The sequence below is a fragment of the Callospermophilus lateralis genome, chromosome 16, assembly GCF_048772815.1.
Source record: "Callospermophilus lateralis isolate mCalLat2 chromosome 16, mCalLat2.hap1, whole genome shotgun sequence".
Taxonomy (NCBI): domain Eukaryota; kingdom Metazoa; phylum Chordata; class Mammalia; order Rodentia; family Sciuridae; genus Callospermophilus; species Callospermophilus lateralis.
Genome location: NC_135320.1, coordinates 31,183,130 through 31,428,760, shown reverse-complemented (window position 1 = coordinate 31,428,760; position 245,631 = coordinate 31,183,130). Strand labels below are relative to the sequence as shown.

At 43.3% G+C, this 245,631-nt stretch overlaps 2 protein-coding genes, 1 non-coding gene and 1 pseudogene across 4 annotated transcripts; 2 read left to right on the top strand and 2 right to left on the bottom strand.

Annotated features, from left to right (window-relative positions):
- The first annotated feature begins 2,666 nt into the window (after positions 1-2,666).
- On the top strand, positions 2,667-132,364 carry Slco5a1 (solute carrier organic anion transporter family member 5A1). Of its 2 annotated transcripts, XM_076836335.1 has the most exons (9): positions 2,667-3,684; positions 60,021-60,153; positions 65,633-65,850; positions 82,008-82,172; positions 110,412-110,610; positions 121,595-121,754; positions 123,827-124,068; positions 126,205-126,269; positions 128,540-132,364. In XM_076836335.1, the coding sequence occupies exons 1-9, from the start codon at positions 2,766-2,768 to the stop codon at positions 128,992-128,994; spliced, it is 2,556 nt and encodes an 851-aa protein (XP_076692450.1). In that variant the 5' UTR covers positions 2,667-2,765; the 3' UTR covers positions 128,995-132,364. The 2 variants fall into 2 exon arrangements, with proteins under 2 accessions (XP_076692450.1, XP_076692451.1); XM_076836336.1 differs by lacking the exon at positions 82,008-82,172.
- LOC143382410 (small nucleolar RNA U13) lies at positions 21,914-22,017 on the bottom strand. Its single transcript, XR_013088971.1, has one exon. It is a non-coding gene; the product is annotated as a small nucleolar RNA U13 (small nucleolar RNA).
- An 11,761-nt stretch (positions 132,365-144,125) lies between the features above and the next one.
- Positions 144,126-169,825, bottom strand: LOC143381934 (extracellular sulfatase Sulf-1-like; annotated as a pseudogene).
- Positions 169,826-230,561: 60,736 nt separating this feature from the next.
- On the top strand, positions 230,562-231,863 carry LOC143382395 (E3 ubiquitin-protein ligase RNF26-like). The gene has a single exon (XM_076836459.1). The coding sequence runs from the start codon at positions 230,562-230,564 to the stop codon at positions 231,861-231,863; it is 1,302 nt and encodes a 433-aa protein (XP_076692574.1).
- The last annotated feature ends 13,768 nt before the right edge of the window (positions 231,864-245,631 follow it).

Below are 245,631 nucleotides of genomic sequence, written 5' to 3'. Positions count from 1 at the left end.
AAATTCCTCTATTTACTTGTAGCGATGTGCGCTTGGGCTTTCCCACAGGTCTTTTCTGGGGCCTGGAGAAGTTTAATGGATATTTGATTCTGTAGTAGCATTTTGTATAGAATGTATCGGTTGTTTTAAGCCATTCACATAGGTATTTCTCCCACAAGACAAGAGGTTCACTCATACCAAACATTCTGTCTTGCTCTTCTTTGGTTCCCAGAATCTACTCTGGTAGGTGAGACAAGGTAGATGCCCAACGCTCAGGGTAAACGAACAGAAATATTTATTTTTTATTCACAGTGCACTCTGCCTCAGCTGCTGACTTTTTAAGAGACACGTTCCTTCTGGGCTTCAGTGTTCCCAGCCCTCCCGCGCTGTGCAGGTGAAGGGCAGCCCGGTGGCTGGCTGGCTGCCTGCCGGCTGGGCTGGCTGACTGCCCGCGCGCCTGCGCCCTCTGCAGCTCCACTCCGGGCGCGTCTCTGTGCGCGTGTGTCTGTTTGGAGAGGAGAGGCTTGGGTGACAGGCAAAGGGTAGGGCGAAGAGTTCAGTCTGAGTCGCCGGCTCATTCACCGATTTCTCAGCGGCTGGACAGAGGCCGCCTCGCCAAGCAGCTTCCAACTACTCCTGCACCTCCATAGTCCCCACCTCCCTCTGCTCCATTCTCAGCCAGGCAGACTGACCGACAGACTCTCTAGTGAGTAGCGGCAGCTTGTGCGCCGGAGCTGTTCCCGGCAGTTCTGTCTTCCCACGGATTGTGTGTGTTTGCGTGTGTGTGTGTGTGTGTGTGTGTGTGTGTGTGTACGCGCGCGCGCACAGGGGGTGTCCCTGGGATTCCACGCCTGCTCGGAAAGCTCCCCGCCGGGATCCGTGTGTCCATCCGAGTCTGCGCTTCGGTGCGGATGCTCTAGCAGGCAGGGACCCGGACGCCGGGATTCCCCGGCTCGGTGCGCAGCGGCTGGTGGGGTTCCCCCGGAAGGCGCCTAGGAGAGCAGGCGGTGGGGAAGCCCGGGCTTGTGAGCTGCTAGCAGGCCGGGAATCTGGGAGCAGGTCCGGCCCAGCCCGGCCGATGGAGACGCCAGAGCGGCCACCCCTTGGCCGCCTAGCCTTCCTTTCTCCCTTCTTTCTCCTTTCTTCTCACAGCAGCATCACAAAAGCGCGTAGCAGAATGAAATCCAATGCGGCGAAGCCCGACTGTCTTCCACCTGGTGCACATCGCCCCGGGAGGGAGAAACCGAGTGGGGCTCCCCAAGATTAGGAACAGGAGCTTACCCCAAAGGCACACCCGTGTTCTACTCTCGCTGAATTTAAGCTGGATGTTGGATCGCGCGAGTCGTTCCAACACTTACACACCGGTGTGTGTGTGTGTGTGTGTGTGTGTGTGTGTGTGTGTGTCCGCGCACGCGCGCACGCACCCCAGGGCCCACGTTCACCGAGCGCAATCGATAAATAGCTCAACTCCCTGCCTGCCTGCGCTTGCATAGCCGGTGGGCTCCTTGCGAGCGCTGTGACAGCGTGCCAGCATCTCTTTGTTTGGTTGTGGCTTCCCCAGCCATCTGCAAAGCAAATTGATTTTCAGTTTCGCTGGCTCGCTGGGACTTAATGTCGGCCCCAGTCTCCAATGCCCCTGGTATTTGTAATTGAATAGTTCTTTCTGTCAGGAGGTTATTTTTAGTGTTGGGATTAGACACAAGCACGTTGACCTTTTTGCTGCTACCTTTGGCTTTCAGTAGGTGATGGAGCAGACAGATGACTATCTACTTGCACACACGTGCCAGCGCACAATTTTGCACACACATTTCTACGCACGTAGTTTCTCCCTCTTTCTTTTTCTTCTTCTTTTTTTTTCTTTTTAAATTGGAACTGGGAATGCATTGTGAGTTTAAAAAAAAAACAACTTTCCTTTGTTCTTTTGGGGATTTTTCTATTTTGAGTAATGGAGTAGGAGTGCGAAAAGGTTGCAATTAGTTCACTCGAATAAAAGACACTGCCTCTGAGTCAGAGCTGCCAGGTTGATAATTATTAACATATAATAGCAATGCACAGTTTAAGGCAAAAGGGGCGGGGCGGGGGCAGGTCCGCCGCAGACAATGAGAGAGTCTCTGCCGACCGCCTGCGGTTTATTGTTCCGGGACCTGAGAATGAGGCCGGCAGCTGCCCCCTCCTGCAGAGTTTAGCTCCTGGATTTGCTGTGTTTTTCATTCGGGACCATCGGGGTCACCTAACGCTGGTCGCTGGGGCGCGGAACGCCAGCCTCAGCCGCCTTTCACTGACAGTCTCTTCTCTATTTTCCAGATTGCCACCTTCACGCCTGAGGTGTCCCAAGCCCAGGAGGTCCGGATCCGGTGCCCCTGGGGTAGCCAGACGGGATGTCGTGCGGACAGCGGTGCTAACTAAGTGCCTCCACGTTGGGAGCCAGGCGCACTGGCTCCTGGCCACCGGCGGAGCGGCGGCGGCGGGGATGAGCCCCGGACGCGCAAAGCGACAGCCGCGAGCTACCGCCCCGAGGAGGACGCCAAGCAGGGTTCTTCGCTGGACAGCGCGAACCCTTTCCCGCCGGGGCACGCGGCTGCGGAACTCCGGGCCGCGCCTGCTGTCAGGATGCCCTGGGCGCCTCCCTATTGGTGAGGATGCCCTGCTGTGAGGCTCTGCCATCCCTATTCCTGGTCTCAAGCGGGCGCGACTGAGCTGGCCAGGCTTTAGCCCCTTGCGCCGGTGGATGAAAAGAGCTGGAGTCCTTGTGTGCAATCAGCGATCGAATCTGAATTGTAAGAGCCATGGACGAAAGTCCTGGGCCGCAGCAACCCCCGGGGAAAGAGCAGCTGGAGGCACCAGTCCCAATAGGAGCTGTCCAAGAGAAAGGCGAGCCAGAGACCTTCAGGTCTAAGAGTTTACCGGTCCTGAACAGCGCCTCCTGTCGGCCGAACCTCAGTCCTGAGAGTGTAGACTGCAAGCCGGCCTTTGGCTGTAAGGATTCTTTAAGCCACCAGAAGTCCAAGCAAGGCCGGAACCCGTTGGCCCCCAGTCCATCTGCCCCGAACACTTCGGCTGGGATGGCAGGACTCGTGGACTGTACCCACAGGAAGGACGTGAGCAAAACCGTCTCGGTGTCCTCCACTCTGGCCACGCTCCAGGAGAGAAGGTGCCTGCATGTGGTCCTCACTGATTCCCGCTGCTTCCTGGTTTGTATGTGCTTTCTGACCTTCATCCAAGCGTTAATGGTCTCTGGGTACCTGAGCAGTGTCATCACCACCATTGAAAGACGCTACAGTTTAAAGAGTTCTGAGTCGGGGCTGCTGGTCAGCTGCTTTGACATCGGGAACCTGGTGGTGGTGGTGTTCGTCAGCTATTTTGGGGGCCGGGGTCGGCGGCCCCTGTGGCTGGCGGTCGGTGGACTTTTCATTGCCATCGGAGCTGCCCTCTTCGCCTTACCTCACTTCATCTCGCCTCCCTACCAGATCCAGGAGTTGAACGCCTCGGCGTCCAACGATGGCTTGTGCCAGAATGGCAACTCCACGACCGCTTCGGAGCCTGCCCTCTGTCCCAAGGACTCGGGAGGAAATAGCCACTGGGTCTATGTGGCTTTATTCATTTGTGCACAGATTCTCATTGGAATGGGCTCCACACCTATTTATACCCTGGGACCAACCTACTTAGATGACAATGTTAAGAAAGAAAATGCATCCTTGTACCTAGGTAAGACTTCTGAAACTTACTTTCCTTCCAAAAAATCAGAAGGAAACATGTCTTTCACATTTTCAAATATTTTAAGCATTAAGATTCGCTTTATTTTAGATTTTGGGCTTGGTGTGGTGAGTTTTTGACTTGGAGGAGAATCAATTACTTGAGAAATCTTGGAACTAATCTCAGGCTTACACTTCACATTTGTATTTCAGGGTAGTGCTTCTCTCTCTCTTGTTGCCTACCTTTGGAAAAAGTCTTGATTTGTGAAGTTTATCTTTTAGTAACTGTCCTTGGATTCAGGAAGAAAGGGAAGTAACTATAGCACGTCAAGTTTTGAATTACTACTTTTATTTATTGCTGCCTCTTATTCCTGTCTGCAGCATATAACAGAGAAGCCAGACTACACAGAACATGTTATATTACCCACATCCCTGTACCTTACACATCACTTGCATCATTATTAAAAAAAAAAAAAAATCACTGGTCCTGGTGGTGTACACATGTAATCCCAGTGGTTCTGCAGGCTGAGGCAGGAGAATCACTAGTTTAAAGCCAGCCTCAATAAAAGTGAGGCACTAAGCAACTCAGTGAGATTCTGTCTCTAAATAAAATACAAACCAGGGCTGGGGATGTGGCTCCATGGTCAAGTGCCCCTGAGTTAAATGCCCTGTATCCTCAAAAGAAAAAAAAAATCACCAACAAAAACCTGCAAGATATCAGTTGACTAGTTTATCTTCATGCAGAAACAACAGCACAAGTTGTAAAGTTTATCCAAAGCTATTTTTTATTGTGAGTTGAAGACCCTCAGTGACCTGAACTTGGGAGAAGAATTTATTACAAGACGAAGAGCAGAGACTCTGGGACTTGGTGTATTGATTTGCATAAATCTGCACCAGTGGACAGGGGTGTTGGGTGTTTGGGTTAAAGTATAAGGTGAGACCAAGTAGTTAAAGGTAGGGTTAATTTACTTCCTAGAACTGAATCTATGTGGTTGTCCGTACCTCCCTGTAGTAGCTGCTCCTTCAAATCTGCACTTCTAAGGGCTGGATTTGAACCTGTGAAAGGTTGAATTGCTGTCACAGCAGATGAGATATTGGTTTTTCTGTTTCTCTACTTGGTTTCTCTGTTTCAAGATAAAAGGTTCTACTTTATAAAAAAATTAAACAGGTAAATGAGTAAATAATAGCTACATTTAGTAACTTATTAGCCTTGTGCTGATAGGATCCTTGGTATGGGAATGAATAATAAGGTTTTCAAAGGACAGTGAAAAAGATATGTAGTGTTAGAAGGCTGTGCTTTGTCCTCAGTATGGTCGCCATTCCCAGAAACTGTCATTGTTGGGTATGTGAGTCCCAGTAGTCCCTAATAACTGGCCTGATCACCAGGACAGAGTTTTAGAACTTATTCTTATTAAATGTAAGAGAAAGAAATTCTTTTGGGGGCAGAGAGGAATAGTTTGCTTGTTACCTTGTCTCTGTGTTTTCTATCACTATAAATTTAAAAAATATACACAAAAGTTGAAATAACAGTATAATGAGAATCAATATAGACATCACCTAGATTTAATAATTGTTCATTTTGTCATGTTTATAAAATTTTGTATATGTGTGTATGGAAATATACTCTTTGGGGAAGGGAGCTAAACTCTTTGAAAGTAAGTCTGACTTTCAAACACTAACTTTCAGTATGCACCTTACAAAAATAAGGGCATTCGGGGGCTGAAGATATAGCTCAGTGGAAGAGCACTCATTATGTGGGTGGGCTTTGGGTTTGATGTCTAGCACTAGTAAAAGAATATGAAAAAAAAAGGCATTCTTTTACACAATTGCAGAAGCATTAGCATCCTAAGAAAGTTAGTAATCATTCCTTAACATCATCAAATATCAAATCCAAATTCAAATTTTCTCAATTATCCCCCCAAAGTCTTTTATAATAATTATTATTTTTTTAAACCAGGAACTGACCAAGGCTTACACAAACGTTGCCTTATTTAGCTGCTCACCTTAGTAGTCTTTTATAATTCAGAATAGTGCCTCAGCTTTCTTTTTTCTTCTTTTTCTATAACAAAGACTTTTTGAAAAGGGAAGGCTAGTTGATTTGTAGAATGTTCCTTTTGCATTCTAGATTCATCTGAGCATTTCCATGTGGTATCACTTACTGTGTTCCTCTACTTGCTGTATTTCCTGTATCCTGGTATTTTAGTCTAAAGGCTTGATTAAATTCAGACAAAACATTTTTGTTAGACTGCTTCATAGGCAATGGCATTTGGCCATTCCTTAGTGATGTTAATTTTAATGAGTGTGCTGAGAGATGGATTGTTGGATGTTTCATTGTCAAGATATTTTTCTCCATTTGAAAATAATAAATTATCTTTAGGGTGATATTTGACTCTATGCAAACCCAATTAGTGTTCATATTCTTGCTGATATTTGTCTCCACTTACTTTGTTTTTTTTTTTTTTTTTTTTGTCTCCACTTACTTTGAAAACTTGAATATCCCTTTCATTCTGCTTTTGGGTACCATTGATAGAAAACTTTCTTCATTAAAATCACAAGTGTTATGAAAAGGGTGAATATCCATTAATAAGAATCCTGAGAATTAACTCTTTTGGTAGTGGTCATTTGCCAAGAAGAAAAACAGTAAGAATATATTAAATATGTATGTTATGCTAGGCACTAGGCACTGCTAGTTTGTTTGTTTGTTTGTTTTGTAATGCTGGGAATCAAACTTGGGATTTTATATATATTAGGCAAGTGCTTTACCACTGAGCTACACTCCCAACCCTATGCTAATTTTGAGAAGACCAAAAGTGAAACAGTCCCAGCATTTGAGGAGTTTTCAGTGTAATTAGGAAACATTGCTAATTCAAAGCAGTGATGTTAAGGGGAGAAAAGATTTCTTTCTATTACTGGGGTTTGAACCCCCGGTGCTCTACCACTGAGCTACATTCCCAGCTCATTTTATTTTGAGACAAGGTCCCAGACTGGCTTTGAACTTGAGACCTTCCTGCCTCAGCCTCCCCAGTAATTGGGATTACAGGCATGTACCACTATGTCTGGTTTCTTCTTCATTTTAAAAAATACATTGACTAAATTGATTTTTGGAAAAAATCCTGTGAATCTTTTTTTTTTTTTGCATGGTACTGGAGATCCAACCCATAACCCCAGCCCCTTAGGACATATTTTTAAGGACACCCATAATTCTCCTTTATATTAAACAGATCTCAGTAAAAGCTATGGTAGTTGGAGTGTCAATAATCTGACATGTATTATTTTGTTAAATGTTCTCAAAGGCCTTATGAGATGGAGGTTGTTTTTTTCTATTTCATGGATGAAGAAACTGAGGTTCAGAGAGAGTTAAAGTGACTTGCGTAAGGGTCTGAAGTCCATGCCCTCTGACCCAGAGTCCCAAGCTTCCCCTGCGCTCTGTGGCTTTCGGGCAAGAGGCCCTGAGAGCTAATGGGAACTGAAGGATGAGCCACATTCAACAGTTTGAGTACAGTGCAGAAGAGTGCAGAACTGGCCTGGGGGTCTCAAGACATGATCAAAGCAAGATTGTTCACGAAACCTTTTAAAGTAGGCTTTTACAAGCTACCTCTGTACATATTAAGAACAGAGAGACTACTGTTTTCTAAGAACATGAGCAGAGTTAATCTATTATGATGTGGGATTGTAAAAATCGGTTAGAATTTCTTTCTTTTTTTCCTTTTTTTTTTTTTTTTTAAAACTGCTCTTCTATATTAACTTTTCTACCACCCACCCATTTTCTAACCTTGCTGTCAGTTTTTCTAACTTCTCATTGCAACCACAAAAGAAACAAAGAAAGAAAAATCAGCACATTAGTAATTACTGGCAGGAGCAAATGTCTAAAGTAACATTAAAACCATTGAAATGGAATGTAATTGTATATCTTAATCTTTTGAAAGGTCTATGTTAACGTTCTGGCAGCTTTAACTATAGAAGAGACGTGGTCATAGATGATCGATAGGAGGTTTTATGCCCACTAAGTGCCCTAAGTCTTCTGCAAGGACAGAGTCTTGATATTGACCTGGAGCATAGAGAAGGCTTTGTAGGTATTAATAAGAAGTAGGATCAGCAATTAGACGATGATTCATAATCATTCCTCAGGGGGAGAGAGAAAACGTGATCCTTTGAAGGTAAGAAATTCATGAACTAACAGCGAAAGGAGAAAGAAGGGCTACCCAGGTAAGAAAAGGAGAAAAAGAATGTTCTAAAATAAACAACCACAACTCTATTGGGTGATATTCAGGATGAGTGATGATTGGCATGAATTAGCCATCAGTCAGGCAGGGTGGATGTCAGCTATTCTACCTCCTTGGGTGACTCCTAACTGTCAGCCCTAACTTACACTCCAGGGAAGGGTTAGAGTTGACTTAGAAAGGGCATCAGAGAAGGAAGAAGGAAATCTGTATTTCAGTTTTGCTCTATGAAGGACTGCTCCTGGGTCTTTAGACAAACCCCTTTGCTTCTCTCAGTCTCTGTTTCCACTGGGGATATATATTTTTTCCTTTACAGTCATATTTTGAGGACTAAGTGGGATTCCGTATGTGAAAATGTTCTGCAAACCTTAAGGAATGCAACTTCACTGTCAAAGCAGAATTCATACTCATCCTAGAGAGTGGGCAGAGAGGGGAGTGAGAGTGCTTTGCTCTTTAAATGAGTCCATTTTTATGATTGGAATAAAGGAAAGTAACATTGTATAGGAAATCAAAATATTGTATAGGAAATCATAACTTGGAAACATACAGGAAAATCTTAATATGATACTCTGATTCATTATATTTTCTGAGGACCCAAGATTTTGTTATCAGAATTTTCTGCATTCAATCTTTGATGACTATCTTTCTTAACTCATGAACATTTAAATGAAGTGTACATTTGCACTTTTTGTACCATAGAAAGAGCTCTTTTTGGACACAGAGGGGCTTGTGGTATTGCGGTTTCACTACAATTCATCTTCTTTTGTCCACATAGACTGTGGTGAGACTTTTAGTGAATAAAGATATGCTCCGAAGTAACTGCAGACTTGCTTTGCTATCTGGGGACATTGGTTCCAGGACTTCTATGGATACTCAAATTCCCGGATGCTCAAGTCTAATATAAAATGGCATAGGCTTTGCACATACCCTCCACCCATACATCCCACATATTTTATTTAAAAATTATTTTGTTCCATATGCTTTAAACCACTTCTAGATTTGCATGTAACACCTAATGCAATGTTAATGCTGTGTAAACAACTGTTATACTGTATTAGAAATAATGACCAGAAAAAATAAGTCTGAATATGTTCAGTACAGACACAATTTTTAAAAAAAAAATTTTCAAACAGTGGTTGGTTCAGTTTGTGGATTCAGAATCTGCCGATTCTGTACATATTAAACTACAAATACATTTATCTGTGGATGAGGGACACGTGGATACAGAAGTCGGGATGGATTATTGTTTTCAAAGTAAATTCCATTTGGTAACTCCATCTTTTTTTTTTTTAACATTTACTTAGAAGTAGAATGGGTTTGAAATTACTTAAGTTCTGTTTCACCAAAATTTTATAATAATATAAGCATTAAATATATCTATATGCACATATAGATATATATGTGTCATACAATTTTAAGCATGAGTTTATTGATATCTCCTCTCATTTTGCTATGAATTTTATTATTTCTGTAGTCTGAAGTGGTCCTTCTGAATCTTCAATGTGCCCATCAATCACCAGGGAGTCTTGTCAAAATGCAGATTCTGTTAAGTCTGGGTTGGGCCTGAAATTCTATATTTCTAATATACTTTTAGGTGAGGCCATTTCTGTTGGCTGAACGACCACATTTTGAACATGAAGATTCAAAAGACCATAGACATTCATTCTTTGCTAGGGCGGAAGTCTTGCTCTGGGCTTGGGGAGGGAACCACCCCTGGTAAAACCAGCTGCCGATTGCAACCATTTGCAAAAGCAAGATGTCACTTGCTACTTCCTGCTGAACTTAAACTTTGGCTACTCCTTAGAATCCCACAGTTGAGTGATATTGTGAATCACTAATGAGATCAGTGACAGAAATGACCTGGAGCAAATGGTGTCCATTTGGCTATGAACCAAAGGAAGCACCACTTTCTCCATCTTCCTCCCCACGCTGTGGAGACTCTGTGTTGTTGGTTTTCCCTCTGTGAGTGGAGCTTGTGTGTCAGCGTTGAGTCTACAAGCTGTGTGATCCTTGGAAGGGGAAATACAACCAAACCCACACACTGTGCTTCTTCTCTTTCTTGACAATCTAGAAATGTCAGCAGTGAATTGAATTTGGTGTTAGACAAATGTGATATCTGTATTGGAAATAGTTCTGGAGGATGAGGATCAAAAGTTTTTCTCCATTGCAGAGAATGATTCAGACAGAAAAGGGATGTGCTGGCCCAGTGGGCTGAGGTTCTTTCCTGCAGTAGGGTTCAAGCCAAGATGTCTCCTGAGATCCTCTCACCCAGCCCCAGTTGTAGAAATGGTAATTGGACAGGAAAGGAAACCCAGATTGCAAAAGATTCAAGGACTGGTGCCATGAAAAACAGAATGGTGTTTCCACTAAAAATTAAACATATCATAATGGATTCCAGTATTGCTTATAATTTTAATGAGCCAATTTAAAAAATTAACTAAAAATAAGAATAGAGTTACCACATGATTGAAAAATACACTTTTCAGTTGTGTCTGAAGAAACTGAAAAAAGGGCCTTGAAATATTTGGGCCTTCTGGGTCACAGCACCATTATTCGTAATGACTTAGAGGCAGAAGCAAGCAAACTGTCCATCAGCAGGTGAATGGATGATCAAAAGGTGGTATATAGGTACCGTGGGATATTATTCTGCCTTAAAAAGGAAGGCAATTAGCCTGGTGTGGTGGAGCATGCCTATCATCCCAGCAGTTTGGGAGCCTGAGGCAGGAAGATCATGAATTCAAAGCCAGCCTCAGCAAGTTAGCAAGACCCTAAGTAATTCAGTGAGACCCTGTCTCTTAAAAAAAAAAAAAAAAATACACACAGGTTAAATTCCCTGGTTTCATCCCTAGTGCCTATAAACAAAAAAGTAAATCAATAAAAATAAAAACAAAGGAAGGAAATTCTGATATATACTATCACATTGATAGCTTTGAGTACACTCAGCTAAGTGAAATAAGCCAATTACAAAAAGACCAACACTGTATGATTTTTACCTATAAGATGTTTGAAGTAGTCAAATTCATATAAGCAGAAAATAAAATGGTGGTTGCCAGGGGCTGAGAGGAGGGAAACCGTACATTACTGTTTAATGGGTATAGAGTTCAGCTCTGCAAGATGACAAAGTTCTGGAGATCAATTGCCCGGTGATGTGAATATACTTAACTCTACTGAATTATACACCAAATCATGGTTAAGATGATTAAAAAAAATTAAAGGATTTGTCGAGGTCATACAGCTTAAGTGCTTTGAGTCTGAACTGTTGTGGCTGTAACCCATGTGTATTTAAAAAAATTCTTACTATATAGATGGAAATTCTGAAAAAAAAACAAAAACAAAACAAGACCTAGGACAGTAGAGACATTTTAGCTTAGGAAACCTTCTGGCTTATAATGTGTGTGTCTGTTTTTCAACTGTGAGAATTTTCTTATCAAGTGTGGGATTTTTCATTGCTTTTGAGTGTGTTTTTAAAAGGAGAAAGAGGGATTTGGAAAGAAGGAGGCAATGTGGATTTTAGAGCAGATGTTTTAGTACTGAAGCCTTCTGGGAGAGAACTAATGGTGAAGAATGGTACATGGGTATTTGGGGAAAGAGTTTGGCCTCTTTGGAGGAGAGACTGTGGGGAATCAGCGTGTTCTGCTGTGTTGGTTGCTCCTGCAAGTAGTTTGTGCGTGTGCCTTGTGTTTTCACTTCCCCTTTGCTGGAGAAAAAGAGACGGGGGGATTCCACACAGTAAAAGAGATGGGGATTCCACTTCTGCCTGGTGGTCCTTTTCCAAAACTTTGCAATTTTTAGGTACTGCAGGTTCTGAACCTCAGTTCCCATGGGAAACTGCATTTCTTGTCATTCCAAACCAGTGGTTCTCAGGGTGAATTTTGCCCTTCTCCCCTGGGAACTTTTGGCAGCCTTAGAGTCATTTTTGATCATCACAACGTGGAGAGGGCCCACTGGCATTTAGTGATGGTTAGGCCAGAGATGCTGATAAATACCTTACAGTGCCCAGGAGAACTCCCACCCCCGTCAAATAATTATCCAACAAAGATCTATTAATAGTGATGCTCTAAACTTCTTTCTCATTTAGCTTTCAAATTACTCTATATCTTGAGTTCCTTGTATCTTGAAACTTCTCCAGATTGTAGAATCAGAAAAGTATTGAACATGGGAATGGAGGAGACGCAGGGGGGAAAAAAGTTCTTTGTAAATAGAAAGGTTTTCTAGCGAGCAAGAGATAGGGAACAGAAATTATTTATGCATTACTCATTTCTGCATCTTTGCTTAGTAGGTACTGTAGTGGCTATACTATAGTGTGCTATTAGTAGATTATAGGAGATAGTATAATGTGCTATAGTGTATTATTTTTAGAGGGTGAAAAGATTTTCAAGGTTTTTTGGTTTCTATGGTGACTTAGTTCCCATCAGATTAAGATGAGTTTAATTGTGGAAATCTTCTGGATCATCTTCTTGGAGTTGGGAATGTTATAATCCTGATGTAAGTGTGTGTATGTGTGTGTGTGTGAACTAAGGAAAGTGGGATGTTCCCCCCATATATGAACTCTCTTTGGTGGTGGTGACTTCAGTAAAATAAAACACGGAGGCAAGAAATTCTGGAAAACTATACAGCAATTAATCAGCATTCTAAACAGAGCTCATCAGTCAAATAATTGGCCCTCCAGAGGAGATGTGGGGTGGATTTAAGGCACGGTCATTAGACCTACTTTCTCTTAAAAATAGATGAGAGCTTAATTAAAAAAAGATCAAATGGGTTTCAAAGGGGGAGTCTAACAAGAATTGTTTTTACAGCAAATATTTTTAGTGTTTAAAATATGCCAGACATTGTGCTAAATATTTCATTTATATTTTATGCATTGTACAACTCCAAGCCCCAGCTATTTCCCTCCCCTATGTTATAGATGAAGTGAAGGTTAAGTGATGTGTTCAAGGTCATCTAAAAAGCAGTGAAAGCAGGACTCAGGTCTTTATGCAAAACTGAAGAAGCTTTGAACATGGACCTTATGGAGAAGGGAGGACAGGGGAAAAAAGTTCATCAACTTCTTTTGTGACTTTGGCTGAGTGTTAAAATTTCAGTCTCTATAAAGGAAGGAGTTTTCTTAGACCCCTGTTGCCTTTTAAACTCCCTAGTTTTTTAGTTCTATGGTTTTCTGTCCTGACTTGATGTAGGCTTTTTCTGTAATGTGGGACTCAGTTCTGAAGAAGATTTGCAGCCTGTTTTACTCTTCTTCGAGCTGTCAGAAGCCTGTCGCTTGAGTACTTTCTCCAGCCCTTGGTGATTTGAGCCCTGTGGCTGAGTGACAGGTGTCCCTGGGGAATCAGACATTCCTTTTGCTCCTTTTCCCAGCAGCTGCATATCACCTGATGGTAAATTGGAGTCTGTTTCCCCTTCTGGGAGTTTTGATTGCTTGTGAAACTGTCACCCTGCAAAAAACGCTAATCCCTGTTACCGAATATAACTGAGAAAGGCAGGTGTAGGTTACTCCCGTGTAAAAGTAAAAAGCATATTTATGAAATTAATATTCTCAGTGGAATGAAATTACATAATTTGCAAGTGTCTGGAATTGAATCATACAGTTCCAAACATGTTTGAATTCTCAGTTATATTCTTAGTTATTACTTTAATAATAATAATATTTGGTCTTGTCAGGTGTTTTTCCTAATGTGTTTTTGGTCTTGAATTCTCATGAAGGTCATAGAAGTTTTAAGATGCCTTTGTTTTTAGTAAGAAGAAGGGAGAAACTGAAATGAACAAAACTAGGTGGAATGAATCACAGATCTTGAACAGCCTGGCTTTTAACCAATCTCTCATCAATGCATATTGAGAGGCCAACAATCCGCATTTGCAAAGTCTCTTTATGTTATCGAGTGAAAGATATTTGCCTAGAAATATGCTTATGTCTCTGGTGTTTAATCTCGGCTGAAAGAAGAACGTGTCCTGATTTGCACTGCATTTTAATGGCTTCTCTTTAGGTGCAGGACAGCAGTAGTGTTTAACAAGATATAAAAATCTTCCTGAGAAAAGTCTGAAAAATTATCTGTGAGAAAGACTTATGTAAACAAAAGATATATAAATCTTAGAATGATGATTCTAAAATTTGGTCTTGCAGCTCTTTAAGATATCCTCATTTATTTCATGATTGTGAAATGCTCAAAAGAAATTTGCCTTAGTTTCTTTAATTAGAATTGGTGGTGGGCAATAGTAAATGTAAGATGGGAAGCGATGGATGGCATTTTCTGGGTCCAGTGTCTTGGGTGTGCAATGTTCTCCTCTATATAACCTGTCCTAAGTTCTTATGAAAGGCATACAAGTTTTAAGATGCTTTTGTTTTGAGTAAGGAGAGAGGAGAAATTTAAATGAAGAAGACTATGTAGACTATCCCAGATCTTAAAACTTCCTGGCTTTTAATCAATTTCCAATCGATGTGTAGTGATTGGACTAAAAATCCCCATTTGCAAAGTCTCTTAGGTCCTAGAGCCATTGTTGTCAGAGAGAGGTCTTTAATACCCTCATATGGATTTTATGAATTCTGATGGAATACTTATTTATTCATTTATGAGACTCATATGGCCTTGGAAATAATTTATTAGGACTTAAACTTGGCAGGACATCCAGTTTTGTAGAGATGGATACACACACACACACACACATATACACACATATATACACATATGTGTATATTATTATACATATTATATATGAAACACATAATACACATTTATCTCTGGTTAATTTGGGTTTTAAAAATTTTCAATATTGGGAACTGAACCCAGGAGTGTTCTACCACTGAGCTACATCCCCAGCCCTTTTTGTTTTTTATTTTGAGACAGTGTCTTGCTTCTTGCCCAATCTGGCCTAGAGTTTTTGATCCTTATGCCTTGGCCGCCTAAGTAGCGGGGATTACAGGCATCTACCATCACACCTGACTGTTAATTTGTAATTTGACACAAACTCCAGTGTAATTTCTGACATGACTTTGACCAAATCACATAACTTTTCAGATCCTTAGTTTCCTTTTCTGTAAAAGATGGCTGCTATTGGAATCCCTGGTTTGTAAAACCTTGGTAAGGGACTGGAACAGTGAGAGAAGGCAGTCACTATAATACTGTGTTTCTAAAACTAAGCCTAAGAAGCAGCTCCTGATCCTCAAGATATTAAAATCTGGTTTGATGATTTATTTTTCATTCATGGTTTTATTGGTGCATTATAATTAATAGTGGGATTCAGTGCTATATATTTGTACATACACACTAATTTGATGATTTCTTTAGCACCATTTATTTCTGATGTCTTGAGATGATTTTCAGCTGAGTGACCTTCATGGGACAATGTCATGGGACATCTCTGGATTTCAGGTTTTGCATTTGTGAACAGATGGAACTGAATTAGCGGGTCTCAAGGATCTTCTTAGAAATCTATGTGACTTCTTCTAGACCTCCTGAGTTATAAATGTGGATTATACCATATGTGAGGTAGTTGAATCTTGTGGCTAACCCAGAGCTTGGATCTCAGTTCTGCCCTGGCCAGTGGTATAAACCAGGGCAGGTTCTGTGACCTCTCTATGCCTTTATTGGCACAGAGATCAAAGTGAGCCATTGTGAGTTAAGGGTGCAATGTTTTTAAGACAGTGCTTGGCTTACCATATGATTAAACACTCAAAAATGTGGGCTGTCATTACTTTAATCATAGAGCCAGTGGCTCATCATTACTCCCAGCTACTTGGGAGGCTGAGGCAGGAGAATCACAAGTTTGAGGCTAGGCTCTGCAATTTAATGAGACTGTGTCTCAAAGTAAAAGAAAAAAAAAAGAAGAAGAAGAAAAAAAGCTGGGGATGTAACTCAGGGATAGAACACTTTCCTAGCGTGTGGGAGGTCTTGGGTTCAGTTCCAAGTGGCCACTCCCCCACCGCCCCCCAATTAATCCTGATGAGGAAGAGAGTGGTGTTAGCTTTCATTGCAGCTGGCAGGTACAACTCTTCTTGTGGCTTTTCTGAATGGGTTGGCTGACCCACAAGCTGAATTTAATGTACCTGTGTTGACCACACCTGCTAAGGATGCTGTGTGTCCAGCTGACTCTGAGCCAGAAGGTACAAGCCTTGTGGCTCTCATTGCATTAGGGTGTTCTTGCCTGGGTGGCCCCTCTTCTGCAGGCATCCGTCACCCCCATCCCCAGTGATGCATGGAGTCTGTTTTTCATTGTGCCTGGGGTATCTGATGATATCCTCACTCCAAATGAAGAGTTCTCCTGGGGAGAAAGAAGACAAAGTTTCAGGTTATAAATAGCTTCCTAACGAGATGCTCTTGCTATGGGCTTCTGATAATTATGATGGGAGCTGTTGGCTATAATCAAGTTTAATTGCTAAGGAGCATAGAGAGTTAGCCCTAAACACATAAGCTCATGGGCTGTTTTTATGCATTTTCTATCCTATGCAAGACTTACAATTCTTGGACTAGGTCTCTAATCAGCAAAATCTGATTGCATGAGAGTAATTCCAGAACCTTTGTGGTTCCTGGGATCTGTCTGCGACTTCATGGGTAATCCACCCCCTGCTATGTTGCTTCATTTGGTTTATTATGAATGGGATTACATAAAGAAGCAGAGGGTCAAGGGCCTACAAATAAAATGAGCCTTCTTGCTTCATGTCTCTCTTAGAGGGTGCATGGTCCGTGTTTGGTCACATGAGCATCTGTGTGTATTAGAGTTGAGGGTATAGAAGACGAAATAAAACGAGTGGAAGAAATAGCTGTAAAACATTTTTGGACTGTCCTCTAGAAATGTGACTCAATCTCACCATAGCTGGAGTAGTAATTTCAAAATTTCTTCTAATTCTTATATTTTTCAAGGTCAAATAATAATTTATAGATTATCGTGAAAGCCTCTTATTCCTCCTTCTTTGTCTAACTTTAGTCAGTTTATTGCCCATTCACTGGTGATCCATTCAGACTTTACATGGACAGAGAAAAGAACTTAAGTCTAAGAAATCAATTTTTTTTTCCTATTTAATTACTCTTATAAAAGGGTTTGCTTAAAGGGTTTGAAAGTGATGTCTGAAATAGAGTTTGGATTCCTATCGATGACCCTTATGATTCATGCCATGATGTTAGTGCCTCGCATTTGCTGAGGCTGGCTTTGAATTCAGGATCCTCCTGTCTCAGCCTCCCAAGCCAGGGATTGCAGGCCTGTGCCACCGTACCAGCTCCATGATGTCTCTTTACAGCAAGTTCTCAGTGTTTGTAATGATTTGGCTTTCTTCTGTCTGGTACAGGACCCCACCAGCTCACTTCCTACTCATGGTTAAGGCTACAGGTAACTCTAATAGCACCTTTCAAGGGTCTCATATAATCTCTGGAGATGCCACTGCCTATCTCAGTTGTCCACTGCTGGCTGTCCTAGTCTCTCTGCCCTCCTCACAATTATGCTCACCGCCTAGAGCCTTACTTCCTGTTCCCTGCCCAGTCCCTGAGGATTCTATTGAGCTGCTTCCTTGGATCATAACTGTGACTTTTCCAGGCTGCTGAATGTTGCTTTCTGTTGCCTTGACCTGCAGCTTGGCTGGGACCACTATGTGCAGTGGCTTCTCAAGCTCTCAGACCCCCTCCTGGGTGTACATCCCTGGAACCCCCCTGTCCTGGTGTGGAGTTCAGACAGGTAAACCACACTCACGTACTTCACTGTACACAGCGTAATCCGTGGTGGGGGTCATCTTGTGTTTGTAGTTGGTGAACCCTCCTGTTCAGGCATAGCCCGATATTAATGAGATTTGTGATCCTGGGCATGAGTTATCTGTGAGTCAGTCACTGGAGTGGTGTCCCACATTGCGCTGCTCTGCGCTTGTCCTGTCAGCTTGCAGATGATGCTGCTGATTGCCAGAAGAAGGGGAATAGGAGCAATGCTCAGCCTTCTCATTGCAAAGACAAATCTGCACTCTCATTCCCCAACCTTCCATATATCTCAATATGTGGAAGATAGCATAACAATAACAGTGATAATAATAATTAACATGGCATAATAATGATGGTGTGATAATTATAATTAACATCTTATAGATAACTCTGGGAAGGCAGTGTGTTTGAATATTCTGACCAAGTTGATATTAAGTGATTCAAATGATTCTATGTCTTTTCACATTTTCTTTTGGCAAATCTGACTACATTCTGATAGATGGCTTGTTCTTTTTTTTTATTTTTAAAAATGTCGAGACAGGGTCTTACAAAGTTCCCCAGGCTGGCCTTAAGCTTTCAATCCTACTGTTTCACTCTTGTTGCTGGGATTACAAGCGTGCACCACTATGCCCAGTTCTATCCCTTTTTATTTTTTAAAAAGTTTATATGCCAAACAAAATGTTCACACTTGTATTAGTGGCAGTTATATTTAAGATAAAAAAGTGTTGATGTCCCTTTAGATATTTAAAAGATAAATTGTCAATCTATATGAGTTATTGACCTAAAAAGTACAGGTTGATTATTGTACATTTTATTTAATCAGTTGATTTCAGATGATGTTGACTTATTTTTGAATCTGTAAGTTTGCCTTGTTTTAAGAAAAATGGATAAGGCAAACATAAAAACTTAGAATCCATAATTTTTTAAAAAAGGTATTTTTTAGTTGCCAATGTATTTTTTACTTTATTTGGTTATTTATGTATGGTGCTGAGGATCAAACCCAGGGCCTCACACATACCAGGCAAGTGCTCTACCACTGAGCCACAACCCCAGTCTCAGAATCCATTATTTTTTGAGGGTGGGAAGATAAAGTGAATTCTTTCTTTTGAGATGGGGTCTTACTATGTTGCCTAGGCTAGCCTGGAATTTCTGGGCTGAAGGAATCCTCCTCAGCCTCAGCCTCTCTAGCAGCTAGGGCTACAAGCATGTGCCACCACTCCAAGCTTGAAAAGTGAATTTCTAATATTGCAATAAAGTTGTTTGCTTTACTCTGAATTTTTTTTAGGTAAGATAAGTAAAATTTATACTTTGTATGAGCTCTTAAGGGATTATCTATCCGTTAATGTATATTTAAATTCTGGGTATTTATTCTCACTGATCACAAAATTGGGCCAATAAATGACTTTCTCCTCTTTGATTTTACTTCTCCTTTTTTTTTTTTTTTTAATTTGGCATCATCTGGGATTTTAATTTGAGGGCTATTAATCCTTTCATCAATGTCACACTTCAAACTTACTACCGAATCTGTGGGCTCCCACTGGGACTTTCCCTACCTCCTAGAACATTATTGGTTGATTATTACCCTTTGCTTTAATTTACTCCTACTGATTTAAAGTCTTTTGACTGCTCTAATGTGAGTCAATCTGAATTAATGTTTCAGAGAAGACCCTGGGAGGCCTACAGCCAAATGCTTTCTGAGGTTACTATGTCTGCTAATTTACTCAATAAAACCCCACTTTTTTCTCCCTTCTAAAATGGCCAGATATTTTATTGCTGGTTTTATTACCTAATTTGTTATGATCCTTTCTTTTGTGAGATTTTCATTAGACATGCTTTTTTTTTTTGGTATCAATATAATTAGGAAAATTCACTGGTTTCTTTAAAAGAAATTAACTGCCAGTGTGCTAATAGGTAGCAACCAATTCCCCTTGTTCCTTTGTACAACACAAACCTACTGTTGTGATAACATAATTTTTCCGGATATCGAGCAATTATATCAAAGGCTGTGTTAACAAAGTACTGCTACTCCCTAATGGATGACTTTCTAATTTCATTATTGTTCTCCTGCTGGTTTTTTTTTTTTGGGGGGGGGTGCTGGGAATTGAACCCAAGGCCTTGTGCATGTGAGGCAAGCACTCTACCAACTGAGCTATATCTCTAGCCCCTAATTTCATTATTGTTAAAATCAGATTTTTAATGACTGGTGTTCAGTCATTTTAATGTGATTATTATGTTTTTATCCATTTAATTGCAGAATTTCTTCTTTTTAGATATCCCTTTTAGTTTCTTATAGATTATTTAGGTTAGAGCAAACTCCTGATATTTAATTCATTAGCCTTCCCTCTGTACTCCAAGTTTCAACTGAATGTGCTTTTCTTTTCTTTCTGGCTAAAGATGCTTTTACTAGCAGTTTTTTTGAGAAGTTGCTTCATAACTAAATAGTCTTCCCATTGTATCATGCGTCTTCTTTTTACTAGAATTTATGATGCTAGAATTTTCTACCGAATTTCCATTTGCCCACCCTCTGTGAGTTACTTGTTTCTTTGTTAAAGGAATAGAATGTGTTCGAGGTTTTTTTCTGTCCTCAGGGGTTTATGTTTCCGAATTGCACAGTTGCTTCTCACACAAATAAACATGACTTTGAGATACAGGTGCTGACTCTTCTTGATATTAATAAGCTGAAGCCAAGTTTTGATATTCTCTGAAAGGGGGAGGGTAGTATGAGACAGTGGAAAGGGAGTGGAGGTGGAGTCTGAGGCCCCAGCCTTGGTATTAGACTCGCTTCTGCCACTTGCTTCTCTGAGACCTTGAGACACTTATATTCTGGTTTATTTCATCAACTTGGAAATAGCGACTTATGCTCCACCTGTATTATACACATGGCAATAAGATAAAATGAGATTCATGGTAACCATGTGTTTTCATTTATCAAGGATGATGCATGTTTGCTCTGAGCTGTATGCTGGGGTGTGGCAGGAACAGGATGGGCTTCATGGAAATTACAGACTTCCAGGGATGGACAAACCACAGATAAGTAACTGATAAATAATTACATAGCAGGGACAGTGCTACAAATGAAATCGTGTAGCGTTGCCTTTGGGGAAGGGATGCTTAGACAGGAAGATCCTTAAGAGGAAACAATACGTGAGCCAAGGCTGAAAGGACCTTTGAGAACTGGTCATGCTGGTCCATGATTCTGATGTAGCAAGCCGCAGAGTGGAACATCAGAATCACCTGAGGAGCATCCTTCAAAATGCAGACTCCTGGGACCACTCTGGGAGGTCTAATTTGGTAGATTGTGATCAAGTCCTACAATATATACTTTATAAAAGCTTCATTTATGATCTCATTGATCTGTCAGGTTTGGAAATGATTGTCCTGCAGAAATCCTAGCCAGAGACAAGTTTCTGTTCAAAGGAGGGACTGTGGCTTCTTTTATTTTGCTTCTCATCTGCCATGAGTAGCTCCTCTACATTTTTCAAACTTCTGTGATATAGAGCCCTGGGCCTCTCAGTTCTGTTTTGGAACTGGTTCTCGTTTCTCAGTAGGTGTATTAAATGAGGGAAACTGGTGTATAACACTGCATGCTACGTTGATTGTTTTTTTTTTTTTTTTTTTTTTGGTATCAGAGATTGAACCAAGGGATGCTTAACCCCTGAGCCACAGCCTCAGCCCCTTTTGGTATTTTATTTAGAGACAGGTCCTCAATAAGTTGCTGAGGCTGGCTTTGAACTTGCAATGCTTCTGCCTCCGCCTCCTGAGCCACTAGGATTATAGGAGTGCGCCCCTGTGCCCAACTGCTAAGTTTGATTGTTGTGGGTTGAGTTCAAAACCTAAAGGCATTTTGAAACTTTATGTCTATGGGAAATTTCATGAAAATGAGCACCAATATTCTTCACACTAGAATTTATTGTGTCTCTGCCTTCTGCCTAGTTGTAATATAATTTAAATATATTTAGCATATAATTATTATATTTGAGTGATTTGAGCTATGGAACTAGAAATAGCTCTTTTCTTGGGGTCGTGGGGGTCTATCAAAAGCCAATTTGTGTCTTGGGGAAAAGGAACCAGGAGGTGCTTTCTCTTGGGAGTTTCTGGGAAGCTGGTGGCAGTATATTTGAGAACATGGAGTAGTTACTGGGACTTACCAGTGAGAGTTTCATTTTTTCTTTCTTTCTTTTGTTTGCTTTAGAAATCCTCTTGTTCCAAGTTGTATTTTAGAAAGGTTGGTTGCGAGCAGTCCAGCAGTATAGGCGGTGGCTAGCGACAAGTAATCTTTTGGAACACAACTTGTCAATTTGTGCTTCAATAGATAATGTCCTGAATACTGATTCTTGTAACCACACCACCTCCACATCAGAAGGCTGATGTGCTGACTTTATATCATGGTTTCAGGGAGGAACATCTTGCACAATGGCATGAAAACCCAATGGCCACGACTGTGAACCAGGACAGGATCCTGAGTAGTGGCTCTTGGGTTTTGGCTTGTGCACTCAACCAAACTCCAAGGTTTGGTTGTCACCTTTTCTGCCCGATGATTGATCCCTGTGGTTGGACCAGAGCTTGAGTGACAACCGTTATTCTCTGGTGAGGAGAAGTTAGCATCCGGAAATGAACACATTTCTCTTAGCAAAGCCATGAGTGACCAGGAGGGCTCACCTTAAAGTCAGAAATGTCAAGGTTTCTATGCAGGACGGGTGAGGACCTCCTGGAGGGGACTCTGACAGACAGACTCACTTTCCTTCTGCCTGAGATGCCTCGATTTTATTCCAGCACGTTTTAGCCAGCTTTTTCACTGCTCTGACTAAAAGATCTGACCAGAACAATTGTTGAGGAGAAAGAGTTTATTTGAAGGCTCATGGTTTCCAAGGTCTCAGTCCATAGACAGCCAGCTCCATTCTTCAGGGCTCCCGCTGAGACAGAACATCATGGCGGAAGAATGTGGCAGAGGGAAGCAGCTCACATGATGATTAGAAAGAAGAGAGACAGAGAGCATTCCACTTGCAAGACATACCCCAAAGCCATGCCCCCAATGCCCCACATCCTCTAGTCACACCCTACCTGCTTTTTGTTACCACTCAATTGATCCCACCAGGTTATTAATTCCCTGATTGGGTTAAGGCTCTCATAACCCAATCATTTCCCCTCTGAACCCTTTTGCATTGTCTCAATTGTGAGCTTTTGGGAGACACTTTGCATCCAAATCATAACACAGCACTAATATCATACTTCTCCCCGAGGAAGGGTGGGGTGTAGCCTCCTACCTGGGGTGCTGGTGACCATAGAACAGATCATCCCCTTCCCTTGCTTTCCTTTGGCATGTGAAGAGGTGCACCTTGCAAAAGACATTCACGAGTACTGAGACAGAACATCAGGAAATAAACGCAGAAAATACAAGAAACCCATGGCTTGCTTGATTTTTTAAGGTGTAGATCTTGGAACCTATCAGAAATGTTTTGCTTCCAAACCTGATTGCATCTTTCATCCCTTTCTTAGGAATTTTCTTTTTCTTGGGATAGGGTCTTGCTATGAAGCTGAGGCCGGCCTCAAATCACAATCCTCTTGTCTCAAGCTCTGAGTTGCTGTGATTACAGGTATGAGCCCCTGTGCCCAGTTTCTTTTTTGGGAATTTTAATGTCTAGTCCCAGAGGACTGTTGAGAGTCTTATGTATTCCTGGCCAGACTTGAACTTTCACCGGGTCTCTGACCTGCTTCTGCAAGGAAGATACTGGAGTGTCTCCTGATCAACCACCCCCCTCCTTTCTATTATCAAGATTCCAGCTCCTCAAATTACCCCCTAGCTGCTCATGCAAATTTCTACCTCTCACCTCTCTTCTCAATAGGAAGATCAGGAGGTGAGCTTGGGATCTACCTGACTGGTGGAATTCCTTGAGAACCAAAAGGATGATCTTTCAACTTGAGTTTTGGATATCACTAAACCCAGGGACAAACCAAAGATGTGAGATGGCAGATTCTGGAGGTTTGGCCAGGGAGGATGCAGAAATGTTGAAGTCCCAGTCTTACTCTTTTATTAAAACTAGAGATTATCTCAGGAGATGAAATACACACAAATAAGATGACAGCAGCACAAGCCAGTGCTGCTTCTGTTGCTGGTGGCCAGTCCTGTCATTGATGCTGTCAAACTCCCAAGAGGGACCCAGCTTGTTACCTGGCATGGTAGTTGCTGCTGCCTTGACTTTCCCTTGTTTGAGGGGCAGGAGTGGGCTGGGCCAGAAAGGTGTGATGGAAATGGAGATTATGGGGAAATGTGAAAAACAGAGCAGAGCATCTTTCTTCAAGAACATGGCAGTGTGCTTGGGCCAGGATGTCAAAAGCCTTACAAGGCACTGTGACTTGTAAACAATCCTTATGCCCCAGGCTTTTGGTATTCCATGTGCTTGCTTGCTTGACATTTTCCAGTATTTTTTTTATATCAAAGATTATCTTATTGTCCATTTTCAGTCAACAGAAAGTAAAAGTAGATAAAAATGAGTGCATACAACATATCCTCCAGATTATTCCCCAACATTAAAATTAACTTGAGTTTTCTGCAGTATTATTGGGAATATAAACAAGTGATTAATTCATGATGAGAAAGCTTTGTGTGTAAGTGTGTGTGTGTGTGTGTGTGTGTGTGTGTGTGTGTCTGTTTCTTATTTTGGATGAATGTAACCTTCATTAGAGAGTTTTAATTTGAGGGTAACTGAGTTTTCTTAGTCATAGCAGATGGTAAAATGGCCCTCAAGTGTGTTGGGGTAGCTGTTAAGCTGATTAATTCTCAGTGGGACATTGTGTGTTAATTAGAGCTTTGTTGTTACTGGAGGGGCAAGTGGTATGTTGTCATATAATATAATCTTAAGACCCTAAGGAAACTTGAGAAATTAGTCCATCTCCCTGTGAAATGCTCAAAGCACCTTAAGAGAATTGCTCATTAATAACAGAACTCTAGACTTTTATGGGCTGGATTTATCTTAAAGATGATTTATACCAGTGGTTCTGAAATACTGGTGAGCATCAGAATCACCTGGAGGTTCCAACCCACATTGCTGGGCCCAGTCCTGTGGGTCTGTTCAGTAGGTCAAGGGTGGGGCCTGAGAAGTGGCATTTCTAATGAGTGCATTTCTGCTGTCTTGGTATGGCAGCAACGCTCCATGTTCTACAGAACACTGGTTTCATGGACTGCAGTCATTGGTCTATTCATCCATTGACTGAACAAACATTTAGTGCACTCCTATTCCCAGTGTTTCAGGAGCTGGGTGTATAGTGATGCACAGGACAAAGTTCTTGTCTCTAGGAGCCTCTATTTTAGTGCAAGAGGCAGACAGTACATCATGTGATATTGAATGAGGGCTATAAAGACAAAGAAAAAGAAAAAGTAGAACCCCTTGTAGGAGAGTGGTGGTCAGGGAAGATTGCTTTGAAGAGTCAAGCCCCTTAGGGAGAGACGGTAGGTCTAAGAGCCAGGAGTGGGAAGATTCCGGGGTGTGTTTGAACTCTGGAGGAAGGAATCTCATCTTACTGGAAGTAGAAGGAAAAGAGGAGGGAGAGTGGTCAGAGAAGGTACAGAACATTAATAAGAGTCACACACAAAAAACGTTCCTCTGGCCAAATGAGTTCAGGAAATTCTATTCTCAACATCAAACTTTTTCTTTAGCCTTTTGTATTAGTCTATTTTCTATTGCTATAACAAATCCTCGGGTAACATAACGAAAAGAGATTTATTTAGCTGAAAGCTTTGGAAGCTGAAAACTCAAACTACATGCTCCAGCTCTGGCCAGGGCCCCTCTTGGCTGCATCACTTCATGGCAGATGGCATGGTGGGCGTGTGTGTGAGAGGGAGAGGTCACATGATGAGACAGAAAACTGGAGCCCTGCTGGGTTTCAGTGAGAACTATGTTAATCCCTTCCAAGGGCAGTGCCTCCAGTGACATAACAATCTCCCTGTCGCCACACTGAGGACCACGTTTCCAACACAGGAATCTGAGGGGACAAAGTATACCCAAATTATAGTATTTTTTTTTGTGTGTGTGCTGATCTCTATTGTTAAACTTCAGGAGAGGAATAAAATACTTAGTTTTCTCAAATTTACATGACCACAAAGCTTTTAAACCCCACAATCATCTCAGAGATTAGTATTCTTTGAAACCCACTTGGGAAATTGACGCAGTGGGTCTTACTCCCCGACTTGCTAGCTGAAGAAACTGAAGACGAGAGAAATTATTGATTTGTCCAAAGTGTTCAGGCTTGAGGTGACACAGGCGATAGAAAGTACACTGGGTTTGAAGGTTGGAAGACTAGGTTTGTGGCTTTGCTCTAATGGTTTGTTTATGTGGGACCTGGCCACATTGCCCGAATTAAACTGTTCTCTAAGGGAGAGAGTGACTCTGGATGAATGACTACTGATTTTGTCATTTTTTTTTTTTTTTTTGACTGTGGAGTCTGTGTTAGCTAAACTAGAAGAAAATGTTGAAAGATGTGCATAAATATATTCATCAGATGCCACCATCTAGGTTATTTGTTGCTTGCAAATGCATACACTTCCCAGACAAGTAATTAAAATAAAATCTGTCAGAGAAATGTAAAACTCTAAATCATAAAATGTTGGTAAAGAAAATAAGAAATGTATAAAGACTAGGATCTATGGTAATGTACTTTGCAGCAAAATATTTTATCATAGATTTCCATTTTCATGAAGTGCATAGTTGATTAAAATACAAACAGTACATCTCAGAACAAGTGAAATTTCTTTTTCAAGTGTGCTGTCTAAGGAATTGTTGGCAGAATAGTAATAATAATAAAAAAAAATCTCTTGGGATTTAGTCTTTTTTTTTTTTTTTTTTTGTATCAGGTATTAGGACCCAATACCTGATACAAAAAAACAAAACAAAACAAAAAAAAAACAAAAACAAAAAACAAAACAAAACAAAAAAAACTTAACCACTGAGCCACATCCCTGGCCTTTTTACTTTTCTTTCTTTCATTTTTTTTTTTTTTTCTTTTTTGAGACAGGGTCTTGTTAAGTTGTTTAGGGCTTTCTTAAGTTACTGAGGCTGGCCTTGAACTTGGGATCCTTCTACCTGGGAGGATTGCTGGGTCTTCTTGTTCACTGGCTTCTTTTAAATCCTTTCCTTAGTGATGCCAAACTCTTAAAAAAGCAGTTTGTATATCTTTGCTCAAACACTTTCTGGGGCTCCTCAGGTTCCTCCTTATTAAGGATAAAATCCAATTTCCTGCCTTGACGTTGAAGGTTGTCCACATTTACTCTTCCGCTTCTATTCCAAATAATCCACTCTTTATCTTATTTCTGGTCTTTCCCTCCAGTTTTGTATATGAGTGCCTTTGCTTTCCTGCCCTTCCTCAAGATCTTGCTTAAATATATGCAATACTACCCTTATTCATTTGGTCATTAATCAGCACTGGCTTGTGATTTTTCTGGTATTGATTTGGCACTAATCCATGTATTTAAACATTTTATGTGTGTAACTCCTTTCCTTAACTAAAATTATAATGTTTCTGAGAGTATTTACATGTTTTTCTTCCTTCATTTTGCTTTTTCTGTACTGGGATTGAATTCAGGGCCTTGCATATTCTAGGCAAGCACTCCACCACTGAGCTATATCCCCAGCCCTTTTATTTTATTTTGAGACAGGTTCTTGCTACGTTTCTGAGGCTGGCCTTGAACTTGTAATCTTCCTGCTTCTGCCTCCTCACTATCTGGGATTACAGATGTGCCCACTGTGCTGTGCTTAGGGTGTTTACATTCCTAATACCCCTGTGCTCTGTGGAAGAAGATGGGTAATAGATGGGATATTTATAATATTTGATAAAAATAGATCCTAGACTCACAAGACTTCCATTTTTTTTAAAGAAAGGTAAAGATAGAATTTCAGTTTAGATATTTTCCTTGATGACTTTATTTTTGACTTTACTATTTATAATGTTGTTTATCCTGATAGTCTGAGCTTCCTTTAATAGTCATATCGATATTTGCTTGAATATCTCTTAAAGTAAGCCTTCGGTAATTCACTTATTAGAGAAGGTCATTAAATTGTTGAGTATTGAATTTTTAAAATGAAATAAACTTCATCTAGTAAATGCCCAGTGACAGATACAATTCTTCTGTTGTTAATGACCCAGATGCCGTCACACGGGGCTGTGAGCTCCTTGAGGGAAGTTGCCATTTCTCAGTCATTGCCATGATTCCTGTCCCTAACAGAGACTTTACACTTGGGGTGCTCTGCATATGTCAAAGGAAAAGGAGCAGAGCCGCAGGTTTAGAAGGACGGGGACACTACATCTCAGACAATTTTTAATGCATTGAATATATGTTATTAATGAAATTTTTTTCTTATAAGTGAACATAGGACAATAGTTAATGGCTGTAATTTAATAATATAATAGAAAAAAAAAAAACCTCTCACATCCTGACTCAGCACATGCATGCGTTAGCTTTGTAGCATCTACTGGTGCTAAAGTGTCTGCTGCCATTCTGGTTTTGCAGAGGTTTCCTGTTTCCTTTTCTCTGTCCCTGCAGAGCGATCATGCTGGGCTGGCTATGTGCAGGTTCTTGTCCCCAGTTTCTGTGTCCTTGAAACTTACCCTGGGACACCCAAGGCTGGCCCTCTCCACAGGGTGATGGGGCCCAGCAGGTGAGGAATAATTGGCAAGTTGATGAAATCCGAGGAACTTCGGGGTGTGGGGCTGGTGGGAAGGGCAGAGAAAGCCTCACCTCTGTACCCTGTGATGGCCCGCAGAACAGGGAAGAACAGGGATGGCCTGTCCCTTTGTTCCTTCTTACATGATGTAAGTAAGTGACAGTGGAAGGGAGCACCCTGACATAATGGCGGACATGCCATCAACCCGGTTCTCTTTGACTCCCCTGAAGTCCTGCCTCAGCCTCCTTCTCTCGGTTTCTACTTGGCAGTTGCTGCTCAGGCCTCCTGGGCTGCAGTCGTATGTACCATGCCTCAGAAGTCAAAGGGCTTCTTTCACTTGTCCCCCGCCAGCAGATCTTCATCCTCAGTGTCCTTGAGCACCTCCTGATGATACCTCCAGGGACATAAACTTAATTGTCTTTCAACTTCCAGGATGATTCCCCAGTGGCTTGCTTTTTTTTTTTTTTTTTTGATCACATGCTCAGCACTACATTTTTTTTTTTTTTTGTAAATGGCATTTAAAACATCTTCTGTTACACTGATTTTTAAAATTTTTTTAGTTGTAGATGGACACAATACCTTTATTTTATTTGTTTTATTTTTATGTGGTGCTGGGGATTGAACCCAGTATCTCACGCATGCTAGGCAAATGCTCTACCACTGAGCCACAACCCCAGCCCTCATACTTTTTTTTTTTTTGAACAGTCTCATCATAATTATTAAATAAAAGGACAAAAGAGAAGTCAACAATATGCAGACACACTTGCTTCTGTACATTAGCAGAGGGCAACTGTGCTGTATGGTGGCAAAGAAGGCTCTGGGGCTGAGGTGCTCTGTTAGGTCTTAGGCCAATTTCTTTCTTTTTGGGTACTGGGGATTGAACTCAGGGGCACTTGATCACTAAGCCACATCCCCAGCACTATTTTGTATTTTATTTAGAGACAGGGTCTCACTGAGTTGCTTAGCGCCTTGCTCTTGCTGAAGCTGGCTTTGAACTTGCAATCCTCCTGCCTCAGCCTCCTGAGCTGCTGGGATTACAGCCATGCATTGCAGCGCCTGGCTCAGGTCAATTTCTACTGTTAGAGAACAAACAATATTTCTTGGGGGATGGACTTACATACGGAGTTCTGAAATAGATTATTGTGTGTGCAAATAAATAAATATATTTGGGACGATTTCAGAGACAGATAGTATTTGGATGAATCAATATGGTGTGTGGCATTCCTAAACATAGTAGGCATGTAGCCTGGAACCATAACAAATGATTTGCCCTCAAATCCTTGCTTTAGGCTCTGCTTCTGGGGAAACAACCAGGGTTTTCCCATAGCCAGGACGTTCATTTTTGTGAGAAGATAATTTTAGATTATACTAAAACAACGAATCTAGTTAGAATGCTTCCCTTGTTCTGCAATTAAGATGCACAGTAGGAAAGCATCTTACTTAAAGAATAAAATGCTCATGCATTATGTTATCATAATATCTAATTCATTGTTTGAACTAAATGAATATTAAAAATGATAATTATATGTGTAATTAGTTTATACCAAGGTTGTTAGAAAGAATTGTTCACGGGGGATATAGGGCCTTGTTATTGTATCATTCTAGCCTCATGTATTATAATGTTTGTGACTCTTGGTTGTATGTTTATAAAAACCTCACCAGATATAATTTGGGTTGGCAATTTTCAAGTGGAGTTGGCATGGTTTGTATGAGAACAAAGTCAACTGATGAGGGTAAATGTAGATAAAACCGTGAGAAACCGTTCATTTAAGCTGCTGATGGGGATCGTGGACCAGGACAGGTAATGAGATTTGTAAAGATCTCTGTATCATAATTCTATACCCAGCAAATTACTGTGCAATTCAAAACCAACACCTGAACCCTTCCACGGTGTTTTATTTTTATCAAATCAAGTTTTTCCTTGTATTGCTAGTCAGAGTAGCCACAAATTTCAAAATTATGAGAAGAGGTGTAGACATTTCCTAAAAAAGCAAAATTGCCTCAGCGGAATGATAGTCAATATAATTTTGGTCCAAGGGACATAATGACTAAGTAACCAAAGGGTTGACCCTGTGGCTGCTTAAGTCTCCTGAAATAATTTGAAATTGTGTGACTTTTCTTCCTTCTCTTTTAAATCTATCTCTAGACATGGTATGTAAGCTTCTCATGATATTAAAATTCTATGATCAAGGAAATTTAGAAATATTGTTCAAAATAAGTTCAATGAGAGAGTAGGCTAATAATGATATCGGGCTTGATCCATCATTTAGAAGTGTATTTTTAAATTAACTTGGATAAAACATCTTTGTGATAGTAATTTCAAACTCAAGGTGGTAGGGGAGATTAACCGAGATGGTGCTTGCTGATGCCTGGCATCTGGGACCCTAGCCTATCCTCTCTCTCTGTGCTTCTGACCACCATGGTGTGAGCAGCTTTATTCTATCTTGTGCTCTCCTGGGATGTTCTGCCTCACCACAGTCCTAAAGTCAAGGGCGCCGGATGACATGGACTGAAGCCTCTAAAACTGTGAGCCAAAATAGACCTTTCTTCCTTATAAATTGATGTTTTCAGGTATTTTATCACAGTGACAGAAAAGTGACCAGTACAATGATGATCATGTGGCATAAAGAAAAAGTTATATATTAGAAGTACTTTCTGGATGAAAATGACATGTCAATTAATACTGACATACGATGTATAAGTTTGCATTTTGATTGATCAGAAATGCATCAGAATTTAGAAAGGATAAAGTTATTCTTTATAAGAAGTTAATGTGTCCTCGAGTGAGATGCCACAAGTTGAAATGACATAAAATTCCTGATGTCATTCACACTTCAGGTGCTGGTGTGGGACTCTGGCTGCATTAATAGGGATGGGATGGGATGAGGACAAATCAGGTGTCACTCAATCCTGGTTCATGAAGGGACTTTTCCCATAGTGGGCAGCTTTGCAAATTCATCCTATTGACATTTTAAATGAATCATCACTCTTTCTTCCCAAGGCACGGGTAGTCCAAAGAATGGATCCTTAGCTGATGTTTTCTTGGGATGAGTACTCCTTACATGATGTCAAGACTTTTATCTACCTTTCCTGTGTTGTCAAAGTATTTAAAAGTGTTACAAAGTGTTTAAGTAATCAAAGTATTCATTAAGTAAAATCTTTTAACAAATATTTGACATAAGTATATTTTTCCTCAATTATCTAGATAGTTCTAGGTAAGATGATTTTTTGAGGGGTCCTAGATTATCAATCACACACCTTTGCTCTCCATTTCTTCTTTTTTCCTAGTGCTTGCAACAATTTTTTTAAAAAATTTAATTTCAATTGACAAATAATAATTGTATATGTTACCACTATACAATGAGATATTTTGAAGTATGTTTGCAAAGTAGAATGATTCAGTCTAACAAGTCTGTCATCTCATATTCTCATTATTTTTGTGATAAAACATTTAAAATCTAATCTTTTAGCTGTTTCAAAACAGATCACTATAGCATATTCCTCCTGCATCCCTTGATCAGCATTTTCCTTTCCCCTGTCCACCCCACCTTCCCTCAGCCTCTGACACCCATCATCCTATACTCTACTTCTATGAGCTCAAATGCTTTAAATTCCACATATAAGTGAAATCCTTTAGTATTTTTATTTTTTTTGTTCCTGGTTCATTTCACTTAATGTCCTCCAGGCTTATCCATATTGATGCAAATGACAGAGCTGATAGAATTCCCTCCTGTTTAAAGGATCAATAATATATTCCATTGTATACACACATACATGCCACATTTTCTTTATTCATTCATCCTTTGATGGACACTTCAGTTGATTCCATATCTTGGCTATGGTGAGTAATGTTTCAATGAACACAGGAGTTCAGATATATTTTTGGCATGCTAATTTTAATTCCTTTGGATCTATATCTGGAATTGTGATTACTGGATCATATTTTTAGTTTTCTGGGGAACCTTCATACTGTTTCCCATAATGGCTGTACTAATTTCCATTCCCACCAAAAATATGCAAGTGTTCTCTCTTTTCCACAAGTTTTCAATTTCTTTGTTGTTGTTGTATGTATATGTGTGCACATTTGCTAGATAATGTAAAGATCACTCTCTTGGGGAGAAACAATAAATTGCTTCCAGGATTTCTTCCTGATGAATACATTACCCAAACTCCGTTAACTGAGCTGCATAGACATATGGCAGTTATGAAACCTTAGTGCATATGTTATGTAAATGTTGTAGTTTAAGTACCTTAGGCTGCTAGGTGGAGCTTAGAATTATTTGTAAAATGTTCTTGTAAGTATCTGTTCCCCGTCTCCTTAGAATATTTACTTATTGGTGAAACTTCCTGAAAGTAGTTGAAAATTAAGTGATTGGATCAGTCATGGGATGAGTGATGGAGTTTAAAAGATGATAAATCTGCATCATTGAGAATGGGTTAAAACATGAAGAGCTCTCAAATACCAAATGATGCTTATTTTTGTCATCAGGCCATATCTGATACAAAATGCACAACTCTTTTTTTCGAAGAGTATGAGGTAATTAGACATAAGTAAAGGCAATTTTTTTGATGATCACAGTTTACATTTGTATGTATTAGTTTCTTTGGTATTTTTAGAACCATATTAACTTCCCATTTTGGACTATTAAATATTACATAATAGCTGTATTATCTCTAGTCAGGTCTCAGAATTAATGCTCTGTTAGTGATGAGATTACTTTAGAAATGTCCTTGAGGACTTGATTAAAGTGTATGAGTAAATTTGAAAATTTCGCATGGCAAATTTATGACAACATCTCTAAGGTACTTTGCTGTAGCTGGGTGTGGTGGCACTTGCCTGTAGTCACAGCTACTTGGGATGCTGAGGTGGGAAAATCACATGATCCCAGACAACAAAGTGAGACCCCCATCTCAAAAAAAAAAAAAAAAAGTAAATTTGCTATGAAAATGAAAATTGCTCCTATGACAATTCAGGATTTTCTTTTTAAAAGATTAGGACTTAATATTGAGATTTCTTATGTAGTAGCTCAATATTGCACAAATTAATATCTTTCTGTAGAACTATAATGGTATTCTGATTTTTTTTTATGGTTTAATTTTGACATTTGTTGAGTTTTTAAGTATGATCTCCTTTGTGTCTTTATTTAAGTCACATGTGAGTTTTTGGACTTCACAGTGAGATAACTTGGGCTTGAGTTTACGAGTTACTAGTTTGTGACCTGGGTATATATTTCTTAGCATTTCAAGAGTCAGACTCCTTCTGTAAAGTGCAAACTGGTTAAACTTATCTTTCAGATATTTTGGTGGGAAGATTAGCTCTTGTGTTTAAAAAGCACAGAGAAGTTAATAAGTACTAGTTCTCTTCTTCCTTTTCTTTCTCTCCAAGTTGCATTTTAGTTCCTATTTCAACCACTATTTAGCAATTATCATAGCATATCTTTTTAAAAATTTTTTATTCTAATTTGTTATATATCACAGCAGAATGCATTACAATTCATATTATATATAGAGAGAGCACAATTTTTCATATTTCTGCTTGTATACAAAGTATATTCACACCATTTGTGTCTTCTTCATACATGTACTTAGGGTAGTGATATTCATCTCATTCCACCATCTTTTTTTTAATCCCCTTGCTCCTCCCTTCCTCTCTCTCTCCCTCTCTCCCCTTTGCCCCATCTAGAGTTTGTCTAATCTTCCCATGCTTCCCCTCCCAACCCCACTATTAATTAGCCTCTTTATATCAGAGAAAACATTTGGAATTTTTTGGGATTGGCTAACTTCACTTAGCATTATATTCTCCGACTTCATTTATTTACCTACAAATAACATCATTTTTATTCTCTTTTATTGCTGAGTAATATTCCATTGTGTATATATACCACATTTTCTTTGTCCACTCATCTATTGAAGGACATCTAGGTTGGTTCTACAGTTTAGCTATTGTGAATTGTGCTGCAATAAACATCGATGTGGCTGTGTCCCTGTAATATGCTGTTTTTAAGTCCTTTGGGTATAGACCAAAGAGTGGGATAACTGGGTCTGCCGCAGTCCGGCTGCAGCAAAATAACTGGGGGGGCGGGGGTGATGAACAACTTGTGTAGATTGATACAGCAGGAGTGGGAGCCCTTTATTGTAGGACAGGAGTGGTATTTATACATTCCACACAGCTTATCTAATTAACATAAACTAGATACAGCAGTCAACCAATAAGAAATCTCCACACTTAATGGCTCACTGGGTCCACCTCACAAACCACTCCCCCTGGCAAAATGCCAGGCGCCATCCAGACTTGTTTACAGACTCTAACATTTGCCAGGCGCCATCCTGACTTGTTTACAGACTCTAACATGGGTCAAATGATGGTTCTATTCCAAGTTTTCCAAGGAATCTCCATACTGCTTTCCATATTGGCTGCACCAATTTGCAGTCTCACCAGCAATGTATGAGTGTGCTTTTTCCCCTACATCCTTGCCAACACTTATTGTTGTTTGTATTCTTAATAGCTGCCATTTCTGATTGGAGTGAGATGAAACCTTAGAGTAGTTTTGATTTGCATTTCTCTAATTGCTAGAGATGATGAACATTTTTTCATATATTTGTTGATTGATTGTATATCACCTTTTGAGAAGTGTCTGTTCAGTTCCTTGGCCCATTTATTAATTGGGTCATTTGTTTTTTTGGAGTTTAGCTTTTTGAGTTCTTTATATACCCTAGAGATTAGTGCTCTATCTGATGTGCGTATGGTAAAAATTTACTCCCAAGCTGTAGGCTCTGTATTCACCTCATGAGTTGTTTCTTTTGCTGAGAAGAAGCTTTTTAGTTTTAATCCATCCCGTTTATCGATCTTTGATTTTACTTCTTGCGCTTTAGGTGTCTTATTAAGGAAGTCAGATCCTAGGCTGACATGGTGAAGATTTGGGCCTACTTTTTCTTCTATTAGGTGCAGGTTCTCTGTTTTACTTCCTCAGTCTTTGATCCACTTTGAGTTGATTTTTGTGCAGGGTGAGAGACAGAGGTTTAATTTCATTTTGCTACATATGGATTCCCAGTTTTGCCAGCACCATTTGTTGAAGAGGCTATCTTTTCTCCAATGAATGTTTTTGGCATCCTTGTCTAGTATGAGATAGTCATATTTATGTGGGTTTGTCTCTGTGTCCTCTATTCTGTACCATTGTCTACGTGTCTATTTTGGTGCCAATACAATGCCATTTTTGTTACTATAGCTCTGTAATATAGTTTAAGTTCTGGTATTGTGATGCCCCCTGCTTCACTTTTCTTGCTAAGGATTGCTTTGGCTATTCTGGGTCTCTTATTTTTCCAAATAAATTTCATGATTGCCTTTTCTATTTCTATGAAGAATGTCATTGGAACTTTATTAGGAATTGCATTAAATCTGTATAACACTTTTGGTAGTTTGGCCACTTTGACAATATTAACTCTGCATATCCAGGATCATGGGAGAGCTTTTCATCTTCTGAGGTTTTCTTCAATTTCTTTCTTTAGTGTTCTGTAGTTTTCATTGTAGAGATCTTTCATCTCTTTTGTTAGATTGATTCCCACGTATTCTATTTCATTTGAGGCTATTGTGAATAAGGCAGTTTTTCTAATTTCTCTTTAAGTGGTTCATTGCTGATGTATAGGAATGCATGTGATTTATGGATGTTGATTTTATATCCTGCTACTTTGCTGCATTCTGTCATATCACAATGGAATGAAATTAGAAATCAACAATAAAGTAAAAAATAGAAGCTACTCTAACAATTGGAAACTAAATAGTACACTATTGAATGATGAATGAGTAGTAGAAGAAATCAAGAATGAAATGAAAAAAATTCTTAGAGGTAAATGAGAACACTGATAACAACATATCTAAATGTCTGTGACATTGTGAAGGCAGCACTATGAAGAAAGTTTATTGCACTGAGCACCTTCATTAAAAGAATAAAAAGTCAACAAATAAATGACCTAAAGCTACATCTCAAAGCCATAGAAAAAGAAGAACAAATCAACACCCCAAACAATAGAAGACAGGAAATAATTAAAATCAGAGCTGAAATCAATGAAATCAAACAAAAGAAACAGTTGAAAAAATTGACAAAAGAAAAAGTTGGTTCTTTGAAAAAATAAATGAAATAGATAAACCCTTGGCCATGTTAATGAAGAGAAAAAGAGAGAAAACTCAATTTATTAAAATATAAATGAAGAAGGAAATATCACAACGAACATGTTTTGAAAATTTATACTCCAATAAAATAGAAAATATAGAAGACATTGACAAATTTTTAGAGACATATGACCTACCCAACCTGAATGAGGTCATACACAATTTAACAGCTCAATTGCAAGTAATGAAATAGAAAATGCCATCAAAAGCTTACCAACCAAGAAAAGCCTAGGACCAGATGGATTCTCAGCCGAGTTCTACAAGACTTTCAAAGAAGAATTAACACCAATACTCCTCAAAGTATTCCATGAAATAGAAAAGGAGGGAACCCTTCCAAACTCATTCTATGGGGCTAATATCACCCTGATCCCAAAACCAGACAAAGACACATCAAGGAAAGAAAACTTCAGACCAATATCCCTGAGGAACATAGATGAAAAAATTCTCATTTTGGCAAATTGCATACAAAACATTAAAAGGATAGTGTACCACAATCAGGTGGGTTTCATATCAGGGATGTAGGGTTGGTTCAACATACGGAAATCAAGAAATTCATCATACTAACAGACTTAAAAACAAGAATCATCTCAATAGATGAAGAAAAAGCATTTGACAAAATACAGCACACCTTCATGTTCAAAACACTAGAAAAACTAGGGATAGTAGAAACATACCTCAACATTATAAAAGCTATATATGTAAAACCCAAGTCCAGCATTCCCTCTAAAAACTGGAACAAGGCAAGGATATTCTCTTTTACCACTTCTATTTAACATCATTTTTGAAACTCTAGCCAGAGCAATTAGACAGAATAAAGAAATTAAAGGAATATAAATAGGTAAAAAAGAACTCAAATATCACCACTTGCTGATGACATTATTCTATGTCTTGAAGATCCAAAAATTCCACCAGAACGTCTAGAACTAATAAATGAATTATTTTATTTATTTATGTGGTGCTGAGGATTGAACCCAGTGCCTCACACATGCTAGGAAAGCACTCTGCCACTGAGCCCCAGCCCCAGCCCCGACAAATACTTTTTAACGTACAATAAATTTCATTAATTTTAAGGACACAGTTGGGTGTGTTTTGATGGATGTGTCTAGTCATGTAGTTATTTCCACTGTCAAGATATGGAACATTTCCATCACCAAATTTTTGTGTCACTATGAAATCCACCCTTCCCTCACCCTCCCCTGTCCCTGGAAACCTCTTGAAAAGCTCTCTATCACTAGTAGTGTGAACATACATTTTAATTCCTCTTGGATAACATAAGCATGGAAGTGCTGGGTCATATAGTAAATGCCTGGTTAATTGTAAGATACTGCCAAACTATTCTCTATTGTGGCTCTCCCATTTTGTACTCCCACCAGCAGGCATGAGAGTTCTAGTTGCCCTACCTTCTCTTGATATGGGCAATCTTCTAATTTAGCCCTTCTGGTGTTAGTAGTTTCTCATTGCTCTCATGTGCATTTATTTAATGATTAATGGTATTGAGCATTTTTTCATGGATTATTTGCTGTCTTGGTACTTCATTGATAAAAATATTTAAAAATTTTGCCCATTTGCATATTAGGTTTTTAATCTTATCTTTGAGTTGTATGAATTTTTTAAAATCCATATCCTGAATAAAAGTCTTTTGTCAGATACATGTTTTGCTAGTATATTCTCCCAAACTGTTGTCTGGCCTTATTTTTTTTTTTTTTTTAAGTAGGCTTTAGTTTTTAGTGTTTCAGATTCACAGAAAAATGGAGAGAAAGGAATAGAGATTTCCCATGTAGTCCTTGCTACCACACATGCATCTCCTTTGCCTGTATAACACCCTCCACCAGCATGGTAGATTTATTATGAGTGATGAGCCCACACTAACACATCCTTATCATCCAGAGTTTATAGTTACATTAGGGTTTGTTTTGGTATACATTTATGAATTTGGACAAATGCGTAATGATGTCCATCCACCACAATTATCTTTTCATGTGGGTTTTACTCCACACGTGATCACTTGCTCTTTTTAGGAAGAGGCATGACTCTCTTTATCACTCAGAGTGTTTAATGCAAAGTACTTCATGTGGTATAATTTCAACATATGACTATTGATTGATTGATGATTAAGGAATAAAGTGTTTTGGGTAAATGAATATTCTGGGTATTGGAAAACCAGATATGCAAATTCTATCTTCAAAGACTTTGGACACCATAAAATATACTTAACATTAAAATGACACTGCATATAACACCATCATCATCCTTTGGTAGCTCTGAAGATCCTTTAAATCCTTTAAATTCTGTACTGTCTCAGAATCATAACTTTAACTATGAAGCTAGATATATTAATAGAAGAATAATCTTTATAATTGTTATAGTTGACATTGATAGAGCACTTAGTGCATTATCTCATTTATTTCCCTCAATAACTCTTGGAAGTAGATAAATCATCTACTTCCTATTTCTAGAGGAGGAATATTATCCAGTGGGATTGAGCAACTTGCCTAGGATCACAGAGCCAGGCCCTGACAAGACTTACATAGACATCTGATATTCTTAAGGACCACTTGAATATTTTGAATTGAATCATTATTGTCCCTAGGACCCCAAACATTACTTCTTTTTTTTAAAACAAAATGCCTTCTATAAGCTTGGCCACTTGTCCCATTTCTTTTTCATAATAGTTGTTTATAGACTACTCCTGCTTTCCAATGGAGAATTTACTACTATAAGTTAAAGTGTTGTGTAGTAGAAGAAACTCCACAGCTTAGGCACGTTAACTCAGTAAAGCTGTATGTAAAATAATCTTTCTTATATAGTTAAATAACAAAGAGTCAGGAATTATCTAGATTACTCAGAAGAATTTATCCTGTCAATAATGAAGTGAGTAAGAGGAGAGTGCTTTGAGACAATAATAGCACCTTCCACATAAGCTTTCTGAAAAGATTAAATGAGAAAATACATGTAAGGGCCTTAGTACAGTATCTCACATATAATAAATGCCCACTATTATCTTTTTGTAATAGTTCTCTCAGTGAGTTTAGACTTTGACTACTAACACTTCTCTAAATATAAGAATAGGCTTTACAATGAACATGAGTGCAAGCAGTCTTATTGGATTAATGAAAGCTAATATGATTAATTGGATTAAGGGAAGCTAATATGACGGATAATATTTTCATTAAAGGTGTCCTGGAAGTTTATATCACCTGACTGTCTATAAAATACAATGGTTAAACTAGGTGAGGTGGCGCACGCTTGTAATCCCAGCGGCTTGGGAGGCTGAGGCAGAAGGATTGCGTGTTCAAAGCCAACCTCAGCAAAAAATGAGATGCTATGCAACTCAGTCTCTAAATAAAATACAAAACAGAATTGGGGATGTGGCTCAGTGGTCAAGTGCCCCTGAGTTCAATCCCCAGCAATCCTAGTACCCACCCCCTGCAAAAAAAAAAAAAAATCCAGTGGTTAAACTGGGCATGGTGGTGCATACCTGTATTCCTAGTGATTTGGGAGGTCGAGGCAGAAAGATTGCAACTTTGAGGCCAGCCTCAGCAACTTAGTGAGACCTTGTCTCAACATAAAAGATAAAATGAACTGGGGATGTAGCTCAATGGTAGTACCCCTGGATTCAATCTGCAGTACTGGAAAAAAAAAAAAAAGAAAGAAAGAAAAAGAATCCAATGGATAGTCATGGTGGTGCCAAGAACACCAGGGACATTCACATGTGATATTATTCTACTTGAGCTCAGAAGTTCTTCTGTACTTGGAGCTTGTTTATGAAAATCATGCTTCTTTAAGTGCCTGAACAGCATAGTTATGTCACACTGTGCCTGTTCACCAGGAAGGTGCTTCCTGGCAGTGACTTACACTTCCCAGGAGATAAATTTAAACAGCTGATATGCTCTTCTGAGTCTTCACCATAATTACTGAAGAAAATGTCACGCAACACATTTGGAATGTATTTTTCAGATAATGTACATTTTCCTGCCATCCTTAGGCAGCCAATTACTGATGAAACTGAAGATGGAAGTCTAAATAATGAGCTTCCTTTTTATTGAAAATGCTTTTAAGATTCCTGCTACTAGCAGTTCCAAAAATATTTTTAAGAGTTTTCATCTCAAGATTAATTTCTGGGGCGGGGGTTGTGGCTCAGTGGTAGAGCACTAACATGTGTGAGGCACTGGATTCGATCCTCAGCGCCACATAAAAACAAACAAACAAACAAATAAACAAATGAAATAAAGGTATTTGTCCATCTATAATTAAAATTTTTTTAAAAAGGTTAATTTCTTCAGTAGTAGAGACCTATGTAACTCTTATTACTAAACTTTTGGTACCTTTTTGTAGTTTGGGGACACATGCATGTAAATTGAAAGAGAATAGCCTTTGGTTTCAGACAAAGCCATGTTCAAATATTGGCTTTATCACTTATTGATGGCTGATTTTGATTTCCCTGGGACTCAGTTTTCTCATCTATAAATTGGGAAACAATTTTTTCCCCCATAGTTGTTGTTGAGTTTTGAATTGCATAAATGATGTAAAGTACCTAATATAGTTTCTGGAAGGTAGTCATTAAACAATAAGTAATGAAATCATTTTAATTCAGCATGAATTATAATTCAACTCAAATATTGCTTGGGGTTTACAACCTCATAAGTTGATCTTTGAGAAATGGCTAACCTTCGAAAAATTTAACTTTTAAAATTAATTTCCTGTGTACAAATAGTCCTTCCTTTCATTTATAACTTTCATAGATAGACTATTAAACTCTTTTTTTATTAAACAGATAAACTGTTAAAAATATTTTAAAGAAGTGACTTTTTCAAATGTGCATTTAAATGAAAATGTACCCAGACCTCTGTGATTTATATCCCATAGGTCAGATAGTTTTAACTACCTTAGAGGTAAAATTAAAAGAAATGTGTGCAAACATATAGCTAACACTTGGAATGGAGTGAATGCTCAATAAAGGACTGCCATTTTTATTACAATGGTCAGTAAACTTATTTTCATAAAGTAACAGTAAATACTTTAGGCTTTGTGGTCTATACCATTTCTGTTATAACTACCCAATTCTGTGCTTGTGGTTTTCCAACCACAAGCCATATGTACATAGTACATAAATGAATTTGTGCAGACATGTTCCAATAAAATTCAATTTACTGGACCTAAGTGGTAGTTTGCTACCCTTGGTTTATTATAATAGCTTGACCTGCAAGAAGTCATCATGCAGTATTAGGTAGATCAATCTTAAGTAAAATTGGAGGATTTTTACAAACCCTTATGTTCATTGCTTAGACATTTGCTAATGCTCATTGGATGCCCAGAGGAGGTGCCCGGAGGAGGTGCTATGGATAGAAGGACAAATTAAACAAGGTCATTAGCCTGCAAAAGTTTCCTTCAAGTTAAAAAAAAACTATCCTGAGTGTACACAAAACTGATACATATGATAGCTCGGGTATTAGTAGTTCAAAGAGATAAAAGGTACTAATTGCAGAAGACATGTTTAAATACTCTTTTTTTTTTTTTTTTGCTTGTTTTAATTTATACTCAATTAGACCTGAAAGTATGGAAAGTTATAAAGAACACACTAAAAAAAATCCCACTGCAATTTTACTACCCTAAGCTAACAATTTTTAACATATGGGTGTGTTTCCATTTAGTTTGGTTTTTTAAATGACTTTTGGGGTGTATTTTACATACCATAAAATTCATCCACTGTAAGTGTATAATTCAGTGATTTTTACTGAATTTATAGAATTGTGTGACCACCCACCAGAATTCACTTTTAGAACACTGGTCTTATTTTTTTCTGAGGTAAAAGAGACATAAAATAAACTGCACATAATTACATATACAGTTTGAAGGGATTTCTATCTCTCATACCAACACATATACACACTCCTGAAACCATCGCCATAATCAAGATTGTGACCACATTTAACATTATCAAAAGCTTCCCATGCATCTGTAATCCCTCCCTTCTGCCTGGTCTCCTTAGTCCCCAGGTAACCATGGTTCTGTTTTTATTACTAGAGTTTAGTTTGCATCTTCTAGAATTCCATAAATTGAATTATCCAGTATGTACTGTTTTATGGAAGCATTCTTTAGCTCAGCATAATTATCTTGATATTTATTCATATTTTAGTGTGTATCAGTAGATTGTTCCTTTATAATAGGAGTAGTATTCCATTATATGAATATACTTCTTTGCCCACCACCCCTGGATAGCCATTTTGGTTGTATCCAGTTACAGCAACTACAAATAAAGCTGCTATGGACATGCGTATTTCAGTCTTTGTGTGTATGTGTGTTGTCATTTATTGTCATACAAGAAGTAGAATAGTTGAATCATATAATACATATGTATTCACCCTATTAAGACTCTATCAAACTGTTCTTCAAAGTGTCTGTAACCATTTACATTCCCACCAGTAGTGAGTGTAGGAGAGTTCTAGTTGCTTCATGTTTTAATCAAGCTTTCTCACTGCTGTGACTTAAAAGACCCAACCAGCACAATTGTAGAGGAGGAAAAGTTTATTTGACAGCTCACATTTCAGAGGTCAGCAGAGGGCTGCATTCTTCTGGGTTTGGGGTGAGGCAGGACATCATAGCTGGAAAGTGTGGTGGAAGGAAGCAGCTCACGGTACCATGATCTGGAGGCAGAGAGAGACTCCACTCTCCATATACCAATATATACACCAAAGTCACGCCTCAATGTTCACCTCCTCCAGCCACACCCTACCACTTCATTTACCACTCACTTAATTCCAATCAGGGGATTAAACCACAGATTGGATTAAGACTCTTACAACCCAGTCATTTTTCCTTGGAACTTTCGTGCATGGTCTCGTAGGTGAGCTTTAGGGACAATGTCCTTTAGGAGACACTTTACATCCATATAACACTTCACAACCCTTGATAGCATTTGATATGGTCTGTCTTTTTTATTTTAACCATCTGAATAGGAGTTTAGTGATATCTCATTGTGATTTTAATTTGTAGTTTCCTGATCAGTGATAATTGAACTTCTTTAATGTACTTATTTGACATCCATGTTATCTTCTTTGGTTAAGTGTTCAAAAAATATTTTCCTTAATTGTTTCTCCTAGGATTTTTATATCTTAGCTTTTATATTTAGATCTATGATCCATTTTGAGTTCATTTTTACCTGTGCCGTCTAATGGTTCTAGCATCATTTGTTGAAAAGACTTTTTCCAGAGAATCACTTTTCACATGTTGGTTAAAAGATAATTGTGCATAAGTACATGTTTCTGTATTTTCTTTTCCATTCCATTGATTTATTTTTTCTCTTTAAGCCAATACTATATTCTTCTGATAAAAATATCTTTCTAAGTCTTAAAAGCAGGTACTTCTAGTCCCTCAACTTTGTTTTTCTTTATGAAAATTGTTTTGGACATTCTATGTTCTTTACATTTCTATATGAATTTCAGAATGAGTTTGTCAATTTCTACCAAAAAAGCCTATTGGAACTTTGATTGGAATTGCATTGCATTTGTAGATCAATTTTGGGAGAACAGACAATCTAACCCTATCCAACATTTCAAACACAAATAAGTCGAATTCTTCATTCATTTTGGCCTTATTTAATTTTTTTTCAGTGATATCTTAGAATTTCAGTGTGTAGAGGTTGTACATGTTTTGTCATTTATCTCTAAGTATTTTATATTTTTGATGCTATCATAAGTGGTATTGTTTTATTTTTTGTTCATTGCTAGTATGTGGAAATACAGTTGATTTTTGATATTGATCTTTTATTCTACAACTTTGCTAAGGTTGCTTATTAGTTCTAGTAGTTTTTAAAGCATTTTTTCTTGAAGTTTGTCTTTTTGACATAATCATAATCATGTTGTCAAAGAATTTTGTATCCTTTATTTTCACTTATCTTTTAAAAGTATTTCCTGAAGATATAAAAATTCTTCCTAAATATTCAAATTAATGGCCTCAACTAGGTCTCAAGACTTAGTTAAAAATCCTATTCATGTTGTCTCTATCTTTCTCATATTCATAATGTACCAATAAATGTCATCATGATATGCATGTGGATTACTGTCCAAAAGCTTGATTGTCTAACTCAGCACTAACAAAGGGTAAGGATAACTGATTTTCTGAGCTTGTATTAGCATTGAGTACTATCATGTGTGTCTTTACTAGTTATTGACTAGCTTCATATCTTAGTGCTTGCAGCTTCTATTTCTTTGATACCTAGTGAAGGTAAAGTTTTTATGGGTTCATTAATGTTTGGATTGCTGTAAATCATTATTTCATTTTCTTTGTGTCATCAGAAAATCCATTCTTCTACCCTTCCTTCCTTCCTTCCTTCCTTCCTTCCTTCCTTCCTTCCTTCCTTCCTTCCTACCAGGGATAGAGCCCAGGGGCATTTTACCACTGAGCTACATCCCCAGCCCTTTTTATTTGTTGTTTTGAGACAGGGTCTCACTGAGTTGCTGATGCTGGCCTTGAACTTGCGACCCTCCTGCCTCAGCCTCCCAAAAGAATGGATTCTCTGGGATTACAGGCATGTACCACCATGCCTGACTCAAAGAATCCATTCTTATCTTTTCATAAAATGTATTTTTTTTGCTCCAAAATGTAACTTTAAAATTTTGGCCTAGGGGCTAGGGTTGTGGATCAGTAGCAGAGCACTAGCCTAGCACACGTGAGGCCCTGGGTTCGATTCTCAGCACCACATATAAATAAATAAATAAAGGTATCGTGTCCAACTACAACAAAAAATAATTTTTTTTTTTTTTAAATTTGGCCTAATGTTTTTGTGCCTTCATGACAGCCATCCTTGTGATCCTTCCTGAGGATCACTCACAGGTGGCTAATTTGCTGCTTTAAAATCACGGCACATTAAGGGCTTCCGCTTCCCTGCCCCAGATACTAATTGAATGCAGTTGCCTGCCTGTGATGCACGTGTATGTTCCCTTTTAGGGATCAAATTAGACCCTAAATAATTTTCAAATTACTTTGAAAATATTTCTAAAGGAAGATAATGAATTTCAACCAATAATTTCTCACTATGGGGGTGAGGAAGAAGCATCTGAACCTAAGTCCCTTCCCTGCCTGATTTGTGACCTGAGATACTCCCTCATGTTTTAGCAAAGTGATACATTATTCCTTGACTGCTGTGGCAGCTGGTCTTTGTCTGTCAGGCTCGTGTCTGAGTAACTGAATCATTTAAAAGAAAAAAAAAATCACGGCTCGAAATAACCAAGATCAAAGACCTCTTATCTGCCCATGCTTATGAGTGGAAGGGATGAGCAAAGGAATTTATTTATTTATCTTTTAAATATGATGTTCTGGTACAATGAAGTACTCTGGCTATTTTTCAGGGAATGATGCAAGTTGAATGAGAGCTGGTGCCACTACTGTGATACCACAGTGAGATGTGGCTTGCTGTTCATATCCTTTATCTGTGGTAGCTGTGTCACCAACTTATGCAAGAGAGCAGCCTCCTATCACTGTCTCAGACCAGCTATAGTGGTCATTTGAGCCCTGGAGGAATGTAGACATAATGTTATCCTGTGGCTCCGTCCTGGGCACAAGCCAAGACCCTGAGTCAGGACCTAAATTACACTCATAACTCAAACCCCTGTCAGCATCAGTTCTCCAGATTGGTCACTGCCATGTGGGGTGACTGAGGAAATAGGACCTGTCTCAGAGGGAAGGTAGGGAAGCCATGCACAGAGAGCACTGAGAAGCCAGGGATGGGAAGCAACTTGGAAATAGAGACTGACCAATTAGAGATCAAGTTCAAGTGAGGGTGCTGCAAATCCAGGCCAGTTACAAGGAGAATCTGAGGACCCAGGGAACCCGACTGGGGATGCAGTGATCTATAGAGAACCTCAAAAATGTAAGAGTCAGGGTCCTGTGGCTGTAAACCACAGGAAACAACTCCATCAACCAGAGAGGTACATATGACTTATGAGGACAGGCAGCCCCAGGGATCTAGGGAGCAGGAGTCCATGGGGGACCCTTCAAGGCTCTGCTGATGAAGTGAAGCTTTAACTTTTGTTATTTTATAGAAAATTCAAAGTCCTTGTCTTCATCTTATCTCCATCCAACGAATACTAATTAGTGCTTATGGTCGGTATTGCTCAATGTTGATATTGCATCGGTGAAGAAAACAGTTCCAGTGGGAGAGACAGAAAATAACCAAATAAACACGAGTGTATCATATATTGTAGCATGTGCTGTATCAAAACTCCAGCAGAGGGCTTGGGTTGTGGCTCAGTGGTAGAACACTTGCCTAGCATGTGTGAGGCACTGGGTTCAATCCTCAGCACCACATATAAATAAATAAATAAATAGATAGATAGATAGATAGATAGATAAAAAAATAAAGATCTAGCAACAACTAAAAAAAATAATTAAAAAAAAGCTTCATCAGGATGGGCATCAGGTAAATGTTGTGTGTTGGCGTAGGGGAACCCTGGATTCTTTGAGGAGTGGTATTTGAGCAGAAATCTGGAAGAAGGGAGGAAATGAAATATATGGGCATCTGGGAGATCTTCCAAAGAGAAGAGCATGGCACTCCAGTAAGATTGGCAGCCATTAGGAAGTCAAACAACAATAAGTGCTGGCGAGGATGTGGGGAAAAGGGTTCACTCGTACATTGCTGGTGGGACTGCAAATTGGTGCGGCCAATTTGGAAAGCAGTATGGAGATTCCTGGGAAATCTGGGAATGGAACCACCATTTGACCCAGCTATCGCCCTTCTCGGTCTATTCCCTGAGGACCTTAAAAGAGCATACTATAGGGATACTGCCACATCAATGATCATAGCAGCACAATTCACAATAGCTAGACTCTGGAACCAACCTAGATGCCCTTCAATAGATGAAAGGATAAAAAAAAGTGGCATTTATACACAATGGAGTATTACACAGCACTAAAAAACGACAAAATCATGGAATTTGCAGGGAAATGGATGGCATTAGAGCAGATTATGCTAAGTGAAGCTAGCCAATCCTTAAAAAACAAATGCCAAATGTCTTCTTTGATATAAAGAGAGCAACTAAGAACAGAACAGGGAGGAAGAGCATGAGGAAAAGATTAACATTAAACAGAGATGAGTTGGGGGAAGAGAAAGGGAGAGAGAAGGGAAACCGTATGGAAATGGAAGGAGACCCTCATTGTTACACAAAATTACATATAAGAGTTTGTGAGGGGAAAGGGGAAAAAAAACAAGGGAGAGAATTGAATAACAGCAGATGGGGTAGAGAGGGAAGATGAGAGGGAGGGGGAGGGGGGATAGTAGGGAATAGGAAAGGTAGCAGAATACAACAGTCACTAATATGGCATTATGTAAAAATGTGGATGTGTAACCGATGTGATTCTGCAACTTGTATTTGGCGTAAAAATGGGAGTTCATAACCCACTTGAATCAAATGTATGAAAGATGATATGTCATGAGCTTTGTAATGTTTTGAACAACCAATAAAAAAAAAGAAAAGGTCTATTTTAAGGTACACGCCTATTTATTAAATAATAGACTAGACTTCTCTAAGTTTAGAGAAAGATGGGTTCAGACTATATCATATTTCTTAAGTTTGAATAGAACCAGGCTTTAATAGCATTGGAATTAAATCTCCTTGTCCAAAGTCACAAAATAAAAGTAAAATTACTGTTTAAAAAAAAAAAAAAAAAAGAGAAGAGCATGGAATTGGTGTGGGTTGGTCACTCTCAATGAATCACGCAGGTCAGGGCCCCACGGAGAGCAGGACTATGTACATGAAGGGTGAGTGGGACCTAAAGGAAAATGGAATTGCTTTTATGATAATAAGAAGGGGGTATAGAAACTGAAAGGAAGAAAGAAAAGATGTCCACCTCAGTTGAAGGTAGTGTTCTGTCATTGAATTTGACAGATGAACAAAGAGAATGAATGAGAAAGGGGGATTGTTCAGGACAGCAGGGACGAAGTCTGCAGAGGGGCCTCTGGCAGGGACATGGCACTTTGGACTTTCAACTGAATTCCATTGAGTGGTACAGAAGAGAGGGAGGGAGCTGGGAAAGCAAGTGCTCAGGAGGCCCCAAGGACCTGCAGGGCCCTGACTTCCTATTCTAGATTTTGGTGCCTGCCCTCCATAGCACAGTGGAAATGACATTTCTAAATGCCACTGAATGGTAGGGTAAGCTGGCACAGTGCTGCCAGCAGTCCTCACTGTCCTCAGAGGAGAGGGACTGGGAACCTGTACACAGCTACATGTGCATCAGGGTCCCAGGATGGAACTAGGATAGGGGCTAGGACTGTTACTTTCCTGATTCTCTTTCCAGTGCAAGATCACTTGCAATTCCTTGGACACATCCTGCATACTTCCACACTTGTGAGCCTTTGCCTATGTGGGCTGCCCAGCCTCCACCGTCCTTTCCTTCATCCCTGGAGGATTATGTCAAAAGTCACATTGGCCACAAAACCATCGCTATCCCTCAGCTCCAACTAATTGCAATGAATTATTCCTCCCACACGGGCCACGGCATGTTGTTGGTGTTTATTGTGCATGTTCACTGAGCTTTAAACCATGATTCGTTTTATGTATTCCTTCCCTGGAGGGAGGATCAGTTTTATTTGCCCCTGTAATGCCCCCTCCTTGTGGCAGTGCTTTGTGTCACTGAGTATATAGACTGAAGACTGACTTCTGAGCTCTACTCAGCATTGAGGCTGGGAAGAAGTTGACTCTGTAGCCCTTCATGATATTAGGATCTTTGCTATTTTTTTTGGGGGGGGTGTTACTGGGGACTGAACTCGGGGCACTCTGTCACTGAGCCACATTCCCAGCCCTATTTTGTGTTTTATTTAGAGACAGGGTCTCACTGAGTTGCTTAGTGCCTCACTTTTGCTGAGGCTGGCTTTGAACTCCTGATCCTCCTGCCTCAGCCTCCCTAGTTGCTGGGATTACAGGCGTGCACCACTGCGCCCAGCTTTTTGCTGGTTTCGATTGAACCCCTCTAATCACTATTAGGAGTCCTGGAATTATCTCTTGTGATTCGAGAGCATGAGTTTCTAGGTAGGTTGAGTTATCCAAAGTAGACGCAGGGTTCGGAAAGCTATGCCCTAGGGCTGGAACTGACCCTGGGAATAACTTTGTTTAAGCTCATCTCCAGGCAGCCCAGTTGGACTTCTGTGATGGGGAAAGAGGAGCATCTTTGGATTCTGCCAAGAATAGATGTGGTGGCCTTGACAAGAGCCGGGGAGGCAGAGCAGAGTGCTTCAGGGGGCTGTCATGCCTCCTGTCTTGAGTAGCCATTGGGAAGGTCAGTCCACAGGACTCTTCCCAGGGCCAGGCTAGAGTGAATGAAGAGCTCTCTGGCTTGTCTCACTGTCAGTTGTTATTCATCAGAGGACGTGGACTCAGAACTCACATGTTCTCCTTTCTGCACAGTGTGAGCAAGTAATCATGGATTTTAGTTAATCAGATACACCAGGTACAAAGCAAGACTGGGTCCAAGAGAGTATTAGCTCTGAGTTTCTCAGACTTCCAGCCAGAGCCCTGGCAGGCAGCTGGGTGGTGACTACAGAGACTATGGGGAGATGGGCTCAGATCTGGTGTGATGCTGGGACCAGCTTCTTATCAGTTGTTACCAAAATTGATCACAAAATAAGCAAAATGTAAGGCTAAGGACAAAAACTTAAAAAAAAGAGAGAGAGAATGTAAAAAGGATAATAAGAGGAAAGAGAAACTACACGAAAATAAAAATTATTTTTATTATTAGTTTTGGTTCTGGTGGTTGAACCCAGGGGCACTTTACCACTGAGCTGCATGTACAGTCCTTCTCATTTTTTAAAAAATTTTGCAATAGGGTCTTGCTGAGTTGCTGAGGGTCTCACGGAATTGCTGAGGCTGACCTCAAACTTGCCATCCTCTTGCCTCAGCCTTCAAGTTGTGCCACAACACTTGGCTCCAAAGATAATTTTTAATACTAAAAAATAAGGTAGAATTGGGGCTGGGGTTGTGGCTCAGCGGTAGAGCGCTTGCCTAGCAGGGGCAGGACCCGGGTTCGATCCTCAGCACCACATAAAAATAAAGGCATTGTGTTGTGTCCATCTACACCTAAAAAATAAATATTAAAAAAGTGGTTAGTCTTTGTTAAAAAAAAAAAAAAGGTAAAATTAAGGAGTGTAACAAAAGTTTGAAGTTTTAAAGTCAAGAGAATTTATACAAATAAAAAATTTAAGTTAATACAAAAAGGCTGAAAAAGTTTGCAAGCTTAGTTGAGAAATGAGAAATAGAGGAGAAACCATTTAAAAATAAATTAAAAAAACTTAAATGTGAATTTTGAAAATTCAACCTTTTATGAAAAAATGTTTTTAAAAAGATAGTTTATATTGTAAAAGGACAGGTTACACTAAAGTTTGCATGTAAAGGAGCAAATTAAAAATGAGATGGTAAATGGGATTAAAAATAGTAGTTAATGCACTTTAATGTGAAAAAGCAGCAGTGATTATAGAATAGGGTGAAAAGTAATTTAAAAAGAGATGAAGATGGAAGTTCTGAAGGTAAAAGAGCTTGGAAACTGAGAAGCGCAAGGGACATGGGTAAGAAGCAGGTGAGGCGAAGAGTTGTTTGTGGGTCAGATTCCCCAAGAGCTGTCTCTCTGCTGAACCAGCCATGGTGTCCAAGGTGAAGGCCAGAGGAGAGCTGGCTCTCCCGTTTAAGGTGGCCTTTTCAGTCCTTTTACCACCAGTGACTTATCTCCACAAAGTATATAGCAGAGTTTCATATGGGTTTGGAGCTGGGGGCCTCTATCCTTACACAGGAGCCTGGGTCTATGTAAGCATGACAAAACCTTTAAGTGGGTTCATACCAACTTCAGAGGCATAATCTCAAACATGCATTTATGGTAGCAAAAACCAGCTTCCAAAGGGAATTATTTTTTTTTCCAAGTGGGATTATTAAATGAGCACGACATAGCCACATGCTAACACACCTATAGCCATAACAAATATTTGAACGAATACTTACTGTCATAGGAAAGTGTGAGATATTTACATGAAAATTATTGTAGGATACTTGTTGCTGTATAATTCCAGTTAATGGAAAAGTTCATATGATATAGGAGTAGTGCACAATATTTATTGCAGGTTAAATATCCTTTATCTGACATACTTTGGACTGGAAGTATTTTGTATTTTGAGCATTTTGGACTTCAGATTTTTGAATTAGGGATGTTCAACCTGTACTGTGATTACTGTTATTATATGAGTGGTAGAGACTCTGGGTGATTTCTAGGAGATCTATTTTTTGTGTTCTTGGGAATCTGTTTATAATGTAATTCGGGTTATATTTTGTAGGGTTTAGAAAAAATCTTGAAGTATTTTTAAAAGGATAATAACAGGTACATGCTTAACTTCAGAATGAGACAACATACTGACCCTTCTGTGAGGAAAGGAAGGTCTTCCTGTTCTCTTTTCCTACTCCCATCTGTCTAACATAATAACTAACTCCTAGCTCAAAAATATTGACTCCAGGGAGGATAATTTGTTTTCAATTTTTTTTTTCCAGGAAGGATAATTTCGAAATTTATCTTTATTAAAAGATAATCAAAAGGTGCTCAGTATGTATTCTGTAAAATAATATATGCAGTCTATACAAAATTAATATACAATAATATTATTAGAGAATAAATAGGTAATCATTGAATATATAAAATATAAATTAATATTTCTTCAGTGTTTACTATGTGCTAAGAATTATATGTACATAATTCTGTGTGGGCTCCAGGAGGTTAAGTAACTGTTGCCATTGCCCAGATATGGGGATTGGGGATCTAATAAGGCAGTTTGACTCCAGGCCCTTTTGCTCATATTCCCTGCACTACACTGACTTCAGTGCTGCCTATGTCTGTATTTCTGCATTTTAGGTTTTGGGGAGATTCAGAAAAGTACAGTTCATGTTGCTTGCCCTTGAGATGTGTCTAGCCTAGTTGGGAAGAGAAAATAAGTGACACAGGGTATGTAGCAAAATACAGCCTGGTTCCCCAGCACCACCAAAAAAAAAAAAAAAAAAAAAAATTTAGAGTCTGGCACATGTCTGTAATCCCAGTGATTTGGGAGGCTGAGGCAGGAGGATTTTAAGTTTGAGGCCAGCCCCAGCAACTTAGCAAGGCCTTCAGCAACTTAGTGAGATCCTCTTTCAGTATAAAAAAATGAAGAAATGAAGAAACTTGGGGATGTGGTTGAGTGGTTAAGTGCCCCTGGGTTCAGTACCTGGTACCAAAAAAAAAAAAAAAAAAAAAATGCAGATAATACTTAGTGTGAGTTCTGAAGACAAACATTTCAGTGATCTGTATAGGTCAGGGGAGGCCTTATTAAAAAGCTGGGGTTTGAAGGATGAATAGCGTAGCACATTTTGGGTCACTGAGCTAGCTGTAGGCCAAGCAGTACAAAGAATTTTTATTTCTGGAGAGAAATAATATGGAATTGTTATGGTTTGGATCTGAGGCATCCCTCAAAAGCTGTTGTGTAAATGCAAAAATATTCAGAGGTGAAATGATCAGATTATGAGAGCTGTGACCTACTCAGTCCATCGTAGTTTGAATGGACTAACTGGGTGGTAACTATAGGTGGTGGAGTATGGTTGGAGGAGTTGGGTCACCGGCAACATGACCTGGAAACATTTATCTTCTCTGAGATTGCTCCCCCACCTCCTACCCTGCTTTCTAACCCCAACATAAATAGAGCTATGTTCCTCTGTCACACCCTTCTGCCATGTTGTTCTACCTCGTCTTGGGCCCACAGCAATCCAATTGGCTGATCATGAACTGAAATAGTGAGCCTGAAATAAAAAATTTTTCTCCTCTCAGTTGTTTTTTGAAAAAAAAAAATATTTCTTAGTTGTAGACAGACACAATACCTTTATTTATTTATCTTTATGGTGGTGCTGGGGATCAAACCAAGTGCCTCACCTGTGCTAGGCAAGTGCTCTCCTACTGAGCCACAACCTCAACCCCCTTCTCTAAGTTGTTTTTATCAGATATTTTGGTCACAGTGAGGAAAAGCTGACTAACACAAGAATGACCATGTTTCCAGCACTCAGAAAGTAGAGACTCCGGACAGGGTCAAGCCTGAAGTGAGACTACTAGAAGCCATTGACTTATTGACTGGGCAAATGAGATGGAAGAAAAGTCGGGAAAGAAATAATGCTCAAGGTTAAGGGAGGCCAAGTATGGCGGAGGGTCAGTGTCAATATGGGGAGGGGAGACTTGGATGAGCAGTAAAGTGATAGCAAGAGAAAAGAGTGAAGAATGAGATGACCTCAGTTCATTTGATATCTGTTATGGACTGATGTGTCCCCCCTAGAACTCATATGTTGAAGCCTGAACACCCAATGTGACTATAGATGGAGATAGGACCTTTAGGGAGGTCATTAAAATGAACTGAGGTCACAAAGATGGGGCTCTAATCTGATAGGATTGGTGTCCTTATAAGAAGAGGAGATGTAGAGCTCACTTTTTCTCCCTGGGAACACAGAGAAGAGGCCGTGTGAGGGCACAACAAGATGGCGGCCATTGACAAGCCAGAAAGAGAGGCCTCATGAGAAATGAACTCCGGTTATGCCTTGATCTTGGACTTTTACCCTCCAGAACAGCAAGAAACAAAATGTTGTTTAGGCCACCTAGGCAGTGTGTTTTTGTTGTGGCAGCCTAAGCAGACAAATATGATTATCTAAGTCTGTGATGAATGGCAAGTGATGGGGCATTCCTTTGAAGTGGAACTTATAGGTCTTGCCAGGGTTGGGAGGAAGCAGATCCAGACAAAGGAGGAACCAGAGGCATCAGATAGGAAATAGGGGGCACAGTTACTTTTTGATGGTGATTTGTAGTCAATCCATAAACATTTACTGAATGCCTCCCATGCCCAAGCAGTAAACTGCATTAGATAATATAAAATAGTTACCACAAACAGCTTATTCTTATATGGCCCTTATTCTTAAATATACTAAATGCAAGATATTCCATATGCTCTTAAGTGTTAGCTCATTCAGTGCCTGTGATTATTCTGTGAGCAAGTACTTTTTCATCTCAGCTTCACAGATGAGGAAAACCAAGGCTCAGAGATGTTAAGCAACTTGCTAAAGACCGAAAATTTGAGCTGGGATTTGAACACATGGTTTTGGAGGGTGTGCTTTAACCATTAGATGGTATTTTGTAGGATGTGGTTTTTGTTGTTGAGGACTAAGAGTTTCTTGAAAACATAGGATACAAACATTTGAAAAGATAAGTAGAAGTAAAAAGCAGATCATATTGAATTGCAAATAAATGGAACAATTCAGTGTCCTCTCAAAGGGGAGTGTGTATACTGATGGGGTCATATGAGATGATCCATAGGGGTGCGCAGGAAGAAAAGATTGGAACTTCAATTTATATTTATATTACTAGTTCATTGAATACTCCAAACTTTCAGTACAAGCTCTATGTCATGAGAGAAAACCAAGAATAGCATGTATAATCATCTTATGAGACATAGTCAAAAAACATGGAATTATCAAGTTCACTATGTGAAATAGGAATTGATGTCCACTGTTATTAGCTGAGATCTCAAGAAATGATGTACATCAAGGAGAGTTTTATCACTGACATCTATGATAGTAGAATGTTCACTGATTGTCTCAGTCTATTTTCTGATGCTGTTAACAAAATATTGGAGACCAGGTAATTAATAAAGAATAGAGGATGATTTAGCTCATGGTTCTGGAGGCTGGAAAATCCAAGAGCATGGTGCTGGTGTGTAGTTGGTATCTGGTGAGTGCATTCTATTATTATTATTATTATTATTATTATTATTATTGCATAATTATACATAGCAGTTCGGCTCATTTTGACAAAATCATAACAGTAAGAAATTTGACTTCAATCCCAATTTCTCCCTTTTCCTTCCTTCCTTCCTCCTCCTATTCTCCTTCCTTTTTTCCACTGATCTTCCTTTCATTCCTTTATTTATTTTTGATTGGTAGGTTCTACATATACATAAAAGTGAAATTTCCTTTGGTACATTTATATATGCATGTATCTTGATTTTGTTAAATTCTTTCCATATTTCCTCCCCTTTCCTATCTGTTCTACATCCCTCTTGTTCTCAGCCTTCTACTCCACCAATCTTCCTTATATAATTATGATATCCAATCCTCTCCACCCCCGCCACCTTCTTTCCCTTATTTTGCCCTAGCTTCCACGAATAAGAGGAAACGTTTGATTCTTAATTTTCTGAGTCTGGCTTACTTCACTTAGCATGATGTTCTCCATTTCTATCTATTTACTGGCCATTATTTCATTCTTCTTTATGGTTGAGTAAAACTCCATTGTGTATATGTACCACGGTTTCTTGATGTATTCATCTTGATGGACATCTGGGCTGATTCCATAATTTGGCAATTGTGAATTGTGCTGCTATAAATATTGTATTGCTATAGTATGCTCATTTTAGTTCTTTTGGATAAATACCAAGCAATGGGATAGCTGGATCATGTGGTGGTTCTATTCCTAATTTTATTTTAGGAATTGGTGAGAACACTCTTGTTACATTATAACATGGTGAAGAGTGAAGAGTATCATACAGAGAGGCAGAGCAGGAGAGAGGGGGTGAGGAGAGAACAACTCATTTTTAAAACTCCCATATTAACCATTAATCCATGAATGGATTAATCCACTTCTGAGGGCAGAGCCCTCATGACCCAACCTTGCAAATGCTTCCAAATACCTAATGTCTCAATACTGCCACACTGGGGACCAAGCTTCCACATAAACTTTTGGAGGAGATAGTCACTCATAGCATAAACTCAATGGGAGAAATAAGTACTGAGTACTGAGTCAATCTGGGTTGTGTGCCTCCTACACCATCTGGGAACTAGAGACACAGCAGTGAACACTGGCAAGAATCCTTGCTCTTGAGGAGCTTATATTCCAGATGGGGAGCACAGATGATAAACAAGATGAAAAAGGAAATACATAGTGTGTTGGGTGGTAATATATGCTAAGAAGAAAAACAAAGCAGGGAAAGGGATGGGAAGAATTGGGGAAAGATTTTTCAGTTTATGGTTAGGGTAGCCAAATAAGACCTCAGCAAAGGAAATGATTGTGTAACTAGCTGGAGGAAGTAAGGAAATGAACCATGTGGCTGTGGGGGAGGAGCATCCACTACACACACATTCATGTGTGTGTGCACACCCACAGAGCAAGTGGTAAGGCCCTCAGGTGAGGATATTCCTGGAAGATTGAAGATGAATGAGCAAGAAGGTCAGTAAGACAGGAGCCCAAGAGACAAGGAGAATGACAGTTGATAATCTGTGAGACAATGGGGAGGCCGTGCAAATAAATGTGTGGGTAGGTCCTGGTAACCATGCAAGGACTTTGGTTTTTACTGTGAATGAGACGGGAAGCCATCAAAGGTGTAAGCAAGGAAGAACCAACATCCGGCTCATGTTTCTGGAGGATTATTGAGTCTGCTGGGTTGAGAATACACTGTGCAGAAGTTAAGGGCAGAAACAGGGATACCAGTTGGAAAGCCTAGAGCAATTTCCCAGATGAGCAATGATGGTGGCTTGGACCAGAGTGTTAGAAATAGAGGTGAAGAGGAGTTGGATACTGGGTATGATTGGGTGGTAGAACCCACAGGATTTTCTGATGATTAGATGTGAACTGTGTGAGTGACACTAATAGTACACACCTTATTTGTACAGAAAATAAATCCATTGGGGGATAAGTGCTTAAAACCTTTTACTTATTTTATTTTATTGGTTCTTTTTAGTTATACATGACAGTGGAATTCATTTTGATATAATCATACAAGCATGGAATGCATCTTATTCTAACTAGGACCCTATTCTTATGGATGTGCATGATGGTGGGATTCACTATGGTATATTTATGTGTATGTAGGAAAATTATTTTGGATTCATTCCACTAGGGATCCGTGATGAAGTCTGTAAGCCCCTGGAATAACAGTATCTAGCCTACAGGGATTCAGAGAGAAGAGAAACATTCAGGGGAGGACAACATGGCTGGGCTCGGGCCTTGAAGGTCAGGATGCAGATAGGTAGCCAGCCCAGGGAAGGGTGTGTTGAAGTCTTACCCTGAATACAGGCTTCTGATTTTAAGATGGGAACACTCGAAAGAGGCTGATCTGTTTGTCATACCCCTGAACTCCAGGTAGAGCAGTTTAGACCCTTCTGTTTAGTTTGTGGGCAGTGAGGGGAAGTTTTTGACGGGGAGGGTGTGTGGAATGAATTTGCCTCAACATTGTCTCCTAAAGCTTTCTCTGAGTACCGTTTGTTAATCCATCAATAAATGTTAACTCAGAGGCCAGAAAGGCTTAATTTCCTACCAGAAAATGATTTGCTTACTAATTGGAGCTGGGTTAAAAGAATGTGCCTGGGGCTGGGGTTGTAGCTCAGTGGTAGAGCGCTTGCCTACCATGTGTGAGGCACTGGGTTCGATTCTCAGCACCATATATAAATAAATAAAATGAAGGTCCATCAACAACTAAAAAAATATTTTTAAAAGAAGGCGGGGGGTGTGTTTGTGTAATTCTGTTGATCTTCAAGTGCTTGTTATATAATAAAATTAAATTTCTGATTACATTGTTAACTTTAAAAAGCTTTACATTTTACAAAGTAGCTGAAGGTGTTTTGGTGAGTGTTATTAAATAAATTTTCTTCTCACTGGACGATTGCAGGGGCTTGCTAGTACACATGCTTACACAATCTTGCTTACCACTCCAAGATTTGCACTCAAATGCCGTAGGCATAAACAGTATTGTGGAAGTACCCTTTTCCCTGTGTGTGTTTGTAAGACAGCCTCTTTCATGCCACAAGAATTATTTTGGGAGGATGATTCATGTCACATTTTGGCCTCATTACAGTTTTAAGTTGTAAATGGTGCTGGCAGGCCTGGAGGTGGAAACATAAATTTGATCTTCCTATGCATATGGGAATATCTGCACCTGAAAAAGTGCTTTCTATTCTTGAGTTACAGTTTAGGTTATGAATGAAGATATTAATAAAATTAACAAAATTCTAATTTCATTTATTAAAAACATGCTTCCAAAAGAGCACCAGATACTTGTGGGTGTGCCTCCCTTCTCCATTTCCAATACAGATGGGGGAGTCTGAGAACCTAATGTCTTATGGTTACCAGCAGATGATTCTGTAAAATAAACACTGTGCTTTCTCTTTTGTAATGGTGTGAAAAGTGAGAGCAGGTGTTAAATTACTGTCTTGCTGTCTGTGGTTATAAGTAACAGGAAGTACAAGATTACTTAAAGTTGATTTAGAGGTGGATGATAAAGTGGGGTGAAACCATTCTGATTATCCCAATTTGCCTTCTGGTAGATATATAGCTATTTAAAGGATATGGCAAAACTTTTTTATTTGTTCAGCAGTTAAAAATGCATGATGGCAATGGAAATGAGAAACACTTAACACCTGAGTTTGTTATTATACCTTGCACACAGCAGTGCAAGGTATAAAACTGTTTATGGATATTCCCCTAAATAAATGTGTTTGAACAGAGGGAAAAAAATGAGCGTGTAGTGTGGCTATACTTTTCTATGACTCTCAAGGAATTCCCTATAATATCTCAAATTTATAAAATTGGCATTCTCTTTTTTAAAAATTTTAAGTATAACTTAATTTTTTAAAATTGCAATATATACATGTATATTTGTTTTTTTTTTTTTTTTTCCTGTGGTGCTGGGGATTGAACCCAGGGCCTGTGTACATGCGAGGCAAGCACTCAACCAACTGAGCCATATTCCCAGCCTTAAGATTGGCATTTTAGAATATTAAATTACACAAGTGAAAATAGGCACATATAAAAAAATAAACTAATTCTAATTAATGATCTGCTGTTGTTTGCTGTATGCTCATTTTGATCACACACACACACACACACACACACACACGTGCATATACTTTTTATTGTTGTTGATAAAATACCAAATTTCTGATCCACTGGCAGTAAAGACGTACCCACCAGACTCATTGGTCATGTGTTCAAAAATATTATTTTCTGGTCCATCTGTGGTCAGTGCTTTCCATTCGGACCTCCTGACCCAGGCCATGTAGAAGGACTTATTCTTACATAAGATTCCTCAATTAACAATAAACCAAATGCATTTCAGGTCTTTTTTGATTTTACAATGGTGGCTCAAAAACATTATCAATTGGAAGGCACTTGAACAGCTCTCTCAGTTCAATCTAGCTTTCTAAATTCCTTCTTCATCCTGTTAAGACAAGTGACACTACTTTTTTTCCCTTTTATCTTGAAACTTTTTTTTTTTTTTTAACTTCCTCTTGGTTATTCAGTGACTGCCTCCTTTGCCTCCTTAACTAGCCTGGGTCTCTAAATTTGAATTTAGTGGTTTGGAGGTGAGACCAGAACGTTTATATTAAACAAACAAAGCACAAGCAACCTGAAGGCATTCCAGGTGATTCTGACTCTCCAAGAGGACCACAGGTAATAGTGAGATGAAGCACACAGTTTGAAACCCTAATGTCAATGTAGACATTTTGTAAGTTGTTCACTGGATTTAACTGTGATGTATCTGCAGTATGATACGGACATCAGAGAACATTTAGCACTTCAATGAAATGTTGCTGTATTTCATATTTCCCTTTCTGTCTTCTCAGCGATCATGTATGTCATGGGAGCACTTGGCCCTGCAGTGGGATATTTATTAGGTGGACTTCTTATTGGTTTTTATGTTGATCCCAGAAATCCTGTTCACCTTGACCAGAATGACCCTCGTTTCATTGGAAACTGGTAAGATTGTTTTCTAAATTTTGTTTCACTTTTTTACTAATGATTTAGTCATAAAAACTCTTGTATTTAAATTTCCCCATTGAAGAGATAAAAAATATAGCCTAAGTCACCTGAGAGTAGATGATAGACAGGATGATAACTCCCCAAAGAGAGCCATTTCCTAATCCCCAGAACCGTGAATATGTTACATTATGTGGTAGAAGGTACCATGCGGAGGTGATCAAGTTCAGGATCTTAAAATTGGGAGATTATCTTCAGTGTTCTGGGTGGGCCCATTATTAATCAAAGGAAAGAGGGAGGCAGCAGGCAGAGTCAGAGAAGGAGAGAGGATGACTGAAGTAGAGGTTGAAATGATGTGCTTTGGATGGAGAAAATTTTTGTGAGCCAAAGAAGCAGGTGGACTCCAGAAGCTAGAAGGATAAGTAAATAAGTTCTTCTCTAGCTAGAACCTTTAGAAGGAATAAAATCCTACCAATGCCCCTATAGACTTCTGTCCTCCGGGACCATGAGATAATTCCACCTGGGTTGTTCGATCCACTAAGTGTGTGGTAACTTGTTATAGCAGCAACAGGAAACTCATACAGACACTTCAGTAACATTCTCCTGCATTCTCCAGGATTGGGCTGTTTCCTTTAGAGCAGAGTGTACGAGAAGGGCTGCTGTGGCTGTGAAGGGACTTTACTGTTTAATCGTATCTTTCATTATCTTTTCTGGGCCTTTGAAAAATGACTTGTTCTATGCTTCCTCATTGTATTTGTATTTTTGTTTTATAACCCTTCCCCACTCCCCAGAATTTCAGTCTTGCTTCTGTGCTCATCAAATCTTTTCTCTTTGGTGGTATTTGGTTTCCTTATATATCCTGGAGATTTAGCTGCTTTCTCACCAGGTGGACCTTCTTCTGTCCTGCTCAGGAGGAGAGCATCAACTTTGAATGTTCTGTGATTTATCTAAATGACCAGGGTTATGTTTGAGTTCTTCACAGTCCTTCATGTGGACATAATCAGTTATTTCTTTGTAATTATAAAAGCACTGACTGAAAATATTGGTGTTCTGAATTCATTTCACATGGTTAGCAATAGATACACATCGATAAGAAATTTTTATTTTTATGGCAAAGAGAATACTGCATTATTAGAAATTATCAGTGTCAAGAAATTACTTTCTAAAGAGTTGTATACTTTGTTCTCTCTCTCTGTTTTGTTATAGAATAATAGCTCACAACTCTGATATTGGTGGCAATAATGTTTACCACTATTTTCAGAGAAGTTAACAAACATTAATTTCTATGCTGCTTCTAATTTCATTAGTAATCCTCAATGGAACTGCAAGTGCTAAGATACAGACAAACTTGGCCTGCTAGAATTTTTCAAATCATAGAGAGAGGAGTTCCCCTGTCATTGAAAGGAACATCACACAGGGCTTTTAAGTTTTTGTCTGAAAGTGAAAATTTTGATTTTGGCTGTTTTCTTTGCAGTTGTGAAATAAATCAAGAGTAGGGATTTTTTTTTCTTGTTATAAAACTAGATTGTTAAGATATACATATGAATATCCAATGTATAATCTGTGTTCTATTTAGATGTCCTGAGAAGGGCTTGGTGATAAGGAAACAGTGAGAGGGAAAGACGAGGACCACCAACTCAGGGGCAGAAGGAGGGACAGCAGGGGGCTTCAGTCATACTAGTGCTTTATGCTGTCAATTAAAAGTTTTCTAGGAGACGTTTAGTCCAGAGGGAGCAGTTGGAGTGGCTTGAAGATCTGAAAGGTGTACTCACCTGGATTGAAATCTTGTGTGCACTTGAGGGACCTTAACTGTCCTGCCAAATATGTCCAGGATTCAGGAGGAGAACTTCACCTTTGAATGAAGCGAAGCTATGTCATCTTGAGGAAGTTACTTCTTTGTGCCTCAATTTTTTTTTTTAATTCATAAAAGGAGATTGTTACAGTACCTACTTCATAGGGTTGTGAGGAACAAATGAGTTTGTACATGGAGGGCTCTTAATGGTTCCTGCCCTAGGCACCCCATATGTGCTAGATATTCAGTCCTTAAATCAATTTTCAAGTAATTATATCATTTCAATGGCTCAATATTAGTTATGTAAATGATAAAGATTGCTGGGGTTGTGGCACAGAGGTAGAGCTCTCGCCTAGCATGTGTGAGGCACTGGGTTGAATCCTTAACGCCGCATAAATAAAGATATTGTGTCCATATATAACTAAAAAATAAATATTTAAAAAATGATAAAGATTATCAACATAGAACTATATAATAAGGATCTACTTGCAAATGAATTTGAATTTTTTTTAAGTTGGATAGTCCTGTTTGAAACAGACTTCTACTTTGAATAAAGTCATAGTTGTTTGGCACAATGCTTAGCAGCAACAATAGGTTTTTGATAAATATATAAAAATAAATAAAGGTCCACCAACAACTAATAATAAAATATTTAAAAGAAAGAGTGAGGGAAGGAATAAATGAAGGAATAATGCTGATATTTATTGGGTACTTACTGTGCATCAAACATTATACCAAGCGCTTTGCAAATATATGTAGTCACTAATATGATGTCCATTTTGCAGGTGACAAAATGGATGCTCACAAATTTGAATTATTTGTTCTAACTTCAGAATCAGAGAGTGTTGGCATAAGAAACTGATTCTAGGGCAGAACTCTTAGCCAATCCACTGGTGGCTCCCGTTGGTTAATGGTCTGTGTAATGCTTTATGAAAGGAATTTAGACACCCTGGCCTTCCAATGTCAGCTATTATTGATGTGACCATATATGTGACATACACTATCTTGTCCTACTCAGCTTTTCCCAGTGTCCTCTTTAGTGATGTCCTTAGTGTCCATCATTATATCATGTGTCATACTGATGTTTCTGGAGACTGTTGAAAGATGTGGGCTGGTTTGCTCTGCTTCAGTATGACCTCAGACTTTTATGTCATTTTTATTTGTTTGCTATGATTATCCCCCTTCTTCTGTTATATGCTCTCACTTTGAGCTATTCAGAGTGAAGCTTCACTGTTTGCATGTAATTTTAGATCAATGACTGGGAGGGAGTGGGCAGTAAGACTGAGCACAGATCCACATGAATACAAAACCAAAATACAAATACAAAACCATGAATTGGTTGCTGGTTTGGAAGGAGGCATTAAAGAAAAAAAAAAAAAAAATATATATATATATATAGTTGTTGATGGACTTTTATTTTATTCATTTATTTATATGTGGTGCTGAGAATTGAACCTAGTGCCTCACACATTCTAGGCAAGTGCTCTACCACTGAGCCACAACCCTAGCTCTGGAAGCAGGCATTTTGTTAGTTCCATCATATACCTTATTTAAATATACCTCTTATTTAAATTTTAGGACTCTCAAAACCACTTATTACCCTAGAGCTTAGCATGCATAAGGCCCTGAGAAAAGCAAAGAAATTTCCCCAAGATTTCGTAGTTAGCAATTGATAAAAATGGAAACCCAGGTCTGTCTGAAACCAAAGCTCATAACTGTGACCTCTGCTCCTCTGCCTGCCATCTCGGGGAGAGAGCTTGAGAGGCCTAGTGATCAAAGGGGTTTAGGGAAACTTCAATGTGGAGTTTGTGGAGACAGATTCCAGAAGGGTAAATGTAAAAGGTGAGGTGCTGGTTGGAAAGAGCCTCTAAGTGGCCAAGTGTTCAGAGGCCAGATGTTGTCATAGCTATGTTCCCTTAAGACAAATGACCTTCTTCTTTTTTAAAACCTCTCTCTTTCAATATATTTATTTAGCAATTTTTTGAGTAACTAATCTGTGTCAGGCACTACGTTGGTGATAATATTCTGAATAATCAAGATTGCTAGATTGAAGATTGTCTGTTCTTAGCAATCTTCTCAAAATTAAATCTTTTTCTGATCATCTTAAAATTTTTATTTGATTTTTTTGGTGGGGGGTTACTGGGAATTGAACTCAGGGACACTCAACCACTGAGCCACATCCCCAGCCCTATTTTGTATTTTATTTAGACGCAGGGTCTCGCTAAGTTGCTCAATGCTTCACCATTGCTAAGGCTGGCTTTGCACTTTTTATCCTTCTGCCTCAGTCTCCTGAGTTGCTGGGATTACAGGCTTGTGCCACTGCACCTGGCTTGATATACTTTTTAATTTGAAACTAATACACTGGATTAATAACAGATTCTAGCATTCTCCCAACTAATGACCTTTGCCAACTGATAATAGCTCTTTAATAGAAACTTCTTTAAAAGATGAGTTTCACCTTGCAATTAATCTGTATTTTTACTGGGTTGAACACATCATTAGTGCTTAGAATCCTGCTTGCATTTTGATAGGTGCATGTTAAAACAGAGGACAAGGTCTGAGAATTTATAAACTTGGAAGCTTTAAGAGCAGAGTTCAGAGTGGAGGAATTCTGGTTAGAGGTGGCAACCCTGTTAGGTAGGACCAGGGACTTTTGCTTGCTAAGGAAAGACTGAAGGGGACTGAGAAATTGTCCCTTGGGGAATTGTGCAGGTAAGAAACCCCAGGTGGTAACACTTGGTTCTAATACAGGACTAGAATTTGGGTTTTTTACATGGAATTCCTCATGAACTCTCTGCAATGTGGCAACTTCAGTTGAATTTCTAGATGGAATTCTATGTAGCTCAAGTTCTATGTCTCCTGGGAAATTTTCTGGCACACATTTATTTTCCCTCTCTGCACTTTTATAGGATTCATAATCTAAACCTTATGATGAACACTAAATTGTATGCATTCTTGCATATCTTGGAGATTCTTATATTTTTGGCTTGCTTATACCTAAGTTGTAAGTTCTTCAAGAAAAAGATAAAGTCTACATGAATTGGTGGCCCTCATGCTTGGCTAAATGTTATGTGGAGCAGCTAAGTGGGGTTTAATACATTCTTAAGTACTGCAGAAAATATTTGAATACCATCAGCAATTTAAAATACCCTTGTGTCTTGGGCTGCGGGAGGGGGGGTAGCTCAGTGTTAGAGCGAGTACTTAGCATGCACAAGGCCCTGGGTTCGCTTCCTAGTACCAAACAGGCAAAAAATACATTTAGAACAAGTTATTAATGCTTTTCTGCTAAGGTCTACAAAATATGCAATAGAGTCTCTATAATTTTTCTGTTAAATTTATGATTTAGTGTCTTATTTTAAAATACACATTATATCAGGACTAACAATGTTGGCAGAACTAACACATAGCTGCACAAAAATACTTAAATTGAGTGAAATTCCAACCAGGCTGTTGATTATAGTATTTATTTATATCATACTATTGTAATTATTGGGTGGAGTTCCCATATACCACAGAAAGGGAAAATCCCTTTATTTCTTCAGTTTGTCCAATTTTTTATTGCTTGACAATTGATGAAGGTAAATGAAAAATTTCTGGAGAATTTTTATTATCACAAACTTCTACTTTGGTAACTTATTCTCATAAAGCAAAACCCATAAATGCTATTCACATTTCCCGATTTTTTAGGTGGAGTGGATTCCTCCTTTGTGCCATTGCAATGTTTCTTGTGATATTCCCAATGTTTACTTTTCCAAAAAAGCTTCCACCTCGGCACAAGAAAAAGAAAAAGAAAAAATATTCTGTTGATGTCGCTAGCGATGATGATGTTATGAAGGAGAAATCAAACAATAGCGAACAAGTGGACAAAAAAGTGTCTTCAATGGGATTTGGAAAGAATGTCAGAGGTAAAGTATATCTTTTGAATAAATACATGCATGGTATTTCAGATCAGTGCTCCTCAAAGTGTGGTCCCAATACTGCCCACAGTATCTGTTTCTGGCCTGTGGCCAGTTAAGTATTGAAATGGAGAGAAAGAGCTGCAAAATGTTTTTAGAAATTTGGCAAGATAATTTTACGTCTGTTGCATCTAATAATACTTAAACAGTTGGGCTTATGTGTTGCATTTTTAAAAGATCAATTTTATAATAATTTATCATGAATGCATATTGCAAAAGTATCTGTAGATGACAGACTGGAAACAGTGATAATGGAAAGATCCTTTCTCTCAGATAGCTTGGGAAGCACTGATTTAGTTCATAAAGATACAGATGTTTAGATGTACCATTTACTGTAAGTAGAGATGTCTGATTTTAAAATACTGAATGCACTGTGAAATAGATGGTCTGTTTCAGGGGAATGGTGGTTTGGTAATGTGGCCTGATTCTTACCTAAGGATAAGAACCAGCACTAAAAAGAATTCTCATTTCAAAATGGCTCTGTCAAATGTCCATATATAGTAATCCTTGGAGAAGGATAGCTGGGCCTCCAAACCCAGTGAAAAACCATCCAGAAATTTTCAGTGATGGAAAAAATTACTGATCTGGGTTTTCTTTTTGTTGTTGTTGTTTGTTTGTTTGTTTGTTTTTATTTCATTTTTATTTCTTTTAAAAATAATGAGTTATTAAAGTTAAATTAGCCAATCTAAAAATCTAAATAATTCAAGTTGATACTAACCAGGCAATCTTTGCTTAGTATTTAATATATCTGTTGAATAGCAGTGAATCCCTTTAATCCAAGAAAACTATAATGTTACCCTTCCATTGATTTTTGTTGATTTTCTGAATTCTCTGAATTAAATTTTTTTTGTATAAATTATAAAGCATAATATTTAACAAGTGTGTATGTTAGTAAGATTGATAAAATTTACCTAGGCTTCTATCATCTCCTTTTTACTATGTATTCAATAAGGCTGAAGAGGAAACTTTCAGGCATAGAACAAAGTTACTAATTTATTATAGACCTGTCCATGCAGGCCAAGAGGAATGATGGTTAGATTGGACCATTTTTAAAGACTGTTTATTTGCTGAAAATAAGTCAAGAGACATTTCATTGAAAAAGCTTCTTGCTGGTTAATTTTTAATTTGGCCCTCTCCCTCCCCATTCTGTGACAGTACTTTTGGAACTGCCAAAATGACCTCTTATACTTTAATCACATAAAGCGTTCTCTGGATGCTAGTAGGGTGTGAGCTCTTTCCGTGTAGACCAGCCCACGATTTTTCATGGATGTATCATGGACCATTTTTTTTTTTTTTTACTTAAACAACTTAATTGATACAAAGTTGATGTTGAAGAATTTAAAACATGACAAATGTCTCTAGAATCTTAATTTATTGAGAATATAAAGTAGACTCAAGGGAGACATAAAGGCATAGGTAAGATAAAATGGTATGCTTTGTAATTGAGGAGTAGATGACTCAAATGTGAAATATATGAATGGATTGTGGAAAAAAGGTATTTGATGTCAGATACCAAAAGTGTCAATGGGGTGGAAACTCCTTGGGAGGATGCACTTTAGACAAGGAAGTCTTAAACACATGGCAGAAAACACCCAGCTCTTGGATGAGGTGATTTTGAGGTGGTTTTTATATCCTTCAAGGCTGCTCACTTCGCAAGCACCATGGCCACCACATTCCCTGCCTGGTGCTCCATGAACCTCCCCAACCAGTCGCTTGGCGTTGAATCCTTGTCTGGGAGCGTGTTTCTGCCGAACCCATATTTAGATACGAAGGGTCAACAATGGTGAAAAGACCTCACAGCATTCAGAAGTGATTTTTGGAAATTTAATCTGTATGGTGCTTTTTTTTTGGCCAGCTTCTTGTCCTGCTAATGATTCTTGTTCTAGTCTTTTCTACACTGAATTTGATGGTTCATGATATTTTCTGATACAGGAGAGAATAGAGAAGTATTTGAACAGTAATGGCTTACTGCTTTGTAAAATCAGTTTCTAGTTAGTATTTCTGGTAAATTCTCCTTTTCACCCTGTCCCTGGATTATGACGATAGATCCCCCTTATGTGGCTAAAATTCCTGGTTGGGACTCAGAGCTGATCTATTTTATTACTTCTGCCAGTGCTGGATTCTCTAATCAGATCTAGACTGGAACTTCAATCGTCATTTTATCTCATTAAAAAGAAATACTTCTTTAATGAGGTTATGCTGAAAATCTTTTGCTAACAATGCTTCAAACATTCTGACGATTTTGGAATATTCAATTTACATCATTTAAATTAATTCATATTTATCTTGTGCACATTGATTTCTTTTAGAGTATGGAATGCATAGCATCCCCAAGTAACAGTCTAATATTGAATCTGACTTTCAAAAGGACAAATTAAATCCTTGGGGATTATTCCACTATTGATATAATTTGTATTACATAGCTGAGATTCATAAGGAAGATCTTACATTAAAGAATGATTGCTAAGTTTCATTTTGAGTTCAATCTGAGTTTGAGTTTCAGATCCTCTTTTTCCTTCTGTTTCTGGAACAGAGCTTCTTTTGGTCTTCATGTTTTTTGTGATATTTGGACATCAATTCAAACTATTTTAAAGAGGATGTGGAATGATAGCTGGGTTAGTGACACACACTTCTGTAAGAAGAAAATTATTTGAGCTATACAGAATGATGCCTTTGTCTTTTTGCTTGTTCTATTTTGGGATCTTGCTGTGCAACCCAGGCTGACCTCAAATTCCTGGACTCCATCGATCCTCCTGCCTCAGCCTCCCAGGTAGTTGGGAGGGGCAGTCGTGAACCACCATGTCCTGCTAGGATGGTTCCCTTTTTGGAAGTTCTCTTGCTGATGCTGGAAGAAAACACACTGTACTTTCCACTTCCTGCTTCCACATTTTCGTGACAGATGATGGGAAAATCTGACTCAGTGTTTGCAGATTCTTACTATAAATTATGCACGAGTAAGGCTGTGTATACACCACAAAGGGTGAAGTCAAATTCTCAGTGTGTCTGCATTACCTTTCCAAAAAAGAGATTAACATTGATTCTATCAAAATCCTACCAATAAAAATAGACACTTAAAATATTTAAGCGGAATCAGTGTTCCTGTGGTTTGAGGTCCAGTGTTTTAAAGCCTTCCAAATTTAACTGGGCATCTTTCTATATAGAAAACTTCTGGCGACAGTGAACCATAAGAAAAATTTTCTTTTCTTTTTTTTTTTTATTTTTTTATTGGTTGTTCAAAACATTACAAAGCTCTTGACATATCATATTTCATACATTAGCTTCAAGTGGGTTATGAACTCCCATTTTTACCCCAGAAAAATTTTCTTTTTGTGTCCTTTTTTTTTTTAATCTTTTAAGCTTAATTACTTAGTGTTATTAATTTGGCACAAAATATAACAGATTGTGCTTCTCTGCTAGAGTTTTGTCAGTGTTAGAGTGCAATATTTTTATAGCTTAACTAAATAAGATAGTTTGAGGCCGTGAACTGAAATTAAAGAAATCATTGAAAGTTACAGATTTCTGTCCATTACAGGATAACGTCAGCATCACTAAACTCAGAGTGTAGTCACTCTTATGGAGGGTTCCATTCTCCATGCCATGGTCATTAAGAAATGAGGGAGCCATGTTTGTCTTCAGAGGGCTTGGAGTCCACAGAGGGAGACAGGACGATACAGGTGGAGATATTTTAAGAGCCATAAAAAGGATAGACACACGGTGTGGAGGACCAACTGAGGAATCAGGAAAGGTTACCTGGAGCAGGAGGGGCTTTGGATGACCCTTGGATCTTGCTGTGCAACCTAGGCTGGCCTCAAATTCCTGGACTCCATCGATCCTCCTGCCTCAGCCTCCCAAGTAGATGGTATGACAGTTGTGAACCACTGTGTCCTGCTAGGATGTTTCCCTTTTTGGAAGGAAAGGTGTGGGCAGGCACTTGGAAGCACTCCAAGAGGTAGATGAGGTAGATGGGGGGCGGGAAAGGAGGAGAATGGAAGAAGGGGGGCCCTGAAGAAAGCTGGGACAGAGCCTAATTGAGGTTTGACCAGAAGAGTAGGAAAGTCCTGCTCTACTGGTCTTCCTGTATCTCCCCTGCCTACTTCCGGGGATTTCCACACAGCAGCAAGGGGGATCTACTGCTCAGAGCTTCTGGGTCTCCTCTCTCATTTATAGAAAAGTCTCCTCCCAGCAGGACCTACCTGACCTAAATGCTGATTCTCTCTTTCACCTCATCGACTTTCAGTCAATTTATTTATTCAGCTGCAACCATGATGAACTCATTGCTGGTCCTCAAATGTGTCAGGCATATATGAACCTCAGGGCCTTTGCGCCTGCCACTCCTATGCTGGCAGTGTTTTCCCTATAGCCTTTTACTTTCTTTGATATATTATTCAAAGAGGACTTTTCAGTGAGGACTTCCTTAGCCACCCTATTAAAAGAGAAAAAAAAAAAAAACCTTCAACCTCCCTTTCAATGGTTCTCACCTCCTCCCCTCCTTTATTTTTCTCCTTAGCACTCATCAATAACCAATGATGTACAGTTGTCACTTGGTGTCTGTAGGGCATTGGGTCCAGGACCCCCTCTTGGATACCAAAATCCAGTATTCAATAAATATGTAATGAATGAATTCTTGAATGAGAGGAGGGAAGAAAAAAGTTGTTTTTTTTTTTTTTAAATATTTTTTAATTGTAAATGGATCTTATTTATTTATTTATTTATTTATTTATTTGTGGTGCTGGGGATTGAACCCAGGGCCTCACTCCTGCTTTAATTTTTTTATTTTGAGACAGGGTCTTGTTAAGTGGCTTAAGCTTTCTCTAAGTTGCTGAGGCTGGCCTCAAATTTGTGGTCCTTTGGCCTCAGCCTCCCGCGTTGCTGGGATCACAGGCGTGTGCCATGCCACTGTGGTCTGTGAAAGAGGTCATTCCTGTAGGTTGTGACAACTGGCCAGGGAATGACAGAAGAGGGGAGGTACTGAAGATGGTCTTAGGGTTTCAGATAATGTGGGGCAGGAACTATTTGAGAAAGGGATAAACTCTGAATTTGAGTTTCCCAAGAATACTAAGCACCAGTGCACATGTCCCTTTGCTGGGTGTTTTAAAACAAGTGTATCATGGGCTGTATGAAGGCTAATTTTTGACACAGCAAAGTGGGACCACCAAAAGCCACAAGCCTGGGCCCCACATTAACTTAGCCTTCTTGCATATTGTCTTTTCTGAACTGCATTTCAGTTTTAGGTTTGCAGCTTTCAATGAAGGCTGATGTTTGAATTCTCCATATCTATCAGAGGATCATTCCTCAGTGTCTTTCATATAAACTTTCATCTCTTAATAACAGTGGTTCAAACTTAGTCTACGTTAGCCCTACCAGGATGGCTTCTTAAGACCCAGGTTACTGGCCTCAGTCCAGAGTCTTGTGATTCAGGAGATCTGGGTTGGGACTGGGGCCTGAGAATTAGCATTTTAACAGGTTTCAGGTGATACTGATGCTGTTGGTCCAGGGACTACACTGAGACAGCCATTGCTTTAGAGCAGAGAGTTAGGAAAAGCTTTGTTTTCCATGAAGAAATTAGAAAGTTTCTGTATTTGTGATTATGATGATCATAGAACTTTTTGCTTTGGTGGCCAGGAAACTCAGTCAAATTTGAAGCTCAGGAAGAGTCTTAGGGCCAGACTAATTCCTTTCTCCAGTTTTCATGACCTGCTCTGTTTATGTTTTCTCTGTTTCTATTCTTTATTTCACTTCTGTTTTACTTTTATTTCACTGTGTGTTTTCTTGTGATACGCCAGACTTTTACATTTGGACATATAGCTTATGAGGCACAAGGTAAATGATAACAGGCCTGCCCCCCTCCACTCCCCCACAAAGATCTTTTTTCAGAATCAGTGCATAATAGCGGTGGGGTTACTCATCAAGTCGTATCCATTTAGAAAGATGCATGAAAATACTCACTAGTGCTGGATTTAAGTAAGCAGGAAGTATTGTGGCCAGTAGCCACTAAGGGTGCATTTCGGCCCTACTACTGCCCTTTCTGCCCGCCTGTCTGTAGGTAAGTGACTCAGGGCTCCCTCGACTAAGCTGGGAGGTGACTGTGATGTCCCAGTGCCATCTAGTTCCTTCTGCTCTTCTCCAGGCAAGCAGGGATACTGTTTACCAGAGCCTTCTGAAGTGCAGGAAGGACTTGGAATACTTTTGTGGAGTCTTGGGATCGGGGATATCCCATGGCATAATTAGTTTCATAAAAAACAAGCAGGAAGGGAGTGCAATGTGGGTCCTGTGTTGACCAGGTTGAACACCCTGAGAGACTGGTTTTGCCAAAAGGCCTGGCTAAAAAATAGTTTGATGCTCCTGAGTAACAGGCAGGAATTTTTACCAGCTCTAAAACACAGGTGCTGGCCACAAGGATGTTCTCAAGGTTTTTATGCTATGGTATACAGCCTTTTGATGTATCAAACGGCTTAAAAGATTAGCCCTAAGGGGAAAAATTTTTACATACTTTAAATACTTTAGTTAAAATTAAATACTTTAAAAGAAGGGAATCAAGGACTTTTATGGAGAGGTGTTAAAGGAAGTGGGTCTGTAGTCATACCCAGGTGGTTTTAATTTATAGAGATACCTGAGTGGTGACTGAAGAGGTCAACACTACTGAAAGGTCAAGAGAAGGGCCAGGCCAGGCCATGCCAGGGCCCCAGGGGGAGCACCAGGTTTGGTTAGGAGGAGGAAGTAGGGGTGAGGCCAGATCCTTTATGGGGTTTCCTTGGGAAGCTGTTTGGGGTTGGCTGCTTCGAGTAATGTCCGTGAGGGTGGGGGTATAGTGGGGTACAGTGGGGTATATATGGGATCTGGTAGCTGGCCCTGCGTGATGGCTTGGTGGGTGAGAGTTGGACAAGGTGGTGGTGGGCGCCACAGACTTGGGATTGGTAGGTTTGCTTCTGTAAGATGCTGTCTTGTCGACGAAGCCCTTTGCTGCTTCTGAGAATTGTCTGTCCCTGGAAAGGGCCTTCTCTAAGGCCAGCAGGACTTTAAGACACAATGAAAGTAGAACCTTAGGTTGTGTGGCCAGAGGATCCCTTTGCTGGCCTCATTCAACTGTAACCATCACCAGAAACTGCTTCTGCCATGTCCCTACCACCTTCCCTACCCCCTGCTTCGGGAGGGCTTTCTGCGCCTTAGAGAGGCATCCTGGGTGCTGTGTTTTCTCTGACAAGTGGTAGCTAGAGAGGAACAAGGAAAAGAAAGGTGTGTTGGAGTCTCTTGAAAATCAAAGGGAGATCAGTAGAATAGAGAAAAGGGAGTGGGGGAGGGACAGGGGAAGTACTGGGCAGAGACATTGGCCACATTGCCTTTTTATATTGTGTGAATGTAGAAATACAGAACAACAAACCCCACCACTAGAACATCTATAGTGCACCAATAAAAAAGTGGAAAAAAATTTTAATCACTTAAAAAAAAAAGCACCCTGTATTTTGGTGGTATTGCATTATTTCATAACATATCAATAAAAATACCAACTGTTTACATAGCACCAATTTTCCACACTGGTTGTTTCCATCTTTTACTTTTGGTCTCTTTGTGTCCAATGTGAATTTTATACCTTGTTTTACTTTAATTCGTTTAAGCTGCCTTTTATCTGTTTGTTCAATTGCCCTTTTATGTGAGAAATTGGCATTATCTAAGTTTTTATTTTTTATTTTTGTACCAGGGATTGAATCCAGGGGTGCTTAACCACTAAGCCAAATACCAAGCCTGTTATTTATTTATTTTTTTCCTTATATTTTGAGGCAGGTTCTTGCTAAGTTGCTTAGGGCCTCACTAAAGTGCTGAGGCTGACTTTGAACTTGTAATCCTCCTGCCTCAGCCACCTGAGCTACAGGCCACTGGTATGACAGTATCTAAGATTTTTAGGAAAGGTCTAGATTGGTCCCCAAATATCATTTTAAGTGTTGAGTAGATGGCTGACAATATCTATCTTAGGAAAGTTTCTCTTTTTCTTTTTTTGTCCTCTCTCTGTGAAATATCTTTGTTGAGTAAATATCACAGGACTAGGAACTTAAGATACATATATGAAAAGTTACAGTCCTAGCTCTGGAAGGGAGACAAAAAGAAAAAAAAAGATCTCAAAAAGATACAAATAATATAATATGTTAACTCTTAAAACTGAGATATGTACATTCTAAGGAAGGTGAGAGGAAGGAGAGGAAGGAATTCATAGGTTGGCTGCTTGAGCCAGGGAAGATTTCTCCTGGGGAATAACAGATTTCCACATCCTTTAAAAATTGAAGTCCCCCCCTTTTTTTTAAGATCATAAAAGTTAAATATGTTCATGGTAGAAAATTTAGGAAGTACTAATTATGTAAAGACTAAAACAAAAGCAAATTCCAATCCTATTCTTGAAAATGAAACAGTTAAATTTTTATTGTAGGAAAGCATTTGCATTTTGAAACTAGTAAGAGGTGGTGGTTCCATGTGGGACTCTACTGAACACCACTGGATTATTCACTCTGAAACAGTTTGTTGTGCCGGGCACGTGGTGCATGCCTGTAATCAGAGCAGCTTGGCAGGAGGATCTCAAGTTCAAGGCCAGCCTCTGCAAAAGAGTGAGACCCTGTCTCAAAATAAAAAACCAAAAAGATCTAGGGGGCGAGGAAGGCTGGGGACGTAGCAGAGTGGTAAAGCACCCCTGGGTTCAATTCTTAATTACCCTCCCCACCAAAAACCTCCAAACAGACGAAATAGTTCATTTTATGTTATTGCTTCTCAACTAAAGCAATAACATAAAATGAACTAGTTGTCTGTATTATACGTAAATTTAAACATAAACTTCATGGGCTGCTAAACTTGAAAAAAATTTTTTCTCTACAAGAAAATAGTACATCTAAAGACATCAGTATCAGAAAACTACAAAAAATATTAAGAGGGCTCAGTATGTGTGTTTGGTATTTAATGTTTATATAATTTATACCTAGGAAGGAATATAAATTCCCAGGTAATACAATTTAGTCAACTCCTTCATAGTAATAATTCATGTTTTTGGCATAACAAAACAAGCGGCTTCTCATTCTACCCCATTTGGATTAGGAAAAAATGTAAAAAGAACAAAATTGATAGCTTATGCTAGAAGAACATAATAGAGAAAAGTTGATGAGGAAAGAGACTATCAGCAGGTAAAAACAAACAACAGACATGAGGAAAGAATCTTCTAGCCACCAGGAAAAAAAATCAGAAAATAAATGAAAGCTAAAAATATGCTAAAATTAATTATTATAGGGAAATTAGTTTTCATAAATTACAATTTTGAATACCGAAGCAGATGTCAAATTGGGCTGTGGATTCTCTAGTAATATCTGTTAATGCATCAGCTACTTTAAGATGTTGTTGCTTTCAAGAGGCAGTTTTTCAGTTATGTAAAAATTTAAGCATATGAAATGCCTCTTTCCCAGACATCCTGAATAGATGAAATATTGTATAAATGAATATTATATTCCTCCTCCTATTAACATTTTAATTTTTCTTTGTCTGAAATCTTTAATGGTAAGGATTCTTTAGCTTTAAAGAGTCATGCATTGAAAAGAATCATGCATCATGTCCTTCAGACATGTCAGTAGGTCCACCACTGTAGACCACCCTTCATCTTGTGACTCTTGTTTTGCTAATACTGCATCTGGTCCTTAGGAGCAAATAGCTTATCTGTGGAATCGACTTCATTTTCTCACAAGTATACAGATTGTTTTAGTACAAATTATTGTTGTGATGTACTAAAGAATATTAGTGAATGAATGCATTCCAAGTGTGTGTGTGTGTGTGTGTGTGTGTGTGTGTGTGTGTGTGTGTGTATGGTGCTGGGATTTAAACCAAGGGCCTTGTGCATAAGAGGCAAACACTCTCCCTTGAGCTATGCCCCTAACCCCTTTGAAGTCTATTTTCTGGGTACACACCATACGCCAGGAGCTAAATAAGTACAGATATACCAAGGTTCTGCCTTCGAAGCATTTATTGTCTCTTAAAGGGAACAGGCAGGTAAACACACACACAGTGACACTGGACTTGATGACTGGACCAAGTGTCCTGGAAGTGGAAGTGGGAGAAAAGGGGTATGTCTGGAGGGGCTGTGGACAGCTCCCTAAAAGAGGGGATGCTAATCTGGAATCATATGGATGATTCTGACATTTGCCAAGGACACTGGTGGGGGAGACTGAAAACAGCACAGAGATGAGGATTTCTCCATGGACAGATAATCACAGGACATTAGACTGGAAGGCCAGCTGGGGGCCCCATTCCTCGGGGCCTGCAGCATGTGGTGGAGTTGATAGTAGCTGGTCCTTTGTCTCTTACATGTTGTCAGTCCCCTTGGGGGAAAGTCTTTTTCAAATATATCTTTTGTTGTGGTTGTTGCTAGGTTCTTTTTTTTGTTTGTTTGTTTGTTTGTTTTTTGTCTCTCATTCAAGACATTCATGCTGTCTCAATCCTTCCCCTGCAAGTCTTAAGTGCAGACACTCTAAGGGAAGCAAGTGAAGGGCTTGGCCTATCTGCTCATGTGGGGTGCCCAGCCCTCTCCTGGCCTTCCCTGCCTGCTGGCTGCATGCACCTTTGAGTCCAGCCCCCTCCCCTGGTCCAGTCAGCTCACTGTGGGGTATCAGGCACATCATTAAAACCTTGCAACTTCTATATAAGGAACCACAGGTGAGAGGTATTCACGTGATGGGTTCTTATAGATCCCTCTCCGCCATGGGATGCATTTCTCACTAAATAACCTCTCAGTAAGTTTATCCCTCTGCCCCCTTGAAAATGGCTGAATCTCTCTGGTTTGCTGGAAAGGATGCTCGTTTAAAATGTTATTCTTCCAAAGACTTTGGACTAATAGATAATTTAAATTGTAGATTTATTTTTTATGAATGAGCATACATACTTCCACATATGCTGGAGCATGTTGGCTTAGGGGTCAAAAAATAACAGACACAAATATCTGCTGCTTCCTATCACAGTGTGATTTCCATCGCTTTGGAGAAGAATAAATTGTGGTCGCTGCCCTCATGTTGCAGATTCAGTCTCTTGTCAATACCGTCCCTTATCAAGAATCGCTGTCACACCATGCAAATCAGATTTTCTGAAACTTTAATAAAGGTTTGCAAGGTTGCTGGGAGGGTTCACATCAAATGTGTCTCCACACAGCCCTGCTGTGATTGAAGTGCAATGTTAACACTTGGTCCAGGTGCACAGGATGATGGGGTCACAGGTACTGCTGTTGATGTCTATCCTGAAGGAGCAAAGGATCTGCCAATGCAATTAACACTTCTTTTAAAAGCAATTTCTAAGTATAATCCTTTTTATATTATATTCTCTTGAATTTGGTGCTTTGAATGGAATTTTATTCCTGCGTACAACTGTTTAAAGGCATTTCTTGGTCTGTCAGTCTGCTCTTATCATTGAATTTATAAGATTTCTTAGCATTAAATGATCAAAAATGATAATCACCATCATTATCTCATCACCTCTCCTTCACCATGTTTTTTATTACATCTTTGATTTTATAAGAACACAATTATAAATGACACCGAGAAACCGATCTAAAATATATCCTGCAGCATAAAAATTAGGTATTTGGTTGTAAAGTTGTAGATTTAGCAAATAATTTGCTAACTTAATTTTTTAAACTTGATGTTTTGAAATAACTTTGAATTTACATAAAGGCTGAAGAATAATAACCCATTGAGCTCCAGTTATCCTGTACCCTATAATGATTTCTTAACCATTAACACTTCTGGGAAGTCACAGACACAATGTTTTCCTGATCCCAATACTTTCCTGTGTTTCCTAAGTATAAGGATACTTTCCTATATCACTGGGCAGGCCACATTGAAACAATGCTGACATCTAAACTATAGGCCCCACTCAAATTTTGATGATTGCTCCCAATAACGTTCTTTATGTCCGAGATCCAATCCAGGGCCATGTGTATTAGTTTTTGTGTCTTTTCTTTCTTTCTTTCTTTCTTTCTTTCTTTCTTTCTTTCTTTCTTTCTTTCTTTCTTTCTTTCTTTCTTTCTTTCTTTCTTTCTTCTCTCTCTCTCTCTCTCTCTTTCTCTCTTTCTTATTGCAGTACTGGGGATTAAACCTAGGGCCTCATGCATTGAGCTATATCCCCAGCCCTTTAAATTTTTTTAAAAAATTTTGAGACAGGGTCTTGCTGAGTTCAAGCCTGGCCTTGAACTTGTGAATCTCTTGCCTCAGCTTCTGAGTAGTTGGGATTACAGGTGTGTGCTAGTGCACCTGGCTTCTAGTTTTTGTGTCTTTAATTCTCCTTTGATCTATATCAGTTTCTCATTTTTCCTTGTCTTGCATAAACTTGATCTTTTTAAAATGTAAGAACCATTAACTTCATAGAATGAATTTAGGTTTGATGTCCTTTCTTGATTTTTGTAGTTTTATAGGCCTACCACCCAAATGATGCCATGCTTAGTGCATCGTAACAGAGGCAGAAGGTATTAATTCACCCCATAATCAGGTTAACTTTGATCACAGGATAGAATTGCATTTGCTTGTTTTCTCCCTGCTTAAGTTAATAAGTACAAGATAATTATTAGTCAAAAAAATATATAAATACTTTGTTAGGAACTATTTCGAAGCTTTGTAAAGTGAGTTGATTATTTGCAACAGTTTTGTTCTACCAAGTTACCATGAACCCTGAATTAGTGAATACTGAAGCATCATTCCCAGGGAGACACAGAGTTGGGTTCCTGTCACTACATAATTACCAGCCCATATAAGCTTATTTTACATATGTTTCTGTCTAAAGACCCCTTTTGGGTATATATTGTCAGTTCATTAGCATTGAGCTCACCATTGACAGCACTGTTACTCCTGCCTAACGGAAGTCTCTCTAACAAATGCAGTTTCTCCATAAGCTCCTCGCAGACTCTGTGCTTAGGAACGTAAGACAGCATGGCAGCACCACCCTTGGTAACATTTAAAAAGCAAGTCACCAACAGAAAGCAAGAGAAAGATGGGATGCTGTACTGTGAAAAGGATCCTCATTTACTAGATGAAAGTTGAAACAATAAGGTGGGAGAGTCGCTATGTTTCAGCCCAGCCCAACGGATGGGTTGGACAACTCAAGTTTTTCCAGCCTGAGCATGCCTGTAAAAGTGCTTTTAAGTATTAGTTTTGGGGCTACAATGAAATTTTAATAGTGGGTGAATTTGCAAATATGAAATCTACAGATAATGAGGATTGACTGCATCTTGTTCCTATTAGATTTTCACTGACTACTGAGTTCAGATTCTCCCAGGTTGCCACTGGGGATTAAACCCAGAGGTGCTTAATCACTGAGCCACATCCCCAGCCCTTGTTATTTTTTATTTTGATGCAGGGTCTTGCTAAATCACTTAGGGCCTTACTCAGTAGCTGAGACTGGCTTTGAACTTGTGATCCTCCCGCATCAGCCTCCTGAGTCCCTGGGATTACAGGTGTGAATCACTGTGCCTGGCTTCTTTACTTCTTGTTCAAGATTTCCCAAGCTCAGCTTGTTTGTTCTCTGCTTCGATTCTGAAGTTAGATATTTCTCTGGTTCCTGTTAGTGGAAAATGATTGTTAGAAATCAAGAAATTAGTACTGGATGAACTCATTTCTATCAGAGTATGATTACTTCTAAGACCTGTTAGCAGACAGAGTTGGGAAGTGCATACATATCTATCATCTATCACCTGTCAATCAATTTATTCTATGTATCTATCTAGCCTATCTATATAATCGATCCTATCATCTGTCGCTGCCAGTCTGTCTTATCTATCTAATCATCTTATTTATTTATCTGCCTAATTGCTTCATAACAATATCTCCAGCTCCAAACTGATATTGAACTGTCTATTTTTCTGTATTTGTAACTCTTTCTAGCAGTTGGAAAGCAGACTCCCATTACTCTGTAATTATTTGCGCAGTCTCTCTGTAAGAAAACACTCAGCACCACCACTTGAAGGTACAACCCTGGACCTGCGCCCTCCATTCCTGCAGGGCATGCAGGCTGAAAGCTCAGCCCCAATAAAGGGGATGAGGAAGGTGGAAGAAGAAGGAATCTGGGCTGGGGAGGTAGCTGAGTAGAGCACCAGCATGTACCAGGCCCTGGCTTCAATCCCCAGCACTGCTAACGTAGAGTTTTTGAAAGTCTGAACTTTTCTAAATTCTACTTAAATAAAAAGCAGACCTTGTTTTTTAATGAAAGAGAACCAAAACCTATTTCTATTGAGTTATGTTTGAAACTACATTTTTATTGTATCAGGTGAGTCTCAATGGAAAACCAGTTTAGTATAATTGGTATATTTTAAAATATGTATGGGATACATATTTTTTGTATTAAAATTTTTTATTTTATATTTCTCCCAGATGTTTTCGATTCAACACATTGGCTTTAAATATATCAACTAAACTTAATGTTAATCTTTAAATGTAGACAGGTAATTTTTCTATTTTTTTCTAATTTCTAAACTTTCTAATTTTAAAATTTTGGAAATGACATTTTAATCTAGTGTTTGCAAGAAAGTATTGGCTAGTAATATGAAAGGCTTTATTCTCTGGTGTGTTTGTCCATGTTAAAAAATAAAGTATGCAGCTTCATTGTTCTTTCAAAATGCTAAACTTTTAAAAATTGAATTAAGATGTAGAATGTTAAATTTTTAAATGATTATAGCAAATAGTCTTTGCTTTTTAATTTTAGATTCTGATGAATAAGAGGCTATGAATTACAGTTTCAATGAAAGTTGTCCATTTTTAATGAAATCACTGTATTGTGTTGGATCATAAGGGGATAACTATTCTCTGAGATGACTTTGTCAAAAATAGTGCAACTTATTTTTTCCATGAAGAAATGTAAAAATTACCTAAATGTGCATTAATTCACATTACAAACATGCAAAAAATACAAAATATATACACAGAATTTCATTTCATTCTTATCTTTCCCAATTCAATCCTGTTCATACAACTTAAGCCCTTAAGATATATATTGATAAGTATATAACTATTTTTAATTCTTTAAAAAATTTGTTCTAATTAGTTGTATGTGACAGGAGAATGCATTTTGACACATTGGAGAAGTATATATTTGACCACATATAAGTACATTAGTTTGATTTGTTTGATTTTTGTGACCCTATATATGTATGCACATTTTCTGCAGCTTGCTTAATCATTAATAACAACATTTCTTAGAATTCTTTTGCGCTAGTACATGCAGCTCTGTGTCCTTTTAAACTACTCTGTAGTATTCCATTATGTAACTAATTTATTTAAACGTTTCCCATGGATGCACCTTTGGCCCCCTTAGTTTTTTCTATTATAAACAATGCTGCAATGAAAATACTTGCTTATATAGCTGTAGCAAGTTCTGTGAAATAAATGTCTAGACTTAAGGATGAGGCTTTTTTCTCCTTCGTGAGGGGTGGTCCAGTAGATGCTAAGCCACCATCTCTGGGCTCTCCTTCCCCTTGGGGAGATCATGGTTCTTTGTTTTCCAGTGCAAAGTACCTGGAAGTGTCTGATCTGATGGCCTTATCCTTTTGAGCTTCTTTAGCTATGATTATTTCCTAAGTGAGGCTGGAGAACCAGGTGCCTGACATCACCTTCCTGTTCCTCAGCTGTGGGCATCTTCAATGTGAGGTCAACAATATGGCAACTTAGAAATGCATGTTGTAAGGGGCATGATGTTGGGGGGAACTGGTAACCCTAATTTAGGACTGATCTGCAGGTAATTCCCACATTAAATGGACTCAGAGGTCTTCATGGAAAATAACTGTCTTCAATCAATAAAGAATACAAATAATTTAAACAGATTTTGAAATAGGAGTCACAGGTGGGGTGTTGCTTATAAGGATATTTGTGTATGAATATGGTTGTAGGTGTGTTATTTCCTTATTCTGGTTGATAATTAAAACATCCAACCAAAACCAGCTCTATTGAACCAAGGGGTTGTTTTCTAATCGTCATCAGATCTTTCTGTTTTTATTCTCTTGTGGCAAATATTGCTGAACGGCTACTTGCAGTTCATTTCAAAAACAATTCAGTTTTATTTTGTTTTCCATCCATTGTTTATAACATTCATTTGTCATTTTTGTCATTTTGTAGACCTACCAAGAGCAGCTGTCAGGATCTTAAGCAACATGACATTCCTTTTTGTGAGTTTGTCATACACAGCTGAGAGTGCCATTGTAACTGCTTTCATTACCTTCATTCCCAAGTTCATCGAGTCACAGTTTGGTATCCCAGCTTCCAATGCCAGCATCTACACTGGTAAGGCACTGCCTCGAGGGCAACTTGAAAACATGGTCATTTTGACCGCTAGACTGAAATGGGATGAGTGAAGAGAAAAGTTCAATCTAACAAGTTCATTATCAGTTTCCTGTCCTCCAAGATTTTAGCCAGAGGAAATCCTTTGGAATGTGTTTTCTGTGATTCCTATTGTATTACCGTGTGACATATTTACCAGCTGTATTCTGGAGAAGGGAGAATTTAATATATTTATGTTTTTACGGTCCTCAATTTTAAAAAAATGAAACAGGCAACAGCACCTAAATTTCAATTTGAATAGATCTTTTTATGGGTTGGCCTGGGTCTTAAAAAGTATTTTGAAAAAATTGGTAAGTGTTAAATTAAAAAATTGGTAATCTGAAATACAGATTAGTTCCATGCGATTGGGATTTTCCCTTCATAAATGTGGACAGATTTTAATTGAATTACTGGAGATACTTGAAGTTAAACAGTAAATTTATAAATTTTATGTTATATGATTTATATTTGGGTGGATTGAGTTTTTAGGAATCTCTGATACAGGTACTCATGATACTGAGTATTCAAATCTTCTTTCCTAGTATATATTAGAACTACAAATATGGGAACATTAATTCTCAGGTATTGGGGAATTTTCATTGTACTATGTTATATAATATTCTAGATATTTCCTTAGTCTTATTAAAGATAGTCCATGACTGTATCTTCCTAAAGGCTCAATATATTAACAAATTATATTTAAACAGTATGAAATAATGATAACTTTCCAGATAACTTGGGCTCCCAAACATAGTAAGCTTAAATTATTTGAAAATGAACAGGCACAATTTTATCGTTGTAGAAAGAGAAATTGATTTGGAATATTTGGGTAATTGCTTTGCTCTCTGCTTCATTTTTCCCACATAAAGACATAAAATTGGGTTGTAGGTCCATGATCAAAAATCATTTTAAATAGAATATACTGCTATGGACCATTGCAAGTGTGAAACATATTTACTATTGTAAATATGAAGCAATATCACAAAGTATGTATCTCGTTCTCATTTTCTCTATCTTGGTTTCAAAAATATAGTTCTCCTATAATAATAAAGTAAAATTTCCAGATGATTTTACAATTTTGTTGTCAGAAAGTTGAAATCCTCTGTTTCTAGTTTAACTCTTCAGCTGAACAACAACATTTTGCCAGAATTCTTGGTCAGATTCTGCACTCAAAGCCTTATAACTTAGACTCTAAGCGACTAACTGTTAAGTGTAGTTTCAAGCATTTCCCAAATTAGATTTCAATGTTAAAAGATGTTACTGGAAAGAAGTTTTGGAGTAAAATAAATTTGGGATTTGCTGGGTTAAATGACATATTACAGAGTTCTTTGCTGCAAGTCTTTTTGTCTCCGTTATTATGCCTGTAGGCATTATGAAGCTCTCAGAGAAAGATTCAGACCAGACTCTTTCCAGATTTATTTGACCCTGAGACCTTATTCATAGGCATCTTTCTTATGATCAGTCTTTCTCAGGACACACATGGGGAAGCCATCCTTCATGCCCTGTTCCAACCACACTAAGGAGCAGAGCCGTCTAGATCATCCCACTTCCCTCCTAAGGTGCTATTTTGACCTCCAGGGCTACTGGGGCATGGGTCCTATGCTGAGCCAGACAGGAATTGAAGCCTCTTGGGTGTACATTGTCCAAAGCCATGTCTTAACTATTGGCAGAGACAAAGGCTAGAAAGATAGTTCATTGTAGAATAATGGAATAGTGTTCAGCTGGACCTGGGGTGTTTGGCCGCCAAGTTCCCAGGGGTGGTATGTTCAAGGCAGCAATCAACAAATGTGGCCCACCTGGCCAGGAGCCAGCAGGGTTGAATGAGGCTAACTATTCATACCCTGATACAACTTCAGGATGACAGGAGCAATATCACGAAGTGACAATTGCATTCTCGTTTTGTAGTCAGCAGTTTTTTTCCTTCCTCTGTTCCTCCCTCTCTTCTTTCCTTCCTTCATTCTTGCCAATGCAGTTTGTGAAATGTGTGATAGTTTACTGTGCTTTAAGTCTTCTCCATCCCAGCTCACACGCTCTCTCCTTCCTTTCCAGACAGACAACAAATAATAACAGTCAAGAGATATCAGATTGATCAAGAGTAGCGGGTGGCCTGTTATAGTAAGATCCAATGGGGGTGATAGTTCTTTTGAAAGTTCTTGTTATTTCTTTCTGAATTTTTATCAGGTGAATCCTTCTTTCTTTTCTCTGAATATATATATTTTTTTCTTTTTTAAGGACTTATTTAAGTTGTGATCTTTTGTTCTCGGAATCCTTTCCTATGTATGTAGGGTGAAATGGAGAATTAAGAAATTTATCTGAAAAGACTTGACAACAGTTTTAATTTCTTATCCGACAAGGTTTTTGAGTTCAAGCCGCTTTTCATATTTCTTGTAGCACTGGGGTTTGAACCCAGGGCCTAGCTATGCTAGAGAATGTTTCATCACTGAGCCACATCCTGAGCCTCTCATTTCATTTTTTAAAATTATCTGGATAAATACCTCAATCCTCCACAGTGATTTGCTCATGAACAGTAGAGAGGAAGCCCCAGACACAAGACAAGACATTGATCACTGTCATTCATTTGGTCATCCAGCGCCAGCCCTAGACCTTGAGTATGGCTGAGTAACTGCAAAGACTTGAATCAGGGCATTAAGCTGCTTATAGATCTGAGAGGAGAGAGAAAGTTCGAGAAATGTGCCAGGGAAAGCTGATTAAATAAACAAATAGAAGATTTGGGCTGCAGAGATGATTTTGGATGTTGGGGTGGTGTGCTTGAGGCACTTTTCATGGAGCAAATACCTTTTAATTAGGCTTTTAAAAAAAAGTCAAATTTTCCCATTTGGTGTTGGGAGGAGAGGCATTTCTTACCTGTGGAGGACCAGCTTAGGCCAAGTCAAAGCAACAAAGAAGAATAAAATAAGACTTGCTCTAGCCAGAGAGAGAAAGATGAGCAGTTCATCCCTAAGTCATAAATACAGGGGACTAGGAAGGCAAGTGGATGGTGTGGGGTGGCAGATGACATTTTGGGGTGGGAAATCTGCTCAGGGACCTTCCATGTCACTTGACCACACACACTGAAATCCCTTTGTGGGACACCTTTGCCCTAGTGGGAAATGATGATATTAATGTTTGATGAGGTCATCATTGCAAACATAGTCAAGCCCATGACCATCTTCCTGCGTATGTGTCTACATGACAGTGGATCTGTGTCACAGTAGACTTCCCATTCATGGTCTTCCTGCTGACCTACTTAGGGTCACATTTATTGCTTGGAATTAAATATTATGAAGTTGATATTTTGGAAAAGACTATAATGATGGGAAAAGTCTTCAAGTAGGGATTGGACAGTGTGGCCCTGAATCCTGTTGCTACCGGTTACTAGCTTCATGGCTTTGGACATATTACTTACTCCATACACTCAGTCCAATGGGGATAAGCTCTCCCCTGTCAATGTTGATGTAAGGAACAAATAAAGTCATGGATACTAATGGGCTCTAAAGCTTACCTAACCTCAACTAGATTCAGCAATATAAATGGGAAAATATAGCAATAATAAATTATAGGAGAGAAAATTATTATTCATTATTTATGTTGATGATACCTTACTTTTAAAGTCATGAAGCTTTAATAGGTCTGAGAATGAAACTTCTGTAATAATAATGGTGATAATAAAAAAACTGCTTATGCTTATTATTTACTAAGACACTAAGCATTTTAATACAGATAACATGATTTAATCCATATACTTAATGCCTATGCAATAAATATTATTAATTATGCCCATTTCCAGATGGGGAACCAAGGTCCAGAGAGGTTTGAGTTGCTTGCTTGAAGGCAAAATAGTAAGTGGTAGAGCCATGGATATTAGAATTCTGTATTCCTTGGAGTATTTATATATTAATTCATGATTTTACTTGGAGTATTATAACAGATGTATTATCATTTCATTCATTTTTTTCATTATTTCCAAGAAACAATATTCTGGTGGTTTTTTAAAAAATTTTTTTAGTATTTATTTTTTAGTTATTGGCGGACACAATATCTTTGTTTGTATGTGGTGCTGAGGATCGAACCCGGGTCGCACGCATGCCAGGAGAGTGCGCTACCACTTGAGCCACATCCCCAGCCCTGGTGTTTTTAATATTGTCCTTCCACCTAATTCTCCAGCTGCCCCTGCTGCTGAGTCATGGTCAACAACCTTAGTTTTCAGAGCCTGTGATTTTTCAGCATACCTTTGCTTGGGATCCCCTAGTTTGGCGTGTAGAATCATAGAGTTAGATATTAGTGTGTCTTAATGTAGCCTTGGAAAATTCCGTTTTGCTTTTCCATGATAGAGTAATCAAGATAATTATTTCTGTGCTACAGTGATTAGGTTGGGGTGTATTTTTTTTTTTAGAAAATGACTCCTTTTTATTATTGCCTAAATAACCAAATATTTGCCATCTGTCTTCAGCTACTGATTTCTGGTTTTGTCAATGACATTCAAGCCGGCTCTGTGCAGCTCAAATTGCAGACTTTGGGAATCCCTCTATCTTTAGATACAAGAGATCTGTGATTGTGCTTTCATTCTTCTGAGTGCATCAACATCTTTTCTATACTAGTTCTTCCATTTTATAAGGGAAGTTTTAAAAATTGATTTTGTATTAATTTTTATATATGTATGCAATTTTTTTTCCAGTGCTAGAAACTGAACCCAAGGGGTCACATATGCTAGGCAAGTGCTGTACTATTGAGCTATATCTCTACCCCTAAGTTTTCTTTTTTAACATTGAACTTAAGCTTTCCTTGTAGTTATGGATGTGCTTTAGCATTACTAGCCATTTCCTAGGTCAGATGATGACCTTTGACTCTGACACCTTTGCTAGTACCACACTGAAATCCAAGAGAAAGGGACAGTCCTTGCAAACCCACATTCTGTAGCAGCTGCTGAAATCTTCTCACTTACATAACTTTAATCAGTCTTGATGGGAAAAGAGGCTGTTAGGAAGTAAAAGTGACAATTATAGGCTCTTTGTCTTTTGGGCAGAGAGATATTTATCACACTGAATTACATTTGTTTTTCTTCAATGCTAATGAGAACTTTTATAAAGGTTATAGTGGACAGTATCAGGACACTCAGATTCTCTTTACTTTGTTATTCATCAATTAATTTAAGAAATATTTGAGGGCCCATCATGTGGCAGGTTCTTAGCCAGTACATGAAAGATGGTAGTGAAACAGGGTTCAATTATTAAAGAAGATTCAGAGGACCCACAATGACATGCAGACATTGAAGGATGGGTTACTATATGGTGATGGCATTAAAGTGAGAATGCACTTGGCAGCCACAGCTATGGCATATCAAGAGGCAGACTTCAGCTCCCTTCAGATTGAAGGGTGTGAGTGACAGCACCACTTTCTGTCTTCTATCAGGCACCATGAGCATGGAGCACCTGGACCCACCAAGTCCAAAATGGTGTCTTGGATGGAGTCTTTCATATTTTAAAAATTCTTTTTATGTTTTAAAATATTTTCTGTGTTTTGCTGGTCACTTTGGTTTTTGCTATGCAGTGAGCCTCAATAGCAGAATTCTTCAGGGGACTTAGTGAGCTCAGGAACAAATCATCATGCTCATTTCTATTAATAACCAGTATCAACCAGCTGGTACCAATCATCCAAACACCGTCTGACCCGTGATTAGGGAGCAACACTGTGTTAGTCGACTTTCTATTTCTTGTGACAAAATACCTTGAAATGATTAACTTATAAGGAGAAAAGGATTATTTTGGCTCATGGTTTCAGAGTTTCAGTCCACGGTGAGTTGACTCTATGCCTTTAGGGACTGTGACCAGGTAGTACATTATAGCAAGAGTATGTGGGTAGAGGGGGTCTGTGCACCTTGTGGTTGTTAGGATACATAGAGGGAGAGACAGAAAAGGGCCAGGGACTCTTACTCCAGTGCAAGGTCATACTCTCCATGACCTAACTTCTTTCCACCAGAACCCACCTCTCAGAGGTCCTGTCAACTTCCAATAGCACCACAGCAGGGGACCAAACCTTCAACACTGGGCTGATGGGGGACAGTCAAGATCCAAACTGTAACACACATTATTAATCAACTGGACAGTGTCCTTCAGATACATTGTCTTAATCAGCAGGACAGCTCAGGCTAATTCCAGGCCTCTTGGAGTCACAGCCACAGCAACTCCTGGGGCTACAGCAGCCCATAGGTCTCTGTCTTCATGACATTAATCCACTTTGGAACTTCAGGCTTTTTAGTTTTTCTCTTTAGGTCTGTTTTCTAATCTAAGAAAACAGTAACAAATGAATTCCATAATTTTTTCTTGCTCTAAAATCATAGATTCAATTATTTTTTCAAGGCTACATGTACCAAATAAACATTTTTCTCACATTCCCTGTAGAATTATATTACTTTCTTACAGGGGGGGTGTTATTAACCACTTCATCACTTTGGCACTTATAGGCTGGGATCATTATTGACATTGTTTGTTTTCCTTTGCTGGGAGTGGCCCAATATGGTCCACAAACTCCTCTTTGAATCCCAGGCCTGTCACTTAATTGGATGTTAACCACACTAAGTCTCAGTTTCTCATTTGTAAAATGAATGCTTATTTCCCAGGACTACTACAAACAAACAAACAAACAAACAAACAAATAAAAGAGATAATTGTATCTTAAAGCATTTGGTCTATAGTAAATGCTCAGTAAAAGTTACCTTTTCTCCCTTATCTGTTTTGACATCTGTGTTACACTTAAATCTCTATTTAAATGTCTCATTATGTTGTCTTGTTTAAAATAGACTGCGTTGAACCTAATTTAGAGTGGCAACTTGAAGTCATTTTTAAAAACTCCACCTGCTAAGAGAAATAATACATGCAAATGAAATTTTAAGAGGGAACTATTTTAGTCTTAATCATAAGAGTAAAGTAGCAGAAATGTTCTGGGGTAGGGGACAGTAATAAGGTATTGTGGAGCCGTGTTCATGTTCAAAGTAAATTGCAAATCTTTCTCTCCATCTCTTTGAATTGCTCTAAATCAATTCACCAAGAATCAATGCCCAGTTTCTTATTTAGCCAGTTTTCAAGAAGAGCAATATTTTTTTTTTGAAATTCTCTCTCTTTATTTACCAATTTTCAGAGTAAAAAATTATAGTCTAGCAAATCTTTATAGTGGCCAGTATATTTTAAAAAATATATTGTTATGAAAACTTATGTTTTTCTTTTAAAAAGTTTTATGGGCTTTAATCCATTGCAGCCATTATTCCTTTTGATGCTTCAAATGTCCCATCTTTGGCCCCTGGGATCCCCTTTGAATTAGTTCATTTGACACTATCTAAGCAATCTTTGAGGTTTCTGACATGACAATAGATGCCTTGCTGTTTGTACACATTTCCTACCCTCCACCTGGATCAGCCACATGTCCACAAGGATCCTGGTTCCTTTGAAAGGAAAATGGTATTTGGAGACCACCATTAGGACCCTAGCAGTGCTCATTGTTCCAAGGTGTCTTCTGGGCTATTTTTTTAAACAAAAGAGAAAAAGTGAGTTTACACTAATATTTGTACTTCAACTTTAAAAATTTTACGTTGCTACCGAACTTCTTGAGTATATTATAATCTCTTTCTTTTTCCTAATGACTTTAACATAATTACTTTATCCGTGTGTGTGTGTGTGTGTGTGTGTGTGTATGTAATAGTTTCAAGCCAATTCTCAGTATTATTACTAACAATGAAATACTAAATGCAAATTTGAACTTCTTTTTATCTTGAAGCCTATATCTTACTGTGAATATGCAAAATACTCTGTCCTCATGCTATTTCAAATAATTCTCCTCTTTTGGTTATGTCTGATAAACTGTAAAGTTACTTGTTTTAATTTGTTTTCAGTTTTTAAGGATTGGGAGAGGGTACTTAGGATTGAATCAGGAACACTCAACCACATACTCAGCCCTATTTTGTATTTTATTTAGAGACAGCGTCTCACTCAGTTGCTTAGTGCTTTTCTGTTGCAAATGGCTTTGAACTCGCAATCCTCTTGCCTCAGCCCACCGAGCCTCTGGGATTACAGACATGCACCACTGTGCCCAGCTATTTTTATATTGTAAGTTAAAGTTGTATTGTAAATTATATGAAACATTAAGAGGATATGAAAATCAAAACCATTAAGCAGTAATTGGTTTCCATCTTGACTTCCTCCCATTGTCTCCTTCCCTCTGTAGGAAGCTATCTATTTTATTACTTTATCCTCCTTCTTTTGTTTTTGAACATATAAGTAAGTATGTTTTTTATGTATACACTGTATGTAATACACATCAGTATTTCATATTAGTATTTCCCCCTTTCATATCCTAAGGGTGACAAACCATACACTCTGCTCTGCACTATAGCAGAACAGAGACGTTGCTCATTTCTTTTTGTAGCTATCAAACATTCAATTATAGGGAAGGATCATGTAATTCAGTCCCTATTGGGGGACATTTGATTGTTTTCAATTTTTTTGTTATAATGGCACATATAGTGATGTGTATAAGTAATTTCGTAAAAATAACTCTCTTGTATAACATGCTTGTTTCTTTTTAACTACTTAGTTTAATCGAGCAGCTTTCAATTTGCTTTTAACTCATATAATAGTCGGTTTTTCATTACCATAATGAAGCACTTGAGTGGGATAACTTTATTAGAATGGTTTATTTATCTCACAGTTTTGGAAAATTAAAGTTCACATGGCATGGTGCAGGCTTTGGCTCAGTGGTTGATGACTGATGGTGGAGTGCATGCGGAGGAAAGATCACATCTCTAGCCAGGAAGCGGGGGTGTGGGGTTGGGTGTGTGTGTGTGGGGTGGGGTGGGGGGCTATGTTTGCTTTTCTTGTATTTATTTATTTTAGAAATAATAATCCTTTTGTAAGAACTAGCTCAGTGTCCCAAGAGAAATACTTAATCCCTTTTGAGAACTTGTCTCCAATGACCTCCCACTGATACCCTACTGATCAAGCCTCTAACACCTGGATGCTTGAGGAACACATTCAGACCATATCCAAACCATAGCACCCTGGCTGAGAGGGTAAGGGGACTGAGAAGTCATCAATATATTTGACATATATTTGCCACTCATCCTATCCTTCACCCTACTCTTGCCCAAGCTTTAGCATTGACCCTCAGATTGTTATAAATATCAAAAGAGTGACCCTTTTTTAAAAATCACTTTAAAAAATCTACATAGCTTTTGGGAATCTACAGCCAATTGGAAGCTTTTCTTCAATATGAGCCTGTGCCATGCTGGCAAAAAGTGTATTAGATTTCCACTCTGAGCCTGGCAAGGTGTAAGGTGCTTTCTAGACACTGTTTTATTCCTTCAGCAATACTACAGTGGAGGCACTACTTTCTCCACTACAGAGCTGATGAAAGTGAGGTACATAGGGGCTGGGATTGTGGCTCAGCGGTAGAGCGCTCGCCTAGCACGGGTGGGACCCGGGTTCAATCCTCAGCAGCACGTAAAAATAAAATGCATTGTGCTGTATCCATGTACACCAAAAAATAAGTATTTTTAAAAAAGAAAGTGAGGTACCTAGAGCAGTTTTTGTAAGCTCTAGACCTAAAAATCCATAATATGAGTCCATATTGTACAGATAATAATAATATAATATGAGTCCATGGTATACAAATTAATCTGGTCCTCAGAGACTTTTATGTTTTAAAGCTCTTATTGTGCTAATTCTCCTCTAATTTTTAATGTATTAGATAAGACATATAGCATAGTAGCTAAGAAAGGTCAATGTTGGAGGCAAACAGATCTTGTTGAAATCTGTGCTCTCTTTATCCAGCTATCCATCTATCCAACCATCCATCCATCCATCCATTCATGAACCATTCCCTTGTACCTATCCTCCACCCTGCCCCCTATCCATGCACACATATTTATAAAACACTGCCAAGAGCTAGGCACTGTGCAATATGAGAACACAGAGTGATCCCACCCTCAAGGACCTTACTACAGTTTAGTAAACCTGTAGTAAACCTGTTACCCTGCACATGTCCATAAACATATATGAATATCAGAGGTTCTGAGGATCAAGTGAGATAGTATGATGTAGACTTAGCACAGTGCCTGAGAAGTAGTTGTTAGAAACATCTGTCATATCCACATCATGAGATATGCTCAGGAAAAGAAATCTAAGGCAGAAGAGTAACCAGGATGCAAGACTTTGTGGAAAACATTCACAGGCAAGATTGTCTGGAGGGAATGGATTTTAAGAGTAAGAAGAGGGAAAGGTGAGGCTATTAGGAGGTGGAAAATGGAAGAGAAGGTAAGAGACTAGATACTAAAGTGAAGAGCTGAGGGGTTAGCCCATCTCAACAGACAGAGGCTCAGAAACATAATGTACATGATAACATTATAATTTTCCTAAAAGTGTAGTATATTATAAATGCAACTGACTTCACCTGAATCAGTATGAAGCTAAGGTTAAATCTTTGTCTGAGTTCTTTTACTCTCCATTGATTCCTCCACTTCAAATGACTACTTTTCACAACTCTTAGTGGGTACAAAGAAAATGTAAGTGTTTTCCATTCATGTATTTGAGCATGGTGAAGTGAAATGCTTCATTTAGCTTATCTTGAGTGATTAATCTCACAGTCTTTATGTCTGGGATTTATTTCTCATGTACGTTTTCCATGCACATGTGCATAATCTCTCCACCCCGACCCTCTACATACTCACGTTACCTACTTATGAGGGATATTCTGGGTTTAGAGAACATCAGCCCGTGTTCTCCAGATTTCTGTCTCCACATTCACAGCCCCATGTTGACCATTGCTGTTCAGAATGGCTTGGAGGCCTTTGAGAGCCTCAGCCCTCAAAAATATTATATTTTGTTTATAGGACAGGATTCACTTATGAATAAAAGGTGGGTTGAGAAAGATTAGAGAGCTTTACAGAAGGACTAAAAACTCAGGGGGAAAGAGTAAAGTCTCAAGAGCAGATGTAAGAACATTCCTGCCACTAAGTGCATCATGTCTTTGATTAAATCAGCATCTAGGACCTGCCCAGTAGATGAGATTTAGGAAGGAATGAAAGCATTTTTTCACAACTCTATATAGAGTGTCAGATTGACTTAGCTGACCCTTTATCAAATGCCACCTAGCAGACATCCCACTCTCCCCACAAATCCTCAAAATCCCCTGAACTTTGTGAGCCAACTCTTTTTCTAGGCATTTGAATTAATTCAAGTTGATCAATATCTTGCCACTTTACTCTTGATATATGCAATATTGTATTATACACACCCCCACACACATAGCTGGGAAAATATGTGTGTGTGTGTGTTCTTTTTCTCCCTTGACACATAAGACAGAAATGAGGTTGAATTTCTGGGCTTTTTGCATTTAGAGGGTGGGGCGGACAATCAAGAAGTAAAGTAGCTTGATAGTTAAATTTTTACTTTTGAGAACCTAGAAACTTCTTACTGGGCATGGTCATGTTTTGGAAAGGCCCATGCTGTGTTCAAGTGAGGTGATTTCTTTGCAGTGAATCAACCTACTATAAGAGAAAAATTATGAATTTTTGAGGCAGAAGGTCTGGGTCCACGATCTGCCTCTGCCATTTATTAGCTGCGTGACCTTGGGTGGCTTAACCAATTTCTCTGGCCTTGGTTTTTCATAGCTGTGAAATGGTATAATTATATCTATTTTAGAGAGCTGTTGAAGTTTTAAAAAGTTTAAGGGACAGTGGCTTGCCTCTCTGTTCATCAAATTATCAGTCTCTCATGAAAAGACAAGAGAATCAGGATTATTATAGAAAGAGGTGATAGGAGGAGAAAGTGGGTGGTGTATAACTTGCCAGTTTTATGGATAAGCAAGTAAAGGAAGAGGTGCTAACTTGAGTATTCATGGACTCACAAGTACAGGCATACTAGGGCTAGAGACAAACTGTCCTCACCCTCAGCTCATTCCACGATCTCTCATTTCCTCAGAAGTGCTTTCTGTTAACTCGTAAAAATCACATCCAGAGTTAATGAATATCTTGGCTCTAAGTATAGCAGGATATGGTTCTCACCACACAAGCAGGAAATACCTTACTCTTTTCATCTAAATAATGAAACATGTGCTTGGACATTATTAGGAGCTGAAGTAATGTCTTTTTGTAACCTGGGCCATCTCATGATGGACAGCAGAAAATTCACTCTGTTGTCAGACTCAACTTCCTGTTGTGGCATTTTTTTTTTTTTTTTTTAATATTGGCCAGAGGTAGAAGATGGAATTATTTGGGTCTGTTAATGTTAGACTGACCATTAGATTTTAGGTTAAGAGGTTTTTTTTTTTTGTTTTGTTTTGTTTTGTTTTTGGTACTGGGAATTGAACTCAGAGGTTCTTAACCACTGAACCACATCCCCAGTCCTTTAATTTATTTTTATTTTTTAAATTTTAAGACAGGGTCTTACTAAATTGCTTAAGGTCTCACTAAATTTCTTAGACTAATCTTGAACTTTCGATCCTCCTGCCTCGGCCTCCCAGGTTGTTGGAATTACAGGTGTGTGCCACTAAACCCAGCTAATAGTTAATTTTTTTCGAGCCATTGTATTGCAAGTTTTTTCATATCTCTATTTGCAAAAAAGAAGAATATAATTTATATTGATGTTTTGATTAAGGTAGACCTTTAGAAACATTATAGGTAAATATTTCTCTTATGGGACAATTTGTGTATATTTGTTTTATATTGATTCATATTATTTAGTAACTTCTTTCTTAAGTTTATTTAAATTATATACAATAAACTCTTTGAGGGATTCAAAATATTAAACAACTCACACTATAGCTTGGATCCTGAATGTCCCTCAAAGGCCCATTGGTTGAAGGCTTGGTCACCAGCCTGTGGTGGAACCTTCAAGAGTGGGGCCCAGTAGAAGGAAGTTAGTCATGAGGGATTCCCTTGAGGGGAATATTGGGACCCCAGTCCCTTCCTGTCTCTCTTTTTTCTCTCCTGGCTCCCATGAGGTGACCAGCCCTCCTCTACCACACATTCTCACCACAGGCCCAAAGCAACAGAGCCAAATGACCAAGGATTGAAGCCTCTGAAACTGTAAGCCAAAATAAACCTTCCCTCCTTTTATAAGTTGCTTTTCTCACAGCAACAGAAAGCTAACCCAGAAACTTACATATTAAATGTAAAAATTAAGCAAATACACGTTGTGGTATCTTTTTAGTCACTGCAGTTTCTAAAATACATACTGAAACTGTAAACAAATGAAAAAGTATAAATTTGGGGGAATCAAAAAGTTTCTGTGATTTCCTTAATAGTTCATATTTTTAAAAATATCACCCTCTTCTTACTTTTTTTCTTTTTTGAGAGATATAAGGAATATTCCTTTTAGTAATAAAACCAAGCACCTATTCCTAGGAAAAACAGTGGCTTAAGTGATTGGGGAAAAAAAACCACACAAAGAAATTAACATTTATAATTTCAATGTGTGTCTGTGGGAGTGTTGGTCTCGTAAATGTAGAAAACACAATGGATTTAGATTAGGGACCCTTGCTAGTCTAGGCCTTACTCTGGCATTAAGAAGCCAGTGACTTAAAATTTAAGTCACTCATCTTCTCAGCCTCACTTTTATTTTGTCTGTTGAAGAGATGATCTGTGAGCTCCTGTGTTAATTTAGAATTATGGTGGTTTGGTTTTTTTTTTTTTTGTGTTTGTTTGTTTTTTTTTGAGAATATCAGAGACTTAAACCAAGAAAGATTTAAACTAAAGAAACTGAAGGTGTTTATTTCTTTGTTACATAAAATTCTGGACACAGGCAGCTCAGGTATGGTGTAGGAACTGTCCCCAAATTGCTTCCAATATTGGATTCTTATCCTTGTGGTCCAAAGTGGAGGTCCAGCTACTATATTTGCTTTCCAAGCAGCAGAATGGAAGGGAGTGGGGAAGGAGCATGGATGGACTGACTACCTTTGTTCACATCAATTTGGTCAGAACTTATCACAAGGCTACATCCAATTGCGAGGAGGCTGGGAAATGCAGTCTGTATGGCAGACAGCCTAAATCAAGCTATTACTCTAGAATAAGAGTTTGAACTAAATTCAGCTTCCTGCCTGTTTCTGTAAATAAAGCTTTATTAGAACACAGTCATGCCCACTTTTCACACATGTCCATAACAACCTTTGCTTTGCAACAGCAGTGGCTAATAGGTTTAACAGATACTGTCTAGCCTACAAACTAGAGAATATTTATTATCTAATAAAAAAAATAATAATAGAAAAAGTTTTCTACACCTGTTCTAGAAGGTAGGAGAGAGTAGTCATTGGATAATAACTAGCAATATCTACCATAGCTCCTTCTAAATCCTATGATTCTATGAAAATGAACAAATAAGATAAATAATAATATGTAATAATTACTAATATGAAGCAATAATAAATAAGTTAAATCCTAAGCAAGTTTATATGACTTAGGAATAATTTTGCAAATGTTATTAAATACTAAAACATGAAGTTCTTGCTTGCTTTAGCTAGCTGAAACTTGAGTTGCATCTAATAAGTGTCTTCTTTCTGTTCTGTTCATTCTCCTTTATATATTGGCACTTTTTAGTTCCATTCCAATGATCTAAGATGGCAGCTACTCATCTCTATCTCTGAGTATAAAAATACTTTATTTGGTATGTACTTTGGTTGGTCTTCATTGTGGTCAAAATGAAAATAATGAAAATGTAAAAACAGTCAGGGTTACATTTGATCCTGCTAAAGCCTCCCCCAACCCAGTGTAATATCTGGGGTTATCACTGAACCAGTGACCATCACATCATGAGAAGCCATTAGTTAGAAGGTACATATATTGATGGTTGCTACACTGTATTTTCTTCCTTTGCTGGTTCATATGTATCTTTGGGGTAACATTTAAAATATTCATTGCATTTACTTATTTCTTAAATATTCAAGTTATATTATTATCTTCCAAGAGAAGGTTTACCTGAAATATGTGATTTTATTATTCAAAATCAAGAATAGATAAGGTCTGAACAATAATGGAAGGGGACTATTAGGTATTTACTGAGGGATTTAGAAATAAATCAGTTTATAAAGGCACACAGGAACCATGTAATCTCTTTCCTTTCTAGTGCTTTCTACCCAATAGTTACTTTTTTGCAAAATTGATTAATCCATTAATTTTGAAACCTAGGTTCTCATAGACACTAGGGTTGATGCCCTTAGATGCTCAGACCATTAGATTACTAGCGTAAATTTGTATTCATAGAACAGTTTTATCACCATAAAATTTATGTTGTAGATTTTATTATCTGGTGGAATTATGCATGTCTCTTGAAACAAAACTATGTCTTCAGGTTAAAAGTACAGAATGTAGCATAATGGTTAAGATTTCCACCCTAACTGTCATTGCCTTGCCCAAAATTCTTTTTTTTTTTTTTTTTTTTTTTTTCCTGGTTTAGGCTATTTAATTCAGAGAGCAAGGAGGACTGAATAATTCTGAAGTTTATTGTAATTATAAAATATTTTGCATTTTATTATTTCAGGCTCCAAGCAGACTTCCCTTAATGAATAGATGAGAACAATGTATAATTGGAGTATAATTTAATCCCCATGATTACTGTGTACTCCCTTTCCTCCTTTAGATTGTTGCTCAAATGACCCTTTGTTAGTGAGACTTTAGCCAGTTTGCCCCACTTGAAAACACAACTTCTCTCCCAACTATTGTTTCTCTTTACTAAACATTTTTCTGCATAATATTTCTCACCTTCTAACATTTGGGATAATTTGCTTAGTTATCGGTCTGTAATTTGCCCACATTAGATTGTATATTCAAAATGGGCAAGGATTTTTGTTAGTTTGTTCACTGTGTTTATGGTTTAATACAGGTCCTGATATACAGTTGATTATCAATAAAACTTTTCTATTAAATTAAATATGCATCTTAGAATTCTTATTTTTATAATTTTTCTAGGGCTATACTTAACATGTTTGTTAAAAACACGAAAATGAATTTTAATCCAGCTATGTTTAAATGGTTGAAGATTAAAAGTACAAGATGATAAGGGACATCTATGAAACACTCGTAGCTAATGTTACACTTAATGGTGAGAGACTAGAGGCCTTCTTCCACAATCAGGAATTGCCCAAGACAAGGAAATCTGGGCTAGCTACTTCTCTTCACCCTCTCATTAAAGATTCTTATCTAGTCTTATTTTTTCACCATCTTACTGAAAACTCTAATAAGGAAAATTATACAAGATATTGAAATTAAAAAAATTATCTTGGAAAGGAAGAAGTAAAACAATTTGAATTCACAGATTATGTGATCTTGTATGAAGAAAATCCTAAGGAATCCACTATTAAAAACTACTAAAACTAAATGAAAGCTTCATGAAATTAAGGAAATATTTCCATTGACACGAGTATCAAAAGAACTAAATACTTAGGAATAGTATTAAATAAAAGAAGGGTAAAACTTGTATTTTGAAATCTAAAAAATATTGAAAAATTAAAGATGTTTATTAGAGGAAATAAGATTACAGTTAGATAGGAGGAATAAATTAAGAGAGCTATTGTTTAACATGGTGATTATAGTTAACAACAATGTACATTATTCTTGAAATTTGCTTAAAGAATAAATTTTAAGTGTTCTCACCACAAAAATAAGTGTGAGATAACATAACAATCCATGTTAATTAGCTTGATTTAACCATTCTACAATATATATACTTCAAAATAATATGTATACATGATAAATACATATAATTTTTATCAATTAAAAATAAATGTTAAAAAATTAAAGAAAATATAAGTACATGGAAAGACATCTCATGTTCATGGATTGGAAGATGTAATGTTATAATATTTTAATACTCCTCAAATTGATCTACAGATTCAACATAATTCCCATCAAAATTTCATCAGACTTCTTTGTAGAAATTGGCAAACTGTTCCTAAAATTCATATGGAAATTAGAAAGCTCAGTATAGTCCAAACAATCTTGACAAAGAACCAAGTGGGAGGACTTGTAAACCCTGGTTTCAAAACTTACTAAACAGTAATAGTAATTAAGACAGTTTGATACTAGCTTAAAGCAGACATAAACATTCATGGAATAGAATTAAAAGTCTGGAAATAAGTTTATACATTGATGATCAACTAATTTTTTGACAGAGATACTAAGACCATTCAATAGGCAATGACTAGTCTTTTCAACAGCAATGCTGGGACAACTAGATAGTCATATGCAAAAGGATGTATTTAAATCCCTACCTCAAACCGTTTACAAAGATCAACTCAAAATGCACCAAAGTTTTTGATGTAAGATTATAATGTTAGAATTATACATAAGCATATATCTTTGTGACTTTAGGTTTTTAGGGGAAAAAAACCCAGATGAATTGGACTGGATTTCATTACAATTGAAAATTTTTGTATATCAAAGTACATCATCAATAAAGTAAAAAACAAAAACAAATAATAAACAAACAAAAACAACCCATACATGGGAGAAAACATTTGCAAATTGTGTATCTTCTAGAGAAGTTTTATCCAGAACATATAAATGATTTTTACGTATGAAAAATAAAATAAAAAACAAAAAAAAAAAAAAAAGAAAAAGAAAATGACAGACTCATTTGTCGAAGTGGGCAATCTGAATAGGCATTTCTCCAAAGCAGATATACAAATGGCTGATAATAAGCACATGAAAATTTGCCTGATCTAATTAGCTATCAAGGAAAAGCAAATCGAAACCATAATGAGACAGTACTTCACACTCACTCAAATGGCTATAATCAAATATTTTCTGTTACAGTAACAAGTGTTGGTGAAGATGAGGAGAAATTGGAATCCTTAGCCATTGTTGGTGGGTTTTGTCAAGCCATGCAGCCACTTAGGAAAATTGTTTGACATTTCCTCAAACATATGATCTGAAAATTTCATTTCCAGGCATGTATCCAAGAGAAATGAAAACATATGCCCACACAAAACTAGTACATGAATGTTCATAGTAGCATTATTCAAAATAGCCCCAAATGGAAATAACAGTCCATCAAATGATGCATGTGTAAATAAACTGTCATGTATGAATACCAAGGAATATTATTTGACCATACCTAGAAATGAGTAATGACACATTTCAACATGGACAAACCCTTAAAATATTATGCTAAGCGACAGAAGAGACATACATGATATATGACTCCATTTATATAAAACAGGCAAACTTAAAGCCACAGGGCTGGGACTGAGTAAGGTGGGGTTGGAAGGAAGTATGTCATAGCTAGTAGGGTTTCTTTGTAGGGTGATGAAAATATTCTAAGGTTTTGGTGATGCTTATGTATCTCTGAATATACAATAAATCATCGAGCTGTGCATTTAAATTAGGCAAATTATATAGGATATAAGTTATAGTCAGTGAAGCTTCAATTTGAAAGAAAAGAAAAACACAATGTGTTCAAATTAGTGATTTGATTCTACTATGAAATGACTGCTTTGGTTCCCCCCATTTGCCTGGCAGAATTAATATGGTTTCTAAAGAGCAAAATTCTCACCTGGCCTTTTTTGGGACAAGGACACTGTAACAGGTATAGTTTAGGTGTACAGGAGTTTGTCTCAAAAAAAAATTTTTTTTTTTTTCAGACAAATAGAGTTTTAAAAATCGGCTTGCTTCTCCCAGGGGAAGGATAGCTTTGTCAGGTTTTTGCAGGTCAGCTGTTAGTGTCCATAATGATGCTTAACCTTCTCCATGGGAGAGCTCCGAGAGCTACTGGATTTGGACAACAGTGGACCGAGAAGTTGAAAACTGCTGACAGAAATTGGATCTGGGACTGGGCATGGTGGCACATGTATGCAATGCCAGCAGCTCAGGAGGCTGAGGCAGGAGGATTACAAGTTCAAAGCCAGCCTCGGCAAAAGCAAGGCACTAAGCAACTCAATGAGACCCTCTCTCTGAATAAAATACAAAAAAAATAGGGCTGGGGATGTGGCTCAGTGGTTGAGTGCCTCTGAGTTCAATCCCCAGTACCCCTCCCCTACCCGCCCCCCCCCCCCAAAAAAAAAAGAAAATGGATCTGGCAGGAAGAGCCTCTGAAGAGGGCTTTGCATTTGGCTGGAGCCCACATCTGCAGGCTTGGCCTCTATAAATGGAAACTTCAGCATTGTAACTTCATTTGAGGCTTATTTTGATAACTGAAAAAGTTAGTAAGGTACTATTATTCCTCTAGTACCTCCAGTAAGGTACTGATTTCCTCTACAGAAGGCCTTTCCTGCCTTCTGCCACCCCTCCCCGCCTGCAGTATGGCTTAAAACTTTTCACCTTCAAGGGGGAAAAAGAAACGGAAGTAAACACTGATTTTTGCATTTCATCATTTCAAGTTGTTTTGCCCTCTGTGGTTTTATTGCCTGGATTCAGAAAATGCTTTTAGGCTGGTGAGCCATTAAAGATGAAATATTAATTTAATTTGATTTTAGAGTCCCTTTCATGACACAGCTTGGCATTGGTGTTTGTGCATTATTTCAGCCGCAGCTTGGCAGAAACCTGAAATGAAAAGCCTGGTTGTTTTTCTCTGTTGAATGTTCTTTTCATTACCTTTCCTTCAGTGTTCCCAAAACTTTGAATTCCCAAGATTGGGGTTCTCATATTTCTCTGCTGCTGCACAATGATTCCCTGAGTTGGCAAAGAGTTGAAGATGGTGTTATTACAGGCTAATGAGATCCACTGGGCCTAAGGGAAGGAAAATATGGGCTTTGTATGGATATCTTCATGCTGAAGACATCGAGACTGAGGTTTTTAGAAGAGTGTAATTCTTTCATTAGTAAAAAGCCTTTATTAGTAAGTCAAAGGAGACAGCATTTGGAGTGGACCTGCTGGTCTCAGTGTCCTGAAGCTCTAGAGGGGAAAACTTGAGACCGATGGTCTTCAGCCCTGTGTTAGCCTGGCTACTCTGCTGGCCTGCCTGCCTCAGGAGAAGTTTTAAAATGAATCCATGAACTTCCTCCACTTCTCTTACAGACATCTTTTCAGTACTGATAACCTTTGTGACATATATAGTTTAGCTCTACATCCTCAGGCTGCTTTTCTTAATCCCAAATCCAATTTGGCTTGAAGTCATAGTATGAAATATCATGGGTTTAAAGAAATAGTTTGCTGTGTGTCTTAAAACAGCCCCAAATTCTTTAAAAAAAATCAAATTAATTCTAATGATACACCCAGTTCATTGTTGTGAAGGGATTCCTAATTTTTCAAAACAGTAAGATTGGGATATGTACAATTGGGATTGTGCTTTTTTTCTTCTTCACAGATTTATGTAGAGTTTGTGAGAATGTATCTTACTGTGATTTCTATTGTCAGACAATTTAAAATTTGTTAGCTTTAAGGTTTGGATTTTTCAAACATTCTCTTTAGTTGTTCTCCACTGACAATAACTGATACTTGTTTTCATCAAGGAAATGTTTGCAAGAATGGAAATTTAAAAAGGTAAAATAATTTATCTGAGGCAAGAGGAGAATTTATTTTGAATCATAAGGGTTAGAAGAATAGGATTTAGAAAAGTTAAGCATATTTGGGTTGACTTACGTGCTCTCCCAATCTTTAGACATGATGTGGGGAGAACGTTATCCTCCTTCCCATCTAAGACACCACTGACGGTAAGATGCCCCATAATTTTGAGTCACTGTGAAAGAAAAACGCTAATTAGATCCTAACATAAGGCTAAGATACTCTTGTTGTAAGGCATTTTCTGATCTCAGAATATTAAAATCCATAAAATACTGAGCATTAAGTGAATGACTACACTAAAAGTAGATTACCATACTACCTGGCCAATAGTCCACATTCCCACCCCTCCCTCATGTGTGTGTGTTTGTGTGTGTGTGTGTGTGTGCGTGCGTGCAGGCATATGCACACACGTGTGTGAAGGGAGAGGGAAAATGAATGTGTAAATAAATGATTTGTATTTCATTCTTTTTCAGACACTCATCCTGTTTTCTGTCCTCTTCCCTGCGCCAGCTCTTCCCCAAAGGTAGCAACAGAATCTGGACATCATTAATGGTTTACAGTGATATTCTTTACTAAACAAAAAGTAAATGCAACAAACTGATATTCCTTATTTACTTACAGTCACATTTGCAAGCCATTTATTTTCAATGTAACTAAAGAAAATTTTGGCTGTGCAAAACCAGACAAGGACAGAGAATCTGGATCCAAGAGCATAAGGGTGGTGAGAATTCTTAGAACCCATCTGTGTTCACTTTGTTCACCATGATGGGACATTCCCCACCACTGTGACTTCCCAATAGAAAAGAGATATGTGAGACTGACATCACTTGATCTGTTACCTTTGGTGGCTTGCCACCATAAGCTTTTACTAGTGTTCGATTCATAATTTTGGTTAAAGAGAGGTTTTCCAGGCATCAGTCTAGATATTTACTACCTGTCAGTTTTAAAATGATTTTAGCAAGTTTTATTAGTTCCCAATTAGATATCAGATTTTATATTTGTGAAAAGGGATGTAGCCTAGGGAAAAGAATAATTGAAATGGAAATAAATGAATAAATCACTCAAAGATTTTATATGATAAATTGTACATAGTGAAATTTGTTTATTCATTCATATATTCAAATCAAGCCTGGTAAATACTAGACAATGAGGCAGATAAGGAGGATATAGACCCTCTGGTGTTCAAGAACTTGGTAGAAAGATGGAAAAGTAAACACAATAGATGGTGGCAGGTATGATGACAGGTGCTAGCTTTGTATACCATAAATGCAAACTGTTGTCCTTAACAACTCAACAACAGACAACTGAAGTTCCCCAAACCTATAACATTCTCAATAATGATTGGGCTGCCTATTTTTTGTCCTCTCCTTCAGTGCAAGGACTTCTGGTGCTCCCAGTCATATGTTATGTGTCTACTTATAATACAGGTAATGTCTATATATTGAGAAAAACTGGAGTGAAGAGGAAAAGTTCATCCAGTTGCTTAAATATTTAGAAATTAAATAACTATCACTTTCCATGAAGACACTTCAGTTCCATGCAAACAAGGGCAAGTAATATTGTGACCCAGAACAAAAGGTTTCAAAATCTAATGTTATGGGATAACAGTGCTTGACATTAGGAGAAGGAACAATTATTATGCCAATTTCCTTGGATAAATGAGAAGATAAAAGGGTCACAGGGTATTCCAACTGAAAAGTATCAGGGTATTCCCAGACCTTTTATGAACAAAGAAGAATCTTCTTCTTTGCCAATACTTAATGTTGTGGTGAGTTCTTTAGATTCAGAGAATATGCACTTGTAGATAAATATATAACTGTTTTGTGTTTAGGCACATATAGTAGTTAAATATAAAAGTTTTATATATTAAGGAACACACAGAAGTTTATATTGGGTCATTAATAGATTGCTTAAATTCAATCCCATACATTAAATAAAAATTTTATTAGCTTGTAAATAACATGTACAAGCTAGCCTAATTAGAATTCCAGTATGTGTGCAAAAGTTAAACTTGTTAATTTTAGACAGATGATAGCAATTTATAAATGGTGGTGGTGATGATTACCAATGTTCATTGGATATAAATTGTGGGTCAGATCTTAAGCATAAGATCTTAATCCCAACAATCCTTTGAGGGTGGTACTACTGTTACCAACATTTTAAAAAATAGAGAATATGAATCCTGGAAATGTTCAGTAACTTGTCCAAAGACATGCAGATTGTAGGTAGCTGAGCTGAGTTTTGAACTCTGGGAGTCTGGCTACAGAACCCACATCTGGAGTTGCATTGACCTCTGTCTTCTGCCATTGGTCCCTCAGGCCATGAGTCCCTGGTCTTGGTGCAGCATTCCCATCTTTTCAACTCTATCCACCTCAAACTCTCCCCTCAAACCTGCTAGACCAATTAATGTGATTTCCCCATTCACCTGTCCCCGCGCTCGCCTTGTCCTGGCCACTAGGGGGCGCGCGGAGAAGGAACTCAGGGGGCCACAACATGATCCTCCTGAGACTGGGAAAAGGGCAGGCGTGGTGGGCTCAGAGGAACAGAGGCCCGGGATGACTTTGGGGTCTGGGGAGACCAAGTGGAGGGAAGGCGGGAACCAGCCAAGGAAGTGAAATTAAACTCAGACTGGGTTAGATGCAGGACAGTAACTTCTGCTGAGAGAGCTCTCTTTTGTATGGTCCCCATCCTCACAAAGGGAGTGAGATCATAGGGGAACCCTAGTTCCCTGTAGGAGCTAACCCCAAACTCCAGCTGATTTACCCAGAGCTGGCTTTGAGAGAGCGCAGTGAGGCTCTCCTGCCCTAACCCGGTTCCCACTGTTCCCCAGCGCCAAACCTTGCCTGTTTATCTCAGGATGACTAAAATTCCCCAAACCAAACATTTGAGCGTCTTTCTGAGAGTTATACAGATTAACAGACTTGGGGCTGGGGACATAGCTCAGTTGGTAGAGTGCTTGCTTTGCATGCACAAGGCCCTGGTTCAATCCTAGAAAAGCAAACAAAAAAAAAAAAAAAGAAGAAGAAGAAGAAGAAGATTAACAGGCTTCCCGTTTCAACAGAGTGGTGAGATTTAGAAGACCTTTGGGATATAAGGAGAAAATGTTAGTGGGTCTTCATCCCATTTGATGCACCCTAATATTTACTGATGACAAATTTTCTATTTTTAAGACTGAACACTAAGATGCATAGTCAAATTATCCTGTTTTAAAATTATGACTCAGTTCTGAACAGGAGGACTTTTGTTTTTGTTATCCTGAGCTTTGCATGTACCTGGCACTCCATAAATTGTTCAATGGAAATAGAACTTTTGTCAATGGACCATTTTCATTCTTAGGGTAAAATTCTGCCTCTCTAATCACATTGACATCCTGTGTGCTTTTCCTTAATGAGGAGGATGCTTTATTAATCAGCTTCTCTCATCATGAAGCTCCCAATTTACCTGTAAGATTTCAGGTTCCTCTTGGCTCTAAGTGGCTGATGTGGTAATGTGGATCTGGTGTGCTGCCGCAGCCCGGCTGACTGGGCAAAATATCCCGGGGGGTGACAAACAACTTGTGTATGTTGATACAGCAGGAGTAGGAGCCCTGTTTATTGTAGGACAGGAGCGGTATTTATACATTTTACACAGCCTATCTAATTAGCATAAAATAGATACAGCAGTCAACCAATAAGGAATCTCCACACTTAATGGCTTGCTTTTGTTACTTCACAAACCACTCCCTCTGGCATTTTGCCAGGCACCATGCAGACTTGTTTACAGACTCTAACATTTCTCTGGCAAAATAACAGGTGACAATCTGACTTGTTTACAGACCTTAACAGCGTGCTGGGCTGGGAACACAAGAAGTCAATTTTTAGTCTCTTTCACCCCTTTCTCTTCCTCTCTCTCTGCACTTTTAGCCAAGTTACTGCTCTGAACCTTCAATTTCCTCATCCACAAAAGGGCCATTAGCTATTTTATGGGACTCTGATGAAGATGACAAAATGGTTGCCAGGCAAAACCACGATTTCAGATTAATCTAACCATCCTCTTCTGCTCTTTATGGGGACTGTTGACATGTTAGGACAAGCCACCAGCCATGCCCATCCACTCAGCTGCAGATTTCTGGTATCGGATGTATCAGGTCCCTCCACGTGCCAAGACCATTACAAGTTCCTATTGAGTGCTACTAGAATTATGCCAACTCTTGGTCACATGGAAAGTTCTCAGTATCTCTTCTAAGAGTTGGTTTTGTTTCCAATTGTACCTAACACCCAAAATGAAGCTATAAAATATGAATACATATCATGTCATCATTGTTTTTCCTAAGGAAACAAACTATGCCAGAATGTAAGTAGTTAAATATGAAAGTATTCAATTATGTTCTTTCATACTTTTCTATGCTTTTCAAATGTTTTATTGCCACACATATTACATTGTTTCCAAAGTAATGGAAACATAACCAAAAGGGAGAGTTAACATTTGTGCAGCTGCCGCCCCCTTGCAGACTTGTCCCCTGTTCTGGTCTAGGTGAAGCCTTCTCCAGGGCTAAACAGATGATCTGTGTTGACTTTTCAAGGACCTCACATTGTCATTAGCTATCTTTCTCCTCTGCATTCAACCTCCCACTCTGTTGCAGTGTATTTTCCTCAGTATGTAAACATACACAAGTCCCCTCTGCATCTTAGCAAACAGACGACTCCCTCCCTGAACCTCAGGTTTACTTTGGCTTCACTCTAACTGTAGACTTCTACCCCTCCTTCCTTTAATAGCCAGAGTTCTAGAAAAAGCAATCAAGTCCCAGTCTCCACAGTCTTAAGACTGACTTCTCAAGCCATTGCAGTCTGGCTTCTTCTTTTATGACACCCTTAAAATTGCTCTTGCCAAGGATTCCAGGGACATGATGGTTTCCATTCAGTCTTCCTTACTGGATTTCTGAGGCATTTGACACCACTTTCCATTCTCTCCTCGAAACTCTCTCTCTCTTTAGTTTTCTATGGCACAGTTGCTCCGACTGTTCCTACAGTTTATATCGTGTACCATATGCCATGTGCTGTATCTACCCACAGAGAGTGCGTGCCATCTTGGTTCTCACATAAAAGGTGCACAGCTCCTTAGTAAAGATGTCTGGCTTAGAAAGTTTCAGAAGCTAATCTGTGATGACATGGCTACAAATCCCAAGTTTTATCCTCCCTGTGACATTTGTCTTTTCTGGATTTTCTTTTGCTTCTGTGGCTGCTTCTTTTCAGCTTTCTTTGGGTTTTGGCTCTTTTCGTTTCTCACTCTGTGCCATCTTGTAACATCCCAGCTCTGCCATGAATTCAACTACAGGTTACACCCCAGCCTGGCTCTTCCTGGAGCTTACAGCCCCCAGGTAGGACAGTGGGAGGCATTTCTGTCTGATAGTTCCACGGGCCTTCAACTCAGCATGTGCACCGTGGAGACCACGGAATAGCCCCCCACACCTTACCCTCCTATTCTGGATCCCCCTGCCTGAGTGTCCTGCACTAGTCCTCCTATTCCTTCTCCCCCAGTCTCATTATCTAGTTTATTGTGCTACCAGGGCACAGCCTTACTGTGGCTCATAGGACCTTTGCAGTTACCCTCCGGACCACTTCTCTGACTCAGGTTTTCACCCCAGTTAAGCTCCTTCGCATCTCACTTAGAGGAGCCTTCACAATGTGTCACTCAAATACCATCTGACCCAGTTGAGGATTCTCCAGTGACCTGTCCAGACACACAGTCTGAGCATCTTTCCTTGTCTCTCATGGTCTCACTCTTCCTAACCTCTTATCCCCATGTCCTACCACCTCCTAACAACTTGCCTTCCACCCTCCCAATATTGTGGACTGCTCTGAATTCTAATTCCGTTATCTCCTGCTTCTCGACATGTTATTTCCTTTGTATAGGATGTTCTCTCTGTGCTGGGCCATTGGACAAATTCTGTCTCATCTGTGGTATCAGCTTACATAGTGCCTCTGTGAGAAGGCCTTGCTGACTTCTCCCAGGGAAGACAAAAGTGCCTCTTCTCCTGTATTCTCCATGCCCTTGGTAGAACAATTGCATTACATTCTAATTATCTATCGCCTACGTGTAACCTCTTTTAGATTGTAAAATTATTTCTATATTATTATTTTTTACTGTGAAATAAATGCATTGACGAAAATATAGAGGTAAGGAATAAATATAAAGGAAACATTTGTTTCTTCTGTTTGGGTTGCTGCAACAAGATAACCATAGACAGGATGGTTTATAAACAAGGGGAATTTATTTCTCAGTTCTAGAGACCGGAAGTCCAAGATCAAGACATGAGAAGGTTTGGTGTCTGGTGTCTTTCTCTTAGATGGTGCCTTATCATGTACTCACACAGCAAGAGGGATGAGGAACTCTCAGGGTTTGTTTGTGTTCTGTTTTGTTTTTGGTACCAGGGATTGAACTGAGGGGCACTTAGCCACTGAACCACATCCCCACTCCATTTTTATATTTAATTAGAGACAGGGTCTCACTAAGTTGCTGAGGATAGCTTTGAACTCATGATCCTATTGCCTCAGCCTCCCAAGCTGCGGGCATTACGGGTGTGTGCCATTGAGCCTGGCTCTTGGGTATCTTTATTAGAATACTTATCCCATTCATTTGGCCTCCACCTTGACGATCTAATCATACCCGAATCCCACATATGTCAACATATGAATTTTTGGGGGGACATACAGACCATTCAGGCCATAGCAGTAGCTATTACCCAGATTATGGAATGGCATGTTTTCAACACCAGAGGAACCCCTTCCTTCCTATCACTGATTCCCCTACTATCTTGGCTCTTATGACAGTTACCTTCTGGGTTTTTTTTCCCCAGTTGTATTACCTGTGTATGTACCTGTATTCCTAGTACTTGATGCAAGTATAAACATGTCATGTATAGTATTCTGTTGCAATTTCTTTCTTTCATTGGACATTGTCTTGGTAGAATTCAGCCACATATTATATGTGTCTATATTTCTTCCTTTTAATTGCTGTATAGTATATTCCTTTTAATTGCAATATATGAATGTATATTCATATACTGCATTATATGAATATATTACATATAATGCATCTGTTAATGGACACTTGGTTTATTGCCAGTTTTTTGGCTCTTAGAGTGTTTCAAATATCTTGTAATCTCTTTTGTTGCCTGGGTGCATGAATTTCTTCAAAATATGGATCCAGAAATGGAATTGCCAGTTACAGGGGTATATATTTTCCACTCTATAATGCCAATTTATATTTCAAAGTAGTGTCAGTATTAACATCCCACCAAGGTTGAGAGTTCCCAACACTCTATCTTTGCCAACATGTGGTATTGTGACTTAAATTTTTACCATTGGTGCAGATAGTAGTGTTTCACTGTGGTTTTAATCTGTATTTCCCTCTTAGCAATGAAGTGGGTGCCTTTCATGTGCTCACTGGTCATCTGTATTTTCTTTTTGGTGAAGGTTGGATTCAAGTTTTGCCTACTTTTCTAAGGGGTTGTTTATCTTATTGCTTTGTTAACGTTCTTTATAACATCAGGATGTGAGTCCTTTGTTGATCATTAGGTTTTGAAAGTGATATTATACTACAGAATCACACACCCTTTTATTTATTGATGACAACAATTTTAAAATTCTTTACTCTAGTACTAATGAGCAAACAGAACAGAATAATTGGAAAAGACAAACAAACATGTATGTTAGTTCAAATTAACCCTCCCCTTCTCTTTTTCCCAGGTGTTATTATTGTCCCCAGTGCTGGTGTTGGTATTGTCCTCGGAGGCTACATTATAAAAAAATTGAAACTTGGTGCAAGAGAATCTGCAAAATTAGCAATGATCTGCAGCGGTGTGTCTTTATTGTGTTTTTCAACCCTATTTATTGTTGGATGTGAAAGCATCAATCTAGGGGGCATCAACATCCCTTATACAACGGGGTAAGTACCTCTGAAGAGCCATCCCCTGTCAGCATGACCAAAGTGGGAGCCCATAGTGTTTTATGTACCCGGGTAGGATGTCCTTCCTCCTGGCTGTCCCTCCTGTGCATGCTCTGTCTCTCCAGGTGGAGCCCACACTTCTGGCAGGCAGAGGCCAGGATCTTGCCTTTGTCCATGTCCTTTTTAATCCTACAGAGTGTCCTTCATACCATTTTGATGACAGAAGATGAGAAAAATGCTAGTTGGATTAATGAATACTGTTGTTTTTAACATAATGTTTATTTCTTGTTTTTTGTTTTTTTGTTTTTTTTTGCACCAGGATTGAACCCAGGGTCGCTTAACCACTGAGCCACATCCCCAGCCCTGTTCTGTATTTTATTTAGAGACAGGGTCTCCCTGAGTTGTTTAGCACCTCGCCTTTGCTGAGGCTGACTTTGAATTCCTGATCTTCCTGCCTCAGCCTTCTGAGCTGTGGGATGACAGGTGTGCGCCACTGCACCCAGCTAACATAATGTTTTGAATGGGTAATATATTCACCTAGCTTAAAAGCCTCAAATTCAATGAAAATACAGTGTACACTGAAAAGTTGTGCTTTTATCTATGCCTCCATCTTCTACTTCTTCCCATTTCTCCATCCAAAGATAAACCAGGTAAACACTTTTATTCATTTTTTAAATATCCTTCCAGAGCTCTTTTATGCAAAAAGTATAATACGTCTTTTCAATTTTCCTTGTTTTATATGCCACATACGGCATTCTACACACATTCCTCTGAGCTTTGTTCTCATGTAACAATATAGCTTGGAGCTCTTTCTGTACTGTAATATAGGAACGTGAAGCATAGGTGACCCTTATGCTGACCCTTCTGTGCATCATTCTTCTAAGTGCTTTATACATATTAACTTGTGCATCCTCACAACAGCCCTATTAGGTTGGTGCTGTTATCATCCTGATTTGACAGATGACAAAACTGAGGTACAGACCACACAGGTCATTGGTTCAACATTTAGCAGTGCCACCTTCTCAGAGACTCTCTTGTTCTCCACAGTCCAAGGAGCTCACTCTTCATTCTTGATCTTCTTGCCCCTCCTTTTAGTTCCCTCTTCGCAGTAACACTGAACATTGTCTGAAATGATCTTGTTTAATTATTTTCTTTGTTCTTGTCTCTGGCTCTAAAATATGAGCTCTTTGAGACCAGTTACTATATCTGTCTGCATAATGGTTGCCTCTCTGCCATCTAAAACAATGAGTGGCCTTTGTTGCATGGATGTGTGGGTGAATGGGTGGATAGGTGGATGGAGGATGGATGTCTCCATTGGACTTTATTCATTCATTGTACATAGTCCTTTCTAAGCACTTTAGTTTAATACATATGTCTGTTTTCTTTTTACCTTGGGGAAATTTTCTTAAACTGTAGTTTTTCTCATTCTTGCCTCTTCATTTTACTTGTGTTCTGCAGGATTCCTGTTAATCAGATGTTGCATCTTATGGACTGGTTGCCTGTGTGTTGAATTTATTCTCTCATATTTCATATGTTGTTGTTGTCTTCTGCTGTGGGTGGCTTTTTCCAAACTTTATTTTCTTCCTCTCTCTCTCTCTCTCATATATATATATATTTTTTTTTTTTTACTTTGAGGAAAATCTTTTTCTTTGTTGAATTCTGAGTGTCCCTCTTTCATAGCATCCTGAAGTTGTCTTAAGACAGTCTTACCTTCTCAGGTCCTTCTGGGCATATAATTAGAATTTTTCAACTTTGTTTCTGTTCCTTACATTTTATCATTTTGTTTTAAGGGACAATTTTTCTGTTTGTTTTTTTCTGGACTTTGCAGTCTGACAGCACTCAGTCTAGCATCTCTTGCTCTTCTCCTCCTCCATTCCAAATACAAGAATGAGAGGGTAGCGGGTCAACATCTAGTGTAGAGGCTTAGCTTTTTGAATGTCTTGCAGTTTCTTTAAAGAAGAGCTTTCTGTTGAACCTCTGGTTCCTGAATTGGAACCTTGGGGTGGGTGTACGGATGCCAATGGCAGGGTCCACTGATATGGTGTCTCTCCCTCAGATGCCTGGGGAGTTCCTTTGGGTGCCTTTCCACATCTCACGTTTGCCTGCTGATGCTTCTGCTGCCTTTGAGCTCAAAACCTTGTGGAGGTTCCTTTGGTTAGGTTTGCTCCTCCCCCTCTAAAGTGGCCCCTGCCCTTTGCACATAAATCCTTGCGAGATCTGCTCCCTATTTTCATGAGGTCTGGTGTCTGTCTTTTCATTTCCTTTTAATCTTACTCTACTTTTAAGTTTGTTCTCAGAGGGGTTGGAAGACAGGCTCAGTATCTTACCTGCTTTGAAACTACAGGTCCTCTCAAGACTTCTAAAGCCCTTGCTTAACACCACGTATATACTGCCAATCCTGAGTCAACCACTTCTGGACTCTCCCAGGTCCACTGGGAAAAAATTATATAATTGTGCTGATTGGCTCCATTACAGATTTATGAGTTCCAATCTTAGCAGGCCCTCCTGTGCTGAGCCATCCATTTGCTTAGCCCCAGTCAACTCCCTGCCCTAAGCTCACGATGATGATCTTTTTTCTTTTTCTTTCTTTTTTAAAAATCCCTTCCTCAAGTCCTTCATTTTGGCCTAGTTTTATTTTTCTTAGTGGCCAACCAATTCCATATTAGTGAGAAAACAGAGTTCCCAAGAATGAACTCTGAACTTCCCTGAAACTCTTTTTTCTAAGACAGTATTATTTTTAAATGATGACTCCATCGTTTTTTAGCCAAAAAAGTTACCTTAAAATTGATGTATTCTGTTTCCTCCTATGTAGGTTGGGTAATCATGTCTATCTCTCCCAGCATAATTAAAATAAAATACATATGGGTGAAAAAATTAAAATAATTCAGAAGGTTAAAAAATGAGAAGCCAGTGTCTCTTTCCCTTATCTTCAACATCCAGCTTAAATCATTCAGATATTTTAAACAATACTTATGGTTTTGATTAGAAGGATTATTTAAGGGAAGGTTCTTACTACAAAGAATCCAGCATTTAGAATGTGCTGAAAAATTATTTTCTTGTCTTTATTCCTTTCCCTTGTGATCATGCAATAGAACTCAGCTATTTTTTTCTTCTTTTTTAAAACGTGAATGAATGTCAGACCTCTACCTCTGCTCAGGGATGTTATGTATATAGTGTTGCTGAACTTGGTAAAAACTCAATGCATCTTAGTTATGTAAATTCATGATTAAGGGCGCACTTCTCTGTTGATTGAAGTCATCCAAGGAAAAGTAACCTCGTGAGGAGTGCAAAACCTAATTGTTCTGGTCTTTGCAAACTGACTTCAGTGAAGTTTATGAATTAGCCAAGGAAAAACCTAGTTTTCATGGAGAATTTCTCTGGCTTCCTAACTACTTTTAGGAAGATAGTCTGAGAATGAATAAGAATAAACAATTTTGAGTGGCGCAGCAGTAGAGGCATGCCACTTTTAGAATGTGGAAAAAGGTGTGTGTGGGTGGATCTGTTCTTTATGTAGGTGTGAGCTACAGTTCAGTTTCACCCCTTTGTCTGGGTTCTCTTCTGCAGGGTCCAACCTGCTTGACGGTATATGACTGCCAGCCTGGTAAAAACCATATTGTGCTCTGAGTGACTTTAAGGCTTGTACTTTGGTATTCTTTTTCCTCCTATAAAGCCAATAAAGAGAAAAATGGCACTAAAGAGTGGAATCTTTGTTAGGCAGCTGTTTGGCTCAGGAACAGTGATTGGCACTTACGTATGTCTTTTATGTATAAATCTTATAGCACTTACAGCATCGCTGTAACGTATATATTATTACCCACATTTCAGTGTAAGAAAACAAGGCTTAGAGATTAAGTGATTTACTCAAGGGCATCAGTTAATAAGGAGTGGAACAAAATCACACCCTGATGACCTGTTTCAGAGCATGTGTCCTTTCTGAACACCACACAGAAGTGTGTTGACATTACCTGTTTCATACAGGTGCACACCTGTGTGTCCACGCCACCTTCTTACTGATTGGGTGGTAGAGCTGGCCTGTGCCTTCCTCACTTCTGCACTGCTTCCTGGTATTTCAGGGCAGCTGAGGCACATGTGCAGTGCTGTGGCTCTGCTCATCTGCTGCATCTGCCCTGTGGCTCTCAAGTCAAGCGGTAGAGGTTTTTTAGCTTGGCCTTGTTCCACACTAGCTGCAGGGGCACAGGAGAATTATTGGACTTCTCTGTGCTTGGTGTCTATCTTTTTAAGGTGAGGAAGCAGATAGTATTTATCTTGTTGAATTGATGTGAGGGTTGAATAGGTACTTGGTGAATTCCTTAACCTTTCTGTTGCTTGATTCCATTGGGGATCAAACCTAGGGCCTCACACTGTGCCTTAATTTCTTTTTTCTTTTTTTTGATACCGAGGATTGAACTCAGGGGCGCTTAACCAGTGAATCGCGTCCCTGGCCCTTTCTCATATTTTATTTAGAGACAGGGTCTTGCTGAGTTGCTCAGGGTCTTGCTAAGTGGCTGAGGCTGGTTGAACTCATGATCCTCCTGCCTCAGCCTCCTGAGGCTGCACCGCCTCACCTGAGTGTACCTCAGTTTCTTCAGCATTAAGCTGAACTTGATAATAGGACCTCTCCCTTAGAATCACAGGAAAGCTAGAATGGGATAAGACACATAAAGAGTCAGCAACTAATAACTATTTAATGATATTTTATCATTTTAATATGAAGAGAAATATGCTTGCAGTCATACAGAGTTCACTGATTTTGAATGCAGTGTTTCTGATTATTAAACTTTCCTGAAAGAAGGGGAAAAGCATAAAGAAGAGAGCACAATATATATGCTAACTTCATTTCTCAAAGTTTTGCATGGTGATTTTTACCTTATAGGACTTAATAACTGACCCACCTTTGTGTTAGCATCAAGTACTCTTGAGCCACCTAACTGTCTGGGACAGGCTTGGGGAGTTTTAGGAGAATGATCTTTTCCTGGGGACCCAAAAGGGAGTCTCAGTCTCTTTGTAGAAGAGATGTTATTAATGGTTCCCTAATATAATTCAGATTTGATATCAAAGATGTGGAAATGACCTATATGTCCATGATACATGAATGAATAAAGAATAAGTGATATGCATATTAAATGTGATATAGGAACTACATCTTATATCATACATAATATGTACATGTATGTCACATATATGTGTATATATACACAGAATAGAAAACTAATCATCCTTAGAAAAGGAAATTCTGTTATGTGCTACAAAATGGATCTACCTAGAGTGCATTAAGCTAAGTGAAACAAGCCAGTCATAGACAAATACTGCATGACTCCATTCACATGAGATATCTAAAACAGAAAATTCATAGACTCAAAGAGTGGAATGCTGGTTGTCAGGTGCTGGGGAGGGGCAATGGGAAGTTACTAATGAACAAGCTTAAAGTTTGAGTTAAGAGATAAATAAACTCTAGAGATCTGACGTACAACATTGTACCTGTGGTCAGCAGTACTGTTCTGCACACACAAAACTGTGCAGTGGTGGGCCTGGGGTGCAGCACAGCGGGAGTGCATGCTTAGCATGTGTAAGGGCCTGGGTTCCCCCCAACACCAAAAGAAAAAAACACTATTAAGTGGGTAATTGCTCGTTAAGTGTTTCAAACATAATAAAATGAAAAATTTTAAAAGAAGAAACTTTATATTTGAGAATCCAATGAGTTTTCATTTTGAAAGATCCCAGGAACTGTAGCTAATCTTCTGGCTCATCTCCAACTCAAGTAGTTCCATTCCCAGCACCCATAATTTCCCTGAGGTTTTAGTTAGAACATGTGTATGACTTTCCCCTCTGCATCTGAATTGTGTCTCACACAGGTATGTCCTAATGATCCTGTGGCTGAAAGAGTTGGCATTTACTATGATAGCTGTGGCTGAAGTAAGACTTTATCCTTATACATTGTGGACTGTGAGCTATCGCTCCTCACTCTATCTTTTTGTCAAATAATTTCTAAAAATTGAGTTAAATCTGATGTACAAAATTTCTAACCAGTTCTATGACTTGATAAATCATTTAATAGTTCTAGCATTATTATCTTTCATTTGTCAAATGTCATCTCTTTGAACTTAAAATCTATTGTATCATCTTTATGTGACTTCAGTTACAGGGCCCAAACTTTCTCAGGGGTGATTGCTTGAGCTGCCACCTGGTGGGGAAATGATAACTTTCTGTCTGGGCAGTGGCTGTTGGAAAGGGTGGTGCACCCAGTCCCACTCAGCTCCCAAATCTCAAAGGTTGTGAGTTTCTTCTCTGAGAGTAGGTTTTCCCCCACAGTATTCAGAAATTAAATAGTCATCTAATCCATCCCTTTGCCTCAGTTTCCCATGGGGGCCTCTCATCTTCCTTCTCACCACACCTGTTCTTGCGATAGTCAATACAGCATGTTTAATGTACCAGCCTTCCTAGGTATCTGGCATTTCTGGCTAGATCACTCCTAAATTCTCTAATTACACCATTCTGTAACTTTTATCCATTAATACTTCTGCCACATGTTGATGGAAAGAATACCAATACCTTAGAGCCTGTATGTTCAAGGCACATTGCTAGACACTGGACATATGTTTATTCACCAAATCCCTTTTACAACTGTCTGATGGCGATATTTGGATATCTATTTTACAAATGTAAAATCCAAAGTTCATCGCCTTTGTGAATTGTGGAGATGGAATTTCACCCAGGTCTTTCCAAGCCTAGTACTCAGGATCACTGAAAACTGTGTCACGAAAGCAACTTTAGAACCTTCTCCAGGAAGAAGGAAGCAGGATAAGCCACCCCCAAGATTTGTGCTAGAGAAAGCAAAACTGTGGACAGTTACATAAAATTGCCCTGCTAGCATAGAGACTTAAGAGGACACACTGTGGAGGTAGATAAAACTGGATTTAAATCCATTTCTGACTCATTCTAGATAGATATGTGACTTTGGTAGTACCTGCCCACTCAAATCCAATTTCTTTGCTTGATCAGCAAGAGCAATTGTAATTCTCATGAGGAATGAATGAGCTAACTTATGTGTAGAGATCTCAGTGCACACTGTATAGAGGAAAAATAGAGCTCTGCTAATGTTAGTTTTAAGTGATAATGATGAGTATCAGGATAATAATAACTATAAATCTGAAGTTGATAGCTTTATATAGTCAAGGAAGAATTTTAATACAAAGCCAAAAATTTAAGTGGAGTTGAAACATTCTAATTGGAAGTTTTCTTGAGGGCTGAGATCAATTGATAACGATTAAGAAATTATGACAAGTGTACATTTCCCCACTAACTGATTAGTGTATTTCAGTGGGTGGATCATATTCCTTTACTCCATGAGACTTGAACACATATGCACAGGTTCCTAATTGTCATATCTTTTAATAGGGAGAAATGAGGACAAAAAGGTGAGGGAACTCCTCGTTGAATTATAGACACCAGAAGTGTGTCAGCTGGGGAAGTTCAAGTGGTTTTTAGGTCTTAGGGTAGGGTGATGGGACACAACGGCTGGTGTGTGTGTGTGTGTGTGTGTGTGTGTGTGTGTGTGTGTGTTTAGGGCAACTGTGTTCTTACATACCCAGCTATAATGGCCTTATGGCAGAGATTTTTTTTTCTTTTACTTATATTAAAATTTGTTTTGTTTCTATATATCACTTTAAATAAACATTGATTTAATAAAAGTGGGGCAATACTGCTGTTATATTTTCCTTCTAACTCCCTCCACCTCTTTTTTGTCTCCTTAGGTTTTCTTAAGGCACATCACTCCATCTCTTAGAATTCCTTATTCTTTAAAAGTAGCAAACGTACTAGCTTATCTCAGAGACCCCTTCCATCTCTCTGTCTCTACAATTCCATGATTTTTATAGTAATATAGATGGGTGACTCTCAAGCTAGCAGTTTGGAACATGCGATTATGAGGCATTTGCTAGCAAGGCCCTTTGCCTTATTTGAAATCAAACTTACATTGATTTATGAGTTAAAATGAATATTTCATTTGGAAAGCAACTATGTTGCCAGGCATGCTTTCATTTCTTTGGAAAGGTGGTGTGTGGACCCTGTGCCCAAGGATAAGTGCAGTGCACAGTGAGTACTTCTTGTGCATTTCTGCCCCCATCCCGGGTTCATTTCTTGTTAGTGAAATATTGTTATTCAGGTTTCAATGCTTGCACTATTATTAGAATCTAGGCTGTTTTCTGGAGAGTAAATTAAAATCAAAGAAGACATTATTCTTCTGAAGAAAGTTTCTATTTTAATCAGCCTCGTGTAAAGGGTGAACCTTGTCAGCAGCTTTCGCTTTTGTTCCACAATTCTCTTTTCCCCTAGTGACTTTTCACGAAGGCCCACTTCCTTTCACTGGTACTTAAATTTGTTGCCTAATTTGATTTTCTTAGAGCTTTTCATATGATACCATTTTTGTATCCCCATGATCCCTGAGAAAAGCAAACATTCCCAGGGTGACCTGAGACTGTGCCTCTGTCTCTTAACCTCATGGATGTTTTGTCTTCCTGTGGTCAGTGTGTCTCCAGCATGTTGTTGTCTTCTTCAGGTTCCTTCCTCTTGGAGGGACATATTCTTAAAGGACAAGGTTTTTGAACTCTGTGGCCATATATGAAGTAAAAGCACTTTGTTAATAGGAAATACCAAGTAAATAGCAACACTAGTAACCCATGGTACAATATTGAAGCCTGCCATTTTTCGTGACTAAGCATGCAGGCATGTAAAAGCCATTTTAGGTGGTCCTGGCTTGCATTTTAGTTCTTGAAGAACTGGTAAAGAGAATATTCGTGCCCACTGAATACTTTTCATATGATAGCAGTTAAAAACAGTTAACATGCACTGTTCAGCTTTAGGGTGAATGTCTTAATGGCATCCTAAGCCATTTCATCCTTGGTAGGATGGGAAAGGTAGTTGGCCTGGCGTATGGTCATTGGTCTGAGGTCTTATTCTTAGCATTACTGACATTTGGTCCAGATTGTTCTTTATTGTGAGAGGTAGGGGAATGTGCTGTGCATTGTGTGATGTTCGGTAGCATCCCTGGCCTTTACTTACTAGTTACCAATAGCATCCCTGTGGTTGTGACAACCAAAATTGTCATTGCCCAATGTTCTCATGGCGGGGTGTGACCCAGTCGAGAACCACTGGTCTAGAGTTATTTTGTTTAGGTATATTCAAACTTTAAAATGTTTGGATTCGAAGAGTAATGAACATAATGATTACCAAAGTCTTGTGATAAATTGTTTTCTGTGGAATGACGTGAATGAAGAACAGGATTGATATCACTTTCATGTTAGAAGGCTTTCTTGATAGAACTTCAATATTGCTTTGAATTTGTTTCTCCCACTGACATCCGAGAACTCAGTTATCATTGAAAGGCCACGGAGGGGAAAAGCCTAGGAACCAAAAACACTTTAAATTTATAGGTTACTATAAGGATTGGGATGGACTATGCTACTGGATAAGTAGCACTAACATAGTCATTGAAGATAGGTTGTGGCATATAACAGACATTCCAAAATATTTTTTGAATGGACTATGATGGATGAGTGAAGGATATGCTTTTGCTAAGTCACTTAGCTTTAGGAACAATATTTCATCGGTGATTCATGGAGGGTGGCATGAAGACAGAAGCAGAGAGGTCATGATTATGAGCACTGTGTTTGCTTCCATTCCTCTGTGGTCCCCTCCGGGGAACCAGCCTGCCTCTGCTCCTCACTGATGTTTTGCACTTCTCTTCCCTGCCCTGTATTCCACTGGTTCCCCCTCCCTTTATACTGATTGCCAGAAATGATTTTCTGAGAGCTTTCACAGTGTACCATTTCTTTCTATTAGACTCCATGATATTATGGAAAAAAAAATTCCCACCACATTTGATTGTGCAACTTCATTTGGGTATTCCTGAGTAAAGAGCTGTTTAATCATTCTTGTTTGAATCCAACTGGTGATGTGATTTCTAACCAATCATCTTTGCAAATCATTCCTTTAGATTTCCCAGGTTCCATCTCTTTCTTTGAGAAGTTATTCCAGAACCATTAAAGTTTTTGTTTAAAGGAACCAATATTGATAACTATGATTGATGTATTTATGTGCTCACAATGATATTGTTGGTTCAATACTGAAAAGTATTTTCTCTATTTTACCAGTTTAAGAAATTGATAAATGTTTGAGATGGAGGATATGGTAATTTACCCTGATTTGATTATCATACAGTGTATTAAAACATCATATTGTACTCTGTAAATGTGTACAATTCTTCTATGTTAATTAAAAGTGAAGTAAAGTTAGGCACAGTGGTGCACACCTGTAATCCCAGGGGCTCAGAGGCTGAGGCAGGAGGATTGCAAGTTCAAAGCCAGCCTCAGTAATTTAGCGAGGCCCTAAGCAACTTAGTGAGACCCTGTCTCAAAATGAAAAAATAAAACCGGCTGGGGATGTGGCTCAGTGATTAAGCGCCCCTGGGTTCAATCCCTGGTACCAAACCAAACCAAACAAAACACTAGGACTGAATGGTAGAATGTTTGCTTAGCATGCATAAGGCTTGGACTCAATCCCCAGCACACTAATAATAATAGTAATAATAAAAACAATAACAGTAATAAATTTAAAAATTTAAAAAGGAGTTTCAGCCCAAATATGTTAAAACATAGAGCCAAGTGCTTACAGTAAATGAGGAGTTATATAAAAATTCAAATTATTGAGCCTACACATAAGACCAGTTCTGAGGCATCAAGGTGAAGGATAAAATTGAGTTGGGACAGATAATTTGATCTAAAAAAACTACTGAATCCGCAATACTAGAAAGCTGAAACTTTTTATGTTGTGTTGTAAATTCCTGTAATGATGGAAGGCAGCTGTTTCATGATACTGTAGCTTTGATGCATGGGAACATCTTTGCTAATGTGGACAAATCACTAAATATCAAGGTGTTTCCTCTTGCTTTCATTTTAATTCTGCTCCTGGTTTGTTTCCTTTCTCTCAGACCTTCTCTGACCATGCCTCATAGGAACCTGACAGGAAGCTGCAATGTTAATTGTGGTTGTAAGATACATGAATATGAGCCAGTGTGTGGATCAGATGGAATTACGTACTTTAACCCCTGTCTGGCTGGCTGTGTTAACAGTGGTAATCTTAGCACTGGGGTGAGTAGATTTCCTAAATTCCTCTTTTGTTGTTAATCCAACGTCTTGTGACAAGGACGTGATAGAATTCATATGCAACCATGATGACTTCAGTCTCCTTTTTTTGAGAGGCTCCAAATAACCTACAAAGTACTTCCTTCAGATAAACACCTTGTGGAAAGAAGTTATGCATTGCTCTCTTGGTTTTGCTGGGGAGGATGGGAGTGTTTAAGTGTAGAGATTTGGTTCCATATCAGCCCTCTCTACATTCCATGTCAACTCAGTGAAACTTGATAACATTGGGCTCCTGGCCTTCCATTTGTTTTCTGACAGGGCCCCTGTAATGGATTTGAAGGTCAAGAAGACCATAGTTTGTGCTGGTGGGAGAGACAGGAAAGCACTTCCCCTGATTCTGGGAAGATGGGCAATGGCAATTTTTCACAAACTATCAGTTTGGTTCAGACTCTTTTGAAGAATTTTTCATTTGTTCTTTTTAGTTATACATGAGGACAGAACGTATTTTGACACGTTGTACATACATGGAGTATAACTTCCCAGTTTTGTTATTGTACATGATATGGAGTTCCACTGGTTGGTTCAGACTTTTTTTTTTTTTTTTTTTTTTTTAACTTTCAGAGTAAAGATATTTCTGTCTGTTCAAGAATAGGCTATTTTGAGAATCCCCTCCTCTGTGAGTTATAAATAGGCTGTAATTCTGTGGGAGAAGTTTTGCGTATTCTACTCCATTCTTTATCGAGCCTGGCTTGATTCTTTGCATAAGAACAGATGGAGGGCACTGCTTTAATTGAAAGGTTAAAATGCATTTGCTTGTTCTGCGCAGGTGATAGAGATTAAACCATTGACTGGATGTTTTGAAGATGCCATTTTTTTTTTTTTAATTTCGGAGTTTAGAACTAGAGTGATAAATTGAGAATCCTGTTGCTTGTTCCCTGTATGCAATTGGTGAGCTCCAGTGTGTGCTGAGAGGGAGGGCGAGATCTGTCCCTCTCAGTGGCCAAGCTCTTCCTCAGGTTCCTCTCTTTCTTTTAAGAAGACTGGAGATCCTTTGCACAAAGATGGCCAAACAGCGCCCACCTTTATCCCTGTTCTTACTGTTGCTCCAAGTGTTCACCACATGGACCAATTAACATTTTCATTCAGTAAAATGCAACATAATAAGCAAGGAAGGTTAATTGACTGAGTAAACATTTGTTGGTTTATTTTGGTTTTGTACAAGTAACACCCAATGAAGTTTCACTTTTCACTTTTCACTTCACTAAGAAAATTTTGGTAGTTAACAGAGAATTTTGTCTCTTTCACTCTTCTGTAGCGTCAGTCCCTTGAATGCATCTAGCCTGTCAGTGTGGACTCACAGATATTTGTTGGAAAAAAATGGACAAGTGATTTTGGGTGCACCAGTGCTTCCCAACAAAGTCTAGGAACAGCACTGAGCTTGGGCCATGGTCACCAGACCTAAGTTACATTCATGGAGTGGGTTATTCATCCATAGCTTGGAGTTCACCAGATAACTAAAGGAGATTCAAAAGGTGTTTAAACTAGAACAACTAATGAGAAGCTCACTATTATTTGTACTGAAGCCATCATGACTGTGTTACGAATTCTTTCCCATTTATTTAGCAGATCATTACTTTAGACCCGGGTCCACTATGTGCTCAGCATTGTGGTAGGTCATCAGGGTTGTGCTAGGTACTCTGGTAAGCATGCGTGAAGATCAGGCTGGGTTCCTGTTTCTAAGGGGCTTTTATAATTGGAAAGCCCAAGAGTTCAAACAATCTGAGCAGCTTAGGTTTACAACCCAATTTGAGCTTACAGAATGTAAACATAGAATTGTTGACAGCTTCTTAGAAAATTTTAGGTTTAAACAGTTTTAACTGGCACATTTTGGTATTGTTAGACACATGCTTTGATTCTTTACTATTATCAGTGAGGAAGGTGTTTTCAGTGAGATCTTTTGCATTTTTAACATGCTGCAGTAACTATTGTAGAATATTTTACTTCACTTTGTCTTACTAGTCCTATGCTACACTTTCCTTTTGATTGGCACTCAACCTAACTTTATTTTGCTCACTTAGATTCGGAATTATACAGAATGCACCTGCGTCCAAAGTAGACAAGTGATCACTCCGCCCACAGTGGGACAGCGAGGCCAGCTCCGAGTGGTTATCGTCAAAACGTATCTCAACGAGAATGGCTATGCTGTGTCAGGGAAGTGCAAACGGACCTGCAACACCCTGATCCCATTCTTAGTTTTTCTTTTCATAGTCACCTTCATCACAGCATGTGCCCAACCGTCAGCCATCATAGTGACACTCAGGTGAGAACAGCACTGGGCTCCAGGGGTGAGAGATGAAATAGCATTGCCAGAGCACATATTCCAGGACAAGGGATGACGGGGCACAGGAGAGGAGAGTGAGGTTCCATGGTGCAGGACAGTGTTCCTGGGGAGCTCGAGAGCTGAGTATTTCCATATTAGGAAGGGAAAGAATGGTTGCAACATTTCATATTCTAGAACTTTCTTTGATTGGGTTCTAATCTCTTTGGTTCCTTAAGTCTCTAACCTCAGAGGCTCAACTTCAGGAATTGAAAGCCATCCCCCATGTTACCTCTGCAGGGAAGCCAGACCCTGGAGGGGGGCAGGAAGTAATTTGGTAAAGTTGCTAAATCATGCATACCACAAAAGCTATTATCTCCAACTTTGTAGACAGTCCTGTACCTCCTGGGTCAGTGATGATTTATGCTGGGCCTGCATTTTGAAATGCTGAGTTCATTAGTTTTACTATCATATAAAATTTTGGAATGGAATCAAAGAGAGTTTAGACTGGGAAATGTGATTTTCCACTTATTCAGGATCTTGCTTTCTTTGCTGTATTATATATCCTGGTTTTTGTTGTTGTTGTTGTTGTTTATAAGAAGATATGAAAGCTAATTTTGTTCTATTAAAAATGTTGATGCTGGCACATTTGAATTAATGTGTTGGTATTTACAGTAAGGGCTGCACTGGGCAAGGAAGCGCAGCATGATGGGCAAGAAGAGCAAACCGTTGGTGGTTTTAGAGGGACTAGGGATGCAGCGCAATGAGGATGTGAATAAGGGAGTCCTCCTTCTTCCTCTGGCTCCTTGGAACCCACCGTGCTGGGCACCTGGCAGGACGTGCCTGCTGATAAGTCACCCTTACTGAGAGTGGGCAGATTGCACCTTCATGTTCTGACTTCTTGCCTGTGGGATAGTGAGGGAGATATTTCCCAGAAAAGCTGTTCCTTGGGAGTCTGATAACAGCACAGGAAAGGCCCCTTGGTTTAGTTACCCCGTCCCTCCACTGGCAGATATTTATACGGCAACAACCACATGGGCAGAACTGGGCAATTTGCTACAAGGCATAAAGAATTTAGAGAAAAGACAACAAAGATACTGGTCCTCAGAAAATTTCCATTGTTTAAGGGATAGAAAGGAGAAGATTTATCATTGTTTTGCTTGAGACAGGGTCTTCTATGTTGTCCAGGTGGGTTGAGAGCCTCTGGTCTCAATTACCTCTCCCACTCCAGTCTTCCAGTTAGCTGGAACTACCATGTCGGGTCCATCATTTAACAAACCATAAGAATCATTAATATATTTGCTTATTTATGTAATATCATTTTTTCACTTTGTTTAATTAAAAAAATAATTGTTTAATTAAAAAAAAAACAGAAAATGTGGCTGGGAGGAGCTTAGTCTTTCTTTTTTGGGGAGGGGGCGGGGTACCAGAGATTGAACTCAGGGGCATTCAACCACTGAGCCAAATCCCCAGCCTTATTTTGTATTTTTTATTTAGAGATAGCGTCTCACAGAGATGCTTAGTACCTTACTATTGCTGAGACTGGCTTTGAACTTGCGATCCTCCTGCCTCAGCCTTCTGAGCTGTTGGGATTACAGGCATGCGTGCCATGGCACTGGCTTTCTATGGTTTTTGACTTCTTTTTTATATACATTTTTTTTGACCATTTATTCTTTCTTTTACTTTTTTCCTCCTCTGGGAGAATTATGGGAGTGGTTTTCATTGGACACTTCTACCATTCAGGAAATTACAGGTGAACAAAAACAGTGAATGCAATATTTAGGTGAACAGAGACAGTGAATGGTATGTTTAAAATTTTATGAAATTTTAAAAAAGAACTGATTTTGGAAGCCCAGTCAGAGATGCTTCTGCCCCTTCAGCTGAGATCCTTTGATCCTGGACCAGGGCTGACAAAGAAACAAGTAGAGTTAATCAGACTTTCCTTTGAGTCGTTTTGGGGAGACCTTTATTCTGTGAGCTCCCAACAGCAGTCTTCTTGGCTTTTGTTACTAAATTCTAGTGGATTGAATATGTTTGCCCAGCATCTGGATGGTGCCTCCCTCCGCACAGAACAGGCTTGATTTGATGTCTTTTCTTGGGACCACCATTTTAAAACATTTCTTTCTTCCTTCACTGTAGGTCTGTGGAAGATGAGGAAAGACCGTTTGCCCTGGGAATGCAGTTTGTTTTGTTGCGAACACTTGGTACGTCCCTGAATTTCCAAGCGAGCCTCTTAGTTCCTCCTTGCAACTGGCAAATACTCACTGTCCTTTAAAAATGGCAAGTCAAGTCATTTGTTACCATTCGTAGCTAGGAGTTTTACAGGTTTGTGGTGAGGGTACATTTCCTTATTTTTTTTCATTTGAACTAAAAGCTGACAAGTTTATTTGATGAAAAAAAAAATACCTCAACAAAACTGACTTTAGTTCAGTTTCTTTTTGACTGTGAACATAAACTTGGGCAAAATTCCCCAGACAGTTTTGCACAGTAGAAAATATTCAATGAAGACATTTTTAATCGGTTTGTTATCTTAGCATTTTGGTCCCTTTACTCCTTTTTTAATTTAGAAAGGAGATAAATTGGTGCTCATTTTACTTGTGAAAATTTCAATTTCTTGTTCTTGACAATAATTTACTTGAACTGAGCAAAGAATGTACATACCAAGTTTTTTTGAAGTAAAGAAACTCTTAAAAAGAATAATCAATCCCCAAAGCAACACCCAGAAATTACTGTCAAGTGTGGGTTCAAATCTTGGTAAAGAGAGAGAACACATGTGCATTCCTTAGTGCTTCGTAACTGTGAACGGAGCATAGGAAGAATAATTTTTCAAAGGTGATGCCCCCCAGTGAGGTCTTGGGACAGCGAATGGGAAATGACCTGTGAAGAGAAGCCTGCTGTCTCCGTGTGTTGCTAACTGACTTCCTCATCAAGCTTATCTTTTCCTTCTTTAGTGTCAGCCTATCATTTTCTTCAGCTGCTATTTTCCCCCTAGTAATCAATATTATTTTCTACAGGGGTGGGAGGAAGGGTTTTTGATTCAAATTTCGGTTTTGAAGAATAAAACACTTCAAAATGGCATCATCTTCCCCATTTGAAGCATTAAACCTCTCTGGAATTCTCACTTTGTGTATGTTGGGGTTCATGGCCTACTCCATTAATGGGCACTTTCCAGTAAGCCCAAGAGGCAAATGCTTCTGGTTGCATTTAATGAGTGGCTTGACTTTTGTTACTGGTGACTTTGAAGGTACTGGTTTTAAAAAGAATGCTGGTTAAAGGAAATTTGGACACGTGTACACATAGTTATACTTTGCATTGAAAACTAAAAAGTATTATTTTCAAAAAGGAAATTTGTTAACCAAAGGGGCGGCTGAATAGAAAAAGAAAAAAAAAAAGTCCCTTCCTTTTGCTCTGCCCCTCTCTGATGCCATGGAGTTGGGGTTATTTGGGATGGATTTGGAGGTAAAGTTAAGCCAGTGCCTCCTCTGTGCCCTCTTGCTGAGGCTCTCTGGCTGTCCTGAAAGATCCTTGGGCAGGAAAGCATAAAAGGTGTGGCTGTGCCATTGGGGTGACAAATTGACCAATGATTTAATAAAATAGTATGTGATAGTTAATAAACAAATCGCAATGGGCACAGAGTGATTTCTGAGTCTGGAATTTAAAGGAGGGGTGGATATTTGTCAGATGAACCAGTTAGGGGTCGTGGCACATTTGACAGAGCATGTGATGAAGGACATCTACTGGGTAGGCTTTGTCTGCGGGGATCAAAGCAATGTCTCTACAGTGTCCCAAACAACAAAGCTGCTACTCATCTGGATGTTTTATAAGCTTCAAAGATGAATTTTATGCCATAATTATTTCCATACCCTCAGCTCCCTTATACTAAAATTGCCATCTGATGTGGTGTCTGACTTAAGAGGGACAAGACTTGCCTCCTCCTCTTTCTACATCCAAGGACTAGGCCTCAACCCACAAGAATTAGATGTACTGAATTTTGGTGGGCAATGAAGTGTTCTAGCCTCTTAAGTATTTATGTCAAAATCCATTTTTTTTAGAAGTTTAAAAGGATTCTGTAGCTGCATCCGTAACAATAGACATTTTCCAGCTTTATTGAATTATAACTGACAAATAAAAAATGTATCTGAAGTGTACAATGTGATGATTACACATGTGTGTGTGTATACACACACACACACACACACACACACACACACAATAGACACTTTTTAACTATCCTAAAAACCAGTAACACATTCTGAGTTGCAACATGGAAGATTTTAAGTGTTCACCATTTAGGGAATGTTTTTAAAATAAATTGTGATTAGATGATATATCTTTTAAAAAAATCAAGTAACACAAGAGATTCACTTCCTTTAGCCGGTTTTTGAGCAAACAAGTACCTTGCTAATTTACAAGTCAGATTTCTTGTATAAGATGTACTGAATCTTTATGGTTTTCTTTCTCTCCCCAACCCTAGCATACATTCCTACTCCGATCTACTTTGGAGCAGTTATTGACACCACCTGCATGCTCTGGCAACAGGAATGTGGGGTACAGGGCTCTTGCTGGGAGTACAACGTGACATCATTTCGTTTTGTCTACTTTGGTTTGGCGGCTGGCCTCAAATTTGTTGGCTTTATTTTTATTTTTCTGGCCTGGTACTCCATAAAGTACAAAGAGGACGAACTGCAGAGGCAGAGGTGCAGAGAATTCCCTCTGAGCACCGTGAGTGAGCTCGTGGGCCAGCCCAACAAAGCCCAGAAGAATGCACGGACTAGATCATGTCCAGCCTTCAGCACCCAGGGAGAATTCCACGAAGAAACTGCTCTACAAAAAGGGATCCCATACACAGCACAGACCTACCCGGGGCCCTTCCCAGAAGCAATAAGTTCTCCAGACCCAGGGCTGGAAGAGAGCCCTGCTGCCATGTAGCCTCATTCCTGAAGCTTGAACATGGAAGACTTGTTTTGTTGGTTGAGTTGAATATGGTGGCTTGAGAAACACCTGTGCCTTCTCTCTTTTTTTTAACCTCAACAGATACAATCCTCAAACCAACAAAACTCAGTATACACAGCCACTGTCGATTGAGGGCTGGATACCTCAACAAGACTGAGAGCCTTTCCCCTCTTTTCTCCAAGGAGGAGTTTAGATACATTTGTTACCACTTTTGCTATGTTAATTTAATGCTCATGCTCCAATATGGCATAAGGCTGAGGTCCCCCGTTAACACAAATCGTGGGAAAGGCAATGGCCCTGTATATCATTAGCATACACTCCCCAAAAAGGTGAACCTGACCATGACCTTGCACTTGCAAATCCAAGTTTTTAGACATGAACACCTACTGTGAGTTCTGCTACAAAGCACAAATGAATCTGCCTCAACTATGCAATTTAATTGGAAAAATGTTAAGTGCAGCATGTTGCTTTTGCTTATAGAGAATAAAGCAGATATGATTTTGAAAAGAGGAAGAAGCTGAGGTTCCTTAAAGTACTGTTAATAGCATTTTAAGCCATAGCGGAGTTGTCAATCAGGTAGAATTTTTCGGATGCTTCAAAGGAACCACATGCAGAGCACGGTGAGAGGAACAGCTATGTCATTTCATAGGACATATTCTCTTTCAGTTTGTCTTCCCCATCATAAGGTAGTTAGAGGCTGCTGAATCATAAATCTGAAGGCTCGAATACAAACTCCAGAATTCTTTATAAGGGGCTTTAAAACTAGTGTGCTACATAACATGGCTAGAAATTAATTTGAGATGCATCATGAAGAAAGAAACTGATGGCTTTCTCATCCAAGGAAATTGCTGCAGAAATCCCTTTAGCTCGTAAGGACTGACATAAGATTAGTTAAGAATTGCAACCTTGACATTCAAAATAGGTAAAGAAGAAACTCCAGAGGTAAGATTGAGTCCCACCTGAGCATTTTAGTTATATGCTTAAAGCACTGGAGAAATCGGTATTGTTTTCTTTCTTTCTGTACAGAAAATTGCTGTGGCTGCTGCTGGAAATGAGTAATTAAATCAGGAAAGCTAAACCTGGGATATGAAAGTCACTTTGAATACAGGAGGAGGGAGATCTGTGGGCTGGACCTGAAATATGATCCTAAGTAGAGAAAATGATTTAAACTACGCCAGTCTTAAATTAGACATGAATTCTACTTTATCAGAGTTAGAATCAGTTTGATTTACCTTTCCTTCCTTCCAGTGGAATGCCTGCCGTGATTTTGAAAGAGGATTTTTCTGTTTTTAAATGCACTTTGGGTTCCTTATCCATCATTCTTTCCAGAACCTTCCAGAATATCATTTAGACTTAGGGGCCGCATAGGATGCTTTTTATGTGCTTCTTAAGATAGGTGCCTCCTAACAGCACTAATGGGCTGACAGAAAGTTACTCATGAGCTTTAACTGTGAGAGACTGAAAGGTCCAAACACAAATAGAATTGTGTAGTCTTTCTACATAAGCCTATGCAGGTATAGAGCTAACTTGGGAAACATGTTCTTGTATGGTTGGCCCTCTTCCATACAACAGTGGTGATTGGCAGACTGTCCCATGACTCAGGCTTTTTGGCTGAATCATCCTTGTGTGGCTTCACAGGTGAAATCATGTGTCTGTTCCTTGGTACAGAGTATTTTCCTCTTCACTTAGGAATGACATTGTTCAAATGGTTCTCTTGGTTGCAAGCAGTTTGCAGAGAGGGTAATCACTGTTACATTAAACAAAGTCTGCAAGTGTCTCAGGTGACAGGGACTTCCCTTCATCCCCTGCCTGGGCTTGGCTCTCTTGCTGGGCTAAGATTGTAGTTCCACTGGTATCTGTCAAACTTTGGTCCATGTGGTGTACACCGATGGTTTGGAACACATTGCTGATTAACCCAGTGTCTTCTCTGGGGACTCAGGGTTCCTCTTTACCTCTGTGGAAGACCTTGATTCTTTTTAGAATGGAAAAATTTCCTTCAGTGTTGGAGCTGTAGATGTGTAGAATGGGGAGGGGTGGTGGTTTCTTAATTTTTCTCTGATCATTAAGATACCACACTAAGAGACTTCTGGGAATTGGCACTGTTTTTTGGTATTAAGATTGTTGGACTCACCATGAGTAATTATTGTTCTTCCTCAAAAGGTTACCAGTTCCGCAGTCATCGACTGGGCACCAGCTACTTGTCAGGTACTATTAACCAATTAGCCTCTGAAATCCATGGAATCTTTTGGGGTGATTGGGCCAGAGCTCAAATAAATTGACCAGAAATGTGCACCACATGTTAATATTTTACTTCCTGATACTTATATATATATTAGGTGTATCATTGCTGTGTTGTTGGTAAAAATGTAGAATAAGTAGTATAAGTCTTGAAGGAGTGATTATTTTGGAATATGTACCGATTCAGAATTGTTCCCCAAATGCTTTGAGCTCTGGTAGCATAATTGGAATGTGACATGGCCAACTAAGCGGCTATTTTGTAGATGATACCATCTAACTGTGTATATAAGGTCTTATGTGTTTGTTAATAAATTGGTCATGTTACTTTATAGTCACACTTTCCATTAGAAGTTTTAATTGCTACTCTTCATGCACATAGGCTTCAAATTACTTGTTCTGGCAAAAGGTCATCTTGTTCCTTTATCAACTCTGTAAATTACTGTATTATTTGCCTTTAATATGCAAATATAATCCTTGAGTCCATTAATTTAGAAACACCCAAAGAGTGGGTGGGTGGTTGGAACAAATTCTTGGTTATGTTCATTGGTATAAAATCCTTATTCCTGGTAGGTCGATTTATTTCTTGAAAACAGTTAACAGTCACTCAGAATCATGGTTTTGGGAGTGAGGGGAAAGGAGAAACAGAGAGGACACAAATGATCATTTGTGGAGTGTTGACTATTTTTAGCACTATTTTGTCAAACACTTAAATGTACATCATTCATCTTCATCCTTTTAATAACTTGCAAGGAGTTTATTGTTTTTGTTTATTTTTGGTGGTGCTGGGATTGAACTCAGGGCCTCACATGTGCTAAGCACAGACTCCACCACGGAGCTACACCCCCAACCTTGTTTTTGTTAATTTTAAAAAATAGATGTGAATGTGAAAGGTAAAGTAACTTATTTAGGATTGTACAGAGGGGCAAAGTCAGATATAGGTTTCTCTCACTCCATTGTTCACTTTTTATGCTACCTAATGTCGAAAATAACTTTTGGTTAATAAAGCAAGATGTGATTGTAAAATAGTGAGGTTATTTCATTATATTATGTATTACTGTTTCTGAAGAATAGAGACATTATTATTTCCTTGTGTAGATAGTAGAAAACACCTGTAGGAACCATCAGCATTTGATGTTTAACTAATTAGATTTTTCAAGGTAAATTTCATTTGTTTAGCCAAGTGTAATATTAAAAATCACTTGTCAAAACAATACCTCAAATATTTTTATAGTTCATATTTAACATAGAACAAATTCAATTTGGGTGTTAACATCTAGTCTCAGCAGAACTTCTGAAGAGTTCAGATTTGTTGAATGGGAGCTTTGGGATTTCACGTTTTTTTTTTTTTTCTTTCCTTCAGAATATTAACCTTTCTCTTACTATTATTGGCAAACATGAATTTTTAGATTCCTAGTAAAGACTTAAAAATGAAGGGCTGGGGTTGTGGCTCAGGGGTAGAGCGCTCGCCTGGCATGCACTATGCACTGGGTTCGATCCTCAGCACCACATAAATGTAAAATAAAGATTTTGTGCCCACCTAAAACTAATAAATAAATATTTTTAAAAAATATTTATAAAAAAATGAGTATATACAAAAATACACACCAAACCACTGACCCTGACTGCAGCACATGGTAGAAATAAGGAGGTGCCACCAGAAATCAAACTGGTGCTCCAAAGTGGATGGGCGAGGCAAAGCTTTACTTCTGCCAGAACCACGTGCTATCAGATCCCTGCCTGCAGGCTTACCCCACAGTCAGTCCCTGCGTTTCTAAGTCTTAGTGCTGCCCTTTGCCCTGATTGGAGAACTCAGGGTTACAACTTACCTGATTGGTTAATTTTAAAATTGGAGTAGGCAAAGGGGAAGGGCTACAGTTAGAATGGCTACAGTTAGACTCAATTAAGGCAGAATTGGTATAAATAAATATTTTGAAAATGGTCCGCCAAACTTTTTATTTCTCACACACATGACTTGGAAGAATCAGGCTTCAGAGAAGGGAGCTAGGGAGCTGCTTCCTCCCTTCCCCCGCCCTGTAGGGCTTGTGTAGGTCATGGCCATCCTATATGTTCACTAACCACCGAGAAAATGTTTCTTCAGTCCACAATCCCAGCTTGCATTCTTTGGTGGACTTGGAGCCAGAATGTTTTTTTCTTTTCTTTCTTTTTCTTTTTCTTTCTTCTTCTTTTTTTTTTTTTTTTTTAAGCTTGTTTTATAGAAACCTTTTGTGCACAAGGGAGAAACTTCACAGTTTGGATAGACCTGAAATCTTTGTGGGAATTCTGTATTGTACCAGGGAACAGGAGGTTAGTCCAACCCTAGGGTGGTGGCCTGTGTGTGTGCTTAAAATATCCTAGATGATAGAGAACAAGACTCTTAACCATTGATAAATAGGTGCATACTGAGTATTCTAAGTAGCAGATATCAAAATACTGTGTAACCCCAGAATTGCCTAGAGGACAGCTTACAAATGCTCTGTTTGACAGACTAGTAGGTAACCTTTACACATCAGTGTGTTTCCTCTTCCATAATAAAGGGAATGTGTGGCTGGCAGGCGAGATTAGTTTCCTTGTGCACTTTATCTTTTCTGTCTTCTCTCCTTCATCTTCCAGGATGCTGCTGACTACATCTGTCTCAGACTTCTTGTTGCATTGGAATCAGTTTGTGTGTATGTTTAAAGAGGTTTCACTTTAAGCACTTCATTTTAACTCAGCCCTAGGGAGGGTTCTAATGTGACCAAAACCTTCCTTAGCTGTTTGCTTCTGCAATCTTGAAAAAAAAAAAATGCCTTGGTGCTAAAAATGATGCATGCTCACTACTGAATTCACAGTATTTCACTGATAAAGGGTTGCATGTGCTTTGCATTTGGAAGTCTGGAAAAATACCCAGAAAACAAGCGCCCATTACTCTCATTTCAACAGTTAATCTATGAACTCTATGCTGCAAAAATGAAGAGTTCAGGAGGGGATACTTTTCTATGGAAAACTCAGTGCTTTTGATATTTAGTTTAGCCAGCCAGCATAATCAGCTGCTAAAAATAATTTCAGAGAAAGGTAAAAGAAAACTATTTCACATGATCTTTTCTTAGTTCTCCTCCAAAAACCCTACAACCCTGTGAGTGTTTTTAGCAGTGGGGTTTTGAGGGTGTCGTCTTTACCTGGTAGTCTATTCTACATGTCAAAATTGAAGGAGAAACAGTTTTTGAAGGCTAACGTAATTGTAAGGACATATTAAACCAAAGTGGTGAATGAAAGAAGCTTCAAGTTTGTATCTAGAAATTAAAAATAAGAATCATTGGTAAAACTTGATAGTGGGCATTTTACTTAAGATATATACCTCTACCCAAAACACCAATTGTTAATTTAGAAGCATGAAGTGGGAAGATCAGCCTCTAACATTTTAGTTTAAGGAAACGTAATACTGAGTCCAATAAATATCGTGTCGGATAAACTGGCGTTAGGATCTCAGTGGAGTGTGTGATCTGTATGCGAGATTTTTCTGTGTAGAGGTGTGCTTGTGACGAAAGGCTGTTTTTAGTTTGTTAAATAAAAAGTTTGGTTTTGTGATTTTTAGGATTAATATTTATTTGGAGACCTGTTAGGGAAATTTAAAAGATGTTTGATTTTCTTGTGCTCGATGAAACCGATTGTCAATGTACTAATAACCTTGGTTTACAACATCTTGAATACTTGATCATTGAAAATTAAGTTAAAAAAATTAAAAAAAAATAAAAGAATAAAGTGTGTTGGATTGAAATTAATTTGTCTTTGATTTTTTTTTGAGAATTGTAGCAAGAATGCCAATATTATCTCCCATCTCTTCAAAAAAATCAGCTTCTTATCCAACTGATAACTTTGTCTTGAAGCAGAATGTTTTATATGTAAACTATTAGGATTACAGTTTTAAGAGTCTGCTGAAGCAAGTTTTCCATTGAGTCACCAAAGAGAATCCTTTAATGCCATTTATCATCTTGTCGCTGTGCCATCTGGAACTTCCAGGGTTGGTCTTGGTTGCTGGAGCAAGGAAAGGAAGATTCCAGAAGACAGCCAGCGGGGTTTTCTGTTTCACAGCTTAGAAATAACACACAGCATTTCTGTTCCCATTTCACTGACCTGAACTAGTTTCATGGTTTTGCCTCATTGCCTGGGGTCCCCAAAAGAAAGGACAAATTATGAGCACTTGGTGGGTAACTATTTTTTGCTGCACATTTGACTGTCAGAGGTGAAGAAAAATCTTCAAAGAAGCCCAATTCAGTACTCTAAAAATTGGCACACGGGGCTGGGGACGTCACTCAGGGAAACAGAGCTTGACTAGCATGTGCAAGGTCCTGGATTCAATCCCCAATACCACAAAAACAACCAAAGAGTAAATTTTAAAACATAAGCAAAAATTGATATATAAAGAGAAAGTCTTGAGTATAAAAAAGAATGATTTTCAAAGGAGGGACTATCAAAACTATCAAAGCAGTTAGAAGCCCCCTTCACCCCACCTCTACCAAATGACAGATTAATCATTGTTTGCTGAAATGGCCCAGAAGCTAGTGCTGTGGGACTGGAGTAAGGACTGGTGTTCAGACTCCACCTGGGGAGAGAAAAGCACTGGATTTGTGTACACACGCACACACATACACACACACAAATTTATATATATATATATAAATTACAAATAAACATTTATCATTTCTTCAAACTCCTCTGTACTATCTATTTTGAAATACACAACTCAATGTCAATAATAGCCGCCCTATTGTGCTGTAGAACGTTAGAATTATTCCTTCTGCTTAGCAATGTGTGAGACCCTGGATTCAATCCCAGCACTGGGTGGAAAACAAAACAAACAAAAATCATTTTTTCTACACAACTGCAACCCCATGCCTGTTCACCATCCTCTTGTTACCGGGCAAATGCCTGCCTTGGAGCCGAGGCAGCCACAGCAGTCCTCTCTCACACCCATTCTTGTGATTACTCCAGAAACATTTCAGACATGTCGCTCAGAGTAGCAGGCATGCGTTTATTAGACGTGATAGGAAAGGGGATACTCTAAAGGGAGAGAGTGGGTCCCCACAGAGGAGAGGAACGTTTTGCCTTTCCTGCCCTCCAGTTTGATTGGGAGTTCCAGGGACATTTCCAGAGAGTCCTGCCCGTCCACCTCTTGACTTTTGACTGACAACAGGATGACATCAGATTTTCAAGTCCCCACTATGCTTGGTAAAGGTTTAGGACAACTCTAGGTCACTTGGGCCCATGCCAACCAGTTCTAATTGGAACCTGTTCTTACAGATTTTGTGGTTAGCAGGAATCATCTCTCTGAGTTCTGAAACCTGGTCTGTGTAAGGGTCATAAAAGGCCCCCCTCCCCTTCAGGGTAACTTATGTTCTCCCTATGGGCATTTCTGGTCTGGATTTCTCCTGCAGACAACAGATTGGTTGCTGAGGAAGGTAGCATCCTATTGACTTAAGCAGGGCCAGGCTGCCAGTAAATTGCTTTTTGAAAGAAAGCATGTGGGGTCATACACTGGGCCCAGTTTATAGAATTATTCCCTTAACCTCATGTTCCCACCACTCAAGTCTATTACCTATCACTCTCTCCTTCTCTCCTTTCCTGACATCCTTCCCAGGTTCTGATATATTTATACAAGAATGGAATATGTCTTATTTGACTCTAATTCTATGAGATCATTTCTTTTCAGCTACACATATAAGTTAGTGCATGCACTATTTGTCTTTCTATGTCTGATTTATTTCACTTAACATAATGTCCTCCAGTTCCATCCAAAGCACTGGATTTGGTGGTCTCTCATGACCAACAGCACCATTTTCTAAATAAACTGGCATCTAAAACTTTCGGGTGAGAGGCAGAAGGAGGTAAAAGAGACGTGGAAATAACAGCATGACTCATGGGCTGAAGTGCAAAGTGGTTAAATTTAGACCTTGCCCTGAGCACTCTGTAGGTGGAAAACAGGGCAATTGATTTCCACTTCTCACTCCTTTTCTCCTGTGCACACTGAAGATGAAGGGTTAGAGTGGTCCAAGATGCATGGGTTATTGGGGGTGGGGGCAGTATGTACATGTGCTGACTGGTGAACCCCAATTTCTCTTCTGGTTTTGTACATTCAAGGGAACTCTTTTTTCAAAGAGCAAATAGTAATCTAATCAAAACTGCCATAGTCTCTTCAATTATGTGTGCATAATTTAGGTAAAAGGATTCTCTCTAATTTCTTAAATTTGCTACACCTTTGGGATATAAGCAGCAACATTTTTGATATTAGGATTTTTGAAACAGACACATCAGAAAATGTTTCACTTTAAGAAATGATCAGTGAGGGAAGGTTATAGAATGTGGTCAGTTCTCTTTCTTGCTTTAGCACCAGACTTAGTATAACCTCAGGGTTTTTAAGAGCTGTTAAAAAGCATCCAGTTCCTTTCTTATTTTTAAAATTGCCAGCTGGGCAGAGAGAGCCTTTGTGGCTTCAGCCCATGAGAGCCAAAAAACATTTTTAATTGCATCAAGTCACTGGAAAGCAAGGAGATCGATATTCAATGTTCACTTTTGAATTTAAATGTCAAAGTCTGACCGGAGTCCAACTCATAATACCAACATAAATCAGTAGAAATCTGAAAGTGTTCTTTGGTTTGCTGTGATGGCTAAGATCCTAAGCACTGAAGAAAGAGCAAACTTGCCATGGATCAAATTGTTCTAGATGTGTTCCTGTCAAATGGTAATACTGAGAGGAGACATGCCCCTTCAGAAATCCTGCTAAGTGGTGGCTTTGCCCCACCTCCAAGCAAAGATGTCTTTAGTTGCGCTAGAGTGTCACCTAGTGGTCCTTATGGAAAACACATGCTCTGCTAATAGACCTTCTTCCTGCTTTGAGAGAAAGGGGTTACTGGGGTAACTCATTATGAGTGGCAAGGTCCACGACTTCTCTTATTCCACTGAAACCTACTGGAGGTTGAATTGGTTTGCCTCAATCTCTGAGTCACCTGCCCTGTTGGACTTGGGAAGTAGGGGATGTGGGGGAAGCAAGGAAGGTCGGGATAATACAGATTCTGGATCCCAGAGTTGTAGAGGGCCCTGGTGTGGGTGCTAGAAAATTTAGACTGAAGCCAACACCTCTGCTGGATGCTTCTGTTCACCTGCTGAAGAACGAGGCAGTGCTTAGCACAGAAGACTCCAACATGCGTGGCTTCCATTGCCTCCCACATGTTGCCAAAAGTAAGGGGCCAGGGGCTCTCCCTAATCCCAAAAGGAATAAGCTGATATTTATTTATTTATTCTTTTTAGTTATACATGACAGTAGGATCTATTTTGATATATTTATACAAGTGTGGAATATGTCTTATTCCAATTAGGACCCCTGACTTGTGGATATTTGAGATGCTGAGATTTACTGTAGTATGTTCATACGTGTACATAGGAAAGTTAGGTCAGGTTCATTCCATTAGCATTCCTATTCCTATCCTGCCCTCCCTTCCCTTCATCCCCCTTTGTCTAATCCACGGAACTTCTATTCTCTCCTCCCCATTGTTGTGAGTTACACCCACATAGCAGAGAAAACTTTAGAGTTTTAGTTTTTTGAGATTGGCTTATTTCCCTAGGCATGTTAGTCTCCAGATCCATCCATTTAGTGGTGAATGTCATAAAGTCATTCTTCTTTATGGCTGAGGAATAATCTGATTTTTTGATGCTTTACTTCCTTCTTACAGTGGGAGCTCTGAAGGTATCTTGCTAGCAAAGTCATCTACATCAACAACACAACTTAAAGAAAGGCGAGTTCACCAGACCAATGTGAACAGTGATCACATCAGCATTGCCTGCTCAGAAGTAGGTAGGGAGCCAGATTATGAGCTATTCTTAATTCTGTTGACCCCAGAGTTGGTATGTCATCAGTTTACTTGAAAAAGAGTGTAAAATAGGAGAGGTGTTACATCCAGGGGTGGGCAAAGGAATCCAGAAAAGTTTACATGAAAAGAAAAAGGTATGTTTAAATCAATATGGGGCCGGGTGAGGTGAGGCGGGCCTGTAACCCCAGGGACTAAGGCAGGAGGACAGGAAGTTTAAGGCCAGCCTCGCAATTTAGCAAGACCCTAAGCAACTTAGCGAGACCCTGTCTCAAAATAAGACATAAAAAGGGCTGGGGTGTGGCTCAGTGGTAAAGCACCCCTGGGATCAATCCCTGGTACCAAACAAACACCAACTAATGTGGGAACTGAAGGATGGATGAGATTTCTGCAGGCTGAGATGGGGTTGGGGGTAGGTATAAACCAGGGTGGGGGGTAGATGCAGAGATAGGGAAAAATTGGGGCCTGGGAAAGTGGTGCTAATTCAGAAGAAGCTGAGGTGGCAGGAGAGGTCAAGGAGGAACAGGAGGGTGGATGGAAGCCCGGGGCAGCTAGAAGGCTCAGAATCCCCCTGCTCACATGGAGGGCATGAGAAACACTAAAAGATTCCTGAGCAGGAGGTGGGATCTGAGACGAGGCAATGAAGGACACATGGGGTAGACTGTGGGATGTGCTGGGTGTTGGGTGGGGCTGGAGGTGGGAATGGGACTTGGGGACTGTTGCATCTTTTACAGCAGCCTCTGTGAGTCAGGAGGGCCTCAGCGACCCAGCGGGGTGAAGTGCGTGGAGATATTAATTGTCCTTTATACTTGGAAACATAAAGCAGAATCGGGCTAAATTGGGGAATCGAAGACCTTGGGCAAGACCTCAAAGTTAAGCATTTAAAGATCCTTTTAAATTTACGTCAACGTGTTTAGATATGTTGACACGGGGTTGGAATATTAAGTTTTCAGTCCTTTGTTCTTAAGTCCAAAAACCCCTGCAGATGCTAATGCCTTTTGGATTTATTTTTTATGTTTTAAAATTTTTTATTTTATTTTTTAACTGAAGGTCAGGAGAGGCCTCAGAAATAATTTAATTTGAGGATGGCAAATAGGTTGGTTATCTCACGTGCCAACACCAGTTCAGCCGTGGTCATAGCTGGCTGGAGAAGTATCTGGCTCTGTTGAGAAGGACTCTAAGGGCACAGCTGCTCTACCTTCATGAGAATGTGTCTCATGTGACTCCCGGCAGATTTTTAGGACAAGAAAGTACAAATGTCATGTACTTGCTATCCTTGACCCAAACTTCTTTAACAATTTATTATTTTTTTTTATATAAATTCTAGAGTTGTTTTAAGAGAGGTTTATGTGACTTAAGCTCACATAGTAAAATTTAAGAGTTTGAATGTCATGCTCATTGTTCTTTCCTTGCTGAATGGGGTCTCATTATCAACTGGGGCCCCTCTGAGGCTTTTCTTTTCACTGACCTTGTGTATGTGTACGTGCATGTGCGCATGCGTGTTTAAATGGAGAAAGGAGGGGCACAGAGACTCACTTTGTGGGGACAGGGGGATGCACAGTTGGGAAGTTAGCTCAGTCCTTCCGGGTACTATTTGTCATGGATTGAACCAGGCCCCTTGGTCAGTCAACCTTGAAGGGCCCTTCAATTTCTGAAGTACACCTGAAACACAGCCCTGCCTGAGAGGCCCAGTCTTCTCATGCCCTTTACACATGACAAGTATAACATAAATATGGAATTGTACTAACACAGGTTCTCTGGGATAACAAAAATTTGGCTTAGTTGCTTTTTACAGGAAAGGAACAAGAAGCAAAGCACATATTGCATACTCTCTCTTATATGTGAAAATGAAAACAAACATTAACCTGAGGGTAGAAGACTGATTAGGGACATTGGGAAGGGTGCCGGGGCTGGGGAGGGGTGATGGTGGAAGGGTGGGTGGACATGATCAGTGTGTTCTGCATGCACATATGGAAATATCATACAAAATCCCATTAATATGTACAAGATCGAGTCGATTAAAAACAATAAGGTACTAAGATGCATCTTTAGACAATATTGTTATCGTAAACTCTTCTGATGATACTATGGTTTCCTCAATCATCCTAAGTTTGATTGACAAGTCCTTGAATCCTTTGCTTTTTTTTTTTTTTTTTTGTCCTTCATTTTTAACCTTCTGATCTCTGGACATTTCACAGATTCTTAGCCCCTCTACCTAAATGCTAAATCTCCTTAAGGGGAGTTGGAACAGAAAGTATACAGGAATTGTCAATCAGAAAACTTGAGGTCTTGGAGAGGGGTTAGGTTTCCATAGAGCTTCACGATCCCCAAAGAACACAAACTGCCTTTGTTTTCTTGCTTTTGCAAAACTCCGTTTGTGCTGCCCAGGATCAGCTATATAATTCGCAGGAAACAATGGAAAATGTCAACGTGAGGCCCTTTGTTCAAACATTGCTAAGTCCTTCAAGATGTAATGATAGAACATTCAAGCAAGCACAGGCCCTTTGCAACTTCCCAGGCTGTGTAACAGGAAGCCACCTGGTGCTGCCTCTGCCACATCCTTCCTGGTGGCAGTGAGGAATCTTTGATCTGATAATGTTCTAGAATGTGTGGACTTAGTGGGGGCAGGTGGGACTTCACAAGTATGGTTAATGTTCCTTCATGTAAGCTGAGATAGGACTCAAGTTAACTTGCAGGGAACAGGTGCACCACGAAAACTTGGTTAAGTTCATTTCTCTGAAATAGGTAAAGTTCAAACCCCTTTTATTCAAGAATATTGCTTCTAGACTTTCCTGAAGCCAGAATTGCTTTATAAAAATATCACAGAGTATTATACAGGATTAAAAAAAAAAACACAGTATGCTTCCTAATATCTTGGAATCTTTTTTACAAAGCACATCATTCATGACCATATATATGTTTATTCTATCATTTGGCCAATGACACACATCTGATAAACAGCTAGTTAATTTTAACATATGTACAGAGTCTATGATTAAGACTTAAAGTTACCAAAGATTCAACTATAACATGTTAAATTTTTTAAAAAGTTTACCTTGAACACTTAAAAGAAACATAATTTACGTAAATGAATTATCTAAAAATAAAAAGAAAATCACTGGTAAGCTAAACAAACAAACAAACAAAACCTTCTTGGGAAGTTGAATGGGCTCTGATGACTCTGATGAGGTAATCCTTTTGCTGGGATTTAAAAATCTAATATGAAACAAGAATATTTGCAAGAATACAGAGTTCTTCAGAAGCAATTTTGAACTATGTCCTTAAACAAAACCAGAACTTGGCGATGGTCTTAAAAAGTTATATAACACAATGGTATAAAGTTAACCTCCCTTATGGTCTATTTAAATTATGAGACATTGATGATTTTCATTTATTGGAGAAAATTCGTTACATAAGTTCAAAACTACACATAAGTTTTCAATGCTTAAGCTTATTAACCAGGCCAAGAAAACACAATGCAGATGGAAATAAAAAGTCTTTAGTCCTTTTTTTTTTTCCTGTCAAGAAAATAACCACAATTTAGCAAACTTATTAAGTATACAGTGGACAGCTTGAGCCAGGTTCAGACACAGCAGGCAATCTTGGTTTTGTTTATCTATCTATCTATTTATTTTTACCACCAACATTATTAGCCATGTCTTTCTGCTACTCAATTTTAGCAAGTTGAGGTAAAACGCATACAATATTTTCTGGCAAAAGCATATGTTAAACAATATGTGATCCATTCTGTGTGTCATCCTGGGGGATCTATTTGACTGTGTCACACTGAGAGCAAACAGGGTGTCTGTGATACATCTGTAAAACAAATTATATGCACCAAATACACATGGCATTCCAATCTCAAAGTGCAAGATAATTGAATCCACAATGATGGCACAGAAACATTCCAGTGGCTCAAAATGAATCAAAACTTCCTTATTCTGGCAGCACAATGTCGCCAACAGTGTTTTTAGAAGCTTGGAAAGGCACAGTTTTAGCCATTTTAACTGGGTAACATTTACATATGCATGACCCTATAATGCTCAAAAGATAATACTGGTTTAGTACCAAAACAAAAACCAAACAGAAAAAAACCCCAACCTTTCTTTCTATTCTTGGCAAATAATGAATTCTGATGAGTCTCTGTGTGCACAACACTTGCACACTAACTCTTCCTGCACAAAGGTACCCAGGGCTGCTTGGAATGTTGGTAGCTATAATTACCCTTATTAGTTTACTAATAAAAAGTTTAAAAAAATACTGTGTGTAGGATGAGGTAATAGTTTTATCTAACTTGGAGAGTGGAAAGCAGGCCCTGCCTTCTAGATTGTAAGCTCTCCTTTGTGTGATTCTTCTCCATCCTCTCTGCTCTGCTGGAATGAATAGACTGGTCCATGATGGACATGTTGAACGTCTGATGAACACAGACTCCATCAGAATGCACAGGAAGATAAAACTGATCTTCAAAAACTTCTTCTCCTGGACCAGCATCCTGGGGAAGTTCTTTCTGATGCCTGCTGATATGGGCTGCAGGCTGGGGGTAGGGCTGGTGCACCAACTCTGTCACACCATTGCTACTGAAATCACTTTCAGAAAGGAGTGACCTCTTCATTCCCCATCCATTTTTCAGTTTTACCATTTCTCCAGTGATCAGAATTCAAACAGTTCACTTCTGGAATGTCATTATTCTGTTCAAGTTTACTCTCTAGACTTAATGTTGGTTGGTTCAAATGCAGGGTCTGAAGGTTTGGCTGGCAAGGTCAAACGAGGTTCTTCCCCAACTGTGAGACTTAGGCCTTCATCTGACTCTGCGGAGGCCATATCCACTGGCGTAGAGAGCTCAGCAGAGACAATCAGGAACCCATCACCTTGAGCAGTTTTCATCTGACTTGTTTTATTCTGCTCAGAGTGACTGTTCAGCAGTGCAAATACTCCATCTATACCCTTCAAGTCATTAGTCCAGTCAACCAGAGTAAGTCTGTAGTTGAGTCTGTACCTATAGATGTTTTCGTTCACACTGTATAGTTCCTCCAGGCCTTGCCAGCTCATGGCTGCCATGAGACTGGGCAGATTAACCTTCCCATCCGTCCCATAACTGTTCTCTGTGGAGAGAGAAGTAAAGATGTCTCATTAGTGCAAAACATGTTTCCTACTTTACTGGACAAGCAACTGACCCTGCAAATCAATTCAAAATAGAACACTAAAAGGTATTTTTTTCCTAATCAAGGAGAGGTCTTAATTACAAAGATAATTTGCATGACAACTAAAAACAAAAAAAAAGAAAGAAAACAAACAAACAAAAAAAAGCCAGGTGTGGTGGTGAACGCCTGCAATCCCAGCAACTAAGGAGGCCCAGGTGCGAGGATTGTAAGCTTGAGGGTACGTGGGCAACTAGCAAGACCCTGTCTCACAGAATAAAAAGGACTGTGAGATTTAGTAAAGCATCCCTGGGTTCGATTCTCAGTACAGAAAAAGAGAAGAAAAAAGGGAAAGAATAAAGATCAAACAAATAAAAGCTTTTCCACGTAGACATGGTTGATGGAATTGGCACCGTCCTACCCATCAGAAGACTTGAGTTTTACTGTTACTCTGTCCCCAGGAGAGCATGTGAGTCTATGTGAGTCTTGGTCAAGTGCCACTCCTCTCTAAGAGGAACTGGAGACTTTGGAGACACAACTGATTCCAGATGTTGGGGGGGCAAAAGCACAAGATGAACCTGGAACAGGCTGCTGGGCTAGAAAGCAATGCAGTGCTCACGAATGATGGGGATGACCCAGCAGGACACTGAAGCCACTGGAAGGCACCTGTGGCTGAACTTGGAACACTTGGATCCTTAAAAGACATAATGAGAGCAAAAGAACATCCATGGAATAAAAGGAAGGCTTATCATTCCATGTGGATACAAATAAAGAAGTAAGACGGGACATTCACTTCTTTACCATGGAACACTACCTAAGAAATGGAAGGGATACCCAGCATCTTGGGAGGCTGAGGCAGGAGGATTGCTAATTCAGAGCCAGCCTCAGTAACCTAGTAAGGACCTGAGCAACTTAGTGAGAACCTGTCTCAAAATAAAATGCAAAATAAGGCTGGGGATGTGGCTCAGTGGTTAAGTGCCTCTGGGTTCAGTCCCCAGTACAAAAAAAAAAAAAAAAAAAAAAAAGGGAGGAACAACTGAAGTGGAAAAATCAACAATTGCAGTCATCATGTTAACATTGAGTGATTCAGGCAAGAATCAAGACTGTCTGCAAAAGCTAGTCGGTGAATTACTTATTAATTGAAAAGGAAGAATAGCAATTATACAGAGGATTAACCTAGCAATCCACAGGTTAGCCAAGTTATCAAAGATTGCATCACCAAACAGATGTCATGCAGCTCATGATGAGATACCCTGAAGGTACGATTTGTTTTAGGCATATTCCTGCCCCAAATGCAAAACTTCAGTCCCATGATGAGGGAACATCAGACAAACCTCAAACTGAAGGACACTCTGCAAAACAACTGGCCTGTACTCTTTAAAATGTCATGACCAATGACAAAATGTTGACAAACTGTTCCAGAAGAAGTGATAGTGAAAAGAGGTAACAATTTACTGCAATGTATGGTTCTGGATTGAATTCCAGATCAGACAAAGAAAAGCCAAAAAAACTATAATTATGACATTATTGGGACAATTGGTGTCACTTGAATATAGAATGTGGATTAGAGGATACCTATCAACACTGAATTATCTGATTTCAATAAACTTATGGCAGTTATATAAAAAAATGCTCTGAGAAAATATATATTAAAGCATTTTTATATAAAGAGGTATGATGTCTGCAAATTACTTGAAATTGATTTAGAAAAAGAAAAGTGTGTAATATGGAGGGAGGGGCGGAGAGAACAAGGGGAAATAATGAAGCAAGGTAGGGTAAAATTTCTTGGAACTATTCTTGCAAGCTTTCTGTAAATGCAAAGTTAAATAAAAAAATAGAATGTTGAAAAAGTATTAGAATTTAAGACCTAAAACCCCCATGTCCTTGTCCTGGGTTCTGCCAGTCTTCAGCTCACAAAAGGAAGCCTTTGTTTTGAGCCATTCTGAGGTTGTTTATTCAGAGAGCAAAGGTCTGAGTAGGGCTGTTCTGGAGAGAGCATCTCTAGGCTAAATCTAGATGATTTCAAGTTGTGGTAATTGTCCCCCAACCCTCGAAACAGAAAGGTTGTGAAATCATTAAGAAAGATTCAAGAACACACTTGGTTCTCAAACTGAGTTGTAGTTCTTCCTTAATGACGTAAAATATGCTAATGTCCTGTGAGCTAGTGTTTCTACCCTCTTCAGCAGGCTGTTTCTTTTGTGGAAATGTTCTATACTCTACTTTCCTAATAACAGCCATCACTTCCTGGAGCTTGCTGTGTGCCGTGCTGCTCTCAGCATGCTCACCAGCAAGGCTGGGACTTGAACCAAGGCTGACTGTCTCCAGCACCTGTGTTCATAACCACAGTGCAGTGCAGCCATGTCACCCACACCCATCATCAGAACCAACTGTTGCTCTATGAAGAGATGAATCAATACAAACCAAAGCAAGGAGGAGGGTCTGGTTGTTGAGGGTGGAGCTCCATGTGGTCACCTGGCCTGAAGGACCTGGTGCGAAGGCTCTGGAAGCAGTCTTGCCAGAGCCAGGCTGCCCCAAACTACTCACCATAGTGTCACACTGACCAGTTCAGGACAGGACAACTGGTCAACCTCAGATTTTGGGAAAGGACTACTGATCGACCACCCAGGGAGAGAGGAAGAGAGAAGAGGAGAAGAGGCCCTCTAGACCTCATAGTCATACACTGATCAGCTCAGGACAGGACAACTAGTTGGCTTCAGCTTTTTGGAAAAGGACAACTGGTGGTTCATCCTGAGGGCAGGGGGATGGGGGGGGAGAGAGAGAGAGAAAGAGAAACTTCCCCTTACAGCCAGTAGGCCCACAGCCATGACTTCCAGGAACTCTTCTAAGACATCAAAGAGCAGAAATGGTGACTTTAAAATGCAAAAGGAAAAATAAATACCCTATCACCCTGTTGATCTTACTCTATTTTACAAGACATAAATTATTGCTTTCAAATCAAACTAAAAATTATTTCCTAAGTTGTGGGTGCCATGACTTTTTCTTACTGGAAAAAGACTGCATAAGAAAAGTGTTTCAGCTCCCTTTGCCTCTTACACTTTGTAACTATGAAAACAAGTCAACAAACAAAAACAAAAAGAGGGAACAGCTTTTTGAAGACCCTCTAAATAAATCGGAAGATTAAATTTTGAAAAACTATAAAAAGAATATAGTTTTAAAACACTTATAATCCACATTGTACATGATAACTTTTCTACAATACTGTTTAGCTTTTCAATTCCAAATCTTTCAGATCTGATAGTTATCATTTTTCTCATTAATTTAAGATTAAGATACATTTTAATTAGTTTTTTTTTTTTAAGCTAACAAAGTCTTAAGGAACTAAGGTTTTTGAGTGGGCCTAAGTGGTGTGCCATGGATGGAGGGCTCTGTACTGGTAAACTCCACCCACATATTCAGTGGCTTGTTTTGCATCTGTTCCAACAAGACACAATGAACCGGCAAGGCCACATTCAACATGCATGTAGGGTCCAGTGAGTCCCCAGGTTTGATTGACAAGGCACATATTATCTTAGCAACCCCCGTGTTGTGTCTGCCATGGTGAACATCTGCTGTAAGATGGTTCACCTTATGGATTATAAAAAGGTAGAGTCTGGAAATTCCAGTTATTTTGAATTGTAGAGTATCCTTAGAGTTGCCCTTTGGTAAGGAGCTTCAAAAGAAAAAGTAACAAGTAACATCCAGTCACCCTTGTTCACGTGCTTCCCAAAGCTGAAGTTGCCAAAGCTGTGTCAGAGTGACCCCAGAAGCAACTGATTATTTAGCTCCTTGGGTGGTGGTGGCAGGGATCAGGAAAACGGAGCATCCTGTCCCAGATGCTGTCACTTAACTGCACCCCACGTACAGTTAAACATCCTTCATTTCAGTTGACCAGGAAGGACTTCATGGAGATAACTGACTCAGCTCTGTCTAGGTGTGTGTCTTAAGTTACCTACTAATAATACCCTTTCACCTCTTTCATGACAGAAGTGAGAGGATGCTAGACTGAAAATCCCTCAGCTGTAAAACAGAGTGCATTAAAACATAACTGTGAAGTCAATATTTAGTATTAGGTTCTTTTATAACGTTACACTTCAGAAATGTCTGAATGCGACTGCAGGGATCAGGGAAAATAGTCCCGGTGTATGAATCTTTTAAATGTACTTGGAGGGGGGAGGTGACTCAGGGTCGATCTGGGGACAGATGGAGTAAAGGAAAGAAGAAAAATGGGAGTGAAAATAGAAGAGATGCATAATGGCTATCAAATATCCTCAAAATAGTTTCTTTGGTTTGTTTCCATCTTCTTCAACACCTTCCTATTGTCATTTAGCTTCTTGTTAGACAAACCAGTTACTTCTAAAAGGAGGAATCTGAGACTCTAGCTCAGAAGGATGGAGGGAGAGGTGGCAGGATGAACAGGGTCCCCTGAAATGGAAATATTCTTTTATTTTTCTGAGAAGATATCCACATGCATGGCACTGATTGGGTCCATGTTTCATTGGCAGAAATTTTTCTCCTAAGAGGATTCATTAATAAAGATTCTGGCACATCCATGCCTCAGTGTCCCCTCAGAAGAGGTGGCAAGGACAGTCCCCATCTTCTTCACATGGCATGCCTTTAATAGACCCTCCTGAGGTCTGTGCAATGGCCGATATTCCTGGTGACCAAGGCACACATTCCATATGTGGGTCCCCCCTCCAGAGCACAGTGAGGTAGGAAGGGATAGATGTGGCTGAAGGGGAAGAAGATGGATGCTTTTGATGTTCATGTGTCTCAGTGCTATGTTGAGACTTGACTGAGTTTTGACTCCAGATATCCTGCCCTTACCTCCAGCACCTTCTCTGAATTCACCACCACCCTGCAGAACCTTCCACATTCTCCTAATTATAGCTGCCTTAGCCACTGAATGACCATTAATGAGGAAATTCCTTTGGTTTACTCCAAGTTCAGCCTTAGAATGTCCTTAAATTTCTCATTAGTCCCTTCGTGTTACCAATGTTATATTAATAAAAAATCTTTAATGGTTTCCATGAAACCTCCCACCAAATTAATTGGCACTTCAAAGAGAAGAGATCTCTCATCCTCTCCCAGGGCTCTGAAAGGCCAGTCTGTGTTTCTCCCCTTTCACATCATTCCATGCTCCAAAGCATCACCCAACAAGCACACAAGCATGGGGGTGAGTAAGTGCCTGGAGATGCAGCTTGCTGGGTCAATGAACTGATGTAAAAGCAAAGCTAAAGATCTGTAACCAGGGACCAAATGTGATGAAGAACACAGTTAGAAAAAGCATGCACTCCAAACTATGTTCTGAGACATGGTAAGAAGCAGAAGTTAGTTTGAATGGTGAGAACATGCAATTATTGGAAAGAAGTTTCCAAGAACATAAAAATATGTGAATACCTGTGTGGGTCATAGCTTCCTCCATCTTTAGTTCCTGATATAGGAAAATACAAGAGTGATTTATATTAGCTTGAGAACTCATAAAACCATTCACTATGTAGTTTTTCATGCACAACATCTAAACCCTAGACAGAAACATATTAGGTTAAATACAGAGTGCTGAAATCCAGAGATTTTCTATTAGAGGGGCTCAAACTGAGGACTGAAAGCTACAAATAAAAAGGCTTAAGGTTAAAAAATAAAAAAGTTGGAGTTCCCATGAAAAAATAAGAGTTGAGTTCATTTAAAAGCAGTGAAATAAGTACTTCCAGAAGTTCACATAATTCTCAGTAGAAGTTAAATTTGGGCTCTTTTTCAGACAAAACACTTGAAAAATGGACCCATAATGATCTCCCTTAGGAATAGTCTCGAAGGTGGATGACTTGAAGTGGAGCAGCAATAACGGACTCCACCTGGCACGTCATTCATCATTAAGGACTTTATCAGATGTCACCAAGTAGAGCTGCACTGTCATCACCAGTGAGTTAGAGTGTCATATTCTTTTGGGGAGAGGTATCTGGGTGTAATATTTCTAGTGCCTCTAATAGTTGGCTTAGATTCCAGGCCTTTGTGGGCTGTTTCTTTCTTTCCTTTCTTCTTTTTGTAAGATTTCAGGAAAAGGTCGTGAGATTAGCAGGATATTTGAAAAGATCTGAGCTGAGAGGGGTTAGTGACCAAGGGACCTATTCTGCAAGCCCCGCCCTCTCTTGGCTTAGTGACTCATTTTCACTAAGTGTTAACTGAGAAGTGCTGATTGAGAACTGAGATGTAATCTCTCTCACAGGATTTATATTTTCTTATAGGATGCTCACAGCTGAAAAAAAATTTAGGATCCCATAGTGGTGGACATTACAGGCAGGAAGGATGGGAGGGGGCCCCCTTTCTCCCTTCAAGTCCTACGGCCCAGAGAGCTGCCCATTTTTACTCTGAGGATGATGGCTCTGCATGGGACCCACAGACACAGTTTAAAACTCAGCTGCATTCAAAGGGCTCCTGCAAACTGCTCCCAAATGCCTGTGAGTCCAGTTCTTTACTCTTTTGGGGTTCTCAGACTCTTCTATACCAATGTCCTTACTAGTTTCAGTTGTTTCTCTTTTCTTCTCTGGATACTAATCTTTAAATTTTTACATAAATATTGAGAAGCAGTGCATATTCTCATTAACTGGTAAAAAGCTAGGGCTGATTTTGAAAGAGAACTGCATCTCCATAAGCCAGAGGATAAGTCAGTTCAACACTGCAGAGCAGGGATGGAACACTTGGCTGATTCCATACAGACCCTCTTATACTTTCAGATCCCAAGGGAATACACTGCTCAGATATCTCTATTTTCAGATGGGAGCTATTGGCAAAAAGGAATCTAATTCATTGTATTACAGACAAGGGTTCAACTGGGGGAGGGACCCAAACTGTGACAAACAGAAATAGAGCATTATGTGTTTCCATCCAAGTTCCCTTAACAAAAGAGGATCTTCTGATTTTCTTAGAGAGTATTTTATAACTGCTGACAGCAATAGCAAAGAAATCCTCAGTTTTGTCTTGTCTTCTAATGGATGCTTTTTCAGGAATTGGAGTTTACTAATCACATAGACTTGAAGGAGAGATTGGAAGAAAACACTCATCAAATCACCCAATCTTTTTTTGTATGTGTGCGGGGGGTGTCCTAGGGATTGAACTCAGGGGCACTCAACCACTGAGCCACATCCCCAGCCCTATTGTGTATTTTATTTAGAGACAGGGTCTCACTGAGTTGCTTAGGGTTCACTGTTGCTTAGGGTTCACTGGCTTTGAACTCATGATCCCCCTGCCTCAGTCTCCCGAGCCGCTGGGATTACAGGTGTGTGCAACTGCGCCCAGCTTCACCAAATTTTTTTGATGGCTAGTTTTTTGACTGTGCACCCAGAGCTAAACTTAGAGACCAAATTATGTTTGGAATTGCCTGGAAATTTCCCTATACATATCCAGAGCTATGTAGATATTTCATGCATGTAGATATTTCAAAGACAGAAAACTTGGTCACACAAAGAGATCTCTAGGCAATACAGAAAAACACAAGATTCTTGTCCTTACCAATTTCCAGGCCCTTCGGTCTTGGGTTGCACTGTTTATACCCTTGACAGCTGCGGAGCTCCAATAGCTGTACATGTAGCTGGTTCAAAATGCCCCGTTCTACTGTGTGCACGGTGTTTGTGAGCTGGGGAGGAAGAGGTGGGAGGACAGATTGAAGTTCATGTCCTGGTTGTTTCTTTCTAACAATCTTTCTAAAGTGAAAACATATTATCCTACTTGATAAGGATCTGTATTCATATCGAAGTACTCCAGAAAGCCAGTGGCTAACTCACAGAAAAGAAAATTATGTGTCTCATTTACTGTCTGCAAACACCAGTAGGTGTTATTGTTAGAACTGGTACAAGCGCAGAAAGATCCCACTGTTGGATAGGAAAGGAAAACAAAACAAAAAAAAAATGAAAAACAAGTCACCTCCATTCTCTACTCTGGAAGCATCAAGTGTTCTTTCTTAGGAATCCTGTGTTTAATGTTAAGGATGACTATACTTCCTCCCATTCTATGCAAATTTGCTGTGAAACTCTATGAAAGTGGAAAACAAGATGGTGGTTTGTAGAGGATGAAGGTCAAGTGGAGTTTCAGCCTGATTCTCCCCTTAGTTCTGTTAGAAGTCTCCAAACTGGGGTGAATAGAGATTGGGAAAAACAATATCAGAACATCTCCTGGTGGTTGTTTTACCTTTTTTGAAAAAGGAAAGAAATGGAACTGGTGCTGTTGCCTGTTCTCTAGGTCACGTGGCCAGTGGGAAAAAAACAGTCAATGGAAAGACAGGGTTCTGCAGTGTGCAAGGTTTTGGAGAAGGCTTGAACCCAGGTTGGTGGATTCTGGGATGATGTCATTTGAAATCATTTTAATATGTGATTGGCTTTGACCCGAACATCTTTTGTACCATGCAGAAATTGCCTGGTACAGAGTATTGAAAAGAGATTATCAAATTTAAAAACAAATCATCTACTCTTGTATTTCCAAAAAGGCAAAGGGTACAACTTTGCTGACCTTCCAGTCAATGGTAATCGAGTTTCAGGAACATAGTGCCTAGCAAATATTTTCAAAACAATTAGGATAGTCATACTTATTAGAATAGGCAAATATTCCTTGTACATTATACATTTTGCCTGTATTAGCTCATTGAATCCACAAATTAGCCTTTAGAGGTAGTTTATTATTATCATCTTCATTTTGCCCATGAGAAAACCAAGGCACAGAGAACGTAAGTAATTTGTCCAGGTTGAATAGTTGACAATTGGCAGCATGAGGGTCTGAGTACAGGCTTATTCTTAACTGCTAGACTCTATTGTCCTTTGCATAAATCTGTCCATTTATGTGAAAAGGGATATTTTAAACAATGAGTGAAAACTGATTGTTCTAAAAAAAATCAGTAGATTTTATTTTTGGTGTAGCAGGTTCACAGAAAATTTTAGAGGAATGTCAGAGTGTTCCCATATTTCCCCATGGATATACAACCTCCCCCAGTACTGACATCACACAACAGGCTCATTTGTTAGAAATGATGAGCCTACTTTGAAACATCAGTGCTATTGTGATTGTACACTCTATGGGTTTGGACCATATATAACGGCAACCATCTGCCATTATATTTTCATACACAGTAGTGTCATTGACCTAAAATTCCTGTGTTCTATGCTCTCCTCACTCAATCTTGACATGTTTTTACAGAAGAAAAAAGGACATCTTAGAAATGGATGATTGAGAATGATTTCATTGTTATATGATTTTTTTTTCATTGAAAGCAAGTGCTATGTTATTCATAATTTATATTATTTTTAGTTAAGCATTTAGCTCACATCTAAATAAATTAAAAACCTGGAACCAGAACTTTCTAATCTGTGCATAAATCATCCAAATCAATATTTTAAATAGGGTTTGAGCTTGATTTTATAAAATATACTAATATAATACCTTCTGATTACTTTGAAAGAATAATTGATGAATCTCAGGAGTGATGAGAATTTATAAGTGAAATTTCAATAAAAATGACTGTATAAGGGTTGGGGATATAGCTCAAAATTAGTAGAATGTTTGCCTCACACACATAAGGCCCTGGGTTCAATCCCCAGCAACACACACACACACACACACACACACACACTCACAAATAAATAAAATGAAATGAAATGACATAAAAAGACTGTTTAGTTAACAGTAGTACTTTAAAAAACAAATACTCCAATTGACTCAGCATGCTAAGGATGCACATCTATTAAATAAACACATCTTTCCAAGTTATTTTTCAAATCAAGGCAGTCACTAAGACCACATTTCCAAAATGATCTTTTGGCTCACTGCATGGTAAAGAATGACATCGAGATTGAAAAAAGAACAAAAGCATACTTAATAAGTGTAAGCTACATATTTTGTGACCCCTAAAGGATCAATTGAAAACAATTTTTAAAGATTCTTTACTTTTGTCTCTTTTAAATTTTTTATTTTGTGAATTCTCATAGTGCACAGGACAAGTTAGTATGGTATAATTATAGACTGTGTGTTCATTTTAAAAACTGATAGTGGTGCATAGTCAAAAATGTTTAGAGACCATTGCCACCCAGGCACTTGATCCGCAACCCCCCTCTCTCTATATATTTTTTGCTGTTACTGTTGAGTACCTACTACAATGCCAAGGATTCAAGTTGACACTGCTAATAGAAGGAATAGGGGAATAAGAACATTAAAATATGAAATAGGAGATAAAATATATCAAAGCATATCACATATATTACTCTTCAAATTTTAAATTTCAATATGTACATCACATATATACCATTTATATAACACATGCACATAGATATACATATGTGTTTACATATGTGCCCCGCCGTCTGGCTGGGCACAATTCAGGAGCCACTTGTCAAAAGAAACTAACTTTATTTTTAGAACCACACACACCAAACAAAACAGCTCCTCAGGAAAAAACCCTCAGAGCCCAACTGCCACCACCGGCTTCCCACAAGCCACTCCCTCACCCACCAGCCTCTCCACCTCCCCCAATCCTCCTGCTCTTGAGGCCGATTGGCTGGGTCGCATGGGCGGAGCCAAAAAAGTCCCCCAGTGAGCAGCTCCATGGTCTGAAAGGGCAGGGAAACAGCCCAATGAGCATCACCACAGAGGAGCCAATCAGCTAGATGTTGCTAGATGTTGCTGGGGCCGCTGTGAGCCAATCACCAGCTGGTAGTCTGAAAGGGCAGGGAAACAGCTCAATGAGCATCTCCAATGAGCATCACCGCAGAGGAGCCAATCAGCTAGATGTTGCTGGGACCACTGTGAGCCAATCATCAGCCTGCAGTCTGGAAGTTTGCTGGCAGCTGGAAGTTTGCTGGGGCCCCTTCGGCTGTGGCTCTCAACAATTCTAATATAAAATGTATTTTTTTAAACTGTGGTTTGCTGTGGGAAAAACAAATTCTAGCTGTTCCAGAAGATCAATACTAAGTATGTTGTCCACTGGAAAAAAAACAAGTTTAGTTTAAATGAGACTTATTCTCCACTTTGCTCCTGAAAGCCTTATGTTCCTCACATCACTAGTGGTGACACCCAGTGGCAGGCACTGAAACTTAAATTGACATAAACTGAGTTGATCTTGGATGGGGTAGTTTGCTTGTATGCTTATTTATTTACCTAATACTGGTTCTGCATTTCCTTTGTGTCATAGACACGGTATCCTATCTGAGAAACTGGAAGTCCAATGGGAAGACAAATGTTTATAATCTAAATATGTATAATTGCAAATACGATAAGTCCAGTGGAGACACAGTAGAGCTCACTCCAGAGTGTGCAGCTGTTCTTCAGTATCCGTGTGGGATTGATTCCAGAATCCTCCAAGGATACCAAAATCTTCATATGCTCAAATCCCTTACAGAAAATGTCTGAGTATTTGCATACACACAGTGCACATCCTGGGATATACTTTAAATCACTAGATTACTTGGAATACCTAATACAACTGTGTAAGTAGTTGTCATACTCTATTGTTCAGAAAATAACAACAACAAAAAAAACAGGACTGTGCCTGTTCATACAGATAACATTATTTCTGAATATATTCCAAGTGTGGTTAGTTAAATCTGTGGGTGCAGAACCCATGGTTAAGGGGGGCTAGGTGTGTGATAACCTGGGCTGAGGCACAGGGACGATGTCTTTGAGAAGTGACTTTGCAATTGAGGTCTGAAAGGACGAGTCAATGTTTGACAGGCATAGAACTTTGGGTGGGCATCAGGACAAGAGTCTTCTGGGAAGACAGAACATGTGCAGAGGCTCTGTGGTGGGAGAGGGCTCCAGATGCCTGAGGAAGAGAGAAGTAGGCCAGGGTGGGAGGGAGAAAATGGTTTCAGAGTAGGACTAAACTGGAGCGTGCAAGGCTTCATGGGATGTGTTAAGGATTTTGCTTTTTAGTCTAAGAAAAAAGAGGATGTTATTAGGAGATCATTCTGACTCTGTGCGGAATGGATTGGTGAGAGCAAGATGAGTCTGGGAGATCAAATAGGAGGCCTGGCAGGGGTGCAGGTGAGGAAATAGAGGTTTGGGCAGGGTGCCTCAGCTCAGGCAAGAAAGCACAGAGAGGTACAAGGACCTGCTCCCGCAGGAGCCAACTCTAGCTCCCTGTTTTGAATATTCCCTCTTTTGAGGGGCTTTCCAACCTGGAATGCACCAAATTCATCACTTCCTCAGAACCCCTGCTCCTGTGTTCCCTCTGTGGGATGTGGCTCCCTTCCACTTGGGTGACTTTTCTCCACTCTTTAGGTTTCAGCTCCAGTGCCACCCCACTGCTGCAGCTTGGATCTGGGATGTTTCCCAAAGGCTCAAGGATTGAAAGATCCTTCCCCAGACGGGTGTTATTGGGAGGTGGTGAAACTAAGAGTGGGGGCAGCTGGGAGGTCTTTCGTCACTGGGGACATTGAAAATTACAGGGGGATTGGGACCCTGGTCCCTTCCTTTTCCTCTCTTTGATTCCTGGCTGCAGTAAGGCAAGCAGCTTCTTCCACAATGTGCTCCCACTATGACGACTTGTCTTTCCATAGGCCCCAAACCACAGAGGCCAACTAAAGACCGAAACCACCCAAAGTGTGATTCAAAATAAACCTTTCCTTTTTAAAAGTTGTTTATTTCAGGAATTTTTTTTTTACAGCAATGAAAAGCTGACTAACATACCCATCATCCCCACCCTGAGTCCCCTTAAAATTTTTGATCAGTTCCCCATATCACATGATTACAACTTGTAATTAGTATATTTATTTCATTTACTTTCTTTACTCATCCTCTCCCCCATTAGAATGTGTTAAGAAGGTACAGAACGAGGTGTCCTGTTGGTTATTGTGTTGTTGATATGTAGCTCAGAGCCGGGCAGAGAACAGACCCTCAGCAATCTGAATAACCCTCAGAGAGTCCCCAGCTCCATTTTAGGAACTCTTTCTAAGTAAATGCAATAACTTTAAGAGTCACCTGGTCTTGATGTTTATGTGAATGTAAACGCAAACATGTAAATGTAAATCGAGAAACTCAAAACAAAATGATAAAACAAAAATCCTGCTGCGTAGGACTGCAACCCTCTCAAGGATGGTTGGGATTTCCAAATCCCAGTTTGAGAAACAGGCCTCACTGGACTCCAGAGATCATCTCAATCGGAAGATGGGAGCTTTTATCTACTCCATGGGCTGGCAAGTCTTCAATTGGGAGAACATACCACAAAATTCTAAGGTATTATTTCTACATGTCCTAGGTAAATATTGTCCAGAGATCATTAAAGAAAATAAAAACGTTAATTTAAAAAGTGCACGATAATTCTGTATCCTAAGGAATCAATGCAAAGCCAAATAATTTTAAGGAGTCTTAATATTCTACAAGAAGGATGCTGACACTGAAGTAGCATGAGATGAAGTGGATATTGGCTCAGAGTTTAAGGCACCCTCACAGCTCTTTTATTTTCCTATATTCCACTTGCAGTATGCATGTGAAATAAAGTAGAAACAAAATTTGGGGGGTGAAATTGTCCCTGCATTCATTGTTATTTACTTACAGAGCAGGCTTATGGGGTAGTAACTCTGCCAGGGGCTGGCTACTCTGTGAAACACCATCAGGAAGAGAACCCTGAGAGAAGCTTGATATTTTAAAAAAAAATACCACCGGGGGCATGTATGAATATGTAAAACAAATCCCACCCCTATGTGAAACTATAATGCATCAGGTCAAAATGCCAAAGATTTTTCTAAAGAAAAAAACCTGGGTTTTTTTTGAAAAATAATTCAAGTATAAAATTTAATGTGATGCTTTCCTCTTGAATCTCCCTGGATTCTTGGAACTGTGCTGCTGAATCCCTAGACTATGGTATGGGCCATACCCTTTCTCTGCAGGGTAGTGGGAAGCGGCATTTAGAAGGATCAACTTACAGTTCCAGAATGGGGCCATCTGCCAGTGGTTGTTGTCATAGGTGAAGCAGGTGAGGCCAGGTAGGCTGCACTCCTCCCCCTTCCTCTAGCATTTCTTCTCCTTCCTCTCCTTCTTCCTACCACAATTCTCCTTGAAAAGTTGCGGTTTGCTGTCAACTTCTTGAGCAGCCTCCCTGTTCCAATAGAAGGGATTTTTTTTTTTAAATGATGAGAAGGTACTTTCTTGATGAAAAATAGGATTGTTGTTGTGAGTCTTGCACCAACATTTAGATACATCCAATAATAGATGACCTTTACTTTTTACAGAGAACTTCAAAATATAATCAGCAATAGTGAGGGCAAACTCAATAAGTGAGAACCGACTCAGAACTTATTAAACCTTAATACCATCAACACTTTTTTTTCTTATTTACATGTAAGCATCAATTGAGATAAATGTCAAGTTAAATCAATGGATCCTGCTAGCCACACCCTTTGGACAAGGGGCTTAAATTTCTGGTAGCTCAGTACCAATAGAGTCAATGGTTAGTTGAACCAGATGGCTTGCATTAGACAGTTTTAAAAATAGGTTTGGAAAGCTAATTAAAAAAAAAAAAATTATTATCTTGCTTTTTTTTTGGTACCAGGATTGAACCCAGGGGTGATTAACCACTGAACCACATCCCCAGCCGCCTACTTCTTCTTTTTTTTTTTTTTTTTTTCCTAGAGACAGGGTCTCACTAAGTTGCTTAGGGCCTCTGAGGCCTAAGAGTCTGGCTTTAAACTTGCCAATCTCCTGCCTCAGCCTCCTGAGCCACTGGATTACAAGTGTACACCACCATGCCCAGCTATTTATTGCTTTTCCCACACAAGGATTAAACTTCATTGCAGTTCAAATGCTAAATCTCTTTTATGTGCAAATTCTGGATTATTTTAAAATATCCATGTATTTCTTTGCAGTTTCAGAATTCAACGCTGTAACAGGCTGCTCTTTAGAACACACTGACCTAATTAAGAGGGTCTGTAACTCTTAACCACTTTCCACAGATGGCAGTGTATGCAGAAAAACCCATTCCTGGTCTCCTATGAGTAGCAGAGTGTGCAGGCAGGGTTACAGGGGAAGCTCCGCATGGCTGCCCTTCAAAGGATTACAGAAGCCTTGCGTGGTCCCTTGGTGAGGCTTGAACTGTGTCAGGGATCTACGTGGATCTATCTCTGCCAAAATAGCACCATTTGAAACCTCAGGATCCCTTGTTATTTTTCAAGGGGCCAGCAGATGGTTCTCAACTCCCAGCAAATATGGAAAAAGGAGTCACTTACTTGAAGGGGTGAAGACAATTTCTCTTGTCTTTTTACATCTTTTTCTTTATTGTAATAGCTGCAGGCCAGAGGGTTACAAAATGAGTCTTCATAACCTTGCATTTCATCAAAGAGTTCATTTTTTTAAAAAAGAAGCAACATAGCCGGCAGGCAGTTACTCTGTGGTCACTATTGTGGCTTATTAGGACTTTAAAAAAATCTTTTGCTTAAAATTCATGGCATGCTTGACTTAAATAGGTGAGGTCATAATACTGTATGTTAATGCATTCATATGAAGCTTGGTGTTGGGAAAAGTGCTTACCACTCTAGCTGTGTAAAAATGGGTGCAGAAAGCAGACCAAGGGATGGGTACATGCTCACCTCTGCTTACTGCAGCTGCATTCCTTAGGCTTTCTTCTTTTTCAGTGTCCCCTCACTTCTCTCAAATTCTTAATTTTATCTTGCAGAACTTCAATCTGGAAAACATGTATTCAAATCATTACATTTTAACATCAGGATCTTTCTTTCTTTCTGCCCCCACCTTTTCTCTCTCTTGTTTTTTTTTTTTTTTTTTTTTGTACCAGGGTTTGAACTCAGGGGTGCTTAACCACTGAGCCACACCCATGCCCTTTTTATTTTTTTGTTTAGAGACAGGATCTCACTAAGTTGCTGAGGCTGGCTTTGAACTTATTATCTTCCCACCTTAGCCTCTTGGGCTGCTGGGATTGCAGACATGGACAACCGTGCCTGGCAACCTCAGGATTTTCTTTACAAAATACTTTTTCTTTTCACCCTGTTTACTGTGTTCCTTAGTTATAACTATTCAAGATGGCAATTAATTTAAAAACAAACAAGGCATAGACTACATCTATCTCTGTATTCCAGCTGAAGTATTGGATAAACATTGACAGGTGCTGCTTTTAAAATGAATCCTTTTGTTGAACAGATGGTCAAAATATCATTGAGTCAATCCACATTCTCTTCTCACACCCTGTTTTGTTTTCAGCAGGACTATCACTAAACCCCAGGAAAATGATAAATACTTTGACCAGTTTTCTATTTTTCATGGAATTATTTTAAAAAAGGGATGCATAAGTAGTTATGTCCCATCCTACCAGATTCTGGCAAACTGAATCTGTATATATTTTATTTAATTTTCTGGTAAGGGGATGGAACTCAGGGGTGCTTGACCACTGAGCTACATCTCCAGATCTTCTTTTAAATTTTAAATTTTGAGATAGTCTCTTTACATTGCCTAGGCTAGCCTTGAACTGGCAATATTTCTGCCTCAGCCTCTCGAGTTGCTAAGATTACAAGCATGCACCACCATGCATGGTCTGGACTTGGAATAACCTTACAAGGACGCCATGCTGACCTCTTTATCAATGTATGCCTTATGATCCTTCCAGGCTCTGGATGACTGATACAGTTCTCTCTCACAATAGATTGTATCATTTGGAAGAATAAAACACCTGCAAAACCCAATAACAACAACAAAAATAAAGACATGAGAAATAAGTTCATATTCCATTATTAAAAAACACAAGGGATAGATAGCAAAGAGAACTTATTATCCTCAAAACCCTTTACTAGTAGGTAGAAGCAGTGAGATTGGAGCTGATCCCTAGACAAGGGTAAATGAGAATGTTTCCCCGGCTACTGCTCTGACAAAGGAGAGTGTCACCTCTCTGTGACTGAGATCATCCTTGAGATCACCTGGGGAGGCATCTTGCATTATGAACCATGAATCGTTTCCACCCTAAATTCAAGCTTTGAAAGCCTGAGCAAATACACATAGAAAAGTAAAGGAGGTATCCACAACCATAATGCAGATGGCTTATTTGAAGAAATGCAGAATAAAAATGGGAATAATCATTCCGTTTCATTCATTTGGCTAAAAAGAGCTTGTCAAGTTTTCTTCCCCCCGCCCCCAGTACTAGGGACCCCTTGTTCCTCCATTAACTTTGAAGCAAGGAAAAAGTGTTAGGGAAAGAGAGAAAGTAGGTGGGATACGGGTCAATCTCTGCTGTCAGAGAAACAAACCCTGGCCTAAATCTCTAAGTGTGTAATTCTAACAAGTAGGAGTGCCTGGAGACCAGTCCCAGAGATAAAAACCGTGGCAGAACCCACAGTACCTCATGTTCCCAAAGTGATGACATTAGGGAAAAAAAAAAACATATGTCTTGCTAATAATGTCAGAAAGAAAACATTTCTTTATCAAGAGAGTAAGTTGATCTGGGGAGGAACCAAAGACCACGTGAGTCCTTGAAAGCCACAGGGGAGTCATTTCGCTTGCCTGTCTGCTAGACTTCGAGGATTTCCCCTGCTCTGGCGATCTGAGTCAGGTCAGGCGTTTTCTGCAACTTACACCCATCCCCAAATGACACCAGTTTTCTAGAGCTTCTTTGTGACCCCTGTGCAATGCTCTAAGGGACAGTGACCATGCATGTAGAAGACCCTCTACCAGCTCCTATAACCATTTCCATCTGCTTCTTGCTGCCTACTAAGGGGTAAGTGCTTAGGGGCAGGAACCCCAGGCCTGCTAAGTCAAGATGTGACAGAATCACCCTGGTTGGATTCCCAGTTGATTAGTGTTAATGAGAAATTGAACACAAAGCACACCCCTTGTGGCTTCCTTAACCCCCAGGTGTCCTGGAGACCAGGCCTTGGCCCGCCTCTCCAAAGCCAAGTTGATCTGGGGCAGGGGGCCACTTTGATCTGCAACCTAGAGAACACCAAAACCTTCTTACTTGTGTGTCACGCGGACGGTGGTTGGTAAGCCCACGGCATTGCTGCTGTCTGCCAGCAGCTCATCTCCGTTGCCACCGCCAGCAGCCTGGGGACCTCCCAACCCCCTGTGGCCTTCGTCATGACGCTTGGCAATGCTCCTTGACTGCAACACTTGCAATTCTTCCTCTTCCAGATTTATGTCACACATTTCTCCTTCAAATTCAACAGACAAGGAGCGTGTCTGCCGGGTATGGACAAATCGGGGCTTGTACTCTGTGATTGAGGGAAGTGAGGTTAATATGGATGATCTGATGCAGTTTAGGAAGGAAGAAAATGATCACCGGCACAGTGAGGGCCTTGGAGAGGGACAAGCAGTACAGGCTGCTCTGCTCTGGGGCATGGCGGGGCTCTGGGATTCACCTCGGGGAGTGGGGCTCTTGTCCTGGCAGTGCCACCTCATGGTCATCTCATGGGAGTCTCAACTGAGGGGACGAATATAGGTGATCTCCAAGGTCCTTTCCACTGATGGCAGGCTGTGCACTTTTACACTTAGTTCTCAACAGGAACCACGAAGACGTTTGGATTAAACTATATTACCAATTATGGTATTCATAATCCTTAGCTGGGTGTGGTGGCGCACGCCTGTAATCTGAGACTCAGGAGGCTGAGGCAGAGGATTGGAAGTTCAGGGCTGCCTCAGCAATTTAGAGAGACCCTGACTCAAAATAAAAAATAAAATAAAAAGGAATAGTGCTATAGCTAGCGGTGAAGTACCCCTGGGTTCAATTCCCAATTACTCTCACCCCAAATGTATACTGAGCTTTTGCTATGTTTTGTACACCTTTTATTTATCTTGAATCTCTAATCTTTATTAAGATTATCAAAACAAGCTCATGTATTTGGTGTTATCATCCTTATTTTATGAATGAGAGAACTGAAGCTTTGACCTTCACATAAATTCTGCAAGGCAGTGGGAGTTAGGGCTAGAACCTCTCAGGCTATGGTTTTACCATGACTTCGGGCTGTTTTTTTTAAAAAAAGCTGAACGTTCTAGATATCTTGTATTTGCACAAATAGGGAAAGATATGTTTAAAAAAATAATTAAATTTGGCTTGTGTTGGCCAAGTGACTTTCCATATCTGGCAAATGGAGGGTAAGGTAAGGCAGAGCCCAGCATGTTTTCTGGTGACCATGGAATGTTACTAATTGCTCATTGGGTCCCACCCAGCTAAGAACTTTAATGTGCAAACATTGTCCCCTGTTTACCAGATGCACTTAGACTCTGTGGGTACACTCTTCTGGCCTTATCTCTCCAACCTGATGCTAAAATAAAAAGAAGGGGGCAGATCAGACGAGGAATCAGAATCTCTGTGCTCTGAGACAGCTCTTGTAGGACCTTGCCCTGTTCAGTTGAGTGGTGGCCTCCATGACAGCGGGTCACGAGGCATGCCCACAAGTTCTACTATTGTAGAAACAAGAAAAAAAACCCACTTCTGCTCTCAGACACACAATAGTCCATGCAATTGAAACAGCTAGTGCCCAACGTGGAAAAATCTGTGTGATCTCTAACTTTCTAAAGAGAAGGAAAGACTCTGCTTCTAAGATAAACTTTTGTGATTCAGTTTTGTTCACCAAGGAGAGTGTCAGAAGACCTTGTCCCTTGTTGGTTTTTAACTTCTTTTCTTCTTCTTCTTCTTTTTTTTTTTTTTTGGTGCTGGGGATTGGAAGAGGGGATTTCTATCTATCAGGCAAATGCACTACCACTAAGCTACACCTCCAGTTCTGATTTTGAATTTGATAGCATTATGTGAATGATTTGAGACTGGAATATTCCCTCAGGAAGAAGGAAAATCTTCTTAGCTTTTTGGATTATGTATTCTTTTAAGAATTTGTTGAAAGTTAATCAACTTTGAGAAAAATGTGCATATATATAAAAAATACACTCATGATTTTGGATGAATGGTCAAGGATTCATAACCATAAAACCTCTCATCCAAGATAAAAACATAATTTTAAGGGCATATATTTTTCTCATGAGTGACTGGATTTCCAGATCTTGGTCACAGAATTCTTGTTTCTTATTTCCAAAGGAGTATAGAAAACACCACAGAAGTGAGCCACTTTTCACATTATTCCACTAGATGGCGCCAGACTCTCATTCTTCTACTGAAAGTGTGGGCCTGTTAGGTTTCATATTTATATAATGATAGGTATCTCAGAGTGGCCTGATAATTTTTATAAATAGAATTCTAGGTGAATTTCACACTGAATTCAACTAACTTGACCCTGCCAGTTAATAATATCCAATAAGTTGGCAAAATATGAAAAATATACATATTGTCCCATAACAGATTAAACTATATGCCCTAAGAAAAGGTGTTTCTGCTTTTCCTCTGAAATGCATATGCATTGATGCCTTGGATTATTGTCTAAAGCAACTTAAGGCAAACAAATAAGGACATTAGCATGAAAGTAAAATAAAATGGATCTAAACCTTATACTTTACCCTTTGGAATAACCATTTTATAGTTTTTATTTGTACACAAGTCTTGCATTTGGTGTTTTTACTAAAACTATTTTCATTCTATGCTTATGTGGGAATATTTAGAGAGTGAGATTTCAATTTAATATTAGCTTTCTTATTTTAAACAGAACAATGATTTTCTTTTGGTCTGAGAACTGTGCATTGATAATATCTGAAATGTGGAAAGGGGAACTTTTATCGAAGGCTGTGGCCCTCTATTGCGGTGGTCAGAAACGTTTGTCTTACTTGGAGTCCCCTGGTTTCTCAGGAACTGCCCCTGACTCTTCCTCTGGCTTCTGCTGGCGCAGTGACCAGACTCCCTGCAACTGCACTCTTTGTCCTTATCATGGAAGCCGCGAGAGGTTCCACATGCTCTGCCAGACAAGGAGCAGGTCACTGGGCCTTTGACACTTGTGAATTCGAAGCTTCCCAGATGTGTCCTCAATGCACTGCCATTTCTGCAAAAGCCAGTGGGAGAGGAGTTGAGGATTCAGATCCAGGTGTTATTTATTAAGGACTGCAGCCTTAGGAGTGCCCCCACCAGCCCTTTTAAAGAAGCACTGTCAATGCTGTGAGAATGAATGAAGAAAGCCAAGTTTTTAAGTGACCCTGCAATAACTCCGTTCTCAGCTACACTTCTTTCATTGTAGGCAAATACAGAAGACGACGAAATCAATGGAAATCAGAACTACCCCAATGACACGAGAGCCCAAAACTGATATATGAATCCTCAGGATGCAGACTAAACAGTCTTGGAAGAAACACGTGAAAGCCCTTCCTTCACCAAGACCCAGGCACAGCTGTCAGGGCTGTTTTTCACCAGAACCCTCTTGCTCTGGAAAAACAAACCTGGCTGCTTTGTTCTCTGGCCCTGAATTTCTAACACCAGACAGGGAAGGGTGGCTCATGAGGAAGACAGAAATGGGTTTAATCAGAGTCCATCCCAGGGGCTGGCAAACTGACCAGGTTTCCTTTCATCTTTTCTTATCTTACTACAAACTCTGCACACCCAGAAGCCTGTGGGATGCTGCTAGGAGAAGTGGGTACACATGGGAACCTGCCCTGGGTTTCTACTTGGAGCCATTTATCAAGCCTGCTGCAGATGCTAGAGGTTCATTTCTAAATTGCTTCAGGGCTCAGTGTCCCCAGAACTGCCTGAGTAACTGGTTGAAAAAATAGCCCTTCAACCTTGGAGTGGGGGAGGTCATTTCATGGGATTCTCTACATTTAAAGATTTTTTTTTCTTTTTTTTTATTGGTTGTTCAAAACATTACAAAGCTCTTGACATATCATATTTCATACATTAGATTCAAGTGGGTTATGAACTCCCATTTTTACCCCAAATACAGATTGCAGAATCACATCGGTTACACATCCACAATTTTACATAATGCCATATTAGTAACTGTTGTATTCTGCTGCCTTTCCTATCCTCTACTATCCCCCCCCTCCCCTCCCATCTTCTCTCTCTACCCCATCTACTGTAATTCATTTCTCTCCTTGTCTATTTTCCCATTCCCCTCACAACCTCTTATATGTAATTTTGTATAGCAATGAGGGTCTCCCTCCATTTCCATGCAATTTCCCTTTTCTCTCCCTTTCTCTCCCACCTCATGTCTCTGTTTAATGTTAATCTTTTCTTCCTGCTCTTCCTCCCTGCTCTGTTCTTAGTTGCTCTCATTATATCAAAGAAGACATTTGGCATTTGTTTTTTAGGGATTGGCTAGCTTCACTAAGCATAATCTGCTCTAGTGCCATCCATTTCCCTGCAAATTCCATGATTTTGTCATTTTTTAGTGCTGTGTAATACTCCATGGTGTATAAATGCCACATTTTTTTTTATCCATTCATCTATTGAAGGGCATCTGGGTTGGTTCCACATTCTAGCTATTGTAAATTGTGCTGCTATGAACATCGATGTGGCAGTATCCCTGTAGTACGCTCTTTTAAGGTCTTCAGGGAATAGTCCGAGAAGGGCAATAGCTAGGTCAAATGGTGGTTCCATTCCCAGCTTTCCCAGGAATCTCCATACTGCTTTCCAAATTGGCTGCACCAATTTGCAGTCCCAACAGCAATGTACCAGAGTACCCTTTTCCCCACATCCTTGCCAGCACTTGTTGTTGTTTGACTTCAGAATGGCTGTCAATCTTACTGGAGTGAGATGGTATCTTAGGGTGGTTTTGATTTGCATTTCTCTGACTGCTAGAGATGGTGAGCATTTTTTCATGTACTTGTTGATTGATTGTATGTCCTCCTCTGAGAAGTGTCTGTTCAGGTCCTTGGCCCATTTGTTGATTGGGTTATTTGTTATCTTATTATCTAATTTTTTGAGTTCTTTGTATACTCTGGATATTAGGGCTCTATCTGAAGTGTGGGGAGTAAAAATTTGTTCCCAGGATGTAGGCTCCCTATTTACCTCTCTTATTGTTTCTCTTGCTGAGAAAAAAAAAACTTTTCAGTTTAAGTAAGTCCCATTTGTTGATTCTTGTTATTAACTCTTGTGCTATGGGTGTCCTATTAAGGACTTTGGAGCCCAACCCCACAATATGTAGATTGGAGCCAACTTTTTCTTCTATCAGACACAGAGTCTCTGATTTGATATCAAGCTCCTTGATCCACTTTGAGTTAACTTTTGTGCATGGTGAGAGGAGGGGATTCAGTTTCATTTTGTTGCATATGGATTTCCAGTTTTCCCAACACAATTTGTTGAAGATGCTATCCTTCCTCCATTGCATGCTTTTAGCCCCTTTATCAAATATAAGATAGTTGTAACTTTGTGGATTAGTCTCTGTGTCCTCTATTCTGTACCATTGGTCCACCCACCTGTTTTGGTACCAGTACCATGCTGTTTTTGTTACTATTGCTCTGTAATATAGTTTGAAATCTGGTATCGCTATACACTTCCTGCTTAGAATTGCTTTTGCTATTCTGGGTCTTTTATTTTTCCATATGAATTTCATGATTGCTTTATCTATTTCTACAAGAAATGCCGTTGGGATTTTGATTGATGAAAAATCCGTTGTTAACCTTATTGGTTTACCCCTGAATGTAATCTGCCTCCTTTCTCTTGTAGCTTTTAATATTTTCTCTTTGATCTGTATATTGGATATCTTCATAACAATGTGTCTTAGCGTTGGTCTACTGTGATTTTTGTGTGCTCGGTGTCCTGTATGTATCTACAATTTGTATATCCGTTTCCTTTTTTATTTCTGGAAAGTTTTCTGTAATTATTTCATTCAGCAGGTTACTCATTCCCTTGGTTTGAATCTCTATACCTTCCTCTATCCTGATGACTCGTAAGTTTGGTTTTTTTATGTTATCCCATATCTCTTGGATGCTTTTCTCGTGATTTTTTACCAGCCTTTCTGAGTTGGCTAGACTCTTTTCAAGATGATATATTTTGTCTTTATTATCTGACATTCTGGCTTCTACTTGCTCCACTCTGTTAGTGATACTCTCATTTGAGTTTTTAATTTGGTTTATAGTTTCTTTCATTTCTAGAATTATTGTTTGATTTTTTTTATAATCTCTATCTCCTGATAAAGATGCTTAACTTTTTCTTTTATCTGTTTATGTAATTCATTTTCAATGTATTCTTTCACTGTTTGAATTTGCTGTCTCGCATCCTCTTTAAGGTTCCATTCCATCTGTCTAAGGTATTCCTTGAGTTCCTTATATGACCATTTTTCTGATGACTCTAGGTCCTCCTGACTATTTAGGCTGTCCTGCATTTTTTGTACTCCTTTTCTTCCTTGCTTTTTCATGCTGCTCATGTTACTTCTTGTTCTGTTTGACTGCTGAGTTACTGTTTATTCTTATAAATTTATTTGATGCTTGGGAGGAAAGGTATTAGAAGGGAAGGGAAGAAGTCACTAAAGAGAATGAGAGTAAGCAGGTAGAATTCAAGGAAGGGGGAATAAGATAATTGAAAAGAAATGAAAAGACAAAAGAAAAAATAGAAAAGAAAACAAGAAAAAAATTTAAAAAATAATAATAATTAAAAAATGAAAATTAAAATTTAAAAAAAAATAAAATAAAAAAATTTTAAAAAATTAAAAAAATTTAAAAACAACAACAACAACAAAAAATGAAAATGAAAAAAAAACCCAAATTAAAAAAAAATTAATAAATGCAGTCTTAGAGTTTGATTAACTTCTCTTCCAGTAGGTGGTGCTGTGCCCACTGGGCCAAGCTTCTCTCAATAGGTGGGAACCAATCACTGTGCAGCAGCTCCTCCTCCCAGACTGGGCGGGTCTCCAATCCTGAGTGCCTAGGGCCTTCTCTTGTGTCTAGTCACTTCCCCACTTTTCCTCAAGCCAGCCCCCTCTCACCAGTGACGCTCATGACAATACTGGCTTCACGCCAGGTCTGCTGCTCCTGGGAGCCCTGTTTTCATGAACGCCTGGGCACACTCTCCCTGTTTGCCATTCCCTCAGACCCTAAGTTTGTAGATCTTGGGGCTGAGAACCCCCAGCGAATTTGCTTGCCCTCCAGTAGCCAGCCCCTGGTAGCTGGTGCAAGGGACCTCAGTTGTCGGCACTGGTGGGAGCGGTAGCCGGGAGTTCCTCACCGCGAGTCCCGCGCCACTCCTGATTCCCTTGGTCTGGCTATCGCGCTCATGGAAGAGCTGGGAGGGGCCCTTAAGTTTTCCCTGCTGTGTGGAGAGGGAAGGCTAGGGGATTACACACCTGTCGCCGCTGGTTTCAATGAATTTATCTCCTCCGCTGCATTTTGGTGACGTCAGTTCTCTGCCATGGTGGTATCCCATGCAAATGGTGACAGTTCATTCCCTTTGCCGGGTGACCAATGCAACGGGTGGGTCCTGACTGTCTCTCCCAAGCCCCCTTTCAATCCTGTGGCCACTGCCTATGAAGGCTCGGTTGGCATTTACCTCCGTAAATTCAGAAGGGCCGACCAGTTGTTTCGTAGGGATCGTTAGTGCTGAGTCACAGCAGTTTGGCTGCGAGAAGCAGGCGAATGGGAGCTTGAATGCAGCCGATCCGGGCTCGGTGTGTGTTCTGAGAGGCCCAGACTGTTCGCCCCAGATCCATGTCAGCTCAGCATTGCCTAGTGATCCTGAGCAAACAGCATTTAGACAGTTTACGACTCCCTATGCCCGCGCAGCTGAGGAGGTCAGAGACTTGATCTCTCCGTGCCCACCGCCATGTTGGATCTGGAGAGATCAGTTCTGCGACCTTGAGGCCCTTCCAGTGGCCTGCTTAGGCTGTGGCTACAGACTTCCTGGAGCTTGCACTCCCCAACAAGAGCTAAAGATTTAAACTGGGCATGGTGGGTGTTAGGTGCAGGGCAGGCTGAACTAAGTTGTCTGCAGGACAGGCTGAACAAACGTTAGCTGCAGGATAGCCGGGGCACTCAAACCCCCTCTGTCTGGTCCTTTATCACCTGTTTGTGTCAAGTCCGAACACTCAACACCACTCAAGGCTGAACACTTGACTCCCATCCATCTGGTGCAATCGAAACCACATCTGACCCCTGCCCCATCTGCCTGAAGGCAGAAGATGACACCCTTAGCAGCTACTGTATGATCCAATCGTTGTATGCCAAAAAGGCAACATGCAGACCCAGAGACCCCATTAGATTTTGGCTATAAAAACTCCCTCCTGGGGCTGGGGATGTGGCTCAAGCGGTAGCGTGCTCGCCTGGCATGTGTGCGGCCCGGGTTCGATCCTCAGCACCACATACAAACAAAAAGATATTGTGTCCGCCGATAACTAAAAAATAAATATGAAAATTAAAAAAAAAAAACTCCCTCCTGCCGGGCCCCTCTTTCTTGCTTTTGCTCTCTCTTTCTTCTCTCTCTCTCTTTCTCCTCTTTTGCACTGCTGCAATAAAGATCTCTTGGTCGCTTTGAGTGTTGTGGTCACTTTTCTTTCAGTGGGCATACCTGTAAACCCAGCAGCTTGGGAAGCTGAGGCAGGAGGATTGCAAGTTCAAATCCAGCCTCAGCAACTTGGGGAGGCCCTAAACAACTCACCTAGACTGTCTCCAGATAAAATATAAAAAAGGATGTGGCGTAGCGGTTAAGCACCCCTGGGTTCAATTCCCAGTACTAAGTGGTGGGGGTGGGGGGGGGGAAGGACTTAATAACTACTTTTTACTTGCACCCCCACCCCTTCTCCTCCCTCATGTATTTGCTTGGGAGTCAGGAAGAATATAGGCCTCAACTGGAAGTTGACCAAAGTTGTTGAAAGTACTGACAAATGGAGGATTATCAAACTTTTATCTTTTTCCCCCTTTCTATTTATGAGTATCACTATGTGCCACTATGTATTGATATTTTAAATGCACACATTTCTAAATTGTGGCCAACACAATGTGATAATAATAGCAAATGTGACTCCATTTTGTTTTGTGACTCCATTCTGTAAAACAACCATGCCAAGTAGAAGGGTCACAACTGGGGCAAGATGATCTTTTCCTTTTGCTATAGAAACCTTTAAGAACACAGAACTACCTAATGGGGCATTGTTTCTGTAACTAGGGTAATGGGGCTCTGTTTCTGTAACTGGGGTAATTGTGCTAACTGTGATTGGTTAGGCATCCCTCCGCTTGACTGCACTCTCCGGCTTCTGTAACATGGTTTGCTTACATTGGCTAGACACCCGAATATCCCTTTTGTGGTTTTCGGGCTTATAAGGAGCGCCCTGGCAATTGTTAGGGGTTGATCAGGGGAACAGCTTTTTGTTCTGGTCAGTCGCCACTAGTGTTGCTTCATAAAGGCTTGATTCCATTATAAGTGAGTGGTCTGAAAGTCAATTTATGAAACCCCATACAAAGCTCCACCCTGGATGGGGGGTTCCCACTACCAGGGGTGTGGTGGGAGATCCGCATGAAACCCATGTTAGAAGGTTCCCCCTGGAAGAAGGAGTCCCCTCTACCCGGTGTGCGGTGGAATAGGAGCTCCCCCTGACGCTCAGGTTAGAGTGTCCTGGAAGGGGGAGTCCCCTCTACCCCAAGTGTGGTGGTATATGAGCTCCTCGTGACACCAGGTTTTGTGGGGTCTCCCTCTTGTGAGGAAAGTCCCCTCTTCCTGGGGTGCGGTGGTATACGAACTCCTCCCGACTTTCAGGTTAGAGGGGTCTCCCTGCTGAGAGAAGACCCAGGATGCGGTGGTATATGAGCCCCAGCCCCAGCACCCAGGTTAGAGGGGAATCCCACCTGGAGGGGGAGTTCCCTATACCCTCGGTGCAATGGTGTATGAGCTCCCCCTCTTTAGATACCCAGGTAAAGTAGTCTCTCACAAGGAGGGGGGGGGACGTCTTCTGTACCATGGATGCAGTGGTATACGAGCTCCTCCCCCCCCCTCCGCCCCAACACCCAGGTTAAAGGGGTCTCCCACCTGGAGAGGGGAGTCCTCTCTACCCTAGGTGCAGAGGTATATGAGCCCTCCACCCGACACCCAGAGTAGAAGGGTCTCCCCTGTAAAGAAGGGAGTCCCCTCTACCCTGGGTGTTGTGCTATAGGAGCCCACCCACAACACCCTGGTTAAAGGGGGGGGGGTCCTTTTGGGAGGGGGGAGTCCATTCTACCCTGGTTGCAGTGGTATACGAGCCCCCCAGACATCCAGGTTAGAGGGGTCTCCCCTCTGGATGGGGAGTCCCCTCTACCCTGGGCGTCGGGGGTATCCCGTCGCAACACCCAGGTTAGAAGGGTCGTTGCCCTTTCGGGGGGAATACCCACTATCCTGGGCATCCGGGGGAGCCCCCGCAGATGCCCAGGTTATAGGGGTCTCTGTCCTGGAGAAAAGAGTCCCCTCTACCCTGGGTGTGGTGGGAGCTCCCCCAACACCCAGGTAGAGGGAGATCACCCCTGGAGGGGGTTCCCTTTACCCTGGTGCAGTGTGAGCTAACCCCCAATGCACATGTTAGAGGGGTCTCCCTCCTGAAGGGTGGAGTCCCCTCTACCCTGGGTGCGATGGAAGAGAGGCTCCCCCTGACACCCAGGTTAGAGGGGTCTCCCCACTGGAGAAAAAGGTACACTCTACCTGGGGAGCTCCCGCCGACAACCAGGTTAGCAGGGTCTCCAGCCTAGAGAAGGGGTCCCCTCTACCCGGGGTGAGTTGGGAGCTCCAGGTTAGAGGAGTCTCTCCCCTGGATGGAAGGTCACCATTACCCGGGGTGCAGTGGGAGCTCTGCACGACACCCAGGTTAGGAGTGCGGTAATATACAGGCTTTCCCCGACTCCCAGGTTAAAGGGTCCCCTCCTGGAGGGGGGAGTCCCCTATACCCAGTGTGCGGTGGTATACGAGCTTGCTGAGACATTCAGGTTAGAGGGATCTCCCCCAAAAAAGAAGGAGTGTCTTCTGCCCGGGTTGCAGTGGTATAGGAGATCCCCAGGATATTCAGGTTAGAGGGGTCTCCCCCCTGGAGAGAAGAGTCCCCTCTTCCCGGGGTGCAGTAGTATACGAGCTCCCCGGTGATGCCAAGTTAGAGGAGTCTCGCCCCTTAGCGGGGAGTCCCCTCCACCCGGGTGCTGTTATATATGAGCTTCCCACCTGACACCCAGGTTACAGGGGTCTCGCCCCTGGAGGGGAGAGTTCCCTCCACTCAGGGTACAGTGGTATATGAGCTCCCCCTCCGACTTCCACGGTAGAGGGGTCTCCACCCTGGAGGGGGTGTCCCCTTCACCCAGGGTGCGGTGGGAGCTCTTCTAGACTACCAAGTTAGAGAGGCCTCCTGGCTAGAGGGGGGAATGCCCTCTATCCTGGGCGCAGTAAGAGCTCCCCCGATTCCCAGGTTAGAGGGGTCTCCCTCCTGGAGGGTAAAGTCCCCTCTATACTAGGTGCGATGGTATACGAACTCCCCCCAACACCCAGGTTAGAGGGGTCTCCCGCCTGGAAGGAGAAAAACCCCTCTAACCTAGGCGTTGGGACAAGCTTTCAACACACGCAGGATAGAGGGGCCTTTCCCCTCCAGGGGAGAGGCCCCTCTAACCTGGTTGTTGGGGGGGGGAGCTCCCACCGCACCCAGGGTAGAGGGGACATCCCCCTTTGAGGGTATTTTTTCCTGGAGGGAGGAGACCCTCTACCCTTGGTGTGATGGTATATGAGCTCCCCAGACGCCCAGGTTAGAGGGGCCTTCTCCCTGGAGGGAAGGAGTCCCCAATACCGTGGGTGTGCTCGGAGATCTTCTGGATGCCCAGGTTAAAGAAGCCTCCTCCCAGGAGAGGGGAGTCCCCTCTACCCTGGGTGTGGTGGGAGCTCCCTCTGATGTCCAGGTTCCAGGGGGTGTTCCTCCTGGAGGGGGGAGTCCCCTCTACCTTGGGCGGCAGTGGGAGCTCCCCCCAACACCCAGGTTAGAGGTGGGGTCTCTCCTCCCGGAGTGGGGAGTACCCCCTCTATTTGTGGTGGCCGTGGGAGCTTCCCCTGACACCCAGGTTAGAGGGGTCTTTCCCCTGGAGGGGGGAGTCCCCTCTACCCTGGGTGCAATGGTCCACGAGTCCCCCTATACACTAAAGGGGGGAGTCCCCTCCACACTGGGTACCATGGTTCACAAGCTCCCCCCCCCTTCCCCGACACCCAGGTTAGATGGGTCTGCCCCCGGGAGGGGGTGAGTCTCCTCTACTTTGGGCATCGGTGGGAACTCCCCCTGACGCCCAGGTTAGAGGGGGGTCTCCCCCCTGTGGTGGGGAGTCCCCTCTATTCTTGTTGCCCGTGAGAGGTCCCCCCACACACACACAGGTTACAGGGGTATCCCTTCTGTAGGGGAGAGTCCCCTCTACCCTGGGTATGGTGGGAGCTCCCCCCCACACATCCAGGTTAAAGGGGTCTCCTCCCTGGAGGGGGCAGTCCACTGGACCCTGGGTGCGATGGTACATAGGCTCCCCCGACCCATGTTACAGGGGACTCTCCCCTGGAGAGGGGAGTTTCCTCTACCCTGGGAGTGATGATACAGGAGCTCCTTCGGACACCCAGGTTAGAGGGGTCTCCACCCTGGAAGGGAAGTCTTCTCATCCCCGGGTGCGATGGTACACAAGCTCTCCCCACACCCAGGTTCCAGTGGTCTCTCCCCTGGAGGGGAAAGTCCCCTCTACCTTGAGTGCGGGGGGGGGGGGGGGGAGCTCCCTCCGACTCCCAGGTTAGGGGGGTCTCCCCCGAAAGGGGGAGTCTCCTCTACCCTGGCTACTGGTGGGAGCTAACCCTGACACCCAGGTTAGTGGGGTCTACCCTGGCTGTGGTGGGAGCTCCCCGGACACCCACGTCAGAGGGGTCTCTCCTCTAGAGGAGGGGGTCCCCACTACCCTGGCTGCTGTGATATACTAGCTCCCCGCAACACCCGGTTGGGAGGGGTCTCCAGCCTGGAGGGGTGATTCCCCTGTCTCCTGGCTGCAGAAGTATTAGAGCTCCTGAGTTCTCCTGCCTGGATGGCGAGTCCCTTCTACCCTGGCTGCAGTGGTATAAAGAAAAAAAAAAAAAAAAAAAAAAAAACCAAAAACAACCCTTTTATGTCCAGATGGGAGTGTTCTCCCGCTTGGACAGGCAAGTACACTCTACCTTGCATGGGGTGCTATATGAGCTACCTCCAGCACCCAGGTAGGAGGGGTGTCCCGCCACGAGGGGCGAGTCCCTCTACCTTGGCTAAGGTGTTATACAAGCTCCCTGCGACACCTAGGTGGGAGGGGTCTCCCCTGGAGGGTCGAGTCCCCCCTACCCTGCCTAAGGCGGAATACAAACTCGCCCAGACACCAAGGTGGGAGGGGTCTCTCCCCTGGAGGAGCTTGTCCCCTCTACCTGGCTGACACGGAATAGGAGCTCCAGCCATCACCCAGGTGGGAGGGGTCTTCAGCCTGTAGGGACGAGTCCCCTTTTATGCCCAGATGGGAGTGTTCTCCCGCTTGGATGGGCAAGTACCCTCTACCCTGGCTACGGTGGTATATGAGCTACCCCCGATACTCAGGTAGGAGGGGTCTCCCGCCTGAGAGGCGAGTCCACTCTATGCTGGCTTCAGCAGTATAGAAGATCCCCTGACACCAAGGTGGGAGGGGTCTCCGGCCTGGAGGGCGAGTGCCCTCTAGCCTGTCTTTAGGCGTATAAAAGCTCCCCTGGATACACAGGTGGAAGGTATCTCCCGCCTGGAGGGTGGAGTCCTCTCTACACTAGCTGTGGTGGTATACCACCTCCCCAGGACACCCAGGTGGGAGGGATCTCCCGCCTGGAGGCACGAGTCCCCTGTACCCTGCCTAAGGTGGAATACAAGTTCGCCCAAATAAAAAGGTTAAAGGGGTCTCTCCCCTGGAGGAGCATGTCCTCTCTACCCTGGCTGCTGCGGAATTGGAACTCCAGCCAACACCCAGGTGAGAGGGGTCTTCCGCTTGTAGGGGCGAGTCCCCTCTACCCTAGCTAGGGCGGTGTAGGAGTGTCCCCCCCACACACACACACACCTGTGACACATAACTGGGAGGCGTCTCCTGCCTGGAGGGGCCAGTCCCCAGGACCCTGGCTGCAGCAGTATACTCCTCCCATCCCTCCAACACTCAGGTGTTGAGAGCCACAGCCCAAGGGGCCCCAGCAAACTTCCAGCTGCCAGCTAACTTCCAGCTGCCAGCTAATGATTGGCTCACAGCGGCCCTAGCAACTTCTAGCTGCCAACTGATTGGCTCCTCTGCGGTGATGCTCATTGGGCTGTTTCCCTGCCCTTTCAGACCATGCTCATTGGGGGACATTTTTTGGCTCCACCCATGCGACCCAGCCAATAGGCCTCAAGAGCAGGAGGAGTGGGGGAGGTTGAGAGGCTTGTGGGAAGCCAGTGGTGGCAGTTGGGCTCTGAAGGTTTTCCTGAGGAGCTGTTTTGTTTGGTGTGTGTGGTTCTAAAAATAAAGTTCGTTTCTTTTGACAAGTGGCTCCTGAATTGTGCCCAGCCAGACTGCCGCACACAGGTGGGAGGGGTCTCCAGCCTAGAGAGGTGATTCTCCTCTAGCCTGGCTGCTGTGGTATATGAGCTCCCCCTGACAACTTAGGTGGAAGGGGTCCCCCGCCTGGAAGTGAGAGTCCCCTCTACCCTGACTGGGGTGGTATACTAGCTCGCCCGACACTCAGGTAGGAGGGGTCTTTCGCCTGGAGGAGAGAGTCCCCTCTACCCTGGCTGCTGCAGTACAGGAACCCCCCTGACATCCAGGTGGGAGGAGTATCCCGCCTGGAGATTAGAGTCCCCTCTATCCTGCCAGTGACAGTATAAGAGCTCCTCCTCATACCCAGGTGGGAGGGGTCTCCCTCCTGGAGGGGCGAGTCCCCTCTACCCTGGCTGCAGTGGTATAGGAGCTCCAGCCAACACCCAGGTGGGAGGGGGTCTTCCTCTGCAGGAGCAAGTCCCCTCTACCCTGGCTGCAGCGGTAAAGGAGCTCCCCTGACATCCAGTTAGGAGGGATCTCTGGCCTTTCGAGGAGAGTCCCCGGTACCCCGGTTGCAGAGGTAAATGAGTTCCCCAGACATCCGGGTGGGAGGGGTCTCCCGCTTGAGGGGCCAGTCTAATCTACCCTGGCTGCTGTGGTATATGAGCTCCCCCCCCCAACACCCAGTTTGGAGGGTCTACCGCCTGGAGGGGCGAGTCCCCTATCTCCTGGCAGAAGCTCCTCAGACACCCAGGTGGGAGGGGTCTCCCGCCTGGAGGGGGGAGTCCCCTCTACCCAGGCTATGTCGGTATAAGAGCTCCACCCTTTTATGCGTAGATAGAAGTGCTCTTCGCTTAGACCAGCAAGTACCCTCTACCCTGGCTGCGGTGGTATATGAGTTACCCGCGACACCCAGGTAGGAGGGGTCTCCTGCCTCCAGGAGCAAGTCCCTCTACCCTGGCTAAGGTGTTATACAAGTTCACCCCCACCTAGGTGGGAGGGGTCTCCCGCCTGGAGGGGCGAGTTCCCTCTACCCTGGCTGCGGAAGTATGTGAGCTTCTCCCAACACACAGGTGGGAGGGTTCTCCAGCCTGGAGGGGTGAGTTTCCTCTAGCCTGGTTGCGGAGGTATAGGAGCTCCTCTGACAACTAGGTGGGAGGGGTCTCTCGCCTGGAAGTGAGAGTCCCTCTACCATGATTGGGGCGGTATACTAGCTCGCCTGACACTCAGGTAGGAGGGGTCTTTCGCCTGGAGGGGCGAGTCCCCTCTACCCTGGCTGCTGCAGTATAGGAGCTCCCCTGACACGCAGGTGGGAAGAGTATCCCGCCTGGAGGGTGGAGTCCCCTCTACCCTGCCTGTGGCAGTATAAGAGCTCCTCCTGATACCCAGGTGGGAGGGGTCTCCCTGCTGGAAGGGCGAGTCCTCTCTTCACTAGCTGTGGAAGTAAGCCACCTCCACAGGACACCCAGGTGGGAGGGGTCTCCCGACTGGAGGGGTGAGTCCCCTCTCCCCTGGCTCCCCAACACCCAGGTGAGAGGGGTCTCCCGTCTGAAGGGGCGAGTACCTTCTTTCCTGCCCAAGACGGAATACAAGCTCTCCCGAAACCAAGGTGGGAAGGGTCTCTCGCCTGGAGAAGCATGTCCCCTCTACTCTGGCTGCGGCAGTACAGGAGTTCCAGCCAACACCCAGGTGGGAGGGGTCTCCCGACTGGAGGGGCAAGTCTCCTCTACCTGGGCTGCGGCGGTATAGGAGCTCCCCCCACCCCCATACACACACCCAGGTGGGAGGGTTCTCCCGCCTGGAGGGGCGATCCCCTCTACCATTGCTACAGCTGTATTCGACCTCCCCCAACACCCAGGTGCGAGGGGTCTTCCACCTAGAGGGGCAAGTCCTCTCTACCCTGGCTGCAGTGGTATACTAGCTTTCACGGACACCCAGTTGGAAGGGGACTTCCGCATGGAGGGGCGAGTAACCTCTACATGGGCTGCAGCGGGAAAGAAGCTACCCCCGACACCCGGGTGGGATGGGTCCCCCGCCTGGAGAGGTGACTCCCCTCTACCCTGGCTGCTATGGTATATGAGCTCCCATAGACACCCAGGTGAGAGGGGTCCCCCACGTAGAGAGGGGCGTCCACTCTGGTTGCAGCTGTAAAGGAGCTCCCAATGACTCCAATCTGGGAGGGGTCTCCCGCCTGGAGGAATGAGTCCCCTTTACCCTGGCTGCGGGGGTATACGAGCTCCCCCCTCCCCGCTACACTCAGGTGAAAGGGGTCTCCCGCCTGTAGGGGCTACTCCCCTCTACCCTGGCTGTGGTGGTATTCGAGGTCCCCACGACACCCACGTGGGAGGGGTCTCCCACATGGAGGACCGAGTCCCCTCTACCCTGGCTGCTGGTATAGGAGCTCCCCCTGACACCCTGGGGAGGGGTCTTTCGACTGGAGGGGCAAGTAACCTCTACCCTGGCTGCAGTGGTCTATGAGCTCCCCCAGACACCCAGGTGGGAGGGGCCTCTTGCCAGGAGGTGCGAGTCCCCTCTACCCTGGCGAAGATGGTATATAAGCTTCCAGCGACACCCAGGTGAAAGGGGTCTCCTGACTGGAGTGGCGAGTCCCCACTACACTGGCTGCAGCAGTTTAGGAGTTGCCCCCGCTGAAACATAGGTGGAAGGGTTCTCTCGCCTGGAGGGCCTAGTTTCCTCTTCCCTGGATGCGGGGGTGGGGGGAGGGTGTAAAGGAGCCTCCTCTGACACCCAGGTGGGAGGGGTCTCCCGCCTCGAGGGGCGAGTCCCCTCTATCCTGGCAGCAGTGGTATATGAACTCCTTCCCCCCATAGCCAGATGGGAGGGGTCTCCCGCCTGAAGGGACGAGTACACTCCACCCTGGCTAAGGTGTTATGCAAGCTCCCAAGTGGCAGGGGTCTCCCGCCTACAGGGGCGAGTCCCCTCTACCCTGGCTGGGGCAGTATAAGAACTCCACTCTCCATACCCAGGTGGGAGGGGTCTCTTGTCTGAAATGGGCGAGTCCCCTCTACCCTGGCTGCCACGGTATAAGAGCTCCACCCAACATCCAGGTGGGAGGGTCTCCCGCATGGAGGGGGCGGGTTTCCCCTACCCTGCCTGTAGCAGTATAGGAACTTCCCCCCCATACCCAGATGGGAGGGGTCTCCCACCCGAAGGGGCGAGTCCCCTCTACCCAGGTTGCAGTGGTATACTAGCTTTCCCTGACACCCAGGTGGGAGGGGGTCCCCCGCCTGGATAGGCGAGTCCCCTCTAACCTGGCTGCAGCGGTTTTGGATCTCCCCTGACACCAAGTTGGAAGGGTTCTCCCATCTGGAGGGGCAAGTTTTCTCTACCCTGGCTGCAGAGGTATATGAGCTCCCCCCAACACCCAGGTGGGAGGCGTCCCTTTCCGAGAGGGGCGAGTCCCCTCTACCATTGCTGAGGTGGTATACGAGCTCCCCCCGAAACCCAGGGGGGTGTCTCCCACCTGGAGGGGCGGTTCCTCTCTACCCTGGCTGCAGCGATATACAAGCTCTCCCCGAAACAGAGGTGGGAGATATGTCCCGCCTGAAAGGGCGAATCCCCTAGACTTTGGCGCCCTATAACAGCTCCTGGGACACCTAGGTGGGAGGCGTCTTCCTCATGCAGGGGTGAAGCCCTCTACACTGGCGGTGGCAATATAAGAGCTCCCCCTATACTCAGGTGGAAGGGGTCTCCCGCCTGTAAGGGATAGTCCCCTCTACCCTGGCTGTGGAGGTATTCAAGCTCCCCCTGACACCCTGGCGGGAGGGGTCTTTCGACTGGAGAGGCAAGTAACCTCTACCCTGGTTGCAGTGGTCCCTGAGCTCCCCCAGACACTCAGGTGGGTGGGGTTCTTGCACGGAGGTGCCAGGCGCCTCTACCCTGGCTAAGGTGGTCTAGGAGCTCCCTATGACAGAAAGGGGTCTCCTGCCTGGAGTGGCGAGTTCCCACTACCCTGGCTGCTGCGGTATAAGAGACCTCCACATACACCCAGATGGGAGGGTTCTCCTGCCTGGAGGGGCGAGTTTTCTCTACCTAGGCTGAGGGGGTATGCGAGCCCCCTCTGACACCCAGGTGAAAGGTGTCTCCTGCCTGGAGGGACAAGTCCCCTCTACCCTGGCTGCAGCGGTATATGAGCTCCATCTGACACCCACGTGGGAGGGGTCTCCCGCCTGGAAGGGCGATTCCACTCTTTCCTGGCTGCAGCGGTATAGGAGCTCCTACGGACACCCAGGTGGGAGGGGTCTTTCGCCTGGAGGGGCTAGTCACCTCTACCCTGGCTGCGGTATAAAAGTTCCCCACCCATTCTCAGGTGGGAGGGGTCTCTTGCCTGGAGGGGCGAATCCCCTCTACCCTAGCTGCAGCGATATAAGAGCTCCCCAGTCACCCAGGTGGGAGGGGTCTCCTGCCCTCTCGAGTCCCCTATACCTTTGCTGCCGCGGTATACAAGCTCCCCCCCCCCACTCCCGACACCCAGATGGGAATGGTCTACCAACTTGAGGGGCGAGACCCCTCTATACTGGCTGCAGCGGTAAAGGAGCTCCCCCGAAACCCAGGTGGAAGGGGTCCCCCGCCTGGAGGTGCAAGTCCCCTCTAGCGTGGCTGCTGCGGTATAGGAGTTTTTTTGCAGACACCCATGTGGGAGGGGTTACAAGCCTGGAGAGGTGAGTCCCCTCTACGCTGGCTATGGCGGTATATGAACTCCCCCCAACACCAAGGTGGAAGGGGTCTCCCGCCTGGAAGGGCGAGTTCCCTCTCCAGGCTGCGGCGGTATAAGAGCTCCCCCTGACACCCAGGTGAGAGGGGTCTCCCGCTTGGATAGGCGAGTACCCTTTACCCTGGCTGCGGTGGAATAGGAGATCCCCCCTACACTCAGGTGAGAGGGGTCTTCTGCTGGAGTGGCGATGAGCTCCGCTGACAAGTGTGAGGGATCTCCCACCTAGTGGGGCGAGTCCCCTCTATCCTGGCTGCAGCTATATACGAGCTCCACCCCCCATAGCCAGATGGGAGGGGTCTCCCGTCTGGAGGGACTAGTCCCCTGTACCCTTGCTTTGGCGGTGTACGAGCTCCACCCAGACACCCAGGTGGGAGGAATATCCCACATGGAGGGGCAAGTCCCCTGTACCCTGGCTGCTGCAGTATAGGAGCTCCCCCTCCCATACCCAGATGGAAGGAGTCTCCCGCCTGAAGGGGTGAGTCATCTCTACCCTGGCTGTGGCGACATAAGAACTCCCCCTCAAACCCAGGTGAAGGGATATCTCGCCTGTAGGGGCAGTCTCCACTACCTAGATTTCAGCGGTATAGGAGCTCCTCCCAACAGGGGCGAGACACCTGCACCCTGCCTGCGGCTATTTACAAGCTCCACCCCCGACACCCAACCGCCTGGACGGTCGAGTACCCTCTACCTTGGCTGGGGTGGTATAGGAGATCGCCCCTACACCCAAGTTGGCGGGGTCTCCCGCCTTGAGTGGCAAGCCCCCTCTATCCTGCCTGTGGAGGTTTATGAGCTCCACTGATAACCAGGTGTGATGGGTCTCCCGCCTAGTCAGGTGAGTCCCCTCTATCCTGGTTGCGGCGGTATTGGAGCTCCCCACCCCCATAGCCAGATTGGAGGGGTCTCCCGCATGGAGGGGCGAGTCCCCTCTACCCTGGCTGCGGTGGTATACTAGCTTTCCAGGACACCCAGGTGGGTGGGGTCTCCTGCCCAGAGAGGTGAGTCCCCTGTACCCTGGCTGTGTCAGTATACAAACTCCGCCAGACACACTGGTGGGAGGGGGGTCTAATGCTAGGAGAAACGAGTCCCCTCTACCCTGGCTGTGGCAGGATACCAGCTCCCCACAACACCCAGGGGAAAGTGGTCTCTCGCCTGGAGGGGCTAGTTCCTGCTACCCTGGCTGCAGCTGTATAGGAGCCTGCCACCCACGACACCCAGGTGGGAGGGGTCTCCCGCCTGGAAGGGGCGGTATATGAGCTTCCCCAGACACCCAGGTGGGAGAGATAACCCGCCTGCGTATCACCTCTACCCTGGCTAAGGTGGTATACAAGCTGCCCGCGACACCCAGGTGAAAGGGGTCTCTGCCTGGAGGGGCGAGTTCCCACTACCCTTCCTGGAGTGGAGAGTCCCCTCCACCCTGCCTGTGGCTTTATAAGAACTCCCCCTGACACCCAGTGGGATGTGTCTCCCGCCTGGCTTCAGCGGTATAGGAAGTCCCCCAGACACCCAGGTGGAGGAGGAAGCTCCTATATCAGAGGGGTGAGTCACCTCTACCCTGGCTGTGGTGGTATAAGAGCTTCCCCCCCCCCATACCCAGTTGGGAGGGGTCTGTTGCCTGGAGAGGAGAGTCCTTTCTACCCTGGCTGCAGCGGTAAAGGAGCTCCCCCCTACACCCAGGTTGGAAGGGTCTCCCGCCTGGAGGGGCGATTCCCCTCTACCCTGGCTGCATCAGTATATGAGTTTCCTCCGACACCCAGATGAGAGGGGCACTCCGGCCTGGAGGGGCAAGTCCCCTCTACCTCTGCGGCGGAATATGAGCTTCCCAGATAACCAGGTGTGCGGGGTATCCCGCCTAGTTGGGAGAGTCCCCGCTACCCTGACTGTGGCCGTATATGAGCTTTCCCTCCATAGCCAGATGAGAGGGTCGTCCACCTGGAGGAGCGAGTCCCCTCCACCCTGGCTAAGGCGGTATACAAGCTCTCCCAGATACCGTGGAGGGAGGGGTCTTCCACGGTGTGGGCAAGTCACTTCTACCCTGGCTGCGGAGGTATAGGAGCTCCCCAGGACACCCAGGTGGAAGGGGTCTCCCCCCTGGAGGGGTGAGTCCCCTCTACCCTAGCTGCGGTGGTATAATAGCTTCTCTTTACACTCAGGTGGCATGGGTCTTCAGCCAGAAGGGAAGAGTCCCCTATACCCTGGCTGCAGGGGTATAGGAGCTCCCCCACCGACACCCAGGTAGGAGGGGTCTCCCGCTTGGGTGGGCGAGTACCCTCTACCCTGGCTGCAGCGGTATAGGAGCTCCCCTGACACCCAGGTGGGAGGAGTCTCCCGCCTGGAGGGTAGAGTCCCCTGGACCCTGCATGAGGCAGTAAAGGTGCTCCCCAGGACACACAGGTGGAAGAGGTCTCCTGCCTAAAGGGGCAATTTCCTTCTACTCTGGCTAAGGCGGTATACAAGCACCCCCCCCAAACACAGGTGGGAGGGGTCTCCCACCTGGAGGGGCGAGTCCTTTCCGCCCTGGGTAAGGCCATGTACAAGCTCCCCCTACACCAGTCTCCCGCCTGGAGGAGCAAGTCCTATCTACACTGGCTGCGTGGTAAAGAAGCTCCCCCCGACACCCAGGTGGAAGAGATACCCCGCCTGGAGGGGCGAGTCCCCTCTAGCATGGCTGCAATGATATAGGAGCTCCAGAAGACACCCAGGTGGGAGGGGTCCCCGCCTGGAGAGGCGAGTCGCCTATACCCTTGCTGTGGGGGTAAAAGAGCTTACACCCGATACCCAAGTGGTAAGGGTCTCCAGCATGGAGGGGCGAGTCCATTCTAGTCTGGCTGTGGAGGTATATGAGTTCCCCCAGACACCCAGGTGGGAGGGTTCTCCCGCCTGGAGGTGCGAGTCACCTCTATTCTGGCTGCAGAGGTATAAGAGCTTCCCCCATACCCAGGTGGGAGGGCCGCCCACCTGGAAGTGCGAGTCCCTTCTACCCTGGCTAGGGCAGTATAGGAGCCCCCCCATCCAACACCCAGGTGGGAGGGGTCTCCAGCCTGGAGGGTTGAGTCCTCTCCACCCTGGCTACAGCGGTATAGGATCTCCCCTCGAAACCCAGGTGGGAGGGGTCTCCTTCCTAGAGGGGTGAGTCCCCTCTACCCTGGCTGCTGTGGTATACTAGCTTTTCCTGATACCCAGGTGGGAGGGATCTCTTGCCTGGAGAGGCAAGTCCCCTCTACCCTGGCTGTGGTGGTATACAAGCTCCCCCAACACCCAAGTAGGAGAGGTCTCCCACATGGAGGGGCGAGTCCCCTCTACCCTGGCTGCAGTGGTATACTACCTTTCCCTGACACCCAGGTGGGAGGGTTCTCCAGCATGGAGGGGTGAGTCCCCTCTACCCTGGCTGTGGCAGTAAAGGAGATGTCCCCACACCCATTTGGGAGGATCTTTCGCCTGGAGGGGCGAGTCCACTCTACCCTGGCTGTGGAGGTATACAAGCTCCCCCCAACACCCAGGTTGGAAGGGTCTCCCGCCTGGAGGGTAAGTCCGCTCTAACCTGACTGCAGTTGTGTACAAGCTCCCACAGACACCCAGGTGGTAGGGGTGTCCCGCATGGAGAAGCGAGTCTTCTCTACCCTGGCTGCTAAGGTATAGGAGTTCCCTCCCCCCACCCCCCATAACCATATGGGAGGGATCTCCCTCCTGAAGGGGCGAATCTCCTCTACCCTGGCTGTGGTGGTATACTATCTTTCCCTGACACCCAGGTGGGAGAGGTCTCCCGCCTGGAGGGGAGAGTCCCCTCTAACCTGGCTGTGGAGGTGCACAAGCTCCCTGATACATACAGGTGGGAGGGGTCTCTTGCTTAGAGGGGCAAGTCCCCTCGACCCTGGCTGGGGCGGTATAGGAGGCCCGCCCCCACCAAGGTGGGAGGGGTCTTCCTCCTGGAGGGGCGAGTCCCCTCTACTCTGGCTGCTGCAGTATAGGAGCTCCCCTGACACCTAGGTGGGAGGAGTCTCCCGCTTGGAGGAAAGAGTCCTCTCTACCCTGCCTTTGTCTGTATAGGAGCTCGCCAGGACACCCCAGGTGGAAGGTATCTCCCGCCTGGCTGCTGCGGCATAAGAGCTCCCCCTGACACTCAGGTGGGATGGGTCTCTGGCCGGAAGGGGCGAGTCCCCTATACCCTGGCTGCAGCGGTACAGGAGCTTCCCACTGACACCCAGGTGGGAGGGGTCTCCCACCTGGAGGAGCGAGTCCCTTTTACCCTGGCTGTGGCGGTTCACGAGTTTCACCCGACACCCAGGTGGCAGAGGTCACCCGCCTAGAGGTATGAGTCCCCTCTCCCCTGGCTGCTGGGGTATACAAGCTCCCCCTAACACCCAGGTGGGAGTGATCTCCCTCCTGCAAGGGCGAGTCCGCTGTACTTTGGCTGCAGCGGTATATGACCTCTCCCTGACACCCAGGTGAAAGAGGTCTCCTGCATGGAGTGGCGAGTCCCCTCTACCCAGGCTGCAGGCCTATACTAGCTTTCCCTGACATCCAGGTGAGAGGGTTCTCCTGCATGGAGGGGCGAGTCCCCTCTCCTCTGGCTAAGGCGGTATAAGAGCTCCCCTCCCCCCAGACACACAGGTGGGAGGGTTCTCCCCCCTGAAGGTGTGAGTTCCCTCTACCCTGTGCTGAGGAGGTATAAGAGCGCCCCCCCCCCCTACACACACAGCCAGGTGGGAGGGGTCTCCTGCTTGGAGAGGCGTGTTTCCACTACCTTGGCTTTAGCAGTATACAAACTCCCCCCCCCACACACACACACACATACAGTTGGGCGGGGTCTCCCACTTGGAGGGGCGACTCCCCTCTACCCTGGCTGCGGAGGTATAGAAGCTCCCCCGCAACACCCAGGTGTCGCTAGTCCCCTCTAACCTGGCTGCGGGGTTATATGAGCTCCCCGTGACATACAAGTGGGAAGGGTCTCCCGACTGGAGGGGCGAGTCCCCTCTACCCTGTTTGTGGCGGTATACAATCTCCTCCAGACACCAAGATGGGAGGGGTCCCCCGCCTAAAGGGGCGAATCCCCTCTACCATGGCTGATGTGGTATAAGAGCTCCCCCTGATATCCAGGTGTGAGGGGTCTCCTGCCTAGTGGGGCGAGTCCCCTCTTCCTGACTAACACGGTATATAGCTTTCCTGGACACCCAGGTGGGAGGAGTCTCTCGCTTGGAGAGGTGAGTCTCCTCTACCCTGGTTGGGGCGGGGGTGTGTATAGGAGTCCTGCAGACACCCAGGTGGGAGGGATTCCCCGCCTAGAGAGGTAAGTCCCCCTCTACCCTGGCTGTGGAGGTATATGAGCTCCCCCCTACACTCAGGTGGGAGGGGTCTCTTGCCTGGAGGGCGAGTCCCTGCTACCCTGGCTGCAGCTGTATATGAGCTAGTTACCCAGGACACCCAGGTGGGAGGGGTCTCTCCTTTTATAGAAGGGTCAAGTCTTCTCTCCTTGGCTGCAGCCCTATACCGCTCCCCCCACCCCCAACACCCAGGTGTGAGGGATCTCCCACCTCGAGGGGAGAGTTCATTCTACAACAGGCTGCAGCGGTATACAAGCTCCCCCAAACACCTAGTTGGGAGGGGTCTCCCGCCTGGAAGGGCGAGTCCCCTCTAACCTGGCTAAGGCGGTATACAAGATCCCCTCCCCATGCCCAGATGGGAGGGGTCCCCGCCTGAAGGGGCGAGTTCCCTCTATCCTGGCTAAAGGGTTATACAAGCCCCCCCCACCCAACACACACACCCAGGTGGGAGGGGTCTCCGTCCTGGAGGGGCGAATCCCTTCTACCCTGGCTGCAGTGATGTAGGAGTTCCCAAAGACACCCAGGTGTGAGGGGTCTCCCGCATGGAGGGGTGAGTCCCCTCTACCCTGGCTGCAGCTGTATAGGAGCTTCCCCCCATCCCAGATGGGCGGGGTCTCCCGCCTAAAGGAGCGAGTTTCCTCTACCCAGGATGCAGGGTATACCAGCTTTCCCGGAAACCCAGGTGTGAGGGGTCTCCTGCCTGGAGAGGCAAATCCCCTCTACCCTGGATGTGGCAGTATACAAGCACCCCTGACACCCAGGTGGAAGAGGTCTCCCGCTTGGAGGGGGGAGTCCCCTCTTCCCTGGCTGTGCCATGTAGGAGCTCCTCTATACCAGCAATGTATGAGGGTGCCTTTTCCCCCACATCCTTGCCAACATTTATTGTTGTGTTATGAATTGCTGCCATTCTGACTGGAGTGAGATGAAATCTTAGAGTAATTTTGATTTGCATTTCTCTAAGAGCTAGAGATGTTGAACATTTTTTCATTTTCAATTATGTATATCACCTTCTGAGAAGTGTCTGCTCAGTTCCTTGGCCCATTTATTGATTGGGTTATTTGTTATTTTGGTGCTTAGCTTTTTGAGTTCTTTATATACCCTACAGATTAGTGCTCTATCTGATGTGTGAGGGGTAAAAATTGGCTTCCAAGCTGTAGGCTCTCTATTCACCTCACTGATTGTTTCTTTTGCTGAGAAGCTTTTTAGTTTGAATCCATTGTTGAACCATGACACAAATAAAAGACCACCAATTCCAATTTTAAATCAAATTAAAGCAAGCTTGTATTGTTTACACAAAGAAAGCTGTCTAGGTCTGTCTGTTCCTAAGTCAGGCTAGAGATCAGCACCTCAGCTCTCCAGGAAAAAGGTTTTATAGCACAAAACGTTGCAAAGGGGGGTGCCTTGAGACCTTACAGTTAACAGGATTTAAACAAGTGTAATACAAAGGCAGAGAATAGGATAATGATCTACATCACATGATACTTCAGAGTAGGGAGTAAATTCAGATCCCAACATCAGAATTTATGAGGTGCCCTGAGATTTCAGAGATAGTTGTTATATGGTCAGAGGGAGCCAGAATTTATAAGACTCCACTAAGGTTTTAAAGAGAGTAGTTATCTGGTCAAGGAGAACCAGGCATGGGTGAGTTCACAGCATGGGCAGGAATTCCAAACAAGTTTAGAAATCTCAGGAATTTATAGTAAAACAGAAATTAACTTTTCACGATTTGTGATGAGATGGCTCCCAAACTTAAGATGGAATTAGGCTGGGTTCATCATCATCCCATTTATTAATATTTTACTACAATTCTTATGCTATAGGAGTCTTATTAAGGAAGTAGGGGGCTAATCTCACATGATGGAGATTAGGGCCTACTTTTTCTTCTATTAGACACAGGGTCTCTGGATTAATTCCTAGGTCCTTGATCCACTTTGAGTTGAGTTTGTGCATTGTGAGAGACAGGGGTTTAATTTCATTTTGTTGCATATGGATTTCCAGTTTTCCCAGCACCATTTGTTGAAGAGTCTATCTTTTCTCCAATGTATGTTTTTGGCACCTTTGTGTAATATAAGGTAACTGTAAATATGTGGGTTAGTCTCTGTGTCCTCAAATCTGTACCGTTGATCTACCAGTCTATTTTGGTGCCAATACCATGCTGACAGACAAAAGATAGGAAAAGAAGAACTCAAATTAGCACTATTTGCCAATGATGTGTCTATACCTAAAAGACCCCCCAAAAAAATCCCCCAGAAAACTTGTGAAACTAGTAAAGGAGCTTGGCAAAGTAGCAGGATACAAAATCAACACCCATAAATCAAGGGCATTTCTGTATATCAGTGACAAATCCTCTGAAAGGAAAATGAGAAAAACTACCCCATTTACAATAGTCTCAGCCCCAGGACCAGCCCAAGGAGTGGGATTGAGTCTCCTTTGGTTATTCCAGAAATTCTAGAGGGAGTCAGCAGTGGAAGTTGGAGGCAGAGTTGGAGAGAATGTGAGCAAAGAGCAAGTGAGTGGTTGGGGGCTGGAACTGGGGCCCTAGGATGGACGGCACCCAGTGTGGGCACTGAGTTGAGGGCACTAGGACAGGAGGAGCTCCTGGCTTCACCCTGCTGGTCAGGCGGGGGAGGGCAGGCTTTCATTTGTTGAGAGCTCCTTTTCTGCCCTAAGTCCTGCAGAATGCTCCACACATCTGATGTCATGGAACACCTGCCTCAAGTCTGTAAGGAAGCAGTGAGCACCTCAGTTTCCATATGGCAAAGGATGCTCAGGGGGTTGATGGGACTTTGCCAGAGGTACCCAAGCAAAAAGGGGCAGGGCAGGTACCAGAACTCAGGACCGTCTGGCCCTGAGGTCATGCTCTGTGTGGTACTACCTGCACCCTCCAGGGGAGGATCAGACAGCAGCTGGTCAAGCTGGGGCCAGGTCCTGTCCTGTGGCCTGTAGGCTGTTGTGCCTGGTTGTTTTAGTGATATGACAGCTACCATCTACCAAGCAATTGTCCCCGAGGGAACTCCATCAGTTGGTGGACTCATTCAGAGACTTGCACATTCCTAGCTTTAAGCTCAATCCAGGAGTACCTAGAAGCCCGTGTGCATAGAGCAAGATAAGGCACAAGGCCAGGTGTCAGTTCCAGACCACGTCCAGCGCTGAACTGAGCCCAGGTCAAGACAAGGCTGATTGCCAAGATAAAGACCAGGGAAAGCCCTAGACTCACCTATGAGCCCAGCTGACAGCTGAGACAGGCAGCAGGGCCAGGCATGCTGAAGCAGGACAAGCATGGCACTGTGAGGACTTGCTTCCTTCATGGGCAGATCTGGGGTCATCCTCGGCCCTGATGATGGCTCTTGGGATATCTATGGATGTTTAAAAAACATACATGAATTTATTGATTTGTGGTATCTGATATGAATCCCAGGGGATTCTGCCAGACTTTTTTTTCAACACAGGATCTCTTAAAGTCACCAGGCTGGCCTCAAATGTGTGATCCTCCAGTCTCAGCCTCCCAGGAGCTGGCATACAGGCATGTCCACTGCTCCAGGCTCTATGGATGTTTTAACCCAGTGACCACACTCAGTGAAATACGTGTGCACACTGTGGGGTGAGTTCTGAGGTCTCTTCTGGCAAGTTCTGGGAGTCTCCTGAGTTTTTGGAGGAAAGTTGGTGTTGGGGTAGTTTTTATCTTTGGCTGGGAATGTGGCTTCAGATTGTGGTCCTTACCAGGGCTGAGAGGATGGGTCCAGTTGATAGATGAAAGGGACAGAATGACGGGACCATAACTAGAAAAGAGGATCTGACCCACGTGGTTTGAGGAATGATACTGACCTGAGGTGCTTCTGCCCCTGCAGGGAAGAAGTGGTTGCAGTACAAGGTAAATAAAAATATGTGCCATCCTCCGGATGCACAGGCAGCATTTCAAAGGCATCCAGATCACAGATGTCCCCTACCCTCCACGATGATGGCCTCTTCAGCCCTGCAGAGTGGAGAGGAGCCTTGAGCCAATCCAGCCGTGGTCAGAGGTGAAGTGTCGGCATCTGCCAAGTGTGTTCCTGGTCAGCTTGGGCAGAGGCATATTACAAGGCTTTGCTGCTTTGCTGGCCTCTGCCTCCCTGCTCACAGACCACAGAGAGGCCCAAGTGGCCTGGGGGCGAAGGTCTCAGGTGCTCCTCCATGCAGGCCGTTGGTTCCTCCTGCTCCGATCTTCTCCACCTTCCCCAAGTCTTCCACAGCAATGTGTGCTCGTTTTGTAATAAAATAAAAAATAAAGAATTTAATTGCATGTAGAAGATTTTCTCAAAGACCCTGGGAGTAAGTTAACAGCCAGGGTCACCTGGTCACGGTGCTGATGCCTCATTGACCCCAGAGCTGAGGCCTCCATGAGCCTGTCCTCATCGTAGATGGACTCCCAGCGAGAACTGCAGGATCCACACTTTTGGAGGGGGAGGATGAGGAAGCTCTCAGCTCTACTAAGAGAAAGGGTCTGAGTTTTGGATCTGCACTCAGGTACATGTACCCTGAGGGTTAATGAGGAAAGAATGGGGCTCAGACAGCAAAGATCTCACACCTGGGGTTGGGAGGATGGGGAGTGAGCTGGGAGGGTAGGAAATCCTCACAGATGTCCCCAGTGCACTTCATGGTGGAGACCCACAGAGCCATGGAGAGAATTGTTATCCCATGAGGTGAAAGGGGGGTCCTAAGAACTTGGACAGGACCCTGACTGCAGCCAGGGAACCTCAAGTGTGGGCTGGGCAGGAAGGCAGGTGCTGACCAGGGCCACTCCTCCACTGCAAGCCCACCCACTGCCACACCTGGCAGACCTCAGGCAGGTGTTTCAGGACTCCAGGTAAAAGGTCAGCCTATGAACTACTCTTTCTAAGCCTGTGTTGTATTCAAATTTGGCTACAAAGGGTCTTTGGATCCTAACAGTCTGTCATTTCCCCCTCTATAAGGGACAGATCAGACCAAAGGATGGGAGAATTCCATCCTGGTGACACGGGCCCAGACCACTTGGTGGACAATCAGTAATGTCTTCAGAAAAAGTCATTGAGATGGGGGTTGTCAGAGTGAAGTTGGCGACATGCTAACCTTATGCAAACCAGGCCCTGCAGAGGCTTTGGAGCTAGGTTCCCAGGTCGTCCACTAGGTGGAGCTGGTGGGCATCTTTGCACATGGGCTCCTTATCCTCAAAAGCTCTGGGTGCCCATGAGGGGATATCTGCACCATACCTGTAATAAAGGGTCAGGTGACACAGAAACCCACATCCCTCTAGACTATGGGATGGGCAAGATGGGGGGACTGTGACAGGGCCTGATTACATCAGAAAATTTCCACGAAGCTCCAAGTGGCTGAGGATATAGCTCAGTTGGTAGAGTGCTTGCCTCACATGCACAAAGCCCTGGGTTCAATCCCCAGCACAAAAACAGTGTTTGCCTCAAAGAAGCTCCAAATAGCTTTTTTTCTCAGTCCCTGCCATTTCCTACCAATGTCCCATGCCTAGGCCAAAGCCCTGACCCAGGAAGGAATGCAGGGCTGGAGGGAACTGACCCTGCTCCCTAGCAGAGCCCACCAGGTCTACACATCTGTGCCTCCTGGCTTTGTTCCCATAGATTCCTGTGCTTCTGTGGGACATGGAGGCATGTCTGCTTCTTTCTTGCTTCGGCCAAATTGGGATTAAATTCATTTTTCTTTTACTTCTGATGCTAGCAATCACCCCAATCCAGTCTCTAAGGACTCCAGATTCTTAGGCCCCACGAATAAAAAAGTTCTACCCTGTGCCTGCTCCCCAGCTGGGGCTCCCAAGGGTCCCCAGCCTGCTAACCCTGAGCCCCTCACTAAGGCACTGTTGATGTCCCCTGCACAGCCACTGGGCCATGGGCAGCCTGGGTCTGTGGTATCCCAGCTTCCTGGGTCTCCTCAGTCCTCTCCTGGACTCCCCAACATTCATCTCTTCTCCCCTGTGCCAGGCTTCCACAGCAAGTCTTCCTAAGGGCATGGAGCCCCCACCTTCCCGGACCACCCCAAGCTGCTCCTGGGTTTCCAGGCAGGCTGCTGGGGCACAGAGACCACAGAGGAGGGCCACTGAGCCCCAACCTGGAGGTCCATTTCATGTTGAATAACCCCCCACACCCCAGTTCTGCAGTCTGGGAGGCAACAGCTGGAGTCCAGACCACTGGAGCAATTTGAAGGACAGTGGGAAGAGTCCTGGTTGGGAAGTCCCTGGCATCTGGGCTAGCAGATGGAAAGAAGGTGAGGGTCAGCGGTGGAGGGAGTCCACAGCTCTAGAGTGTGGGGATGCTGAATTGTGTGGTGTGGCTGCTGTCCTGTGCACATCCAGGTGTGGCCTGGGCTGAGGGGGGCAGCATGAGGGCTGGGGCCTGAACCCTCAGTACAATGCCAGATGTGGCTGTGGTAGGAGGGGCTTAGCAGGGCAGAGGAGGGTGAGCCTCGGGGGAATGGGAGCCCTTCTTCCAAGGCCCGAGGTCCCCCATGGCCACCTGACCCAGAGGAGCCACAGGAAACAGGGACCCATGTGCAAAGAAATTTCCAAACACTGACCATATAATGAGTCACAAAAATTTCAATAATGTTCAAAGAATGGTGTGGGTGTACAGTGGAATGCGTATGTATGTGGTGTGTGAGGTGTGTTTGTGTCGTGTGCATATTGTGTGTGTGCTATTTGTGGACAGTGGGTGCTGTACATGTGTGTTGTCCATGTATGGAGTTTTGTAGGTGTGAGTTGTACTGTGTTGTGTGGGTGTGTGTCATGTGTGTCATGTGACACGTAAGGAAGTGTGTGTGCGCATGGTGTGTGCCTGTGTTTTGACCATCAATTCCAGAGTGACTCTGCCTTTGTGGAACCAGGCCCACAGGATCATACTGAGCACAGCTGGTGCCACCCTGCCCTTTGGTGGCAAGTGGCTGTTTGGGTGATGACAAGGATCCCTTTGTCCACAGGACAGCATGTGGCAGACAAGGAACTCCCCTGAGACAGAAATACGAGTCAAGGCCCTTGTGCATTCGCCACAGAATTCCAGTGTCAAGATGGCAGTGGGCTGGAGGCCTGTGGCAGCAGGACAGTGGCTTCCAGTGGCCTCATGGAGGACTTCATTAATTTCTTCTGTGTTCTTGTCTTGCAAGTTTTGAAGGATAAAATCCACAGACAATCATGGAAAGGAAGAGGAAACAAAGCAGGATTTACTTAAGGGAGATGAGAGAGCTCCTTTCAGGCAGAAGGGGTCTGATTGCAGAAAAACCCATTTTGGTGTGCCAGCTTAGGCGTGTATACATGGCTCTGGGCAAAGCATGGAGCAAAAGCTACGTTAAACATAGCTTTGGTATCAAGGCTATGGTCTGTTTTACCATCCCGGTTCATCTCACCTCTCTTCCTATAACTTCCATCTGGGTTTACCCCCACCTTCTGGTTTTCAACCTCTGGGACAAAGAAGTTGGCTGGAGGTGGTCCCACAGGTGAGCCTCAGGGTCTTTTACATTTGAAATAGGCCTTGAAGGTGCTCATTTATGTCTACTCTTAGCCTTCAGGTAGGTGAGGCCTGTGTTTGCATAAGTCTAACCTAGAAGTTCTTATTCAATATTACTACTGTGGTTTCTGGTTCATAACTCTTTAAAGGAAAAGAAGATTTGTATACACGGGCTCTTTCCATTGTTTTTACCCATCCTAGCCCTACAACTTTTATTCTCCATTTTTGTTAGGTTCCTGTAATTGAATTTCCCCAGGTGCTTTTACTTTTTTATCCTCACCCACCATGTGGTTGATCCCCCTTATTGGGGATTTCTTAGTCACCTTGGTGTTGTCAAAAATCTCATTCCTTTTCCCAAGGGCACTCCAATATGGAGGACAAGATTCTGAAAGTAAAGAAAAAGGAGGTTTCTTGCTTTGCTAGCAAAGGGGATATGGGGGACTTCTGTCCCCCAGGCTGTGGTTCTGCCCACCAGCAGGAACAGGGAGGTTTTCAGGAGGTGAATCAAAAGGGCCACATGTTCTCTGTTGGAGTTTAATTCACTCCTTAACTTGGGAGAGCCATTTCTGAGATCTTTTGGTCCTTCTCCAAAGTCTGGATTACTTCATTCCTCTGGTGAGTGTGTACTCAGGGAAGATAAATCTGCCTAGGATGGGGAAGAAAGGCAATTCTGTTTCCCCTGATATTAGGGAGGGGGAGAGATTAGGGAGGAGCAGGGAGAGAAGAAAAAAAATGTCCATTTAAAAAATAAATATTTTAAAATGGCCACTCCACAAAGAAGAGGAACCTGCCCTGATCTGCTCTGTAGTGGCAGAGCAGCAGGGGCTACATTTAAAGCATAAAGCAGACCCCTGTTACACTGGGACCCAACTCCGTGCATGCCCTCCCATCCTATTTTTCTTGGTGTGATCATGTGGCAGTGGTCCACTTCACCTTCTGAATACATCCCCCCTCCCCTGTGCTGCTTATTTTAAAAGGGACATGTTTTTCTTTTCCTCTTCTCCCTCTCCTACTCCTTAATCTGGGGGCTGAGAACAAGATTCCCTTGAGTTATGTGTCTTCCAAGGAAGAAGTCACCCAAAGAACTAGAAAGTGACTATCCCCCAAATTAACACATGAAAATCAACACAACACCAATGTGCACCTGGGATTACCTGGCAGGGCACACCTGGAATGCAGCCTTTGAATAGCTTCTTCAAAAGCCCTCTGTTTTCCCTGATGGGCAGAATCACAGCCTTTGGGGCAGGAGTCCCCCGTATTCCTCCTTTGCTAGCAAAGAAAAAAAAAAATTCTTTTTCCTTTTTCTCACAACTATGTGCTCATTATGGGATAGGTATTGGCATAAGGTATAAGGTCCTTGCTTAGCTTCTAGATGGCCATCTTAAATGATAGCCACCATTTTAAGGAAAAAGTTTGGCTTTCCTGCCCAAGAGTGTTTCTGAGAAAGGCTCACCACTCCCTCATACCAACCCAACCCCTAACCACAGCATTAGGACCCGCCTGACTCTGATTCTTGAGCCTGCCCCTAATAGTCCCAGAACCCAAGCCTGTTTTGCCTCTCTCTCTTCTGTAGAGAGATGGCCTTTGTCAGCTCTGACAAATAAACTCTTGTGTGTATCTCTGTCTGGTCTCTTTCATTTTTCGCTTACCCGTCTCTCGTTCCTTTCTTTCCCATCACAAGGACCAAGCTTTGAATAACAACATTTTTTGAGTCACATGCACACGACCCTCTGGGTTGTGCTGACCACACAGCAGCACTTCATCCTTAAGCCCAAGAATAGATTTTCCTACCTTGGTCTTTAGATGGAATCACTTGGCTGCCATGGTACTTGCCTGGGCCCTTTTTCCAGAGTTGCTGATCCACTTTTGATCCTCTTTGGATTTTGGGTCCTTTGTCAGCCTCAGGGATGGCAGTTTCTGCCCAGACTCAAAGACCACCATAGAAAGCAGAAGAGTCTTCTCCAAGGAGGGGGGTCCCTGACCCCTAGGTGGTGCATGGAGCCCTAAGTTAGACTCCAAAATTGTTAGAAATGCCAAGGTGCAGCAAGAAATCAAACACGTGCTTGAAAGTGGGTGGGCAAGGCAAAGTTTGCTCCTGCAGAAGGGCTGCTATGGAACCTGGCCAACAAGGAAGGGCTCCTGGGTAGGCAACCCCCAATTTACATTGCCAACCAAAGACAGCACTGGCTGCCCTTTGCTCCAATTGCATGAGTTCTGGGTTTCAATCTACCTGATTGGCTAATATCACAATCAGGATGGGCAAAAGAGAGTGCTGCAATTGGATCCAATTAAGACTGAACACTAGATTTTGAAAAAGAACCAACCTCTGGGACAAAGAAATTGGCTGGAGGTGTTCCCACAGTTGAGCCTCAGGGTCTTTTACATTTGAAATTGGCCTTGATGGTGCTCATTTATGTCTACTCTTTTTGTACTTTTTTTTTTTTCTATTTTGTACATTTAAGGCATCTTGCCTGGGAACACCCTGCCTCATCCTCCTGGGGCTGGGTCCAAAAGCTGCCTGGACCCCTATTACAGAAGATTTAAAGAGTCTTTCAATGTCGACTTCCATAGTGATTCTGGAGAAATGGAAGGCAGAGCTCTAAGCAAGAGAATGCTCCCAGTCAGGGCTACAAGGGGTGTCCCTGGGGCTTGGTTACAGCCCTTGGACCTGTAGGGCCTGACAGTGGCTGGCAGGGTGGGAGTAGATAGGTTTTTCCTGCTTCCTGTCAATTGGCTAAGATGAACAATTTTGGTGACCAAAGGGGCATAGGACTGTCCCTGGTTGTCCTGCACAAGGCCCTGGGTCTACTAGGGCAGGAGTGTAGTAGCCTGGAGAGTTAGCAGGAGAAGGGAAGGGCTTGGGGGCTGAACTGAACTAGCTGGTCAAAAAGGGCACTGGCCAGCTTCAGCTGGGTCTCAAGATTAGACAGAGACAACACACAAACAATAATAAAAACCAAACCTGTGTTTCCCCACTCAGCCCAGGGTGCAGAGTGCATGGTGAGGGTTGGGTAGGCTGATATGCAGATGCACCTGGGCCCAGTGGGTTAGGAGTCTGAGCTTGGAGGGCTCCGCAACCCCTCAGCCCCAAGTGTCCCCACCTCGTATTCCAGTCTCCCTGAAGTGCCTGCCTTGCAGCTGCATTGGCCTTAAGGCTGGCTTGCTCCTTTGTTGGAAGTACCCTGTGCTGTAAGAATTGAGGCAAGTGCTCAAGTTATTCAGTAAAGCAAACATTACTTTTGCAGAGGATGTGCTATGCAAGAGTCTATTGAGGAATAACCCTTGTGTGGGTAAGCTGCCTCTTTTTAATTTTATTTTTTTATTCTAATTTGTTATATATGATAGCAGAATGCATTACAATTCATATTACACATATAGAGAACACCTTTTTCATATTTCTGGTTTTATACAAAGTATATTCACACCATTGTGTCTTCATTCATGTACTTAGGGTAATGATGTCCATCTCATTCTACCATCTTTTTTACACCCCTTGCCCCCTCCCTTCCCCTCCCTCCCCTCTACCCTATCTAGAGTTCATCTAATCCTCCTATACTCCCTCTCCCAACTTCACTATGAATCAGACTCCTTAAATCAGAGAAAATGTTAGGCATTTGGTTTTTGGGGATTGGCTAACTTAGCACAATATTCTCCAACTCCATCCATTTACCTGCAAATGTCATGATTTTATTCTTTCATTGCTGAGTAATATTGCACTGTGTATATATTCCACAATATCTTTATCCATTTATCTATTGATAGGCATCTATGTTGGTTCCACAATTCAGCTATTGCAGATTGTGCTGCAATAAACATTGATGTGGCTGTGTCCCTGTAGTATGCTGTTTTTAAGTCCTCTGGGTATTAGACCGAGGAGTGGGATAGCTGGGTCAAAAGGTGGTTCCATTTCCAGTTTTCCAAGGACTCTCCATACTGCTTCCCATATTGGCTGCACCAATTTTTCAATCCCGCCAGCAATTTATGAGTGTGCCTTTTCCCCCACATCCTTGCCAACATTATTGTTGTTCGTGTTCTTAATTGCTGCCATTCTGACTGGAGTGAGATGAAATCTTAGAGTAATTTTGATTTGCATTTCTCTAAGAGCTAGAGATGTTGAACATTTTTTCATATATTTGTTGATTGGTTGTCTGAGAAGTGTCTGCTCAATTCCTTGGCCCATTTATTGATTGGGTTATTTGTTATTTTGATGTTTAGCTTTTTGAGTTCTTTATATACCCTACAGATTAGTGCTCTATCTGATGTGTGAGGGGTAAAAATTGGCTTCCAAGCTGTAGGCTCTCTATTCACCTCACTGATTGTTTCTTTTCCTGAGAAGAAGCTTTTTAGTTTGAATCCATTGTTGAACTATGACACAAGGAAAAGACCACCAATTCCAATTTTAAATCAAATTAAAGAAAGATTGTATTTTTACACAAAGAAAGATGGCTAGGACTGTCTGATCCTAAGCCAGGCTAGAGATCAGCACCTCAGCTCTCCAGGAAAAAGGTTTTATAGCACAAAACGTTACAGGGCGTGTGTCTTGGGAACTTCCAGCTAACAGGATTTAGACAAGCATAATACAAAGGCAGAGAGTAGGTTAATGATCTACATGGCATGATATTTCAAAGTAGGGAGTAAATTCATATCCTAACATCAGAATTTATGAGGTGCCCTGAGATTTCAGAAATAGTTGTTATATGGTCAGGGGGAGCCAGAATTTATAAGACCCCACTAAGGTTTTAGAGCGAGTGGTTATCTGGTCAAGGAGAACCAGGCATGGGTAAGTTCAGAGCATGGGCAGGAATTCCAAACAAGTTTAGAAATATTAGGAATTTATAGTAAAACAGAAATTAACTTTTCATGATTTGTGGTGAGATGGCTCCCAATCTTAAGATGGAATTCGGCTGGGTTCATCATCATTCCATTTATTAATTCTTGACTTCAATTCTTGTGCTATAGCAATCTTATTAAGGAAGTAGGGGGCTATTCTCACATGATGGAGATTAGGGCCTACTTTTCCTTCTATTAGACACAGGGTCTCTGGCTTAATTCCTAGGTCTTTGATCCACTTTGAGTTTTGTGCATGGTGAGAGACAGGGGTTTAATTTCATTTTGTTGCATATGGATTTCCAGTTTTTCCAGCACCATTTTTTTTAAAAGAGAGAGGGAGAGAGAGGGAGAGAGAGAGAGAGAGAGAGAGAGAGAGAGAGAGAGAGAGAATTTTTTAATATTTATTTTTTAATATTTGGCGGTCACAACATCTTTGTTTGTATGTGGTGCTGAGGATCGAACCCTGGCCGCACGCATGCCAGGCGAGCACGCTACCACTTGAGCCACACCCCCAGCACCCCCAGCACCATTTTTTGAAGAGTCTATCTTTTCTCCAGTGTATGTTTTTGGTACCTTTATCTAATATAAGGTAACTGTAAATATGTGGATTAGTCTCTGTGTCCTCCATTCTGTACCATTGATCTATCAGTCTATTTTGGTGCCAATACCATGCTGACAGAAGAAAGAAATCCAAGGGACACAGATAAGAAAAGAAGAACTGAAATTAGCACTATTTGCCAATGATGTGATTCTATACCGAAAAGACCAAAAAATTCCACCAGAAAACTTGTGAAACTAGTAAAGGAGCTCAGCAAAGTAGCAGGATACAAATCAACACCCATAAATCAAGGGCATTTCTGTATATCAGTGACAAATCCTTTGAAAGTAAAATGAGAAAAACTACCCCATTTACAATAGCCTCAAAAAAAAAACTCAAATAAAAAATTTTAAAAAAACCCTCTATAATGAAAACTATAGAACGCTAATGAAAGAAATTAAAGAAGACCTTAGAAGATGGAAAGATCTACCTTGCTCTTGCTCTTATAGGCAGAATTAATGTTATCAAAATGACCATACTACCAAAAGCACTATTAATGCAATTCTAATCAAAACCCCAATGACATTCCTCAGAGAAATAGAAAAATCCATCATGAAATTCATCTGGAAAAACAAGAGACCCAGAATACCTAAAGCAATCCTTAGCAGGAAGAGTAAAGCAGGTGGCATGGCTATACCAGACCTTAAACTATACTTCAAGCTGCCTCTTTTTATCCCTGAGGCAGCACTGCCCTGAGCTCTGATAGGAAGTGGTGGGGTGGGGGAGAGCCACAGGATTGGCTAATTTCAAAACTGGGGCAGAAAAAGGGAAGGGCTGTAGTTTAAAAGGCTGCAAATGGCTCTTACATGAAGCTACCTAAATACTATGTTCTAAATAATGGAACCCTGGACTTTGTGATTCTCCCACCTTCACACTCATCCCACCTGCCTATCAACCCCTGCACAGTCTCACTGTCCCTTCCAAGGTAGTGCAACTTAGCCACCACTGGCCGGGTGGTTGTGGTGTTCCTTGCACCCCACTTTTCAAGTTTCTGAACTTTCACGTGGACAAAGATGTGCCACTTTAGGCAGTTTGCTGGGGTGACTGCCAATGATAGGGTAGTGCTTCTTAGTGGGGTCTTCTGTCGCCAGGCTCTGGGGGCTGGCCAATCTCAAACCCCATGCACCACTTACTGTTGGCCATGGGGGAAGACACTTTCCAAATGGAAATGGGCTGGCCAGGTGTGCCACGAAACATGGAGAGCATCCCCCTACAGGGGCGCTCAGGCACTGAGCAGCACCCCAATCTCAGTGAGTTTCTGGGCCTGGCCTGAACTTGAGACCTTCCTGCCTCAACCTCCTGCTTGGCTGGGGTCAGAGGCGTGGCCTGGAGGAAGATTCTCAAGAGCAGGTGTTCCCTCAAACTCTGGACCTACTGGGTGGGGACCCTGAGGGAGGGAGCCTCAAGCCGCCCTGTCCGCATCCCTTGTGAGTGGCGCAGGGCCTTTTGCACCCCAGCCTGGTTGCTAAGGCTGCGCAGGCGCCCACACACACCCTTCCAGGGCCTCGTGAGGGGAGCCGTGTCACCGAGCGGAAAACCGCATGCGCGTGCCACCAACGGAAAGGTTCAGAAAGGAACCTCACAGGCCAGGGAGGCGTTGCCAAGGCAAGTTCTGGGTTTAAGTTACTGATATTTATTTAGTATAATTTGAAATGGAAAATAAGAGAATCTTAAGAGACCCTGGGTTTTGGGAACCTGTGAGCTGTAATTCAGGTGAGAATTCTTTAAAAAGCCATCAACAGAGCAGGTGGCACAGGCCTGTAATCCCTCCCCCGAAGGCTGAGACGGAAGGATCACAAGTTTGAGGGTAGCCTCTGCAACTTCGAGACCCTGTCTCATAATAAAATAAAAGTAGGGTTGTAACTCAGCGGTAAATTGCCCCTGGGTTTAATTCTGAGTACTAATTAATTTAATTAATGAATGAATTAAATCAAAATACATGGAAAAATCTTCTGGCGTTTTGTTGGTGGCAGTGCTGCCCAAACCAAGAGGATATTGATTTTGTATCCTGCTACAGGTGGCTGCAGGAAGGGGGACCAGAAGGTCCTCAGGGACACCTCTGACACTACAGGAAGGAAGCCCAGGCCTTTGGGCAGGCCTGATGGACACGGACCCTGCTTCAGAACCTCACCAGAGCCTGGCCATGCAAAAGGGCTCCCCAAGATGGAGGCCAGAGGCTGCCTGGGCCCCTGCTACAGGGCGCTGGGCTGAAAGCAGCAGCAAGAAGCAGTCCCTGGGGAGCCCGATGGACAGGCTCAGGACAGCAGAGCTGGCCCACAGGACCAGAGGTAGAGAGCTGGGGAGGGTTGACCTGGGGACAGCCTTAGGAATCTGGAGACTAAAGAGCAGCTGAAAGCAAGCTGCCCTAACAAGGCTCCAGGTGTAAGGACTGGGAGGTTTGGGTGAAGTCAACAGAACCTTGGGCAGCAGAGAGCAGGAGGTGGGCCTTCAGACTGACCATTCAGCACTTTCTCTGTCCATCAAAAAGGCAGCCTCCCCGACTCCTCCTGGAGCTAGGCTGGGAAGGAAAGGGAAGGAGGGCATGTGGTTCCTGGGGGTAGCTAGGGGCTCACAGGCAGTGTGCTGTGGTTTGGGTGTGGTTGGGGTGTCCTGCAGGGGTCCACTGTGAGTGAAGGCTTGCTCTGCAGGGTGCCACTGTGTGGAAGAGGGGGAATCTTTGGAGCTTGTACTAATGGGCAGTGCCTGGGTCAGTGCAGCAAGCTCCAGGAAGGTGGTTCTCTGGGGACATCTGGGTGGTTCTCAGGGAGGGTTGTTATGGAGGCCAGAGCCCCCACCCTGACCCAGCACACACAGATGCGATGTTTGCTCCATCACACCCCTGCTCTGGGGGATCACATGACCATGTCATGAGGCCATCACCAGAACTGGGCTGAGGCAGGTGCCACGGCTTTGAAATGCCAAAATTAAGATAAACTAGCCTCTTCTCTTTATAAAATTAGCTGCCGTGGGCATTTCCTTGCAGTGCTGTCAGACTGACCCACACACAGTCAACATGCATGCCTAGTACTGCAGGCTCATGATCTAAGATCAAGGCACTGATTTCCCTGGTGTCTGGAGAGAGCCACCTTCTGGTTCGTGGACATCACTTCTGGCTGTGCTTTCACATGGTAGAAACTGTGCTCCTTGGGCCTTATATTTATGAGAGCAGCATAGGGGCTCTATCCTCCTGACCTAATCCCCTCTCCAATACTCCACATATTTCAACATTAAACTTGGGTGAGGGGGTCAACAAGCATTAAGACCATCAAGAAGCATGTAGTTTTTCCCAAAATACACATCCTTCTCGGACATGTTGAATACATTCATTCCCTTCCAGTAGCCCCCCCAAGTCCAACTTGGTATGTCTAAGTCCAGAGTCTCATGTCCATCACAGCAGAGTGAGTTCAGCCACAATTCATTCTGAGTCAATGAGTTCAGCCACAATTCATTCTGAGTCAAACTGCTCTTGCTGTGTGGCTGGAGCTTTCCAAAAGTATGTGTTTCCAAAGCCAGTGGGGGACAGGCGTAGGCAGTCATTCCCATTCCAGAGGGAGAAGTGGGAAAGCAGGAGGCATAATGTCCCAAGCAAGCCCACAGGCCAACAGCGCACTGAAGCTTAAGGCTCAAGAATAATCTTGTCTGCTGAGCATAGTGGAACCCACATGCAATTCCAGTGAGTTTGGAGGCTGAGGCAGGACGATTGCAAGGAGACCAGTATTGGCAACTTAGTGAGACCCTGTCACAAAATAAAAACACACAAAAGGCTGGGGATGTAGCTCAGTGCAAAGCATCTTTGGATTTAATCCCCAGTAACAACAACAACAAACCAACAAAACCCCACGACCTTCTGGCCTGATGCTTTACCCATAAGCCTTCAGGGATGGAGTCACTTTCCAGACTCAGTGGGTGTCAGTGTCCTATTCAGGAGTGACAGAGGTGGCAGCTGACCCTATTGCTGGGTGCCTGGGCCATGCCCTGTGGGTTTTCTGCAGCGCCTCTATGCTGAGTCAGGAGCAGTCCCACCCCAGGCTGGACTTTTATGCCAGTGTCCACACTAATCTGGGGAGTTGGGGATGACTCTGCCTCCATGGCTCTGTGGTGGCCTTGCCCACAGTGGTTCTCTGCCTGGGCCTCACAGCTTGAAGTCCAGGTGGGGTGGCCATGTGCAGAGAGCTGAGGAAGGAGTGTGGGGTGGAGCCGCCACGTGAGGGGGACCAGGTAGGAGCCCCTCCTTGGGTTCATTGTCCTTTAGGCCTGTGATGAGAAGGGCAGCCCACATCTCTCCAGTGCCCTTTGGGACCTTCTTGCATTGTCTCAGGGAGGATCTGTCCTCATCTCCTTAAGCGTGGTCCTGCCACACTTTCCTCTTCTCTAGAACTTGCTCTCACCCCTCTGATGAGTGGACTGGGAACTTTCCAAATTTTAAAATCATGTTTCTTTGTTGATGAAAATCCTATCACCTTAAAGTCTCTCTCTTTAAGAGCGCATCCAGCAGTGCCAAGCCCCACCCTCAGCACTGTGCTTAGAAATGCCTCTCTTTGCTCCCAGGTCCTATCTGCCATTAAACACTGGGCAGAGTAGTTAGGTCAGTTCATAGCTGTCCTGTAGCAAGGGTTACCTTTCCCCCTGCACTCTGTCACATTTCTCATACCCATCTGAAACCTTCCAGAGTGACCTCACTGCCCATATTTCATGAGTACACAGGCACCCTGCAGCAGACTGAGGCTTTCTGCGAGTCTTCTCTTCCTGGTGTGCACAGAGTCACCTTGAAGGTGGCAAAGGTGTTTTGATGAGCCCCACTGCAGTCAGGCTCCAGAGCCTTGTCCTGTGCCCAGGGGTGTGCTTCTTCTTTCTTTTTTTTTTTTTTTTTTTCCTTTTACTCTGGTTTTAGCAAGGGCTTTGCCAAGTCAGTTTAGAAGAACCCCAACCTCCAATATCTGATCACCCTAGTTATTTGATGGAGTCCCTTCTCCCCTAGGACTCCCAGGTGATGTCTGCTCTCCCTGCCTTTGGTGGGACTCCTATTGGGTCAGTTTAGCAGGAGTCCCCCCCATTTCTGATGTTTCCTGGTTGTCGTCAGCTTCTCATTGCTGTAACCAAAATACCCGACAAGTACAATGTAGAGGAGGAAGAGTTTATCTTGTCTCACTGTTGAGAGCCACAGCTGAAGGGGCCCCAGCAAACTTCCAGCTGCCAGCAAACTTCCAGCTGCCAGTTGATGATTGGCTGACAGCGGCCCCAGCAAACTTCTAGCTGCAAGCTGATTGTCTCCTTGCGGTGATGCTCATTGGGCTGTTTCCCTGCCCTTTCAGACCACAGAGCTGCTCATTGGGGGACTTTTTTGGCTCCGCCCATGCGACCCAGCCAATCAGCCTCAAGAGCAGGAGGAGTGGGGGGGGGGTTGAGAGGCTGTGGGAAGCCAGTGGTGGCAGTTGGGCTCTGAGGGAATTCCTGAAGAGCTTGTGGTGTGTGTGTGTGTGTGTGTGTGTGTGTGTGTTTTCTAAAAACAAAGTTCATTTCTGCTTGATAAGTGGCTCCTGAATTGTGCCCAGCCAGACTGCGGCATCTCACTGTTTCGTAGGTTCAGTCCATAGCTGGCCGACTCCATTGCTCTGGGCCCAAGCTGAGAACATAATAGCAAAAGCACATGGAGGCGGAAAGCTCCTCAGCTCATGGCAGCCAGGAAGGAGGGAGAGGGAGAGGGGGCAGGCCAAGGGGACAAAATGTAGTCCCCAAAGGGTCACCTACTTCCTTCAGCCACACCGTCTGCCTACAGTGACCACCACTCCTTGTTTAATGCTTGTTCAAGGCTAAAACTGTCTTCTTTCCCTTTCTTTGTGGAGAATGTTTCTGGGCTGGCAGGAGATTTTGTTTTAACTCTATTTCCCAACAGAGTTGTTTGCTGCCAGTCTGGAGAGGGCTAGGAAGTGCCCTGACTGCCTCCCCACTGCCCAGACTCCTTCAGACTCCTCCACCTCTTCCTGGACCCTGTGCCCAATGTCCCCACAGCCCAGACCAGCTTTCTCTTCCCCTTTAGCCTGCTTCAGCTGAGCCTGAGCCCCTGCCAGGTAAATTCCCCCAAGTCTGGAGACTCTTCTCAGCACCTCGCCCCACCACCAACCTCCTAGAATGCCCAGAGGTCCTGGGGCTGACTTACTATAGAGGTGACAGGGTGGCCCAGAGGGTGAATGCCCACGCCCCCTGCTGACTGGGTTGAGCTAGATATTGTTTTCCAGAAACCTCTTCCCCCTTCCCAGAGAGATTGCCTCTCCTTTTCCTAGGAAGCCTCTCCCTGCAGCCTGGACCAGTGGGCTCCCATGGAAAAGTGGGAGCCAGGGTCCTGGAAGAACCTCTGATTTGTGGGGCTGGGGGTAGCCCTCCCTACCCACCGTGCCCTGGCCTGGCTCCTCAGACAAGGTCCAGAGGCTGCCAGCCTTCCCTCCCTGCCCCCACCCACCCTGGGACATTGGCCAGACACTGGCTGGACCCCTGCCTTTCTTTCCTCTGCCAGGGCTGGCCTCCGGGCACAGGATGGAAGAGGAGCCAGTAGGGGAGGGTGGGGAGGCGCAAAGGTCCCAAGCACAAAAGAGCAGTTCTGGGTCAAACCAGAGTGGAGGGTGGCCAGGGCTACACACTCCACCACCAGGCTGCAGGCCCCAGGCCCTTTCCTGCCACCCTGCTCGCTCACTCCTCCTGCACAGCCTACGTGCACACGTACATATTATGCACACCCCACCCACTCCTTGTGCACACCCACACCCACTCCTTGTGCACACCCACACCCACTCCTACACACCCTACATGCACACTCATCCTTGTGCACACCTGTACCCCCTTCTCATGTATACCCTACACCAACCCCACATGCACAAGCACATGAACATTTCATGCATAGCCACCCCACATGCACTATCACTCCTCATGCACACCCCCATATGCACACCCACTCCATGTGCATTCTCACTCCTCATGTACACCCCCACATGCACACACACCATCTCACACAATCACCACAGTGTGTACACACACAGCACAGACATGCTGCTCCCCCCCAATCTATGTGTTAGGAGGCCTCCCAGCCAAGCGTGACCCACAAATGGGCCCAGAGGCAAGCCAGGTCACCACCTGCCCTACAGAAAAGGACTGGGTGTTGACAGGAGAGCACTCATGCCTGGTTGTGCCACAGGTCCAGGTGTGACAGACACTGGAATCCAAGGAAAGTGGAATCCATTGCAACTCAAGTCTACCCACTTTATTGAGGCCACTCGCTGCTGAGTGGCAGGTGGCCTGAGAACCCCCTCAGATGAGTGTTTCAGTGAACACCACGGGAGCTGGAGTGGGCAATGAGCCTGACTTCAGAACTTCCCTGTGAGGTGCCCAGGAGCCCAGGCATTTCCAATTCATACAAATGGATAAACCCATGGACGCCTCCTTTGTCAAGAATACTAATGATGGGCTGGGATTGTGGCTCAGTGGTAGAGCATTCACCTAGCCCAGGCGGGACCCAGGTTCAATCCTCAGCACCACATAAAAATAAAGGCATTGTGTTGTGTCCATCTACACCTAGAAAAAGATTTTTGTTATAAAAAGAAGAAGAAGAAGAAGAAGAAGAAGAAGAAGAAGAAGAAGAAGAAGAAGAAGAAAAGAATGCTGCTTAACCTGGGAGTCTTAAATCGGAGCAGGCTGACCTCTAGGATGTGAGCCATGGGCAGTGCAGGGGCCATGAAGGGAAGGGCGAGGCGGAGGGCTCTCTTGGCTGGAAGACACCAGGAGATGGGCAGGTGATGTCTCCCGGCCTCCCAGATAGGGATATCAAACTCCATCTTTGTAGGGCTGGTGGAGCTCAGCATTGATACCTCATTCCCTATGCTGATCTGCACCATCCAGTTACAGAACATGCTGGTATTTAAGAAGCCACAGAAGCAAAGATAGGGACCCAGAGTTATTGCTGCAACTTCTGTGCAAGTATGCACTGATCTCAAAATGAAATCAGCATGGGTACTGGGGAGACTCGCTGGGAGCTGCTTGATGAGTGTTCTCCTGGGGAAATTGGCCCATGCCTGTGGACCAGGGCCAGCAGGTCAGTGGAGGATGGGGCAGTGCCAGACAGTCTTGGAGCAGAGTCATGGGTCACATGGAAGGGCCATGTCTGCCAGCCAAAACTCAAAACTGGAAACCTATCATCTAGAACTTCATTCTCCCACCCAAGGGCCCGGCTCTACCCAGAAGAGAGGGCCGGTGCCCTCCCTGAGTGTCTTCTCCCTTTCCTCACACCAGATCACTCTTTTCCACCTGCCCTTGGCTGCTGTGGAAGGATGGAGTGTGTTTTTGCAATGGCTGCTCATGGGAAAAGGGGTGTAGGTGAGCTCCATCTGTGTCTGCCAACCTATGCATGAAGGCTTGTTCAAGATCAGTCACCTCCATAGCATCAGTGATCACAGAGCGGGGAGAAACCTACACAGCAAAGCAAGGTCCTGGGCTCACCACTGAGGTGACGGTGTTAGGATCTGCATAGGACTTGCACACAGGGACGGCGTGGTCCACCCTGAGGGCCAAGGCCACTTCTTGTACTGGTTTAACAGCACAGTGGACATCAGTGGTCATGAGTACTGGTTCCAGGACCTCACAGTTTGAAAGGGAGCAGTGCCTACAGATTCTGACCCCTCTCTGGATGACAGGCAGCACCTAAAACAATCTCTCTCTGTTGAAGTCCCTGCCACACTGTGCTGCCTAGGGAATGAGGACAAGGAAGAAAGTCTGTATGTGCTGGGAGAGGATGCATTTCTCCCAGACATTTTCCATTCATGACCACTTGGCCCATCCCAGAGGAGCCTTTGGATGTAAGCGCCAACTGCATACAGATGAACAGCTTCACAACAGGTAAATCAAACACGAAGATGCAAGCAAAGCCCCTGTGAGAAATATCACCACATCGGATGAGAAAAACATGCCTCAGTTGCTGGGACAGACACTCAGCCTCAAATTTACAAACTGTGTTCTGGCTCACCGTGGTGTTTGGAATAACGGCGAGTCCCTTCGGAGAACTGTTTGAAGAGCGCTCTTTGGTGAAGTGCAGAATGGGCTCAGCTCCAGGACAGTGTGAGCACTGTGAGCTCTCGCCTTCTTCCGTAAGCCCCAGCCTGGGCTGTGCTAGCTCAGCCTCAACTCTTGGCATCCTGGCCAAAAGGTTTGCCTGACCTCTCCAGTGAGTCCTTTTTTTTTTTAAGATTTTTTTAAATTTATTTTTTAGGTGTAGATGAACACAACACAATGCCTTTATTTTTATGTGGTGCTGAGAATCTACCACGAGTCCCGCCCATGCTAGGCAAGCACTCTACTGCTGAGCCACAATCCCAGTCCACCAGTGAGTCCTTTAAATATGCCAACCAAGACTCCCCTGTTGCACAAATCACAGAGGAATCAGATGTCTGGGGACCCCATGGGATTCTCACAGATGGCTGCTGTTTGCCTGGGACTACCGGTAGGCCAAGCAAGTCGTGGAGCCCTGGGGAGGACGGCAGCTGTGAGCTGGTGGTGGGTCCATTAGTCTGCAGGTCACTCTGGCCCTGGGTCCGCAGCAAGTTCTTCCACATAGAACCAGTGCTCTGGCCACCCTGGATCCCTGGAGGCTGCTTTCCACGGAGGCATTTCAGGGCATCCTTGAGGAGGGGGAACCTAAGACTTTGGGAGGATTTGGGGTTTCTGGATGCCAGAGCAAGAGTAGAACTGCAGGCTAGGGCTGCCAGGCAGTGACACAGGCAGGAACCTTAGGAACCTCAGACAGAACCACAGCCAGACCTTGGCCTCTGCCTACTATCTAGGATCCTGGAGGAGTGACCCCCACAGGAGTACAGAGGTACAGTCCTGGGATGAGGCCCCTTGCTCCTGCAAGGCCCCCTGGATGCCTGGCTCACTCATCATACCTGGAACACATCAGGGACACCAGCAGGAGGAGACAGAATCCCTCAGGGCTCCTGGATCTGCACACAGTAGGGTAACTTATGTAGGCTCGTGATTGGCAGGCAATCCCAGCCCCAAGCAAACAAAAACAAAACAAAATGAACATGTGTTATGGTTTTGAAGACAACTTTATTTTCTCTAACAAATCTAAATTATTCCATTTGTCAGAGATCCTCCTATGTTAAGATTTAAGCTATGAGACAAAGCAACATGATAATGTACGTACCAAGTCTAGAATGGGACAGTTAGATTCAAGTTATGCTGTGACCAGCTGAAACAAGCTGAGGTCACATGACTTAAATTTAGGATCCTGTGCACAAGTCTTTATAGAAGTCTTCAATGCCCAGACAGTCTGAGAGTTAATTTTCTTTTTTCCTTTCTTTGTTTTTAGAGAGGCGGATTATTTAGGAAAGCAGATTCACATTCAAGGGCGCAGGTGAGTTAATTTGCAGATTGGTGGACAGTCCCCTAAGTAACATTGAATACCAGCAGAGAGGGCCTGAGAGCCAAAATCTGCCTTCAAACAAAAACAAGTATGATTTAGGTGTGTAAAAGCAAAAAGTGAGTGAATTTACCAGTCAACCCCCCAAATCCATAAGCACAAAGGACAAACCAAAGCAGCTGTGGACATCCTAGCTGAAGTGGGTCTGGAGTTCTGGGCAGTCTACTCAGGTGAGTTCTGATGAAGTGCTGTGGTTCCTGGCAGGGGCTGGTCTGGGAACAGAGCCCAGGTCCCAGCTCTCACAGAGTTTGGGGCAGTGAGTGTGCTGCTGAACGGGTTCCTTCCTAGCCTGTAGCCCAAGGACCAGAAACCCCCTGGTACATGTCCCAGGAAGCCCAGAACACCCGGGAGTGTAAGGTGGCTCCAGGTTCAGGGCCACCACACCCGTAGGCCCATTGAGGAGCAGGCTGTGTGTTTCTGAAATGGAATCCTGTTTTCATCAGATGGGGTCTGAGGAGGCCTCTGGGAGGCAGAAGGGGACCTCACTCAGCCTCAGCAGATTCTAGACTTGCTGCAGAAAGGGATTAAGGACCTGTCAACAGAGACACAGGCAGAGATTTATTCAGGAAGGCAGGCCACAGGGTGGGCTTTGCGACTGGCCTGAGGCACACATTTGGGATGTAAACTCTTCTTTGAAAGGAAATCTTGTAGATGGCGAACATGAGGAGCAGAGGTTGTAGCCTCAGCCTCCAGCCGGGGCACCTGATGCCAGAAGCTTAGTTGGTAGTGCAGGTTAGGACAGAGAGAAAAGGGATGGCCTGAGAACGCAGACAGGAAACCATTTATTATCAAGTTCCCCAGCTACAGATAGGGACCACCAGTGGGAGACACTGTGGGGACCCATGTGAGGGGAGCCCTCACTGGGACATGGTGGGCCTCCCTCCTTTCTGGGGCCCAGAGACCACTGTGGGGAGTTTTGTGTGACAAGCCTTACGGGGCCACCCCAGCCTGGAGCTCCCTCATGTCGGGGCTAGAAGGTGGGGTGGCAGCCACATGAGCCGCTGGAGCCCTGAAAGATGTGGGCAGCCTCTTCAGGAGCTGTGTGCCTGGCCCTTTTCAAAGAGAGGAAGACCAAGCTTCAGCCTTGCACACACGTGAGCACAAGTGTGTATGTGTGTGTGTGTGTGTGTGAGAGAGAGACTTTAGAGCCACTGTGCTTCCTGGCTGGCATCAGTGTGGGTCTGACTGTTACAGCTTCTCCAACACCAGGCCATTGTAAAGGTCTTTAGCAAGAAGGGGGCTGAGGCTGGGCATGGTGGCCCACACCTATAATTCTACCTACTCAGGAGGCTGAGGCAGAAGGATCAAGTTTAAAGCCACCCTGGGCAACTTGGAGAATGTCTCAGAACAAAAAAACAAAGAGTCCCAAGGCCCCTCCCCATCCTGACAAAGGAGATAAGCTGAAGGGGAGAGGGACTCAGGGCAAGGTCCAGGTTCTGCGGCTGCTTCTGTGACGTGAACACACCGTTCTCCATCTTTTGAGGACACTGGGGTTTGGGAACACTGGCCTCTGAATCATCGTCAGGCTCCTTCAAGTTCTTGGTAAACCCCGTAAACTCTGAGGGAGGAGGAAAAGGAAGGTGAGGAGGAGAGACCACCCAGGCCCCTCTGCACCCAGGCAACACCCTCCCCACCCCAGCTGGTGCTACTGTCCTAAAGCCACACCAGGGTCCCTTTCTGTTCCCAGGGGGTCCAGACATCTCAGTCTCCTCTAAAACCGCAGCACTCTGGGGAAATCTGTGTAGGGAGGAATGGGGTTAACAAGAACAAGCCCCAACTGTGTAGCGCTGGGGACACTGGCAGAGTCTGTGGCAGAGGTGTAGGCTCTGCCTTGTCACAAATGCCCTGGGCTGAGCAGCCCAGGAACTAGGACAGATCCTGACCCTGGGGTGGGACTTTATTCCCACCCTTCAATGAGGACCACACGAGGATCTTGTGGGAATCCTGCTGTCAGGGTCAGAAGACCCAGAACAGGATGGCTGGGTGGAGTTCCAGAAGGGCCAGGCACCAAGTGGTATGCAAGGGCCAGGTAATAGCTGGAAGTAGAGGGAAGAAGAGGGACACACAGTAGGGTCCCAGGGCTGAGCCCAGAAGAAACAAGGTTTACAGAGCAGGCCCAGGAACCCAGTTGAGAAAACCGGAGACAAGGAGGCCCCTGGCTTTAGCAGGGGCTGGTTGGGAAACTGAGGCTCTCATACCCAATCTCCAAGTCACATTGTGACTCCAAATCACTGATGTCCAGGACAGCAGCCCCACCAAAGTCATTCACAGAAATCCAGGGACAACCAGTAATAGACTTTGGCACAGATTCTTCAGGTCTGTTAATTTAACCAGTGGAAGCAGAGGACATTAAGTCCAAGGAAAGGTTGGACTGAAGGACACAGCTGGTCCTGAGGGCCTCCATACCCTCTCCAAGCCCACAGTAGCATCAGCAACTGAGCCTGACCCTCCTCCAAGGCCATTATGACATCACAATATCATAGGTAGAAAGGAGAGAGGGTGGGCAGAGCCCAACAAACTGCTTGGAGACTGTTGCCAGACCACCAGGGGGAGAGGACACTGTGAGGCAGAGACCAGGGAAGATGGAAGGAGACCAAGAGATGAGCACCAACCTCACCTAAGAACATGGGGAAAGGAAAAATGTGAGTACTAAAGATGTTACCTATACTGTGGGCCAGCAACAAATACCCAACAGAGCACAGTCTTCACTGAGTCTAATGAATGAGAGCCCATGAACCACCCTACTAACTCTCCATTCTGTTCTGAGAGAAACTTCCCCTAATAGAGATGTCTCAGTCTCCTCCAGGGACTGTGGGGAACACTGCATCCTAAGAGTCCTCAAATATCCCTGGGTCCTGTGCTATGTTTTCCTAGCAAAACACTCCTATCTTCTCAGCTCCGTGGTGAGGGCTCCTCACTACAAAACTCAGTATTCTCTGGGTCCTGTCCTTAATGTTGCCTCATCCATCATTGCTCAGAGACCTCTGGATCTCATGGGTGACCACTGCTCGCCTATCATTCCTCAATCACGCCTGGGACCTCTTCACAAGCACTCTTTGTTCACCAGTGCTCAGTCTCCCAAGGATCATGGTGGTGAGCACCACTTAGGATCCAGGGCTTTTTCTTGGTATCTTCCAAGTGAATACTCCTCACACATCAGGTCTCTGATCCTCAGGGTCCTGTGGGGTAGCTCCATCCAGCTGACAGTGCACAGTCTACTCTGGGTTCTGTGCTATGTAGCGCTAGCCAAAAATGCCTCAGTGTCCTCTTTGTCCTCTGGATGAGTGGCCATGACCTACAGTGCCCAGCAACCTCTGGGTCCAGTGGGAGAGCACACCTCATGTAGAACTTCTCTGGGTCCTGTCCTTAATCATCTATAACCCACCATGGCTCAGGGTCCTCTGAGTTCTGTGGTGCGTGCCCACCCAGGTATCAGCCATCTCTGCTGAGTACTAGGGCTGGTTGCTCTTAGGTCAACACTGCTCAGTGTCCTCTGAGCCCTAGGCCATCAGGCTCATTTGGTGAAGTCTGAGGGTGAGCCTCTCTCCCGCTACCATTAGTACACCCACTGTGGCTATATCTGAGTATCCAAAACTCACTACTGTGAAATCTTGGCAAAAAGTTAACACTTCCTCTTTCCAACCAACTCGCTGGGCCTTTGGTGCTGCCATTCACACAGTCTTCTCTGAAGGGCCGGAAACCACAAGATAATTGTTAGTGGATCTCCATTCCAACAGCACTGAGGACCTGGTTCAATCACGCATTGTCCACCATTACCACCCTTTGCTCAAGTGGCTATGTTCTTATGGATAATTTAACATCCCCATGATTTCTGAGGTCTCTGGGAACACTGGATGAAAACCAAATATCCAACTATGCTCAGGATCTTCCTGGACATGCCACTGGGCACGCTTGTTTTCACTGTACAGTCAATCTTCCAGACCTGGGGATCAGGCCCAGGACAATTTCTCATTACCGAGGACTTCCTCCAACCTAGGAATACACACCGCTGTCCCTACGTCACTTGGGTAACTGAAAATTTGGGGTGAGTGATAGTCCCCAAAAGGTTCCAAGGGTTTGAGTCCTGTGGGTAAGCGCCACCCTCCCAGCAGAGCTCAGTCTCCTCAGGGTATATGGGTGAGTGTCCCATCAACAACCAGTGCTCAGTGTTCTCTGTGTCCTCTTCCAGATCTCCTCCCACCATCCATTGCTCAGTCTCCTCTGGGTCCTGTGCCTGAGCGCCCCTCACCAAGCAGTGCTCAGCCTCCTCTGGGTCTTGTGGGTGAGGGCCTCTCACCTAACAGTCCCTAGGGTTCTCTGGGTCCTGTGCAATGTTCTCTTAGCCGACCATTTCTCAGTAGCCTCAAACCTTGCAGGCAAGTACACTTCACCTAAGACTGCTCATTGTGATGTGAGTCCTCTCCTTATGATCACCACACTCACCATTTCTCAGGGTCCCTTGAGCCTTCTGGGTGAGTGCTCCGTTCCAGGAGTTCTCAATGTCCTCTTGGTATTTGGGGTGGTTGCTCTTGACCCACGAGGCCTGAGTCCTGTGAGCCCTAGGCCACCTGGTTCATTTAGTGACCTTTGTGGATGAATCCCTTTCCTGCTGATATTCATTGTCGCCTTACTCTGAGATTCACAGAGAACACGATGGTGGAATCATGGAGAAGTGTCCATATTATCTCTTTCCCACAACCTCACTTGGCCTTTGGTGCTACCCTACAGAGGTGCCTCTCACCAATGCCTGAAACCACAAAGTAACTGTTAGTGCATCTCAATTGCAACAGGACCTACTTCAATCACTCGTGGTCCGCCATTACCACACCTGTGCTCAAGTGGCTGAGCTCTTATGAATGATTTAACCTGGCCAATATTTCTAATGTCCCTGTGAGGACAAGTGCATGAAAATCAAATTTTGAAGTATGGTCTGGAATTCCCTGACATGCCATGGGCACACTCTTCTCACCAGAGAAGCAGCCGTCTAGGACTGTGGATCAAAAGCGATTCTGCTGGAGAGGACCATGTGACCTGTGGCCAAGGACAATTTCTCCTCATTGAGGAGGACTTCCTCTGACCTGTGAAAAAGCAACACTGTGCACCTCCCTGAGGTTCCTGAGAACTTCAGGTGAGGGCTACTCTCTGACAGTTTTCCAGAGCTCAGAGTGTGTGTGGCTGAATGCACGTCTCCCACCAGGGCTCCTCTGCTAAGTTCTGTGAAGGACTGCCACAACACCAAACAGGGCTCAGTCTTCTCTGAGTTCACTCTGAATCTCCCCTCAACCACCATTGCTCAGTCTCCTCTATGAATGCACCTTATCCAACTGTCTCAGTCCCCTCTGGGTCTTCTGGGGGAGTACTACTTGCCAAACACTGCTCAGTCTTCTCTGGGACCTGTGCTATGTTCTCCTCTCAAAACATTCCTCAGTCTCTCCTGTGTCTTCCAGGAGAGGGTTTCTCTCCTCATAAAACTCAGTATGCTCTAGGTCCTGTTCTTTATGTTTGCACACTCACCAGTGTTTGCTCAAGGTCTTTATGTTTGCTCAGGGTCTTCTGGGTCCTGTTGGGCATCCCCCCTGTCCAACATTCCTGAATCTCATCTGGGTTCTCTTGTTGAGAACCCATTGTTCTCCTGTGCTCGTCTCTTCTGAATTTGGTGGTGAGTGCCCCTGGCCCTCCAGTGCTATTTCTCTACATCTTGCAGGTGAGTGTCCCTTGCACATCAGGTCTCTGTCTCCTCAGAGTCCTGTGGGTTTGTACCATCCAGCTGACAGTGCACAGTGTACTCTGGGTTCTGTTCTATGTAGCACTAGCCAAAAATGCCTCAGAGTCCTCTTTGTCCTCTGGGTGAGCGCCCATCAACCAGCAGTGCTAAGCCTCCTTTGGGTCCTCTGGATGAGCACATCTCACCTATATCACTGCTCTGTCTTCTTGGGTTAGGTCCTAAATCTCCTGTCACCCACCATTGCTCAGGGTCCTCTGAGTTCTGTGATGTGCGCCCACTGCCCAGCCATCATTAGTCTCCACTGAGTACTGGGACCGGTTGCCTTTATCCCACTACTGCTCAATGACCTCTGAGTGTCCAAGAATACACTACTGTAGAATCTTGGCAAAATGTTGACACTTTGTCTTTTTTTTTTTTTTTTAAAGAGAGAGAGAGAATTTTTTAATATTTATTTTTTAGTACTTGGCGGACACAACATCTTTGTTTGTACATGGTGCTGAGGATCGAACCCGGGCCGCACGAATGCCAGGCGGGCGCGCTACCACTTGAGCCACATCCCCAGCCCCGACACTTTGTCTTTCCAACCACCTCACTGGGCCTTTGGTGCTGCCATGCACACAGGCTTCTCTCCAGGGTTTGAAACCACAAGATAATTGTTAGTGGATCTTCATTCCAACAGCACTGAGAAACTGGTTCCATCAAGCATTGTCCACCATTAGCACACCTTTGCTCTAGTGGCCGTGTCCTTATAGATAATTTAATGTGCCCATGATTTCTGAGGTCTCTGGGAACATTGGATGAAAATCAAATATCCATCTAAACTAAGGATCTCCCTGGAAATGCAAGTGGGCACACTCTTTTCACCAGAGAAGCAGCTGTCTGAGAATATAAATCAAAAGCAACTCTCCTGGAGAGGACCCTGAGACCTGTGGCCAAGGACAATTTCTCCTCATTGAGGAGGTCTTCATCTGACCAGTTGACCAAGCAACACTGTCCAGCATCACTGAGGTACCTGAGAACTTGAGGTGAAGGCTACTCTCTAACAGTTTCCCAAGACTCTGAATCTGTGGGTGAGTGCTCCTTACCCAGCATTGCTCAGTCTCATCTGGGTCCTCTTGTTAAGCACCCCTTGTTCCCCTGTACTCATTTTCTCCTGAATCTTGGTGTTGAGTGCCATTGGCCCTCCAGTGCTATTTCTCAGGGTCTTGCAGGTGAGCACCCCTTTCACATCAGGGCTCTGTCTCCTCAGGGTGCTGGCGGGGGAGCACCATCCAGCTGAGAGAACACAGTCTACTCTGGGTGTTATGTAGCCCCACCAAAAATGCCTCAGTATTCTTTTTGTTCTCTGGGTGAGCGCCCATCAACCTCTGGTTGATGAGCAGAGTTCATCCTCCTCTGGGTCCTCTGGGTGAGCACACCTTGCCTATCACTGCTCAGTCTTCTCTGGGTCCCATCCTTAATCTACCATCACCCACCATTTCTCAGGGTCTTCTGAGTTCTGTGATGTGTGCCCACTACCCAGTCATCAGCTGTCTTCACTGTGTACCAGGGCTAGGTGCTCTCAGCCCAACACTGCTCAGTGTCCTCTGAGCCGTAGTCTATCTGGCTCATTTGGTGAAGTCTGTGGGTGAGCCTCACTCCCGTTACCATTAGTACACACACTATGGCCATATCTGAGTGTCCAAGAATACACTACTGTGGAATCAAGGTGAAATATTGACCCTACCTCTTTCCAACCTTTTTTGCTGGGACTTTGGTGCAGCCATGCCCACAGGCCTCTCTCCAAGATAGTTGTTAGTGGATCTCCATCCCAACAGCTCTGAGGATGTGGTTCGATCATGCATTGTCCACCATTACCACACCTTTGCTCCAGTGGCTGTGTTCTTATGGATAATTTAACGTGCCCATGATTTCTGAGGTCTCTGGGTACACTGGATGAAAACCAAATATCCAACTATGCTCAGGATCTTCCTGGACATGCCACTGGGCAATCTCGTTTCACTGGACAAGCATCCTTCCAGGACCAGTGGATCAAGGCCCAGGACAATTTCTCATTACTGAGGAGTTCCTCCAACCTGGGAACACACACCACTGTCCCACCATCACTTGGGTAATTGAAAACTATGGATGAGTGATAGTCCCCAAAAGGTTCCAAGGGTTTGAGTTCTGTGGGAGAACCACCCCTCTCCCTGGAGAGCTCAAGCTCTTTTGGGTATAAGGATGAGTGTCCCATCAACAACCAGAGCTCAGTGTTCTCCTTGTCCTCTTCCAGATCTCCTCCCACCATCCATTGTGCAATCTCCTCTGGGTCCTGAGCCTGAGCACCCCTCGCCAGACAGTGCTCAGTGTTCTCTTTCTTTCTATCTTATCTCCACTCTCCCACCATTACTCAGGGTCCTCTGAGTCTTGTGGGTGAATGTCCCTCATCCAGCAGTGCTCTGTCTCCCCTGGGACCTCTGTCCTTTTGGGTTTTGCCGCTGACCCAGCAGTGCTCAGGTTTCTCTGTGTCCCCTGGATGCAGATCCTTTGTCCAGCAGTTCTGGTCCGCTCTGTGGGTGAGCACCCCTCACTGAACAGTACTCAGTCTCCTCTTGTGCTAGTCAGGATCCTCAGTCTCCTCTGGGTTCTCTGGGTTAGCGTTCCCCTCCCCCCAGTGCTCTGTCTCCTCTGGGTCCTGCGGGTGAGCACCCCTCCCCTAACAGTCCTCAGGCTTCTCTGTGTCCTGTGCTGTGTTCCCCTAGCCAATCCTTCCTCTGTCTTCTTGGAATTCGTGTTGAAGCACCTCTCCCCTGAAAGTATTCAGACCTCTCTGAATCCTATCGTAATCTCCCCTCATGTACCATTGTTCAGGGTCCTCTGAGTTCTGTGGGTGAGCACCCCTCACCCAGAAGTGCTCAGTCTCCTCTGGGTCTTGTGGTGAGTGTCCTTCGCCTAAGAGTGCTTATTCTTCTGTGGGTCCTCTCTTTAAGCTCACTACACACACCATTGCTCAGGATCCCCTGAGCCTTATGGGTGAGCGCTCCTTGCATGAATTCTCAATGTCTTCTGGATTTTGGGGGTGGGCGCATTTTACCCACCAGGGCTCAGTCTCTTCTGAGCTCTTGGCCTCGTGGTTTATTTAGTGACCTTTGTGGGTGAATCCCTTCCCTGCTAAGATTCATACACCAACTGGTGGCCTCATCTGAGTTTCAAAGCAAACACAACCACGGAATCTTGGAGAAGTGTCCATACTGTCGCTTTCCCACAACCTCGCTTGGCCTTTGGTGCTACTGTACAGAGGGGCTTCTCACCGATGCCTGAAACCACAAGATAACTGTTAGTGCATCCCACTTGCAACAGCGCTGAGGACCTGCTTCAATCTCTCATGGTCCATCATTACCACACCTGTGCTCAAGTGGCTGAGCTCTTATGAATGACTTAACCTGGCCAGTATTCCTAAGGTCCCTGTGGGGACCAATGCATGAAATCCAAATTTCCAAATATGGTCTGGATCTTCCTCGACATGTCATGGGGTATACTCTTTTCACCAGAGAAGCAGCTGTCTAGGACTGTGGATCAAATGCAATTCTGCTGGAGCAGACCATATGATGTGTGGCCAAGGACAATTTCTCCTGATCCAGGAGGATTTCCTCTGACCTTTGAAAAAGCAACCCTGTCCACCATCCCTAAGTTACCTGAGAACATGAGGTGAGGGCAAGGCTCTGCATCTGTGCATGGGCGTTCCTGTCCCACCAGGGCTCATCTGCTCTGATTTTTGTGAAGGACTGCTACATCACCACACAGGGCTCAGTCTTCTCTGAGTTCACTCTGAATCTCCCCTTAACGATTATTGCTCGGTCTCCTCTAGGTCCTGTGCATGAACATACCTCACTCAGCCTTGCTCAGTCTCCTCTGGGTCTTCTGGGGGAGCGCTACTTGCCAAACACTCCTCAGTCTTCTCTGGGACCTGTGCTATGTTCTCCTCTCAAAACATTCCTCAGTCTCTTCTGTGTCTTCCGGGAAAGGGTTACTCTCCTCATAAAACTCAGTATGCTCTGGGTCCTTTCCTTTATGTTTATACATTCATCATTGCTCAGGGTCTTCTGGGTCCTGTGGGTGAGGCCCCCTTGCCCAGTATTGCTCAATCTCATCTGGGTCCTCTTGTTGAGTACTCCTTGTTGTCCTGTGCTCATTCTCTTCTAAATCTTGGTGGTGAGTGCCCCTGGCCATCTAGTGCTTTTTCTCCAGATCATGAAGGTGAGTGTCCTTTGTACATCAGGTCTCTGTCTTCTCTTGGTCCTTTGAGGGGGCACCATGCACCTGACGGTCCACAGTCTACTCTGGGTTCTGTGCTATGTAGTCCTAGCAAAAAATGCCTCATATTTTTTTTGTCCTCTGTGTGAGCTCCCGTCACCCAGCAGTGCCCAGCCTCCTGGGTCCTATAGATGAGTATACCTCGTCTAGCACTGCTCTTTCTTATTGAATCCTATCCTGAATCTCCCATTACCTACTATTGCTCATGGTCCTCTGAGTTCTGTGGTGCGCACCCTGCCCAGACATCAGCCATCTCCTCTGTGTACTGGGGCTTGGGTGCCCTTAGCCCAACACTGCTCGGTGTCCTCTGAGCCCTAGGCCAATGGGTTCAATTGGTGAAGTCTGTGGGTGAGCCTCTCTCACGCTACCATTAGTACACCCACTGTGGCCATATCTGAGTCTCCAAGAACACACTAGATTGGAATTTTGGCAAAGTGTTGCCCTTCCTCTTTCCAACCACCTCGCTGGGCCTTTGGTGCTGCCATGCACACAGGCTTCTCTCCAGGGCCTAAAACCACAAGATAATTGTTAGTGGATCGCGATTCCAACAGCACTGAGGACCTGTATCCATCACACATTGTCCACCATTAGCACATTTTGGTCAAGTGGCTTTGTTCTTATAGATAATTTAATATCCCCATGATTTCTGAGGTCTCTGGAAAAACTGGATGAAAACCAAATATTTGACTATGCTCAGCATCTTCCTGCACATGCCATTGGGCACTCTCATTTCACAGAACTAGCATCCTTCCAGGACCTGTGGATCAACACCCAGTACAATTTCCCATCATTCCAGAGGACTTCCTCCAACCTGGGAACACACACCACAGTCCCACCATCACTTGGGTAACTGAAAACTCATGGTGAGTTATAGTTTCCAAAAGGTTCCAATGATCTGAGTCTTATGGATGAGCACCTCTCTCCCAGCAGAGCTCAGTCTCCTCTGGGTATACGAATGAATGTCCCATCAACAAGCAGCGCTCAGTGTTCTCTGTGTCCTCTTCCAGACCTCCTCCAACCACCCATTGCTCTGTCTCCTCTGGGTCCTGAGCCTGAGCCCCCCTCGCCAGTCAGTGCTCAGGTTTCTCTCTCTGTTCTATCGTCTGATCTCCCCTCACCCACCATTGCTCAGGCTCCCCTAAGTCCTGTGGGGGAGCACCCCTCGCCAGTCAGTGCTCAGTCTCCTCTGGGTCCTCTGGGTGATCACCCATTTCCTACCACTTCTCAATCGCCACTGAAAGGTGGGGGTGAGAGCCCCTCGCCGTTCGGTGCTCTGTCCCTGGGTCTTGCAGGGCACTGCCACTTGCCCAGCAGTGCTCAGTCTCCCCTGGGACCTCTGTGTCCTTTGGGGTTTTGCCTCTGGCCCAGCAGTGTGAGGCTATTCTTGTTCTCTGGTGAGTGCCCCTCACACAGCAATGATCAGGCTTCTCTGTGTCCCCTGGGTGCAGGCCCTTTGCCAAGCAGTTCTGGGTCTGCTCTGCAAACTGTGGGTGAGCGCCCCTCCCCTAACAGTGCTCAGGCTTCTCTGTGTCCTGTGCTGTGTTCCCCTAGCCAATCCTTCCTCACTCCCCTTGGAAACTGTGGCTGAGCACCCCTGGCCTAAAAGTACTCACTTCTCCCCGAATCCTATCCTTAATCTCCCCTCACCCTCCATTTCTCAGGGTCCTCTGAGTCCTGTGGGTGAGTGCCCATCACCCAGTAGTGCTCAGTCTCCTCTGGGTCTTGTGGGTGAGCACCTCTCACCTAACAGTCTCCGGTGTTCTCTGGGTCCTGTGCGATATTCTCTCAGCCAACCATTTCTCAGTGGCCTCGGGCCTTGTGGGTGAGTGCCCTTCACCTAAAACTGCTTATTCTTCTTATTCTCTTTAAGCTTGCTGCATTCATCATTCACTGAGCCTGTGGGTGAACACCCTTTGCCCAGAAGTTCACAATGTCTTCTGGATATTTGGGGTGGGCGCATTTTACCCACCAGGGCTCAGTTTCCTCTAAGCTTTTGGCTTGTGATTCATTTAGTGTCTTTGTGGGTGAATCCCTTCCCTGCTAAGATTCATATACCAACTATGAATTACCTGAGTTTCCCAGCGAACACCACCATGGAATCTTGAAAAACTGTGCATACTGTCATTTTCCAACAACCTCAATTGGCCTTTGGTGCTCCTGTACAGTGGGGCTTCTCACCAATGCCTGAAACCACAAGGTATCTGTTAGTGCATCTCAATTGCAACAGCGCTGAGGACCTACTTCAATCTCTCATGGTCCACCATCACCACACCTGTGCTCAAGTGGCTGAGCTCTTATGAATGATTTAACTTGGCCAGTATTCCTAAGGTCCTTGTAGGGACCAGTGCATGAAAACCAAATTTCCAAGAATGGTCTGGATCTTCCCCGACATGTTTGGGCACACTGTTTCCAACAGCGAAGCAGCTGTCTAGGACCATGAATCAACAGCAATTCTCCTGGAGAGGACCATGTGACCTGTGGCAAAGGACAATTTCTCTGGATCTAGGAAGACTTCCTCTGACCTGTTAAAAAGCAGCACTGTCTCCACCCCTGAGGTTCCTGAGAACTTGAGGTGAGGGCTACTCTCCGACAGTTTCCCAGGGCTCTGAATCTGTGCGTGAGAGGTCCTCTCCCACCAAGGCTCATCTTCTCTGACTTCTGTGAAGGACTGCCGCATCACCAAATAGGACCCAGTCTCCTCTGATTTCAGTCTGAATCTCCCGTCAACCACCATTGCTGGGTCTCCATTAGGAGTTATGCACAGGAGTGAATAAACACACCACACCCAGCAGGGCTCAGTGTGCTCTGGGTCTTCTGCAGGAGTGCCTCTGGCCAAACACTCCTCAGTCTTCTCTGGGACTTGTTCTATGTTTTCCTCACAAAAAAACATTTCCTTAGTATCTTCTGTGTCCTCCAGGAGAAGATTAGTCTCCTCATAAAACTCAGTATGCTCTGGTTCTGTCCTTTATGTTTGCACACTCACGATTGCTCAGGGTCTTCTGTGTCCTGTGGGTGAGCTCCCCTTGCTCAACATTGCTCAATCTCATCTGGGTCCTCTTGTTGAGCACCCTTTGTTGTTCTGTGCTCACTCCCTCCTGAATCTTGGTGGTGATTGCCACTGGCCCTCCAGTTTTAATTCTCCAGGTCTTGAAGGTGAGTGTCCTTTGCACATCAGGTCTCTGTCTCCTCTGGGTCCTTTGAGGGGGCACCATGCACCTGACAGTCCACAGTCTACTCTGTTCTGTGCTATGTAGCCCTAGCTCAAAATGCCTCACTATCCTTTTTGTCCTCTGGGGGAGCGCCCATCACCCAGCAGTGCTCAGCTTCCTCTGAGTCCTCTGGATAAGTACACCTCACCTAGCACTGCTTTCTCTTGGGTCCTGTCCTGAATCTCCCATCTTTTACCATTGCTCAGGGTCCTCTGAGTTCTCTGGTGTGCACTTACTCCCCAGCCATCACTAGTCTCCACTGAGTATTGGGACTGGGTGACCTCAGCCCAATACTGCTCAGAGGACTCTGAGCCCTAGGCCTTCTGGCTCATTTGGTGAAGTCTGTGGGTGAGCTTCTCTCCTGTTACTGTTAGTACAACAACTGTGGCCATATCTGAGTCTCCAAGAATATACTACTGTGAAATATTGTGGGGGGGGGGGCAAAATGTTGATATTTCCTCTTTCCAACAACCTCACTGGGCCTTTGGTGCTGCCATGCACACAGGCTTCTCTCCAGGGCCTGAAACCAAAACATAATTATTAGTGATCTCCATTCCAACAGCACTGAGGACCTGGTTCCATCATGCATTGTCCACCATTAGCACATTTTGTTCAAGTGGCTTTTTTCTTATAGATAATTTAACATTCCCATGATTTCTGAGGTCTCTGGGAACACTGGATGAACACCAAATATTTGACGATGCTCAGGATCTTCTTGGACATGCCACTGGGCATTCTCGCTTCATCAAACAAGCATTCTTCCAGGAACTGCGGATCAAGACCCAGGACAATTTCCCATCATTAAGAGGACTTCCTCCAACCTGGGAACATACACCACAGTCCCACTATCACTTGGGTAACTGAAAACTCATGGTGAGTTATAGTCTCCAAAAGGTTCCAATGTTTTGAGTCTTATGGATGAGCACCTCTCTCCCAGCAGAGCTCAGTCTCCTCTGGGTTTACAGGTGAGTGTCCCATCAACAACCAGCGCTCAGTGTTCTCTGTGTCCTCTTCCAGACCTCCTCCCACCATCCATTGCTTGGTCTCCTCTGGGTCCTGAGCCTGAGCCCCCCTCGCCAGTCAGTGCTCAGGGTTCTCTCTCTGTTCTATCGTCTGATCTCCCCTCACCCACCATTGCTCAGGTTCCTCTGAGTCCTGTGGGGGAGCACCCCTCACCCAGCCATGCTCAGTATCCTCTAAGCTTTTGGCTTGTGGTTCATTTAGTGTCTTTGTGGGTGAATCCCTTCCCTGTTAAGATTCATACACCAACTGTGGATTACCTGAGTTTCCCAGCGAACACCACCATGGAATCTTGAAAAACTGTGCATACTGTCATTTTCCCACAACCTCAATTGGCCTTTGGGTGCTACCTTACAGAGTGGTTTCTCATCAATGCCTGAAACTACAAGATAACTGTTAGTGCATCTCAATTGCAACAGCGCTGAGGACCTACTTCAATCACTCGTGGTCCAACATTACCACACCTGTGCTCAAGTGGCTGAGCTCTTATGAATGATTTAACCTGGCCAGTATTCCTAAGGTCCCTGTGGGGACCAGTGCATGAAAACCAAATTTCTTAGTATGGTCTGGATCTTCCCTGACATGCCACTGGGCAAACTCTTTACACCAGAGAAGTAGCTGTCTAGGACTGTGGATCAAAAGCAATTCTGCTGAAGAGGACCATATGACGTGTGGCCAAGTGCAATTTCTCCTGATCCAGGAAGACTTCCTCTGACCTTTGAAAAAGCAACCCTGTCCACCATCCCTGAGGTACCTGAGAACTTGAGGTGAAGGCTACTCTCTGTCAGTTTCCCAGGGCTCTGAGTCTATGCGTGAGCACTCTTCTCCCACCAGGGCTCATCTGCTCTGAGTTCTCTGAAGGTCTGCTGCATCGCCAAACAGGGCTCAGTCTTCTCTGAGTTCATTCTGATTCTCCTTTCAACCACTATTGCTCAGTCTCCTCTAGATCCTGTGCATGAACGCACCTCACCCAGCCATGCTCAGTCTCCTCTGGCTCTTCTGGGTGAGCACTACTCACATAAGAGTCCTCAGTCTTCTCTGGGACCTGTGCTGTGCTTCCCTCTCAAAACATTCCTCAGTCTCTTCTGTGTGCTCTAGGAGAGGTCTCCTTACCTCACAACACTCAGTATTCTCTGGGTCCTGTTCTTCATGTTTGCACACACCCCAGTGCTTACGATCTTCTTGGTCCTTTAGGGGACCCCCCTTGCCCACCATGGCTCAATCTCCTCTGGTCTTCTTGATGAGCACCCCTTGTTCTCCTGTGCTCACTCTCCTGAATTTTGGTGGTAAGTTCCATTAAACCTCCAGTGCTATTTCTCCTGGTCTTCCAGGTGAGTGTCCCTTGTACATCAGGTCTCTATCTCCTCAGGGTCCTGTGGAGTAGCACCATCCAGCTGACAGTACACAGTCTACCCTAGGTTCTGTGCTATGTAGCACTAGCCAAAAATGCCTCAGTGTCCTGTTTGTCCTCTTGGTGCGCCCATCACCCACCAGTGCCCAGCCTCCTTTGGGTTCTCTGGATGAGCACATCTCACCTAAAACCACTCAGTCTTTTGGGGTCCTTAATATCCTGTCATGCACCATTGCTCAGGCTTCTCTGAGTTCTGTGGTGTGCACCCACTGCCAAGCCATCACTCATCTCCGCTGAGTATTGGGACTGGGTGCTCTTAGCCCAACCCTGCCCAGTGTCCTCTGAGACCTAGGCCATCTGGCTCATTTGGTGAAGTCTGGGGGTGAGCCTCTCTCCTGCTAATATTTGTACACCAACTGTGGCCATATCTGGGTGTCCAAAAACACAGTACTGTGGAATCTTGGTGAAATGTTGACACTTCCTCTTTCCAACCACCTTGCCTGGGACTTTGGTGCTGCCATTCACACACACTTCTCTCTAGGGCCTGGTATTTGGGGTGGTCACTCTTGACCTACAAAACATCAGTCTTCTGTAAGCCCCAGTCCACCTGGTTCATTTAGTGACCTTTGTGGGTAAATTCATTTCCTGCTGAAATTCATATACCAAATATCGCCTTACCTGAGTTTCACAGAGAACACAATGGTATGATCTTGGAGAAGTGTCCATACTATCTCTTTCCCACAACCTCACTTGGCCTTTGGTGCTACCCTACAGAAGAGCTTCTCACCAGTGCCTGAAACCACAAAATAATGGTTAGTGCATTTCAGTTGCAACAGGACCTACTTCAATCACTCGTGGTCCACCATTATCACACCTGTGCTCAAGTGGCTGAGCTCTTATGAATGATTTAACCTGGCCAGTATTCCTAAGGTCCCTGTGGGGACCAGTGCATGAAAATTAAATTTCAAAGTATGGTCTGGAATTCCCTGACATGCCATGGGCACACTCTTTTCACCAGAGAAGCAGCAGGTCTAGGACTGTGGATCAAAAGCGATTCTGCTGGAGAGGACCATGTGACCTGTGGCCAAGGACAATTTCTCCTCATCAAGGAGGACTTCCTCTGACCTGTGAAAAAACAACCTTGTGCACCTCCCTGAGGTACCTGAGAACTTGAGGTGAGGGCTCCTCTCTGACAATTTCCTGGGGCTCTCAAATCTGTGGGTGAGTGCTCTTCTCCCACCTGGACTCATCTGCTAAGTTCTGTGAAGGACTGCCACATCACCAAACAGGGCTTTGTCTTCTCTGATTTCACTCTGAATCTCCCCTCAACCACCATTGCTCAGTCTCCTCTATGAACGCACCTTATCCAACTGTCTCAGTCTCCTCTGGGTCTTCTGGGGGAGCGCTACTTGCCAAACACTGCTCAGTCTTCTCTGGGACCTGTGCTATGTTCTCCTCTCAAAACATTCCTCAGTCTCTTCTGTGTCTTCCAGGAGAGGGCTACTCTCCTCGTAAAACTCAGTATGCTCTGGGTTCTGTCCTTTAAGTTTGCATGTTCACCATTGCTCAGGGTCTTCTGGGTCCTGTTGGAAAGCCCCCATTGTCCATCATTCTTCAGTCTCATTTGGGTCCTCTTGTTGAGAACCCATTGTTCTCCTGTGCTCTGTCTTTTCTGAGTTTGGTGGTGAGTGCCTCTGGCCCTCCAGTGCTATTTCTCCAGGTCTTGCAGGTGAGTGTCCCTTGCACATCAGGTCTCTGTCTCCTCAGGGTCCTGTGGGTTTGTGCCATCCAGCTGACAGTGCACAGTGTACTCTGGGTTCTGTGCTATGTAGCACTGGCCAAAAATGCCTCAGAGTCCTCTTTGTCCTCTGGGTGAACACCCATCACCCAGCAGTGCCAAGCCTCCTCACCTAGCACTGCTCTGTCTTCTTGGGTTACATCCTAAATCTCCTGTCACCCACCATTGCTAGGGTCCTCTGAGTTCTGTGATGTGTGCCCACTGCCCAGCCATCAGTAGTCTCCACTGAGTACTGTAATAGGGTGCCTTGAGCCCAACACTGCTCAGTGACCTCTGAGCATATCTAAGTGTCCAAGAATACACTACTGTAGAATCTTGGCAAAATGTTGACACTTCCTCTTTCCAACCACCTCACTGGGCCTTTGGTGCTGCCATGCACACAGGCTTCTTTCCATAACTTGAAACTACAAGATAATTGTTAGTGGATCTCCATTCCAACAGCACTGAGGACCTGGGTTGATCCCGCATTGTCCACCATTACCACACCTTTGCTCCAGTGGCTGTGTCCTTATGGATAATTTAATGTGCCCATGATTTCTGAGGTCTCTGGGAACATTGGATAAAAACCAAATATCTAACTAAGCTAAGGATCTCCCTGGACATGCAAGTAGGTACACTCTTTTCACCAGAGAAGCAGCTGTCTAGGAATGTGAATCAAAAGCAACTTTCCTGGAGAGGACCAGGTGACTTGTGGCCAAGGACAATTTCTCTGCATCAAGGAGGTCTTCATCTGACCAGTGACCAAGCAACACTGTCCAGATACCTGAGAACTTGAGATGAGGGTTACTCTCCGACAGTTTCCCAGGGCTTTGAGTCTGTAGGTGAGCCCCCCTTGCCCACCACTGCTCAATCTCATCTGGGTCCTCTTGTTGACCACTCTTTGTTCTCCTCTGCTCACTCTCAACTGAATCTTGGTGGGAGTGCTACTGGCCCTCCAGTGCTATTTCTCCAGGTCTTGCAGGTGAGTGCCCCTTGCACATCAGGTCTGTGTCTCATCAAGGTGCTGTGGGTGAGCACCATCCAGCTGACATTGCGCAGTCTACTCTGGGCTCTGTGCTATGTAGCCCTAGCCAAAAATGCCTCAGTGTCCTCTTTGTCCTCTGGGTGAGTGCCTATCAACCAGCAGTGCTTATCCTCCTCTGGGTCCTCTGGGTAAGCACACCTCAACAACCACTACTAAGTCTTCTCTGGGTCCCATCCTTAATTTCTCATCACCCACCATTGCTCAGGGTCTTCTGAGTTCTGTGATGTGTACCCACTGCCCAACCATCAGCCATCTTCACTGTATACTGGGGCTGGGTGCCCTCAACCCTAACACTGCACAGTGGCTTCTGAGCTTTAGTTCATCTGGCTCATTTGGTGAAATCTGTGGGTGAGCCCCTCTCCCGCTACTGTTGGTACACTCACTGTGGACATATCTGAGTGTCTAACAATGGAGTAATATGGAATCAAGGTGAAATATTGACACTTCCTCTTTCCAACCATTTTGCTGGGCCTTTGGTGCTACCATGCCCGCAGGCTTCTCTCCAGGGCCTATAACCACAAGATAGTTGTTAGTGGATCTCCATTCCAACATGAGGATGTGGTTTGATCATGCATTGTCCACCACTACCACACCTTTGCTCAAGTGGCTGTTTTCTTATGGAAAATTTAACGTGCCCATGATTTCTGAGGTCTCCGGGAACATTGGATAAAAACCAAATATCCAACTAAACACTAGGCCATTTGCTCATTTGGTGAAGTCTTGGGGTGAGCCTCTTTCCCACTATAGTTAGTACACCCAATGTGGCCAAATCTGTGTCTCCAAGAATACACTACTGTGGAATCTTGGCAAAATGTTGACACTTCCTCTTTCCAACCACCTCGCTGGGCCTTTGGTGCTGCCATGCACACAGGCTTCTCTGCAGGACCTAAAACCATAAGATAATTGTTAGTGGATGTCCATTTCAACAGCACTGAGGACCTGGGTCGATCACGCATTGTCCACCATTACCACCCTTTGCTCAAGTGGCTGTGTCCTTATGGATAATTTAACATCCCCATGATTTCTGAGGTCTCTGGGAACTCTGGATGAAAACCAAACATCCAACTATGCTCAGGATCTTCCTAGACAGGCCATATGGAACTCTGGTTTCACTGGACAAGCAACCTTCAGGACCTGGGAATCAGGCCCAGGACAATTTCTCATCATTACGGGGGACACCCTCCAACCTGGAACACATACCACTGTCCCACCATCACTTGGGTAACTGAAAACTTGAGGTGAGTGATAATCTTCAAAAGGTTCCAAGGGTTTGAGTCCTGTGGGTGAGCGCCCCTCTCCCAGCAGAGCTCAGTCTCCTCTGGGTATAAGGATGAGTATCCCATCAACAACCAGAGCTCAGTGTTCTCCTTGTCCTCTTCCAGATCTCCTCCCACCATCCATTGTGCAATCTCCTCTGGGTCCTGAGCCTGAGCACCCCTCGCCAGTCAGTGCTCAGTGTTCTCTCTATGTTCTCTCCTTATCTCCCCTCTCCCACCATTGCTCAGGGTCCTCTGATCCTGTGGGTGGATGTCCCTCACCCAGCAGTGCTCTGTCTCCCCAGGGACCTCTGTGTGCCCTTTGGGGTTTTACTGCTGACCCAGCAATGCTCAGGCTTCTCTGTGTCCCCTGGGTGCATGCCCTTTGTCAAGAAGTTCTGGACACAAGACGGCTGCGCCCAGAAAAGTAGAGGCCGCGCTGGGGGTTTGCTGAGGCATTCCCTCTTTGGGCGTCTAGCGGGAGGATGGGGGCCGGGCAGGGACAGGGGCACCTGCTTTAGGTGGACCACGAGACCGCGCCCAGCCAGCGCTGCCCCCACCGGGCCACGGCCAGGCCCAACCCGATCCCATCCCATTGGTTCTGGTCTCCTCCCTGTCTGACCCAGTGCCAGGTGGTGGCACGCCACACCAGGCCTCCAAAGCCGAGGTCTCTCCTCCAGACTGTGCTCACCTTCACTTCAGAGATGTTTGGCTTCTTCCCTCCCAACCAGCCCACCTTCAAAACCGGGACTCCTGGTGCAGCATCTGGCCCCCTTTCCCTCTATTAAGACCCCCTTCTCTCTAGCCCACTTTTTCCTTAGATCTTCGTTCCCCTGAGTTGGAGACTGCTCACTTCCCTTCCAAATTAATTCCTGATCACCCAAAATATTGACAACCTTGACAGCGCCCTCAACTGAGGAGCCAGCCTTTCTTTTGGACTGACCTCCATACCCCTATCATGGAGGCTGTGTTTCTGGTAGTGAATTTGGTGGGCCTGGTGCTGGACGTGCTGACCTTGGTGTTGGATCTCAACTTCTTGCTGGCGTCCTCCCTCCTGACTTCCCTGGCCTGGCTCCTGGCCTTTATCTACAACCTGCCGCACACAGTACTGCCTAGTCTTCTGCACTTGGGCCGAGGTGTCCTGCTTTCGCTGCTGGCCTTGATGGAAGCCTTGGTCTGGTTCACCTTTGGGGGCTTGCAGGCCTTGTGTACTCTGCTGTATAGCTGCTGCTCTAGCCTTAAGAGCATGAAGCTCCTGGGGCACCTGGCATCTCATGGGAAACTACGGAGCTGGGAAATACTGCACAGGGGTATCTTCAATGTGGTCTCCAATGGCCATTCTTTGCTGTGTCAGGCCTGTGACATCTGTACTATTGCTATGAGCCTGGTGGCCTATGTGATCAACAGCCTGGTCAACATCTGCCTCATTGGTACTCAGAACCTCTTCTCCCTGGTGCTGGCCCTCTGGGATACAGTTATGGGCCCTCTGTGGAGGATGACGGATGTAGTGGCTGCCTTCCTGACCCATATTTCCAGCAGTGCTGTGGCCATGGCCATCCTCCTTTGGACCCTCTGCCAACTAGTATTGGAACTGCTGGCCTCAGCTGCCCGACTCCTGGCCAGCTTTGTACTTGTCAATCTCATTGGCCTGGTGTTACTGGCTTGTGTACTGGCAGTGACAGTGACTGTGTTGCACCCAGACTTCACCCTGAGACTGGCCACCCGAGCACTCAGTCAGCTTCATAACCGGCCATCATACCGTCGACTGCGAGAGGAGGTTGTGAGGCTGACTCGCCTAGCCCTGGGCTTGGAGGCCTGGCGCCAAGTGTGGAGCCGCAGCCTAAGGTTGGCGAGCTGGCCATACCGGGGAGGGACACCAGGGGCTCCTCAGGGTGGCCCTAGAAGGGTATTCTCAACCAGGATCCAGGAACAGGACACTCTTCCTGAAGCAGGGCCCAGATCAGAGGCAGAAGAGGAGGAGGTCAGTACCATAAGAGTGGCACCTGCCTGGGGCCGGGAGAGGCTCAATGAGGAAGAGTCTACAGCTGGGCAAGACCCGTGGAAGTTGCTAAAGGAGCAAGAGGAGCGGAAGAAGTGTGTCATCTGCCAGGACCAGAGAAAGACTGTGCTGCTTCTGCCCTGCAGGCACCTGTGCTTGTGCCAGGCCTGCACTGAAATCCTGATGCGCCACCCCGTCTACCACCGCAACTGCCCGCTTTGCCGCCGGGGTATCCTGAAGACCCTCAATGTCTACCTCTGAAGACTCCCTCCCTGCCTGTCTACTCTCCACGCTCCACACAGGCACCTGCTCTGGGACAGAATTAACATCTCACTGCTGGGTCCTGGCCTGAAATTCTCTGCCCTTTGGTTGTCCTGCTAAGCCTCAAGCCATACATTCAGAACATGGAGATGGGACACTCTGGGTCTTTGATCTGGGGGGCAGGGCAACATAGCTTCTCTGTATCCAGTTGGGTTCCTTTGATGCTGAGGGTGGTGAATATGTCACTATGCAAAGGTTCTGAGACTGTGTGCTGTGGGTTCTCCTCCAAGCCTGCCCAGGCACACCCACATACCAGCCTCTGGGGCTACCTGTCTCTGCTTCTGGTTTTCCTGTTGGAGATTTGTAGGTACTCCCCTGCTTCCTTCCCACTTTTCCCCCGCTTCTGCAGCACAACACATCAGTGTCACTTGGATATTTTGGCAACTCAGGGGCCTTGGAATGATCTTGAACCTTTGTGTTCATCCAGAGCCCCTGTGCCCTGGTAGGTTTGGGGGTGGAATCTCTCAGGTGCCCTTAGAGCCATTTCTACCTGTCATGATGTTAAGAGGCTCTCTCCCACCCCGATACAAAAGCTGGGATCAGTTTACCTCTGGGAGGAGTGTGTATCTACACCTGATCTGGGGACCATGTAACCTCAGGCATCCCAGCTCCACAGGGAGCCTCAGGAGGGATAACCAGATTTCCACTCATTCCCCTTTTATTCCTCACTTTACATAGAAAAATGGCATTCCTCTTTGTCTCTCCCTGAAATTAAGGAGGGCAACTGTGCACATTTCACTAGGGTCCAATCAGAAGGGGCCAGGGCTTAGGGGCATGCAGCTCCCTGAGGGGTCTGTTGCCCATTAATAAAGTTCTCTTCACAGCTCAAAAAAAAAAAAAAAAAAGAAGAAGAAGAAGTAGTTCTGGGTCTGCTCTGCGATCTGTGGGTGAGTACTCCTCACTTAACAGTACTCAGTCTCCCCTTGTCCTCTGTCGTGTTCCCTTAGCCAAGGATCCTCAGGCTCCTCTGGGTTCTCTGGGTTAGCATTCTCAGCCCATAAATGCTCAGTATCCTCTAGCTCTTGTGGTTGAGCACCCCTCACCTAACAGTCCTCAGTCTTCCAAGTGTCCTGTGCTGTGTTCCCCTACCCAATCCTTCCTCAGTCATCTTGGAATTTGTGTTGAAGCACCTCTTACCTGAAAGTGCTTAGACCTCTCTGAATCCTGTCTTAATCTCCCCTCACCCACCATTGCTCAGGGCCCTCTGAGTCCTGTAGCTGAGTGCCCCTCACCCAGCAGTGCTCAGATTCCTTTGGGTCTTGTGGGTGACTGCCCTTTGTCTAAGAGTGCTTATTCTTCTGTGGGTTCTCTCTTTAAGCTGGCAGCACTCACCTCTGCTCAGCATCCTCTGAGCCTTGTGGGTGAGCGTCCTTTGCACGAATTCTCAATGTCTTCTGGATGTTTGGAGTGGGCGCATTTTAACCACCAGAGCTCAGTCTCCCCTGAGCTCTTGGCCTCTTGGTTCATTTAGTGACCTTTTGGGTAAATCCCTTCCCTGATGAGATTCATATGCCAACTGTGGCCTCACCTGAGTTTCACTGCGAACATAAAGGTGGAATCTTGGAGAATTGTCATACTGTCTCTTTCCCACAACCTTGCTTGGCCATTGGTGCTACTGTACAGAGGGGCTTCTCTCCGATTCCTGAAACCACAAAGTATCTGTTAGTGCATCTCCATTGCAACAGCTCTGAGGACCTGCTTCAATCACTCGTGGTCCACTATTATCACACCTGTGCTCAAGTGGCTGAGCTCTTATGAATGACTTAACCTGGCCAGTATTCCTAAGGTCCCTGTGGGGACCAGAGCATGAAAACCAAATTTCCAAATATGGTCTGGATCTTCCCTGACATGCCACTGGGCAAACTCTTTTCACCAGAGAAGCAGCCGTTTAGGACTATGGATCAAAAGCGATTTTGCTCGAGAGGATCCTGTGGCCAAGGACAATTTCTTTTCATCAAAGAGGACTTCCTCTGACCTGTGAAAAAGCAACATGGTGCACCATCTCTGAGGTACTTGAAAACTTAAGGTGAGGGCTACTCTTCTACAGTTTCCCAGGGCTCTGAGTCTGTGCATGAGTGCTCCTCTCCCACCAGGGTTCATCTGCTCTGAGTTCTATGAAGGACTGCCGCATCACTACACAGGACTCAGTCTTCTCTGAGTTCACTCTGAATCTCCCCTCAACAATCATTGCTCAGCCTCCTCTATATCCTGTGCATGAACGTACCTCTCTCAGCCTTGCTCAGTCTCCTCTGGGTCTTCTGCATGAACGCTACTTGCCAAACACTGCTCAGTCTTCTCTGGGACCTGTGCTATGTTTTCCTCGCAAAACATTCCTCATTCTCTTCTGTGTCCTCTGGGAGAGGGCTACTCTCCTTATAAAACTCGGTGCGCTCTGAGTCCTGTCCTTTTTGTTTGCATACTCACCATTGCTCAGAGTCTTCTGGGTCCTGTGGATGAGGCCCCCTTGCCCAGCATTGCTCAATCTCATCTGGGTCCTCTTGTTGAGCACCCCTTGTTCTCCTGTGCTCTTTCTCTTCTGAGTCTTGGTGGTGAGTGCCCCTGGCCCTCCAGAGCTATCTCTCCAGTCATGAAGGTGAGTGTCCTTTGCACATCAGGTCTCTGTCTCCTCTGGGTCCTTTGGGGGAGCGCCATGCACTTGACAGTCCAACGTCTACTCTGGGTTCTGTGCTATATAGCCCTAGCCAAAAATGCCTCATATCCTTTTTGTCCTCTGTGTGAGCGCCCGTCACCCAGCAGTGCCTAGACACCTTGGGTCCTATAGATGAGTACACCTCGCCTAGCACTGCTCTTTCTTGTTGGGTTGTCCTGAATCTCACATTACCTACCATTGCTCAGGGTCCTCTGAGTTCTGTGGTGCATGCCCACTGCCCAGCCATAAGCTTCTCCTCTGAGTAATGGGACTGGGTGCCCTTAGCCCAACACTGCTCAGTGGCCTCTGAGCCCTAGGTCAACTGCCTCATTTGGTGAAGTCTGTGGGTGAGCCTCTCTCCCACTACCATTAGTACACCAACTGTGGCCATATCTGAGTCTCCAAGAATACACTAGTTTGGATAATGGCAAAATGGTGACACTTCCTCTTTCCAATCACCTCACTGGGCCTTTAGTGCTGCCATGCACACAGATTTCTTTCCATGGCTTGAAACCACAAGATAATTGTTAGTGGATCTCCATTCCAACAGCAATGAGGACCTGGATCCATCACTCATTGTCCACCATTCCCACACCTTTATTATGAGTAATTTAACATCTCCATGATTTCTGAGGTCTCTGGGAACATTGGATAAACACAAAATATTCAACTCTGCTCAGGATCTTTCTGGACATGCCACTGGGCACTCTCATTTCACAAAACAAGCATCCTTCCAGGACCTATGGATCAGGCCCAGGACAATTTCCCATCATTACTGAGGTATGTCTCCAACCTGGGAACACATACCACTGTCCCACCATTACTTGGGTAACTGAAAATTTATGGTGATAGTCTCCAAAAGGTTCCAAGGGTTTGAGTCCTGTGGGTGAGCCGCCCCTCTCCCAGCAGAGCTCAGTCCCCTCTGGGTATATGGATGAGTGTCCCATCAACAACCAGCACTCAGTGTTCTCTGTGTCCTCTTCCAGACCTCCTCCCACCATCCATTGCTGAGTCTCCTCTGAGTCCTGAGCCTGAGCACCCCTCGCCAGACAGTGCTCAGGGTTCTCTTTTTTCTCCTCTTATCTCCACTCTCCCACCATTTCTCAGGCTCCTCTGGGTCCTGCGTATGGGTGCCCCTCACCCAGCCATGCTCAGTCTCCTCTGGGTCCTCTGGGTGATCACCCATTTCCCACCACTTCTCCATCGCCACTGAAACATGGGGGTGAGAGCCCCTTGCCATCCGGTGCTCTGTCCCTGGGTCCTGCAGGGCACTGCCACTTGCCCAGCAGTGCTCAGTCTCCCCTGGGACCTCTGTGTCCTTTGGGGTTTTGCCTCTGGCCCAGCAGTGTAAGGCTATTCTGTGTTCTCTGGGGAGTGCCCCTCACACAGCAGTGCCCAGGCTTCTCTGTGTCCCCTGGGTGCAGGCCCTTTGCCAAGCAGTTCTGGGTCTGCTCTGCAAACTGTGGGTGAGCGCCCCTCCCCTAACAGTGCTCAGGCTTCTTTGTGTCCTGTGCTGTGTTCTTCTAGCCAATCCTTCCTCACTCCCCTTGGAAACTGTGGCTGAGCACCCCTGGCCTAAAAGTACTCAATTCTCTCCGAATCCGGTCCTTAATCTCCCCTCACCCTCCATTTCTCAGGGTCCTCTGAGTTCTGTGGGTGCATGCACCCCTCACGCAGCAGTGCTCATTCTCCTCTGGGTCTTGTGGGTGAGCACCCCTCACCTAACAGTCCCTGGTGTTCTCTGGGTCCTGTGCGATATTCCCTTAACCAACTATTTCTCAGTGGCCACAGGCTTTGTTGGTGAGTGCTCTTCACCTAAGAGTATTCATTATTTTGTGGGTCCTCTCTTTAAGCTCAGTGAACACACCATTGCTCAGGGTCCCCTCAGCTTCTTGGTGAGCGATCCTTTTCCAAAAGTTCTCAATATATTCTGGATATTTGTGGTGGGTTGTCTAACCCTCCAGGGCTCAGTCTCCCCCCAGGCCATGTGGTTTATTTAGAGACCTTTGTGGGGGAATCCCTTTCCTGCTAATATTCAAACCAGCTGTGGCCTTACCTGAGTTTCATAGTGAACACAATATTGGAATCTTGTAGAACTGTCCATATTCATGCCTCACTTGGCCTTTGGTGCTACCTTCAGAGTGGTTTCTCACCAATGCCTGAAACCACAAGATAACTGGAAGTGAATCTCAATTGTATTAGCACTGAGGACCTACTTCAATCCCTCGTGGTCCACCATTACCACACCTGTGCTCAAATGGCTGAGCTCTTATGAATGATTTAACCTGGCCAGTATTCCTAAGGTCCTTGTAGGGACCAGTGCATGAAAACCAAATTTCCAAATATGGTCTGGATCTTCCCTGACATGCCACTGGACACACTCTTTTCACCAGAGAAGCTGCCGTTTAGGACTATGGATCAAAAGCAATTCTGCTGACAAGGACCATGTCCTTGACCTGTGGCCAAGGACACTATCTCCTCATTGAGGAAGACTTCCTCTAATCTCTGAAAAAGCAACACTGTCCAGCATCATTGAGGTACCTGAGAACTTGAGGTGAGGGCTACTCTCCTACATTTCCCAGGGCTCTGAGTCAGTGGGTGAGAGCTCCTCTCCCACCAGGGCTCATCTGCTCTGAGTTCTGTGAAGGTCTGCCGCATCACCAAACAGGGCTCAGTCTTCTCTGCATTTAGTTTGAATCATTCCTTCAGTGATCAATGGTCTCCTCTAGGTCCTGTGCATGAACGCACCTGACCCAGCCATGCTTAGTTTTCTCTGGCTCTTCTGGGGAGCACCACTCGCCTAAAACTCCTCAGTCTGCTCTGGGATCTGTGCTATGTTCTCCTCTCAAAACATTCCTCCGTCTCTTCGGTGTCCTCCAAAAGACAGCTCCTAACCTCACAATACTCAGTATACTCTGGGTCCTGTACTTCATGTTTGCACGCCCACCATTGCTCAGGGTCTTCTGGGTCCTGTGGGAGGGGCCCCCTTGCCCAGATTGCTCAATCTCATCCGGGTCCTCTTACTGAGGACCCCTTGTTCTCCTGAGCTCACTCTCTCCTGAATCTTGGTGGTGAGTGCCACTGCCCTCCAGTGCTATTTCTCCAGTACTTCCAGGTGAGTGTCCCTTGCACATCAGGTCTCTGTCTCTTCAGGGTGCTGTGGGTCAGTGACATCCTGCTGACAGCACACTGTCTACTCTGGGTTCTGTAGTTTGCATCCCCAGCTATCATTATGTCTCAGTATCCTCTTTGTCCTCTGGGTGAGCACCCATCACCCAGCAGTTTCCACCTCCTCTGGGACCTCTGGATGAGCACACATTGCCTAGCACTGCTCAGTCTCCTCTGGGTATATGGATGAATGTCCCATCAACAAAAGCGCTCAGTGTTCTCCGTGTCCTCTTCCAGACCTCCTCCCACCATCCATTGCTGAGTCTCCTCTGAGTCCTGAGCCTGAGCGCCCCTCGCCAGTCAGTGAGCAGGCTTCTCTCTCTGTGCCAAACTCTGATCTCTCCTCTCACCATTGTTCAGGATCCTCTGAGTCCTTTGGGTGAGCACCCCTCACCCAGCAGTGCTCAGTCTCCTCTGGGTCTTATGGGTGAGGCCCCCTTGCCTAACAGTCCCCATGTTCTCTGGGTCCTGTGAAATGTTCTCTTAGCCATCCAATTTTCAGTGGTCTCGGGTGAGTGCCCTTCACCTGAGAGTGCATATTTTTTGGGTCCCTCTTTAAGCTTTCCACACTCACCACTGCTCAGAGTTCACTGAGCCTTGTTGGGTGAGTATACTCCTTGCCCAGAACTTTTCAATGTCCTCTGGATATTTGGGGTGAATGCTGTTCACCCACCAGGGCTCAGTCTCCTCTGAGCCCCAGGCCACCTGATTTATTAGTGACTTTGTGGGGGAATCCCTTCCCTGCTAAGATTCATATGCCAACTGTGGCCTCACCTGAGTTTCACTGCGAACATGAAGGTGGAATCTTGGAGAAGTGTCCATACTGTCTCTTTCCCACCACCTCACTTAGCCTTTGGTGCTACAGTACAGAGGGGCTTCTAACCGATGCCTGAAACCACAAGATAACTGTTAGTGCATCTCAATTGCAACAGTGCTGAGGACCTGCTTTAATCACTCATGGTCCACCATTACCACACCTGTGCTCAAGTGGCTGAGCTCTTATGAATGATTTAACCTGGCCAGTATTCCTCTGGGACCAGTGCATGAAAACCAATTTCCAAATATGGCCTGGATGGTTCCTGACATTTCACTGGTTATACACTTTTCACCAGAGAAGCAACTGTCTAGAACTGTGGATCAAAAGCAATTCTCCTGGAGAGGACCATGTGATGTGTGGCCAAGGACAACTTTTCCTCATTGAGGACTTCCTCTGACCTGTGGGGAAAAAAAACACTGTCCACCATCTCTGAGGTTCCTGAGAACTTGAAGTGAGGGCTACTCTCCGACAGTTTCCCTGGGCTCTGAGTCTGTAGGTGAGCGCTCCGTTCCCATCATTGCTCAGTCTCATCTGGGTCCTCTTGTTGAGCACCCCTTGTTCTCCTGTGCTCACTGTCTCCTGAATCTTGGTGGTGAGTGCCCCTGGCCCTCCAGTGCTATTTCTCTGGGTCTTGCAGATAAGTGTCTCTTGCATATCAGGTCTCTGTCTCCTCACAGTCCTGTGGGGTAGCGCCATCCAGCTGACAGTGCACAGTTACTCTGGGTTCTGTGCTATATAGCCCTAGCCCAAAATACCTCAGTGTCCTCTTTGTCCTCTGGGTGAGCTCCCATCACCCAGAAGTGCCCAGCCTCCCCTGGGTCCTCTGGATGAGGACACCTCGTCTAGCACTGCTCAGTCTTCTCTTGTCCTGTCCTTAATTTCCTGTCACCCACCATTGCTCAGGGTCCTCTGAGTTCTGTGGTGTGCGCCCTCTGCTCAGCCTTCAGCTTTTATCTCTGAGTCCTGGGACTGGGTGCCTTAGGCCCACACTGGTCAGTGTCGTCTAAGCCTTAGGGCATCTCGCTCATTTGGTAAAGTCTATGGGTGAGCCTCTCTCCCGCTTCTATTAGTACACCACCTGTGGCCATATCTGAGTGTCCAAGAATACACTACTCTGGAATCTTGGAGAAATGTTGACACTTCCTCTTTTTGAACACCTTTCTGGGACTTTGGTGCTGCCATGCACACAGGTTTCTCTCCAGGTGCATGGGCTCTCTCTCGTCCAGGGAGGAGGTCCACGCAACAGGGTAGAGGAGAGTGTCGCTGCGGAGTCGCTAATCAAGACCTCCGGAGACCAAGCAGAAAGCAGGTCTGATTTTACTGCACAGTTACTACACACACACACACACACACACACACACACACACTCAGGCAGTAGCTAAGCTGATTACAGGCAGCCACCACTGCAATTTCTGCTGTCTTTGCAGTGACCAATCGAGAAGTGGTCCATGGAGCAAGCACAGCAATTGCAACATGTGGCCTCACACTCGGGCTGTGCCTATGGGGTTTGCGGTTTGCCACTCATACAGTCTTAATGTATGCCATGTGTGCAGTACTCCATGCATTTGTTTCCACATCCAGGACCTGAAAACATAAGATAATTGTTAGTGGATCTCCATCCCAACAGCACGAGGACCTGCTTTTATCGCACATCTCCAACATTAACACACTTTTGCTCAAGTGGCTGTGTTCTGATGGATAATTTAACGTGTCCATGATTTCTGAGGTCTCTGGGAACACTGGATGAACAACAAATATCCAACTATGCTCAGGATCTTCCTGGACGTGCCACTGGGCACTCTCGTTTACCAAAGAAGCATCCTTCCAGGACCTGTGGATCAAGGCCCAGAACAATTTCCCATCATTACTGAGGACTTCCTCCAACCTGGGAACACACACCACTGTCCTACCGTCACTAGTGTAACTGAAAACACGTGGTGAATGATAGTCTCCAAAAGGTTCCACGGGTTTGAGTCCTGTGGGTGAGTGCCCCTCTCCCAGCAGAGCTCAGTCTCCTCTGGGTATATGGATGAATGTCCCATCAACAACCAGTGCTCAGTGTTCTCCTTGTCCTCTTTCAGGCCTCCTGCCACCATCCATTGCTCAAGTCTTCTCTGGGTCAGTACTCAGGCTTCTCTCTGTGTTCTAACCTCTTGTCTCCCCTCTCCCACCATTGCTCAGGGTCCTCTGAGTCCTGTGGGTATGTGTCCTCACCCAGCAGTGTTCAGTCTCCTCTGGGTCTTGTGGGTGAAGACCCCTTGCCTAAAAGTCCCCAGGATTCTCTGGGTCCTGTGCAATGTTCTCTTAACCAACCATTTCTCAGTGGCCTTGGGACCTTGTGGGTGAGTGCCCTTCACCTGAGAGAGTGCTCATTCTTCTGAGGGTCCTCTCTTTAAGTCCGTGGCACTCGCCATTGCTCAGGGTCCCCTGGGCCTTCTAGGTGAGCGCCCCTTACACAGAAGATCTCAATGTCCTCTGGATATTTGGGGTAGGCGCCCTTACCCACCAGGGCTCGGTCTTCTCTGAGCCCTAAGCCACCTGGTTCATTTAGTGACCTTAGTGAGTGACTCTCTTCCCTGCTAAGATTCACAAACCAATGTGGCCTTACCTCCTCAGGTGTGCTCAGTCTCCTCTAGTTCTTCTGGGTGAGCACAAGTTTTCCTCACTAAACATTCCTCAGTGTCTTTTATGTCCTCTGGGAGAGGGCTCCTCACCTCACAAAACACAGTATGCTCTGGGTCCTGTTCTTAATGTTTGCACACCCCTCATTGCTCAGGTACTTCTGGGTCCTGTGGGTGACCCCCCTTTCCCACCATTGCTGAATCTCATCTGGCTAAACACCCCTTGTTCTCCAGTGCTCATTCTCCCTAGAATCTTGAGGTTAAGTGCCACTGGTCCTCCAGTGCTATTTCTCCGGGTCTTGCAGGTGAGCGCCTTTTGCACATCAGGTCTCTGTCTCCTCAGGGTCCTCTTGATGAGCACACTCGCCTAACACTGCTCAGTCTTCTCTGAGTTCTGTCCCTAATCTCCAGTCACCCACCATTGCTCAGGCTACTCTGAGTTCTGTGGTATGTGCCCACTGCCCAGTCATAAGCTGTCTCATCTAAATACTAGGGCTGGTTGCTCTTAGGTCAACACTGCTCAGTGTCCTCTGAGCCCTAGGCCATCTGGCACATTTGGTGAAGTCTGAGGGTGAGCCGCTCTACCGCTACCATTAACACGACAACTGTGGCCATATCTGAGTGTCCAAGAATACACTGTTGCACAATCTTGGTGAAATGTTGACACTTCTTTCGAACCACCTTGCTGGGACTTTGGTGCTGCCATGCACACAGGATTCTCTCCAGGGCCTAAAACCACAAGATAATTGTTAGTGGATCTCTGTGCCTGCCGCAGTCTGGCTGGGCACAATTCAGGAGCCATTTGTCAAAAGAAATGAACTTTATTTTTAGAACACACACACCAAACCACACAGCTCCTCAGGAAAAACCTTCAGAGCCCAACTGCCACCACCGGCTTCCCACAAGCCTCTCAACCTCCCCCACTCCTCCTGCTCTTGAGGCTGATTGGCTGGGTCGTGTGGGCGGAGCCAAAAAAGTCCCCCAAAGAGCAACTCCGTGGTCTGAAAGGGCGGGGAAACAACCCAATGAGCATCACCGAAGAGGAGCCAATCAGCTGGCAGCTAGAAGTTTGCTGGGGCCACTGTGAGCCAATCATCAGCTGGCAGCTGGAAGTTTGCTGGCAGCTGGAAGTTTGCTGGGGCCCCTTCGGCTGTGGCTCTCAACTGGCAGCTGTCTAGGACTGTGGATCAAAAGCAATTCTCTAGAGAGGACCATGTGACCTGTGGCAAAGAACAATTTTTCCTCATCGAGGAGGACTTCCTCTGACCTGTGAAAAAGCAACCCTGTGCACATCCCTGAGATACCTGAGAACTTGAGGTGAGGGCTACTCTTTGACAGTTTCCCAGGGCTCTGAGTCTGCGGGTGAGCGCTCCTCTTCCACCAGGGCTCATCTGCTTTGAGTTCTGTGAAGGACTGCTGCCTCACCACACAGAGCTCAGTCTTCTCTGAGTTCACTCTGAATCTCCCCTCAACCACCATCGCTTGGTTTCCTCTAGGTCCTGTGCATGAACGCACCTCACCCAGCAGGGCTCAGCCTCCTCTAGGTCTTCTGGATGAACGCTACTTGCCAAATACTCCTCAATCTTCTCTGGGACCTGTACTATGTTCTCCTCTCAAAACATCCCTCAGTCTCTTCCGGGAGAGGGCTACTCTCCTCATAAAACTCAGTATACTCTCGGTCCTGTCCTTTATGTTTGCACTCACCATTGCTCAGGGTCTTCTGAGTCCTGTGGATGAGCACCCCACCTTATCCAACGTAGCCTACTCTCATCTGGGTCCTCTTGTTGATCATCCCTTGTTCTCCTGTGCTTACTGTCTCCTGAATCTTGGTGGTGAGTGCCCCTGGCCCTCCAAGGCTATTTCTCCAGGACTTGCAGGTGAGCGCCCCTTGCACATCAGTTCTATCTCCTCAGGGTCCTCTTGATGAGCACACTCATCTAGCACTGCTCAGTCTTCTCTGGGTCCTGTCCTTCATCTCCTGTCACCCACCATTGCTCAGCCTCCTCTGAGTTCTGTGGTTTGTGCCAACAGCATAGCGATCAGCCGTCTCCTCTAAATACTTAGGTTAGGTCCGCTTGGCCCAACACTGCTCAGTGTCCTCTAAGCACCAGGCCATCTGGCTCATTTGTTGAAGTCAGGGTGAAGATGACCTGCTAACATTAGTACATCCTGTGTGGCTGAATCTGAGTGTTCAATAATACACTACTGTGAATCTTGGCAAAATGTTGACATTTCGTCTTTCCAACCACTTCGCTGGGACTTTGGTGCTGCCATGCACACAGGCTTCTCTCGAGGGCCTGAAACCACAAGATAATTGTTAGTGGATCTCCATTCCAACACCACTGAGGACCTGGTTCCATCACACATTGTCCACCATTAGCACACCTTTGCTCAAGTGGCTGTGTTCTTATGGATAATGTAACATGCCATTGATTTCTGAGGTCTCAGGGCACTCTGGATGAAAACCAAATATCCAACTATGCTTAGGATCTTCCTGGACGAGCCACATAGAACTCTGGTTTCAATGGACAAGTAACCTTCAAGACCCTGGGGATCAGGCCCAGGACAGTTTCCCATCATTACAGAGGACTTCCTCCAACCTGGGAACACACACCACTGTCCCACCGTCATGTGGGTAACTGAAACTTGGGGTGAGTGGTAGTCCCCAAAAGGTTCCACAGGTTTGAGTCCTGTGGGTGAGTGCCCTTCTCCCAGCAGAGCTCAGTCTCCTATCGGTATATGAATGAATGTTCCATCAACAACCAGCGCTCAGTGTTCTCTGTGTCCTCTTCCAGACCTCCTCCCACCATCCATTGCTGAGTCTCCTTTGGATCCTGAGCCTGAGCGCCCCTCGCCAATCAGTGCTCAGGCTTCTCTCTCTGTTCTATCCTCTTATCTCCCCTCTCCCACCATTGTTCAGGGTCCTCTGAGTCCTGTGGGTGATCATCCCTCAACTAACAGAACTCAATCTCCCCTTGTCCTCTGTCGTGTTCCCCTAGCCAAGGATCCCTAGGCTCCTCTGGGTTCTCTGGGTTAGTGTTCCCAGCCCATAAATGGGCTCAGTATCCTCTGGCTCTTGTGGTTGAGCACGCCTCACCTAACAGTCCTCAGTCTTCTCTGTGTCCTGTGCTGTGTTCCTCGAGCCAATCCTTCCTTGGAATTTTTGTCTGAGTACCTCTCTCCTGAAATTACTCAGACCTCTCTGAATCCTGTCTTAATCCCCCTCACCCACCATTGCTCAGGGCCCTCTGAGTCCTGTGGGTGAGTGCCCTTCATCCAGCAGTGCTCAGTCTCCTCTGGGGCTTCTGAGTAAGGGCCCTTCACCTAAGAGTGCTTATTCTTCTGTGGGTCCTCTGTTTAAGATCCCCTGAGGCTTGTAGGTGAGCGCCCCTTGCACAAATTCTCAGTGTCTTCTGGATGTTTGGGGTAGGTGCATTTCACCCACCAGGACTCAGTTTCCTCTGAGCTCTTGACCTCTTGGTTCATTTAGTGACCTTTGTGGGTGAATCCCTTCCCTGTTAAGATTCATACAACTGTAGCATTACCTGAGTTTTATGGCGAACATGACCATGGAATCTTGGAGAAGTGCCCTACTGTTTCTTTCCCACAACCTCACTTGGCCTTTGGTGCTGCTGTATAGAGGGGTTTCTCACCAATGCCTGAAAATGCAAGATATCTGTTAGTGCATCTCATTCGAATAGCGCTGAGGACCTACTTCAATCATTCGTGGTCCACCATTACCACACCTGTGCTCAAATGGCTGAGCTCTTATGAATGATTTAACCTGGCCAGTATTCCTAAGGTCCCTGTGAGGATTAGTGCTTGAAAACCAAATTTCCAAATATGGTCTGGATCCTCCCCGACATGCCACTGGGCACACTCTTTTCACCAGAGAAGCAGCCATATAGGACTTTGGATCAAAAGCAATTCTGCTTGAGAGGACCATGTGACCAAGGACAATTCTCCTCATCGAGGAGAACTTCGCACCAACAAATAGGGCTCAGTCTTGTCTGAGTTCAGTCTGAGTCTCCCCTCAACGATAATTGTTCGGTCTCCTCTAGGTCCTGTGCATAAACACATCTCACTCAGCCTTGCTCAGTCTCCTCTGGGTATTCTGCATGAGCGCTACTTGCCAAACACTCCTCAGTCTTCTTTGGGACCTGTGCTATCTTTTCCTTGCAAAACATTCCTCATTCTCTTCTGTGTCCTCTGGGAGAGGGCTACTGTCCTCATAAAACTCAGTATGCCCTGGGTCCTGTCCTATATGTTTGCACACCCACCATTGTTCAGGGTCTTCTGGGTCTGTGGGTGAGCCTCCCCTGATCAACATAGCCCAATCTCATCTGGGTCCTCTTGTTGATTACCCCTTGTTCTACTGTACTCTCTGTCTCCTCAATCTTGGTGCTGAGTGCCACTGGTCCTCCAGGGCTATTTCTCCGGGTCTTCAAGGTA

What these genes read in the sequence shown, in the direction of transcription:
- Slco5a1 (XM_076836335.1), top strand. Translation starts at nt 2,766, where the DNA reads ATGGACGAAAGTCCTGGGCCGCAGCAACCCCCGGGGAAAGAGCAGCTG. An exon ending in AACATCCCTTATACAACGGG is followed by an intron (nt 110,611 to 121,594) that starts GTAAGTACCTCT and finishes CCTTTCTCTCAG; the next exon opens with ACCTTCTCTGACCATGCCTC. An exon ending in GCCATCATAGTGACACTCAG is followed by an intron (nt 124,069 to 126,204) that starts GTGAGAACAGCA and finishes CCTTCACTGTAG; the next exon opens with GTCTGTGGAAGATGAGGAAA.
- LOC143382395 (XM_076836459.1), top strand. Translation starts at nt 230,562, where the DNA reads ATGGAGGCTGTGTTTCTGGTAGTGAATTTGGTGGGCCTGGTGCTGGAC.